This window comes from Drosophila virilis, chromosome 2 (genome assembly GCF_030788295.1).
Source record: "Drosophila virilis strain 15010-1051.87 chromosome 2, Dvir_AGI_RSII-ME, whole genome shotgun sequence".
In the NCBI taxonomy this organism is placed as follows: Eukaryota; Metazoa; Arthropoda; class Insecta; order Diptera; family Drosophilidae; genus Drosophila; species Drosophila virilis.
In genome coordinates, this window is record NC_091544.1 from 9,478,395 (window position 1) to 9,725,931 (window position 247,537).

The 247,537-nt window shown below is 43.1% G+C and overlaps 22 protein-coding genes, 4 long non-coding RNA genes and 1 pseudogene across 69 annotated transcripts; 18 read left to right on the forward strand and 9 right to left on the reverse strand.

The window, feature by feature from the left end:
* The first annotated feature begins 4,890 nt into the window (after positions 1–4,890).
* On the forward strand, positions 4,891–13,429 carry Scp2 (Sarcoplasmic calcium-binding protein 2). The gene is made up of 5 exons (XM_002054311.4): positions 4,891–5,007; positions 9,481–9,632; positions 10,507–10,559; positions 11,173–11,292; positions 13,015–13,429. The coding sequence occupies exons 2-5, from the start codon at positions 9,575–9,577 to the stop codon at positions 13,336–13,338; spliced, it is 555 nt and encodes a 184-aa protein (XP_002054347.1). The 5' UTR covers positions 4,891–5,007; positions 9,481–9,574; the 3' UTR covers positions 13,339–13,429.
* Positions 13,430–14,919: 1,490 nt separating this feature from the next.
* On the reverse strand, positions 14,920–89,259 carry LOC6629987 (collagen alpha chain CG42342). Of its 26 annotated transcripts, XM_015172172.3 has the most exons (19): positions 89,141–89,259; positions 88,717–89,011; positions 77,225–78,710; positions 37,640–37,719; positions 37,454–37,561; positions 37,241–37,309; positions 36,017–36,070; positions 35,695–35,865; positions 35,099–35,204; positions 30,648–30,745; positions 21,086–21,448; positions 20,960–21,028; positions 20,801–20,896; positions 20,694–20,738; positions 20,567–20,629; positions 17,152–17,178; positions 17,021–17,074; positions 16,493–16,690; positions 15,515–16,230 (listed from the first exon to the last, which is right to left on the reverse strand). In XM_015172172.3, exons 3-19 carry the CDS (start codon positions 78,003–78,005, stop codon positions 16,063–16,065), a joined length of 2,550 nt encoding a protein of 849 aa, XP_015027658.1. In that variant the 5' UTR covers positions 78,006–78,710; positions 88,717–89,011; positions 89,141–89,259; the 3' UTR covers positions 15,515–16,062. The 26 variants fall into 26 exon arrangements, with proteins under 26 accessions (XP_032294907.1, XP_015027660.1, XP_032294910.1 ...); XM_032439016.2 differs by lacking the exon at positions 15,515–16,230 and adding an exon at positions 14,920–15,506 and having other exon boundaries at positions 88,717–89,259; XM_070206772.1 differs by lacking the exons at positions 88,717–89,011; positions 89,141–89,259 and adding an exon at positions 78,799–78,817.
* Positions 25,074–27,515, forward strand: LOC26531408 (uncharacterized). Its single transcript, XR_011416041.1, has 3 exons — positions 25,074–26,821; positions 26,881–26,922; positions 26,978–27,515. It is a non-coding gene; the product is annotated as an uncharacterized lncRNA (long non-coding RNA).
* LOC116651851 (uncharacterized) lies at positions 85,189–85,927 on the forward strand. Its single transcript, XR_004304858.2, has 2 exons — positions 85,189–85,490; positions 85,558–85,927. It is a non-coding gene; the product is annotated as an uncharacterized lncRNA (long non-coding RNA).
* A 1,522-nt stretch (positions 89,260–90,781) lies between the features above and the next one.
* Positions 90,782–92,073, forward strand: Decay (Death executioner caspase related to Apopain/Yama). The gene is made up of 4 exons (XM_002054306.4): positions 90,782–91,147; positions 91,235–91,317; positions 91,377–91,629; positions 91,701–92,073. Exons 1-4 carry the CDS (start codon positions 90,814–90,816, stop codon positions 91,961–91,963), a joined length of 933 nt encoding a protein of 310 aa, XP_002054342.1. The 5' UTR covers positions 90,782–90,813; the 3' UTR covers positions 91,964–92,073.
* A 219-nt stretch (positions 92,074–92,292) lies between these two features.
* Gr89a (Gustatory receptor 89a) lies at positions 92,293–93,769 on the forward strand. Its single transcript, XM_002054305.4, has 2 exons — positions 92,293–93,243; positions 93,303–93,769. Exons 1-2 carry the CDS (start codon positions 92,308–92,310, stop codon positions 93,465–93,467), a joined length of 1,101 nt encoding a protein of 366 aa, XP_002054341.1. The 5' UTR covers positions 92,293–92,307; the 3' UTR covers positions 93,468–93,769.
* Positions 93,770–98,678: 4,909 nt separating this feature from the next.
* Cad89D (cadherin 89D) lies at positions 98,679–107,355 on the forward strand. Its single transcript, XM_032439101.2, has 12 exons — positions 98,679–98,684; positions 99,104–99,466; positions 99,538–100,247; positions 100,311–101,271; positions 101,337–101,503; positions 101,563–104,691; positions 105,161–105,229; positions 105,293–105,538; positions 106,036–106,350; positions 106,408–106,572; positions 106,624–106,830; positions 106,899–107,355. The coding sequence occupies exons 1-12, from the start codon at positions 98,679–98,681 to the stop codon at positions 107,227–107,229; spliced, it is 6,669 nt and encodes a 2,222-aa protein (XP_032294992.1). The 3' UTR covers positions 107,230–107,355.
* On the reverse strand, positions 107,294–108,236 carry LOC6629981 (glutathione S-transferase 1-1-like; annotated as a pseudogene).
* Positions 108,237–108,371: 135 nt separating this feature from the next.
* LOC6629980 (glutathione S-transferase 1-1) lies at positions 108,372–109,622 on the reverse strand. Of its 4 annotated transcripts, none has more exons than XM_002054302.4 (3): positions 109,496–109,600; positions 109,227–109,291; positions 108,372–109,127 (listed from the first exon to the last, which is right to left on the reverse strand). In XM_002054302.4, the coding sequence occupies exon 3, from the start codon at positions 109,114–109,116 to the stop codon at positions 108,472–108,474; it is 645 nt and encodes a 214-aa protein (XP_002054338.1). In that variant the 5' UTR covers positions 109,117–109,127; positions 109,227–109,291; positions 109,496–109,600; the 3' UTR covers positions 108,372–108,471. The 4 variants fall into 4 exon arrangements, with proteins under 4 accessions (XP_002054338.1, XP_032294917.1, XP_032294919.1 ...); XM_032439026.2 differs by having other exon boundaries at positions 109,492–109,508; XM_032439028.2 differs by lacking the exon at positions 109,227–109,291 and having other exon boundaries at positions 109,496–109,622.
* Positions 109,623–109,897: 275 nt separating this feature from the next.
* Positions 109,898–111,182, reverse strand: LOC6629979 (glutathione S-transferase 1-1). Its single transcript, XM_002054301.4, has 2 exons — positions 111,029–111,182; positions 109,898–110,718 (listed from the first exon to the last, which is right to left on the reverse strand). Exon 2 carries the CDS (start codon positions 110,707–110,709, stop codon positions 110,080–110,082), a length of 630 nt encoding a protein of 209 aa, XP_002054337.1. The 5' UTR covers positions 110,710–110,718; positions 111,029–111,182; the 3' UTR covers positions 109,898–110,079.
* A 1,017-nt stretch (positions 111,183–112,199) lies between these two features.
* On the forward strand, positions 112,200–114,927 carry LOC6629978 (glutathione S-transferase 1-1). 2 transcript variants are annotated; one of them, XM_032439070.2, is made up of 2 exons: positions 112,200–112,250; positions 114,167–114,927. In XM_032439070.2, the coding sequence occupies exons 1-2, from the start codon at positions 112,215–112,217 to the stop codon at positions 114,839–114,841; spliced, it is 711 nt and encodes a 236-aa protein (XP_032294961.1). In that variant the 5' UTR covers positions 112,200–112,214; the 3' UTR covers positions 114,842–114,927. The 2 variants fall into 2 exon arrangements, with proteins under 2 accessions (XP_032294961.1, XP_002054336.1); XM_002054300.4 differs by lacking the exon at positions 112,200–112,250 and adding an exon at positions 113,843–113,930.
* A 151-nt stretch (positions 114,928–115,078) lies between these two features.
* LOC6629977 (glutathione S-transferase 1-1) lies at positions 115,079–115,997 on the forward strand. The gene has a single exon (XM_002054299.4). The coding sequence runs from the start codon at positions 115,216–115,218 to the stop codon at positions 115,855–115,857; it is 642 nt and encodes a 213-aa protein (XP_002054335.1). The 5' UTR covers positions 115,079–115,215; the 3' UTR covers positions 115,858–115,997.
* A 1,273-nt stretch (positions 115,998–117,270) lies between these two features.
* LOC6629933 (glutathione S-transferase 1-1) lies at positions 117,271–118,085 on the forward strand. Its single transcript, XM_002054298.4, has one exon. The coding sequence runs from the start codon at positions 117,318–117,320 to the stop codon at positions 117,966–117,968; it is 651 nt and encodes a 216-aa protein (XP_002054334.2). The 5' UTR covers positions 117,271–117,317; the 3' UTR covers positions 117,969–118,085.
* A 511-nt stretch (positions 118,086–118,596) lies between these two features.
* Positions 118,597–119,449, forward strand: LOC6629932 (glutathione S-transferase 1-1). Its single transcript, XM_002054297.4, has one exon. It carries the CDS (start codon positions 118,662–118,664, stop codon positions 119,295–119,297), a length of 636 nt encoding a protein of 211 aa, XP_002054333.2. The 5' UTR covers positions 118,597–118,661; the 3' UTR covers positions 119,298–119,449.
* A 150-nt stretch (positions 119,450–119,599) lies between these two features.
* On the reverse strand, positions 119,600–120,683 carry LOC6629931 (uncharacterized). The gene is made up of 2 exons (XM_032439067.2): positions 120,391–120,683; positions 119,600–120,335 (listed from the first exon to the last, which is right to left on the reverse strand). Exons 1-2 carry the CDS (start codon positions 120,637–120,639, stop codon positions 119,715–119,717), a joined length of 870 nt encoding a protein of 289 aa, XP_032294958.1. The 5' UTR covers positions 120,640–120,683; the 3' UTR covers positions 119,600–119,714.
* Positions 120,684–121,044: 361 nt separating this feature from the next.
* GstD11 (Glutathione S transferase D11) lies at positions 121,045–123,131 on the forward strand. 3 transcript variants are annotated; one of them, XM_032439069.2, is made up of 4 exons: positions 121,045–121,685; positions 122,245–122,457; positions 122,517–122,658; positions 122,713–123,131. In XM_032439069.2, exons 2-4 carry the CDS (start codon positions 122,255–122,257, stop codon positions 123,037–123,039), a joined length of 672 nt encoding a protein of 223 aa, XP_032294960.1. In that variant the 5' UTR covers positions 121,045–121,685; positions 122,245–122,254; the 3' UTR covers positions 123,040–123,131. The 3 variants fall into 3 exon arrangements, with proteins under 3 accessions (XP_032294960.1, XP_070063223.1, XP_032294959.1); XM_070207122.1 differs by having other exon boundaries at positions 121,048–121,670; XM_032439068.2 differs by lacking the exon at positions 121,045–121,685 and having other exon boundaries at positions 122,160–122,457.
* A 686-nt stretch (positions 123,132–123,817) lies between these two features.
* Positions 123,818–136,108, forward strand: Sol1. Its single transcript, XM_002054289.4, has 7 exons — positions 123,818–123,917; positions 123,980–124,148; positions 126,230–126,456; positions 126,525–127,070; positions 134,995–135,417; positions 135,478–135,679; positions 135,737–136,108. The coding sequence occupies exons 1-7, from the start codon at positions 123,827–123,829 to the stop codon at positions 136,074–136,076; spliced, it is 1,998 nt and encodes a 665-aa protein (XP_002054325.3). The 5' UTR covers positions 123,818–123,826; the 3' UTR covers positions 136,077–136,108.
* On the forward strand, positions 124,570–125,817 carry LOC6629928 (calmodulin). The gene is made up of 4 exons (XM_002054293.4): positions 124,570–124,787; positions 124,858–125,082; positions 125,139–125,395; positions 125,462–125,817. Exons 1-4 carry the CDS (start codon positions 124,746–124,748, stop codon positions 125,628–125,630), a joined length of 693 nt encoding a protein of 230 aa, XP_002054329.1. The 5' UTR covers positions 124,570–124,745; the 3' UTR covers positions 125,631–125,817.
* Positions 127,467–130,051, reverse strand: LOC6629926 (fatty acyl-CoA reductase wat). The gene is made up of 5 exons (XM_002054291.4): positions 129,860–130,051; positions 129,050–129,162; positions 128,478–128,988; positions 127,682–128,426; positions 127,467–127,611 (listed from the first exon to the last, which is right to left on the reverse strand). Exons 1-5 carry the CDS (start codon positions 129,951–129,953, stop codon positions 127,518–127,520), a joined length of 1,557 nt encoding a protein of 518 aa, XP_002054327.2. The 5' UTR covers positions 129,954–130,051; the 3' UTR covers positions 127,467–127,517.
* On the reverse strand, positions 132,072–134,995 carry DNAlig3 (DNA ligase 3). Its single transcript, XM_002054290.4, has 4 exons — positions 134,606–134,995; positions 133,744–134,548; positions 132,502–133,689; positions 132,072–132,441 (listed from the first exon to the last, which is right to left on the reverse strand). The coding sequence occupies exons 1-4, from the start codon at positions 134,955–134,957 to the stop codon at positions 132,330–132,332; spliced, it is 2,457 nt and encodes an 818-aa protein (XP_002054326.1). The 5' UTR covers positions 134,958–134,995; the 3' UTR covers positions 132,072–132,329.
* Positions 136,109–136,273: 165 nt separating the features above from the next.
* On the forward strand, positions 136,274–142,756 carry Men-b (Malic enzyme b). 2 transcript variants are annotated; one of them, XM_015171458.3, is made up of 7 exons: positions 136,274–136,543; positions 139,336–139,528; positions 139,598–140,647; positions 140,713–140,865; positions 140,927–141,221; positions 141,280–141,444; positions 142,306–142,756. In XM_015171458.3, the coding sequence occupies exons 1-7, from the start codon at positions 136,527–136,529 to the stop codon at positions 142,323–142,325; spliced, it is 1,893 nt and encodes a 630-aa protein (XP_015026944.1). In that variant the 5' UTR covers positions 136,274–136,526; the 3' UTR covers positions 142,326–142,756. The 2 variants fall into 2 exon arrangements, with proteins under 2 accessions (XP_015026944.1, XP_002054324.1); XM_002054288.4 differs by having other exon boundaries at positions 141,280–141,408; positions 141,483–142,756.
* Positions 142,757–144,052: 1,296 nt separating this feature from the next.
* grass (Gram-positive Specific Serine protease) lies at positions 144,053–145,667 on the forward strand. The gene is made up of 6 exons (XM_002054287.4): positions 144,053–144,207; positions 144,286–144,458; positions 144,521–144,734; positions 144,791–144,839; positions 144,905–145,098; positions 145,164–145,667. The coding sequence occupies exons 1-6, from the start codon at positions 144,141–144,143 to the stop codon at positions 145,586–145,588; spliced, it is 1,122 nt and encodes a 373-aa protein (XP_002054323.2). The 5' UTR covers positions 144,053–144,140; the 3' UTR covers positions 145,589–145,667.
* Positions 145,668–152,674: 7,007 nt separating this feature from the next.
* Positions 152,675–154,989, forward strand: LOC26531242 (uncharacterized). Of its 4 annotated transcripts, none has more exons than XR_004304930.2 (4): positions 152,675–152,694; positions 154,217–154,542; positions 154,607–154,712; positions 154,775–154,989. It is a non-coding gene; the product is annotated as an uncharacterized lncRNA (long non-coding RNA). The 4 variants fall into 4 exon arrangements; XR_001450081.3 differs by lacking the exon at positions 152,675–152,694 and adding an exon at positions 153,122–153,320 and having other exon boundaries at positions 154,775–154,987; XR_004304929.2 differs by lacking the exon at positions 152,675–152,694 and adding an exon at positions 153,958–153,982.
* Positions 154,990–166,815: 11,826 nt separating this feature from the next.
* On the reverse strand, positions 166,816–169,227 carry LOC6630874 (alpha-N-acetylgalactosaminidase). Of its 2 annotated transcripts, XM_015172162.3 has the most exons (8): positions 168,432–168,770; positions 168,193–168,370; positions 167,877–168,137; positions 167,662–167,823; positions 167,461–167,600; positions 167,325–167,397; positions 167,104–167,268; positions 166,816–167,028 (listed from the first exon to the last, which is right to left on the reverse strand). In XM_015172162.3, exons 1-8 carry the CDS (start codon positions 168,605–168,607, stop codon positions 166,912–166,914), a joined length of 1,272 nt encoding a protein of 423 aa, XP_015027648.1. In that variant the 5' UTR covers positions 168,608–168,770; the 3' UTR covers positions 166,816–166,911. The 2 variants fall into 2 exon arrangements, 1 of the variants encoding a protein (XP_015027648.1); XR_001450080.3 differs by lacking the exons at positions 166,816–167,028; positions 167,104–167,268 and having other exon boundaries at positions 167,461–167,596; positions 168,432–169,227.
* An 18,213-nt stretch (positions 169,228–187,440) lies between these two features.
* On the forward strand, positions 187,441–188,327 carry LOC6630873 (uncharacterized). Of its 2 annotated transcripts, XM_032439472.2 has the most exons (3): positions 187,441–187,584; positions 187,659–187,870; positions 187,935–188,074. In XM_032439472.2, the coding sequence occupies exons 1-3, from the start codon at positions 187,485–187,487 to the stop codon at positions 188,001–188,003; spliced, it is 381 nt and encodes a 126-aa protein (XP_032295363.1). In that variant the 5' UTR covers positions 187,441–187,484; the 3' UTR covers positions 188,004–188,074. The 2 variants fall into 2 exon arrangements, with proteins under 2 accessions (XP_032295363.1, XP_002054321.1); XM_002054285.3 differs by having other exon boundaries at positions 187,659–188,327.
* A 30,498-nt stretch (positions 188,328–218,825) lies between these two features.
* Gfat1 (Glutamine:fructose-6-phosphate aminotransferase 1) lies at positions 218,826–226,460 on the reverse strand. 7 transcript variants are annotated; one of them, XM_032439118.2, is made up of 10 exons: positions 226,314–226,460; positions 223,422–223,478; positions 222,650–222,847; positions 222,266–222,579; positions 222,043–222,184; positions 221,738–221,764; positions 221,527–221,550; positions 220,395–220,552; positions 219,486–220,325; positions 218,826–219,418 (listed from the first exon to the last, which is right to left on the reverse strand). In XM_032439118.2, the coding sequence occupies exons 2-10, from the start codon at positions 223,426–223,428 to the stop codon at positions 219,044–219,046; spliced, it is 2,085 nt and encodes a 694-aa protein (XP_032295009.1). In that variant the 5' UTR covers positions 223,429–223,478; positions 226,314–226,460; the 3' UTR covers positions 218,826–219,043. The 7 variants fall into 7 exon arrangements, with proteins under 7 accessions (XP_032295009.1, XP_015027646.1, XP_032295008.1 ...); XM_015172160.3 differs by having other exon boundaries at positions 220,395–220,516; positions 223,422–223,482; XM_032439117.2 differs by having other exon boundaries at positions 223,422–223,482.
* Positions 226,461–227,283: 823 nt separating this feature from the next.
* Positions 227,284–228,388, forward strand: LOC116651874 (uncharacterized). Its single transcript, XR_004304878.2, has 3 exons — positions 227,284–227,410; positions 227,670–228,126; positions 228,177–228,388. It is a non-coding gene; the product is annotated as an uncharacterized lncRNA (long non-coding RNA).
* Positions 228,389–247,537: the final 19,149 nt, after the last annotated feature.

Sequence of the window (247,537 nt, forward strand, 5' to 3'; positions counted from 1 at the left end):
ATAAATTGACTTGTGTTTAGTTTTGGTGTTCCTAGTAATTTAGAGTATTACCAGCTTCGATCTTGAATTGATTTGCTTAGATGGGATTAGCGTTTCGCTTGCATTTTTAGATGCCAACGTTATGTTTCGCCAATGAAGGTCAGCTCCGCAATGTGGGTGAGAGGGTGGAGCTTTGGGTGGTTGGGCATTGCGGCTGCAATGGCTGCAAATTAAAATTCATTTATTGTGCCAAAAGTTATGCAAGATTTGTACATATCCGATCTGTTTGTGTGGGCTGGAATTTTATAATACCGAGTGGCACTCGCCAACACGTGGCCAAATAATTACACAAGCGCATGGGGCAAATGAAAAAATTAATTTAAGTGCAATGTCGGTGACTAGCACAAATCCCGGCTCATCAATTTGGCCTGCTAAAACGACACAAGCCAAATTTATTTTGGCCAAACATAAATCTGCCAGCGCACAACTCGGTTAAACAAAACCAAAAGTCACAGTTACACAGACACACACATGCACAGACACACACACACACACCCACAGTGGCAGTGAGAAGCTTACATTGCAGGACATGTCTAATTTCTCACGTGATTTAACGATGAAAGGAATGTAGTTTCTTGGCTGACTACGAGATACCCTATAGTAGAAAACGTAGTACACAAAAAATCATAAAACTGTGTGTATTTCTCTCGGACAGATATTTACCTAAGCTAGTTCCTCTTTAAAGCCAATTACGCTCTGTAACAGAAATGTAAGAAAAAGAATATGAAAGTTAAACTCTTTGTAGAATATGGTTTCTGAGGAACTTAACTAATGTTACGGGTGGAATACAAATACTAATCACAACTTTTGTTTGAGCTCTTAAGTATAAAACCCTGCGAGTTTTTCTTGAAGAGATACATTTACACACACTTTTTGCCAAGTGTAGTTTTTAAAGAGATGTAAAGAATGCCTCTTTGTAGAACGTGACTGCTCATGAGCTGCTGAATAACTTTAGTAATAGCTTTAGTTTTTAGGTAAACATCTTAAATTTATAATTTTAAGGAAATAACAATCTTTCACTTTCTGTTTTGCTTTTACACTTGCAGTGCAAACAAATAAAATACCTCTGGATGGGTTTGTTTCCAAAAAACAAAACCAAACGAACAAACAAAAAATTTTCAAATGAAACAAACAATACAATTGTTTGCTCTGCTATCTGGCTGCTCCCATTGTGTTTTTGCCATTGCTAGCGTGAGCGCATAAAGGAAAAGTGCTTAAAAAATAACAGTAAATTACACAAGCACAAGCACAAGCGCCACGCCAAGCGGCACGCCACGCCCCCATTTCACCGCCTCAGCGATGCATGACGAGCTTGCATACTTTTAGGGACAGCTGATTTAATTCCGCGCCAGAGGATGCCATGCGGGCCACAGCCACACAGAACTGCCGCTTGCTCCTGCCAATCGGTGGAAGCCCTGCGCCGGGGGGTGCTCGGCTGCGCAGCGCAATTTGCAACGTTCCAACCGCCGCTGCACCTGACGCTGTGACTCAAGCTAAACACGCATACCCCGGCGTGGCACACAAATTGCGGGTGGAGGAGCTGTCGAGGGTGCAGATGGATTCTGGTTGGGGCTGGCAGGCTCTTTTGTGTAGCGCACATCATGCATTTATATGAGCGGAATTTGTAATACAAGTGTGTGTTTAAATGGTTTTCGGGCAGAGAGTGTTTCCTAATCTGATTTGTGCCAAATTGCAGACAAATGCATTTGGATACTACCGTAATGAATTTTTGCGAAAATTCTTTTTGTTTTCCAACTACAGTGTTAAAGCTAAATGTATGTAAAACCATATAGTGATATGTACATGAAATTTGCCACTGTAGGGCATTTTGTTGTCTCTTTGACTAAAATAAATAATAATTGAATTGATTATTATACCCTGAACCCATTAAAAATGGGTATAAGGGTATATTGTATTTGTGCAAAATCCAAATGTATGTAACAGGCAGAAGAAAGCATCTCCGACCCCATAAAGTGTATATATTCTTGATCAGCATCAATAGCCGAGTCGATCCGTCCGTCCGTATGTATGAACGCAAGGATCTCAGAACATATAAGAGCTATAGACTGGAAAGTTTGTTTCCGATAATCGATAACTTACTCCGTTTCCAAGCAATCGATAAAAATCGATATCGATATCCTGTTTTTTGGGCAATTTTTGTAAATAATAAGAGCTAGAGTCACCACACTTGACATATAGCTTCTAAAATAGAATATATATATGCAATTGATGTTGGAAGAAGAGGGTTCAGGGTATCCCCTAGTCGAGAGCTCTCGACTAGAGCCTCTTACTTGTTTTTTGATTACATTGCTTTAATATATCCATGAAGTAGCCTGATTCTCGCCTTACACTTGTCAGCTTGCATTTAATTCAAGGAAGTACTCTGCTTGAAATGCTTTCAAGGATATTACGACTTTTTCGTTTCTGCCAATATCTGATCTTTTTTTGCAGCTTGATAGCAAAGTCAGCTCTTGCCTGGTTTCTCAAACGTCATCCTAATGGCGGCCACTACTCGAGACTTTCATTATATTCGGTCTTTCTTTGGTCTATTCTTTTGTGCAGCTCTTTTGGCCAGCGCTTGTTATTGTTTTGTTTCCTCGGCTATTGTTGTTGCGCTGCTGAAGCAACACTAAACAATACGGCGAAATTACTTAATTTCATGTTGGTCTAATCAAGTTGCCATTGCCGAGCGCCAACAGCGACTGTGCGGCTGGCACGGAAGGCCGCACAAAAGCGTGCAACGCGAAGAGCATGAGAAAAGTGTGTGCAGGTGCGGATTGCCAGCAAATAACGTGCCGTTGCCGTGCCAAGCACACATGTGTGTTGCCTGTGAGCATACACTTACATATATGCTATGGAGACCCCGAAGCTAACTGACTGCTGCCATCTTTTTTTGTTTTGCTTCTGTTTTATTTTTTTTGGGCCACCGTTTAGTGGCCGCTCATTTATGCCCCAAGCAGCAGCGAGAGGCAACAACAACACGAAATAGGTGGACAGCTAAACGCTGACAACAACAACCAAAACGAAAGCACAAACTGTGCAAGGCTTGCTGCCATTTAACATCTGGCCTGGGACTCGGCCTGGGCCTGGGCCTGTGCCTGGGCCATGTTAATCTGAAAGTGTGTCAATGTCGACATCCGTTTCCTTTTGCCAAGGTAGCAGCCGGCTGCAGAAGCTGAAGGGAGAAGCTGTTATAGCTGCACTCATATGGCCACTTGAGATGCAAACAGGTAAAAGGACCACAAATTTAAGCATTTGTCTACTCCAACACGCACCGTCGCTCACCCACACACACACACACACACACACACACACACACACACACAAGAGCTTGGCATGAGAACGAAATGAAACTAGGCGAAACATTGGTAAAATGGTCATCCGCAATGGGCAGCAACAGCCGCAGCGAACGTTTTGGCAATGGAACACGAAATTGGCGCAGCCTGTGCAATCTTCTTGTTGTCTTTTTTTTTTGGCCACTGCGCAGCGGGCGCGCTTTTCTGTTGGCCACTTTTTCATGCTGATAAATTGGCAGCGACATTTCAGCAAGAGTTGACAATTACCAGCGCATACATGAGCTCATCTACTGTGTGTTTGTGTGGGTGTGTGTGCCTGTGTGTGTGTGTGTGTGCCTTGTATAATTAAAAGCAAGAATACCAGGCATGAAATTGTTTTGCTTAAATGCCTTTGACTGCCACTGCAGCCGGTTGGTGGTCTACATTTGGATATGATCGAGTGTGAATGCGCCACAACTTTAATTATGCTGCCAAGTGGCACGTCTGTGTGTATGTGTGTTTGTGTGTGTGTATGTGTGTGTCAAGGCTTTGCTTAAATTTGTCCAAAACATTTGTACATTTTGATTTGTTGCATTTCTGGCCATGCACTGTGCCAAATGCAGCCATAAGATATGCTATGAAAAACGATTGAGTTGCATTCAAAACTGGCTGTTTTTAGAAAATATCCGAATTCTACAATTGAAGAATGTTTTTCTATAATAAAATCAGACAAGGCTAAAACACGTTGCTGACTGACATAATTGCTGACTTTATCAAAATATTACTATTTATTCTTTTTAGCACATTTCCATTTCCTTGAAATTCGTTTTCCTCTTATTATATAATATAGCCGTACAAATAAATTAATTCCAAAAGCATCATCGTTTCAGACACTTCTTCTCAAACATGTCAGTCAATCAAAACCGAGTATCTTATCTACTTGGCCACCCGTGCGATAAGATTAATCTGTCCGTGAATAAGCACACACAAGAATACATACATGATGCATGAATAACAACTACAAATTAGACAATTTGAACGCAATTTGAAACTCTTTAATAAACGCCTAGGTCTAAGTATACTAGGTTCTATATCAGCTCGATTGCTTTGAAATAAATGAAAAAAAGAATTTAATTAAATTAACAATTTTTTGCAAGTGTTTAATCTCCAAATATCTAGCAGACCCCAAAAATGCCGCATGCTGTCCTGTACGGCTGCACGTGGTAGAAAAATAGACTGCACACACATACAGAAACACACACACACACACACACACACACACACATACAGCGTTGCAGTCAGGAGCGACAAGTGCAGCGCAGCGTCGACAGCGACGCAGACGCAAACGCAGCGATAAGATAAAACGTGCGATGACAAAAAGCACCCAAAGCGACCCACGACGACGATGACGACGACGAGGGAAGCCGAAGTTCTGCAACGAGGCAACTGCGACTGCGACGCCGACGCTGACGCCGATGCCGATGCCGATGCCGATACCGATGCCATGGAGTGGCTGGCTGTTGGCTACTGTTGCTGGCGCTGGTCGCTTATAAAAGCGGCTGGCTCGGCACGAGCGAGCATCACAAAACATTGAAGCGCGTTGCCGAGCAGACAAGCACAAAGTGGAGGCCACATAGACATCTACATTAGCAGCCGCAGCCACAGTCAGAGTCAGAATCAGAGTAAACCAACGGTAAAGTGAAACAATAACACTAGCTGTCGCCGCAGCTTGTGTGCGTGTGTGCGTGTGTGTGTGTGTGTGTGTGTGTGTGTGTGTGTGTATGTGCGAGTGCGAGTGCATTTGTATTTGTGTTAAGAGTTTCCGTTACAAAAATAATGCCACAATTTCGAAAATACATTTCAAAAACCGACAAAAGAACAAGAACAAACCACAAGTAACGAGCACAAGTTGTTCAAAGAAGAAGCATAACAAGGATGCCTTACATGGCCATCCCAGCAGGAACCCACCAGCATAGTCAAGTAGCCTGGCTGTCAGTTTTCTAAGGAGCTTGCGGCCCACCTGGCAGCCCTTGTGCAGTCCGCCTCATCATTGTGAAGAGCGAAAACTTAACAAGTGCAAGAAACGATGCTTTTGTAATGAATTCATTCAAAGTGTTGACGGCCAAAGTTTTCTCAAAAAGTTTTCAAAACAAAAAATACAGAGTAAGAACACAGAACTATATGCAAGCAGTTCTGCTCAAGGATCCTCGTCCTGTCCCGGTTTGCTTGGTCGACTAACCACTGTCGCCAGCTCCGTGTGCGCCGCAGGCCTAAACCAGCGCCACGGGCTCCCGTTTTCATTCCCTTTTTCGCTCCCGTTTTCACTGGCTCCATCTCTCTCTCTCTCTCTCTCTCTCTCTCTCTTGCATTCCCTGGTGTCTGTTGTTGCCCACTAAATTAAATGTAAATTAATGCAAATTACACAAAATTACTGCGGGCCGCACAATGCAACAACTGCAGCAGTTGCTGAATGCAGTTGCTGTCTGCCCCCAACCTATGGTCTGCATCAAAAGATAAAATACAGTCGCATTGTCTATTATTTTAAATTGGCTGCGCAAATTTGCGGCATCGCAAAAGTAATTAGCGACCATTGTAACTGTGCCACAGATAAGTAGGTGGACACAGAATCCGAAATAAAGAGCAGCCCGTGCAGCAAAAGAGACCGTACAGCTTGTCACTCATACTTAAGTAGAACGAATTTATAAGATATGTTCTTAAAGGTTGATACAACAAAATTACGAATGCCCCGCGCGTCAGCTCTCTATTCTCTCTTTCTAATATTATAGTATTATCCGTGTGGGACATACGACAGACAATTTGAGAATATTATTAGAGTTGTAAAAAATTATATATATATATATATTATATATTTATCGTGTCTATCTAAAGGAAGAGAGCTTACAATAGTTCAACAATACTGATAATAGAAATAATGAGATAATCATAATTAAGGTCTAGCAATGTAATCAAAGACAAAACATTTCTCAGAAAATTTTCTGAATTAGTTTAGCTTTATAAAGAAATTGTAAATACTGGGAATTGTAGGCATTCTGAATAGGCAATTATGCTGTGTTTGTTGATTGATCAGTGGATCAATTAAAGTGAATCGAAAGCAAATTGCAATAGTTGAAACTCGATAGCCAGAAAATTCTGTACTATATTCGAATCTCAAGTTTCTTTTCATTAAATGCGACGAATTTTCGAGTTGCTTTGAAGCCGTTCGAATCTGTGATAAACGACCTATACTATATACAATTGTCAATGAAACTGCTGAACTTTGTTTTCTTGACTTAAGCTAAAAGTTACGAAAGTTCAATTCTGACATAATTAAAATAAGTGCAATTGTGCAACTCCTGCCAAGGCACACCCAGTTTAACGCAAACACTTAAATTGATGTCCAATCTCATTTTTTAATGGTCCTGACAAATACGTCGTTTATTTAGTTGAGGCTCTAGCAAAATGTCAATTAAAAGTTTTATGGCTTATATTGGCCAAATAATAATAGCATCGATGATAAATGTTAATGGGCAGCGTGCCATAAAAATGAACACAAAAATTGGCACCAGTATTTCCGTTATTAGGAGCTGAATCTGGCTCTAATTAATGAGACGGGCTGCCATCGACTGGGCCAAAGCCACAACCGCTGGGAAAACCGTTTTGTGGCTTGGTTCGCCTGGTTTTTATGCACTGGCGCATGAGTATTGATATTGTCAATTAATGCGCCTTGACACAAGCCTCCAAACATAATAAGCGAATAATGAATGGGGCTGCAGTTAAGGGTCAGGGGGAAGTGTAAGGGCAAGGGCAAAAGCGAGGGGAAGTGGAAGTGAGCACCGGAAATGCGTTAATTTTAATGAAAACATTTTGAATTGGCAGCAGCAGCAGCAACAAAACAAATTAGAGCGCAATGTTGAATTTCGTTCACATGTCGTATTGTCGACCGCACCACGTGGCGTATGCGTAACGTGCAAATTTTTCGCAGAAAAGCGCGAATTCAATTTGCGCACATATTTAATAATTAATTTCAGTTGAACATAAAATACGCAACGGTCTATTAAAAGGCTTAAAATTTCATTTTCAATTTCCAACTCGAATAACGCACTCGAATGCAAATGAAAGCCAATTCCATTGGTGACACATTTGCCTTAATTCCATCTGTTCGGGCGGCTTACAGGATGCACACGACGTGGCAAATGAATGAGCGAAAAAAAAAATGTGAAAACCTATTCGCTGCCTGCTGCAATTAAAATAAAAAGCGCGTTAAACTCAATTTCATTTATTTATTTTTTCCAATGCTTTGAGTTAACTGAATCCAATTTTCCTTTTTGTACTCTCAATTTACCCAACCCATTTGATAGTTGACACATGCGTGGGCAATTAATAAGCTCCGACTGACAGGTGTTTCCATATGTGTATGTGCGTATGTGTGTATGGTAAATATACTTATTTAACCACATTCTAAATGACAGTGCGACCATAATTTATTTAAATGTTCGTTAAAAAAAATGCCATTGAAAATGATTTGAGTCTAGGAAATACACCAGAATTTACAATTATATGCATACAAAATTATATAATTGTCATCTATTAGAAGCAGAGAGACAGTTATATAAAAAATATGTGCACATCATTGCAGCACAAAAGAAGCGGAGAGTCGCTTAAAGTTAGAGCAGGAGAGGTAAGGAGTAATAAAAAGCAGTGATAAGGTCAATTAATCAAATAATCATGAGAATCACATAGAAGGGTAATGTTTGAAAATAGGTTATTCTTTAATTTACATAAAAGTATAGTTAGCTTATCTCTCCCACCGAATAGCTGCTTATTTTAAAATATGACCTATATTGCTGAAGACACTTTATATATTCCCTCAATATCTTAAAACTCCTCACATTTCTTAAGGTTTTATGGTCGAGGTAATAAGTTCTTTAACCAGGTTTCATCAATATTTATGGAACAATAAAAATAAGAGGACTTGAGCGAGTTTTATGCTTTTCATACCAATTCAAATAATAATATTAGCTTAGCACTAAACAAACCGTCTTGACGGCTCGCCAATTGCAAATGGTTCTGAAGGCATAGCAAAAATGTTTATTGTTCTTCGTCAAGCATCTGGCGCAGAGACAGGAGCCATTTAATTTAATTCCAAGGTGCATTATTATAAAGGAAAATAGTTTTGCACAGTCTTTCTATTTTACGGTCATTCCAGTTTGGCTGGCAGCCCATCAGCCAGCAGCTCGAAGCCATCGGCTTCTCGGCTTCAGCCTCACCGACTTAATCCGCATTCTCATCCACATCCGTATCCGCATCTGCGGCGCTGTCGCTGTCGTTGTCGTTGTCATCATGTTCATTGCATTGCGCGCCTTCCACTTGACATCCTGGCTGCAATTTCCTTGTTGTGAAATTATGCTTTTGCTTTGACTTTGCCGCCGTGCGATGGGATGATAAATAAAACAGCAGACGGCTGCAAGGTGATTCGGTAGCTTGGCCAACGTAAACTAAAGTAAACAGTTGCTGAATGCAGTCCATGGCCACGCCCAGCCGCCCAGCTGCAGCCCACCCACGGCCACAGCGATTAACGGCGTGGGAACAAATGCGAAATGAGCTGTTTCAGGCTGCCAATGACCATGCCCATGTGCGATGAAGCTGTTGAGCCGTGGTTTTTATGCCACATGCCACATGCCAACCTGCTGACATGAATTGCACTGATTCAGCCTCTGGCCTCGTTGGCTGTTTGCTTTTGATTGAAGGTTAAATGAGCCATGCCACGCAAGGCTGACATATTTACTGCACACCGACCCAGATCCCCTAAACGCAGCATTTGCATTGCGCGCATCCTTTGTGCATCCTTAGACAGTCTTATTTTATTTCCTTTAGCTGAATTAGCTGGCATCAACCAAACCAAAGGGGTGCCTCAAAAGGCGGGCAGCCTGTCAGTGAGGCAGCCCGATGTGTGCTCTGGCGTATTTCTTTTTTTTTTTTACGAGTCAACAGCGGGCCAAGATTTAGCTGTCTGACACGCCCGTTTAAATGATGCCGCCCCTAATTGAGTGCACTTTAAATTTGAAGACATTTTCCACTTGCAGTGCGCTTTATTTGCCAATTTTTTTTTATTGCTCTTCTCTTTAACTATTTCGTTATCCAATTTTCCATTTACGTTTGCTTGCAGCTGTCCCCGGGCGAAGACATCACAACAGAGCCCCAAACTCAAACTCAAATTCAAACTCTCAACTAAAGACAACAGAGGAAAAGAAAATACAAACATGTCTATCTCCGATTTTCGCAAGAAGAAGCTGCTTTTCCTGTTCAACGTGTTCTTTGGTAAGTTCAAGATTTATAGGTGAAGGTGAGCGTAAAATAGACTTATGTGAAATTTATGTTTTATCAGCTGGCTAAACAATTCTTAATTGATGTTCCACTTGTCATACCTGCATACCAGTAATTCCGTTGAGAGCATCTTTTGAGTTGAACTTCAACATGTTCAATTCAATTTATGCAATTTAATTTGCCAAAATGTTTGCAGCACGCTGCGTATACTTAATGCTTGCTGAAATATACATGTATTTGCATAAGCTTACGTGCATAGCGTTCTCTGTGCCAACTGTTATCCCCCTTAAAACAATTGCGTAAACTTTGGCTTGTAAGCTTGAAATTCTTGGGCTGGCGCTAAAAAGTAGGCAACACATTTTGTTGTATGCAAAGCGAGTGTGCAACAAAGTCTGAGTGCTTTTCGATTATGACTAATTGTCAGGTAGTAAACAGTTGACTGTCGCTTTAGCGGCTTTTTGGCTTTTTGCCATGGCTGGCAGCAGCTGCTGCTGTTGGCGCCATAAAACGCAAGCGCCAAATACTCGACACTGCAACTTGAAGTGGCCATTTGCACACCGTTGCAACTGCAACTGCTGGCCAATGCAAATGACACGCCCTGGTTGCAATGGCCAGCAGCCAAAGAATGGGCGTGAACAAATAGGCATGGAGATCTGACAGGATGGAAGGCAGGAAGTGCAACTAGGTGCCAGCTGCGCGACCATGAAAACCGTTTAACTTGCATTAATGTTTATTTCCGTCCTTCGCTCTCTGTTTTTTTCATGCTGACAAATAACCAACTGACCAACAAACGTACAAAACATGCAAACAATGCAATTCATGCGGAATGCGCAACTGTGAATTCGCCAAAATAACGCGGGACCAACAGATGTGAACCAAAGCGGCGAAATTGACGTTAAGGATTTCGAGCTGGCCATCGAGGTAAGTGGAGAACGTCAAAATATGCCAATACAAATGTTGAATAACTGCAATTGCCACTGTCGATAAATATGCAAACCTAAGAATGTTTATAGACCAACAGCTGAATCAATACATGCAATAGAACCTGCAATAGAACGTTACGCCGAAGATTAAATACCCTTGCAAGCATATAACATAATATAATGTGATATAGTAGTATGATATTATTATGACTTGTCCAGACCAAATTAGGTAAAGAATTTTTGAGGAAGAAAGAGTATTTGCCTGGAAACAGTCAGTCATGGCCAATTCTATTGTTAAATATTATACATGTCTGCTTCTGTGCATTACGTATTTCATGACAAAGTTAGAATACCCTCTGTCAGCGTAGAAAAACAATAGAAATCAAGTACAACAATGTGCATGCTGAAAAGTTGGTTGGGCACATTTTGGAGCTCTGTTGATTTTGCATGGTATTTTTACGGGTGGTGTTTTTTTTTTGTTGGTTTTTTTGGTTTTGGTTTTTGGCAATTCACATTATTTTTGGTGCTTTTTGTTTAGTCAACTCGTAACTGATAACTCAATTTATGCTGACATTTTTTGTTGCTGCCATTGTTTTTTGTTTATATTGCAGCGTGTGTGCAAGCTGCGCGGCTGGGCAAAGGACACGCCAAAGAACAAGGAGACATACGATGTCATGATGGAAATTTGGACTGGTCTGCGATCGAAGGCTGACAAGGATAACGATGGCCAGGTGAGCTGACAGTCAGATTGAGTGCCGCTGTGGGTGTGCATGTCTGTGTGTGTGTGTGTGTGTGTGTGTGCGTGTGGCGACTATAAAAAAGGGCAACTGCATGTCAAGTGATTCGTTTTGGGATTCGAGCTCGCCATTTGAATGGCTTTATTGTCATTGGCAAAAGTGTTGAAATCCATGGACTGCACTCGATGCCATTGTGACAGCAGCTGACAAGTGGGCACCAACCACACAGACACACAACCACACACACACACACTTACACTTGCACACACACATAGTCGCACAGATTATATATGTATTTATGTATGTAGCAGCAAACATTACAAAGTCGTTCGCATGTTGCACGAAAAAAGTGTTCATAAATTTTCCTTTTATTAGTGTGGAGTGTGCAGCTGTGTGATGCTGGGGACCCAGGGGGTGGCTGGGGGGGTTCCGACTGGGTGTGCCAGTAAGCAAATTCCACGTCTACAACAATGGGCGGAAATTGAATTGTGAATTATTTGAGCAATGCAGTTGCAGTTCCGGGCCACGACTTCAGTTAGTTTTCTAGGCCGCTGCTCATTACAATGACAAACTTTATAACCGCTTTGTGCAGCCACAGGAAAGTATCCATGCTCATGGCATAATCTGACTGAGTCTGCACAAATTAAATCATGGGTATAAGCCAGTCGAGCTTGTATAAAAAGATGATGCCAGCACAAGCAGCAACTTACAGGACAAGTACAGGTGCTTGAGGCCCACACCATGCCCACATCACGGCTCTGGCTCTGCCGCACTTCGATTGTGACACAGATAGCCGCAAAGTTTTGGCCTTTAGCCAGGAACATGACGAAGTTCGCTGCAAATAAGCTGAAGTCAACTGTTTGCGGCCTTTGTGCAGTTTTGGCTTTGTGCTGGCTAGACTTGGATTTATTGTTGTTGCCCTAACTCATTTTACAGCTACACACACAGGCACGCACACACAAGCCAACAACATGTGCGAGCCAACAATACAAACGAAAACAAGAACAACAACAACAACTGTGACAACTTAAGCTGGCAAGAGACACGGTCAAGGATGTGCGGCCTTTTTGGCATTTCAATTTGGCAACGCGCACCACTTAGATGCAATAAACATAAAAAATATGCAGCTAGTCCGACTCGAGGGTGGTTGTGGTCTAGGGTCAAGGGATTGCGACTGGAGGAAGCAGCGGGGACTTGGACCTGTCAATTGGTGCTGCAATTGATGGCGCTGACCGCACATTGTATAGAGTTTTGCTTATTTATGGCCACATTAAAACATGGCCAACCGCCCGCCGCAAGACCTGTTATGGTCGGAATCTCTTTGACCAAAATTAACGTTTGCTCCACTAAAACCAACCGTAGTCAAAGTTCGTGCGCCGGGCGGGTCAAGGAGCCTCAGATTGTTCAATTTGGTCAAGGCGTCGATTGCTGATGTTGCGGTAATTGCCGTTGTTTGGTTTGGCAAGGCAAGCCAAAAAATGCTCATAAACGGTAGGGCATAATGTGCAGGTCGCATAAATTACAGCCCGCATAAGCGCCCCACCCCAGCTTGGCCAGCACCCCCCAGCCGGCCATTATGATGTTTTATGAGCAGCTACCCCGCCCACCTGCCGCTAGACGCCCTATGTGCTCTTCAACGCGTTTGGGGCGTTACGCATAAATCTGAAGCTTTTAACCCACTTTGACCCACTCTCCTGGCCATTCCTCCGTTCGCAGGTCAGCGTAGAAGAGTGGTGCAACATGTGGGACGCATACGCCAAGGATCCCAGCAGCGTAATGGACTGGCAGAATACGTACATGAACTTTATGTTCGATTTGGAGGATGCTTCGCATGATGGCGGCATCGATGTGACGGAGTTCACTCTGGTCTGCTCCAGCTACGGTCTGGACAAGAAGGAGTGCGAGGAGGCGTTCAGCAAGATGGCCCAGGGTCAAAGCGATGTGACTCGCGAGCAGTTCGCCGCCTTGTGGAAGGAGTATTTTGCTGCCGAGGATGCGAACGCGCCCGGCAACTTTATTTTTGGCAAGACCTCCTTCTAACTGCTGTACGAAAATTCCTGATCGATTTTGTCTTTGCCATTGATATATTCAACAAGAAAATATTGAAATTACATTCTAAATTAAAGCTAAATCAACAGATGGCTTCAAATTCTATTTCAATATTGACAATTTGTAGCCCAGTTAACAGTTGGCAGTCCTTAAAACTCTGACGTTGTTAATTAAATGTTGTTGTCAACTGTAACTCAACTTTTGCTCAATTCAATGTTCTAATTTACTAGCCTAATAAGTTAAATGGAAAACATCTAGCTATTATTTATATTTTGTATTCTACTTATATAGTATACGAGTATATAACTAATTGTTGTGTGTGCAAACTCAATATGAAAATGATATCTAAAAGCTCAATTAGAACAGGATTCGTGTAATCTGGTGAATACTGTTGATGCGTAAATTAAACCAATTAAACTGTCAAATTGTTTTGTGTGTGTAGTCGTAGTTTATCGTCCCAATATCTGGCGTTTAAATTTAAATGTAAATGTAAAGTGTTTCAACTAATACAAACAATAAATGCTAAACATCTAAGCAGTTGCACGCTCAATTTATGGGGCAAAAACCATTACTTGTTGCTGTTCCAGTGGGCGACGCCTTCCTTTTAAGTCCTTACGGCTACCGCAGGTTATGGACCCCGATAAGATCAGCAATTGGCTGGCAATTTATGAAAATTATAATTTTGTTCGCTGCCACAAATAACCTTCGGTTGAGCTGTATTGCCGAGCTTGGGTGCACTTCGCAGCGATTTACTGTTCCAATGGGGCGGCTACGTAATTTATGCAATTGCGTGCGTATAGAACTTGCTGTGGTTTTCTGTTTCTAGTGCAGCGCACTCGGCGTCGAAAGCTTTTTGGTTGGACGCTTGCAGCTTCAATTTAAGGTTGCTTGCGTTTTTAAAGATAGCGCCAAAAGCTCGCAAGCAAAAGCTCTGGAAGCAGTGTTTTATAGCACTGAGCTTTCGGTTCTGCTTTTATCCAGCCTTGCCACATGGCAAGTATAAGCTTTTGCCCTAGGTGGCAGCCCTGTGGATGGTAGTGAAGGTTACGCTGCAAATTGCCTATCTCTCTCCGCGCATCGGCATATCCTCGCGCGCTTCGCCAATGATTCAAAATAATTTTATCTCTTGAACAATCTTTTCCTTATCAGCCAAATTGAGAAACTTTCAACTAGCTTTCGGCAGACCTTGCATTTCTTTTGTGCTCATTTCTATTATATTCGGACCTTCGGTGAAGTAGGTCCTTATAGTGCGAAGAAAATCGGTTCCTTGTAAATCTGAACTAGCTGCTAACTTATAAAAATGTATTTACTTGTTGCTTTTCAGCTGAAACGCGCAAGGGTATGCAACAGTTTCGTTGAATGCAGTTAAATTTAGCTTTTCATTTTCCTGCCTGGAAGTATGCAGTGAAATTTGACATTTGGGAATATTTTATTTAAGCATGTATAAAAATGTTTTTAATATGAATTTCTTAACATTTATCGCTTCAGTTTCGTTCAACTGACTATTTTCTTATGACAGCCGTATCTGATTGATTATGAAGTAAGAAAACTTTTATATTTTTTATTAACTTTGTATGTATATTTAAATATATTAATTTTTTTCCATTACTATTTATTTAATGTTTCGCTGCTTAGAATAATAGAAAAAGTAGTAGAAATAGCATTAATATAGTGTAGTAGAAGTAGTAGTAGTAGTAGTAGTAGATACGTTACATTTAAATATTTATGTGTATTTATGTATATACGTATGCATGTAGGTATGCAGGTAAGTTAAGACTATAAATAAATGTAATATTTGTGAAATGCTGGAGTAGCTAGACTCAGTGCATGAGCAACTGTTGCTGTTCACAAGGATTTTGGCACATATGTGTTTACATTTGTATCTATGTGTGTGTGTGTTTAGAGTGATGGTATGTGTGTTCTATGGTAGGTATTGCATAGATTTGTTCGATTTCTATATTAACAATAACAAATTACTAAAATTAAGACCAAAGCGCTAAGATTCGTCTGGATATTGCAGAGCCAACACATCCACGACCGTTGCTGCTGGAGCTGGGGCTGCGGCTGGGCGAACGCGTTCGCAGCTGAGGATATTAGTTTTTTGTTTTCGTATGCTGCAGCGCGTTCAGCTCGTCCTTGAGCCACGTCTGCCAGTTCTCCTGCGAGGGGCGAAACAGAGTTTGTATACCAAAAAATGGCCAATGTTGTTACCAAAAACAAAGCGATTTGTATTTTCAGCTCTAAATTCCAACACCAAGCGAAGCCAAGCCAGAGCGTGTAATACGTACGATATGTAGCTACGAGTGTACAAATGTAGGTGTGCTTGTGGGAAAGGGGATGTGAGGTGGGGGGTTTTGTGTACGTATGCTAACAGAATCTACTATAGTTAGCCGTTGGGTGTGGCAGCCACTTTGCATCGGTTAGCGCTAATTGCATGTGTCAACAGAGAGCGAAACGGAGCCAAGTTTGCTACGGAAATCGGAAATGCTTAACTAGTAGCTTGTGCGTGTCTTTGTGTGTGTGTCTGTCTGTGTGTGTGTGTGTGTGTCGGTGCTTATGAACGCGTGGTGTATTTATGCACGCGCGCGCGTTAAAGTATGTGTGTGTGTCTCTGTGTATGTGTGTGTGTGTGTTGGGAACCTATTTGCTTTGGTTGCGCTTCAGTGTCTGAGCTTGTGTTTGCCCTTTGACGTTTTGGGCTTGGCTGTATCCGTTTTAGTCATTGTTATGCAAATGTTCATGATATTCATCATATTCGTTTTCATTATCCTCCTGCTGCTCGTCCTCCTCGTCATCCTCCTGCTCATAATCGCTAGCATTGCTCTCCGGCTGTGTTACATCCGGCAAATAATCCTTGTGCATGGGCGTTGAAATGATGGGCTCCTGTGTAGTTGTGTTTGCATATGTTCGTCCGTCGGTGCGGCCACGTGTGTGTGTGTGTGGTTGTATGCGTGTGTGTGTGTTTGGATATTAGTGTGCAAAAGCAAAAGTTAGTTAACCAAGTTAGTCAACAGCAACAACAACAACAACAACAAGAAGAGGAGATACATAGTAATAGTTGATAGCGGCGCATGCAAAGTTCCACGTTTTAGTTTAGCCAATTAGAAAGTGAAATATATTTTAGCTTGTTGAAACGCATGCTAACCTTTGGAGGCCGCCAGCCGCAGCCCGGCAGCGGCAGCCCGTCAACGCCCAGCGGACAGGGCGCGTCCAGTCCGGGCACGCCCTGTTCGCCCTTGTCGCCGCGATCTCCTTTGCGTCCCCGTTTACCTGGCGGACCAGCATCGCCGCGTGAGCCCTGCTCGCCGCGCGGACCCTCCTGGCCGGGAATGCCGTCGGTGCCCTTAAAAGGCGCACGGCGTCGTGTGTGTCATTGTACGTGTGTGCGTGTAAGTATGTGAGTGTGTGGGTCAAAAAGGTTGATACGTGTGTAGGAGGTTTTGCATAGATTGAAAACAGTGTACGACGCCAACAAAGAAAGAGAATTGCATGCAGACAAGAAAAAAAAACAATAAAAAAAGAAGAAACACAAATTATTCAAATTAGCAACCAGATAAGGTAGATAAACACATATGTGTGTGTGTGTGTCCGTGTGTGAGTGTGTGCGTGTATAATTACATATATACTACATACAATCAGATAGATCTGCGTGTGAGTGTGTATCTGTGCTTACCGGCAGACCCGGATCGCCGCGCTCGCCCTTGTGTCCCGTTTCGCCCTGTGCACCCTGTGTGGAAACAAAGATTTCAGTTAGACAAAGGCGAAAAATCGAAGCGGACATTTTTCTGAAGCTGGTTAATGTACCTTCATGCCATCCAAACCAGGCGGACCCTGTAGCAATTGAGAATGAGAGAGGAAAAGCGTCAGCAAATGCTTGAGGAAAAAAGAAAACTGTCGCCCGAGCGGCTCAAACGAACGGCCTCCACCCACTTTTATTGGGATAAGCTTTTGTTTTCTTTTTTGTGGTTAATTAAAGTTGAATATACAAATTAGTAAGCTCTCCTTCGGTTTGTGTTTTTTTTTTTTTTTTTTTTTTTTAGTAAAAAACCATCACTTTATTGAAAATGCATAATTAATATTTAAATGATATATTGTTTCATTAGCCGCTTTACAATTTGTTGCTGCCTGTCAAGAAATGCCTTTCGGAATAGCGTAATTTTCATAATTTTTATATTGTGGCAATTGGCAGAATTCATACGCACATTTGGCATGCATGCATACATGCATGCATACATGCATACATACATGTATGGATGTATAGACATAAATACACACAAATACATATAGATACATATTTGTTATTTAATTGGAAACACTTGGTTTAGTACGCAATTAACAAATGTACACTTACAACTACCATTAGCAGCTTATGAAGTTAATGACCAAATTGAATTGAAATTTATGTATAAATATATAATTTAAATTTAATGCTAATATTTAGTTAAATGTAATGCACATTGCCGATAGAACATATCTCCAGCGACCGCACAATTCATTATTCTAATCTATGGATCTCGGTTACAGCTTGAGTTAGTTAGTTAGACAAAAGTTCAAGGGTTTAAGTTAAGTAGAGTAAAATGTGAAAATTGAAGACAGGCGCAGTTAGCACTGTGGATAAGTTAGCTGTTCAATAGATGACTCAATATATATATATGTAAAATATCGTATCTTATTGTTAGTTGACATTTTATGTACACCATGAGGTTGGCTAATCTAGTGGTTAAAATAAAAATTGACATGCGAAATTGTTTGGATTTTTTTTGTTTTTGTTTTTCGGGAAACTTTTTCAGCTTTGGGAGCGACACATTTAATTGAAAACAAATTGACATACATATGCATTGTAATTTGCCAACACGTATTTGCATTAAGTCCTTTGAGGCTTTAGTTTTATTTGAAATTTTATGCAAATGCAGAGCAAGTGTTATCGTAGTTGAACATATAATAGATTTCGTTTGCATTTAGCATTTGTTATTTATATTTTTTTATTTTTCCACTTGACTGTGTTTTTATTTTTCATTTCGTTTTAATTCGATATAGCATGCTCGTATTAGTAGTCATAAATTGTAAATTGATTTTTTTTTGTATGTGCATTCTGTGCACTCGCTCAGATCGAAAGGTAGATTTGCATTTATTTATTTGAGATGTTCGATGAAACCAATAGGATACATAATAGAATTATGTATTTATTGTTAATAATATCCTCAATTAAGAAGAGAGCTTATTTGAATGCATTGTTGGTAAACATGTTTAATTGGGGTGTACGTGTTTGTGGGCTAATTATGGGAGATTGGGGTTCATTCTGAGGGCGCTTTGTAGTTCACCGGCCAGCCGATGCTATTGCAAACGTTTTGTTGTGTTCTCATATTCTCATATTTAATGGGTTCCCACACTTCAAATATGTTGTGTATACTAGTAGGTATATTTAAACTTTAGCCTAACTAATTTATGCTTTCAACGCGTTTCGTATTGAAGTTACATATAACACTGAAAAATATGCACAATTGGAAGATAGCTCTTTGTTGTTATCGCATGATATTACAATTACAATTTACGATTATTTTCAAACTTGTTATCATTGTGTATTTCTATGCATTTAATATGTATATTAAACAGTTTCTTTGTTGTAGACATATAACACATTCAAACACGATAATATATACGCAAACATTGAGACAAATTTCAAAGACATATATATATATATATATTTTTTTTTTCTTTACATTTTTCACTTAGGTTATTTAAAATTGAGAATGTTTTGATACTATGTATTTGCTGTTTACCATTTGTCAAGCACTGAAGCTTTGGCATTCCTATAAATTGAATATACGACAAAGCCTCTGGACGGCACCTAAGATAATGCAACAATGCGGCAACAGCAGTGGCAGCAGCAGTGGCAGCAACAGCTACAGGCAGCACTTAAAAGATTTTGACTTTGCGGCTGGCAATGAAATTTATGGGTCAATCAAGAAAGTAGCTAGCAAATTGAGTTACGCTGTTGCATCTGCAAGAAAGCCTTAGCCAAAATGCAGGCACAATATTATTTAGCTGCAACTTTCAAGTGCCACGGTGCGTATGATTTATGCAACAGCTGCTGCTGCATTGGCTTTTGCTTGAATGTACTCTCGGATAGGTGTACAGCGCAGTTTCAAATGAAATGCAATTACACTATTTGCATTGCATGTTCGTTGGCATGTTTGAGAACTTGTTTGTTTGCTTATTTGTATATTTGCCCCCTTCTCATGTATGTATATATATATATATATGTATATACATATACTTATATACTCAATTTATTTGGTTGATTCAATAGATAGTTGTAAATATGTTCGATCGCGTGTTTCTATAGAAATAATTATGTTTGTTTTTTTTGTTTGCATTTGCTTGCCTGTGTACATAAATACTCATTTGGCTCTGCTAAACACATTATGCCCGCAGCTCTGTTATGTTTCATTTGATATGAATGCATTTTCATACACATATTTGTATTATTTTGTATATTGTTTTTCGTATTTTGTATTCTGTGCCTTGCGTCCTGCAACTTGCATGCAATTTCGATATTCTCAATTATATATTAATATAGGGTATTTTTTAAGTGGCATGCGGCTGATATCGTATCGTATTGGGTTTCGCATGTATTTATGTACATGGGCGCTTGTATGTACAATTTGATATACATACATTTACACAGATATATATAAATATATATAAATATATATATATATATTTATATATGACTATATAGATAGACAATAAAACTGAACGAGAGCCAGCGTGGTAACATTTCCTATGCATATTTAGTTTGCTTAAATCATTTTTTCCACAAAGCTCAGCGTATATTTTTTAGTTTTGCCTCCTGTGCGTACGTGTGTGTGTGTTTGTGTGTTTGTATGTGAGTATGTGTGTGTGTGTTTGATAAGTTTGTGTCGCATTTAATTCGCTTTTCGGCGCAATGTGTTTGTTATTTATAATTAGACTGCACTTTTCAGTAAGTTGTATTAGTAGTCGCCCCACACCTGTTCCAGGTAAAAAGAGAGAGAAAGAGAGACGCGAGAACATATATGAGGTTAGAATTTGTTTAGTCACATTGACGCTTATAACGATTTACCAAAGCAAGATGATCAACAACAATTTTGTAGCAACATAAAAGCCAAACATTTAAATTTTAGTAAGCCAATAAAAATATGATTAAAAGCAAAAGGTTTGTTCAATTGTGACTTACCGGAATGCCAGCTTTGCCAGCCGGACCAGAGGGTCCCGACTCGCCACGCATGCCCATTGGACCCTAAAATGATATCATGAAATCATGAAACTGTTGCGCAATCTAATATGGAATCTGAAATACTTACCGGCAAGCCCATGGGTCCCTGATCGCCCTTGTGTCCCTTTTCGCCCTACGGAGAAGATAACATTATATAACAGAGCACGCCCGGCATCAAGGATTTTATTGACTTACAGGATCACCCTTACGTCCATCCAAGCCACGATCGCCTTGTGCACCAGTGTGTCCAGGTGGGCCCATTGGACCAGGTGGTCCGGGTGGTCCGTAAAGCTATTGTAAAAGAAAACAGCATATTGATTATGGGCTTTTGAATTGGAGGAGGCAGTTACTCACATATTCAATGGCAGGCATGTGTGGTGCATCAGCCATGCCGTCGTCCTGCCGGCGTCGCATCTTACGGTACTGTAATTAGATCGATTAATGTTTATCGATTAGAGTTTTCTATAAACGTGAACTCACCGAATCGCCGCGGTCGCCCTTGTCACCCTTGACTCCGGGATAGCCTGGTGGTCCTGGCAGACCCGGAGGTCCCATTAGACCAGGTGGGCCAATATCGCCGCGATCGCCCTTTTCACCGGGCGGCCCTTGATAGCCTGGCAGACCAGGCGGCCCTTCAATGCCCGGCTCACCAGGCAGGCCATCCAGGCCACGTGGACCCAGTGAGCCCGGCTCTCCGGGCTCGCCCGGCTCACCCTTGCTGCCATCGCGTCCGTCTCGACCGTCTTTGCCAGAAAGGCCTGGTGGTCCGGGTGGGCCACGCAACAGTGTGACTGGCGGGTCGTCATAATCCTCCTCCAGCTTGGTGCCGCCAGGTCCAAATAGCTGCTCAAAGCAAAGGCGAATGCGTTTTGTAAATGGGGGATGGAAGAGAGATATGTTGTCAAATTTAGTGGGAAGATTAATTTATGCCACGTGGCGCCGCCTGAGGCGTTGCACGCGCTCGTTCCACACACACACGTACACACGCTTTGATGGCGCAACAAATGCGGCGCGTTATTCGCTGCCATGAAGAAAAAACTTGGACTCCCCCTACCCCTCACTCTGGATGGACGGAGTGGGAGGCGAGAGGTGATGGGGGTGGTGGTGCTGCTGGTTTTGGGGGCGAGCTTTTGGTGGCTGCTGCGCCGCAGTGAAAGTCTTTTGTGTGCGCGTCGAAATTGTGTTAAGTGCAAGTCGGAGCCGAACCGAAACTCGCTCCGCAGCCACAAACTTAGACAATGCTGGCATAGAAAAACCTTTAAAATCTACTGGGCTGGGCATGGATCGGAGGTGTGGGTGTGCGAGTCGAAAATAAAGTCAAGCAGCGACGTGCCTCAAGTGCGGTGCGCGAGTTTGTGCCTTGTGTGTCTTGTGCATTGCTCTTTGGCTTTTGCTTGCTCGAGAGCTACAGTGAATGTGTGTGTGTGTGTGTGTGTGTGTGTGTGTATGTGTGTGCTTGTGGGTGTATGTGTGCGTGTGTGTGCATGGTGAGTTCCAAAGTGAAAGATAATGAATTGGTTTTGTGCGCTTCACAAGCATTTCGAGGCATATTTTCAGGGAGCCAACTGCATAACCAACAAACACCGCATGCACATCGATATAGCCACAACACACACACACACATTCACACCCACTCACACACATATATAGCCAGTTGCATTTAGGTCGCATTCGGTATCGTGAATTTACCAAAAGTACTCGGGCGTTAAGGTTGCCTCTGGCATATTCAGGCTGCAAGACGCCCAGTGGTAGCAACAAAGTCTATTACGAAAATGTTAAGGCCCATAAAAGCAACAATACAAACAGCTAAAGAAAATAGAAAACGTTTACATACGTGGCTCAAACGCAAAGGGAGACGCTTAGAAAAAGTATTCAATGCCGTTTGAGAGCCGCAAGGAAAAGTGGCGCAGCAAGGCGCAAATCGAGCAACAATGGAGCTAAAAGTAAAGTTTTCAATATGTATCCAATTTTGTGTACACACACATACGTATATGCTGTGCAACAAAGAGCTTTAACATCGTATCTGAGATAACCTTTTCGTTTTCTATTTATTTTTTGCTGGCGCATGTAAAACAATTAAGTTTTATTGTATTTCTTGTTGCACATGCTTGACGCTTTGTTGTCTAAGGAAGTGGCGTACTTACAGATATTAAAGTACAACAAAAACAATAATAACACTGAGATAGCATAACAATGCAATACGCTTAACACACACACACACACGCACACATATGACTGTGCCCGGGCATATGCTTAAGTGATGCTACGAAATGGCGGCCGTTTGCTTGCTTAAATGCACAAAAACAAAAGATATGCCAGAGACAAAAAACAGAGAAAAAACAATAGCAACAACAAGAACAGCATGGACAACTTAAACGTAAGTTGTAACCATGCTGGGCGTAAGGAGGAGTGACAGGAGCAACGACCATGACGCCGTCGTGGCTTACCGCAAATGCAGTTGCCAGCGCACGAGTAACTTTTGCCCCTTTATGCATACTCATATTATGCGCAGCTCATCTGCATCCAATGTGTGTTTGTATGTACGTGTACGTGTGTGTGTGTGTGTGTGTGTGTGTGTGTATGTCTCGTGCTCAGCTGGCACTTTGTTGCAAGTTTTACAGTTTTACACAATGTTGCCAAGGGCTCGGGCGTGGGTCGGTTTTCTGCCTTGGGCTCTACTGAATTTCCGTTTCCGCTTTCCGTGCGCGCCATTGTTGGGCTTTGGTGATTAGTCGTGCATTTGTTGAGCAATTAAAGCGCTTGAAATTTAAGCGCACGCTTAACATTTGCTCTGCGTGCGGCATTGGCGATAATTAAGGCACATTCAGCGGGCTTAAAGTGCCCACCTCTCGCATCAGTTAGTCAGTTAGTCAGTAAGTCCGTTCGTCAGTCGGTCGAACAACAAATGCCAGCGACAAATCAACGACGGCAAACAAAAAGGTACGGGCCAAGGGTTTAAAGGCTTTAAGGATCCGACGCCAACGGCATTTGCGATAAATAACATAAATAAAAGATACGGAGCCAAGTGAATTTGGGCAAATGTTTGTTAGCCATTCGCAAGGACGATTCTGTTGGCGCAGCTGCCTAACTACGATAAAAACTTATTGTCTGCCTTTTCGGCAGCCTCTTTCGCTCTGTGTGGGCGTGACTCGATCTCTGTGTGTATTTGCGAGCGTGTGTGTGAGTATGTGTGTGTGAAATCCATTAGAATGTATCAATATTTGTGCGCCTCGAGTTGATTTTAATTTCCAACGTATTCAAGCAAACACACTCGCATACACGCATACACGCACTCACACACACACACACACACACACACACACACCTACACATGTGAGATGCTTGTATGCTGTGAGGCATTTTCTTAAATTATGCGCAAATTTGTTTTATTTGCACAAACGCTTTTCAATTTAAACTTTGACTCGCTGGCAACTTACAGCATACTTTCAGGCGCCCTCCATAAGGAAAGCACGAAAATGTTTGTAATTGCAAAGTAATTGCCCGGCTATCAAGGGGCGTGCCCAACGCCATTCGCTTGGACTTCGGTCAAGTGGCGCGCACGGATATTGGAGTATTTTCAACGTGCGCTTAAATTCCATTGAAATTGCGTAGACCAAATCAGACAAATGGCCGCACGTAAATGCGTTAAATTGAAAATCATTTTGATCTCGGCGCGACCTTTTTTCCAGCGACACTGCTTGCCGCAGTGAGGCGTGGCCAACGCCCACGTTCGTGCTTAAGTGCAGCCATATGCCGCAATACCGCGTTGTCCATGGCATCTGTCTGTTTGTGTGCGTGTGCGCATATTTTTTCCATTTTTTTTTTTGTTTTTGTTGTTTTTATAGCAGTTTCCTTTTGAAATTTCATATTTTTCATAGCCACAGCAACCGCAGTTGAAGCAGCAACAGCAACAAGCACAGCGGAACAGCTGAACACGGCCCGAGGTGAAAGTTTTGTAGCCCGTTTCCGGCTCACACTCACTCACACACACACACACACACACACACACACACACACACACACACACACACTCAATTCCTGCTTCGCCCTTCGTTCGTAGTTGGCGCAGCCATGTAATACGTTCCCCAGTTTTCGCTTGCCACAAAAGTTTACAAGAATCACACAATGCCAGGGAAGTTCTTGGCAAGTACGCGGCCACATTAAATGCGTAATATGTTTTGCTACGTATCGACGTCGTTGACAATGGATCGAAATGAAAATAATTTAGTCAAATAATCCATTTAGCTGGAAGGACCTTAATTTATTCCCTGAGAAGGAATCCGAAATGCAGTCCCTAATTCAATTACAGACATTTGTTTTTAATACGTACTAAATAAAATATGAAAGCCCAAAAATACCTGATAAAATCTATATATGAACACTTAAATGAAAACTCTTCTAATATTGTCAAAATTGCTTAATATTCAAGAACTTACAACATAAATTTAAGGATCATGTCTTAAAATGTCAAATAGACAATTTGTTAAAAATTTTGAAAGAATACAACAATCAATTTAAAATTTCGACATCAACACTTTTTGATTATGTTACAATCAATTTTGCCCATGGTAATATATATGCAGCAGCAAGGAAAAAGTCAAGACGCGTTGTAAAAATTTCGCGTGATTTCATTTTGACGCTAACATTGTTGCTGATGTTGTTGTCGTCCTGATATTGTATTATCCCGGAAATTTGGCAGTATTTAGGGAAATCGTTGCTAAAGATTTCGCCATTCGCTGCCGCAGACACAGTTACAGCCACAGCAGTGCCAGCTGCGGTTGTGGGTGGGGTGGGTTGGGGTGGGGTGCGGTGGATTGGCAGCAGCAGCGTAACCCAACTTGCAAACGTAACATTATGCCTGTTTGGGAGCTGCAGCCCCAATGGAAACCAATGGAACCAAATGGTACCCAGTCCCACATCAATGGCAAACGCGTGCCTATAAATTTCCAGGGGTTTGTGTGTGTGCGTGTGGGCACACCCTTGTGGGCGGGGCCATTCATTTGGTGTCGCTAACTTGAGATTTTTATTTGCCAGCATACGCAAACGTTGCGTGCGCTGGTGGCACCGCCTGGATTTCTTTATTCAATCGTTTTTGTTGCTCCCACAGCGCCCTCATCATCAGTTGCCATAAAATAAAAGTTACGCACACCCCAGGGACAACATAACAGGCCACACACACAGACTCGCACACACACGCACACACACATGCATGTCCTGCGGCATGGTGGCAACCATGGCATGCTTGACCGATTTTGTAAGGTTTCATTTTCAATACGGAGAGACATATGAGCAGTGACCACAAATAATTTCCATAGCGGCAAAATGGAAAATTGCGAACAAAAAATAGAAGAGTAGGGAAATTTGCATGCTGCGCAGTTTTCAATGAACAATGACGTCACACACACATACACGCACACACGCTCGATAAGGAACACAGCAGTTGACACAGCATTGCAGAGGCTTATCAAATCGAGCTATAAACCGAACCCAACCCAACCCAACTCAAGCCAACTCAACTCAAGTCAAGTCAAGTCGAGCAGAAGCAATGAAAATTCAGCCTGAGATTTTCCTGGGCTGGAGGAAAGTGCTAAGCTTATTGCGTCGTTTAGGCAACACCCGAAACGAATTGCCGGCGAAAAGACGCCAACGAATGTGAACCCTTTGAGTGACAGACATGAAGATATAAGCACACATCCAAACAAAGGCGCACACTCACACGCACACACACACACATACGCACACACTAAACGGAGCAGTCGTTTAGACTTTTCACGTAAGCAACTTTAAGGCTTTCATTTGCAAGGAAAGCTGTGACTGGCTTCAAAGTGGCGCAAAGTGTCGCCTTCGCGTCGTCAGTGGTGCGCCACATGCGAGTGAGTTTCTGGCCAGCAGCTTTCCGGTCGGGACATGGCTCATGTTACCAGGCAACTGGGCGGACTGTTGGGCGGTGTTGTATAACGTGTAACGGATCTGCAAGTTTTTTTTCTCTCTGTTTGTTTTTGTTTTTGCGGCAACGGCAACGGCAATTTTTATGACTCTATTTACCCAAGGCACACACGAGGCGCACAAGAAACTTGGCCATTGCTGCTGATAAGAAATGTGAGCTTGAAGCTACAAGCTCGGAACTGGGAGCTGGGAACGCAGTCTGGGAAATTTATGCAGATTTTGAGGCCCAAAAGACAACACACACGCTGATGTGACATGGGCATGGGTTGAGTAAAGTGACTATTGTAAAATATATTAACATAAATTTGACATAAATGCTTCAAGAACAGTTTTTACCGCAACGCTTCAGGCGGAGCTTGTCTAAAAAATATGTGAGTATGTGTGTGTGTGTGAAATATTGTTTCAACTTTATTAAAATAAAAAAAGAAATGGCAAAGCAAATCTAAAACAGCTAAAGCCAACGCGACGTCAACGCGCATAATAAATGGCAAATAACTCTGCAAATGCCGCCCGTTGCTCCGGTTGGACAGTCATTGGATATTCATCATACGCCCCGTTGCCCCGCTCTTCCATTGCTCGCAGCAGCGAAACTCGTCAAAAAGTTTGAAATTAATTTAAATTTTTAATATGTTGCCTGATCGTAAATTGTATATTAGATGCGGCAACGCTCGGAAAATGCGTCGGCGCTAAAATATGCAAACGAAATATTGCGTGCGACAAATGAAAGGACAATTTACTTTGGAGTGTCTCTCTTCAATTGGCTGCGCGTATATATTACATATATATATATATTTATAAAGGACATTTATCAGTGAACTTTGAGTGCAATGGAGAATCGGCGTCAAAATGAAAAATACAATCAATTAACATTTAATGCTGTACACTCAAACGAAAACATTTCCCACCTACTTTACATAAAGCTTGTCTAAATATATCTCTGCGATTCCGAAATTTTCTTGAATATTAGTCAAGTGACATTATTGCCGCATTTGATTTAAATTTACACATCAATAATTCATATACAGATCTTAACTTAATATTAATACCCATACATACATATGTATGTCGCCTGACACATGTGCCACACAGCTCAGTTTTGCGTAGAGCATTCATTATTCCATCACATCGCAACTCATTTGGGTCCACGTCGCCTCCTCCACTACACCCCGTCCAAATTCGTCCCCCTCAAATGACGCAATATTCCCATAGAACATATTATTCTGACGATGCGACGAGAATAACATGTCAAATTTATAATGCCTACAATTGCGTTTTTTATGGCCGTAGCCGACGCGACGACAGCGGCAAGAAACAACAACAGTGAGCCGAAGTTTTAATACCCTTTCTGATATACTTAAATAATTTTTTCTTTTGCAGCGTTCGTAATCTTAATCTTACTCATTTTAAGGAATCAACTAGGATTTCCAGAACTTAGTTGGCTGCCAATGCTTTCAGTTCGAGCAGTTGCATTTATCATGACGATATTTATATATAATCTGCAAGAGCATCGATGCGAGCGAATCGAAATTGCTGCTGCTTCGGCTATAATCATTTTGCCAGATGCAAAACCAACGCCCAAGGCGTCTTAGCAGGGGGCGTGGCCTTATGGCGCTAGACGGATAAATGTTTTCCAAAACGGAACACGAGCAATTTGAATTTTTTTACGACTTGCTGAACTAATTACACGAGTTTTTCATAGAAGCAACGCGCTAAATTTTGAGCAACTTTTATAGAATTTTCATATTTGCTGCTAAGCGAATGTGTTGCAAGTTTGAATGTGCCGCACGAGCCACCATAAGCATAATTTTTCAGCATTTCACATTATCATCAGATACATTCACATTTTCATTCACATTTCCATTCATCCGAATGCCTTGGCTTTGGTTTGAAGGCTTTCCTCGGAAAACCAAAGCCGCTGATAGTCGAATTGAAAAATCGACGCCCCGCTGCCATTGTTGCCGGGAGCCGTCACGTTTCGGCAGCTTCGGGAGCAGCCCGGCCTTCATCGAAGATGATGGCAATTGTTGCAAATAATTTTTTATGCTTAACATTGCCTCGGTGCGCCATGGCCTGGGCCTAAATCTGTGCGGGCAGAGAAAGGCGGAGATGGGGCGCGCGCGAACTTTTGTTTGTTGCCAAAAGTTTTGTTTGTTTGCCAAAGGCAGCCAGGGAGCTGCGACTGCCTGCCGTTTCTTATGACTTTCATTTGTTTTGACATCACGTCGCTGCAGCGCCTTAGCAATACAGAGAGAGAGAGAGAGAGGTTGATCAAGAGTGGCAGGGCCAGGGGCAGAACGATGTAATCGGCACATTCGAGCACCATGGCACGAGTGCGCATAGCATTGCAAATACTGTGGCAGGAGGCGCGGCATGCATTACCCGCAGCTGAAGCAAGTCGAGAGGTTAGCCAGTAAAGTTTGGCAGCTCATCTAACAAGTCTACAGATACTGTGGCATGTCTTGTATATATTTGCATTAGTCTGAGTATCTGAGCTATCTGAGCTATATGTACTAAATAAGTATCTTCTAAGTAGTAAGTTACATCAATAACATTTATATATATATATTCTTCATAGATGAATTGTCAGCTCTTGCTTAGCTTTGCAAAGCATTGAGACAACTCTCGGATAACTCGAAGAAAATCGACGCAGAAGTCATAAAAGCGAAGCTGCACGTTGCCAGTTGCCACTGCCGCTTAATGTTGTTCTTGGTGTTTGCTTCTGGCCGTACTGGAACTTGGTTTGGGTTTGAGCTTGCCGCTGTTTTGTTATTACGCGTTATTACAACAACAACAATATCAGCAACAGTAACAAAAATAACAGTAAACGCCAGAGCAAAGCCCATGCCATTGACGGGGCCAACAGCAGTTGGCCAAAGGCGTGTTATATGAATTTGCCACTCTTTGGCTTACTCTCTATGCGTGTGCTGTACAATAATCAGACTATTTTTACGAAAATTGGCAAAACGCGCAAATATTTGTGGAGTGGCCAAAGTAAAAGAAACAACTCCTATCGAAGCCCCAGCACATCTCCGTTTGCCACCGGCGCTTATGCATTTTTCATAACCTACACAAACACGTTCTAGATACATATTCATACGGCCCCCCTCACGGTACCCCACCTTCAATCCGCCATGCGTGCGGTTATATACACAGGAATCTTTTGCAAAATATGAGAATCCGTAGCTGCTTTCAGCGTGGTGTGCATCCATCAGCACGTCACGGGGCGGCAACAGCTGCCGACTGACTCACCAAGTGCCAATAAAAATGTTAAGTATCTTTGCACTGTTGACATTCCAGAGGAGACGCACATAACGTACGGCACAAATGCCTAGATAAATGTTGCTGATACTCCCTCTAAGCCAAAGGCATGCTGCACATAAATTAAACAGCAGATTTAAGCGCCAAAACATTTTTGACAATTTCGATGAGGCGCCAACGTGTGTCGACATAGTTTTGCGCGCCGCGGGCCGCCCTCACGCATATGCCAGCTGTTTAAAGGGTGTATCTATTACGCGCGAGCTCCAATTTAGTGTGCGTATCTGGCAGATACTTTAAGACTTAATCAAGGGCATTACATCAAGGTCTTTCCATCGCTCTGGATGTGCCTCAGGTCTGTAGCTGTAATGAGTTTAGTTTGAGAGTTGAGCGCATCTCCTTGGGGGCTACATGCTCATTACACAGTCAAAGGCACATACACATTTTGCTTCTAAATAGATTGATGTATAAACATACGTATGTACATAGTAAGCATGCAAGGTGGCGGACGCCAGGTGACAGTGCCTGCGTGCCTGGCCATGCGAAAGGATGCGGATGCGCCCTAAATATATACAGGTTACGTAGCTCTCAGCTTGCACAAATATTTACAGATTAATTTAACGAGTATGTAAATTATTGTGTTACGCTTCTACGCATTTTTACAAAGATTTACACTTCAATTTACATATTAATACATTTTCTTCATTATTATTGTGCTGTTTTTTCATCATCTTTTAATTTTTCGAGCTCGCACTTAATTTGCAGCCGCCGCTGTTTTCTAATTAAAATTGACTGCAAAGCGAGTTTTCGCATTGGTTATTCGGTTTGCCGTAACACTTACCCGCTTGCCCCGCTTGCCGCGTGGTCCTTTTTCGCCAGGCGGTCCGGCCGGTCCAATGGGTCCCACCTCGCCGCGTTCACCGCGGTCTCCGGGCGGACCTGTAAATTTAAATATTTGGTATTTAAAGTGAATGATTCCAATACAACAAAGTATACAAATATATGCAAGAGGCAGCTACACAAATATACAGTTACAGTTGGAAAAAAAGTCAAGTTACTTCTGCAAAATATGAATTCCAGAATTTAAATTTCTAGAATACTTTATATTTCAATGTAGTAATAAAATAAAAAAAAAACAAAACCAAAAAACAAAATTATAAAAAAGCTAATGATTATATAATATTTTTTGATATATTTCCTTTTGACTTCATATAATTTGTGAAAGGATGTTTGTTTCAATATCTATGTATGTTTCTGTTTAACAGATGGACTTCTATTTAACACTAATGCTTAACATAAACGTTTACAGACGGACTTGCGGTTAACACTAATGCTTAACACAATATTTAACAGACTGACAGCCTGTTAACACTAACGCCTAGCCTACTGCTGATTTGGATTTATATCTTTTAAATTTCATCCATCCCAAAGGTTTTTATTGCGCACAACTTTTTTTTAGAGTGCACCGCTTATATTGACGCTGACACGCGATGCGTCAAGTGTGGTGCAAACAAGAGGCGGGGCTCAGTCGTAGCTTTGTAATTACACCCGTTATTATCGCCGCTCGATGGACTGTCACCGTTCATCTGTCAGTCAACAAGCGTTTGTCGGGTTTTCGGTCAGCAATTTGTTCAACTGGCGTTGATGCTGGCAGCGATAAGCGGCAGTTGCTGCTCTTGATGGCTTTCGGGTTTAGTTTGAAATGCAAATTGTTTATTTGCCAAAATAAAATGCCTAAGGCCAACCGTGACCCAAAACCGCTCGTTGTATGCTAATGAAGCGTGCGGCTTTCAAGTAACTTGACCTATTTACCTCAGTTGCATTTTGCTGCTGCATTCATTAATCATTCAACGTTTATCACTTAAAATTCTAGACATATTTGTACAGAGTTATTCGATTTATAGTTAGTATTATCTTGCATTCAAAATATGTTTACGCCGTCAAATTACATTTTCATATGCTTTCGGCTGCTTCGAAGTCTGTCAACATAAAACTAGCTTTGCTCCACTGTGGCACTGAAAAGCGTCGACTACGAGAGAACAACAACAACAGAAACAACGACGATGTGACGACCTGTTTAGTTAATATAATGAGAAATTGTTTTTCTGGCTGAGGCCATTAAATGCGACCATTTATACAAGGCACACAGACGCACACACACACACACACACACAGCCACAGACTGGGGGATAAATAGACGTAACACACACAGACGCATACAGAATTCATATCATAGATAAATCCAATTGTGCGGCTTGTCAAAATATGCCTGTGTACGTGTATGTGCATTGTCCCAATGTGTGTGTATGTGTGTGTGTGTGTGTGTGAAAAGATATAGAAAATTTATTAAGTTCGTAAAATTGCGTTTGGGGCGGACCCGGCTCGTTGAGTTGCCAGGACACACACTCTCGTCTCGTCTCTTGGTCAGGGCGCATAAATTTGCCTGCCTACAGTCTGGCTGGCATTTGGTTTATGGGTCCTATGCCTCGCTCGTTCGTTGTTTATTTATAAAGTATTTTGCTGTTCCGCTTTGTTTTGGACTCCGACTCAGACTCGAACTCGGGCTCGGTAAGTATTTATGGCGGCATAATTTACCGTTAAGCATTTTAGGCGACAATTTCAGCCACAATCAAAACTATTGCTAGGAGCCGACAACAAGTTGACCAGCGCCGCGGGGCCTGAAGTGGTCAGGATATTGGATTGTTGGTCCGTTTGCGTTTCCCTTGGCATCTATCATTTCTCTCTCTGTGCTTTGTTTGCTGCTTTTCTGTTTGTGGCTTTTCCAAAAAGGCAATGCAGATGAAGTGCAAATGATAAGTTTTAATTTCGTACACAAAGCAAGGGACAAATGCAAAGCAGAGCCAAGCAGAGCCAAGCAGAGTGTAGCTACCCGGATGAAATGCAATCAAAATATATACTCAAATGAAATTCAAATAAATCAGCAAATAAATTGAAATTTTTGGTATTACAGTTGGGACTGGACCAGCTGCTGTCGCTGCCATTGCGCCAGCATTTCCTGCTCTCTCCTGGATACGCAAAATACAAATGACACATTAAATTGCCGAAACATCTCTCAGGTCCAGCTCTGGGCCTGCCCACACATAAAGCACAAGTCAGCTTAACTAATTACGACAACGATAAGATAAGCAGTTGACAGAGAGAAAGAGAGGAGAGAATGAGCCACAGACGTGGCGACCAGACGAAAGAATTCGAAATACAAATGACATTCAATTTATTCAAATCAAGCCCAAATGACTGAAGCCAGAACCAGAACCAGACCCTGACGCAGACGCATGTCCCATGAGCTGGCGACTCGATTCTGGCGCTGATTTCAGAAAATAAATTGCAATTTCATGTCCATCAACGCACAGCCCAGCACAGTCATAGAACTGTCCCAGGCCTGGGAGTAGGAACCATGGACAAGGGTCGGGCTCTGCGTTGGGCGCTTGGTTACTGTCGACAACTGTGGCTATCGTAGCAGCAGATCTTGTTTTAAACTAGCAAGAAATCTAAAAGCAATGCTCACAACATTAACGCAACTGCAACTTACAACTGCGACAACATCCAAACCAACAACAACAAGAAGAATTACAAATATAGCGCTTTGATGCTCTGATAAGGTAAGTGGGAGGCTGCTCGATGCGGGTCGTGTAGAGCGCTTAATTGATAGCGATTCTTGTTGTTCACATGCATTAGGGGTATTCTATAGATAGGAAATTTCGACTAAAATATTTCGGCTGTGCTGTCAATTCAAGTTTAGTATTAAAATCAAGGGGCATTAGAATTCAGGGTTGATCTTTTGTGGCTGCAATCAAAAGCTAACAACATCTAACAACAATGAGTCGAAAGGAGTTTGAATAATAATTACCTATATTAAATCTAGTTTTATTTTTAATAACAATGTGTTTCTAGGAATACATCCTCTCTAAAGCAATCCATTAACATGTAAAAGTATGTTTAAAAAATCATACAGAATCGTTTAAGGAAATATTTACAAAGAAACAATGGATTTGGTTTTCATTATGCTGCAGCATTATTGGCCCTTAAAAGGATAACATAGGCGATAGTTTTTATTTGCTTAAATAACAAAGAATATATATTCTTTATAGCTTCTTACTATGCTGACATTTACGACTCATCTCTATGCGTCTGAAGAATGTTTATGCCATACACCCTAAGGCTTGAGTATTGTTTATTTATTGCGCACACTTAAGACCCCTCATAAAACAATTGGTCAGAGAGGGTCCGAGTCGGGGCAAAGGTAATTACATAGTCTTACATATAGTTTTACCACATGCTGCATGCTGCATGCATGATTCTAGACATGCGCTGCGTCTGGAACGTGGAACGAGTAGCTATACTAATGAGCCGCTAAAAGCAACATAAATGACATAAAGTTGCGTTTTTATGACTGCGGTAAGTGTTTCAAGCTGTCCGGGTATACAAATTTTTATGACAAACGCCGGATTCAAATTCGGATTTGGATTCCAGAGCGTTTCAACTATTTGAACGGCACGCTTGGGTTATTTTCGTTTATTAAAATCGCATTAAGTGCAGAAATATGTTAGGCCAGATCGTAAAAGCAGCCAGCAAATGGAAATTGTACGAGCTGTTGTGGGCGAATGGGCGTGTGCAGGGGCCGGACATCGGGGCGGAACGAGTGGGCGGCTGCTGCCAACAAATTGTGGGGCATTTAATTGACGTCGACGTCAAACTTTGCGGCATGCGGCAGCACACAAAACACAAAGGTCGTAAATGTTATCGCAAAATGCGGCAGGCATACCAATTTCCAAATGTGGAAACAAAAAAAAAAAAAAAAAAACAAAACTAAAACTAAAAAGAAAACTATATTTAAACGAGAATATTTCAAAAATTTGTGCGGCCATAAAAACAGCAACGGAAATGCACGGAACGCATTTGAAGCTACGCATTTGGTATTTGATTTACATTTTAACGAGCTGATTTTCACACCAAAGGCCCAAATCAAAATCCAAAATGGGCTCTAATGGGACAGCGCTAGTCAATGACTCAATTAGGTAGGGGCCAGGGGCGAACACTATTCCCAGAGTCATCTGGCAATAAATTAAACAACCCGCAGTTGAGCAGCCAAACAGCCAAACGTTCGCGTGGCAACACTTGAAAAACCCATCGAACCGATCGATTCTCAAACATCAATAAGCTGCGGTTAACGTAGTTTACGACTAGTCCGGGTGTATCTGTATCTTTAGCTGTGAGTTAAGTGGCCCTCAAACAAAAACAAACTGAGAGGCAGCTGGCTCTAGAGACACTTACCAGGTGGTCCAGGCGGTCCCGGCGGACCCTCGATGATGCCCGTTGGGAACTCGTCACCCTTGATGGTTGTGGTGAGTCCACGATCACCACGATCGCCCTTGTCACCCTGTGAACGAAAAGCAAACGATTGAATGAGTCACAGGGCTGCATCTGTATTGATATCTGACTGTTGGAAAATTAAGTGGAAATGCCAAGGCAAAAAGGTGACACACAGACATAAGAGACATGCGAGGGGAAAAAGAGAGGGGCGCTTAATACATAAATAAACGATAAATAATGTGGAAAACCGACAAAAAGACAATGGGAAAATCGGAAAAACAAAAGCAGACAGCACACGGACAATGCATATCCCAATCACACAACACACACACGCACACACACGCACACATACACAAACACTCACGTACAGACGGACGATGGCTTATTCGTAGTCACTTAAAACGTCACAGTGTTTATCCAACAGATACAAATAGTGCATTAATCCTTGAGACATCTTTGTTTTACTTATGAATCGTTTTCAATCCCTATTGTAGCCGCCCTCTCTGTCTGTGTGTCCCTTTTGGTAATTCGGTTTTTGTTTTCTGTGAATCACTCACCTTTGTGCCAGGTGCACCCGGCACGCCGGGCGGTCCAATCGGTCCTGCCTGGCCGGCCTCGCCCTGTACTCCCTGCGGTCCAGTTTCGCCAGGTGGTCCACGCTCGCCGGGTACGCCTGGATTTCCAGGTTCGCCTGGGGGTCCAGGCGGGCCGGGCTCGCCAGGTTCACCCTAGATTATTGAAAAACATGTTTATTAGCATCAAGATCCCACACATATTCCGCTTAAATGGAGAGGCACGTGCAGCAGACAAAGATGAAACCACATAGTAGGAGGCATGCAATACATAGAAAGGAAGAAACACCAGGACCCAAAAACTTACCTTTAGCTGTATGACCGTTGAAGCGGATACGTTAACGCCCGCTTCTTGCAAGTCCTTACAACACACACACATAAAGGATTTAACGAAAAATGTTCAAAAGTAAAACAAAATTTAAATTGGTTAATAAAAATATAAAAAAAAATTAAATTTAATACAAATGTAAACATTAGCTGCTGCAAAGCAAATTTAGTTTCAAAAAGCTAATGGAAAAGTTTTAATAAGTAGATTTTTACAATTACACAAAAATAAAAGCTTACATAGAAAAAACGAACCACAAAATAAACAAGGAAATTAAATCGTAAAGCTAATCAATTAAGCAAAACCCGTGTTAATAAGGAAAAAGGCAAATAATTTTCATAAAGAATTAACGCCCTGTTTGTGTTTTTATTTGACTCAACTCAACAAAAACAAGTAAATATTGAAAATACATTTGCAAATATACGGACACTTTTTATAATAATTCAATATGTTTGTACAATGTTTTCATATTTATACTACGTTATGGAATACTGTCAAAAGAAGTCCATGAATATTTATGGCTTTTACTATAAATTGATTTTGTTTAAACAGCCAAATGCAGGAAAAAAGATTTTAACGAAACGGAATATTTCCGAATGAGCACGCAAATCAGAAGCCGAACGAGTAGCTAAACGTGGCCAAGATAAATGTCTGTAAATTATTCAGGCTTCTATAAAATAAACAAGAAACTATATCAACTAACATGAAAGCAATGATAAAAATTCCATGTGAAATATTCGAAAGACATTTAAAATTGCACAAGTACACGCATTACGGAATGGGCGTCTGGTATGCTACCCAATGCAACAAAATGACTAAACAGAAGTAGCAACAAATTTATGGTGCTGTTTAAACCAAAGAGCTGAGCCAAGTTAAAAGCATTACGAACAACAATGAGCAGGATAGTAAACAAGTACAAATATAAAGTACAACAACAACGACAACTACAATAAAAACAACTACAAGTGCGTCTAGAACGAAGGACAGGACAAGTCCAGAGGACAACAAGTTGCAAATATTTGCAGCTCTCTTGTCCAACTGCATTTTGCCTTGAGATATGGCCATGGTCATGTGCCACAGTAGCTACTGTGCGGGGCGGGGTTGGGAATTTGGTTTAGGTTTGGAGTTAGCGTTAGGGTTAGGGTTAGGAGAGGGCTGTCATGTCTAGAGTACGGCAGTTGAAACGTATTTATGGCTGAAAAATACCTTAACAGCTACAATTTCCGCATAGCCCAGTGTGCCGCCATGCAGCGTTGTCACCGATCTCTTGAGGCCCTGGGAGAATGCAGACAAAGCAGAGCAGAGCGTTTGGTTAGAGATTTGCAAAAATTTTAGGATAACATTTTTGGATTTCGATTTTCCGATTTCGTATGCAGATTTGCAGCAGCCGATTTGAGCAGAACCGCGATTTACACTCACCTTGACTGTCTGGAAGACATCCACGCCCGGATGGCCGGTATCGCCCTTTTGGCCCTTGTCGCCGGGGTTACCAGCAGCACCCTTCTCGCCGCTAATGCCGTTGAGACCCTGAAAAAAAAATAAAAACAAAAAAGTTAAGCACTTTCACATAAAAGAACTTCATCATCTTCTCCCCTGAATACTTACCGGTTCACCCTTGTCGCCGGGGTCGCCCTTCTTGCCGCGCTTCCCTCGCTTGCCGGGCGGACCGGGCGGACCTGGTGGACCTGCAATTGAAATGCAATTTCGCTGTCAGTGGAGAATTGGTAAAGTTTTTTTTTCTTATTTTATTTTTAAGTTAACTGCAAAGGGCAAAGTCTGACTTGTGTCTTAAGGTCAACCGATTCCGCCTCATTAGATGCGCTCTGAACTTTGCAGCTGACCGCAGCCTGCGTCCAGTGACACAGCGAATTCTGAGCCAGGCGCTACTTTTTCCAAGTTTGCTTCGTTTTTTTTAAACCGTTTTTTTGCGCATTTTGCCCGCAACTTTTGCAAATTCATTTAGCTGAAAAATGACTTTCGCTGCAGCAGGAAGGAAACAAAAGGGGCCAGTGTGGGGCAGAACAGAAACTGTGCACAAAATATTTATAACCACTTTGGCTGCTATTATTTCAGCGCTGTGGAAAACTTTATCTGCTGCCGCTGGTGCTGATGCAGCAAGGAGCAGCAAGAGCGCTGCGTCACAAGCAGGACAAAAACTCGACTCGATGCTTTTCAATTATTTCGCATGCAATTTTACGGCGCATAAAATTTCAGGCATCGTGCCTTGTAGCTAGTCCTGGCAATTATTCTTATTAGAAGCGACCTTTAAAACACTATCTGCTGCTGCTGTTGCTGCTGTTGCTGTTGTTTTAGCTGAGTGTCCTTTGTTGTTGCCTGGAGACAGGAAATTAACACCTACATAAAGGCCAAGACAAGATGCTGGCAGCGAAATGAATGTCTGGTCGCGTCCCTGGGTTGCTCAAATAAAGTAGGTGTGAAAATATTTAATTAAAATAACAGCCAGCTACAAACATGATAACAAAAGCAAAAAATATATAACAAAAAAAAAATGAGAAAAACAAAAGCAACAGGAAACACGCTCCGTTTTTACTTTATACTTTTCTTTTATTGTTGTTTTTTTTTTGGAGCTGGAGCTGGCGGAGAAAAAGCAGACCTTTCGGCTGCTATTTAATAATTGTTGTAATTAAGTAATTCCGTTTCTAGCTGTTCTCGTAAAAAGGTGCAAGTGAATCTGAAGAAAAGTCCGGAGTCAGAGCTGCCGAGGAAGCTGCCTTTAATGCAGGAAACGCCAGCAAACAATTTAAATTCATTTCGCGCCAAAATGACGCCACAAACTACCAAAGTGAAAAAGGCCCGAACCGAACCGACCCGACCCAGCGCGGCACGCGTCGCTGTCTGAATGTGGGCGTCTGTATGCACGGGTGTGGGTGTGGCAGATTGTGTAGGTGCGATGTGAGCAGCCACAGGCAGACGTACGCCAGCCAGCATGACTCCACCGGAGCAACGCCCCTCAAAGGCAGGCAGCTCATTTAATTAAAAAAAGATTTCATTTACCCCGTCACATTGGGCTAAGAGCCGGGCAAACATAAGAAAGACCGTGCTTTAAATTACATACAATGATCGGATACGCAAGAAAGAAGAAGGTGTCATTAAAAGAAATTACCAAAAGGTAAAGAATGATGTTGGCATTGCACTTGGTTTCCTCTAGTATCTGCCAGAGAAATTTCAAAGTGATCCACTTGTGAAACAGACAAAATTGTTTCCTGACTTAGTTTTCTCTCAAGCTCTCCTATCACGAATTATGCAATCTAGTTATAATGCAGAACTCTTTTAAATATTTCGTATTAGTTAAGACAACTATGCACAGAAGATTCGGGCTGGAACTTTCGGCATAAATATAAGTTCTCGGCCATATTCGCCGTTGATATTTATAGGCTTGGTAAATAGTTTGAGAGTACAAGCCATATGTAATGCTAAAAGTTTTATTCTGTAGACCAAGTACATCACGAGTATCTACTCGCGGCCCACTGTGCAGTGCGGTGGCAAAGTAAAAATTATGCGCTTACTGTGCAGCACTTGCCAAGTAATAAAAGCTAACCAATTAAGCGTGGATAAGACGCAGGCACAGCTTGAAACAATGGACGGCCATTGCCTGGTTGCTTAGCTTAGCGCTCGGGGGTACTTGAGGCAACTTTCGTAACTTGGCCAACTGGGGCATCAAGTGTCGTAAGCCAAAGCCAAACGGAAGTGCCGCAGTGCCAAAGGAGTCGACTTAACAATGCCATCGGAAGTGAGCGAAACAAAAGCAAATGGGGCAGCATTAGAAAAAGAAGAGGGGAAAAAAAAAAAAAAACAAAAATAGCGCCTAATCTAATAACAACATAATAATCATAATCATAATATCATTTTCCCTCACATGCGTTGCCATCTTTCCCTGTTGGATTGCCATTAACGCCGCATTTTTTGTATTTTCGTATTATTTTTCCGTTGATGGCGGCGACGGTTGCCGCCATTTTGGCTAACAGTTTGTTGCCTGTTAATGGCGTTTGTTGTTGTTCTAGTTGTTCTTGTTGTTGTTGTTGTTGTCTAATGCGCTAAGAAATCCCATTGACATGGCCAGAGACTGGGTGGAGATAGATGGTTCTCAGGCAGGGCAAAATAAGTGCGGATAAAGTTGTTAAGTCAAAACTTTTCTTGTTGTTTTTTTCCACTCGCTGACAGAACCATCGCACTTGATTATGATCTTGATAATGATGATAATATATGAATGTAACACTCTTGTTGCTGATAATGATGATGGCAATTGAACGCTCTCAATGAGCGCATGATGCAAGTCGCACACACTCACAACGCCCATAAATCCATATCGAGATGCTGTCCTCGCACTTAAGCCCCACCCTCAACCCAGTCGAGTAAACTAAATTGGCATTTACTCCAAAGCCGTTGCCACTGCGGCAGCGTCAACCGTCCGTTCAACTGCTGCAGTAGCAGCAGCTCATCCCCTCGTTTAGCTGTAGGATGAGTGGTGTCTCCGGTTGGGGCTGCTTCTGGCAGAGCGGAAAAAAGGAATTATGTCAAGTTGTGCGCGTAATAAATACTCGGAATCGTTTACGTGCGTACAACACCACAATGACACGTACAACAAACAAGAGCTAAACAAGCCGACAAACATTCAGACAGCCGGATAGACAAACAGCCAGACACTCAGACAGTTGGACAGAGACAGTGAGACAGTTGAATGGAGGCAATTGACTCGCAACACGGCAACTGAGGTAGCTGCACAGCAAATGATCCACAGGAAACAGAAGGAATGGCTAATTTACAGCTAGATATAACATTAACCAACTTTGCCGCCACACTTGGGATTCAAGGACTCTGATGTAATTTAAAAACTTGCTTAAAATAGTTCCACTAGCTTATTAAGTAGTTTCCCAAATATGCATCCCCCGAGATGCAAAGTGCATTAACTTTACTCAGATGGTGCAATATGTGTATATTTTCTAGCTAAAAATCCTATAGATATATGTAGCTATATTCTTGTATTCGTGTGCATGTGTGTGTGTGTGTGTCAACAATTGAGTTTCATTCGTGCAATGCAGTCAAGCGTTAAATCAGAGGCAACGTCTAGAGTTGATGATTGGTTTTTGGCTGGGTATCGGTTGCCTTTGCGGATTGGCAGTCATGTTGTTTGTACTTTGCCAGCTTGATTGCTGTAGTTCAATAAGTGTGTGTGTTCATGTGTGTGTGTGCGTGTGCGTAAATAACGCTGATCTTTGACTTGTGCGCCAAAAGTTTTCAGTCAGTGAAGCAAAACTTTGTTTTAGCAGGCGTCTGTCTAATGAGCTTAGACCCTTGGCTGTTCAGAATTTTCATTAGCCGCGCCCAGAAGTGGATTCCGTGTACACACATATTTATGTGTATGGCTGGAGATGTGCGTGTGTGTTTGTTTGTGTGTGAGTGCATCTATTTACTTAAGCTACTGCAGCAGCAGGCTGTGCATTTGCCTGTCATACGACATCCTGTCAAGGACGTCTGCGAGCAAAATGAACTCGCATAGCAAACACTGATGGTAAACTTTTAACTTGTGCCGTGTCGTGAACGACATTTGCTGCCAGCGCATCCGTTTGAATCCTGCAACGTTCCAATTGCAGCAGCAATGAGAAAAAGCTACAAAACGACAAGCATATTCATATGCGCTGTTGAATTGTTCTACGCGCTGTCGATACAACTGAGAAAACTTTCTCGTTATGGCATGCCTGGAGCTTCCATTCCCTAACATTTGCTCCTGTGTAGCCAGCAAGGACTCTTGATTTAATCTGGTAGTTGTAAGCTGTTGCTATTTTGTCTGCCAGTTGCCGCTGTGCGTCTTCAATAAGTGCATTTGCGTATGACAAAGATATGCGAGACGCAACGAGGGCAACAAAAATGTGTATAATAAAGCATAGCATCTGCTGCAGCGCTGAGTTGTTGTGTGTACGTGTACGTGAGTGTATGTGTTTTTTTCCTGCAACAGCAAAACTCCTTTAGTTCGCATTCATGTCCTTGTCCTTGTTCCTTGCCCTTGTCGCAAGCATCTCCCGCGCTGTCCCTTCCTCTTGTACTTGCTTGATAGACGATACTTTTGGCGCAAGAAATAATTCTCCTCGTTTTCTTGACTAAAGTCTGTCTCCTTTATCGCTAACGGTATTTTGTTTCGTCCTGTGTCTCAAGTTGTTGTCGCGTTTGCTACAGTTTTACTGCCCGAACGATACCCACGCACACGCACACAAACACACAGATCAGCTACATATACGTATACGTAGCCAGCTCTTATGCTACCAGAAAATCTATGTTTATGCATATGTTAGCTGCTACAGTGAAAACTGCAACAGCTGGCTGAACAGGTTAAGGTTCGCTCCACGCAGATTTATGAGAGCTCATTAAAAAAACCCGTTTTCGGCTCCAGTTAATACACAAGCGAAGCGGCGATAATACATTGGCCATAAATCAGCTGGCTGGTATATGTGTCATGTCTATTGGATAATTAAAAGGACATCTCAACAGCTTTTAATTAATTTAATAGCCAAATTTCAGCTTACGATTGTTAAGTCTGCTGTGCAATAATAAATCTTACATATATGTTACATGCATCCTTGTGGCCAGTAGTAGTTCATTATAATAGCCTCCCTTTGCCAAGGATACACAGCTGCACGCTAGTCTTATATGGACGAGTTATTCCACATGAATAGAGACAATGCTGACTTAATTGAGTTACGGTCACCAAGGCAACCACTTGAAGGGCCAAGTAATTACGAACTGGTCAATCTGTCCTTGCATCAATATCAACCACCTTTGGGCCGAGTCGGATGGCTTTAGGCCCCATTGTGTTTAGCCTCTTGACTGCGTGAGATGTGCGTAAACAGAATTTTGGTATCAATTTAATAAGTTTGCATTGTCAATGAAATAACACACAGATACACGCTCACGCATACGCATACGCAAACGCTCTGCTTGCCGCATCTGTTTAGCTAAGCTATCGTAGCGATAACTTCGTGTGCATGCGTGTGTGTGTGTGAGTGGGTGAATAGGTGTGTGTGTCTGCCGCCCATGCAGTGTGGCATCGCTTGGCAACAAATAACTGACAAATCTGTTGCATTAGTGAATCCGTTTGTTGCATGCACCACATCGATTAAACGGCTCGTAAGCGTTGTTGCCCCAGCCGCTTTCCCACCAGCTTTGGCTGCTGCCCAATTAAATGATGGCCATAAATTCAGTAAGCTAATCAGCTGCCGCAGATCGTTGCTTCTGCTGTCTGCTATGTTGTCGCCTTTGTGCCATTTATTTGCATTGCGTGTGTGTGCGTGGCTTTATTGCCGTCTAATTTGTTTCGACCATACGAAGTGTGTGTGTGTGTGTATGTGCGTGTGAGTGCGCCTGTGTTGACAACCTGAGCTCATGGATTATCAAATGTTGGGACATTGATGCATTGGGCAAATTCATATGCGCATTTGTTGGGGGCTTTCAGCATCAACAGGTTGTCCCGACAGGGAATTGTTGCATTTGCGGCTTGTTGTAACATTCCAATTAATTAAAGCCACGCCTCCACGTTGATGCCACCCTGCCATGTTTGATAAATGTTTGCGGTTCGCCCATATATATTAAAGGTAATTGCCCAGTATTTAAAGAATACAACGGCTAATTGCAAATTGCGCTGCATTCACTGAACTCGATTCATTTCAAGTTGATTGACGGCGCTGCTGATGTCAGTCGAGTGCTGACCGCTGTCAGTCGGTTTGACAAACGGCAAACTGACAAATTAGCTTCACATTTATTTGACATTTAATTCCCTTTTTTTTTTTTGTTATATTTTGTTTCATTCTGCATTTGTTATTTTATATCTAGTACGTGGAAAATATTTTCATGTGCTGTCAAATTTGCATTTTATTTGTTATTTAATTTATGATTTTAAATGCAAATTACACACATTATTGCAGTTTACTATTTGATTTATGCAATTTTCAACAGATTGCATAATTATTGTTTATATTTTTGTATTTATATTTCATATGTATTATTTAAACAGTATTTTATGGCGCGTTATGTAATTATAATAGGTCGTCCCAGAAAAGTTCTGGCTGCTTGAGCTAATAATAAAATTGACAGATATTTTTAGTTCGATTTGTGCTAGCCTCAAATGTCGTACTATAAGCCCAGTCTACGGCTGTCATTCATTCTGGCCACGGACAACTAAATTATACTTAGCCAATTTGTTTTAATTCCCTTGACTGACAGCTTGCCAGAGAAAAATGTTGAAAGATTGGCATTGGGGAAAACAAAGCTTATTTATTTGAGCTGCATCCTATTTCCATATAGAATAAAAAATCGATTTCACTTCGATAAGTTTTAAGGGGACACGACGCGCAAAAAAAACGGCTATAGGATATCAGTCAGAGCTTAGTAGCTGACAACCTGTAAAGCTGCTTACACTTTTTACAGCTAACTTAAATAGCTTCCCTGGGCGGGTTTCCAAGTGAATTACCAACTCCTCAGTTTGTTTGCTTAAAGTACTTCCAGCCACTTTTAAAATGTACACAATTTTGCTAACTCGAGCATTGGGAAACTTAAGTTAATGTTTATGTCAACACCAAATGAAAAAAAAAAAAAAATAAATAAAAATCCCAAGCGATCAACTTAAGAACACATCCCTTAGCAGGGACTATGAGAAAAAGGAAAACTTGCAGCCGGAAAAACACTTGTAAATCCCCCAGCGTTGCTTATGTTTAAGTAATTGGCAAAAGGCTTAAGCTGCTGCTTACGCCGACACCCGGAAACCCGGACACTCCGACACTCCGGTACCACAAAATGCACAAGGCTTTTCGACAGTCAGCCCAAGGTTGTTGAAAAGTTTCCGTTTTCATTTTAGTGTCTCTATAATACCATGGCTTACATTAGTCCAACAAATATGAGTGCAAAACTGAGATACACATTAAGTGCTATTGTCTTAATTGTGTCCTTTTAGTTTTGCCCTTAAAAAGTGGCAACGGCAAGAAATTGTTTAAGGACTTTAACATTCAACAAACTGTATAAAATCAACTGCGTTCGTGCACAATTACCGTTTATTTAGCGACTTCGTGTATCTATTCGAATAAATTGCAAATCCGTGAAGAATAAAAATAAAATCCAATTGATAATCTTATGGAAATTAAAGAAAAACAAATTGAAGTAAAATAAATACGTGGAATTGACAAGCAGCGGAATAAAAATAAAGAGAAAAAACGGTCCAGCAAAGGAATAATCCCAAGAAATTTTATCAACAATCTATAATAGTGAGTAGAAAATAATATTCCCATGAAAACAAAAAGAGATAAAGTAGAAATAAATAGGCAGCTAGGTAGACGAGGAGCGGGTCGAAGGCTCTCAACAATAGAAAGTATTTGACGCTTAAAAGTGAACAAGAATTTAATACGCTCTTTTTTCTGACGTGTCGTTGATGGATAGCTCCTGCTCCCCAACCGCCAGGCATTAGCATATTTTCCACTAGATCCAAATGCGGGCAGCAGGCGGTAGGCGACTCACTTACTTTCAATACGTTTCCACGCAATTGCATTTATTTATTTATTTATTTATTTATTTATTAATGGTCGACAAAACGAGTGTCTTCCTCATTATTCAAAATTGTATAATATAATTATATGCTAAAAGCCTAGTTAAAGGATACAATTTTCTAAATAGCATCACCGACCGATGGAGGTGTTTTATTTGCCAGTCCGGCCAGCTGTGCCCCTTTTCACAGCTAATTTTGTCAGTGACGCTATTAGAGCCTACATCTAAGCAGAAGGTTGTAAGTAGGAAAAAAGTGATCTCAAGTGAAATTAAAAATAATCTTAATTTGCTATATTAATAAAGAAAATACAATAAATAGGAAAAAAGAAAGTAAGAAAATTGTTAATAAAGTAAAGCAATGTAAGTTAGATAAAGAGTGTTAAGTGGATAGGACAAAGAGAAAAGTAATGGGAAATCGCCGACACGGTGGGGGAAAATTTTTCAGCCTGTCCGGCTAGCTATGCCCCTGCTCATAGCTGGGAATGGTCAGCGACTTCCCGAAGGTATCCTGAAAGCAACGATTTTATTAGGGGTAGAGACAGTTCGGTAGAGAAAACGTGATGTAAACTATTATAATTTTTACATAGCACGCGAAAAGAATTGTGCATAGCGTAATCAGTTGTGCACGTAGATAGTAATAAGGGGCGATAATTTCTGGTTGGTCTAGCCGGAACAGAGAATTGAAGACGCCCTAGCAGAAAAGGAGAATCAATGTCGCCAATAATCAACTTATGTAGAAGGACAACACCGAGAATTGTCCTACGGTTGATTAACGACGGAAGGTTGAGAAGAAGCAGTCTGCTGGAGTAGGACGGCAACCGAAGATTAGGGTCCCAATTTAAACCTCGTAAGGCAAAAAGCAGAAATTGCTTCTGAACAGATTCAATACGATCCTGGCTGTTGATATACTGTGGAGACCAGATGCAAGAGCAGTATTCAAGGATAGGGCGAACAAGAGAGATGTACAGAAGTTTTGTTATAAAAGGATCGTTAAACTCTTTAGACCATCGTTTAATGAATCCAAGTACACCTTTTGCCTCATTAACAATGGTATCTATATGAAGATTGAAACAGAGTTTAGAATCAAAAATAACGCCTAGATCCTTAACTGTTAGTATACGTTGCAAAGGGATATTGTCGATTGTATAACTGACAAGATAAGGTGTAGTACGATTAAAAGTCATAAACATACACTTTGAACAATTTAGATGCAATTGATTGGCCGAACACCAAAGTTGCATAGCGTTCAAATCGTCTTGTAGACGAGAATGATGTAGGGGGTTGGTGTATGATAGAAAAAGTTTGACATCGTCCGCATACATGAGTACACGAGCATGTGATATAACAGAGGGAAGATCATTTATAAAAAGTGTAAAGAGTAAAGGTCCAAGATGACTACCTTGAGGAACACCAGAAGTAACGTGAACCCTTTTAGAGGTAGTCAACCTCAGTATTACTCTTTGGGTCCTACCTTTTAAATAAGAATTAATCCAAAGTAAAAGGGACAGAGGGAAACCTATTCGGTCAAGTTTAAAAAGTAAAATGTCATGGTGCACAGAGTCAAACGCCTTACTGAAGTCAGTGTAAATGACATCAGTTTGCATTTTCGAAAGGAAAGCATCATTTACCAAGGAAGTAAACTCAAGCAGATTGGTCGTAGTTGACCGATTCTTTACGAATCCATGTTGAACAGGGGAAACAACTGATTTGCAGAAATGCTGCAAATTCGAAGTGATTATTTTTTCAAATAATTTAGGAATAGCAGACAGTTTTGCAATGCCCCTGTAATTTTGTATATCAGACTTCCCACCTTTCTTGTGAAGAGGAATGATATAAGATTCTTTCCAAAGAGATGGAAAGACAGAAGTTTCAAGGGATAGATTAAAAAGCTTTAGCAATGGATAGAAAAGGGAAGAACTACACTCCTTGAGTAGACAACTAGGAATATTGTCCGGCCCAGGAGAGTAAGAAGATTTTAGAGAGTTTATAGCTAATAGGAGAGAGGAGTGTGAAATAATGGGGGGAGGTATAGAACTAGCGGAGGAAATAGTATAAGGGTAAGAATTAGTATTAGGACAGACTGAAGAGTAAGTTGATTGGAAAAAATTAGCAAAGAGGTTAGCAGAATCAGTGTCATTGCTAGCTTTATCCATCCCAAGAAAAAAAGAAGATGGCAAACTTGAAGACTTACGCTTCAAGTTTACAAAATTATAAAACTGTCTCGGATTTCGGGCGAATTGCCTTTTACAACGAATTAGATAATTCTCATAGCATTGAGAATTAAGAAGAAAGAAGTTCGACTTGGCTATGGAATATTTAGCCAAGTCTGTACACGAACCAGACTTTTTAAACTTTTTAAAATATGTGGATTTTACATTTTTTAGGTGTGATAATCTGGGAGTAAACCAGGGTGGTTTTGAAAAAGTAGTCGAAGGAATTGACTTAGGAATACACACATCTAAGAGGGAGTTTAGGGTGATATAAAAAGAATTAATAGCTGTATTCATATCAACTGAGTCATATAAGAAAGACCAATCGGTTGAATAAATAAGCTGATTCAGCAAGGAATAATTTCCTTTGCGAAAGCAATAGCGGGGCTTATTGGCTGATGAGCACGAAATGGAAGGATTACAATTTAGCATTGCAATCTCTAAAGTTGGATGATAGACATCCTCAGGAAGAGATAAAGGAGGTGACCTAGACACATTAGAAATAAGGTAGTCGTTAACAAATACAAGGTCAAGTGTTCTATTCATATGATTAGAAATTGAATTGATTTGAAACAACGAAAGATCAAGCATGCAGTCTAAAAAATCGTGCTGTGCTGAGGGCACTAGATAATTTTCAGCAGTGAATAATGACCAAGAGATGTTCGGCAAATTAAAATCACCCAACACCAATAATAGGTCATTATCCCGCACGTGTGAAGAAACTTCTTTAATACAAGTAATATGATTCATATAAACTTGGATATCAGAAGAAGGTGGGACATAAGAGCATGTTACATAGATATTCCGTGTAGGAAAAGACACCTTAACTGAGACAATCTCAGCGTCAGTAGGCGTACTAAAACAGAAAAGTTCAGACTGGAGAGTGGCTTTAACGGCAATTAACACCCCACCACCTCGAGTCGGCCGATCATTTCTAAACAAAATAAAGTTATTCGGTAATATCTCAAAATCAGATATGGTTGAGTTTAACCATGTTTCTGAAAATCGCATCGCAGCTGGGGGAAAAAAAATAAAGCTAAAAACCGCAGTTAAGTCGAACCGTAACAGTGCCCGAGGGGGCGTAGAAGAGGAGCCGCCGTTGTCAGTGACAACAGCAACGGCAACGGGAACGGCAAAGAACAAAGCATCCTCGGCACCTACTGTATCAGCTTATGCGAGTATTTGTATATTGCATATAGAGTTATAGCAGGGGTAAATCAAGAAATTAATCCGTTCAACAGCTGGGACGGCAGCAAACAAATAATGAAAAATATTTGTGCGCCTTATGAACACAACAATGAATGAAAATCGAGCTGATGAAGAATGATATAATAATAATAATAATAACAACAACAGCAGCAGCAGCGGCAGCCGCCACAGTTGCGAGGGAATCTGGTTGCGGATGAGCCATAAAAAATCACAGCAACAGCAACAGCAACAACAACAGCAACAACAACAAGCGCAACAGCAAAGGGCAATGATAATAAAAAAAGTGACAAGTGATACAAAGTAAATTCATGCGAATATGAAACAAGATGAGGGTGAGCAGTGCAGCAATAAATGGAAATATGTATCTGTAGCCGTAAATGTATCTGTATCTGTATATTGGGCTCGTTGCCTGGGCACTGACTGAGTGACGTAGCAGTGGCTATGGCAATGCAGAATGTATAGCCACCCGCCATTCACCCCTTGCACATGCTGTCTTTTTCTGCTGACAAGCCGCCGCCTGTTAACTCTCGTGTGTGGCATTTTTGCGTGTGCTTCATAAGCCTCCTTTATTTATTTTTTTTTTTTGTATACATATATCCGGATGAGTGGGTAGCGTAATGGTTTGTAACCGAGCAGAAATTGCACAATATAGCATATACTGTATAAGCGTCGATTTATGGCTTAATTGTGGCGTTAGTAAAGTTATGCGACTTCACATGAAGAACTGAGTGGTACATGCCCTTAAGCCCATATGGTTAAACCAAAGGCTTACACCTTTTGACACATGACTGCCAGGAGAGCTCACAAGCAATTGTGAAAGACCTTAAATAAATATAACTCAATCTCAAGTTGCACACAAACTATATTTTCTGCCGGCTAGTAGACGCATGCTATTTTCATTTCCAGCTCAGAACTTGCTCACATTGCTGTTCGAATGCACTCATAGTATTCATTGTATTCAGAAGCTCATGCATTCCATAGCAGAGCCAATACGTACGATAACCGAGCACTCGTGCGCTTGTCAACCACCAGAGATCACACACATTGCCACCACTTCACACTTTATGGGCCTTGGACTGGCAATAACTCGTGCGACAGCGTGCTATACGCGGCGTATGTGCAATATTTCTGAGTTAAGAGTGTCGGGGAAGCCAGTTGGGCAACGTTCGCTAACGTGACATGGATGAGATGAAGTGACACTTACACAATGACAATGATGTCGATATGCGCGATATTCTGTGCCATCATTCATCTCCCCAATGCCTGCCCGGACGCCTGACATTCCCGCTGGCTTCGCTGATGATATGAATGAATTATGTGGGTAGCTGGGCAGCTGGATAAGTGAGAGGAGGTGCTGTGATGGAAGGCGCTGGGATTGGGTTGGCAGTCTGTGTCGACATGCGTTAAACTTGCGGCAATTTTGTAACATGGCAGATGGCAACAAATACAACCAAAATGAGCGACAACGTTGCGAACAAGCAGCCAGACAGCAACCTGCAGCTGTTGCTGTTGCCACTGATGTTGCTGCCGTTGCTGTCGTTGCTGCTGCGTGTTGCTTGTGGCATATGTGCGGCCAGCGCTTTTGTGGCATTGTTCATGTGGTATAATTTAAATAATTGAAAGTTTTACGCTTGCGCGCTTAATGCGATGGCAGCAACAATAGCAACAGCTGATGGCCGGATGCGTAGAGTCTGTGCCCAGTGGCATGCAGCTTGAAGCCTAGTGTCCTGCCACATCCGCCGCCAGCTGTCGCTGAAATATAATGAGCATATTTCAGGTGGCCCTAGCATGGCCCAACACTGTCTGCCTGTTACGCAAACAACATGGCAATTAAATTAACCAATTTTTTTGTGCCAGACAGCCTTTGCTCCTCCTCTTAGGCGACCCAGCGGAAATTCAAATGAGCAGCAACTAAAACATAAAAGGGGTTTTGTTCTTCTGTCTACTGTTGGTGTTGCTGCTGCTGCTGCTGATGTTACCTCAGGCAAATGCAGAGGCAAATTACAATAAAATGATCAGAGATAGGTTTGAGTAGACAAATTCGCCGTTGCCGTCGCCTTTCCCATAGGGCAGACGAAGAGCAACTCCTTGCCCCGACTCCAGTTGCAGCTCTGGGTCTGCAGCGCCAACTCTTTGTCTGGCCCGACTACGTGAGTGCAAACTGCTTACGTTCATATCACACAAATCATGTAACAGCCATAAATTTCGAATAGCCAGCCATTTTATACACACACTGGGGAAGACAGAAAGAGAAATGGGTCGAAGGAAGCGGCGCAGCGAGGGGTGATTGGAACAGGAGTGAGACAGATATAGATGTAGACAGCGGGACAGTTGCTGATGCTGCTGCAAGTGTCGGAGATGGCGTTGGCGATGGCGATGGCGACTGGCCAGCGGGCGCAGGTTGACTGATAAAAACGATGATGCTGCTGCTTGGTGTTGCTCGAGCTGCAACTAGAGTTTGTTTAATCGGACGGCCACAACAGCAACATCTACAGCGACAGCATCAACGGATGCCGCCCGAAGGCGAGGGTTCTCTAAATTGTGGGCGAGCTGTAATGAAACTTGACATGTTATTTGTTCATTGAGCTTCAGATTTAGTGTGTGTTTGTGTGTGTGTGTGCTTGAGCGTGTGTATATTAAAGTTTGTGTCCAGTTGCAGTTGCTGTCTGCCAGTCTGTAAGCATAAATATTGCAGCTGCCTGCAGCAAGTGCAGCAAACACGCCAACGTCGACATCGCTGCTGACATGGCTTGAAAAACTTTGGCATAAAATAAGCAAAAAGCAGCGAAGCCCAAGTGCAAATGAGAACATATCAGACTGCGTAGAAAAATGGACTGCAATAGTTACCCTATAAATCAAATATACAAAAAATTATAAACCAAATCAGCTCTTGTTAACTAGCATTTGTATATCAATGGAAATCTTATGGGAATGGAATTATTAAACATTAAAATTTATTCATAGGGCTTTTTTGATCCAGCTAGGGTATCTACAATTCGTATCCTAAATAGTTGAATTATTCAACTCGGGTTTGTTGCACTGCATCGTTGGGATGTTGGGACAACTGTGGAGCAGTGACTGAAAGTTTCGCTTTGTAAATAAATTGAGCGCCAGTACCATGATAAATACATAAAAACACATGCACACACACACACACACACACGCCAACTCACACACTCTCAAACACGCTCGCACACACACTCTAGTGGCGCGTATGCAAAGTCTATTTATTTAAGGGCCAAAATATGCAGCAGCTTTCTATTATTTTAGCAGCATTTTTTTTTTTTTTTTTGTTTTTTTGTCAAGTCGCTTTGCTCTTTTTTATGGCACACTCATCTTGGCCATTGTTATTGTTGCTCTGCATCTTCATTATTTTTATTGGATTTTTGCGCAACAGACAGCGAATGTAACAGCTGAGGTTCCGCGGGTTGCCATGTCTGCGCTTTCTAAGATATGATAATGCGTTTGCTGTGGGTTCAATAGAACCGTTTGCAGCCAAGGATTTGCAGTCGCCGAGTCACTTGCGTCGTTCGTTCTCCTAGAATATTATGTTCATTGCTGCGCCCACACTCGAACTGCAGTTGATTCGAAGTGCCCCTTCCTGTTCGGTGCTTAGATGCAGTCCCAGACAAGCCGCAGTCAGTCATGTTGAGTGCCCTCTTGACGGGAATGCTTATAATGGCATATTACACATACGCCCCGTAGCGCTCTGTCTAATAAATACAAATTTGGACAGCAGGAATTGCCAGTTTGCCAGTTAAACATAGCCCGGGGCCGTTGAAAAGGTTTAACCCTGCCGCACACTGCCAACTGATTCGTATGCATTGGAACACGACGAACATGATATCTATTATTTATTGGCACCCACTGCGTGGGCCGGGACACGGAATCGCTGACCGCGTGACGTGTCTAACAGGCTCATTAAGCACAAGTGGCAATGCGCTAATTATAAGCAGATACCGCAGAAGGGTCAACCGGGCAGCAGCTGCATAAATCTGCCGCCGCATTGCCAATTATGCACTCTGTGCCAGGAAAAGCCATGAACAGCTCACATAAATCTAAGCTCCAACCCCTTGGGTCCGCGCTCGTATTATGACCCCAAGTGCAAGTCGCATTATGACAATGCTTGCAGAGCTGCATAGATGTTATAAAAATGACAAAGAACGAGTATAAATAGTCGCGGATGATAAGCTGAGATACCCTGTATTCAAGACTTAATCGATAAAGTTGATAATGAACAAGTAAATAATATAAGCGAGTGCCTAAATAAATTCTGGAAACTAATTAAAGTAATGCAAATAAAAATGTGAAGGACATCCTGCTCATAGTATATTCACTTAATGTCGATTCAAATGGCATTTTAATAAATTTTTTATTGATTTGAAAATGTCTAAAGTCTTCATAACGTGTTATGCCATACTGCCTGCTAAAAAAAATGTTATGCCCTTAGTTACCCAATTTATATTTACAGGGTATAAGTATAATATATAAAAACTGAAAAGTTTTAGCGCTGGTCACAGCTGTGACCTGCTTGTGCACTTTGAAAACAGATTTAGTTGGTAGAATATATCACAGATTAAATCGTTAGGACTGCTAAATGAGCCCGCTTCAGAGATGGGCATATGGAAAAACGTTTTAAATGGGCCAACTTTGTAAGCTAATATTTATTTCATACACTTGTTAAAGCTAGCATTACTAATTTATAATATTCGGTAGCATTTTTTTTAATGCATAGCCGAAAGTTATTTCGTTAGCGTAATTATTTTTTGGCCTAATGGGAAATTTAAAATTCGTTGAGAATTCAATGTGCCGCATCAACACGTTGTAAAAATGTTCTGGCCAACGTTGAGTGGCCAAATTTCAAATTAAAATTAACATTATGCTAATTTTGTCTATTGCCAGCACTGCCACCGATGCTGCTGCTGTTGCTGCCGCTTCTGTTTCGGCATCGTTGCGGGTCGCTGGCTTCCAAACAATCAGCCCACCCACGAACCTGGCCTTAACTTTTTCGCCAGCGCTGCCTCTGTTGGCCCCGGGGCGCCGCCAACTTGGGGCTGTCACCTACTTACCCCGATTGCCGTAGCTAGGGGTAGTCGTGAGATGGCAAACTTTTTATGCAAATTAAATGTCTGCGCTTGACGCGCGTGCGTTTTGTTTGCTTTAAGGCAGTCAGTCATTGCCATTCTCTGCAGTTAGCCTCTGCCACATGCTGCCTGCTGCCTATCTGCCTGCCGCCTGCCACAATGCAGCAACAAAGACACGTCAAAGTCGTAGGCGACGCGTTTTGTGCGCGGTTTTAGCCGTTAGGTTTACGTGAAGTATTAAAATGCTAAAGTCGTGCCCCGACTGCAAGCTACCCGCACCTAGTCTTAAAGAAATCCTTACCGGAGACTTGTCTATGTTTGATATAATTGATTGCACTGCTGGATGTTCAAACTATCGTAGACAGAGAGAGAAAGTTGGATTCATTTCATATGAAAAAAAGACAAAATGGTATCCATTAAATAAGCTAATTACAGCTTAACAATAGTTTAATAAACACAATTACTTATAAGTACTATAAGCACGTATTTATAGCTAACCATTAACCCACTGTGATTACGTTTTGCATACCACGCGTGAACAATGTTATTCAGCTACTTGAAAAAGTTTGGTTTAACTAGTTTTTTAGCCACAATGTTGGGCGCTTTGTGTGTTTGATTAATTAAAGCGTGTTAGTGTGCGTGTGTGTGAGTGTGCTGATATTGCTGCAGACTGCTGCTGTTTATTTACCTTTCAGCGCGCTGCGCTTCATCATCATTAAAAAAATAGCAGCAGGCAGACAGCCAAAAAACAACAACAGCAACAAATTATACAAAAAATGGTAAGAAATCAAAACAAATACGCAAACTAACAACAAAATGCATGACAACACAGCGCCACGGCGGGGGCAGCAGGGTTGGGGGGAAGCCTGCTGACGACTTTGCGCCTTGTTACATGTGGCAGCCAGCTCTTTGAGTTTGCCAGGAGTAGAACGTGCAGCCACTTTTGGCGTTGCAGCAGCAGCCGCATCAGCTTCAGCAGCAGCAGCAGCAGCAGCAGCAAATTATAATTTTCAACCCACTTTTTGCTCTATTATAAGTTATTCTACTTTGTTTGTTGTTGCTGTTGTTGTTGGTGTTGCCTGATAAAATTTATGCGCCCTGCTTTCGAGTCTTTTTGTTATTATATTCCTGCTTCCGCCGTGCCTACTACACAACAACAACAACAATAACAAAAGCAAAAGCAACAGAGTTGCGCCACGCTGTGGCAAAGACAAGCAACAGGCTGTGCCACAGGCAAGTTCAATGTGGGCGTGTTGTTGTTGCTGTGAGTTACTCGGCCCGGCTAGCGTCAGTTATGCTGAACAGTGTAGTCCGCCAATTTTCAAAGTTCTGTAATTGTTGTTGCTGTTGTTGATGTTGCTGCACTCAAGTGCACTAGCAGTTGTTGCCACTCTCTTTGCCGCTGCTGCTGCTGCTGCTGCTGCTGCTGCTGCTGCTGGTAGAAGTTGAAGCGGCTGCCACTTGAGCAGTTTCCTCGTCGCTGCCTTCACTTTTGTTTGTGCTGCATATAATTTGATTGCTTTTGATTTATTTTTCATATATACCATAGGCCCTATGTGCATATATATAGATAGCTGAAGAGTGGCGCCTCTTGCCTTAAATTAATTCCACTTGATACACAATTTTTATCTGACTGCAAGATTTGGTTGCAATTGCAACAGTTGCTGCTGCCGCTGCCGCTGCCGCTGCATGTGTTTTGTGTTTTGAGTTTGGCCCCCAACTTGATTAAGCGCCAATTTATTAGTCATTCATAAACTGGCCGCTGCTTTCAACGCTCCCCAGAAATATTTTTCATTTCTTCTGCTTCTACTGCTTCTTCTGCTGCTGTGGCTGCTGTAGTTGCATTTGTAGTTTTGTGTGTATTTTTGTTTCGGATTGTGTGCCTTGCCACAAATAACAAAATAACCAAACTTAACAGTGGCACTCGTGAATCGCTTCGTGAGTTGTGAGCAAATTTACGAGCCATATTTTTCGGGCTTCTGAAAGCCATTTGCAATGGCTCGCAAAGTTATTAGCCAGTTTGCAATGGCTCATAGAAATTCTAGTTGTGTTTCAATTGATTTACAACATGGCTAAATGGGCGCCTGCACACTTATTATTTTGTTTATACAAATGCCAGAAACTATTTTATGAGCTCTCTGAATTATGGACTCAACCAGGCAAAGCTATGGAAAAATAAATTAGAAATTTGCTACCAGCAAAGACTTAGTTTCCCAACAACTTTAATTAAACGATGCAGTATTATATCATCATGGAAATAAAACAAAAAGTTTTTAGAAATGCTTAAAAAACAAATAAATTAAAAGCAAGCAAGCTAAGGTATTTAATTTAGTTTTCTATATACCAATTTATACACAGATATGCTAAAAGTGTACGTATTAGAAATTCATTTAGGTCGCTCTCCCTAAGCTAAAATATGTATAAGGCTGAAATATGTATTAAGTTTGGGTCTGGCTTTTCATGAATAACTAACCCAACTTTTCCAGGACTCTTTTCAGCTGTATATGATCTGAATAAATTTAACAAATATTGACATATTTGTATTTATCAAGTAATGTGTCAAAAGAAAGATAAAGGCTTTTCATAAAGAACTAACCTATGAGTTTCTACATAGAATATAGAGTGGAAACCGACATATGCTTTAATCGTTGCATGTTTAAATTTGTAATACATTAATTAATAGGTCTTCGAGATACTTAATCCCCTTTTAATTTAATATCAAAAGCGAAGTCAGCAATATCCATTTGAATTTCCGTCTGCCGTTGTGAATTACAAGAAAATCCAGTTAAAACCGGAAAATTATGAAAATTTAATTCACATTTTCATTTGGGAAAAGCTGCTGCTGTTAGTTAGTCTTTTGCCCACTGCAGCAAATCAGAACAGAGAAGTTAAGTGGTGGCCAAGGGCAGCACCAAAGCTGTGCATAATACAGTTGGCAGCAGTTAATCACACGACAAACACAGCAAGAGAAATAAACAAAAGATGCTTAAAGGAAAATGGCTTGGGAATAAATGGAGCTGGTCAGTGGCAAGCCCCGAGAGGCTGCAGGACTTATTTCCGTCCGACCAGGCTTGATGCTTTGCACACTTTGAAAATGCAGCAGCGTCACGCACATCGGACAGCAGACTAATTGCAGCTGTCGCGGCAAGAGTCGATCGGGTGGGTATGGGCATGGTCATGCTGTTGGGGAATTGGGGAGGGGTTTGGGCCGGCAGCGACCGGCGTCAAAATCAATTAAACGGGCAACAGGCGAACGGTAATTGCAGCTAAAAATCGACACAGACCCCGCACTCATAAAGAGTGCCACGAAACACTTTGCGCTAATTGCACGCAGTTTCGATGGGGAACGAGGCAGACGGGTGTCGGGAGATGGGGGAGGCGGGCATGTTGGGGCACGTTGAGTGGCAAGCCAAGGCGAATGGCAAATAAAAACAGAAATTAAACAAAGTAAATAGAAATTCATCAACGTCATTGGCGGCAGCCACAGCCTCAATCAAATCCACAAACAATCGTCGTCGTCGTCGTCGTCGTCGCTGGGTTTGTTGTTCTTGTGCTGCGGAGTACCGCTTGCATCTCCGCCATGCGTCTTAGCCGGGCTTTGCCTTAGCCGCTGGCCCGTAGACACTGCTGTTGTTGTTTTTGCGGTGCAGACATTAAAGCAAACAAAACAATTGCAACCACGGACGGGCGGGCAGGTCAGCCGTATAGCTGGACACACGGACCGAGCGCTCACAGGCCACCGCCGCCGTCGACGCCGTTGTGGCTCATTTTTAGTGAGCAATAAAAAGCGATCGACCGACCATCTGTGTGCGGCTTATTCAATTGATTGGAAATTATACTCGCAATCTCTTTTGGGGTCAGCACCTACTCCGTGCACGCAGCGCATTCGTTCCGGCATTTTCCGCCACATGGCGCACACCAGGCTGCACCTCGAGACCCCCAAAATGCCAAACGGCTTTGATGTGCACTTTGACAGACTACCCCAGCTCCCTTTACCGCCCCACAATGCGCCGTTTGGCTCTTTTGATTTCGTTCTGGTTCGCTATTCCCCAATCATTTGCATCCATTAATCAATTTATAGTTGCGTCTGCATTGTTTCGACTCTCTCTCTCTCTCTTTCTTTCTTTTTTCCTCCCTGTGCTCTTCTCGCACCTTTCACTGCTAGAGGCTTTGTGTATCTTAAGTGCGCACCAAGTAGGTTTGGTTACAATCTATCGCCATTGGCCAAATACTCAATGCAGCACGCTTATCTCGTGCCACTCAGCCGCCACTATGCCACACGGCTTCCCCCACCTGTGGTCGGTCGGTCGGTCGGTTGGACGGTCGCCCTCTTGACCATTAGCTGCTCAGTAACGTCATTTCCCATATTTTTTGCTCCCCTGAGGGCCCAACGGACCCTTTTGTCTGGTGCCCCTCGCACCCCTTGTGTATACAGCGCAAAATTTGTCGGTAGGTCGCCACTCGTTTAGTCAGTTTACTGCGGCTACAAGTTTAACATAGTTCATTGTCTTGTTGTTCATCAACTTTTTCTATAGCAGCCGCTGGGGACGCAGCCCGCCCATTTCCCTCTCCTCACACTGGCCCTCGCTGCAACAATGGTAGCTGTCCAAGCGAGGGCATTCAGTATTTGTTGTTTCCTTTTTGGGATGTTGCAAAATAATTTGAACGTGTTTTCTGTTGTGTTGTGGTTGCCCTACAAAAAATAGTTGGATGAGCGCGGGCATTTCGGAATGTTAGCTCGATATGTGACACGGATTATTCATGTGTCTTGTAAATATAAAATCAGATAACTTATATTTTGTATGTATAAATAAAATATTCCGATTGCAAATTTCTGAGAAAGAAGGATCTGAATGCAGGGAAATATATTCAATGCGTGCCCTGTAGCGCATTCAAGACTCGCATAGATCGAAGACACATAAAACTTTTGCTTATTTTCTTTTGTGAATTCCACGGCCGTAATTTGCTGCGCAGTAGCTATTTTTATGTACACAAACACACACAAACACACACTGATTACTGTGAGTGGTAATTAAACTTTCGAACTCTCCACGGGGCTGGCATTGACGTGTCATCCGCGACAGCCTGAGGATCAGGCTCCGGTCCAGGCTGAGCAAGGCCGCCCAGGGGTGCCGGCCGCATAATCAGATAAGCAGCAAGGAGCGCACAATAAATGGAAACGCCTACAAACGCCTCGCAATGAGATTCATGACAGGCATAGACAAAGTTGAGCAACATTTCGACAGTGGCCAAAGGGCAGCAACTTGGCCGGGGCCACTTAATTGTATAAGAAATGAGCCAGAACAACAGAAAAAGAGGTGGAAGGAGAACCACGGCCGTGGCCCACAAACACTGCGTCTATGACTTGGGCGTTAATTACATTTTTATTATTTTCATTTGGTTGGGCCAAATGAAACGTACAGCGCTCAGCGGCAGGCAAACCACAAGACCGAAGCCAAAGTTGCTTTCAATTCGAATTCCCGATTTTGGGTTGGGATAAATTAATGATGCCATTGACGGCAGCCCAAAAGTCAATTGGGTGAGTCCGTGATTGGGCCAAGAGGGCGGAACCGGCGCTCCGGTCGCCGCATTTGACTAGGCGCGTCGCCTGCTGCATTTTTCATGCCACTCGATGTTGTTGCTTGGGTTGCAGCTCACGTGATGATGCTGCTAATTGCATGTCCATGGCCGCAACTTGGCGCTGTCTTTGCATTCGCAGTCCAGCCAGCCAGCTCTCGGCCATGTTGTCTAAGGCCAAGTCACTTAACTACCTTTGCTAATTGAAAAATGTTTGTTGTCAGTCTGTGTTGTTGCCTGGTCCAAGTGGCGGCGCATTTGCAACTAATTGAGTTTCTTTAGCCGGCCAGGTAGAGCGCAGCCACGAATTGGTCCCGCAGTTTGAAATTGAATACACAATTGAAATTGAAAATTTTCACACGCTGGCGCCGCTTATATTCATCTTCAACTTTATCTTCATCTGCATTTTCAGCTTCAACGGGCATGGGCATGGGCATGAGCAACGAGCATCTGTGCGCTCCATCTTCATCAGCATTCATTGGACGCCCATCAGTCAGAGTAGGCTATCATGCATCTTGGCGGGTTCCTTTGTTAGCTGCCTGCCTGACACTTGAAACTCCGCACTGGCCCAATGTAAACTGGCCCGCCTCATGATTATTATTATTATTATTTATATTGTTGTTGTAGTTGTTGCTGCTCAAACCCTCGAAAAAATAAAAAAAAGCCATTAGCAATTCATCTTCGAGACAGTTCTTGTTGCCTGTGCCTGCAATTAGAGCTACACACACAACTACACAAACGCATACCCAACGACACACACGCTCGACCTGAGCGTATTTCATTGCTCCGAGCATATTGGACGGCTGCTGTAAAGGAGCCCGTTGAGGGCAAGCCAAGTCAACTTCCTTAACACTTTGACAGCAATTTGCGAAATATGTTGCCGGCAATCAGCAAGGAAGTGAGAAAACAACAACAACTGCGACTACAACAACAATGCCCAAGGACCAACTTACAAATCGCATAAACAGCAGCGCGCACAAAAGTATGCTGCAAACTGCCAGCCCAAACAAACACACACACACACACACACACACATAGTCGCTTTCTCCCTGTGTGTGCATGTGTGCGTTTGTTTTCAGGCTTTTGTGCAGAATCTTACTGACTTCCTTCCGGTCTGACGGCGTCCCTACCCTGCCGTAGGCCGGCCACAAGTGTTTGGTCTGGGCCGCTTTTTTGCCAGCCTCGCTTTTTGGCAATTAATTAAAAAAAGTCATACAGCTGCCCCCGCCCGGCACCCCAAGCTGCAGCCGCCCGTAGAGTTGGCCTGATGTGTTTCCAACAATTTGTGTTACATTGTTGTTGCTGTCGTTAGTGTTGCTGTTGCTACTGCCCTTGTTGCTGTTGTTGTCGTTTACTTAATGTTTGTCTAGCTGCGATAGCTGTCCAATTTCTCTGTCTGCTGCCGGGCTGCAAAAAGTTTTTGGTTAGAGCCCAAATAAAACCTGCAGGCACAGCGGTTCGCTGTCGCCTCGTCCAACAACGTCGACAAGTAGCCCCAATAAAAAGGCGGCCCAGTTGCCATTTTTGTTGCTTCCGGACTTTGGTTTTGACTGCCTCGCATACAAAAAGGTTCAAAGGGTAAGTATTTGAAATTTGGATCATGGAATGTATCAGTTTTTGCTACCAAACATGAAAAACTCATTTTATAATTGCAAACCATTTCAACAGAGGCTGAAGGAACGCTGATGTACAAAGGAAAAATGGGGTATTGTTAATTAACTCTAACAGAAGAGTAAAAATGTATATAGGCATACGAATTTACTGGCATTATTTTTATTCGGATTTCGAAATATAGGTATGTCCATATGTTAGGGTAACTTCAAGTCGACTACTGCATTTGTAGTTTTTTCCGAAAATTCATTTCTTTGTTGCTGTTGTTGTGAGCAACATTTCGTGTTATTTATGGTTAGGTTGTGTTTCTTTTGTTGTTGCTGCGCCATTGCTGGGCTACATTTGTGCGACAACAACAATGGCAAAAACAACAACAATAACAACAACAACAACAACAGCAACCCCTGACAACCTACTGCAAGCAAATTGAACAGCAAATCAATAAAAAAGAAAGAAAAGTTGTTTTTCCTTTTTTCTGTTATTTTTTCTTTTTTTTTTCAAGAGCTAGAGTTCTACTTTCTACGTTGACTCCTTGACAGTTACCGTGCATATTTAACTAGTTTTCAATTTTAGCAGCCACGTGGTCGCTGGTTGTTTTTCTTGTTTTCGTTGTTATTGCTGTTGTTGGGCTGTTCGGCAAATATTTTTGTTAGTTGCACTTTTTTTTTTGCCCCCAAAAGTTTAAGCTTCGCGCTATTTTTCGGAAGCATTCAGCAAAAATTGTTGTTTGTCTTTATTTTTTGGTTTAAAAACTTTTTTTTGAGTATTTATTGGCTTTTAGCCTTTGGCTTTTACGGTTTTAACGGCAATGCAATTACGACCCGCTGTGTAAAAGATTATATTTAAATTTTGCTTCCTAGATAAGAATATAAATATTAAAAGCGACAGCACAGAGATCGTTATTGAATATCAATATTATTGTATATCAGCTTAATAAATTATTTTTATTGAATTTTTCTTTGAATAATTTTTGATTTTTTACGTCCCATCAATCAAATATTAAACACATAAAAGAATTAAAGCAAAAAAACATGCCCTAATCTATCATGTGAGCGTCAATCTGAGGATTTACTCGTTAGGCTTAACACATTTTTCAGATTGAGTACTAATTGAACTCAAATCGATATCTCAGCTGAATAGCTAAGCTCTCGTCCCTGGATATAACGATGGATTTCTCGCAGTGCATGAAAAATGTGCCAAAAATGCTGTTCATTGCACAGTTTTTAATTGGTGGCAAAAAAAGTTTTTTATTTTTTTTTTTGCTGTGGCAAAAGTAGCAAAACGCAACGGAGAAACATACAACACACATGTTGCCTGCTCGGGGGCGTATGCCAGGTGGGCGGCAAAAATTTGTTTGTTTGCAGCGTGTTACCTTTAATTAGAGAGTTGGTCATTGTTGCCCGCAGCAGTCCCTAATCAACAAACAATGTTCAACTTTTAGCAGTTAGAAAAACTTGCTAATTAACCAGACTAAACAAGTCGGCAAGCGGCCAACTCCAGCCAATTTGAACAGATGCAATAGAAAGCTGCTGCTGTCTGTTGCTGCATCAATGATGGACGTGTGTGCTGATTGATATACATAGCATATACATCAATATATATCTATCTATGTACATCTGTGTGTTACAGTTGAGCGCATGACTCATCTAAGGAGTGCCCGAAGGGCTACACGCCTAATTACACCCAATGAGTTTTTATGTGATATGAGCGCAATTGAGCCGAGTGCTGACTGAATAGAAATGCACAAGTGCCTGCCGCTTGTCTGGCAGACAGGAAAGGGGCGTTGAAAAACTGACACCTCTGCTTCCAACACACAAATGCACACACACACACACACAAATACAGGCACACATTGTGACGGAAACGCAGCGTCCCAAAAACCCTTGAGCGGCACTCGATGTTCGACTGAACGCGCTAATGGACAATCAACAACGGGCAAATGCAAATGGCAAATTACCAGCTAAATGCAACGGCCGCTGCATGCAACCAGCGTTAGCCAAATGGACAGAGCGATGCTGAGGCAAATGCTAATGCTGCTTGTGACTGCATAGCCATATTTTAGGAGCTGACATAGTCAAATGTGAACAAAACATTTTTCTTAAATTTGTACACTTTTAAAGGTGCAATAAGTTGAACTAAAAACCAAAAAACATTTTTAACCAAGCCAAAAAATGTAAAAACTTTAAAGTTTTTAATAGAATTTGATAAAATATGTCGATAAATGGTTTTGTATATCTTATGGCTCATGTTCACGGTGCAAACCTCACCTTAAGGTTCGGTATATTAGCCTGTTAGCCTATTAGGTCCGGCTGGTTAACAGTTTAAACCAACAACTCATCTAAGGTTCGGTTCGTAAGCCTGGCTTTACAGATATGTGCAATCAATTGAAGTCCGGTTCAGGTTTGGTTCGTGAAGCTGCCTCAACACATCTATTCACTGAAGAAGGTTCGGCTAAGGAGTAGGCCCGATTGTTTTTAACCAAATCTCTTTTAAGTTCGTTTTATGGTGAACAAAAAATAGAAATGCAGGGTTTACACCATTTTAATTTAAGACCGGTTAGTAGACCTTAGCATCCTTATTTGTATGTGTACATAATCTATGGTATATTATAAAAATATATGATCTATTATATAATAGTTTCATGCACATATGCACAATAAAGAATAATATGCATATTAATTTGAAACTAAATGAGGCACAAAGTACATTTCCAACAGAAAAGGCCTGGCAAGCTACACAGCAAAGCCGCTTTGCCCGATTGCTGGTAGTGAAAGAAAGTGGTGCATGTGGCAAACGCTTGTAAATGCGAGACGGCCGGCTTAAGGCGCACAACAATGCAGCTTAAAAATACAATAAATGCAATCAAAATAACAATAAAACATGCTACATTTGCCATAAATGGCAGCCAGCGACGCCGTGGCAATAACAACTAGGCGACGCCGATGCCGACATCGCTGTCGACGTCGGCTGAGCTGAACTGAGCTGAACTGAACTGAGCAGTTTAAACAAAACCGGCAAAGAGACAGCGCAGTGTTTGTGTGTGTGTATGAATGCGTGTGTGCCAGTGTGTGCAAGTGCAGAAATTATGACAATATGCAAACGAGTTTTGCAAGCAGCAGAACAAGCAAAAGCGATGAAGATACTGAAATCGCACACAAAGGCAAACAACGAGGCGGTAGATGGGCAGGCAGTCAGGCAGGGAGGCATAGAGGCAGGCAGAGACACTCGTGGTAGGCGGGGCGGGGCAGGACGGTACTGCACAGGAAGTCATGGTCTAGGCAGATGCGGAGGTTGCCGCTGCGGCTGCAGAGGCGTCTCCCAGCTTAGGCCCGCTGACATGCAAAGAGCATCAACAAAGGCCTAAAAGGAAACGAGAAAAATGGCAAAGGTAAGCCCAAAACCCAAAGCCGATGAGGCTGTTGCTGAGACTGAGGCTGTTGCTGGTGCTGATGTCTCGATGCTGATGCTGAGGTTGATGATGATGAAGCGTGTGTGGCGGGTTAACAGGAATGTAAACAAAGTTATTGCCGCACATAACCCACTGAGATCGAACGAGTCGGTAATAACTGCCAAAGGAGGGGCGGGCACGACCGGCTAAAGACCAAGCTGTGTGCATGCAACAAACGACAATTAACAGAGCTCGATGCAATACCAAAACGCACGACACAGGATTATTGATGAGCATTTGATGCAAGGGTTGAGCGTTCAGGGTTGAAGGCCATACCATATTTGGCAATTGCTGTGCTGTCAATTGGTTCATTAACTCCTTTTCAATCGAAGCAAATATTCGAATACGTATGACGTAACTTATAAATCTGTTCCATACATATAAAAATAACCTTCATTATAAATAACAATTTATTTCGTCTCAAAGTGATTTGCGAGTTAAGTATTTATACAAAAACAGCAAGTATGATATATTTTGATATAGAATGTATTTTAAAATGATATAATATATTTATATATTTATATTATTGAAATCGTTTGTTGGTAAAAACATGTTTTATTTATGTAGAAGAGTGTCTAAATTATGGAAATACGCAAAATTAAGTCCGAATAAAAAGGTATTTTAATTATTCACATATTTTTAGTGTTCTCTAACAGATTTGCTATGTTCATGTAGACAGACTGAATTCAGTTTATCTCAGTAAAGAACCACATAACCAGAAATTTCGTAATGTCTAAGCACTTTTTCTGTAGCTACTAATCACAATCAACCCACGCATGAAGAGACTCTAAATCAATGCTTGGCTGCATTAACTCTGTTTGTGCAACTTGTTGCTGCTGGCTACACTAGACACACAAATTATCTGAATTTTGAGTGGGTTTGACGACTGCAAGCCGGCTTACGAGCAGATGCAGCTGCATCAATGCTGCAGCAGCCAAATGCTATGCGGCTCATCCAAAAAAGGTGTGAGTTTTATGTGGAAACCGTTTTGTTAACAGCTGCCTGCCACAAAATAAAAAGAAACACAACGCTTGAATAGCAACAACAAAATTACAATAAATTATATAAAGTGTTAAATGTGCTCGAAAGGCAGTGCTCGCAGTCTCTCAGATACAATAGCTCAGATATAGATACAAAAGCGCTGCCGTTGAACTCGCTGAAGACGCTTCATTTAAGAACATGCACAGAAATATCTCGCACGCATTTTGTTTAACAAAATGTTGAGAAAAAAAGAGAAGACATTTCGTTTGTTCTGAACAGCTGGTGCGACCCTTTTCTAGTCTAGTTACAAATGTATCTCAAGCTTTGGCTGCGACCCTGAAGATTTATGGCGCTTAATCAAGCAGCGAACCCAAAACCTATTCCTAGCATAACCAATTTGTAGTGACAACTATAAGCTGCATCCCAAGCGCCATAAAAACAAGAAAGCACTTTACATACTTACATAAGATATACATATGTGTAGGGATATGTATATTGATATACACATGTATATTTATGCCTCTCTATAGCTATATCTGTGTCTGTATCTGTATCTTAAAGTCGGCTTATTTGCTGCGAGTTGAAGGTGTCAGAACGTTGACGCCATTTGGGTTTGTTAAACATAATAAATGTGGATTCTCAGCAGTCTGTTTTCAGGTTCTTGCGATGCGATGCGATGCGGGTTATTCTTGTTGTTAAATAAGGCAGCGACCCTGGTTGCCATAGAGTTATATCCATTATTGTTGTTAGTGTTGTTGTTGCTGTTGTTCCAGTGTTGACTTTAATTGACAACTATTTGGCGATGGTCCAAGCATAACCTCTCGAGCTTACACAGGCGGCTGCTACCCAACGTCGAAAGGCAGGCCCGCACAGTGGGCCGCAGTCGTTGTTGTAGAATTGGACGCTGCTTCTTGTTCATCTTTGTAGCTGGCTGTTTACTTTCCTGTTGTTTGTTGTTGTTTTTGGTATTGTTTACTTAAGCATTTCACTTGCGTTAAAGTGCACATACACAAAATGCATTTGTGATGCTTAATATGTTTAACTATGTAAATGTTGCCCTGTTTATGCGATGCGTTCAGATACGGTGTGTGCGTGTAAGACACTTGAGAGATGCTAAAACGTTTTCAACCAAAAGGGCCAAAAATAAATAAATATGAACAGCAACAAAAGCAGCGCATAAGCGCCACACATGAGCAGTTCCAAGAGGTGTTAAGTGAGAGAACAGCGCGGGCAGCAAATGCAAATGTTTAATTTCCAGCACGCAGCACTTTGCATAATATAATTTTCAACAACCCCGGCATCACTGTGCAGCTGCTCCAGAATGCAGCGATGCCTTGCATACGAAATGTAAACTAACTGGAATCAAAAGCGCTGCATAGTTATGAATGGAACGTTCGGGCGGGGCAACATACGACAAAGTATTCAGCAAGTGGAGCATAGAAAAGCCAAAAGACGAGCGGCGGGGGGAGCTGACAACGTACCCAAAGATGTCGCTTTAAGCTGATTAAATTTGTAAGCTACGCTTGCGACAACTTGACAAACTGGTCAGACTTCGTTGCCTGGCTGCCATAGGGTTGCCGACAGAGGGGCATGGGTGCAACAGGAGCGTCAGGGGCTGACACAAAGCGCTGACAATGCTGCGCTGCGCATGCGTTCCGTCTGCTGCTGCCAGCCAAAATGCAATTCCAAGGAAACTGACGTGACAACCACGACGAAGATGAGTGTGACAAAAGCCACAGACCAGGGCCAGTCTGGCGCGAGCAAACCGCAAAACCCCAACACTAGCCAAATCGAGTTCAGAGACAGAGACTAGAGCCAGACGGAAACGTAGACGCAGCTATGAGCGATGGCTCTGAAAAATGAGAAAACAAAAACTATGCGTGTCATACCAATAATTTTATGCACTCATATATGCATACATTTGTTAAATAAAATCATATTGGCTTTAGTTTAGACTTATTTAATCCCACTTTAGACACTGAAATGTTTTTAATAAAATGTCGACAAATGGAAACTTGAATTGAATTTAAATAATACATTTTTTTTTTGTCAAAGCTCATTCCAAAAGTTTAAAATAAGTTTTATGTTGGTTTTTTTTTTTTGCATTTATGAACTTTTCATGCTGTATTTAAACTATGGAATATATGACTGCTAAGCATAAGCAATTCTATAAATATAACTTTAATATATATAACAAATGTATGAGATGAAGTGTCTTAAATGTAGGTATTAACAATGTATACAATACGTGTGTTACAAATAGTCTAAGGAATCAATGATACCCTCGATTGCTAGAGCATAATGAACGACAAACCAAGCCGGCAACAGGGGCAACGAACATGTCAAAAGGTGTTGCATGCCATGCACTTGAAAAACTTGTCGCATGTTGTTGCCGTTGTTGTCGCTGTTGCTGTTGCAGCAGTTGTTGTTGTTGTTGGTAATTTGAATGGCGAAATGGTGGCCGATCGGCCTACAGTGTGTGAACGCAACGACTAGAGCTGCTCCACACGCTTTGTTGAGCGGCGGCCGAGTGCGAAAGAAAGGCGGCAGCAACAGCAACAACAGCAACAACAGCAACAACAGCAACAACCACAACAACGACAACATCAGCAGCAGTTGCTGTTGAAGAGGCGACAACTACAACGACTACTACAACAAGTTGAACAGCAAACGCGACATCAACGGCGACACATTCGCATTTTGATTAGATTTAACCAACGCTTTGGCGCTCCAATTGTGTGCAGAGGCCGCAGCAGACAAAGACGCGAGAAGGGACACGGACGCGCACGCGGTGGCCGCCACATCGTCAAGTCGCGGTCGCCGCCGTCATCGATGTTGTCTAACGACGTCGCATGTCTGACAATGCGTTTCGGCAAATGCAAATGCAAATGAAATGGCGACAAGGCGCGCCCACAGAAAGGAAAAACCCACAAAGCACAAAACCCAACTTAATTGCACGCTCGGGGTGTGTGCCATAGGCAGGGTATAGTACGTGTAAGAGGATGGGCATGAAGCGGAGTCCAACACATTGACAGTCGACTGATAGTCGTGGCGGCCATTGACAAACAGGCGACAATTTTGATTGAGTTTTAGCACGCAGCGACGTTAGACAGAGGATGGCCAGGAGTAGGTGCTCAAACTGATGAATCAGACAGCCACAACAAAGGAAGGTAATTTCAGGCACCACTATACGGTTTTTTTTTTTTTTTTTATTTGCCTGTGGCTAACAAGCTATAAAAGGGTGTCATATGAGCCGCCAGAAGTGGATGGGAAAAGTCTATTTAATGTCGCCAGCGCATGCATGAGATTGGGTGTGACTAAACGTTCACAGGTTTTTGAGCAATTTATAGAAGCACATAGCATACACATCCACGAAGAGGCGTTTATTGTTTCAATTTCTCGATCTGATAAGCAATCATAACTAGTTCATCTTGGCTCACATTTCGGTAGTTTGTTTTACATTTTGTCAACTCATATAGACAGCTAACCGTACAGTTCTCAAACAGATGATTGTAATCCTATAGCTTATACAAATTGTTGGCAGTCAGAAACTCGAAGAGACAATGGAAATAATTTATATGAACATGCCAACATGCCATTCATACATATATATGTATATCTTACCATAATTGTAAATTCCCTGACGTACGACTCTCATATTACACATCAGGCATAATTTATCAGCATTAAGGCTAAAAACCAGTTCGACTCTACTGTCACCCTGTCCTCGCTACTTCTTCTTATTCTTCTTCTTCCATCTTCAATTCGAAACTCGTTAACAGCCTCAATTATTGGTGCATTGCACCACGGAACATGCACCACGCACCACGCACCACGCACAGTGGCAACTGAAATGGGAAACGCGCGCTAACTGCCCCGTTTTGAGGGTCGCTACGCTGCTCAACTTTATGATTGAATTTTCTGGGAAAAAGATGTATAAGCCAAATTTAATTGATACCAAGCGCTAACATATTTCTGAAAACGATTTTCTTTTTTCTTTGTTAACGCATATTATGTATTTTTTGTTTGACAATGATCGATTGTGATTTGTACGAATGCCTCTCCAATAATGTCTTGACCTGGGAACGAGTTTAAGAATGAAATGCACGAATCACATGAAACTGATACGGAGTTAAAGATTGATTTTAATGTTAATGTTAACTTTTGCTGTGTGCAAAAGAGCGGCGAGGGCCGCTCAATACCACAGACGGATTATATTACAGACTTGAGAAAAATGCTTGGAAGTGGCCAGGAGAAGGCCAATGTGCAGACAACTTGACCCCGTGACATTGATGGGGGTTTTGATTTTGATTTTCATTTTTAATTGATTGAAACATAATAAAAAAAAACCAAGCACGCACAGACACCCAGCCAGACAATGAGATAGACGAACAGAGAGACAGTGTTGTATGTCTGGCTGTGACGCAGTAGAAATCTTTGATTTTTTCTGTGCTCTAATGAGCCGTGCTGGGGCGCTCGCAGCGGGGCGTATGAGTGATATTTTTGCGCTTTTATGGATTGCGCACATAAAATTGATGACATTTTCTACTTTTATGCATATTTAAGGTTAATTTGCATAAATAGTCGAAAATTGAAAATGAATCTCTGAGGACCGAGCTGTCGCTTTTGCCATGTGACCGTGTCTGGAAAAATTATGCAGCATAAAAGGCTAAAAACATTATTCGGCCATAAAAGCGACAGCTTCAAGCGGGGAGTGGCCACAAAAGCTCTGTCTATTATAAGTATTTTGGGTGGCATATTCAAATTTCAAATGATGCAATAAAATTCACGTTAGCCAGTAAAAACATACTCCGACTCGCCCTACTGCTCCGCCTCGCACCCTCTAACAGCAATTGAAAGGCCGCTTAACGTTTTTGCAGCGGATTTTCTGGCGATTTAATGCACAGATTGGCGAAACCAAAGCCAAACGGATGATAAATTGCAAGAATTTCTATTTAAAACGTAATTGCTAATCCTACCTGAAAGCATAATCCACCCACTTGGCAACGCGCGAACTGACGCGCCAGCAATACATCATCTTTATCTTTCGACCGGAGAGCCACCCGAGAGACAATGCCAGTGACAGAGCGCCGCTAGGCGGAAGCGGACTCCTCCCAGCACTGGAGCAATGGCATAAACAAAGCCGGGGGGATATGGACACGGGAAGGCGCTGTGGACTGCGGGCAAAGCAAATGAAAACAAAACCAGACTATTTGTCAACGCGAATGAAGCCATTTATTATCCATCATAAAACTTGTATTTATCGCTAAATGTGTGCAAGGCCAAAGGGGGGATGGATCGGTGGCTGCCACGCGTTGCACTAACGCTAGTAAATCCCATGAGTAGCATCAGCAGCAACAGCAAAAGCAACAGCAGCAGCTGAATGACGACAAATCCTGGCAGACGACGAGTAGTTTTGTGTGTGTCAGTCAAACAAACAATGCGATGGCAAAAATAAACGTCGGACAGCCGAGTGCAATAGGGATGGGGCCGAAGGGGAGGTAGTCGTCGCTATAGCCCTGGCTATGGCTATGGCTATGGCTGTGGCTGTGGCTGAGGCTGTATCTCTGCCAGCGGGCTGGAGCCGGCTGCTGCAGGGGTTGTGCACAGAGCACGCAGTGTCAAGGCAATAAATCATAAAGCAGCCGCTGCCGCTGCCGCCAAACCTAGAGTTGCCATTGGACGCTGTGTACGTGAGCATGGCATGAAATTGGAGCATGTGCGTCGTTTGAACGGCAATGTCGCTGTACTCGCTGAATTGTCGCTGAAAATCACGTAAATGTATAAAAATGAAATCTGTTTACAGGCAATGCACGCCCAGTGCTCACAGTCGTACCCCCTCCCCACCACACCACTCTCATCATTCCCTGTTCCTGTTTCTGGCTGAGGCAATTGGAACTGTATCGCTGGCTGACGCTTGTCAAATGTCGCAGTGGCGGCCCAAAACGAGCCGCCGAGTCGAATAAATTTCAGTTTGGCGCTGAAATATTTACGCAGCAGCCAACGCGCTCAATTTCCAGGAACAGGCAATGAGACGAAACCACACGAAAAGCCAAAGCCCAAGCAAGAGCCAGAGCCACAGCCAGAGCCGGAGCCAAGCCCAGGCCAGAGCAAACCAAGCCAAAGCATATCCAAGGCTCATGTGCGGACTGGAAACCAAAAACCGAAAAAGAAATCCGCGCATATGTGGCTAATAAACTAACCAAACATCCCAGACAGTTGCAGATCCGGTCACAGCTGCACACATACACACACACACACACACATATATATATGTATGTGTATATATACCGCAGCTACAAGATACAAGACACAAATTCTATATCTAAACATTCAGCGCTTAGCTCAAGCGATGAACTGTCTGCTGCTGCTGGTGGTGCGCTTTGACTTGACTGATGGACAGCACGCGCAGCTAGAGAATCGTGCTAATTACCAAGTTCTTGTGATAAACTTCAAATTGGTTCAGACATACAAGCATAGCAATTATAACAGCTCAATAGCCCAATTTGCATGCCCCGTGCACACACAATGCTTAAAAAGGGGCATAATCAACTTGGAAATGTATAGGTAACAGGCAGACCCTAAATGTATATATGCCTAATCAATATGAAACCAAATTAATCAAGTTATGCTAATCGAGGAGGAGGAGGAGTAAATGAGGGGTAACCATATTTTTTTTACCCATATAAATTTTGTTATAGGTTCTTAACAATTATATTGTGTGTAAAATTTAAGACACCTTTTTTTCGATAGCACTCATAATTTCGTGTTTACAACCGTAACATGATTAATATAATTTATCTTTGCTATTTTGGAGAAAAAATGAGAGAAACTATTCTCAACGCAGGATTCCTAATTGGTTGTTATTTACATATTGAACGTACACTTCAAAGCAATACATTTTCATAACGATAGAATAAAAGTTATTTAAGAAACCGAAATTATTTTTATGTTATTGTGATTGTGATGAAGCGTTTTTAACTGGAACCTATTCTTGTATATTTTGCACTGAGGCCCTTTGGTAGAACTTGTTATTGAAATTTTAATTGACTTCTCACCTGACTGACGCTGATACTCATCAAAATTTGGCTCTTGTGGAAAAATGTGCCAGAAATAAATTGAGAAATGGACAGAAACACGCAACGAATTTCGGTAACGGCAGCGGAATCAGAATTAAATAAAATTTATGCAATTTTTTTCTGGTAATTCATTTATTTTATTGCTGCCAATAAATTAATTTTATTTTCTCATAGAGTTTTCCGCTGCCTTTGCTCACGTTTTTTCCCAATTCCATTTTCCAGGCGGCCTGTTTGTCTATCTGACTGACTCGTGGATTGTGTTATTTTTAATAGCAATTTTTTCCGAACGAGGAATTCCGGTGCACAGCAGCGGCCACAAGCGTTGAGAAGTTGAAACCGCAAATAAAACAAAAAACTTTGGACCAGCATATACGCAAGGGCTAAGGATAGACAGCGGCCGAGGCAGGGGCGGGAGGACCAAAGCGAGGGGAGCAAGGCGAATAAATAAATTTATCAACAAATGTGGCATTCGATGGCGCGTCGTGTGTGGGTGAGCGGATGGGATGACACAAATAATGGTGACAGTTGCGCATTAATTTTGTTTCACTAATTAATAATTCGCTGCTGCCACAATTGTTGCTGCTGCTGCTGTTGTTGTTGTTATTGTTGTTGTTGTTGTTGCTGCGGCCGTCTGTTGTCTGCTGTGAATCGAAATGGTTTATTGGCCTATTAGCGCAGCATTTAAATGGTAATCAAGGCGTGCTCAGTTGTCCAGGTAAGCCCCAAGTCACGCAAAGTCACAAATGAAAGCCCAAACAACGAACGGCACAAGACCAACACAAAAACCAACAGAGCAGAGCAAACAACTCTCCCAAGTCACATAAACAAAATGCTCAGCATGAAGCAGAAAACAGGCAACAGCAGAGGAAGGAGCAGGATTGAGAGCAAGAGCGGGTGCGGCAGCGGGCGGGTTGAGACCAAATTGAAAACGAAGAGGAAATCAATTGATATGTAGCGACAATCGATATGCCGAGGTGTGGTCTGTTCTGCACCGGTATGGCATTGTCTGTTATCATTCGAATTGGTATTGGTATTGCCTGTACTGTCTGTGCCGCAGCCAATGGCCGAAATATACTGGCATCTGTGACCGCAAACGGGGCAGGGGGGAGTAGCAGCGACCGTGGTAGGTGAGAGTTTGTCCTTCTGCTTTGGCACGCCCTTAAACCACACAGCAGAAGCAACAAGGACCATGGCTGGCGGGGTGGCGAGATGGCGGTTATGTTGGCCCCTGGCCCAGCCTGGCTGGTACCTGATGGCAGCAGCAGCAGCATCACAGTGGTAACATATGCAGAGAGACGCACTGTAGCAGCCGGGAGACATATGAGTATATCCACTTGGTGTTATCCTGACAACGTGATTGAAATTTATGACTGGGAAAAATATACGCAGCCAAACCAACAGCAACAGCAACAGCAGCAGCTGCGAAATATAAAAAACACTGTGGCGCTGGGGGTGTGCGGGAAGCTGGGGAAGCTACTTTGCTCAGCACGTGAGCTGAATTTGGCCAATGGCGGGGGCGAAGTGAGAAAAGGCGGGCATCTCTGACTGCTTTGGGCTATGCTCTGTGAGAAATTGCACTGAATAAAAAGCACTTGTACGCATTAAAACCTAATTGGGAATTTCCATAGTTCATATGCCATTTTCTCTAACAGTCTCTCTGTGACTGAGTCTGACTGTCCGCGTGTGTGTGTGTGTGTGTGTGCCTGATGCTCTCTGTGGCATGTTCTACATATTTTGGCTTGCAAAATGTCACACGCAGCCAACGATGTCCGTTGGGCGTCGAGCGCTGTCTGGTGATTGCTGTTGTTGTTGCTAAAGTGGATTTTGCGCTTGGCTATGATAAAGTGAGCGACTGGCAGGGGGCAGCAGCAGCAGCAGCAGCACCAGCTTATGGTCAGCGTTAGAGGGAGAGAAGGGGGAGGAACAGGCATATATAGCACTCGGTTCAGGTTCAGGTTTAGAGCTGCAGCAGATGGCAGTTGAGTGTCCTACAGGTCATGAGGGGATGAGAGAAGCTTAGGACTGAATGAGAAGTGGCCAAATGTCATTTGCAGTTTGACAGGAATAAAAACAGGGTGCAACTGCGGGAACGAATTTTAATTTTAACAAATATTGATATCCATGAATGACATGCAAGTTTTTATTGACCCTGCGCCGAGCCTTAAAACCGGGAGGAAACCTCTATGAAATCCCATTTTATTACTTGTAATATGGAATATTAAGTTAATTCAGAGTAAGCAAATTTTTAGTTAACAAATTTAATGATTAATAAATTAATTTAACCTATTGAAACCTATTGTTGTTGCGCTTGTAGCTTTTTTAATAAAAAAAAATTATTTGTATTTGTTGCATTTAGCCAGAGTACACTGTACTGTCTTTTTGCCATAACATTGCTATTCGACTAATTTTTTAATTTAAGCATCTTCGAAGTAAAGGATGCTCTGATTTGCTGCAATATCCTTGGCACGAACTTCAGGACAATTGGGCTGCATATGCAGACAAGTCAAGTGCTGACTATGAAGACTTTTGCCGCAGTCTCTCGCTGAGATAAGCACAACGACCCTCTTCTCCCTAACCGCCCCGTGTGGCTTTGATTTATTGTGTGCGGCTCAGAGTTGTGAAAAGGCTGTCCTGCCAGCAGCCGGAGGCGGCACCGTTCGCCTGGCACACGCTTATCAAAGCCTTCGGGAATGCCGGAGTCCAAAATATATTTATTTGCAGTGACTTTGAAAAGAAAGTTCGACCGTTGCGCTGGCGAGCTGAAACTTTCGACCTGCGTGCGCATCGATTAGAAAACTTTTTGTCGTATCTTGTCTCCAAAAGCAAAGCGGGGGCGAACCCAATTGGCCAAGTTGTTAAATAATTGTGCTGAGCATTTAGTTGCCGGCGAACTGTTTGTCCTGCTGGCCCTGCTGGTACACTCTGCGTATGCGTCATATGCTGGGCAACAACTGCAGCTGGCGTGGGTATGGGTGCGGGTGTGGCTGGAGTGGTCCATACGTGGCTCGGATTAGCTGGAAAGTTTGCCAGCAGCTTAGCGGCACTCGAGTGGATGAGTTAATTGTGCGAATGTCAAGACAAATTGCGTTAATGCGACAAGCGCACAAAGGACACCAGCGACTATGACAGGCACATGGACACGGACGTGGACGCGGACGCGGACGGTGACGAGGACGAGGAGAAAGATGAGAACGAGCACAAGGACGCGGAAAGCACAAAGTTCTTCATGTCCGGGCTAAATCCCATAAGCAAAGGTCAGGGGTGGGACTGATTGTGTTGGCGATAGCGATGTGTGTGAGTGTCGCAAAAGTTTTTAAAAAGTATTTTAAGCAAAATTTATGCAAACCACAAGGCAAGCTGGCAGCTAGGCAGTCAGCCAGCAGCCGAGGAGGCACTCAAAGGACAAGGCTAATCCCCGAGTAATCAAAGTTTGGCAATGCCAAACGGAACGAGCAGCAAAAGAAGCTGCAAGCTGAAAGCCAAACACAGCACAAAAGGCGGCAGCCAACAGCTCAGACAAATTACACACACAAACACGCACACGCACACGCACACGCACACACACAGGAATTTCCCCAACATGTGTGGGCAGACATGGTTGGGGCCTGTGCAGTCTATGCCCTCTGATGGAAGCGAGAGAAAAAAGAAACACTTTTCCAATTAATGAAATCTCTAAACTGCCATAAATTTGCCCAGACGCAAATAATTAAATTGCGTTGGCTTCACGCCTGCCGCACACATACTCACACACACATCCAAGACTTGTTGACTTATGTGCGTGTGTATTTTGGTCGTTGTGTATGTGTTTGTGTGTATGACTGACATGTCTGACCAATTGTGCATTAACCAGCCCAAAGCCGCAGACCACAAATAAAGGCATTTACTGGTCAACGCGTAAGCCATCAAATCGATAAGTGTCGCCCATAAAATCCACATGGGGCAACAATTCGGGAATGTGCGAGTATCAAAATGATTTCGAGTCGAGCTCGAATTGGGTAAAAGAAAAGGTTGTATCTATTCGGTAAGATATAAAATAACAACAGAAGATAAACATAATAATTTTGCGATATTCCTCAAATTTAATCGCACTTAGGGCTTTTTTGCCTAGAGCCTTATTTAGTAAAACTTCAAAACTTTTGCATATCTGAGAGCTTCACTCGTTAATGCTAAGTTTATTGATTAAGAACCTAGTATGATAAAGTGGTCCGATCCGGCCGGTTCCCCACATATGTACTGCCGGCAACAGAAAGAGGGAAAGCGGGAGTTTCAAGACAGCTTTAAGCCTGATTATCTAATTTGCATATCAACTCGACTGTTGATGCTTATCTAGAATATATATACTCTATGTGGTCTGAGATGCCTACTTTTATGTATTTTAGAATCCAAAGGTATAATCAGCATAAACGAATATCAATATTGTATAAAATTTGTTACACGCTTCAACTCACCTGGTTGGCACTGGCACTCGCCATTGGCTGCTGGACTGCCTCCAAATCCGGCTGCTGCAGCAGCTGCAGCCGCTTCGGCCGCTTGCCGGCGCTGCTGACGTCGCGTCAGTTGCAGGTGGGAAACATCGCGACGCAGGCGATGTAACTCGCGACGCACATGTAGCGCCAGGTGTGAGGATGTGCCGTTCTCGCTGTTGCTGTTACTGTTGCTGTTGCTGCTGCTGACGATGGGGCTGGCCAGGATCTTGGCCTGCTCGGCGGGCCAGTGCAACAGCTGTTGCTGCTCCAGACGCAGCTCCAGCTCAACGATGCGCGCGTCCAGCTGCTGCAGGCGCTGCAGTCGCTGCTCGAGTCGGGTCTGTCGCACATTCGCGTAGAGTGCGAAACTGAAGGCGCACAGGCACAGCACGTAGCAGGCGATGTGCAACAAGGATATAAGCTTAACTGTATATCGCGGCCGTTCCTTGCTGCTCGCTGCTTTGGCTGTTGCTGCTGCTGCCGCTGCAGATCGTTGCTGGCAGGTGGCCGATGGCGCTGCAAGGCGACTAGTTGGGCTTGTTGCAGCAACTGTTGTTGCTGTTTCTGCTGCTGGCGTGGCACTGTCAACTGCCGCATGGCCGAGTAACATGCGCTGCTGCTCCATTTCCACAGCTGCTGTTGTTGTTTCTTGTGCTGGTGTCGTGCCCGCTGCGTTTGTCTCGCTGTGCACTGTTGGCATTGTCCTTGCCACGAAACTGGAACTGATTGGGTGGCCGCCGGGCGGCGTTTTGTGTTTGCGCATGCTGCGATTGAAGACTGTTGACTGTTTTAAACTAATGCCAGAGATGTTGTTGATGCGGATGCTGCTGCTCGGGCTGCGTTTAAGTGTGTTGGCGGCACTTGAAGTGTCCTTGTCGCATCACAAAAACACATGTGCTGCACTGCCAGCTGCTCCTTTTTGGCCAATGCTCGAGTGTTTGGCTATGTCCTTGCCGATGCTCTATTTCGTTTGCTGCTGACGTTCCGATGCGGTATTTGGCCAGCACATAGCGCCTGTAATGCTGCTATTGTTGTTGCACTTGCGATTTACGCTGTTGCTGCCACGGCATGCGAGCCGCATACAAAAGCTACGCGGCCATGGACTGCGGCGACGGCTGCGTGGCTGGGTGTGGGTGGACGTTTTGGGCTTGGGGCAGCAAGCATACACAAAAAGTCTGAGTTGAGTTGAAAAACTAGCTGCGTGCTTTTGGGCGCTGCTGCCACTTGTGCCACTTGTCAAACTCTTGCCGTCGTGGCTTTTGTTTTTGTCTTGTCAATCGTCACAGCAGCTGCTTCTGGTCTCTGGGTTCGGTGCTTCCTGGGCTCCTCGACAAGTTTTCTGACAGCGTTGAGCGAGTTTTCCTCTTCACGTTCTTACTTTACTTGGGCTACCGCGCAGTTTTCAGTTTTCACTTGTCCCACAAGCGCTCTTCACATTGCAACTTATTTAGTTCTTCAGCTCTTTTCACTGCAACAAAGTGGAGAAAAAAGTGAAAAAGTCACTAAAAAAAATTGTTGGAAAAAATATGAGGAAAAGTGCTGGGAACTAAGTTTACAAAAGTTGCTAGCAAATCGGCGCAGGCGTTTGCCGCATTGGCCATGCTTGAATTATGGCAACTGGACCCAGTCGGCACATTTTCAATAATCAACCGGGCAACGTTGCCAGGACGACATCCTTGCAATGGCGTGTCCTGGCGTTAACTTCGTTTTAAGTTCAACCAGCCGTGTGTAGCGGCTCCCAACGATGACTTGGGCCGGCTCAAGTTGTTCACAAACTTTTTCGCAGCTCAACAACAACTGTAAAAAAAAACAACAAAATAAAAGCAAAAACAAAAATAACCACATCACAAACAACAACAACAGTAACCTCGCCATTGAGGGGCATTATAAGTATTTGACCCACAGACTTGGCGTGTCAAAAACATTTGTAGCCCACTGTTGACTTGGGGTAGAAATGGTTGAGGCTTTTAAGCGGGGCGCCACTTGAGGTCTAACAACACAGCAGACAATATAAAAACCATAAAACAGAATTATTGTCATGTTGGGAAATTTAAGAGCAGCAAAACTTGAATATGCCTTATGAAAACTTTTTAAGAATGAAAGTACATGTGTAAAAGAGATGTTGGGTGCCTTATTTTGGGTAAAAATAAGTACACTTTTGTGAGCCTAATTTGTACGCAGCTTAGCTAATGAAATTTAAAAGAAAAAAGCAGCAGAAGTCCAAAAGTCGTGAACCATTAGGTATTATGATATATGATATATCATACCCTGTATAAAAGTACTGCCACAAGCAGAATATTCGATTAATGAATTAAGAAAAAAATCAAATAAGATATATTAATTTACGGATCATTGAATTTGATACTTCTATTGTTTCTCAAGTACAGCAAAAATGATACAAGAAAATGTTATTCACGTATTATGTGCGCATCATAACGGATTATATAATACGAGAGGATGTGTGTGTGTGTGTTGTGTTGTGTGCGTGTATATTGCGCAATCATGCGGCAACCACAACACACAACAGTAAGACAGAGGCTGAATCGCTCATAAAACTCAAAAACAATCCTATGAAATGCGCACCACAGACCGTGCCGCAGCAACCACAATACAAAAATTGAGCATAAAAGTCAAAAGGCCAATTTCGATGAGCAGGCAACAACAAAATCAACAACAACAACAACAAGAACAACAATGAGCAGCTTATGAAGCAAGCAGCGGGTGCAAGTCAATGGAATGTTTGGTACACCCTAATAAAACTAATTGAAAGTCTTGTGCGCTGTGGGGCCAATAATAATGCCAATAACGACGGACAGCAACAACAACTGCAATGCAATGAAGCTTTTAATTTAACAAATAAGAGCGAGCGAAGCCAACAGACAGACAATCAGACAGACGGACAGATGAACGGACAGACAGCCAGTCAGTTGGCCAGTAAAAAGTCAGAGAGTTGACCTGAATGAGCATTGCTTTTGCGCTGACTCTGCAGTCGGACATAAGTACATATATATCAGTATGTATGACTGTAGCCAGCTAAAGGTTAATGCTTTCTGATGCTAACTCAATATAAATAAATTGATTTCAAATTTCAACAGCTTGGCGCGCAGCTTTTGTCAATTACATGGATCTGGAACACCCAAGCGGAGGGCGGCCCCAAAAAGCATGCTATGAATTTTTGTGCGCACAAATTCAATTATGTGTGTCGGTCATGAGTGAACGAGTATGTGTGCGTGGGTGTATGTGTGGATGTTAGCAGACGCTACTTAGTCGAGACACACATAATATATATATATACATATATATATATATATATATATATATATATTCCAGGGTTTACAATGTGTGTCCAGCTGGCAATTGAAAAATTTGATTTCGAATTGAAATGCAAATCAAGCAAAATAGAAAGGCATTAGACGGTCAAGGGCGACTGGACAAACCAATTCTGGCCAAGAGCCAGGCTCAGCTAACTGGGCACACAATGTTGGGGTAAGTGTGTGTGTGTGTGTGTGTGTGTGTGTGTGCGTGTGTGTGTGTGTGTGTATGTGTGTAGCTGCAAGCAGAAACCAAAGCGAGGCAAAGGGAAGCCAATGGCTGTAAAAAGCTCAATTGCAATGCATTCAAAAGGATTATTGTCCTTATTTATTTTGCTAAATTTATTCGTTACGCACAAATGCGCAAACCAATACACACACAACATCCACACACCCACACACACACATATACACATTGGCTAGGCAATTGGTAGAAGGAAAATGAAAACATGAAAGAGAACAGCACACATAACAGGAGGGCAAAATCAAAGCAAATAAACAATAAAAATAATCGGGCCGTTAGTAACACATGCGCATTCTTCATCATCATCAACAACTGGAGGCTAAAGGAACAGCAGCAGCAGCAGCAGTTGACGCCTCAACAACCACCGGTCACATCACATCTATCGCCAGCTTTATTGTTGCCACAACACACGTACAACAACAACAACAACAACAAATACGACAAAAGAGCAACAACATCTTCGGGCTACGACGTAGTCTCAGGCTTGGGGCCTTAGGTGCTGGTTGGGGTAATAAATAGTTGTCGTGTCATATGAAAAATGCAAGCAGTGTTTAAGTTTTTCTTGGCAGCTAGTTCCGGAAGCATCACGCCCCTCCCTACCCCCGTCGATGCTGCCGATAAGCACACAGCTCCAGAGGGAGGGCTGCCAGGGCGTGGATGTGCCATTTCCCAGCACGAGCTACCATTTTTTTGCTGCTTCATCGCCGAAATTGAAAAAGCGTTGGGCAAAGTCAAAGAAGAATGGAATGTTAATGTTTGGCAGGCCAAGCGAACCAAAACTAAATCTCTTATACAACATCATTCACAGTTGGTAAGGTAGGTAAGGGGATATTAGATAACTATTAAGTCTTAAAATATATGAATTTCTAAAGTGTCCTTGTACCTTGAGTGCCTGCCTAAATTTGCAAATTTATTGTAGAACAACAGCAAGGCGAAACAATAAATAAAAATTCAAACAGAATTCTGTAACCACAAGAATTTCTGCTGAACTTGATCAAATTGGAAACCTGTCTGACAGATAAATATTAGTATATGCAAGCTACCTGATAACTGGTGACATGAAAGGCATTAGGTGTAGAAAACGAACCAAAACAATAAAAGAATAATAATATCTTCGATTTCCTTGGCCAAGAAGCAGTAAAACAAATTTTGCGACCGCATCGGTTTACGGGTAAATGACGTGCTTCAGTTAAGCCCGCCGAAAGTCGGTCTTGCCATTTCCTTATAATTTTTACAGCTTGTTTTGCTGCGGCTGCCGAAGATGCTGAGGATGCTGAGGATGCTGTGGATGCTGTGGATACTGTGGATGCGGCCGCCCTCCAGCGAGGCTTTGCATTTTTATGTGTCGGCCACATATAGCACAAACTATTAGTGCTATTCATTGTTGTAGTCGTCTTTTGGGTCTCTGCGGTTTTATGTCCGTTGTTTTACAACACTGTCATACGCCCAGTTTTAGAACGGCAGCCTGCACAACTTGCCCCTGGGAGAAATTACTTAATTTTGGAATTTCAATTTAGCACTTAAGACTCGAAACATGGCAGCGCCATTCGGGTTGACGAGGGGGCGGGCCGTCCAGTCACTAACGCACCTACATGCAGCAACAATGGAGTGTGCGTGTGTGTGTGTAAAAATCCAGCTTACACATGTTCTGACTTTTACAAATTTCCGGAATTTTTGGCACGCAATGTTCGCTTTTGTTTACTGGCTACCAACTCGATGCTTGTCGTGCATCCAGCCGCCAACTCAGATGCCGCCTGTCCCATCCGCTCTCCATTGCATAGTTTGTTCATTTCACAGCCAACTGAACGGGAAGCAAGAGCTTGGGGGCAGAAACAACATAGTGTGCAATGTGTGTGCACATGAGTGTTTTGGGTTGTGTGTTTTCGTTTTGTTGCTGCTGCAAAGAATTGTAACTGGAGCCACAGCAACTCCTTAGAAGTTTTAGTACCAGTTTTTGATACTCTGCTCCCTGGGGGCCGAAAAGTATATTGGCTTTACGCAATTACCAACTTGCATCCAAGCGGCATTTTAGTATATATACTTGTTTTAGATAATGCACGCGCAGCAACAGCAACAGCCATAAGATTACTAAAGACTTTCCTTTAAATCCTGCTTTTCCGGTCACGCCCACTCTTAGTCGACTACAGCATTTTACATAACGAATAGATTATTGCGAAGTCGGTTGCTGTATTGACTACAATAGAGTAAAACTCACAGTTTGAGTCGCAATTTAAGAGTATTACGCAGTCGGACTAGTTTTCTTCGCTGTGCAGAGAAAACATATGCAACTATGTAGCCACAATATGCAGCATTTACAACTACAGACATATTGAAGTGTCGCTAAGCAGCATAGACCCCAAAGCCCTTTCCATTGAGTATGATAAAAATCCTACATTATAAATCTTAGTTTCTATTTCACAAGAAAAACAAGCCTAGGTAACTTCTTTATCTGCAATAAGTATCCAAAAGATAGTTAATTTTCGAAAACAGGATATTCAAAAAGTTTTTAAATTATTGGAGACATTTTTGGACTTTGTAATATCAACGAGATGTTACGAAACGAAGAGACAATTAACTGCACATAAAACAGCAGCTATGTGCGACACACACCCACACACACAGACACACACACACACACACACACACACACACACAGACGAGCTTACACCCACACATGTGTAACTTCTCAAAGTTTACGGAAGGCAGTTAAACTGTAATAAAAGCAGACAAGAGCATGAGTGTAAGTGTGAGTGTGAGTGTGAAAGCGAGACGGAGTGAGAGTTGTGTGTGCGAGTATATATTTTCACGATTATCCTTACTGTTTGCTTGGCTGCTCTATTTGCACCTGGCACACAGGACACACAGGACACACAGGACACACGACACACGCCGTGCAGGCTGCAACACTTAGTCAAAGGTGGCCACACCCACCCGCCATGCGGTAAGCGAGTTTGTTAAACAGTGTAAAGTTACACGCAACTAAGCACTTAACAGCACAAAAGCTCCACCAATAGCGCGGGCGGCAGGGGCCAGCTGCAGCCAAAAGCAGCAGAGAGGGCAAGACGTGGCACAAACTGCACACAACTTGCAACCGCAGGCGTCGCCGCCAGCTTCGACGTCGACGGCGAGACATGCAACCTTGCACTTGGAGTGGTCGCCCGGCACAGTCAACCGTTTAACAGGGCAACCGGACAGCCGGACAACCCGACTGCCGGGCAACAACTAAAGTCTAGTTGCGTGTGTTTTTATGAATGAGTCCGGCAGGCGCAACAAATGTTAATCCGCGACCCCGCCGAAAGGTCGTCCACTGGCTGGCTGGCTGCCTTACCAAAGCCGCACAACCAACCACCACCGAGTGAGCTGCAATTCCCAGCACTGGGTGGCCTGGGCAGTAACTCGGTCTGTGATTAGGCGAAAATTGAAGCGCAGGCACAGGGCTGACAGTGTCCAATCCTCTGTCCGCTGTAGCTTGAAGTCTGCTTTGTGTGCGCGTGTGTGCGTTGCTGCCACTGAATGGGGCACGCTGCAAAAGGGCAAGCAGTGTAAACAGACACAGCTGGACATTGACAAGAGGGCAGGGCCTGGACTGTGCTTGCACTAAACTGAACTGGCCTGGACAGGACAGTGTGCGGTTCTGTGCTGTGGCTTGTTTTGGTTGAGGCCAGAAAGAACTAGCCCATCAATTTGTGCAGGCTCTGAAAGCACAAATAGCGTTTAAGCTGTACCTTGCAAGCGACGTGGCTGCTAGTTAAGTTGAAGCGAAAATAAAAGAGCTCAGAAAATGATAAATATGTCTATTCATTAATATAACACAAAGAGCGGGCAAGTAAGACATTAATCTTTGGAGCATGGGAAGCATTTATCGCTAAACTAAATACAGTACGCCCTCGCTCAATGCAACTCATTAAATTCGCGACAATTGCGCAAATCTTATTTGATTCAATATACTTTAGAAATATGAAATCAATAAATTTCATGAAGATAAATAACAGGCGCATGCTTTATGCGTGGAAATCACAAATCCATATTTTTCGATAGTTGTTGCTGAGTTTTTACTGTTGTTGTTGAGTTTTTACTAAACTTTTGAGGTTGCAAGATGCGTGGAACGAGGGTTACGTTGAGCGAGGGCGTACTGTACAGCATCAAAAACGTACGGAAAAATAAACATAAATAAATTGCGAACACAGAATTATCGATCACTTGGTAATTGTTAATTTGATTAAAATAGACTTAAATTTGTATACTTGATGTTCTGTAGAGAATTCTCTAACCAAAGAATTGACATAGACCATTAACTCTTTCGTAAATAAACCGATTTAAAAGCCGAATACCAAATCATGCAGTTTGATTGATTCGGCACTTCAACTTGAAAAACAAATTCTAATCTAACTAATTCTTGGGAGGAATTTGAAAGCCCCTTCCCAAAAAATATTTCAAATATTGATTTGAATTATTTGCAGATGTCAACATAAATAAAACATTTAGTGTGCGGTTCTAGACACGCCAGCATTTAATCAAAAATGGACTTAATACAAATTCTGAACTTTCAACTCCGATAAATTCCTGATATCAAAATTAGCATAAAACTATAATCGAATTACTTCAACCCTCCCATAATTTAGTCGAAGCTAAACCGATTTTCATGCCGATAACTTTCTTGGTCCGATGCATTAACTTTGCGCCTGCTCATTGAGTAATAACAAATGTCAAGTACATTTTTAAAGTCAGTATTAATAAACTGAAAATCGCAATTCCCATAGCCAAGTGATGCAATTTAAAGAGCCCTTTGAATAATCCTGGCATATCGGACATTGTGTGCAGGCCAGTTTAAGCTGAAAGCGCACCTAAGTCCCTGCGTTAATCTGACTACAAAAGCCATGCAGTTAATCGGAATCGGGCTTGCCACAGGGCACACTAATCAAGGACACGCATCAATGCACCCCACCACGAGCAATGCAGAGCCCCCAATAGAGAGAGACAGGGAGAGAGAGAGAGAGAGAGCCGCAATGCGTGCTGCATGACCAGCGAATGCGGCAAGAGCAACAATCAGCTGGCCAGGTGAGCGGGCACGAAGGCTGGAGCTTGTGAGGTGCAGCTAGAGCCGTCTGGCATTAAATGGCAAAATTTAAATTCGTTTTAAAAGGATTTTGGTTTGGCCTCTGGGAAATTTACTGCCTGCAACCTGTCGCTACTGCGAGCTACGCCATGCAACAACTTACGGCGTGCAATTTATCAGCGGCTGACAAGATGTCGCCTCTGCCTGTGCTGTCTGTGCTGCCTGCTTGTCTGTGGTGCTGCATAATTGCTTTGTGGCTTGAGGATTACACATACTCTCCTACTGCTTCTTTTTTTCCTGCTGCCCAGACTCTACCTGCCTGCTGACTCACTTAAGACAGCGTCGCTCACTAAGCCGTCGGCTTGGGCTGATTTGCGGCAACCGCCAGTGGCGGCTTTTAAGCCTTAAATGCATTCAGCTCATTTAATTTGCAATGTGCGGCAAAAAACCAACCAAACCACCAGCAGCTTTTATATCTCTCTTGCTGCCGCTCTCCCGGCACTCACCCGCTCTCACTCTGTCTCGTTTATTATATAATTAAGTTAAAGTGAGCGGCGGCTGGCAATTTGCGTGAGGCTCCCAGCTCTACCCCCATTTGGATTTGACAGCTCTGCACGCTAATTTCTTAATTTTCACCTTCCGCTTTTGCGGTGCCAAGTTACTTGCAGCAGACTCTGCATAAACAGAACCAGAACCCATTGCCATAGCCGTAGCCGTAGTCGTAGCCGTAGCCACAGTCAGAGCTCAGACCCGTAGCCGTAGCCGTGTGAAGCACAACCCCTTTTTGTTGGCTACCCAAAAATCATTTCCGTATTTCTATGTCTATTATTATTATTATGACTTTTATTGTTATGCTCAACCGCCGGCTGCTGCCGTAGCTGTTATCAACACCCGCAACAATGGCGCGACGACCCCAGCGCAACTTCGGGCTTAGGAACCAACTGCCCAGCGCCAACCCCCTTTGGCTGATTGCCGTTGCCGTTGCTGTTGCTGTTGCTGTTGCTGTCGCTGGTTCATTCGCGCGTTAAATGTGCTTGGCGGTATGGTGGGGGTTCGGGGATGGGGAGATGGGGGTAGTAAATGAAACCCCTCTCGATTCGATTGAAACTAGGAATGGTTCATGCTTTCGCTCTGCTCTTTGGCTCGATGGCCGTTTCGTGTTCAATTTAGCGTCATAATTTCGTTTATGGCATGGACTCTGCTCACTTTTTACCCACACCCGTACAGCCCCTAGCCCCCCCTGCCCCCTGCCCCCTGCCCCCTGTTCAACCATCCTGCTGCCACTTTGCCCTGTCACAGTTGCTGTCAAGTGTTTTGTTAAGTTCATCAAAATTGTCGCCGGCTGCTTCTGCTGCTCCCGCTGCTGCAGCCTCCACTTAACGCAATTTTCAGTTGCGGCAGTCGCGTCTACTTGACTGTCATTCATGCACTCATTTCATTCATTCATTCATTCATTCACTCAGCCATTCAAGCAGTTCACGCCATTTACAGTTACAATTAATGTTTGTTTGCCTGTCGCCCGCATCGCCCCACACACACAACATCAAAGCAGTCCCAAGGCATCCTGGCAGCCTCGCCCCCCCTTTCGCACCAACCCTGACCCTTCACACTCTTATCAAAGCAGCTAAAAGCTTGCATATTTCATAAGAGCCAAGTTCATAAAAAAAAAAAAAATGTAAAGAAAAAAAATACGTCGAAAATGCGAATCCGACAAGCCCGGCCAATTGCCCCCAGGGAGCATGAAAGGGTCGTCGTGTGGCAAAAAGCGCAACCTTTGTACCAAGCAACAAGCAACGTTCAACATAAATAAATATTTTTGCTACACTTTACACCTAACCTGTTCCGCCTTTGGGACAACGCTCTGCCCCCGCCTCTGGCCCTGTCCCTGCCCCAGCCCATCTGGCTGCTTGGGATGCTTCTGGTCAGCTGGGGCTTGTCATAAAGTATGTTAAATATTTGCTGAACAAGGTGTGTTCACTAATTCAAGAGTCCTGTACCGGAGTTCATTAGATTTGTGCCTCTCAACTCAATTTTCCAGCAGACAAGAAGAAGAGAATAGATGGTAAGTGGGAAAAAAAAAGTGCTGCAGCGACTGCAAATGGCAGCTGGTCACACTGATCAAAATCAAAACAGCAACTGGTTTTTTGTTGTGTGCCCAGATTAAAGAATTATTTTTACCCTATTATAATTGTAAGTAGAGTTTTTGTATGAGAAATCTCGTAAATTACATTCAAAATAGTGTTCAAATATTAATTACTGTAAAAAATATATAAATATGCAAAACTGAGAATCGAAGAGAAAATTAAGGTAAGTCCTGCCTGCATGTTAACTCCTTTTTTTCCTAAAATAACTTAACCAAACACGTTTATATACACTTTTCAGCAACAGAATTATCTGCCCAAATAAGTAAATATATAAATATGCCACATTTGCCAAATGTCTGCAAGGGTATTTACTACGAAGCTAACTGTTCCTACACGTATTTATTTGTTCTCTTTTCTTTTTACAGCAATTTTTTTGCACTTTGGCGGGCATTCGCCTAAAAGCGTGCAGGAATTTTTTTTGTTGTTTTTGCTTTTGCTGTTTTTTCTCGAGAGCTGCTTTTGATTTGATTTCGTTTATGTTTTCAGCTTGTGCCTTTTGTCATTTGCTCAACTACCCCCCTAATTTGTTGTTGTCGTACACATTTTGCATATAAAGCAAAAATACACAAAAAAAAAACACACACATACACACACATGTATTTAACATGTATGCAGGGGTAAACCAGCTCATTATGTACAAACATGCATGCACACACACACACACATGCAAGAATGTTTGAGTGTGTGTGTGCGGTGTTGGCTGCAACTCTTTTACATACTTTGTGATTGCACCTTAGCGTTTCACTTCTGCTGCGGCTCCTGTTGTTGTGTCTGATGCTGATGCTTCGGCTGCGTCGAACGATTTATGCACTTAACATAATTTAATTTCCCAAAAAGTGCCGCAACCAACAACAATTCAAAGCTAGCGCACTTGGCACACAGACACTTCTTGGCTGTTGTTGTTGTTGTTGTTGTTTTTGTTGTGGTTGTTGTTACAGCTTTGTTTTGTTTGGTTTTGCTTTCCTTTTTCTTTTCTTTTCTTTTATTTTTTTTCTGTTGTTGTTGTTGGGAGGCCTTTAATCAAAAAGCAACAACATCACTAAAATGAAAACAAGCACCGCGCGCGGAGTAAAAGGCAGGCACCAGCTTCCAAAGACTTGGACGAAACGGGTGCTGCAGGCGAATTATTCGCGAAACACTCACAGTTGCACTCACACAAACACACTCTCAAATAACTCGACGTTTGCTGTTTTCTGTTTTATTTGACAATCGTTTTGCTTCCGCACCGTTTTAACACGTCCGCTCGCAATGCAAGTCGTCGCGCAACTGAAAACTGGAAATGAAACCAAGTGTGTTGCTGTTGCTGTTGCTGTTGCTCTTGCTGCTACGGCCGCTGCTAGCGTCGCACAGTGGCTCTCTGAGCATGTAACGGGTGTGAAAACGAACTAGCCAATAGGAATGCCAAACTGAGCGAGAGAATTGTTGCAATTGCAATTTTAGGACTCCGATCAATTTTGGTATATTCATATTTTATAAGAAATATTATTTTTAAACGTCTACAAATTTAAATTAGAGCTTTAACTGGCTTCGACTTAGACAATAGCACATCTTTGTATAAGCAAAGTATTCTTTATGTCCAGTTGCTTGAGTGCGTAGCACAGAATATTGTTTCACTGTGCGACGCTCGATGATGTTGCTGTTGCTATCGTGTTTATGTTCTCTTCAAGCCATTGCTGATGCTGCTGATTTGGACTGTTCTCTGCAATGCAATCGCATCACCAATCGCCATCGACGGTCGGTTTGATTTTTGTCTGCGGTCGCATTAAAGTAAAGGGCAGTGAAATGAAGCGTATAATGTAAGAGCGATAATTAAATTCAATTGAACATAGAATTAAAGCAGACGTGCGCGGGCAATTGAAAGATAATTGAATATTCGAACTGATGGAATTTAACATAGCTTTATCAGCTGCAATCATTATTTTGGTTAAACTCCATAAAATACCGTATAAATGTAAATTCCTTGAGAGCATCTTACTAGTACTAAAGTGAGGCACTTAAAGCATTTCGTAAAACATCCAGCCTAATTAATTAGCCGGATAGTTTTTATTCCGGCCAAGTCTGCAACAATGTTTCATTTGCCACGCGTTCCGCAAAGCGCACGCTCTTTACCGGCGCCGGCTCTCTTAAGCGCCCACGCAACGCGCTCTCTTACCACGTAGCACTCTAACGGTAAACTTGGGTGCCGGCACACTGACAATTGGGCACTGCGTCCGGGCACACTGGCACGAGCGTACTGACAGTAGAACCCTGTGTGAGGCGAAACACTTTGGTGCTTTTTTGGGTGCCATACTCATTTCCGGTTTCCGTTGCTTTGTGTGCGTGTTAAATTTGAATTGCGTAGCGAAGTTTGGCGCGCTGCGACTCTGTTTTATGCGCTTCTATTTTTTGCGTATTGCAAATTATGGAAAACACATTAATAGTCAAGAAGAAGGACCCCAGAGCTGGCGGATGTTTGTAATTTCCATGAGCGATGACGACAGCACCCATTGACGCTGTGACAACAGCCCTTACCTGCCGGTGTACCTTTATTGTGGGCGTGTCTCGTTGGCCAAATCGAATTGTCTGCGTGCAGCTGAAAACTCATTTTATTAGCTGCCAATTGCCGGCAATGAAGAGAACTTCCCTTGAAGCAGGCTAATCAACGACTAGGCAGCATAGCCAGCAAAGAGTTGGGGAGCTTTGGGGGTTCAGTGTATGTTGATAACGCGCTGCATTGATAAGATAAGACCAGCTGGTAGCGCTGGTATTGGAGCAAAAGCTTCTGCCTTTCGAAATAAACCCAATTAGTCACTAGTTGGTTTGAACGAAAGACGGACATGGACGATACGGACTTCTCGCTCAAGTTTGGCAACAAGAACAAGCACAAAAAAGACAAAGCGGATGCTACGCAAATCGCCAAGACGCCTACATCGGAGGCGGATCTCAAGCGGATTATTATTTCCATACCAACCACCGATGATACCTACGAGAATTGTACACGCGCCGGCGTAGCCCTGGTCCTTAATCACAAGGATGTCAAGGGTCAGAAACAGCGCGTCGGCACCGAACGGGATCGCGATGATATAGAACGTTCCCTGCTTGGATTTGGGTTCGATGTACGGCCCTACAACGATCTGACCTTTGCCGAAATCACCGATATGCTCAAGGAGGGTGAGTAATGCCTGTTTATAAGGAACATTGTCACAGATATCGGATGCATGTGTTGCGATGCTTATGAGAAATCCTATTTGGTTGCAGTGGCTCGCGAGGATCACAGCGAAAACGATTGCTTTGTGCTGGTTGTCATGTCGCATGGCTCAGAGGGCAAGGTCTATGCCAAAGTAAGCAGGAATTAAAAATATTTATACAAGCCTTTAGTAACTTTAAAGGTTTTCCTAAGGACATGTCTTATCCCGTTGAGCGCCTGTGGAATCCCTTCCTGGGCGACAGCTGCAAGACGCTCGTGAACAAACCGAAACTCTTCTTTATACAAGCCTGTCGTGGCGAGAACTTGGAAAAGGCTGTAGAGTTCACATCCTTCTCGGTCATGACAAGGGAGCTTGCAGCGCCAGCAGCGACTCCAGCAGTACAGCCGGTGACCTATGCCATACCCAGCACAGCTGATATGCTCGTCTTCTACTCAACCTTCGAGAGTAAGTGAGAGCTGGTGCTTAGTTTGATTAGTTTGTTCTAATGGAATTTGCATACCCATTCACATTTCTAGAGTACTTCTCGTTTCGCAATGTGGACGACGGCTCCTGGTTCATACAGAGCCTCTGTCGGGTGCTCGATAGCGCGGCTGCCAATGAGGCCAGTCAGCCGGAGGGCGCAGATCTGTTGCGTCTGCTGACCGCTGTCAATCGCAAGGTGGCCTACGAGTATCAGTCGAATACGAAGAACGAGGCGCTCAACCAGATGAAGGAAATGCCCAACTTTATGTCCACATTGACCAAAAGCTTTCAGTTGCGCGTTAAGCCAAGGTTCTAGGGGCAAACAGCTGAGTCAGCCGAGCAGACAATACATAAACGAGTTGTGTGTTAGTGTATCAAGTATTTTGTATCTGTAACTGTATCTGTAAATGTATCCGTATCTGTGTATCTATCGATCGTGTTTCTTGTCGCACTTATCTGGAATTGCGCTAATGCCTCTGGGGCGCGATAACGAGCGCTGCCAACCACACTCAAACCTAAATTTATAGCTGTAGTTAGATTGTTAACAACGAGCCCCAGACCCGTCTGTGTGTGCGTGTGTGTGTGTGTGTGTGTGTGTGTGTGCGTTAGGGGAGCTAGCAAACCCTGTTGCAGCTGGCCCGAGCCTTAGTCGCATTGGACATGCCAAGCTTGCCACACTTTGGTGCACTGTGCCTGCTGCTGCTGCTGCGTCTGTGGCAAACGCTGGGCCTGGCTCCGCTCAGCTTTAGCTGTGGGCGTGGCGCTCGCTGCCGCCGCCCAATAACGGCCAGCGCCGCGCTGCAGTGGCTCGGCCTGTTGGCGCTGTCACCGCTGTTGCTGCGCGAGAGTGTGGCCCTGTACGCGACAACCAACGTGAAGCACTCGACGCTCTTCAGGCGCATTGCACTGGCCACCATGGCCGGCGATGTGGGCATATCGCTGGCGCTGCTGGGCGCGCACATCTGGCAGCGCCAGCGCCTGGCCCAGCTGCTAAATGGTCTGGTGCGTCTACACCGCAGGACCAGGCTGAGCTGGACCGCCACGTTTCTGCTGTGTTGCAAGCTTTTGCTCTCGCTCTACGAGCTGCTCTGCAATGTGCCCTTTCTGCAGCAGAACGCGGCTCGTCTGCCCTGGCTGCAACTGCTGGCCTATGGCGTGCAGCTCTATGTGCAGCATATGAGCAGCGTTTTTGGCAACGGCGTTTTTGGTGCACTGCTCCTGGTGCTGGCCTGCATACAGCAGCTGGAGCTGCAGTGGCAGCAACTGGCCGAGGAGCCAGGCCAACAAGAGCGTCTATTGCGGCGGGAGCGACGTTTGCTGCTGGTGTGCGAGAACTTTATACGGGTCTTTCAGCTGGGCATCTTTCTGCTGGTCATTGGCAACTTTATCAACATTCTGGCCAATATGTATGCCTATATGTCCTACTTTGTGGAGCAGCACGGCGTACCGCTGACCATTTCCAACTATTGCCTGATTGTTGCCGTTCAGCTCTATGCGATGATACTGGCCACGCATCTCTGCCAGCTGCGGCACACACGACTGCGTAGACGCTGCCTGGAGCTGTGCTATGTGCCGCAGGAGCTGACCCAGGAGCAGGTGGGTGAAGCTTGAGCATTTGAGCACTTTAGCTAGCCTTTAGCTCACTCTGTTTGCAGGCCATGCGCCCCACGCCGTTGCTGATGTGGCCCGTGGATGGCCTGAAGTTCTCCATTTTGGGCCTCTTCAACTTGGACAACGCCTTTTGGCTATTTCTCGTCTCGTATGCCGTCAATTTCATTGTCATCATTTTGCAGTTCACTGTGGAGCACTCGAAGCGCTGAGAGCTTTTATTCCGGTCTGTACTTAGCGGAGACAGCCACCATGCCGTGCTAGCGCCATCTATCTGTCATTGCGTTGTGTATTTCGGATTACCTCTTTCTTGGAACTTGTCTTTAATCTTATGTTTTTGTTTGTTTCTTTTTATGATGTTTGAGCTAACGCATAAACTGGATAAGAAAGTAGCCAAAAAATCAAGAGTCGCCAACATAAGCAAAACAAGTTGCAACAAAGACGACAACTGCTTTTTTTTTGGCTACTTGCTTGTAATACTCCCAACTTTTATACTATTTACTAGTGAGTAGTTAAAAAATAACTGTTTTAATAAATGGAATAAAGCATTGAACTACATTTTGATATTTGCTAAATTATATAATAACCATAAAATAAAACCACAAAAAAAGCATTCTGAGCTGGAAATTCAGGGGAGATACTTACGAGTACCTTGACTTAAACTAGCCGAAGGTCGTCGTAATCCGAGCTATTAAAAATATTGAGTTGCCTTATCATATAAGTACAAATCAGCTTTGAATAAAATATGTTCAATGAATATAAAATAAAGTAGTCGAATTCGGACGTATCCGAGCATCAGACAAAAATATCTGAAAAGAAGACGAATCTATCTGACGTTTTAGATAGAAAGCAGCAGAGCTTAGTTTGCATAGAGAAAGACTAATGAATGATGGACAAATAGACAAATAGCTAAATCTACTCAGATTTAAATCCAGATGCAGATATACAGTAAAAACTCTAGAAACCACTTTATGAATTCCGAGATGTCTTCAACTTATTCCTCTAGTTTTGATCGTCTGCCTACAAAACTCGCCCAAGAGAGTGTTCACATTATAATCGAAGATGTTGCCTCCCTTTCCAACTGATTTCTTTAGTTTTTATTGCTTACCTATAAATTGAAACATCTTAGTTCTATCGAGCACCCATGCGATCCATTTTGACCAGATCGTGTGGGTAAATGTGATGGCCACACAAAATTCGATTTAAGCCAACAAAGCATATTAAAATGGAATCGTGTTGCATCATTTACGATTAATACAAAGCAGAAAGCAATTGATTGTTGTTGGTTTTGGAGGACTTGAGCAACGCATAATTTAATAGGGCAAACCTCGTAATCCGATTTTATGATGCGCATAGTCAAATTAACTTTTGTCTGTTGTTGTTTGGACTGGGGCTGCTTCCTCCTTTCACTGCTGCGCTTGATTTCAACAGCTGCCAACTGCTTGGACTGCCCTCGCAAATTAGCATACTGACGTATATTGAGTATTTGCTGCCAACCGCAAGTGCAGGAGCCTTCGCACGCGCCAATTTTCCAAGCCGCTGGGCGGACAACGATTGTCCACCCCCCTTCCCCGTTACCCAGGCAACTGGCTGCAGCTGCAACATCGGCTCCACTCAGGTGTTATGTAAAGGCTATTAGCCACAAATGCTGTTGTTGTAGTCTGCTCTTGAGATCATTTGTTGTTGGTCTTGTTACTCGGTTGCTCGCTTTGTTCGGCCCGTTCGCTGCTGCATTCTTTGAGCCCATCTCCAGCTATGACCAGCACCGTTAAGACGCCTTTGCACTGGGCTCTGGCTGCGTCTCTGGGCCTGGCTTTGACTCTATGCTAAGCAAGTGCATTCATCTGGCCCCTGCTCGATGCCAGCTTATTGCATTGTTGTTTTCCACTGTCTCAGATTATTTTATTTTGATTTTTGAGCTGCAGCTGCGCTTGGTTGGATCTGGTTGGGATCTGCCCTCTCGGCTACTGAGAATGGGGCGTGTTAATGGCCGAGCGGGCTAACGTGAACGCTGAGCGCTAAAGCTCAGCAAGCGCACCTTGCGCTCTATATGGCCCATACCCATTGAAAATGTGTATTAGAGCGGGTATACACGCTTTCTGTGAATATATGTAACAGGGCAGCAAGAGACATTATTCTTGCTCAGTTGAGTTGAACTAGCAATGTCTTTTTTTCTGTGCTACTTTCTTTATGTGTTTCACAGGGTATCTCCCAGTTGCAGCACTTGAGATATAGATTTAAGGGAATGTCAAAAAGTAAGCCCACTGCAGCTCCACTTCTTTGACGGGGTATCTTCTAGTCGGACACGCACGCCTACAGCACCTGTGCTTCTTCCTCGTCTTCTGCTTCTTCTTATGCTTCTGCTGCGTGTTTATGTTAATAAGTTTGGCTGTTTATTGTTTTTATTATTACAAAGTCTATTGCCATTTGCTGCTGCTGCTGTTGTTGTTGTTGTTGCTGTTGTTGTAGTTGCCTCTGGGCTGGTCTTCCTTCTTTCTTTTATTTTTTCCATTTCTTTTCCATTTCATTTTGTTTCTTTTGTTTGCTTTTCAAGCCAAAACCCATTTGGGCTGTTGTCTTCGGCACAAAGCTGCAACGGTGCTTGGCAGACGTCCCCGCATGTCAGCTGCTCTTGGCCAACAGCCAAGTCCAGGATAAGCCCGGCTGCTGCTCATTCTTTTGACCCAGACTGTGTGGATGCGCCCACTGCAAGATTTTCATTTTCCTGCCACTTGTTGCACTTGTTGTCGTTGTTGTTGCTGTTGTTGTTGCAGCAAAACTAGTCGCCTCACATGTTCACATAGAGACCCAGCTTGGCTTGGCTCGGCTGAGCTTGCGGCCCGTGCACATCATTCAGTTGGTCGTGAGGTGTTTGCGTTGTCGGTTGTTAGCGCTGGTTGTTCGCGATGTGAGTGTGTGTGTGCGTGTGTGCAGGGTGTGTGGGAAATTGTATTTAAACGCTTTGCAAAAACGCATTCGAAAACTTCACGTGCGCGCGCGCGCCAAACTTAAAATTCCCGAATATATCCGTGCGATTTGAAAATGTGTCAAAATACGGCCGCGGGCCTTGTTTATGCTGCCTGCTTCAGCTCTTTGATGTTCCTGTGGGTAGCTGCGGCTCAAACGGCACCAGTGCAAGGCAAGTTGCGGGCCAAAAAGTCGTTTAAGCCTTGTTAGTGAGTGCACTTGTGTCTGTGTGTCTGTGTGTTTGTGTGTGTTAGAGAGTTGTGCGTGCTGTCCACCGAGTGGATTTGTCAATGCAGCTTGACAACATCCAAAGTCTTGATGTCTTTCATCTCACGGTTTTTTGTTGCATTGGCCAACTTGTTTGTCCCGTTAAATAACCCAAATTTCAATTTGAACGCCGTAAATTTACATTTGTCGGCTGCGATAAGCGACTAGGAAGTGGATGGCCCAGCAATGCAGTCTGTGCCAATTGGTCAATTTGTTGTCTGTTGTTGCAACATGTGGCACATATATTCCACTGAATTGATCGCATAGCGACGCCTTCTGCGACAGTGCCAAAACTTGTTGGCCCATTTCCTAACCAGCTCCTGCGGCAGCACCTTGTGACACCTTTCGAGAACGCCCCAAAACGTTGGGAAAACTCGTCGCGGTGCACAAAGTTGAAATGGTTAACTGGAACCACTTAAAGAATGCCGCAATGTTCTAATTAAATCTTAATCTGTGTGTGTATGTTTAATTGTCTCGGTCTAGCTTGCCACTAAATAAAGCACTGGCCGCTTGAACTTAATGCTTAACTAGTACTCCTCAGCGTCTCTTGTGGACTGTGCTTAGCATAAATGTGAAATGCACTCAAATTATATACCATTATGATGATATGAGAGCATTGACAGTGAATGTGCCACAAATTGTGCATAGTTAAAAGGTGCAAAGCGAACTAGATCTATGTGAGAATTATGACACATGTGTATAAAGTGTTACAATACGATTTAGCTGCTGGACTGATTTTTTATTTGCACCAGATATAAATCGGTTAAGTGATTGTGAGAGTTATGTGAAGCAAAAGTTGGACGTTGACAATGCAACGGATAAGCCACAGTTACATAAATAACTTGTTTTGCTGCTTTTTTTTGCTATCAAATTTAAAAACGATGTTCAATTGAAGTTTATGTACCATAAATTGAATATCCTATGTGAGACCAGCGTGGAGTCCCTGATCTTGCCCGTGCACAGTATTGTGCTTACAATTTCGGATATTACTTTTCCGATCCGATGCGGGTGGAAACTTATAACTTCGCCCAAAACTCTTTGAATATATATTCTCCACAGAGGCAGCTTGGATTCTGCGAAAAGTGTGAAACATGTCTCAAATGAATTTTCATCTTTGGCAATGAATTTGAACGCCAAAGTTTACCTACAAAATCTTTCATCTCCATTTGTTGCAAGAAACTTTGATTTTTCCAGACTTGTGGGTATAATTTCCCAAAACCCTGTCATAACGTTCACCTCCTCAGATGAAAACTTCAGCTTATAGCAAATAAATATTTACATATATATAGATATATATATATATATATAGATAATTCTTAAGAGATATATAACTTTCATTGCTTAAGCCTGGGACATAATCTGACCTGGCCCAATTCTCACTCCTAATTCAATTTAACTTTGAGGTGAGAAAACATATGTTCAAATGGTCTTCAACCAGCTCCAGTTCAAATGTTTGTGCATTTTACACTATAAATAATTTTAAACTCCCAAAAATGCAGCATTTTTTTTTAAGATATTATACTCATTGTACTTAGCTGCCTTAAGCGCTGACTTCTACTCAGTCTTCGCTGTGTTCAGATGAAACTGTAGCAACTCCACCTGGCTTGTTCCACCTGCATTTCCGGCCCAATCAAGATTTGTGGCACAATTGCAATGCTACATTTCCATATTATATGCATTTTAAGTATATATATACATATCTAGTGTGTGTGTGCTTGGCAATAATCCGAGTTCACACCAAAACGAGCTAGAAACTGCAAGTAAATAGAAACTGCGGCTCAAATTGCAATAGCTGGCAGCAGCAACAACAATAAAACTTAAAAAAAAAAAAATGAAATAAGACTAACAATAAACAAGTAAAGCCTACGAAAGACTGCGAAGATTTCACTCCAGCAATAATAAGGCAACAACAACCGCGACAACAACAATAAACAGCAAAGACAAAAAGACATCTGAAATGATAGTTTCTCGCCGCCGTGTACTAGATGTTCCGAAAAAATGTCAGAAAGTCAGCCACTGAGGCAGTACGTCAGCCAAGAGACAAGCGGCCCATACCCAGACTGCAATCCAACGGGCGCCGCATCTTTTGTGCGGTTGCCTGTCACTTGGGGCACATTCGCTTGCCCCGGCTGCAGTGCAGCAGTTGTTGGGGCTAGCAAAAATAAAACAAAACATTGTCTAATTATGTCATGAGGGTGGGAACCGACCTGCAAGCCTTAACGTTAAAATAATTCGTTGATTGCAGTGCAGCTGCAAGATGAGAGATGGCAACAGCAGCAGCAGCAGCAACTGCAACTGCGACAGCTGAATGCATGTGGAAAAGTGTTGCAATTGCTCATGAAAATCACAGTTGGCTTGTGGGCGTGGCAGGGCCCAGCCACGCGACAAACGTAGAAAGTTTCGGCTAGTTGTTTGCCAGTTCCTCAAACAATTGGCCCAACGATTCGCTTCGCACGTTGCCTTATGGAGATTTTCAATTGTTATATTATTTTTTTCCGTTTTCGGTTCTCAGCTCGCAATTAGCATGCCAAATAAAAGAGAAACAACAAATTTGTGTAGATAATTTGTCAACGTTGATTTTTTGTTTTTTGTTTTGAACGTATCTTAATCGCAGCTCTTGTCTATATTGTATTTAATCTGTAACTGTTCCACTTTAGTGGGCTCCGGCAGCTGCGTCTTCCACTCGCTAGATGGCGCTGCAACGGAAAGCGAAGGTGTGCGCTTCATACGGCTACGTGAGGACGCACAGGTGGGCAAGGAAATCTTACGCGTGCAGGCCTATCCACGCTCCAGCGTGGCCCTTAAAGGCGCCGATGCCAGCGCCGATCACAAGTATTTTAATCTAACAGAATACAATTCCACGACTCTGGTGGTTAGCCTGGCGCGTTCCCTGGAGCGTCTCGTGGATCGCGATGTGCCCCGAAATTTGCTCAAGTTTCGCATACTCTGCTCGGGCAGGAACGAAAAGCTTGAGGAGGTTCGTTAACCGAAGATTCCCCTTTCAAGTTGAACTACACATATATTCCCATTAAATAATTCCAACCACAGGGTAGCTACCTCTCCATTACGGTCTACATTGAGGATGTCAACGACAATGCGCCAGAGTTTCTCAATGTGCCTTATGTGGTTGATGTGGATGAAAATACATCTGTTGAGAGCATCATCTTTCAGGGCGTGCAGGCCTTCGATCGGGATAAGCCCAATACACCCAACTCGGAGGTGCACTTCAGCATGTCAACGGTTCCAGAACAGCTCTCCGCCGATGGCAGACCGTATTTTGCCCTGAAAAGTCCCCACCGACCGTTGTTAATACTCAAACGTGAGCTGGACTTTGATAACGGCATACGGCAGTTTAAGCTGCCAATCTTTGTCTGGGATCGTGGCACGCCCGCCAATCAGGCCAACACCACGATCACAATCAATGTGCGCGACGTGGATGATCTGCCACCCAAGTTCACCGAGGGCGTCTATCGCACCAAGATCAATGAGTTCTATCCAATGACCGGCATGCCCATACGCATTCCGCTGTACTTTGCGCCACCGATCATGGCCTTTGATCAGGACTCATTGAATGCCACACTCGTCTATGACATCATCTCTGGCAATGAGCGTCAGCTGTTTCGTGTGAATCCACATAACGGAGTTATGTATCTGCAGAAGGAAATTGATCTCGAGGAGGAAAGCTTACCGGGCAATACGTTTGTGGTGCAGCTGGAGGCAAGACAGAAGGATAATCCACTAAAGAAAGCTCTGGCACGGTGAGTATTCAATATTTCAAATAAATATCTATTTGCCGTTCCTTATACAAATTTCTGTCTTAGCATCGAGGTGGAGGTGCTTGATCTGAACGACAATGTGCCTGAGTTTGAGGCCGATTTCTACAACATATCTATTGTGGAGAATCTGCCCACGGGCTTCAGCGTCTTGCAGGTGAATGCCATTGATCGGGACCAAGGCGAGAACGCCGAGTTTCTCTACAATCTTGTCGAGAATAAAACAGCTGCTGGCGCCTTTCGCATTGACTCTCGCACCGGCTGGATCACTGTGCGCGATGATCGCTTGCTCGATCGAGAGCAACGCAGATCCATACAGCTGAAGGTGGAGGCGCTGGAACGCAATCCCTCCTACCTGGATGACAAGCATCTGAAGAAACCGGGTCCCAGCATGGTGCGCGTGGACATCACATTGCTGGACAGCAACGACAACAATCCAAAGTTCGATCATGGTAATCTGTACGAGTTTAAGGTGCCCATAACGGCAGCTGTGGGCTCTAAGATCGGTCGGGTGGCCGCTCACGATCCCGACGATGGCCCCAACGGTCAGTTACTCTACGAGCTACAGCGGCCCAAAGGCAGCGGCTACATACCTTTTCGTCTGGACAGCAAAAACGGCACCATCTATGTGGCTGGTCCGCTGCGACGTGGTCGCATCGCGGTGTTTGTAGAGGCCAGCGATCAGCCGACCAATCCCTCAGAGCGTCGCTTCTCCTTGGCCGTCATCACCATCGAAGTCTATGCAACGATCGATGATCAGGCAATTGATTTTGTGGGCGCGCCCTATGAATTTTGGGTGGGCGCGAGTACGCCGCTGGGCACGTCGGTGGGTCAGGTGCGCACCACATTGATATACGATGGCGAGGACGAGATAATGTACGATCTGTTGCACACATATTCCGAGGGCGTGCCGTTTGCAATCGAGGAGCGATCGGGCATTATCACAGTCATACGTGAGCTATCGGAATTCAAGAGGCGCATCTATAACTTTGAAGCGGTGGCCAACTATGTGAGTAGATATAGTAATACCTGGAGATGCACATGTGTATAAGATGGATTTTAAATACCTTTCAGCTATTTGCCAATTCATCGCAGCCGCTGATCGCATCGCGCAGCTCACTGCCGCTGACTACGGCAGCCTCACCCGAGCTCAGCGATGAGGGTGTGCTCATAACGAATCTAACGATCCACATTGTAAACAAGCCCGAGCCGGAGAAGGTGCCGCTGCGACCTGTCATAGAGTGAGTATAGAACTTGGGACTCGGTTGCAACGCGTAATGTGCTCCATTTTCGTTTGTAGGGAAATCAATATGAATATAATCAACTTCCATGTGGAGGAGAATCTGGTGGGCGGCATTATTGGCCAGCTGCTCTACAAGAATGCGCTGAATGTGGCCAACAACGAACTGGGCAGCTTTCGTGAGCTAAGCACAGCTGTGGGCAGCGGCAACCTCACCATGGGCAGCCGTTTCCGCAGTCGCAATCGCAGTCGGAGTCGCAACTCCAAGTCGAAGCGACGGCTACCGCGACGTCTGGCGGGGGAGACAAATCTGAAGCTGCGCTATATTATAGCCAATCAGCAGGAGGTTATCAACAAGATAACCATTACGGAAGATGGCACTCTGCTAACGCTGATTGGACTGGATCGGGAGCAGCAGGCCAGCTATGAGCTGACAGTGATAGTGGAGTACAGCACGGGGCTGGTGAGCGGAGCGGGCATCTATCAGGTGAACATCAAGGTGGACGATGTCAACGATAATGCGCCCAAGTTCAATGCGCTCACCTACGTTGGCCTGATCAATGAAAACTGCGCCGTGGGCACAGAGCTCTCCATGAACCAGGCCATACAGATAACCGATGCCGATGAGGGCATGAATGCCGAGTTCCGTGTGCAACTCCAGGGTGACTCCAGCGATCAGTTCACCATTGAGTATGTCAATGCCAGCACTGGCGAGAATGCCAGCCAACATAAGCTGCCGCAAAGCACGGGTGCTTTCAATATATTCAATCTGACCGATCAGTGGAACGAGGAGTTCAAGTACCAGGAGCTGCACAACTCCTTCATGCAGTCAAACTTCAAGCTCAGCACCGGTCCCTACTTTCGGATTAGCTATACGGGCAAGCGCGGCCTGGACAGGGAGAAACAGCAGCTCTACAATCTTAAAATTGTGGCCGCGGACACCGGTGGCCTCTCGGGCTATGCGCATCTCACGATTCTCGTAGCAGATGTCAATGATAATGGACCAATGTTTGAGCGCATTTCCGTGTTCAAGGATTCGCGTCTGGAAATTCGCGAATATAATACGGATATGGAAATCTATTTTGTGGAGAGCTCACATGGCATGATCCTGCCTCCTGCTGGCGCCAATGCCATGATGATGGCGCCACCCGCCTATCACATACCTGGCTCCCCCAGACTGCATATGGAGAGGGAGAAGGGCAGCGCGGTTGGAGCCGTCGCTGGCGCTGGTGTTGTGGGTCGAGCCAAATCTCGACGCCGTATGGCACGAGCCATTCCAGTTAAATGCCCCCTGTTTGCCATTTATGAGGACACGCCTGTGGGCGCCAAGCTGCTGCAATTGAGCGCCAGCGATGAAGACTTTGGCAAGAATGCCCAGCTGCACTATGAGCTATACGGCGAGCAGGTGGAACGTTCGCCGGGCATGCCCATGATCAAGTTGCATACCGTACGCCACTTTGCCATAGACAAGCTGAGCGGCGAGCTGACGGTCAACTATCCGCTGGCGGCCAACATTGAGATCTGGCTGAATCTGAGCGTAACCGATATAGACGGCCTCAAGGACACCACCTGCCTGCGCTTCACGGTCATCGATGTGAACAATCATGTGCCGGCCTTCAAAAAGTCCTGGTACAGTTTTGACACACCCGAGGGCGACTACAAGGACAGTGTGCTGGGCCAGGTGCTGGCCATTGACATGGACTATGGCGAGAATGCGAACATAACGTATTCTCTAAGTGACCAGCAGCTGCCGTTCACAGTGAAGCCCGCCTCGGGCGTACTTAAGATCAATGGCCAGCTGGATCGGGAGCTGCGTGCCAAGTACAATTTCCAGGTGATAGCCAGTGACAATGCGGAGCCGATGCTGCGTCTGTCGAGTAGCGTCGATATCGAGGTGAACGTGATGGATATCAATGACAATCGTCCGGAGTTCATTGGCTACGATGATCAGACCAAGGCGATCAAGTATATAGCTGATCTGGCAGATCGCACCATGATGTTGCCTGTCTATAAGGCGTATCTGGATCGGAGCACGCTGCCGGGCATGTTTGTCAAGCAGGTGACTGCCATCGACAAGGATTATGTGGGCAACGGCAATGGACTGGTGCTCTACTCCATATTGCATCAGGAGCTGCATGCACCGGTCTTTCAGATAGATTCCCGTGACGGCACCATTACCACGGTGTCCAATATACGGGGCTACAATGATTATGAGCATCTCAATGTATCTGTGATTGCCTCAGATCTGGGCAGTCCAGCGCTGTCGGCCACCGCCGTGGTGCTCATCAATTTGCAGGGCCAGGCGGTCACTGAGCCAACGCCGCCACCCAAGCCAGAGATTCCGATCAATGTGACCATATTCCAGCATCCGTACTATGACGTCCAGCTGACGGAGAACAATGAGGCGCCCATTGAGGTAATGCGTCTGAACCTGACGGCTGGCTTGAATGCCGAAAACTATCGCTGGTCACTGTGGCTGGAGGAGGGTCTGGACGAGTCCGATGCGCATCCACCGTTCGAATACGATGCCAAGAATATGCTGCTCTACGCCCTCAAGCCATTCGATCGGGAGCACATCGCACGCTATCAGCTCCGGGTACGCGCCGATCGCCTGAGTCGAGGAGCACGCAACTACGCCAAGGTATCCTATCCGGTGGTCGATGAGCGCGTCGAGGGTCTCTCGGCCAGTGAGTGCCGCATTGTTGTGCGCATCGCAGACGAAAACGATAATTCACCCAAGTTCCGCGGCAACGGGCAGCCAATTGTGGCCGTGCTGCCCCGCAGCGCCAGTTTCGGCTACCACGTGACCCGCGTCACAGCCACGGACGCCGACGAGGGCCTCAATGCCGAGATTCGCTATCGTCTGCTAAATGAGCCCACCCGACTCTTTGGCATCGATGACCTAACGGGCAACATACGCCTGTTGGGCGATCTGCCGCTGGACGAGCGCATCTATGGCTTCGATGTGAAGGCCACCGATCGCATGGGTGCCGATGACGGACGCAGCGGCATTGTTAATGTCTTTGTGTACATCATAGACGAGGCCAAGCAGGTGCGTCTCGTGGTGGCCGGCATGCCGGTGGATGTCGAGCGTCGCATTGACAGCCTAATGGATGCGCTCAGCTCTGCCATTGGCAAGGATGTGCGCGTGCGGCTGCTGGAACCCAATTCTGGAGGAACTGAAGTGGCGTAAGTTGAGCCAACAAGCCATGTTTAGATTCTTTCAATTAAGGTGAAATCCTTGAGTCCAAGTCTTAGGAACTATGGGTCATAACAAAGTTTTTGCTCAAACAAACTTCTTGCGGGTTTCAAGATGCCTGCACAAAATATGGCACCCATCAATCTCTCATATATACGGCTCTTCCAAGAAACCCTTTTCTTAAGAACCCCTAACTTAAGAATTGCGAGCGTTACATTTTAATGAAATCGCACAATTATATCACATACATAGCTCCGATTGGTTTCAAAGTCTTTCCCACTTTTCTCAAATAGTTATGAGGTCTCAACGGATGATATCTAGTCTTCTTTATACCAGGAAATGTATTATTGAACTTCGAAATTGCTCAGGATCTTAGGAAATATGAAATAAAAAACCCAACTCTTTTCTATAAGCATAAGATTAACATCAGTCTTTATCTTTATATATCCCTATGCACAGCACCAATGCCTACATCTATGCCGTCGATCCACACACCAATTCCATTGTGGAAATGGAGCAGCTGCAAGAGTAAGCTATAAGTCCACTCAACCGGCTGGAATCCAAAAATGATTAATTTCTATGATTTTACAGGTCTCTGGCCGGACTGCAACTGGATGCACTGCAGCTGCAGCAGCTTCAGCACCAGCCAGTGGACAGCAGCAAGACAATGCCGCGCATCATCGAATTGGCCGAGTTTGGGCAGACGCCGCGTCCCACGCACGCCTCCGCCTCCGGCTTTATGGGCGGCCTGGAATTGGTGACTTTGGTGCTGCTGGCGCTGGCTAGCCTGGGCGCGCTTGTAGCTGCCTGTTGTTACCTGTGCATGCGCCAAAAACGGTAAAACAAAAAACATACATATAAAACTTGCAACAGAAAGACTGCCAAACGGGCGCTTTAATGTAGCTCATAGATGCATTTGTGCTATCCATAGATATTAACATACAAACACATACACATACATATATACATGCTTAGTCTAAGGCCGTCTAATAAATCTCTTTAAGTGCAGATCAAATGACTTAGTTGTTGTTGTTGTTGTTGTTGTTGTTGTTGTTTTTGGTTGTTGGTTGTGCTCTGGAAAACCGGCTGCAGCTGCCGATCACCTGGCCGTTGGAATTCTAACTGTAAAAAAAAAAATTACAACGCACAACAAAAACAACATCAACAACTGCAACTGCAGCCCAAACAGCTGGCAATTAAGCTAAGCTTCTCCAGAACTGTTGACAACTGCCACTCAAATGTGAATGTGAATGTGAATGTGAATGTCAAAGCCATTTTGTAAATCTGATCATATCCTCTCTCTCTCTCCCTCTCTCTCTTCCATCTGCTTGCAGTCAGCTCTGGTCACAGCGCGACTTTGCCGCCTCGGAAGCCGGTCTTGCCTATACCATAGCCGGCGTCAACCAGTCCCGGTCGCAGCAGCGACGCCAGCGCCAGCGCCAGCAGCGGCACACGCAGCGCTGCAGCAAGGGCAGCAGCAACATTGGACAGCAGCGTCCGACAAGCGGCTTCTTGAACGAGTCGGTGTGCTCCTCGGCGCAAACCCAGTCAACGGCAGCGGCGACAGAGAAACTGGAACAGCAGTTGCATCACCATCACCAGCAGCAGGCGCTGGTCACACAGCAGCAGCATCATCAGTACCTGAACGAGTGAGTAGCGGGCGCCAGAAACTGGTTCCAAATCAAGCCAAATGCCTCCAATTCCAGACAGCAGCAGCAGCAGCAGCAGCAGTGCCCGCGAGAATATATAGACGTGCCGCTGCCCAAGTCCATTGCCAAGGCAGCGGCCGCGGCCGCGGCGGCAGCTACGGCAACCGATGCGAATGCTCCATTTGTGCTCAAATACAACTCCTGTCAGCCCGTCAATAATCTGTAAGTTCAGCTTGGTTAAAGCCAGCCGTGGTTGAAACGAATTCTTTTTAGCAACAACTATGAAACGTCGCTGTTCTCGCTGCACTCCACTGGCCAGGATTCGGGCGTGGAGTTCCTCAGCAGTCGCGAGCTGTATGAAACCTCGCCGGACTCCTTTCAGCACAGCGGCTCCAAGCGGATCAGCAATGCGGAGCTGCTTTGTCCCAGACACGCCAAGGCGCACTTGGAGCTGCGCCAGCAGCCCCACACGGACAGCAGGTGGGTTGGCCTTCATCCAGACCATCAGCTCAACTCAATTGGCTACACATGTTCGCTTTCCATTGCAGTGATACCTACGAGGATTCACTGAAAACGGATGAGCCGCTGGTGGCGCACAATTGCCGCAACGGCAGCTGCGAGCATCGTGCGCATCAGCATCAGCATCAGCACCAGCATCCGCATTACCAGAACACCAAGTTCGAGAAGCGCTCGTCCTGCGTGCGGCACTCCTTCTCGGGCGTCAAGGACGACCTCATGCAGCACTCGCCGCAAATCTCGCTACGTCCACGTGGACACGCGCTGCGCAACTCGATGAACGATCTGGAGCAGCGGCTGCACAATTTGGAGCAGTCCTTTCGCCGACCCCTCGAGTTCAGCAAGTCGAACTCCCTGTTTTAGCTGTTAAGTGAGCCAAGTGCAATGTTTAGTGTGTAGCTCCTCCTCACTGATAAGAACCAAGTGCAATAAATGAAGCTTTCTTTCCTATGTGAAACAAATAAGAACAGCTCAGTATCCGAGATTCTAGCTGTCGAAGTATTTGCGAAACTCCAGACAACCCGCCCAGTTGACATCCCAGCCGGGTGTTTCCACCTTGGCCTGTTCGTACCCTCTGGCCACATTGCCATAACGCCCAAAGTCGAAGCCAGCCACATCGAAGGAGGAGACGCTGGCCAAGATTGATATATCCGCCAGAGTTAGGCACTCTCTGTCCCTCCAGCAAGGTATTCAACAGCTCAAAACGAAGATTGATAAGCGCTTGCGTTTGTATATCCTTCGGATACAGGGTGCTATCCTTGCCATACTGCTCCACCAAGTATACCATTATGGCACGCGATTCCCACAGCGCGAAGCCCTCGTCCACCAGGGTGGGTATCGTGTGCTGTGGATTCATTTTCAGGTACTCCGGCTTGAATTGGTCACCGGCGCGTGTGTTGATTAGAATCAAGTTATTAAACTCAATGCCAATTGCCTTGGCCGTCATAATGACCGCACGGCAGGGCGCAGATCCGGGTCGATAGTAGAAGTCCATAATGCTATTGAGGCGTATTCAAAAAACAAACATTCATACTCATCAAAAGCTGTCACAAAGCGAAAACAAAAGAAAACCAGCTGAGCGTCGCAAACATTTCGAGAGCTTCACTTTCTTTGGATGACATAACACAAATGTCTAAAAAAAAAATGTCAACAAATGTCTATAATATTCACCTGTTTTCGGGTTTTCTCGCTGAGCAACTGAGCCAAGATCTGTGCTTTAAGACAATTTTATAGACAGGCCTCAGGCCAGGTGATAATTAACAAAATTATTGTATTTTGATTCGCCAAAGAGAGCTGTATTAAATAAATCATTCGCTTCTCTTTGAGTTACGCTCAATGCGCCCCCTTAACATACCCTGTAATTAGCTGTTTCAGCCCTCAAACACATTCGTGCAAACTCAGCTGCTGTTTGCAAGCTGTACATAAGTATTCGATATCTTATCGCACCTGTATTCTAAGATACTCAGCGTTATCAGTACCCCCCAGTTAACAAGTGATAAAGCGACTTTTAGCTAACTGATAAGACGAAGTAGTCAGAGTCGTTGACTCTTTTCTATTTCAGATAGAGCGTGCATGGCAACAATAGGGTATATCTAAGGATAATCGCTATAGCTGCGACAAATACAATTTCTTGTAGTACAAGCAGCCCTCCCAGTTTTCCTCCCAGCCGGGCAACTCTTTCTTGGCGTTCTCATACCAATTGGACACATTGGTGTACTGGCTGAAGTCGTAGCCAGTCACATCGAAAGTGGAGACGGTGGCCAAGAGCGCAAAATCAGCCACAGTTAGGCTATCTGCAGCCGCATACTTCTGGCCCTGTAGCAGGGAGTTGAAGGCAGCGAAAGCAGCATCGATCCTCTGGAAGTTCTCGGGATCGGCCGGCTTCTTGACATCCTCAAACAGTTGCGGATAATAATAATAGACATAGCTCTGATACAATGTGCCCAGATCGAAGAACAAGCGATGATTGATCAAGGCTCTCTGCTTGGCATCCTTGGGATAGAGTGCATCATCCTTGCCGTACTTTTCCACCAGATACAGCAAGATGGCACGTGATTCCCACAAGGCAAAGTCACCATCAACCAGCGTGGGAATCGTGTGCTGTGGATTAATCTTAACAAACTCTGGCTTCAGATGATCACCCGCATCCAGGTCCACCTGCTTCCTGTTCAGCTCCACACCCAAGGCCTGCGCCAGCATCAGAATCGAGCGGCAGGGCGCCGAGTATAGCATATAGTAAAAGTCCAGCATATTAACTAGAACTAAGAAGTATCAGATTATTATAAATTCAATTATATTTAATAAACCACAAACGATGTGATTCGAATTTCTGATTTGAATTTTACTTTTGATAAACTTGCCTATGCCGTGTTGTTGTGCTCTTGTCCTTATATAGTTGGCTATAACGGATTAAATAGCTGGAATTCTTTTCGTAATTCACAATTTGTATTTTATAAGAAACTTTTGAGTATTTGTAAGCCATAAATATTAATGCATTTGTTGATTTACAATGCAACAACAATGGGATTTTAGAATATTAAATGTGCGGCACACATCAAATAACTGTTCTTTATTGCTCTGTGGCCCACATTAAAACAAAAAAAAAAACCAATTTAATAGTTTTACCTACTCTTTGAATGCAATTGCGTCCTTCCTGTTTATGGCGTGCACTTTTGGCAACTGATGTGAGATATTGTGATAGGGCACGGCATGCATCGAGAGAGTAACAGAATGAGAGCAACCGTTATAGTACACTTTGCTAAGACAAATGCGGACTTAAAGAGAGAGAGAGCAAACACATACACACACTCTGTGTAAGAGCTCGTTATACAATTGCCAGCTCTCTGGGCAATTTATTCATCCAACCATGTACTATTATAAATTATGGGTAAGCCCACCCCGCATAAGTACAGTTAACCTGCTCGTAGGCGGGCAGCCACAGAGTCGGGCAATTCTTGTCCGCCCAAGAGTGACTTATAAATAGTTTAAGAGAAAAGCCAATAAGTTTGAACAGTATATATACTAAAAGTAGTTTATCTCTTAAATTGTACTCAGTAAAAATGAATACTCTTTTATTTTAAGCAAAAAAATTCATTTGCACCAAACTCTCGCTTGATACAAATTTGCACACAACATTTGACGATTTCAAATCGTTTTGTGAGTAATTATGAATAAATTATTATATAAAATATAATACTCGCAAATGCTTTAAGCTTATTCGAAGTATTTCTTGAATTCCTGGCAGCCAGCCCAGTTCTCATCCCAGCCGGGACACACCTTCTTCAGGTTCTCGTACCACTTGTTCACGTTGGCGTACTTGCTGATGTCAAAGCCAGCCACCTCGAAGGTGGACACGCTGGCCACCAGGGCAATGTCGGCCACGGTGAGTGAGTCACCAGCGGCATAGGTCTGACCCTCGAGGAAGGTGTTCAGGAAATCGAAGGCAGCCTCGATCTTCTTGAAGGCCTCGGGATCGGCAGGCGCCTTGGCAAACACCTGCGGATAGTAATAGTTGGCAAAGCTCTGGTACAGCGTGCCCATGTCGAAGTACAGCCTCTGGTTAATGACGGCGCGCTTCTTGGGGCACTTGGGGTACAGGGAGTCGGTCTTGCCGTACTTCTCCACCAGGTAGACCAGAATGGCGCGCGACTCCCACAGTGCGAAGCCATTGTCCACCAGAGTGGGAATAGTGTGCTGAGGATTGATCTTCAAGAACTCGGGCTTCAGATGCTCGCCGGCCTGCAGATTCAGCAGCTTCTTGTTCAACTCAACGCCAACAGCCTTGGCCACCATGATGACGGAGCGGCAGGGCGCGGAGCCGGGCAAGTAGTAGAAGTCAGCCATTTTGTTTTACTATAATTAGAAGAGCACACAAGACAAACGATCATAAGAGATGCGATCCATAATTGAGCAAAGACACACAACAAGAATTTGGGTCCATAATTATATTGAATATCGCGAGATTCGTAGTCCTCCGATGTCATAGACATTATATACATATATTTGCGGCCTTTGCTTTAACAATTGAGTTTTAGTTATTTTTCATTGGTTTTTTCCACACATCAAGTACGTTTTTTTTTTTTGGCTCAACAAGTTCTTAGACGATACACAGACACAAAAACACAGTTTTATACATACATATATTTAACACGCAGACACTTACGTTTAGGATTGTAGAAAACACGCGGCGCACTGTACCAAGTATCAAGCAACACTGTTGGCACTCTAAAGAGACGTTCCGCTTTTATAGACGCCCGCTGTATCAGAAACTGCGAGCGAGCGGCAGGCGGCCGGCCGCTATAAAACCGGCAAACAAATATGAACATAGGTATCTGCTGTTCGCGGGGAGCGCAGTACATAAATGCACACACGCTTATGTATATGGTATAGGGTATATACAAAGTAAGCTGCCATAAAGAGCGCGAGTTGTTTTCGCGTGTTTGCCGTTGCTTTCGCGTATTTGTTATATTTGTATGTATGAGTGTGTATGCTTGTACGTGTCAAAGCTATAAAACAAATTTATAAAGAGTTGAATATGCAGCAGATATACAAACATACATACATATGTATGTATCAAAATTGTAAATTCATAATAAATACATATGTGCAGCAGATACCCTTCACTTGTGTGTGGTGCCACAGAAAGCGGCAACTTTCTAATGAACTTGTTGCACCACATTGCGGATCGGCTCAATTTTTGGAGGAATCATTTGGCTGCTCTCTTTGCTGCCTTGGTGCTCTCAGCACAGCATTCTTTTTGCCGCCTTTTTGCTTGCAAATTTATTCGCATATTTGTTTGTCTCTCTTTGCTAAAATTCTCTACTATTCAATTATACATACATGTTTCTGTGCCTGTGTGTGTGTGTGTGCTATACAAATGGGTGTGCATATAATATAAACAATATTATATTCAATTACGTACACTATAAACCTTTTTTGTTTATCGCTTTTGTGTGAATTCTTTGCCAGTTGTGCCAGCTGTCGAATCGAACTTAATGCACTTGAGATTATATTTGAAAATAATCACAGCAGCTTGTTTGTCGAAACCAGCACAAATATTTACAAACACATTGATACAGATGTGTATATCCAGCATAAATGTATATACATGCACACATACATACGCATGTAGTGCATGCCTACATACATGCTTTGGCAGTAATGCATTTATCGCCCAGAACTACAACTGTGCAGTCATACAATAACTGTGAACTATAATACTGGTACATTTACCAGTAGCCTTGAACGTATCAAATTGAGCTTACATATATACATGTGCATGTATATGTATGTATATGTATGCTTAATAGTATAACACTCTGTGACGGCCAGTTGCCCACGCCTCTGACATGCAAACGATTAAGAGTAAAAGCTTTCCAAAAAAGGTAACTAAAGTATGTATGTATGTGTGTAGGTACCTAAAATATATTGACTTTTCATTAATGGTGACCAAAGCTTACTTTGCTAATGGTGATTACTGGGGCTAATTGCAATACTAGCTATGTAAATGTACATTAACTAGTGAATACAAAAGATACTCTCACACTCTCACAGTAAATATTGCAGGTAAAGTCACGCAAAGTTCTAACAAGACATACATACATACATAATTATAGATCAGTATTCAATGATCCTATCATTATCTTAAGAAGCATTGAGGTCACTTTAGAAGAATATCGCTAAGTCTTGTGGTCAAATATGTATGTACGTAATATCAATAGGTACGAAAAATATTTATGGATGAGCATATATGATGAAATTCGGAAGTTCCTGCATTCTTTTATAAATCATATGTGACTTGGCAAATCATTTGCACATACGACTCGAATGTTCCATGGGCATCGCGGCCTGTTCCAAACATTGTGTAGTTTTTATCAGTTTCACAATTTGTAAAGTTTATTATAAGCATGACATTGCAAAAAATTAATTATAAACAACGCGAGCATTTGCCGGCTCTGTGGAGTACACGTCAGGAATACCGCAAACGGAAACCAACAACAAGTACAAATACACTAGTTGAGACTGCCCGACTAGAAAATACCCTTTGTCTGGCGTATAGCTCTGGTATTTATCTCTTGAGAATATATATAGTAAATGAGAATATATATAGTAAATGAAATAAAAAATATTGCCTCTGTCATGAACATAAAACCGACATACCTTTTTTTTTCTTTATTTTGAATAAGCATAGGGTATACAAATTGGCGATGCGTCAGCATAAAAGAGCGAATGAGTGAGAATTAGCAGTTGAGAGCGTAAGTTTAGTCACATCTCCAAGCCCCAGAGTAGTCGAAGCATTCAGAAAACCCCACAGCTAACAAATGTAGCAGAAGAAGAAGACACCGGCAGCTTACTCATGTAGACATAATTTAAAGATTCAATGGAAAACATAAACAAAAGAAGCCACCAAACAAGTGGTTTGGGTTTTACGGGCGCTAAGAGATGACGAACAGCCGAAAATGTAGAGAAAGGTCGCGGCATCTATGCTATGAACACAATTCGGCTGTCCAGAGAACCAGTTTTGCCTACATTGACGACGCGTGCGTCATACGCTCCACCCGAAAACAGATCCCTATGTGAACAAAGAGCATTGACAAGCGAAGAGAAGCTGGCAATAAGAGATTTTTAAAGAGAGTGAACGTTAAACAGTTTGAACTTGTACTCACACCCTGTAGATATAAAACTGGCTGAGGAGGCGAACAAATAGTGATTGAAATTTAAGCACTGACAATTATTTAACGATCTAACAATAAATTAAAAGTTAGAGAAATACATATAGTGTATGTTTACGTATAGGGTATATGCAATTAAGGCCTATTCTGACAATTACAATGTGTCTGAATGTACATAAAGAGCAGATACTTACAGGGTGTGGTTTAGCTGATCAAGCATTCTTGCTTGCCTCATTTGAATACTTAGATGTATTTATATATATACAGTTTGATATGAATGTATATTATATACTTGAATTGTTGTAGATGTAGGAACGCAGTCTTATAACAGTTCGGTAGCTGGAACGTGAGAACGGTTATTCTGTAAAGTCTTTAGAATTCGTATATCTACAGGTAATTTGTAAGTTGTATTCTCATATATATATATTACATTTTGCTGTGTGAGTTACACCTACATATATTTGTATAATGATAAGTGGCGATAACTAAGAAATAATATTATCAAATACACATAGATACATACAGATGCACATACACGTGTGTGTGTGTAGCACACACACTCTTACACCTGTTCGTTGATCTATGTTTAAACAAAAATAGCTCAGTGCCGGTTCGTTTCACCTAAGCAGAAAACAGACGACGGAATACCCACTGGCAAGATGGACTTTTATTATTTGCCTGCCTCAGCGCCATGTCGTGCCGTGCTTATGGTGGCAAGAGCGTTGGGAATTGAACTTAATAAGAAGCTTCTAAACACCTTGGCAGGTGAGCAACTGACACCGGAGTTTGTGAAGATCAATCCGCAGCACACGATACCAACGCTCGTGGACAATGGCTTCTCGGTGTGGGAATCGCGCGCCATTCTTGTTTACCTTGTGGAGCAGTACGGTAAGGATGACGCGCTGTATCCCAAGGATCCGCAGGAGCAGGCGCTGGTTAATCAGCGCTTATATTTCGACATGGGCAGCCTGAGCCAGAGCTTCGCCGACTATTATTACGCACAGTTTCTGCAGCACAAGCCAGCAGACCCAGCACAGTTTGAGAAGGTGAAAACATCATTTAGTTATCTCAATGTCTTTCTGGAAGGTCATCAATTTGTTGCGGGCCCTAAATTAACTGTCGCCGATTTTTCCATTCTGGCCACCGTGTCCACGTTTGTTGTGGCCGACTTTGATATCAGCAAATATGCCAATGTGGCCAGATGGTACCAGGCAGTTAAGAAGGTAATACCCGGCTGGGATGAGGGCTTAAACGTAATGAAAGAGTGGATTGACGCTAAGCGAAAGGAAAATGCCAGCAATTGAAAAACTATTTTTATGTAAACATATGTGCATTGTATTATCAAGAACTTAACAAATTAAAAATCATCAATGCGAAAAGTTTCTACAAATTTCCAAACTAGATATGAGCTACATAAAATAATAATCTATAATTTCTGTGTCCACAATCGATCAAATGGTTTCTAATACCCAACGAATGTTTGAATTGTTTAAACCCAATGACGAGCAATTTTCGAAAAGCCAACAAATAACGACCAAATGGAACGCGATAATGAGACACTCACGTCACGCCTTATCTGTGCATTAGCTTCTACTATATTAGCCCCAGGCCCGACCAACTGAATTTAGTAGTCGCTCACACTCTGACAGCGCCAGACACGACCCACCAAATCGTAAAAATGGACTTTTATTACTCACCTGGCTCGGCGCCCTGCCGTTCCGTTCTAATGACTGCTGCCGCGGTGGGTGTCAAACTGAACAAGAAGTTGCTGAACACCAGCGAACAGGAGCAACTGAAGCCGGAGTTCCTAAAGCTTAATCCGCAACATACGATTCCAACGCTGGTGGACAATGGCTTCTCCATCTGGGAGTCGCGTGCCATTATCGCGTATCTGGCTGAGAAATACGGCAAGGACGACTCGCTCTATCCCAAGGATCCCCAGCAGCGTGCTCTAGTGAATCAGCGGCTATACTTTGACATGGGCGTGCTGTACCAGGCCTTCGCCGATTATTACTATCCCCAATTTCGCTATAACAAGCCAGCTGATCCTGAGATGTATAAGAAGGTGGAGTCTGCCTTTGCGTTCCTCAACACCTTCCTGGAGGGTCAGCAATATGTGGCCGGCAGTAAGCTGACAATTGCCGACATTTCCATTTTGGCCTCGGTTTCGACTGTTGTTACAGTGGGCTTCCCCCTTAAAGACTATCCAAATGTCGCCAAGTGGTACGAACATGTCCAGAAAGTTACTCCTGGCTGGGATGAGAATCTAATCGGCTTGGAGAAACTCAAAGAGCGCATGGCAGCCATGGGCAAGAAATAAATTCTGGCCATCTTTAATATACCCATATTTATGTCTACTATAATATACGTACACCTACTTTAGTTTAATCCGTGACACATCACATCATATAATTAAAAGCGTGTTCTTAAATAAAAAATAACTCAACCAGTTGAACTAAATATCTACTATTTATGATTGCCAAACTGTTATTAAAATTTATACGGTAGAGCGATTTTAAATGGGGTCTATCAAAACGATAAGCTCTGAAGTCAGCTTTTACAATGGTGCATATTTATTTTCTCTGGAGAGCTTAAATGCCTGTTTTGAGTATAATTCCCCATTGAGTTCGCCTTATACTCGTATTCTACTTTAGTTAAGATGTATATGAGCTTTACTGTACTTCCAAGTTTTCTAAAATAAAATCTTCTACTTATATATATGTCAATAAATACTCCGCAACATCTAAACTTCTTTTCAAGTACAGACTTAAAAATGTGTGAGTAAGCACGAGTATTTACATATTTCACAATTTTTGAAGCTGTTAGATATGACTACTCTGTATTTCACAAGCCACAGTTTGAGAGTCACTGCAACAGTTTTTTTTATATGATACATAATTATATATCATGATCAATGAATGCATGTGTGTCTGAATGTTAACTTAATTATAATAATAGTACTTAGTATTAGTATGAAGTATATATTTATGGGAGTATGAGCTATTAACTAGATATTTATGAATGAATATTTTTAGCCAATTCAGATTTGCTAGTATACTTTATATTAAATTCAACACTTGTCAACTTAATAAACTTTGAGTACAGAAGCAAAAATCTTGATAAATAATTGTTAGATTTTAATACTCTAATTTTGTCGTAAAGCGTGTAACGCATAGAAGGAGACATTTCCAAACCGATAAAGTATATAGATTCTTGATCAGTATCAACAGCCGAGTCGATATAGCCACATCCGTCTGTCCGTCTGTCTATTTTTATGCGTACTAGTCCCTCAGTTTTAGAGCGTTTTTTATGAAACCTTGCAGAAGTCCCTCTTTCTGTTGCACGCAGTACATATGACAGCTGGATCGGACCACTATATCATATAGCTGCTTTTTTGTTTCCGCAGCGCTTCTTAGATACGAGCAAAGCATTATGAACAGGTTGGATATTCGATCTTCGGCGTGCCAAAGATAGCCCTTCTTTCTCGTTAAATCCAAGAGAACCATGTTAATACAATTCTTTGATGCATATTAAATAAATGCCGTAGCTTAGAGCTGGGCTATTGCATTATCAATTCTAAGTACAGAGATAGTACCGATGACTCAAACTTGATTTTACGCATATACGCTGGGAAGTGAAAGTAACAGTGACAAACATTATTTGATAAAAATCACGAAATTATAGATAATAGTCTGTGGCTCCTGTTATAAAAAGAGAACCGTGTACACCTTCAAAGTCAGTCAACACTTATTATTCAAGAGCAAAGCAAGCAATTTCAGTATGGACTTCTTTTATATGCCCGGTTCTGCTCCCTGTCGCTCAGTTATAATGACGGCAAAGGCTTTGGGAGTGGAGCTCAACAAGAAATTGCTGAACGTCATGGAGGGTGAACAGCTGAAACCAGAGTTTCTAAAGATCAACCCACAGCACACGATTCCAACGATAGTGGACGACGGCTTCGCGTTGTGGGAGTCACGTGCCATTCTTATCTACCTGGTTGAGAAGTACGGCAAGGACGACTCGCTCTATCCCAAGAATCCAAAAGAACAGGCTTTAGTTAATCAGCGGCTATACTTTGATATGGGAGTGCTGTTCAAGTCATTCTACGATTATTACTCGCCACTCTTTCGACTAAACAAGCCCGGAGATCCTGAGGACTACAAAAAGGTTGAGTCTGCCTTCAGTTTGCTTGACACCTTCCTGGAAGGTCAGCAATATGTGGCTGGCAGCAATCTGACAATCGCTGACATCGCTATCCTGGCATCCGTTTCGACATTTGTTGCAATGAACTTTGAACTTAAGAACTATCCCAATGTTGCCAAGTGGTACGAAAATGCCCAGAAGGTAACACCCGGATGGAACGAAAATTGGGAGGGCTTGCTGCAAATGAAGGAATGGTTCGAGGCTAAAATGAAGCATCTAAAAGCCTAATTTCTCATAAATATACAAATTATACATTAATAATATTTATATTTATTTAAAACTTTTGTATTGATATACGTTCAAGAAAGTAAAAATACATATTTATGGGCACACATCAAGAAGTATTATGTATTCTCTTTTTTCTCTCTCTTTCTCTTTGCGTATTTCTGCCACTCTTTCCGACTAGGTTTTCGTGATTTGCTTCGGAGTTTATGGTCCGATCTTTATGGTATTTTAAGCATGGTATTCAAATGTGTGCAAATACCAAATGCGAAATACCAATGCGAAAAATGTAATTATGGGAGAAACTTGGGTATCTAAAATTGAAATATTCACCTTGTGTATATAAGTATTATTCGAGAGTATACCCACCAAATTTGGTGCCTTTAGCGCTTAAAAGCAACGAGATATTGTTTAAAAAAACATGATTGGGACATGATTAAAATCTTAAGTAAAAAGTCCTAATATTGATGCTGATCATAAATATGTCAGAGATGCTTCCATGTGTCTGTTGCATACATGGGCATAAAACTGATATGCCCATTCAGTAGTTCAGGGTATAAAGAGCACGAAATAATAGATAATTATTTGTGTGCTATTGCTATAAAGAGAGTGGCAGCCACACGCTCAAATTCAGTTAGCGCTAATTTCTCAAGGGCTGAACACGCAATTTCAACATGGACTTAGTAGTAGACTTACTATATGCCCGCTTCAGCCCCCTGCCGTTCAGTTATAATGACGGCAAAGGCTTTGGGAGTGGAGCTTAACAAGAAATTTCTTAACATCTTGGAGGGTGAGCAGCTGAAACCTGAGTTTGTTAAACTTAATCCACAGCGCACAATTCCAACGCTCGTGGACAATGGCTTCGCATTGTGGGAGTCACGCGCCATTCTAATATATCTGGCTGAGATGTATGGAAAGGACGATTCGCTATATCCCAAGGATCCAAAGCAACAGGCCTTAGTTAATCAGCGACTTTACTTTGATATGGGAGTGCTGTTCAAGTCGTTCTACGATTATTACTCGCCAATATTTCGTCTAAGGAAGCTAGGAGATCCTGAAGACTTTAAAAAGATAGAGACTGCCTTTGGTTTCCTAAACACCTTCTTGGAAGGTCAGTTGTATGTAGCTGGGCACAATTTGACAATCGCGGATATTGCCATCCTGGCCAACGTTTCGTCATTTGTGACAATGAACTTTGAACTTAAGAACTATCCCAACGTTGCCAAGTGGTACGAAAATGCCCAGAAGGTAACACCCGGATGGAACGAAAACTGGGAGGGCTTGCTGCAAATGAGGGACTTTTTTGAAGCTAAGACAAAGGAAATAAAGGCATAAATGATGTTTTCTTGGTATATTAAGAAAAATGAAATAAAATAATTATGAGCATATATCTAGAAGTGAAAACATTCACATGTATATAAACCATGGGACTTACTCCGCTGCGTTTCTTACATTTTTCATACAAACTTTAACCACATTTTCGCTCCCGTTTTAGGCCACTCACATGGAAGCCTTAGGTCAAATTTCAGCTTCGTAGTTGAGTTGTCCTTTATGTCACTAAGTAAGGACCAACTTTTTTATGAATCCAAAGCCAAATAACTGCCTGCTTAAATATAAAATATTGTAACAATTTCGAGTAAAATTAAAAATATATATTTATGTATTTCAATTCTCCTTGGTATGCAAGCAGATACTACAATTTACATCAAATTTCATCACGTTCTTCAGTTAGCGACAATAAAGCTTCTACTTTTACTCCGAGTCCGGTTCGACTAGCTTCTGCAGCTGGCGATATTTGTGGATGGCGTTGCGCACAAATTCCGTGGTTCGTCGCACGCGTTCGGGCGTAATCTCCTCGACCAGCATGCGACCCACATCCTGTGCTCCACCGGAGCGTAGATAGTTCACAGCCTTGTTGGGAATCTCACAGATGGGCGTCAGCCGGCAGAGGGCATTGGTAATGGCACCTCCAAAGAGAATCACACCCACGGCGGAGAACACCACGGCCGCAATGCGAAACAGCGTAGACATCAGTATGGTGGGCAATAATCTGGACGCAAAGGCCATCAACGGGTTCAAGACGGGGGGAGGCCCAGCTGAAACCGTTGTGGTCACATCTGAGGCACTATCGGAGCCAACTTGATTTGTGGGCACCAAGAAGCCCTCGTAGCCGGTCTGCACCATAATGGGACCCGGATAGGGGTAGATACCAGGCGCGCCTGTCATCGGCGATGGGTAGGCCGCGAGCGGTGCCAAGCCCGCTGCACCACCATACTGGTTCAGATACTGATGAAACGCCTCGGGCGTGATGAGTCCGCTGGCGTAGATGGATACCGGCTCATTGCTGCTGGCGCTGGCCACATTGTCGCCCGACTGTAATAGAATAATGTGAGCTCCTTTTCTATAAGGTGTGCTTAGTTTGACTCACCACTGTTGGATCCTGCGCCTCAGTGGTGCTCGTAGCCTCTATGCTCGTGCCATTGGCATTGACCAAACCGGCATCACTTAATGCATTCGTTTCTATGTTCGCATCCGGCTGCTTATCAGACTCCTCTATGGTATTGGCGGCTGTTGCAGTGGGCGCAGTGTCCAGCGCCGGCAGCGTGCGCGCCTCGAAGAACATCATGAGGAGCAGCATCAGGCGCAGCGACATGTTGAATTGATTTCTATAGCTCATCTTGAGGCACTTGCTTCACTTCACTTGCACGGACAACTGTTCAAGATACTTGCGCGGCAATGCTCTTTATAGGCATGATCTAGCTAGGAATACCTTGGCCATTTTAATGGCCTGCTAACCTTGTTCACCGGGTTGTCCCTTTTGCAAATAATGTGGAATTTTCCAGGAATTTGATGGTTAATGCATTTGGATTTTTCGATAATTTCTAAAATAGGGATTGTCCAGAGGCTTACCTGCACCATGAACTGCACAGGTAGCTAAGCAGGAGTCCTGGGTAATTTTTGCTTTACAGTCGCAGTCGAAATAAAGTGCCTGGTGCCTGTTTGGCTGATTGCCTTCAGTTGCTTTTTCATTTCGCTTTGCCTAATAAAAGGAGACAGCTCGAGTTAGTTTCTAAGTGGCCACGAAAGTGCTAAAACTTTGCCCACTTTCAGTTTCGGGCCATTGTTTCGCCTGCCCACCCCGGCCAAGTTTTTGAGCGGCACTCAGTTGGAAAGACTTACAGCAATCAATACCAAATAGAACCCGTAGCTACAACAAATTATGTAGTAGCTTAATTTAGAACGCAAAAAAAAAAAAACTCACACAAACACGATATCCTGACCGAGTTTCGGCGGACGCCCCCAATCAAGCTACTATCCTACAGCCCGGCGCCCACTCAACCGCCCCAAGCGCCCACTCAGGTGAGCACACATTAGCCGAGGCGACGCTGTTGTCGTCCAGGTAACGCTCGCTATGAAAACTAAACGAATATAGCAAAACAAAACAAACATGAAACAAAGCACCGAAGCAGCCACCGATGACATGAAAATTCTGAAAAATTCAAACAGGCAGGCGGCGACGAATAGTCACGTCGACAACTAAGCACACAGCGAGATTATATCACCATCATCATCACAGCCAAGATTGTGGACCTGGACCGGCGCTCCGTCGAGGCGACAGTAGAGCTCGACACTCGTAAGCACACTGGGGAATTGCATAGACATCGACTCCGTGGCCGTAGTGCAGCACAAGCTGGTGCATAAGATTGTGTGAGTATGCAGCAGGTGGGTCATAAGCTTTCCCATATCAATAATGGATTATTAATTGAGGCGAAACGGCTGCAATTAATATGTCCGTGATAAACTATGTTTGGCTAACTGCAAATGGCCAGACGGTCACATACCTTGTGGATATGTTTCTCTCTGTCTCTCGCACTGTCAAAAATAAAACCAAAAGTTTCTTAGTTACTTGATTAAATATGAAAATAAAGATAGCTAGAACCAGATCTACAACATTACGCCTGGCTTGGGCTTGGAAAACTTTTGTTAATGACTAATTAATAAACTTTCGACTAGTTACACAATAAACTTAGTATTCCATAAGTTAAGCAAACGCCTTTAGCTCAACATTGACCTTTGCAAGTCCTCTTGTCTTAGGCTATTATAAAATTTCAAGCAATTTACATTCATAAAACATTCGAAATCGATGCATTGATTTTCTGCTGTACGCACGGCTATGGGCCATCATCGTATTGCTGGACAATTTTCGAATAGCTTTTTAGTTGTAACTGATGAACCGAACGGAACAAATTGTAACCGAATTTGTCTACTGCCTACTTATTAGAGGTGGAAAAATGTCCACGCCAGTGCTGTACTATCTGCCTCCGAGTCCGCCATGTCGCAGTATTCTGCTGCTGGCCAAAATGCTCGGTCTGGACTTTGAGCTGAAGATCGTCAACATAATGGAGGGGGAGCAGCTGAAGCCCAACTTTGTGGCCATGAATCCGCAGCACTGCGTGCCCACAATGAACGATCAGGGACTGGTGCTGTGGGAAAGGTGAGTGCTGCTTTGACACAATTGATGCAATTCAATCATCGTTACATGTATCCTTGCAGTCGCGCCATACTCTCATATCTGGTGGCCGCCTATGCCAAATCTGATGAGCTTTATCCCACGGATATACGCGTACGAGCGCTGGTGGATCAGCGTCTACACTTTGATCTCGGCACGCTCTATCAACGTCTCACCGACTTTTATGTGAGTATCTAACGGTGGACTAAGTAATATTCTCATATCTGCCTGCTACTGTAGTTTCCCACAATGTTCATTGGCGCCCCACTGGACGAGGTCAAACGCGCCAGACTAACTGAAGCCGTCGGCTGGCTAAATGCAATACTGGAGGGCCGCGAATATGCAGCCGCAGATCATTTTACAATTGCAGATCTGACACTTCTCGTCACTGTCTCCCAGCTGGAGGCCTTTGATTTTGAGCTAAGACCCTTCAAACATGTCAAGCAATGGCTAGATCGCTGCAAGGAGCATATGGCGCCCTATGACTACGATGAACTGAATGCCAGCAAGGCGTCTATGTTGGCCGACATGTTCAGGGCGAAAATGAATCAAACAGGTGGATCCTAATTAGCTACAAATATACATAATATATCAAATACCATAATATACTCATGTGAATGTTAATGTTGTACTAAATAAATACAATTTGTTTTGCTTAAGATCCTGATTAAAACTTTTGTGTCCTGGATATCTTCAGAATATGTATCTTCAGGTATATATAGTGAGTCAGTCAGGACAAGCTCTTTTAGATATACATATATATAGATACATGATAAATGAAGTAGAAGATACAGATATTTGTAGAAGTGGAACTAGAAACAGAACTAATATTATCAATTTATTTTCTATGTATTTTCGCTTTAATTTCATTGTTTTAATATTTGCCAATCCTAAATTAAACTAAGCTAAATTGGGTTAAGAGTTGAGGTACTCAAGGGCAATAGAATGCCTTAGACTTTTTTCAAGATCGAGAAAAAAGTGAATCGTTATCAATTTTTTGCCTCCAGCGCACTGATAACTGCCAATCATAAAAATATGAAATCCACTTATAAATAGCTTACCAAAGTCACAGTTGTGGCTGCTGCTGCCATCCACAAGCATGGAAGGTGGCAGAAACTAACGGCTGGGCGTTGGCGCCACCTGCAGCAGGGGAGGCAGCCGCCTCATGAAAACCTCAACTGAAATTTCATGATTCGAGAGAAAAAGGTGAGGTGGCACCGGACTGTGCCGGACTGTTAGGGTGTCGCCCGGTTATTTTTAAAGCACACAAGCATCCGCAGAACTGTGGCCATCTGGCAGGATAACATCGCGACGCTTGGCACCTCGCTTCGCAGTTTCACTTTGGCCGCTGGAGATGGCGGCCGTTTGTTTAACTTTGGTGCTCGCTCTGATTTTGGCCAGTGGTCAACGCGCTGCTGGCAACAAACAGTCGCAGCTATGGCTAGGTAAGTTGCGGCTGGAAGGTGGTCGTTGCGAATGCATAATTAATGGTTGGCCACGCTCTCAGACTGCTCCTGTCTGCACGCCAACGAGCGCAATGCCACACAATGGGGCAGCCTTAGCATAAATGCTAGCCAAGCGCTGGGCGCCAAAAACAACTGTCTGATGATCTTCATTGGCGGCATGGCCGACGAGCTGGTGGCCTTTCAGCTACAGCAGCTGCAGCTGCGCCCCGGGTGAGTAGCACTGCTTCCGGTCATAGTAAGTCAGCCGTATAGTCGCAGGCGACCGCCACCCGCTGCCAGGCGTGCCGCATAACGAATCCAAATCGATCGGAGATCTGGATATGTCGGCCAGTGGCAGCTGCGCGACAGCCATCAAAACGCAGTGTCCATCGAGGAAATTGCGAATGCAATGTAATTAAAATACCTTGTGAAGGCCACTATGGCCGCTCATATGGGGGGTCCGTGGAGCCGTGCCCGGCACGCCTGGTTATTTATATAAATGGTATACGCGCCCGCAAATTTGTGTCAATTTATTTGAAATTTGCAGCTATTTTAGCAGCATTAAAATACGCAAAAAGAAAATAAATTCAAAAAATTTCAAAATCGATTTGTCAATAAAATTGCTGAGCACCGGCGCCACAAATTTCAGTGGAGCTTGGGCAGAGCGTTGAGCACAACGTTGGCCGCAGTCGTCGCGACAAGTTTATTGGTGGAAAAGTGAAATATCGCTAGTAAATCGCGTGTGAGTCGCGTGTGAAACGCGTGTGAAACGCTTGTGAGTAGCTTGTAAAACGCGTGTAGAATCACTGCTGAATCGCGCTGTTCAAAATGTCGATGGATCCTTCGGTTTCACTGGAAGATCTGGAACGTGTGAGTTCACATAAAATAACCGTAAAAGGGCAGGACGAGATTAATAGCAACCTCAACCATGTCTGTTCAGCGGCGTCGTCGAGCCAGCTCAGTGCGGAAGGCTTCGCAGACGCCGCAGCCACCACCGCAGCTGGGAACAGACTCGGAGGCGATGGCCGTAATCAACGAGATATTCAATCCCAGGCTTAAGCTGCCGGAGAGCACAGGCCATTACCGTCTGCCCGAGAAGCTAAGCGCCGATGATCACGTATCGCCGAAGGATCTGGATATTGCCAAGCTGGCGGAGCTGAAGGAAGTAAGTGTTGGTTAGAAGACAAGCCTAAATGCTGTTGATCGCGGTTTTTGCAAAAGGTGTTCACGCTCTTCGACACGGATTGTGACGGTCTGATATCCAAAGAGGATCTGCGGTTCACCTACACGGCGCTCGGTAATGAACCCAACGAGCAGCTGCTGGAGCAAATGATGCAGGAGGCGCACGAGCCTTTGGACTATGAGGCATTTGTACAGCTGATGTGTCGTCGCACCATAGAGCTGGATCCGGAGGAAGTGCTGCTAGAGGCCTGGAGCAAGTGGGATGATTACGGCACGGGCAAGATCGATGAGAGAAAGTGGGTGCACTGCGCCTTGTTGCCTTGTTAAATGCCTCTAATAGCAAACACTTTCTAACACACTAGAATCTATGAGGAGTTGACCAATTACGGCGACAAAATGACCCTCAGTGAGGCAAAGGAGGCGCTCAGCCATGCGCCCATGGCCAAGCCCAAGACACTGGAAGAGCCGCCCATGATTGATTATCCTGCATTCTGTCGCATGCTCGGTGGGATGCGTAAACGCAAGAACTAGTAGCTGGAGGCGTTGAGATGCAAGCAGAGTTACAAACTGAAATGTTGCAAGAATTTAACTCAATTTCATCAAGTTTCTATAGTATTGCTTATAGAATATACCATTATGTTATTGTATTTTGAAATTTTTTCTTTTGCTTTTTCCCATCATAAATTATCTCTTTATTAAAGTGAGAAGGACAATTAATAAATTGAAAATTTACGTTTTTAATTGCCTTGAATTTAATCAATCCTATTGGCAATGCCTCACATTTCTAGCCTCTCAGAAGAACTAGCACACATTTTGTTTTTGCAGCAATTTGTGGCCATTTTGATTTGGTTTCTCTGTGTTAACCTTAACGCCAACTTTTGTTAGACTTTTTATCAAAATAAATGGTGCGCAACCAAAGAGAAATGCAACATTTTATTTAATGGCAGCTCGCTGGCCGCTTGCCTATTTTTAGGCTGACCAACGAGCCGGCCAAGCGGCCAGCCCCACGGCTATCGGCCAATAAATTTTCAACATCATTAGATTCCGGCCATTTCGGCCATTTTGCAATATGATTAGCAATGCGCTGTAATTTTTTTTTTTTTCTTTTTCAAAATGCAATTCTGTGACAGCTGCTTGGACACCGTGGAGGTCTTTCCGTATCTGCGCGAGCCCGTCATTGAGAACTCGACGCTGTCGGCGTATACCTGGTGCCAGCACAGCACGATGTCACGCAATGCCACGCCTATTTATAGCGCCGGCAGGCTGCTGGGACTGCGACTAAGCTTTCGGCAGCCGCCCACAAAGTTGGCCGACTGGCCGTTGAATCTGACGGCGACCTATCGATTCCTAAAGCAAGGTGAGCAAATGTGCACCCAATTAACAAATTAGTTCACATTGTGTTCATGGGCCGTATTCTTTTTGCAGAGCTCTTCAAGACAAACGGACGGCTGGTGCCGCACAGCTTTTGCGATTTTTATTTCTTTGCCAGCACCGGAACTGAAGGCAATCTGGGCCAGGGCTACTTTCACTCACCGCGCTTTCCGGCCCATTATCCGGCGCACATCAAGTGCGCCTACAAGTTCATTGGGCGTCCCGACAGTCGCGTGGAGCTGCTGTTCGAGGAGCTGCAGCTGCCGCCGGTGGTCAGTGGCGGCTGCCAACTGGACGCACTCACCATCTTTGATGCAGAATCGGCGCATATGAACGCCGTTATTGATGTGCTATGCACTCCATGTCCCACGCGCCGCATACTAAGCAGCGGCCCAGATCTGCTGCTCGAGTTCAATGCCAGCTCAAATCGCACTGCCAAAGGATTTCGGGGCAAATACAAGTTTGTGCCCAACGAGCAGCAGGCGCTGCCTATGGCGCCTATACTCGAGGCAGCTAGCATAGCATTCAAGCAGCCGCCCGCCATGGCAAACAGTGTGCAGGAGGAGGAGAAGAAGGATGCTAGCCCCGGACGCACAAATCGTAAGTTTGGCGCCCCATAAATTAGCCATAGATTCTGACTCGAACCTAAGGACTCAATCGAATTATGCTAATCGCCACCAAATGGCGGCAAACTTCTTCGCTGGCGGCGCAATTGCCGCAAATGCTGGCAGCTTCCGCCTGTCAGTCTGTGTGCCAGCCGGAAGGCAGCGCCCTCGGCAGCGGATGTGGCCAATTTACTGGGGAGCCAGGGGGTGGGACAACTGCCAGATGCCTCGAAGTCTTTGACTGTCAATGCTTAGTCTGTTTGAAGCTGTCGTCTAGTCCAAATGGTGCGCGCGGCGCTGTTGACTGCGCTCTGTTTAATAGCCGCCATTTGGCTGGCGTGTCCAACATTATTCTGCGCAGGACTTGCCACGGGCAGTGAGTGTGTCTAACTATATTTAGCCAACTATTTATTTAACTAGTTTTATAAAGCATTACTAGAGCCTAGAACCTAACTAGGAGTTTAAGCAGCGACCACAAAATGGCAGCCGCTCCACTGCAAAGCACAAACTGCAGAAGCCGGTGGAGTATGTAAAATCTGTGTAAAAGAAAAGTAATTTTGTTTCAATTGATAGAATTTTAAAGAATTAGAAAGCACGTTAGCATACCGTATCAGTTTCCTTTTGCCCCGCTGCAGCGACTCATCGCCGGGCTCCTCCTTAGCCAGATAGATGCGCATGCCGCCCAAAGCGCGATAGAAGTAATCATCCCAGTCCAGACTGCTCATATCGAACTCAAAGAGCTGTTGATCCTGTGCCGACAAACGCTGCCGCAACTGTTGAGTATTGCGCGTCTCGAAATACCAGTTGGAGTCCACAAATGGCGACAGGACCTCAACATTCTTGTGTATTTTCTCGTACAGCTTAAGCATGCGTGGTCTTCGGCCTCTCAGGCGCAATACCACATCGATGCAGTAGCCGGGCAGAATGTGATAGAAGAAAGCGGCCAGCTTAAACAGCCAGGGTGTGGTTGTGGTATGCAGAAACGGCAGCCATATCATTTTGGTCAACGGGTACATATGGCCCAGGCTTTCCGCTTTTCGCTTAAAGTCCCCCCAGGTTAACATGTTGAGATCGCTGGGCACATAATTGTAGATGGGCGGAGCCAATAGCTGAGCTGCCGGCGCAGCTGTGCCAATGGATTTCCTTTTACCTGCCGCATCCGCCTTAGCCGTTTGCCAAGCGCTAGCCAGGGTCAAGTTGGCGCAGTAGTCAACGGGCACCATGTTGGCCTGCGCATGCACGTTAACGCGAAAAATTCTTAAAATTCCGCATGCAGTGCCCAGTAGTATTGCGATGGGGCCGTAGATGTTGTCAATCCAGCCTGAGACGGGCTCCTTGTAGCTGCCAATAACTGAAAATATGATAAGGCCATGCTCAGATACCCGCAGAACTGATCACTCACTAATGCCGGGCCGAAAGATGCATAAGGGCAAATCTCCCGCTTCAGTCTGGACCAGCTGCTCCGCCAGCGCCTTTGTGTAGGTGTACGTATTGGGAAACCTGCCAAGCAGTGCTGGCGTCATATTGTCTATCAGTTCATCGCTCAGCTTCTCTCTCAGAGCCAAAGCGGCGTCAGCACTGCAGGTCAAGTGCTCCGGATAGAAGCACTCGTTAATGCGCTGAATGACGCAATTCGAGAAAGCCGTAGACACATGCACATAGGCTTCCAGCCGACGCATCTGCTTGGCCAGCTGCAGCATGAGTCGAGTGGCACGCGTATTGATATCCAGTGCCAGGTGCAGTGGCTCCACGAAGCGCACAGTTGCCGCACCGTGCACCACCAACTGCACCTGCTCCAGCAATAGCTGACGGTCTGACTCGTTAATGCCCAAATCCGGCTCCTGACAGTCTCCGGCAATGGGCGTTATGCGTTCCCAGCAATTGGCATCTGATTTAAGCAGCAACTCAAATACCTAATAGGGAATGTATCAACATGAACCCGTCAGCTCTAGTTTGGAATTGTGGGCTACTTACGCCATCTTCCTTCCAACTGGCTAGCCGCTCCAGCATATCCTGGCCACGCTTGGCTCTGATTAGAACATAGATGCGTTTCACATCTGTTGTACGCAGCAGCTTCTCAATGATCACTAAAATGCGCACCAAGAATTACAATATCACATAATTAGATTGTTTATAATTCAATCTTAACTTGAACTTTACTTCTTATTCAATTAGATTCCATTTATTTATGAGCAATTCAACGTTTTATTAGGATACAATCAGATTGAATCCAAGAACGAGACGCTTTTATGTATAAGCAAAAAAATAATGATTTATAATTTCACGAGGGCCGCTCAATATATGAGTGAATAAATATATAAATTATTGTCCCAATAATATATTCAATATATTCCACTTTAGAAGCAAGTCTTAACAAGAGCTTTCGCTATTTACACATTATCTTGAAATATTTATACATATGTATATATGTCACATATAATACATATATATCATTTTAAGTTATTTTGCACTTTCATGGATTTTTTACCGTCGAGTCGTTTGGCACAGAGTTCAAAGCTTAAATACCTTCAATGTGAATGCAAACATTCAACTGCTTAACAGTCTATTAATAATTATTGCTGTTTGCGTACTTTTTTATTGTCGTAATGAGTTAAATAACGAACTCATTGTCAATATCCAATGTGGAACTGACCATACTCTCGGTTAAATGTGCATGCACAATTCTAAATATATCATTATAATTATATCATTTATAAAAGAGTTGCTTGGTATTGTTTCAATGCACTTCACAAATATATTTGATTCACTTTAATGTGTGTATACCTTTTCCTAAAAAGCCACTGCCACCAGTTATAAAAATTGTCTTGTCTTTATAGAAATGTTGCATTTCGGATGTCTCTTCGTTGTCAACATCCATTTCTAACTGCCCACAATAAGTACCGACAGCAAATAGTTAGAGTATATTCAAGTATAGTCCGGTTGGCATTAAGCGCAGTCGCAGCTTCCGTTCGAATGAGAAGCGCTTAGAACTTGTTGAAGGTATTTATACCCAGATTTACCAGATGCAATTGCACAGTGGCTAGCAGATAGCTAAGCACTCGATTTGAGAATATGTGATATAACAGAAAGAACCGCAAATTATGTATAATAAGCTTCGCACAAAGATCGTAAATAGCGTCATTTACACTTACTCGTTTCCTAGTAGAAGACTTCGCACTTTGAAGTAAAAAGAAAACAAAAAAAAAAAAAAAAACAAGAATATTAAATACACTTGTGAGAATTGTGGAGCTCGTAATTGCTGAGTGTGTCTCTGGATATGTTGAAAACAGAAACATTATCTATACAAAAATGAGCAATATATCATGTATAAGAATCTTGGTTCAAATATTAATAAGATCTCTGTTCTTATGATAGAAGTATATCTGCACAACAAACTTTATACAAGAACAAGAAGTTTCTGATGGATAAAATAGTGTACCAATCCGGGAGGTTCCGTCATACTTTGTATTGCCTACAATAATGCCTACCTCTAATGTCAAAATATTTCACACTGATACTGAACTGACCATAGAAATGGAAAGATGGAAATAGAATGATAGTCTTCTGGTGGTGATCGTCGCAGTTGGCGGTGATGGTCACCCGATTGATATTGATCAGGAATATATACATATATCTCATCTTGCTGGCCTTGTCTGCTTCTGAGTTGAATTTTTCATACCCCCTATAAGGGTATTGGAATCATTAAAATCGAACCCACAACAAAATTTGCGAATATTTACGATTTTTAATCTGACGCTCGGATCCAAGCAACGCGTTGAGGTGCACAATTCTCTGAAGCTTTAGAGCAATCCTCATCAGAGTTGGCTTTATTGACTGTTTGGCTAATTGAAAAACGTTGTAGCTTTGGGTCATTGAGCAGTTCAAAGTGTGTTCGATGAGAGAAAATTAATATTACAGCCAGACAATTCTGCTATTAACTTCCTTAATATACTGTACAAATACCTTAGAGTAAACATTTAAATGGCATCGCAGTTACGCCCTTAAACAAAACAATTCTTGACGTATTATAAATTCCTAGTTAAATCAATAGCTATGCGATAATTAATAGCACACTCTATATATGAAAGTCGCGTTTTAGATAAGTACTATTAAGTACTTTACTCAAAAAGGGCTGGCGCAAAAGTGTTTCCTCCCTTTAAAATGCAAAGCAGCGGATGCAGATGAAATATTAAAAACCTATTGTTGCCTTTTCCGTATTTACTCAAAAATGCGCCAAAGCACCTAAGATAGCTTAATGATTTCAAGCACGAGCTTGACCAGACCGGACCAGAAAAAGTAAACAGCCACGTAGCTGGAATCGGTTTCATAGGATTTCATATATGTATTGGAACGCAGAAGGCATGCTGACCTTCGTCGGAAACTTGTCAGAAAAGCTAAAGGTCCGCACGGCACTTTTTCTTTGAATAATTCAACACAATTAAGAACTATTTAGATTGGTAATTTAACAATTCATTAATATAAAATATATATTTATCATGCAGTGCTAACAGCTTTCAGGCTACCTTAAATTATATTACCTTTAAAGTAAAAGCAGAAGTTGTTTGTTTTTAAAGAAGAAATTCTTTAAGCTTATGTGTAACAAAATCAAATTTCATTTCAAATCGCAAAGATCTACGTGCCACACTTTAATTGACGAGTGCAACAAGGGGCTTTCACTCTCTGTCTCCAAGGGGCCAGAAAGGACATTTTAACCAAGTTTTTGCACCATTTCCATTTACACATACACTCGTAGAGCGGGTCTTCAAACTGGGCAGAGTTGCGCCTAACAAACCCAAATATCGCATAGGCCCAGACTCTAAACTTTAAGGCTTCAGATGTAGGAATGAGCTCTTGATCATTAATAAAGTATGCTGAAAGAAGGGCATATAAACGTTAGCTTAATGTGTATGTTCAATGGTAACTGGTTATGTCTACTACAGCATTCGGACATGCTATATGTCAATCTGGAAAACCAGTACATCAAGCTGAGACAAAATACATTTACATATTTTAATGTTATCGACATACTTATAAGAGATAATATGACGAACGGAAGCACTTAAATCAATTAAAAACTGGAACAAGACAGCTTCCATTAGGTAGCCCTTCAAGATACGACATAAGAGCTTATGATATAGTAAATATTGCGTTTTACTTTAAGAGCCTTAATTAAATTTACATATAACAAGATGTATAAATTTAAATATCATAATTAAGGTGCTTAAAGAACAGTAAATTGAGACCCAAAGCTTGGCTAAGACTGTAAAAGCAACGCATAGAGCGGATAAGGCTGTAATGTCTTCATCTTTAGCGTTTCCTCTAGCCATTTGATGTTGAGATGACGACAGCTGCGACGGTAAAGAGGTCTGCAAAACAAAGCTTAAATTCATTGCAAACATTTTTTGGGTATCTAGTATTATAAGCACCTGAGCTGCGACAAATCCTTGTTCTTATTACAGTCATGAAATACCAGGCTAGCCCTTTGCGTGCATTTGGCCAAGATGCCACCATGACGCACAAATTCATCCATGAGCTTAGGCTGGGCTGCATCCGCTACAAAATGCGCTTCCAGGCCGATAAATAATTTTCTATCCTCGCCTTTGCCGTAGTTGGACGATGTGCTGGCCAGTGGCGGGTTTTCAATCTTTACATCCGCTATGACTATTTTGGGCTTAAAAAAATCTTTAAGATTACCTTGAGACGTAACCGTGGGTGCCTCCAGCTTATGCATTTTTCGTGAGCTGCGGCCTTTTGATGGTGTTACCTCCTCATCGTCAGAGGCGCTCTTGGATCTCTTAGGCTTTTTGCTGCTGCTCGCTGTGGCCTCTTTGGGTGCTTTGCTTTTTTGGGGCGTCTTCTCCAGTTTAAGCTTGTTTTTAAGGGCATCATCCCTGTCTGCCTCACAGTTGGCCAGCAGCAGATCTACATTGACATTTTGTTTGGAGGCTGCATAGAGCTGCTCCAAATGTTCCAGATCATTTGCCTGCATTGCGGATTTATCGCTGCGTAAGCGCGTGATGCGCGGAAAACGTATGGAGATGCCCGCAGCAGTGTGCGCTTCAGACTGTGTAAACTCTGCGCCCGTGATTTCCCACACAGGCATTTGCTCTGGAATCTTGGCCAGCACATCGGGTATCAGCGCTTTTTTACAGAGCAGCCAGTTAGGAATTTTGCTGGCATCGGCGCGTTCTGTTAGTTTCATCAGTGACTCGTGTACCTCATCGTTTGAGGCATCATCCAGGCCAGAGTGCACTTTAGTGACCGTCTTCCAGAGACGATCGCGTGCATCGTAACAACCCATGAGAAAAATGCTGAGCACGCCGCCTTTCTTGCCAGAGCCATACCAAGCGCCCAGCACGACCAGATCTGCCGTATCAGCCATTTTGCCACCAAAGAGATAATCCTTTTTCACTTTAAGCCAGTTACGTTTACCCGGCTGATACGTTCCTTCGGGACTCTTTAGCACAACACCCTCCAAATTAGCCTGAAGCACCTTGGCAGTCATCATTGCCAACTCATTTTTGGTTTTCAAAAACTGCGACTCGGACAACTGTACGTGATGTTTGATGGGCTTAATGTTTTGCTCCAGAATCTCTCGGCGTTTGCAAAATGAGCTGGGATAAATATCAGCATTAGGTTGTGTAGTTTAAATAGAGCTCCATACTCACAGCTGAGTTAGATCATCGCCATCATAAAGCAAGCAATCAAAGACAAAAAGGCAGACTGACGCATTGGCATAGGTATGTTTCTTGTGGGCGCCCAGTGTGCCGAAGGGAAGCAACTCGCCGGTTTTAGTGTTCACCAGTATGATTTCCGAATCAAGTATCATGTCGTTGGCGCCGGGAAAGGCGCGCGGTATATAATCTTTTAGCTCCTTGATTTTGTGGTCTACCACCGGCTTTAGATTCCTGCTGAAAAACTTAAACTCAGAGCCGTGCTTGTGTATTTGCACTCTTTCCCCATCATATTTTACTTCGCTGTACAGGCCGCCAGGATTCTTTTTAAATGCCTCCTCCACAGACTTGCAGGCATTTGCCAGCATGGGCGAAATAGGCGTCATTACTTGAATTGCGCCGATTGCCTTCTTCGAGCTTTTTGTGGCCGCCTTTGGGAGACCTTTGAGTGATTTTGGCTTGCCCTGGGTTCCTGCGAAATTTTCTACAATCAATTTCAGATCGCGAGTGCTCTGATACGCTGGATAGGCCTCTGGTCCAAAGGCATCCAGTATATGCCTAGCACGTGCATTAATGCGCAGGTCCTGTTTAATTAGCCTGATAAACGTGCGCAAATCCAAGTCTGTGGCCTGTTTGCACACCTCTTGCAGTACCTCCGTTTGCTCATCCTCTTTTGTGCGCTGTTCCAGCTGACAAAGCATATTTTCTACTTCGTGTAGGTAAAGTTTGCTCTGTGCCTGCGGCTTGAGTTTACTGGAGCTGGCAAAGTGTTTGCGCAGGGTTTCCGAAATGTCACCATCTTCAAAAGAAAGGTTATTTTAGAGAAGTCTCAGCGCCTGTACTCAATGCTGCTCACCCTGCTCCAAGTCCAGATGCATTTGCTGCTGGTCGACATGGAAGATGCGTGCAAACAACTTGAGCAATGCCTTGTTCTGCAAATTGTAGACACGTTGCGTGGCGCCGGGTATGAGGAACTGCACCCACTGCAACAGGTCACCCTTGAAACCTGAGCCGCTGCTGCCCTTCTTAAGGAAATGTTCCAGTTTCTCAACCTTTCGCAAGTAGCTCGCCTCGCCGGCTATTTCATCACAAATACGTCGAAATGTGTCCAGCTTGTTGTCCTCATTCCGCGCCTGCTTGCTGCTCATACCTCTGCTCCTAATGCGAGTAAAATGCGAAACACGACAATTCCTTAACAATTTTATCATTTGTTTCTTAAAACATTTATTATTAACTCTCTTTCAGAGCATTGCAGACAGATATACGATTCGCGCGTCAACAAGTCTGGCATCTTCGAATCGAATCAGCTGTTGGGCTCGCTTATCGGTATATCGATAGGTAAAAATATCGATGCTGCTAAGGTTGTGCAATGCCGTTACGAATTTGAAGGGCAAAAACCAGAACAAATACAAATTAAGTTCCATGACTTCAACATACCGACTGAACATGAGAATTCCAGCCACTGTCGAGATGAGGATGCATTGCATGTGCTGGCAGAGGTGCGAGGTAAATACGAGACGCAAGAATTACTATGCGGAGCATTTTTGCCCAAGCCCCTGATGTCTAGCGGCCAGAAACTTCAGCTGCAATTTGTGGGTAAATATCCGCCGAAAATGACCAACAAAGTGCAGTACTATGGATTTCGCGCAGAGTATCGGTTTCTCACAAGTACGCTATAGAAAAATAATATAACTTAAGACAATTTTAATTAAAAATTCCTTTATTTAGACTTCGGTATTATGTCTGGGGTGCAGCAGGGCAATGAGTGCACCTTTGTTTACAACAGTAGCGAGCGGATTAGTGGACTATTTCACTCCCCGAACTTTCCAGGATACTATATGGAGAATGTTGTATGCAATTACTACTTTTATGGAGCTGATGAACGCATTGTTCTGCGGTTTACGTACTTTGATGTCGAAGGCATTAGCACGTATGTTTACATTTAAAATAGCTGTAACAAATCAGTTCATGTTGTTATATTTTCAAGATGTGACCATCAATCGGCCAGTGATTATGTGGAATTTTCAAATTTTATGAGCACAGATCGCAAGTACAGCAAATATTGCGGAAAATTACCAGACTTCGAAGTGCGTTCTGATGGGCGTTTCTTTCGAGTAACCTTTTACTCCAACGACCGTTTTGTGGCCAATGGTTTTCGCGCTCTTTACACGTTTGAGTCCATAAATACCAAAAGTTCTTTAACCAATCCGGATATGGGGGACAGCACTGTGCCCATGCAAAGCTATGTGTCTAGTGGATCGCAGCATATACCTAGAATTATAATCATAACTATAACTGCTCTAATATTTCCTATACTTAAAAACTAATGAATAAAGAAACCTTTAGCAATCGTTTAAAGATTGAGGTAGTTTAGAATGTTTGAACTTGCACTGCAAATATCGATATACATCGATAAGGCATATTTCCAGTGTGACAGTATTTTCATCCACACGCCTTAACCAACTCTCATTTCAATCAGTGCCGCGCAAGTTTCTTCCATAAGTTTGTTCGTTTTCTCGAATTCGGCATTCGTTCATCATTCGCCGACAGCTTCGCGAGGTAGTTTTTGCCCGCGCCGCGTTGAATACTCAGTTTTGTTTGTTGGGCCTAATAGGGGTGGCTGGCTGGTTATTGTCGTGTGTTTCATATGTAAAAAAAAAAGCTTAGCGCAACAAAAAGTATTATTACCTAGTGATAAGTGTCAAAACAAAAGCAAGCTACAAGCAAAACACCTAAAGTTAACACATCATAAGCAATTCTAGAAACACAGGCGCAAAATGTTCTCACGACCCAGGTAAGCTAATAAACCGAAACCAACAGAAGTCGAATCCCCCTGGCATCAAGTTGCCAAAGGAATTCGCAATGCTTGCAACTATTTTTGGTACAAACGCGAATTGACGAACTGTTATGCAATTTCAATTGTCAGGCCACGGTTCCGCGTCCCAGCTGTTTTTGTCAGTGACCTAGTCTTTTTCGTGGCAGACGAGTGTGCGCCAAGGCAGGCGGTTCCCTGCACCCTCCGTCATCATCATCAACATCAAACTCAGTGCTTGCAGTGCGCAGCTTTCGTTTTCATTGGCGCTAACAATACACACACACACACACACGCACACAGTCACAGGCACTGGCCTGTTGGTGTTGGCTAATGCAGGCAGAGATTCGCACATGTTTTGGCATTGACCTAACTTTTTCTGGTTTTCGCTGGCTGCAACAGCTGCTTGTTGGCTGCGACCTTTTAATTTTCTTTTCCTCATTGCGTAAGAGCTGATAGCTCAGGTGCGCTTTTCTTGGCTATGTGCAAAAAAGAAAAGCCAAAACAAAAAAGTAAAATTAAAACGAAAAAATAATAGCGGCAATTACACACACGCACACACACACATATATGTGTATAACAAAACAGCTGAAAAATCAATACACAAACAATCTCTATGTGCATGTGTGTGTGTGTGTGTGTGTCTGTTCCAACACCAACGCATTTGCCACCTTCACGTTCATGGACATGGACACATTTTATATTATTTGCAGATACATACATACATATGTATATATGTGTAGATACATACATGTACACATATACAACTGATCGTTTCTGGTGCCAAATTCTAAAATTATATATGTACACACATTTTGGCAATTACATATTAACGATTAGTATACACAAAAGATGGTGCTATTATTTTGTTTGTTGCTTATGCCCTGTCTTTCTGCTTTATTTTTTTTTTCGTTGCCAAGTTCAAAAGTTTATTCTTTCGCTGCGCAGCTTCATCTTCCATCTCTGCTTTTGCTGTTTTCGTTTCACTGTTCTTGCTCTTTGCTATTCCAAGCTTCTTCTGGGCAAAACACATTCGCGTACATTGACTTCTCTTTGGCTTTTACCAACACGCATAACTTTATGGCTTTCAGCTGATATGCTGATATGAACTGGGCTACATATTGATATCCAAATGTATACAATTTCTTGGCCTGGTCAGCGATCAATGTCTGCCGTTAATTGGCCAACACACACACACACACACACACTTTTGGCCAGTGCACACACATCATATTTTGCCATATTATATATGTATGATTATGCCATCGTTGCGCGTAAATATATACTACGTTTATACGAAAGTCTGGCAATATAATTAATGTGCAAAAAAGCTGCTTTTGTTTCTCTAAAAAACTATTCAGTTCATTATAACTTAAGCTTATTTATTTATTTTTACTATTAGCTAGTAGAACAATTTTATAATTGCATGTACTGATAATGTCTTAAGAATTTTTCAATACAAGATATTGCGAATGTATGACTGCTGTAATAATATGTAATTAGATCTATAAAAAATAGTTCTAAAACAAATATTTATATTTTTATATAGAGAGCAGATTGAGATTGCGTGAATAAAAAGTTGAATGACAACACTTTTTATATGATATCAAAACAGAACACAGAAGCAGAAGCAGCTGTTTCTATTTATATGGAAATATCGTGATATCAAAACGTTTTTACGTAATTTGCGTGTCGTATAAACATATCAGCATTTGCGGAAATGTTTACGGCATGCACTTACATTTGTATTAGTGATTAGATATAAAATATGTTATGCGTATATAAATATATATATATATATATATATAGGTATATAGTATACGTGTGAATATGTATGTATGTGGGGCATATGCGAATTTATTAAGCACTTGGCGCTCATGTGAGCGCTTCTGGGCGTTAGGCAGTGCAAATAGTAACAAAATGACGAATGATGATAATGATAGCATGCCCATTCCCATGTCCATGCCCAGGCCGGCCTGCCCCTTACACTCTGCCGCTAATTAGCAGCCAAGAGTGTTTGCGCACATCGGGCCAAGCTGCGCAGTGAACACGTCACGAGGCGCGTCATTAACGGGTTTACTAGCTGTGGCAGCCGTAATCCCAGAGAGATGGACACGGCCATGTCATAGCCGCCAATGAACCATATTCAATTAGTCACAAGGGGGCCGCAATTAGCAGCAATTATGCAAAATCGCCCCGAAAGCATTTGCAATTCGTTTGTCGTCATTTTGTTATCGTAGCACTTGAAATCTTATCGCGCCCCCATCGTAAACACTGCGACTGCGGCTTAGTTTAGTGGCATTTTGGCAAACAGTCCGATTGATAGCGGCAGTTCAAGAGTGCTTAACTTGAGGATACCCTATACACAGGCAGAGAAAATAAAAAATAGTCACAGTTTTTACTGCACTTATTATCGGATTGTTATGAAATTATTATGGTAGTGAAAGTACTTATCAGCATTGACGCATGCAGATAAATTTGGTAATTTCTTCTAGAATTTCTGCTTAGTTTGAATCATAAGAAACGTGCGAAGATAACTTCTTGCTGTCTCTCGCTTTGATCAAGCCGAAATTTCCAACTAGAAATTTGGGTAATATGTTAGATTCTTATTGGACACATCCGAACAAAAAGACTATCTAGATGTATATCTTTTATATACCATTCCTCAAGCTTATTTTGAAGAGTATTCATGGCCTTGGCCTTGGCTTTTCAATGTCACTGAATCAATTGCAACAATAATAAACATTTGCTCCACGATTTTCGTTTGCTTGCAGCTTGTGTGGAAATCTCGGTAAACTGTGCCGCAGCGGCACTGCAGCCGTGACGAGTACCCCAACAACAACACCGCCAGCATTATCGGCGCTGGCGCTGTGCGATGCCCGTGGCTATCATGAGGTTGTCGGCGACATTATCTGCCCCTCACAGGTGCGCGGCATAGATCATATACGCGATCCGCGCTTGAATAAGGTAAGTGCCTGGAATTATGCCCAGCTGTGAGTCGTTATATATCCGTTATATGGTTTAACCCAACAACAGGGCTTGGCCTTTACTCTGGAGGAGCGTCAGGTGCTGGGTATTCATGGCCTGCAGCCAGCACGTTTCAAGACCCAGGAGGAGCAGCTACAGCTGTGCAAGATTGCCGTTAACCGCTATACAGAACCACTGAATAAGTATCTGTACTTGAGCGATCTGCACGATCGCAATGAGCGCCTGTTCTTCCGCTTTTTATCGGAGAACATTGAGGATCTAATGCCCATTGTATACACACCCACGGTGGGCCTGGCATGCCAGCGCTTTGGCCTGATCTACAGACGTCCGCATGGCCTCTTTGTCACATTCAATGATCGCGGTCACATCTTTGATGTGATGAAAAACTGGCCAGAGCCGAATGTGCGTGCCATTTGTGTAACTGACGGCGAGCGCATCCTGGGCCTGGGTGATCTGGGCGCTTGCGGAATGGGCATACCAGTTGGCAAACTGGCGCTGTACACCGCACTGGCGGGCATTAAGCCGCATCAATGCCTGCCCATTGTGGTGGATGTGGGTACCAATAATATCGATCTGCTGGAGGATCCACTGTACGTGGGTCTGCGTCAAAAGCGTGTCGTGGGACGCGAATATGATGATTTTATCGACGAGTTCATGGAGGCTGTTGTCAAGCGCTATGGCCAGAATACACTTATCCAGTTTGAGGACTTTGGCAATCACAATGCATTTAGATTCTTAGACAAGTATCGCAATACATACTGCACCTTTAACGATGATATTCAGGGAACAGCCGCTGTGGCTGTGGCCGGCTTGTACGCCTCGAAGCGTATCACGGGCAAGTCCTTCAAGGAATACACTTTCCTATTCGCGGGGGCCGGCGAGGCAGCCATTGGCATTGCCGATCTCGTGGTCAAGGGCATGGTTGCCGAAGGCGTGCCCATCGAGGAGGCATATAGTAGGATATTTATGGTCGATATTGACGGGTTGTTGACCACATCGCGCAATGTGGGCAACCTGGATGGCCACAAAGTCAATTATGCCAAGGACATTGAACCAATGCAGGATCTCGAGCAAATTGTATCGACTGTTAAGCCAAGTGTATGTCGTATATTTCTATTATATATAAAACGCAATCTTTCATTTAATCCCATTTTATCACACAGGTGCTAATTGGCGCTTCAGCTTGCGCCGGTCTCTTCACGCCCAAAATTCTGCGCACCATGGCGGACAATAACGAAAGGCCCATCATATTTGCTCTCTCAAATCCAACCAGCAAGGCGGAATGCACAGCCGAGGAGGCTTATCACAACACAGATGTGAGTTGCTTAAGTATTATGTCTCTTGGTGGATATAAAGTCCCCCCTGGCATATTTCTAGGCTCGCGTCATCTTTTCATCGGGCTCGCCCTTCCCACCGGTTGTTGTGGGCAACAAAACCTACTACCCTGGCCAGGGTAACAATGCCTACATTTTCCCTGGTGTTGGGCTGGGTGTCATATGCACGGGTACACATCACATACCCGATGATATGTTCCTGATTGCTGCCCAGGAGCTGGCCAACTTTGTGGAGCCCGCTGACATTGAGCGTGGCTCATTGTACCCGCCGCTGTCGAGCATTCGTGATGTCTCCATGAATATTGCCATTGGCGTAACTAAATGTGCTTATGATAAGGGTATGTTTCCTTTCGGCTATGAGAACTTCTATGCTTAATACGCTTACCATTTGTCTAGGCTTGGCATCCACATACCCAGAGCCGCAGGACACGCGCAAGTGGCTGGAGGATCAACTGTACAACTTTAACTATGAGTGCTCGATGCCAGTCACCTGGACCTGGCCACGCATGCCATACATCAAGACCCGTGAATTAGTGCCCACGAAACTCTACGGGAAAAAAAGTGATTAACATTTCTTTTTCTTTCTATTTCTCTTTTAGGCGAAGAGAGTCCGCTTATTGCCGCTATTAAATAAGAAAATCGTTCAGTTCTCTTGGTTGATCGTTTGATGGCACCTCTGTATTGCATTCTAACCCACTCTTCGTATAACTACTACTACTACTACCACTACCACTACTTTAAAGCGACCACGAACAGCACCAAACACTAACCAAGCCTAGGCCTAGATAATTTCTGCAACGGCTCACACTATCTACATGTTATATGATCGATTCACTTGCCACGTCAGTTGCCAGGTTCAAGATCAGCCGGCATAAGGCTATGGGGCTACCCAGCTCTTCATTGGTGACTAATTAAACAAGCAAACTTCCACATTGTTATTAAATTTACCCATAAAAATTGTTAGTCATAGATACCAGCTGTAGTAGTTAGCCAGCGACAAGTGCGACAGAGACTTCTATGTATTTTCAATATGTTCATATAGTATTATATATGTCTGTACAGAATGTTTTTATTTGTATTAATTATTATGTTAATTTGTATCTGATCGAAATTGATAATGTTACGATGAATGCGAACCTAATTATCTCACAATTGTTTACTTACTAACTGCTTTGTTTTTGACTTGCCTATCTTTCACCTGAAATTAAGTTTAATTGGCTTGCTGGTTTTAATTTCCTTCCGGCTCTCTCTCTCCCTCTATCTCTCTCTCTTTAACTCTTGCTTTTCCCATTGACTGCTTACTAATTTCAAAAGCGGCACTCAATGAAAACCTATGCTTCTTTTCTCAACTTTAAAGCAAATGAAAAATTCAAACATTGATTGATATTGATCTATTGCTATTTCCCTTTCGTTGACATATAGAAAGCGAAGATATCTTATAAATAATCCAACCTCCACACCGACCGCATAGAACCATTGGCATATATAGACAGCAGAACGGTGAGATTCTGCCCAACCCTAAACGAAAAAAGAGCAGCCGTTGACCTTAACCATTAACTCTTAAACTAAAAGTAAACAAAATAAGTTAAAAGTTTTAATTTAATACAAATAGCGTATATATGTATATGTGTATATATATATATATATATATGACTATAGAAATAATTATTTTTGTCGTTGATCCATGTCTGATATTTATTAAATAGCCTTGTTATAATTTATTGTTACACACAGTCAATTTTAGTTTATCATATTACTTAAACCCTAAAAAAAACATGAGAAGAAAATGGAGTGATCCTCAAGCAATTGTACTATTGACCAGCTGATGTGCGATAAACAATAAAATATACAGAAAATGGTTATTTCAAATGTTTTTATGCGTGTGTTTCTTTTTTTTTTTAATTTTTAAAGTGGGCTCAATTAATTGCATTCTGATAAGAAATTCTGAGCAGTTGCTAAACATGTGTTACTTACTTTGGTACTTCCCTGGAAATATTTGATTGATCGTTTTAAGTATCGGCGACAAGTTAAAAGTCTTAGTTGCTTTCCTGTTAGTAGAATTTCCCATAGCTCTGGCATAGATCAGTCTGATATAATTCTTGGGAAATGCCGAGGCTACTGCAATTGAGGCGAATTGGAACAGGTTGCTCTAATAATAAAATTGATCATGCAATTTCGGGGCATTAAAAGATTTTGTATATGAAACACGTAGGAACATCAACTCGAAGATCGAAGATCGTATACCCTGCTAGATATATGACATGAGACGGACTTTTCCTTTAAATTACCCAATATAGTAAGTCATATCAGATATTTGGGATTTTCGAACGATCGCTTCCAGATCGATAAAGTTTCGTCAAGATAGTCTTAAGCCTAAAAGTCAAGTTTGCATAGAACAAAAAATCAGCTTAGCTGACGAACATGGTTGTTGATACTGATAAAGAATATATATATATATAGAGTGAAAGCTCCCATAATTATGTTCGTAGCCGGACACCAACCGATGCGGAGTCTTTGTCGGCTATGGTATACCATTTTACCTGGACTTTTTGGGGCTGGACGCGTCTCCTTCCACGCGTGTCAAAATTAGTAAACTCTTGCATTAGTACGAGCTCAAAATGTCGTATGAGTAACAAATTTTCGAGATTAAAAACATATTTTTAATTTAGGCATTTTCTCTTTTAAGTAAATCTCTACTGTTTATTTTATTATTATTATTTGTAGCTAGGGTGTTCAGAGTTCGGCTTGAACGTCTTATGTAAGCCGCAGCAAAACATGCTTGAATCAACCTTCTAGCTGTTGGTTCTCTCGAGATCTCTGAGCCCAGCTGAGCGAAAGCTCGAGAGTCTGCTCAGAAAATGCGAAGCAACAAATCGAGATTTTTTTTTATATTTTAATAGCCGAGTGCGGTCATGTAAACAAACCCGGACGGCTTGAGTAATCAGCAAATGATATTTTTTGTACATAAATACAATCTATAATTAATATTAATATGTTTTTATTATATTTTGTACATATGATGCTGGGCTAAGAAAGCCAAACACTTGTGGCCGGGCTACCAAAAGGGGGAAAACCAACCAAACCAGGGCAAGTGCTCAGTTCTCGACTCAGAGAGATGAGCTGAGATTTCAAGCTGGCCGAGCTCATCTCGTATAAAGTGCGCGCTTGGAGCGCGCTGCGCTTAGTAGCACTTGGAGCACACGTTCGGCTAGTTATCTGGCCAGGCATCGACTATCGACTGTCGCACTTTTACATATATGATGTTGCGTTGCAGCTTCCTCGTCGCCGTCGTCTGCCTGATTGGCGCTCGATCCGCATGGGCAGGTGAGCTAGAAAAACTTCTCATGACCCGTTTTAACTGCTTAACATATTAATTGCTTGTGTACACGGACGTTCATATAGCCTATGCGGATGACTGTGAGACGCCGAACGGCGTGCGCGGCCAGTGCATGCCATATTCCTCCTGCGCGGACATTGAGCAGCGTCTCCTGGCCGCCCAACAGAGCGGCGAGCGCGTGCCGCCGGAGTATGCCAGCTATTTGCAGAGGGCAGCCTGCGGCGAATTCGACGGAGTGGTAAATAGTGGCTATATGCAGTCAATTGGCGAGCTCAACTCAATCTTTTGTTGCGTCTGTAGCGACACTTTTGCTGCCCCGGGCCACAGATACAGCACAACTCCAAGGTCATGGAACTGTTTAAGAGCTCCAACTTCAGCTGCGGCTCCATTCTCAATCAGCGCGTGGCCAATGGCTACGAGGTGCAGTTGTCCTCCCGGCCCTGGATGGCCTTGCTGCGATATCAAAGCCAGGGTCAATCTCGTTTCCTGTGCAGCGGCACACTCATCTCAAACCGTAAGGCAACTCTATAGCATATTTATGATGGAGATTGAGCTGATTCTTATTCGTAGGCTATATATTGAGCGCCGCCCATTGCGTGTATGGACTGGAGGAGCAGCTGTGAGTATTGAAGTTCTAGCTGACATGGCTCAAAACAAAACCCAATGCGCTTAACACTCTTCCAGCTATGAGATTCGTTTGGGCGAGCATCGCATCTCCACGGAGCGGGATTGCCGCCGGCAGGGACGCAAGGAGAAGTGCGCGCCACCCGTCAAGGATCTGGGCATTGAGAAGTTCATCCTGCACGAAAAATACGATGCCAAGCAGGTTACGAATGACATTGCCTTGCTGCGCCTGAATGAGACCGTGACCTTTGAGAGTAAGTTGCGGGCACAGCTTTAACCATTGCCCCAGTCTAAGCCAACGCTGCGTCACTTCTTGCAGAGCACATTAGGCCCATCTGCCTGCCCATAAGCGATGAGCTGAAGCAGCAGGCTGAGTCGCTGCCCAACTACTTTGTCACCGGCTGGGGCACCACCGAAAATGGTTCCGCCTCGGATGTATTGCTCCAGGCCAAAGTGCCGATTCAGAGCCGTTCGGCTTGCTCCCAGACCTATCGTCGCGAGGTGCCCGCCAGTCAGCTCTGTGTGGGCGGCGGCGATTTGCAAGACTCCTGCAAGGGCGACTCGGGTGGCCCGTTGCAGGCGCCCGCCCTCTACCTGGACGAGTACAAGCTGCGCATGGTGGAGTTCGGCATTGTTAGCTTAGGCGTGACTTCCTGCGGCCAGATCAGCCTGCCGGGTCTCTACACTAATGTGGCACACTATGTGCAGTGGATAACAGACAACATGGCCAGAAATGGCCTATAAATCTGGCCGAGAGTTGATCCGGCTGCACACTTACACGTACATATGAGTTTTATAAATAAAATGTAGATTTCTTACCACAGCTTTATACAGTCAGAATATAATATAAAAATATATTTATATTTAAATAAACGTTTTATTTTTGTAGTTGAAAAATTTTCGAAATTACGCAGTAATTCCATATAGCGGCCTCTATTGATATTTATTGGCACCATCTGTTGACGCTGAGTTGAGCAACTGTTGAGCAAAATAGTGGGCACGGCAAGACATGTGCTGCTGCGAGCGTTCAGGCGTCAACTGTTGAGTTTTGTCGCAATAGAACAAAATGAGCCACTATGGTTCTCCCAATACTCGAACCGTTTTCGTGGGGAATGTTTAGAAAAGGGGAGTTTTGGGTAATTAGGTAAGTTTTGATTTCCTGGCAAGCCTATAAAGTAATTTAAATAATTTAAATTTAAATAAAGCACACCCTTGTTTATCGAGCAAATTATTATTCACTCAACATATTTAAATGCACAGTTTGTTTTTCAGAGGAGGCATATTGCTGTACAAATATAACAGCTAACACTTTCATATAATAATACACGAAATACACAAGGCGCGAGTGCCTGACTGTGAAATACCCTCTGTTCAGATATATCACCATATAAAGTAATACATTTTGTTTTCAAGGTACAAATAGTGTATGAAAGTGAGTAAGTAGGTGTATAATTAATAATTTGTGTGTTTATAGTAACGCTTATATACACAAACTTTTTTGTTAGCAAAGCATTTAACGAATATCCGTTTTAATCATCATTTATGGCTACAGGGTATAATAAGTGGATTTTTTTAAACAAACATTTCGTGCATTTAAACGAATTAAATGTAAACACTTGGCGTGGCATCTTCACATTCCCAAGACATTAGTGGCCACTTACACACACACACACACGCACTTACACACAAACACACACGCATGTATGCGGCTTGAGTTAAGCACAAATATGCCCGACTAATCGCAACAAAATTTATCTGCTCTGCGGCCTTGTCATAACTAACATGAGGATAACAGAGGCGTGTCTTTTAACCTGAAGTTGTACTTTGGAAATTGTGTGTGTGTTTTTTTTTGTTAAACTGAAACAAACTTTTCTATGTACAAAACATTTTCCATTTAAATGCAAAGGCAAGCCGACTTTTAATGTTTCTTCAAAGTTTTTTATTTTATTTTTTAGTAAGTTTTCTTGTTGTGTTGCAGGAGATTGTGTAAGTACATAAATTTACATGGAAAATTTATGGCAAACATTTAAAGCTGTCTTTTCGCACTTAGCTGTAGCTGATCTAAGAGGTAAAGCTTGAAAATCATTTACAAATCATGGGCTTTTACTCTTGTACCCATTGATTTTGGCTAAAAAGGTGTATAATGGTTTTTTGCAAACGTATGTTACAGATACTTAAGTCAATGGAAAGACACGACAGTTCGGTTGTGTCTTCCGTCTTGGTATGCCGGGAGTCCCATCTAAGACATCTTCTGATCTATGCTAAGGGGAACACGGTACTCCACGTCGAGCATTTGCTCTACCCGCATTTCTGCTTAAGCCACAAACATCACGAAACTCCTGGAATTGCCACAACTCCTCTCTCTCTCTTTCTTAGCTATTATTTGGAATATTTTGAATATTTGATGCATGGCTACATTCTTCGAGTCCATGTTCAACTAATTATGCAGTAGATAGATATTTTCCAGTCTAATATAATTAATTCCAAATTAATGTACTGCATTTCTCTAGATAAACGAACTTGATTGGATTGTCAGGATTGTCGGATACAGCTGGGTTTCTGTTTGCCACAGATTGCACAAAGTGCTCGAAGAAAGTCCTGTATTGTTCCTGCTTTGTGAGATGCAACTTTTCGGGAGTTATCTGCTAATTGCACAAGGATGCGAGAAGGCGTAAAGGATTGCCTTGGACGTGCCAGCAACTGGATGGCTGTCTGTCTGTTTGTCTGTCTGTCTGGCTGGCTGGTTGGCTGGCCGACTGCGCTGCACTCATCGACGGCGTTAATTAAAATCGTCTCAAGCAAGTCCGAGAAACTAATAACAGCCAAACAATTTTGGAATCAAGCCTTTCAGCTACGCTCCGGCGTTTTCCTTTTGCCATTCCATATGGCGCAGCCACTGTCAATTTTTCCGCTCAAAGCATAAAATAAAAACCCCAAATTGGGGAGTGCGGTCGCGGTTTTGGGCCAGAGGCGACTTTGTTCTAGTTGGTTGTTGTTCTTCCGCCAGCTTGAAGTGGTTGCGAACTAGTGCAAAATGGTCGTCGCGTCGTCTATTTTTGTCTGTCAAAGCTTTTGTTTTAGTTTAACAGCCGAAATGTTAAGACCTGCAAGCGCAGCTGCCAGCGGAACTATTGTTTTTGCCTGCACTGTTGCTGTTGCTGTTGACGTTGTTGTTGCTGCTATCCCTTGCCATACACCACTTCGTGTTTGTTTTCCATTACAACATGTTGTTGGGCCGCTGTGGTGCAACAGCCGGCGCCAAAATATTGACACTGCCGAATTGTTTTTGGTTCCCCCCGCGCGTAAAACCAAATTAATGAAACTTAAAATTGACAACAAGCACAGCAAGTGGCCAGCACAAACAACAGACAACAAACATGCAACAACTGGCAACTGGCAACTGGCAAATGGCAAATGGCGGTTGGCAACTGGGTTGTTGTTGTTGTTGTTGTTGTCAGTCAGTCACTAAATAAATGCCATGGTTCATCTTCTGTAACACTCTTAAGCGGCTTATGACCAGGCCATTCGGCGTATCAGCCCGGTCATAACTCATTTGCGCCAGCAAATTAAAAGCGATTAATACTGGACATCAAATACAACATTGACTTTGTGACCAACTCGCATAAATTGTATGGCATAGGTTTTCACTTTGTCGATAAATGTTGAATTTATTGTACAAATATTGATTTCAGACTTTTGGATATTGATGTGCATGTATTCTTTAGTGTCCCTCGGGTATTAAAGTTATGTCACAAATGGGTCGCATCATTAATCATAATGCCACTCAATGCAGGATAGGTTGAAGATATTATTGCCAAGTAAAGACCATCACGAAGATTTGCTGAAAACTACAGAAAGAGCATTGTTTAATTATGCTAAATGTGCGTTTACTTTATTGCTTAAAAGTTTCTGCAACAGATCTGCCTTACCTGAACCGCGACCACGCCTTTGCGCTCCCAATTCTTATTATGTTTCTGACATGGCCTCTAGTTACTTTTTCTAATCCTTGGTACATCTTAGATACTTGACAATAGATTTTTCAATAAACTGCCAAACACATTTAATTAATTTCCGGTAAGGCATTAGCTGTCAGCCTGTGGTTTTCAATTTAAGCAATTCGCTTTTTCATTTGCCTGTCTCGAGCTGTAACAGCAATGCAATAAAGTAACCACTGCATGTACTTAATATAAAATTATAATAAATAATGTTTTAAATGAATTATTCACAGACTTCGGCTCTTCCGGTCGAAATTGCCACATGCCATGGGCTTCTCCTTGGACTGGCTCGTCGCCCGTTCAGCAGCTCGAGCGGCTCCTTGCTGAAATAAGTTATTCAAATTTTTTGGTTTTATTATAAATTTGGCATTTCCGAATGCAATGGCGGCGCAGGATAACACATTTGCCATCATTGCGTTTGTGTGCGTGTGTGTGTGTGTGTGGCATCGCACATTTGCATACAGAATTTAAATTATATTGTCCGTTTCATGCTCTGACACTTATGAGACAAAATGAAATAAAAGATGACTCCAGCGACAACAAAAGGACTGAAATAACAGAAAGGTAGCAAGGCAAGGATGTGCCACACGCGCCCACAAGTGCGCAGCAAGGACGACAAGCAAACAAATAAACATCGCCTCGCCCCCAACTTACGTGCGCCCCAAACATGTTGAGGCTGGGTAAGCGGCAGTAGTGCTGCCAGCTACAACATATGCCCATATTCCGCCCACTCAGCCACCCCAAACACACACACACACACGCACACACATTGAATGTGCTTTAATATTTCAAGAGCTTTAATGAAATCGCTTTGCTTTGCTCAACTGTCGTTTGCCTTTTCAAATTGCTGCTCGAGATACGGCGGCTTTTCAGGGCTTCTGTCTTTATGTACACACACATGCATATATGTATATATACCTGTGTGCGCATTTGCCTCGCTGCGCTGGCGTTTCAGGTAAACTTTATGAAATGAATAAAAATTCGTCGCATTCTGTAAACTGTCAAATTGAGTGCATTTTGTGTGCCACGCCCAACCAAAAATTAGTTTCAAGGGTCCAATGGAACGTTTGGCATTGCCCCAGCATAAAAATGTAAAACTTAAGCACACTCACCCCGCCGCGTGAGTCCTTCAATAGCATCTGGGGAAATTTCCGAAAATATACAAATCTGTAATTGCAAAAAAAGTAAAAATAAAATGCCTGCATAAGTATTGCCACCTGAAATTACACCTGATACAAGTTCAAAGTTAGGTTCATGTTTTTTCAGCAGCCAAGCGACCGAAATAAGTTTAAAGCATTTTTTTTACACTCGAATGCATTTCAAACCCCAAAGACCAAAAATAAATATGATTACCGCACCGGAACCACCGCAACCACCGCAACCACCAGCATCAGCAAACACACACACAACGCACACACAACACACACACCGCCTGCTCTGGTCGGTTCATCAAGTTTCCTTTAGAGCCTGTTTGTCTATCTATTTGGGCCATTGTTGCGTTGACATGCCGTAGGCTTCTGGTCATTTTGTTCTCGATTTACGTTTTCAAAAACAATTTTCTCTTATAATGATGAGACGGTCGCTTCCGATTCGCTTACCCGCTCGTTTTTGTCGGATTTTCGCATTGCCTATGCCACTTTTATACGAGTGATAGTAGCAAAAGGCAATTCCATCCTTAGCCCAGCTTGTTCTTAGCATTTGAATACCCTTTAAATAAACAAAAAAGGATATGATAAAAGTGTATACCAGCTTGTAACAGAGAAAAGATGCCAACTCAAACCTTATTTAAAATGTATGATCTAAAGGGTATCCTCTAGTCTTGTCTAGTCTGGTCTTCTAGTTCGTTGGCATTTTCTTTTAGTTGTATGCTACAGCGGCTAGACATTTTGTTGTCTTACGAATTACTATATTGTCTAAGGCCATGTGTGGCCCGCCTTGCGCGTTGCCATTCCAAAAACAGGCCATTATTGTTCAGCCAAACATAACTGATTTAATATTGGATATGACAGCGGAATGGCCCAGGCAAATGGCAACTTGATTTCTATAACAAATTAGTTCATTTCGTTACTGCGCCGAGACGCAACATTATTTCAGTGCTCAATCTGCCAAATTTATGCGGCATGCGTCCCATTTTGGCCCGGCCCCACTTGGGGTAGGCGGGGCGCAGCAGCTCACAAAATGAGTTTGTCGGGCTTCGACATCAAAGTCTATTAATTTTGTGGTGGCGCCAGACAATCTCACTCTCTATGGCAACAGAGCAGTTTCCAGGCACAGTCCGAACTCTAGCCCCTGCCTCGTCCTCATTGACGCATAAAACTATTCATTCTAGTCGAAGTGTGAATATATTGTGTATACACAATATTGTCTACTATGAATATGATTGCATACGTCCACTGAGAAAAAAGTCTCAGTCAAGGAATTCTATTCAACACTATTTCGCTTTAAGCAGGTTGATGTGGTATTTTGAATATGAAATAATTTTTCTTTAAATAATGTTCTTTTGGGCTAAGATGGAAAAAATGCATCAATATAATAAAAGAGAAATATAGTTTTAAGATATACTTCTTTAGGTTCCTAACACAAGTTGACTTTGCACTTTAAATAAGCTGGTTAAAGTTTTTGAATGCGTTTCCCACATAGCTCAAGAGACTGTTGATCCGCATATATCCTGGTTTCCTGCAAAGATTTATTGAGCATGATCTTAGACTTTTCGTATTCAAGCAAGTTTTTCTGATGCAAAGATTCAATTACTTTTTCTCAGTGTATGTTTGTGCAGTTCAAACTGTGCAGCTGTAAGCATGACGCCCATTATGCGTAATATGCAAATGAATATGTTGTGACTGATTAATTAGGGCACTTGGCAATATCTTGCCGATTGGCAATTGGTGATGACCTAATGCCATTGATTTCAAAGCAATGCTTTAAAGCAATTCATTGGCTCAAGGTTGATTTAATTAGGTGAAGGACCAAATGCCTGCAGTTGTTTCTTCATCCAACGGTTGGGTTCAATTTGCGTTTCAAAAAAAACCTGATATCTCCAAATATTTGCTGAATCAACGAACGATTGTATGGGAAATTGCATACCGTCAATTAGTATGTCTGCCGGTGGGCATTTGAGCTTGGTGCATCAACTTCGCATTCCATGTTTTCAGGCTTTCATCTGCAGCTAGGGTCGATTGGGTTGCCATTGTGGCTGTGGCACGCACAAAATCCGTAGGTCCTGCTCATCATTGGCTGCCGTTGCAGCTTTTGCATACCAAAAGCAGAAAGGATACTAAGACCGATGTCTATTTGCATATGACACAAACAGGTTGCAAAGCGCGCCCCGACTTCAGTTGCATTTACTCGGGTGCATTCCAGTGCCGTAGACGGAGGCAGACGGTGTGTGTATCCTAAGCGACTTTGTGTCATTAAAATGATGCAAGCTTCCTTGCTACTCAAAGAACTGTAATTAAAATTCAGACCGCAGCAACAATGGCATCGGTTGTGGTTATCAAACAGCGCTAAATAAAGATGCACCCTGAGCAGACGCACCTAGTCAAAGCGCTCAAAAGGACCCAGCCAGCCCTGCCTCGAGACCCTAATGGCATACTGAAAGTACTGTAAACAATAATTTATTCAATATATGCATATAGTACCCTCCAGTACACTATAAGCATGAATAAAGCTTTATGGAAATATAGTCGACATTATTTTAAATTCCCTTCACAATGGAAACTCTGTAAAAAAAAAAAAAATAAATAAATATTATGTCAGCCTAGGCTAAGGACATGTGGGCTGCATTGAAGGTTGCAAATACCAGGTTGCCTGCAACTGCTATGAATTTTCAAAGGCATTATATACCTAGCTTCAACTGTAAGTGAGATGAATGAATAATTGTACTCATATAAAATTCAATACCAATTAGTTGACCCAGGGTGTCCTCTTTATTGATTCCTATTAGCTAGAGTCTGACAAGTCTTGAAGACTAGTTAATCCATGTGCTTCTTGAGTCTTTCAATCTTTACCAAGACATCAAATCGTAAATACTTAAGAGTTACCTGTGCTTTGGTTTGCATTATCTTAACTTTGATTTTACATTTGAATTCCATTAAATAGTCGACCATTCACACCATTTTCAGCAGTATCGCCCATATGCTTTTACGCTTTAAAGACATTTTGGCACCTTTTCACGTGACTCTGAAAATCGAAAATCTACTATTACCTGAATGCCAGTAAATAGTCTACACGCACACACGCACACGCAATATTTATGTTTTGTATTCCAGTCACGTACGATGACAGCTAAAATTTAATTTTCTGTTTATATGTATTTTTCAATATACCTCAATGAAATGCAAAACTCTCTGATCTCCTGGCCAATTGTCGACCCTTACGGCAGAGCAGCAAACACAGTAAACACACCGCATGCTGGAGTGCCAGCCTGTACACGCATCGAAAATGCATTTGGAATTTATAACAATTACTATTTCCATACTCAGGTAAAGGCATAAATAAATGCATTGAATGCATTCATTTGTTTTTGTTCTTTGCATTTTGCCAGCGTTGTGTTGTCAGGCACCGATTTACGTTTATCTCGCAACAACATGCAAAGAATCGTTGCCTGCCCACTCTTACCCTTGCCCCCATTTTCCGGACTGCTCCGGACTGCTTGCAATTTCTCTGTCATTTTGTTGTGTTTGCGTTTGCTGAAGCGTTTGGGCTGGTTCCGTGTCCACAATCAAGTTTCAATTGCAGCCTCAAGCTAGGTAGCTGGAACGCCCTAAACGATAATCGAAAATCGATTGTCCTTATATGTTGAAATGCCGGAGCTTTTTGCCACCTGCGCCGTTGTCTGTACGCTCAATTTAGATGCAAACATACTTTGCATACATGTCCGGTACACCCGGTGCAAGTTTCCGCACTTTGGGGGCGCAAAGTTCTGAACTTTGATTTGCATTTATGCAATGCTTTGGCCAAAGAGAGTTGAGCATTTGCCGGACCGGTCCAGGGTACAACGTATATTCTCTATTTGTAAATTTATAATACAATTTTTTGATTTGCCAAATGCGCATATTTCGCTGAGGCTTTGCAACAGTTTTCAACAAAAGTTATTGATTAATCTGTCAGATTCTGATCCAGAACAAGTTTAACAAATTGAAATGTAATTTTCCAGAGCTCTGTGCAATTACAAATCTGTGTAATTCGCGCAGTCAGTTTCAACTCTTAATTTTATGCGAATTGTTTTTTTAATTTTCATAATGATGCAATGAGCTATGCCACTTCGGAACTGAACGAGAATGTGTAATTATAAAACAGAGAAGCGCAGAGAGAGATAGAGAGGGGAATTAATTTGACAAGGAGATTCATTTGCATTTAATAATTTACTTATTTTCAGTTTTTGTGGGCTACGCAGGGGCCGTAGCCACAGTAATTGCCATGGCCTGGAACGCAGACAGGAGCTGGGAGCTTCGAGCAGGATACGGAAAATGCAAGACTTTGCTAACTCTTAGAATCAGACACAGACCCAGCGTCACGCAGACAATTATGTTCTCGCAAATATGTAAATGTGCATATAAATGTGGGTATGAGTGTGTACAGGTCCTTAAATGTATGCGCGGTTTTACCTTTTATGTGAAAAGTTTGACACTTTATGAGAAAGAGAAGTTCACTTAAACAGTTCAAGCGGATAAGGGAGAAAATTAACATTTATATATTTTTACGGTAAGTATTTCTGCAATTAGATAATATTGTAACTATTTCATAAAACTTCTTATTACATTTTTAGCTAAATAGGATCTACTATGATGTGTAGAATGTTTTCGAGGTCTAGAGTGTACAGTGCTTGGACGAGAAACCATCCACATTGATTTTTCATTCCAAGCCCATTAAAAGTATATAATTCTTAAAATTCTTTTGTATTCTCAGTGGGGTTAATTGGCATGTTGGCTTTCAGCTTGGCATTGGAATTCCAAGGCCCAATTGGAGCAATGGAATTTGGAGGACCTAACCATATACCTCAAATCCTTAATCGCCTCACTCAACCATAAGCACTTTAACCCATTTTGAATGACTGTGTGTGTGGTTTTATAATGTCTGTGTGTTTCTGCGTATGTAAAAATTCATATGCTCCTGTGTGTGTGTGTGTGTGCGTTTGTATGTGTTTTGGTTAATTAAAAATGTGCTGCGCATTAACATAATTGCCTTGGGAATACAATTGAATGATTAATAATAGCGCAGTGATTAAACGAAATGGCTCGGGTATATAAAGGACCTTCGTCATTGTGTTTGTCGTAGGCCAAAACGGGGGCGGATTCCGCTCTCTGCGGTTATACTTTAGAGGGCTGGTCATAACAGGTGGCAAAATGCCTACACAAGCATATCTGTAAATTATGTTGTCCATCTAAGGTATAAAAGAATAAAGATAAGCTCTGAATTGTGGTGTTGATACGTGCTTAGGGACATCTTAGCTGAAGTCCATGTTAGCCTGGGCTACATAGAAGTCAATTAGTCGAGGCACAGTCGAGGACAACAAGCAATTCAGACTCGAACTTCTTAAAAACTAATAATGATCATGAATATATTCCTTCTATATATGCAACAAAAAGAAAACAATTTAATGTCCCATTAAGCTTCGCTTATGGCTACTTGGTGTAAATATAATAATTATTATTAAGTTGGCTCATATACACAATTACATTCGAGTATATTAATTATCCGTAATACGATCCGAAACTGTGCCATTTTGTTAAATAGAGAAATTGGTCTGATATCAGGATTTAATGTGTGTGTATAAAACGCCTCTGGCATATGACCACTCAGTGGTTTCTGACATCGATTTTCGGCTTCGTAGTAGCAAAGGATTAAATTGTCACGTATCAAAAGTAATTAAGTGTTGGTGGAACTGTGGCCGAAATTCCCATTGGCTGGCGGGTGGTGTTAAGTGGGCGTAGTGTAACCCAATTCGGTTGGGTTGGCAACTCGGTGCGGTGTGGCTTTGGCTTAATTTAATTACGCCGCACTCTACCGCAACGTGAAATGTATATGAGCATGGCGAGAACTTTGATTGCAGCAGCTTCAGAGCATCATCCTTCAGGATGGAAGTCATAATGGCCATGTGCATTTTTTTTTTGCCTTTAGTGCTATAATTGTGGACTTTGAGCCTGAAATCCCGACACTCGCGATTCAGCTCTCAGATCTGCGTTAGATTGAGATTGGCTTAAATTTTGGGCTTCACACAGGGTCAGCTGTGTCTGGCACTCGAGTTTTTTTTTTTGTTTTTTTACATTCTGCCTTTCGCTTTCAATTGCTAAACGACACTTTTGTTTCGATTTATGGTGCCGTAAAAGCCAAAAGTGGCGCAGTTGTAATTTTACGGCCTTGCGCAATACTGTGCTGGCATTGCGATTGGGCCCAGGAATAGAGATGGCGATGGGAATGGGGATGGGGATGGGGATCAGGCATAGGCATACGCAGGCAAAGTGAGCACCAGCTGAAAGCGAATGTGCAAGTGAGCTGCCCATTTCGATTTTATTTTAACTTCTTTCAGGCCGCCTAAGCTTTTTATCCCTGTGTCATTATAACAGATTTATATGCGACTAGTTAATGCACATACAATATTGCCAGTTTAATTTGTTCGCTTTAAAAAACACATGACCATGCCCATCCAATTGTCATGTCTCTGTGCCATGGCGACTGCCAAAAAGTTGTTTAAACAATTTTTACAGCGTTTTAGCTCAATGGTTTTCCATATGACTGCGCAGCCCGTTCGCTAAAGTTATTGGATCGTTTTGATTTATTGTGCATGCAAATGTTTGCTGTCTGCTCCAACCAGCTTCCTTAATCCTGTTGCGCTCCCATCGAATTTCAATGAGGCCATCATTACCGAATTGCCAATCACTTCTGTGTTGTCTGTCGGGACAAACATACATTGTATATGTGTCTGTCCAGGGTTATGCGCATATATGTTTTATGGCTATATTGTATACGAGAAAGTGAAATCAAAATTTAGCTCTATATTAAAATGGGCACTGTGGGAATCAATGTGTGCCGTACTTCTGGCCTTAAATATATTTAATTGGTGCATGCTTAAGTTTTATAGCGTTCAAATATCTAAGCTCGCAAAAAATAGGTCATCAAATGCGGCTTAGTAGGTCATGTTGTAAATTTATTTTATTTGTTTAAAAATTGTTTAAGCCGGTGTAGGCAAATGAGCTTAACAGGAGATTATTTGAGGCTCGTGGTTTAATCTTGTGTATTTAAAGGTGACTTAAATCGTCTTAAATATATTTTTAATTTTGAAAATCGTCTAGCAAGTTTTTATTGTTATATATGCTGCGGATTTGAGATTAATATGTAATCCTTTTGCAGTTAATCAATTGTCAAGTGCAAAGGTTGATTAAATCAATGAGCTCTACATAGACCTTATATCAACATGATTAGAAATAATGTCATTCGATTGAGTGACAGTCGAATTAGTCAGAAAATAATTTCACGAAATGTGCGCATCAGCTGCGAGTAAATTGATTTGCCAATTGTTTTCTCGTATTTCGTAAGAGAACACAAAAACCCACTCGGTTGAGAAAATAAGCCCTAACGAATAGCCCCAGCCACATGCCGAATATGGATTTATTGTGTTGTGAACTGCTGAGTTTTAAAAGAAATTTCCTTTTATATAATTTTGTTGGGGGTAGCAAACACACATTTCCGGCGGATGTCTGTTAAAAATATGCGAGCTTTAAACCCTTTTGCAATGCGCCCTTAGCCAGTTACAGCCAGCTGAACAGCAACAACAATGCGGCGGACGAGTCGAAGTTAATCGGATTCGGGACATTGTGAATGCTGTGAACAATGCCAAGTAAGAAGCAGCCAGCCAGCAACCAATTCAATTGTGAATATTGAATTTCGTTCAATTAATCATCCATACGAAAAATGATGATGACGTTGATCAAAAAACCACAAACGAATCGAAACGCGGCCCACACGACAAGTCAAATGGAAAGCGGTTGTTGGTATACCATGTTGGACCTGAGCCTGGGTCTAGGCTCTGTGCCGGAATGCCTCCCTGGTTGTCTGTTTCGCGTGTTTTGCTCTTTTTACTTTTGGCTGAAAACTCATGGGTGCATTTACGTTATTAATGAATAAAGAATTTATGCCTATGCTTTGATTTACAAAATTGATTCAAAAACCGCCTTTGGTACCAACGACCGGAACACTTGTTCCGAATATGTGAAAGACGTCATGAAATATGAGCAGCACCCCACTTGGAGCAACATTATGCAGAATCAACTGCAAAGTCAAATAATAAAGTAGAACTCCAGCTCTGTTGCACAATTGTAAATCATTCATGACCAAATAGAAACTCTTAAGAAACGTCGGAAGCCAAACAAATCACAGGAAAGATTAAAGTGAATCCGAATTCAACGTCAATTATGTATGCGCACATGGTCTTGATGTCCCCGGGTGTTTGATTTCACATAAGGGGTTCCTTCCAATCATTATTCCCTGTCGCCACCTCACCGCACCGCACCTCACCGCACCACAGTTGAGCTCAGCTCAGCTCAGCTCAGATCCCAGTCTATTATTGACATCATCATGCTGTTTTGTATCCTTAGTAATCTGTGCTGTTTGCTTTTACACAAATTAATAGCGAAAATTGTGCCGTCGCGCTGTCTCACAAAGCTGCCAAAGCCCCTTTTGAACTGCGTAAGTCTCAAAGAACATATGGGGTCGGTCCATCATCAAGCTCTTAAGAAAACGCCTGCAAGCAATCGGGCCACGTGAGCTCATTCATCGTTAATTTCTTACATTGGCCGCTGGCAAAGCGCAAGGATGTTTGCCTAGGCTCAGAAGGATTGCAGTCATTAATACGCGTGTGTGAATACATATTTGCAGCCGTTTTAAGTTCGTTTGAGGCATACTTATTTGCAGGCTGTGTGTATAAATGTATGTTTTATTCATTACACTTTTAATGCCTATTTCAATAGTTTTTGTTTTCAGTTGATAAATATTTAGATTTAGATTAAGCTATCCATTAAACTCTTATTTCATTTCGTAAAATGTTTATCATTGCATTAAGTTGAAATTGTGAAGAAAGTAAGATTTGCCCTTTTTACCAAATGATTAGTTGAGTCACTTGCATTACACATTGAAAGCTTTCCAACCTTACTTACTTAATTAAGCGATAATAGAATCAAATAGAATTATACTTTTTGAGAGCAGGAGGTAAATAACGTTTAGATTTCCGATACCAGGCGACTGCAATGGGGAGCAGCACGCTTCGGCTGCCTGAGGGAGGTTGACTGTCATTCGAAATTGAATGAACTTGGTGTGGAATCGCATTGCGCAGCGAGTTCGCGTGAAAGTGTCAAATGAGCTTACAGACGGATTATTTTCGCCACGTAAAAATAATCGCATTAATTTGTCGGACAAGCAATTACAACGATTGGTTGAACTGCAAAGTCAGCGCTGTTGATGAGGGGAGACACTTAAAGGACTTAAAGGAAGGCACAACACACCTTAAAAGGTAATGTATACAAATAATTGCGTACTTATATATATATATATATATATGTATATATATGTGTATAAATGTTTGTAAGTATTTTATTGTGCCTTGTAACCTCCTCGCTGCCAACTTCGCTCTCGTTTTACGGTGCTGCACAGCAATTACCCGCGAAAAAACTTCGAAATTGAAGCTGAATAATAGAAATGGCGCAAGGGAGATGGCAACCTTGCAATAGACAAAAATACAATGCACAAAAATACAATGGAGTCGGACTGTGAATGAACGAACAGTGAATAAGCAATGAGAGCCTGCCTCGTAGTACTCAAGACGGTGTGGTTAACGAAGCTTGCAAGGCGGAAATCAAAAGCCACTTTCCTGTAATTGCGCCTGCAATTGTAGCCCACTGGGGAGCAGCCGGGCGAGTCTTCTGCTGCGAAGCGTTAATTAAATGCAAACCAAAATCAGCTCAAGCACACACATACACACACACACACACACGCATCACCAATATGTAGGCTGTCAGACTAAAGATATGGGGAAATTGAAAATGAGCTTTGCTTTGTGTCTGTCAGTGGTTTGTGGTCCAGCAGAGGTAATCACAAAAATTATTTAGATAATCATCATTGGGGACTGCGGTTTTTACCACTCAACGTCTGCCCTGGGCATTCGATAAGCCTTTTATTCCACTTATGGCTTAATTCCTCACACCTCACAGCACAGCACAGCATGGCACACAACTAAGTACCACGCGGCGTATGTGTATTTATTGTCATCGTCCTGCCGCACTTTTACGATTTGTAGCTGATTAAGACAAAGCCTGCTCACTTAAACGAAACCGCACAGCAGAGAGTCCCACAAAGTCAAGTGAACGTGACGAGTGGGCCTCCTGCGGCGCTGCGTGGAGAAGGATGTAAGGGATGCAAGGGCAAGCGCTTCGCTCGGACGGGATAAACATTTGCACAAATTTACAGGAAAGGCTGATTTAACTTGTGCTTTGCTTAATTTACTACAAAATTAAATTGTACAAAATGCGGAATGCCTTCCGCTTTAGACATTTAAGTGCGAATTGCTTGTTGTTGCTACCATCTGGGTGGTCAGTGAGCATCGTCATCGCATTTCACGTACATTTCTGGTCCCCTCCTTCAATGCCGTTTGGCCCCGGCGCCGAGTCAGCTGCTTCGACGTCCTGAATTGAATTGCTAGCTCTTGTTCATTTTCCGCCTCGTAAGTCTCACTGAACTCAAACACTTGCGGCATCTAAATGAGAACTATTGTTAACAGCCACGGGGCGAACAAGCACTTTTATTCAACAGTCTAATTTTTAATTCCCTGAGACTGCATCGTACTAAGTGTTGCTTTCGAACATGATCTCAAATTTAGTTTAGCTCTTAGGCAACTTCTCACACACTCAAACAAAGATATATACTCCCAAAGATATTCTGATGCATGAAAAGGAGCTAATCTCCTTTGAGCTCTGACATAGTCATGTTCGAGCTGCCTATTCTTACTAGGTTTTTGTTCCTTGTACTTATATTTTGGTCAGACGAGTTGACGGCAATTGCTGTTGATTGGATGCAGCACCCATAACTCGGAGCCTAAAAGATATTCTCTTTTTGCCCATGCCTTCGGTGCTGTGCAAGTCGTTCAGCTTATCTGCAGCAGATGAAGCACTGCGTAGCTGCCTTTTAACAAAAACTGTTGTGTGAGTCTCGCTTGTGCAGGATTGAAAAATGTCTTGTTCCCGCTTGACTGCTGTGACCCAGACTGCCAGCTATGTGTATCTGACAAAACGTTTCAGGCCAACGATGATTGCCTGTGGTCACAGTGAGTGGCTAATAACATTTCAGTCCACTTACCAATTGGCCGACTTTCAAATTTCGTAAACTTTTCCTTTACCCCAATTCGAGGTGCTTACACACTTTGCCTTTTGCGTACCGTTTGCTTATTTCAGAATAAATCAGTTAATGTGTTTGACAAAACGCTAAACTTTGTGCACTATTATCGGCTTTTATATTTTTCGAAACTATTTAATGGTATCTCTAGTTAGACAAACTTTTGCAGAGGTTGTCGCTTTCGGCAACGTGGAAGCTGGTTTGCTAGCAAAATATTTTTATTAGTTATCATATTGAAAGTTTTTGCCCAGCAAAACACATAACAAATTTCTAATCGTTTTTGTCTGTTGATAGACTTTTGAGTGGACTCATAATTAACCCCCATTCTTTATTATCTGTCTATCGGCATTTGGTAGAAAGATCAATACCTCAATTTACCCATTTATTATTCACTTTTGCGCATTTAGACACCATACTTGCCCATATGGCAGGACCAAATTAGCTTTGAAATGGGCATTTGAAAATTTATAGAATGCTGGAATCCAAACAGAATGAAAACCTTTTTGGCGAGCAAAAGCAAAGGCAAAGGCAAACGAAGCGTTAACAGCTGCCAGGGCTTTAAGCCTAATTTGGCCGTGGAAATACAGTGCTGCGCATAAATAAATCACCCACAAGTTGACCCTTTGATCTAAAAGCAGATGTCTGCCTTGAAAATGGTTGAAAAATTCCACAGACAGAGGCTGTTGCCTGATGAGCCGCACCACATTGGGAGCGAACACTTTAGTTGCCCGCTGACCCCGCATGTACGCATGTCTGCATGTCCCGTGGGGTAAGCACAAAATGTTTACGGATTTAAGCTTTAAACACTCATGCGAAATAAATGTTGCCATGACCCTTAGTCTAGACTCGCACGGCGAGAGCAAATGCTGCATCACAGCATATTGCCTTTGCTCGTCAAATAAACGAATTTCACAGGTATTTCTTTACTATATGCCCGGATAGTATATGGTGCAAAAGTAACATAAATGTGATGTACTCTTAAGCTCTGCATTTTGATCGTCGTCTTTGTTAGAGCCTTGCACACGTTGTTTGGACGCTGTTACCTAATTATATCAGCCATGGGATTGTTTTACTCTAAGTAGCCTTGCAGTCCAATTCAGAGAATAATACAATTAACTAAAACGCACTGTTTTGCCTGAAATCCATTTAGTTTTAGCATTCAAAGTGCCAAAGAATAGCTTATCCATATACAAAAGGTTGTAGGTTGGCTGAGTCATGTGCCAATTAGCCAAAAACTAAGAAATTCTTTCCTTCAAAGGTTGTCATAATTGCACTACTTCAATTAATTGTCTTGCACAAAGTCAATTGGACTACCAACTGAATGACCTCTGCTCCGGACTGTTTATCGAAATAGGGCGCACACTAAGAATTCACGTTCAAAATGCCAAGCTGTACCTAAAAAACATTGAACAACAAGCCAACATTTTCGGTTAACAAAGTTTCCGGGCACGCAATGAGCTCTTGGTCAGCATCTGTTGACGTTCCCAACAATTTTCCCCACACTTTATGCCTGCAATGCTCCACAGCATAGAAACAGTCAAAAAGCCGAAAACAGAACGTCTGCTCGATTGACTTCTGCAAAAGATGACTTAAGGACTTTTAAGGGGCGTTTCTCATTCGACATGTTTCGGGCATGGAGTCTGCTCATTGTCCTCAAGGTACTGAGTAGAAGCGTATTCCTCAATTGTATTTTATTAAAGCACATTGTTGCCAAGCCACAGACAATGAGAAAATGGCAATTGAAATGAAAGAATAGCATACACTCATTAGCAAAATATGAATTGAAGTAAGAATACTCTAGTCAAGACAGCTTTCGAGTACATTAGTAGGGTGGATGGACAGAAATCAAAATGGAAAAATAACATGCTTAGGTACGTGTATGCAGCTATTCAAAGACCCAAACCCATTATAAATAAGCATATAGGTATAATATTTGAGTGTAATTGTAAGTGTAAGTGTAACAGGCAGAAGGATGCATCTCCGACTCCATAAATAATATATATTCCTAATCAGGACGACGAGCGTGCGTCTGTTAAGCAATCGATAATCATAACTACTCAATAAAACCAGATTTTGAGATTTGACCACACGCTACATTTAGTTTTCGGGAAAAATCAGTTATGCGATTTCTAAAATAAACGCATTACCAAATCTGAAAAGCACAAATATTCATTTTAAAATGCCTAATAATAATTAATAATTATGGATGTAAAATATAAACGAAAAGGGAGTGTGAATCAATGTACTTATAGTTTGCAATCATGTAATCCTAATTATAAAATATAAATTAAAATAGTTTAGGTTACACTTGGCACATTTATCCGGAAGTATTATTTACACCCATCGACGCTTAAATAAGTATGGTACGGGTTTTGATATCTAATATTTGTAGAATATATAGACAAACGTTTCGTTTTATTATCAATCCTATAAATGCGTAATTGTTTGGTAAATGAAATTATTCACTTTAATTTACATTTGTTTCACTTTCAGTGTATTACAAACATTTAATATTAATGTGCAGCTATATTGACATGTTTTGGCAATAAGAGCAGATAATAAATACTTTCAACTTTTGCAATGATGACAATAGGGCCTAAATGTACACACGCACACACACACACACACACATACTTTGTGTATTTAGTAGGAAATCAATGTGAATAAAACCGTGCCTGTAGTCGTGTGGTGTTCCCTGTTTGTTAACGTAAGTCACAAAAGCATTCGAGCAAATTTTCGACACAATTTCCAATGTTGATGGTTTGCGTCTGGTTTTTTTTCTTTTCTTTTCTGGATGTCATCTGCCTCGCTTTATTATATTTAATTGCTCATACGCACTGTCGTGCGTTTTGCTTTTCCTTTTGCTGTGTTGGCCCTCTGTAGCTCGATGGTATATGCCCAAAACTGCTGACAATGGAGCCGTACCTCGTTTCGCTTCGCTTCGTTGTTAAGTTTAGCTCCCGAGCCAGAGACAGATGCGATGGACGCTCTCTCATGCATTGCTCCATGTTGGTTTTTGCTCTCTACCATCTGGCAACTAGCCAATGAACATGAGTGCGTAATATGTGTATGTGCTTGCATGTGTGTGTGTGTGGGTGTGTGTGTATGTGAACGTATGAGTTTAAGTATTTCCCCCTGTTGTTTGCTTTAATTACGACTGCTTCTTCACTCGGCTACGGTTCATGGTCTGAATTATATGTTTGATAAATTGCTGCTGCCGCAAATCATCGTCAACGCTATGGCATGGAATCGTTATATCCGTATCAACGCTCCATATTTCTATTTTCCAGTTCCTTTGTGTATTTGGTTTTTGTTGCTTTTTTCTGTAGCGCATTTTATGGAATTATCAGTTTGAGCTTGGTAGCTGCAATCCCTTTAAGTTGAATAGAAAGTACGAATAATTAAGTTCAGAGTGATTGATTAGCTAATGCCCCGTTATCTGGATATACTTTCTGAATCCTCACAAACGCAAAGAGAGGGACATAAGTGTGCCAGACAACAATGGGATTCTATGCAATCATCAAAATCATACTATTAATAATTGAACACTTAAAATTAATACTCATATTGCATTAGTTTTAATAAGCAAAATCAGTGGTCATTATAATGTATGCATTTGCCTTCATGTGTTTCATTATGTTAGGGTATATGAACCGTACAAAGCTGAATTCCAGACGAACTCTGAATATTGTTGAATTTATAATCAAGCGTAAATAGAGCGAGCGCTTGCTCTGAGTGCTGTGCCAAGGTTGAGTCATTGGTGAATTTATTAAATATTCTCATTGTTTCAACGGTGTCTTCAAGTGAATTAATATTGCTTTAATGGAGAACACGCGTAAATATCTAAACGTTGCTAGCCAGACGTCGTCCTGGCAATGGCGCATCCAGCACAGGTCCTTTAATTGCCACAGCGCATAGTCATTTTCATCCACTTACCCACAAGACTGGCTCAGCAATAAAGAAAATTCTCTTCCTACAAATTATGTAAGGTGATGAAAGTAGCGCAACTGGCGACCAGGAACACGCGTTCATGGAATAGTTACTTCTATTGGCATGTCAGCAGCTCAGCACCAGTGGCTATATGTACTCCTAAGGTGTGTGTGTGTGTAGGAGTGAGTGTAGTTGGCTACGAACTGGCCACGAATAGAGCGCCACTTCTGGGTGCTTGGCAATGAATTAATTATGTTGAGCTTGGCCACGCTTGTTTAAAGTTAATTGCTGTTTTAAAATGGATGGAACACTTTTCCAGTTCGCAATGGAGTGAAAATATTATTTTGGGTGAGTGGATGTATTTTATGTAGGTGCTGGCAGGTCTAACCACGCTGCAACACTGAGAGTATGCAGAAGATAATTTAAGAAAATTCTTTATAAAATATTTGATACGTGCTGCGTAATTTGGGTCAATTGATACTGTATGACATTTGCTGATGCGACTATAAATGCTGCTGCCTTTAACAATATAATATCCCGACTTAACAAATAGCTTGGCTTTTTGACAATATGCCATCATGTTGATACTTCTTAGAACTAAGTATCTATGTGTTGGCAATTTATTAGCCTTCTGTCAAGCTCAACATTTCTGAAAATGTATTGACCAAATTTGATCAAGGGATGAACCTTACTGGTAAAGTGATGATATTCAATTTGGGCATCCCACCAAATTCGTTCCCCTGTCGCCAGGCAAACATCAAAAAGGAGGCGGCCAGGGAGTGTAGCTCACCTGCGCCTTACTAAGGCTGCTGGGAGCTGAGCCATTATCCTCTAATAAATATTGATTTCGAGGTAATAAAAGAACATGACAGAAGCTAACAGCATCCTCGATGGCATTAACGGCCCTGTCGTTCATCGGTCACAGCAAGCTCCCTGGCGCTACTCCACGCTCCCGAGCTGCAAATACAATATCTACTAAAATTTATGGATTAAACAGACGTTCGCTTGTAAGCTCAACTCACACTTAAGAGGGAGAGAAATAGAGAGAGAAAAAACATATATATATTTATATATATATGTATTTTTTTATATATACATAGATTTATAAAATAAATCGATGTAAGTTATTTGCAACAAAGCTTGAAATTATTCAAAATTAAATATAACTCCCATGTTCAAATTATGTAAATTTTTTCTCATTTTCAGCTCACAGTTCACCTTTTAGCTGTTGTCCTTCGTGTTGCTACTCACTTTTTTTACAAGGATACAGGAGTGAAACCGGTGAGGATTTCGTGCAGATGTGTTAGAATGTTGCGACGCTGAGTAACGCCGTCTCATGGAGATAAATATGGAAATGTCATGTTTACAAGTTCTGGCAATAAAAGCCACCCATGGAGCTTATAAAATGCAAATGATTCCCTCTAAATTTCCCTCATTCTTAATGCCACTCACAGATTCTAGCTAAGAGCACAAATTTACCAAAAGAGAAAATTTCCTTGCCGGAACTTTAGCCGGCAATTTCGTGTGTACGTTCAGCTAGTCATACTTACATATAGGACAAACTTAAATCAGCAGAATACTATGCCCGAATATGTAAGTTTACAGAAAACATCAAATAAATAAATTGTTTAAAACTAAAGCTCGTTTTTAGGTTAGTTATATGTATGTATATATGCATATATATAATTTTATACTTTATATTATTTATAATATTGAAAACATATATTATAATTTATTGATTTATGTAGAGTGTATGCTAGGAGTTTAGTACATATCTACAGACGTGAACTTGAAGAACGTTACTCCTGATGGATTGACTCGGGTTATAAATTTATCTTTTGGCTTGAACAATCCAAGATCTTCCATAGAGCCAAACAAATCCTCAAATATTTGGGTAAACAATATTTGTATATAAAAATGTAATGTATATTTCAAGATAGCTAATGATATACTTACAATGACCTTATAACCCAAATCATTTTCAAATCCCAAGCGTTTCAAAACAACTTCATATGTTTGGGGACACAGTGGGCAGGGTTCGTAATTTCCAATGTTAACGAAAGCCACAGCATATGAGTGTGCGCCAATATTATTAAACGGCATAACAGGGCGCACCCATATCTAATTCGCCGCCCTAATTATAGCTAGGAACTTAAATGAAAACTTTGTACACTTACCTGAAAGCTACCTGCTATATATACGCAACGACCAGGTATGCCGAGTGGATCCTGATCGACCTCAATAATAGCCCTGCAAAATATGTACGCACCTCTTGTCAAAAAGATTGCGAAGCTAATCTTAAGAAATACGTACCGATTTTGTAATAATGTTTTGATTGCAGGTCGTACTGTCTGTAAGTCATTCGTCATAATAAGCGGAGCCGCGATTATAGCCCATATGGCCAGTTGCAGACGACTTGCGTCGTAGCTAAGTCTATAGTTTCCGAGCACTAGCTGATTCATCATCCAATAGATATTATACTGTACTAGCTTACTGAAATATTGCAATACGCACCATATCTGGGTCATTCCAATGTCCGGGACCAGCATGTTTTGTCAGATTTTTCTGCTGCTTGTAGTAATTGTACATGGTCTTGCCCACAGAATCGAATGCATCTCTAATATCATCAGCGAACCTCCATAGATTACAGTGTTTTTTGATCAATTCGTAGTTAGGCTGAAATATATGGTCTTGCATAACGAAATTTCATAAAGAAAAACAAAACTAACGTGTTTTTGATAGTATGGCCAACTGCAAGAGTAGACCATTGGCCGGCCCGTCTTATTCAATTCCCGGCCAAATGCTGGGTAGGCAATGTCCAGGTTAATGTTCTTTATAAAGCAACCATCCAATTTGACATAGTCCACGTTCCAGTTCGCGAAGGTTTTAGCATCCAATGCGTAGTATCCATTCGCACCGGGCCCAAAATGCATGCAAGTTCTCTCCCCGATATCGTGATATAGGCCAAACTTTAGACCTTTATTATGTATCTGTTAGGTAGATAACAGTATTATATAAAAACCCTGTCTATCATTTTTGGCTCACGTAATCTGACAGAAAGTTAAGACCCCTGGGAAAACGTTCTCGATCGGGCATCAACTCCTTTGTGATTTCGTGGCGCTGTCTTTCCATCCAGCAATCGTCGATTATTAAATATTCATAGCCAACCGCCGAGTATCCTTCCGACACCAAGAGGTCAGCAGTACGCATAAAGAGCGACTCACTGTACACGGAGAATATGACCAAAAAGTTGACAGCCTTATCCGTAAGCTTTGCAATTTCACCTGATGCAATCCCTCGGGAACTTTACGCAATCAGTCACACAGCGGAAACGCTCGAACGGCATCCAGCCCAATGGTGGCGTTCTGGCCAAGCCATTCTCAAGTCCAGCAACGCTGCACAACCAAAGAAAACGCGCAACTAGCGCCAGCAGCATCGAGCAGCAATCTTCTCTTGGCATTTTAAGTAGGTTTGCAATATGGCTTGACTGTGAGCGATTGCAGAACTTCAGTTACGCCCCCACAACTAATTTGAATTTCTTGCATGTATTCATTAAATATTCCGTAACAAATTTTATGGAGTAAATGTTTGTTATTGGTATTGTTTTTGTTTTATTATGATTTTTATGTCCAATAGCTTGCTTTGGTTTATTTAACACATGCTGGCAATATTAAAGAAATGAACAAGAGTTACCACACACCTCATTTTTTTTTTTTATTTATGTAATTAGAGCATTTAACTGTTGTAGATGTCTTATAGAAAGCCCTGCCACAGAATTTTTCCTGCAAACTTGATTATTGTGAATAAAAAATTGTAATTGCTTAATTCGTAGCACAACGAACACCTCCTAAGAATGCGAGTTGACACTATGCTCGAGCTCTGGCCAGGGTAAGTCAGTCTATAGTTTACTTTGGAGCGCGCCCGTGGGCTTCAAAGTTTTGAGTGCAGTGCTTGGAATAATTTAACAGGCAAGAGCCATTTTAAGGTGCTACGCGCGACGTGTCCTCTTAAGATCTCCTCGCTCTCTAGCGACGTTTTAGTGTATGCTCATAATTTAGAAGTGTTGAACACAGTTTTACGTAGAACTCAAAGAGCACTTGACTGATGAGTTTTATAAATTAGTAACTTCAAACGAAGCAGGAAACGCGTCTGAGCCAGCAGAGGTGAGTGTAAGGGCTTAAAGGTAATATTAATGAAAACAAGTAAGAGGCTCTAGTTGGGACTTCCCGACTAGGGGAGACCCTCAACCCTGTTCAACACCAACACCAAATGTAGCTCGCGCTACGAGCAGTAGCAGTAACACAAAATTTGCAATAGCTATAAAAGGATCTGAATATACTTTTCAAGAAGCTACTAGCTCTTAAAAATTAATAGACTTGCGCTTAAAACAGGATTTCGATATCCACTTTTATAGATTGCTTAGAAACGGGGTAAGTTATCTAGGCGGACCTACGTTCAAAATTATAAGCTTCTAGATCTTGCAGGTTCTAAAAGTCGTGCATTCATACATACGTCCGTCCATCAGGGACATGGCTAGATCGACTCGGCTTGTAATGCTGATCAAGAATGTGAGATGCTTTTTGCCTGTTACACACATTTGCACAAATACATAATAGCCGTTTTACCTATTTAATAATAATATAATAATAATAATAATATAATTATTACAATTGGATTTTGGCAATGAATTATTGTACTTTGTATATAATACAATACACCTATAATAAAATAAAGATTGAGAGTTATCTGCACTTAAAGTTCTGCAGCCATGATGAGTGCATTAACTGCATGTTATAGATACATGTGTATCTTATGAATATGCATTCACTATCTACTGCGTGGTTGGCGGTGCGAGGGTCGGTAGCGGGCAGATACATGCTGTGCTCAGGAGAAGTAAATAAACAAACAGCCAGCACGTTATACCAATTAAGAGGATCCCCTAGCGGACTTGAATGTTAATGCAAAATTTATGCAAATTAAATGATTTGTAATATGCTGGACTACTCCTCGGAAATGCAGATGTTGCCTGCCTGATGTTGACATCCTATCCCTCGGGCAGCCACACCCCTTGCCACAAAGTTGGTTTTGCCGGCTTATTAGTTAGAAGGAAGTTCGCTTGTTGGTTTGACTTAACTTGACTTCACTTCGACTAGGCGCTTTTGTTACCCCATTTGAGCAATTTCAAATTGGCAGAGTGCGCAAACTTAACGCGGTGAGTGGAATATACATCTATATGTAGCATTTGCCTTGGCAGCCGTCTCATTTCATGTTGCGTTGTTGCTCTTTGAATCTTGGCCAACTAATTAATTTGTACTTTTGCTTTTTACCTCAACTCTGCACCGGTAAAAGCTGCACAGAGCGACCCCGCGATTCCCCCACATGTGCACGTATGCGGTGTACGCTGATTGTGTAGTTTTCTCAGTTAAATCCTCAAATATGTTAACAAGATACTTTACAATATGCCATAAAAAAGGCGAACCGACATGCGAGGCAAGAAGGGCCCCAAATACAAACTCGGAACAGTCAGCGGATTTCTGAGTTTTGTTTACATAGGTTTCCTCAGCTTTGGGCTAACCTACCTATGTCCTTGTTTCTTTTCGGCACCGAAATGGCTGACAATACATATGTTGCACCCACCCACGCACTTACACATACACACACATGGAGGAATCCTGATGAGTGAGTGCGTGCGTACTCAGATGTGTTGTAAAATTATGCATTAGTTTTATGCCGTTTTGTGGCATATTAAAATCTCCTTAATTACGAAATGTAATCAACAAAGGTTCGCTGCACACTTTTCCTTCTTGGCTTTTGGCTCAAAGCGCTTTTCGTGATCCGCAATTATGTGTGTGTTGTTTACATTTTTTGTTGGCCATGTTGTTGTTTTTGGTTCGAGCCATGTACGTGACAACCAGCAGAAGCAAGAAAAGTCTTACTAAACGAAATCCTAGTCCGACATTTTTCACTTTGCTCAATGTTTGCCTTTGGCCCAAATATGTGCCATGTACCTACGAGTACAAAAAATACTCATCCATTAAATGAATGTGCACACGAGCCTTGTGTATGTATGTACCTAGGTATATGTATATCCCTAAATTATTTTAAACGAACAATTTTGCTTTATGTTTTTTACTTTATTTAAAAATTATTAAAAATCACGACTTGCTAGTTTCCAAATTGAGCAAAAAAATGATTGAATGTAGATAATATAATGCATATTTCAATTAAAACGCAGTTTAATAATGAAAAATGTACAGAGAAAAATTTGTTTGAACCATTTAGATGGGATGTTTCATTGTTTGCACTGCAGCAGACTCATGCCGTATCATATCGTGTTAAACATGCACACATACATGCACAACAACATTAAACACATGTCTAAAAATTGGGAGCAAACACGGCAGTCGACGTTTTTATTTACAGTGCCTCAACAACCATAAAATGTGAGAATCAAATATTTTAGATTATAAAAATATACTTAATGCTTTCAAAAGCCAAGCGAAATCAGGATTTATTTTGTTTCGAGTTCTGGTTCAAATTTTTGGTGGTTTAGATATGGCATTTTCGCTTTATAGTAAATTGAACTTTAATCAAATCTGTTTTTTGTTTCATTGGACTGACTACAGGGCATTCTCGAGTGAAGCACTCTCGAGTTTCACATTTTTTTTATTTTTATTTTTGTGGCTGAATGCGTAGCATATACTTTTTTAAATAAACGTTCATCACATTTCGAGTATCATTCTGCAAGTTGAATATTTGTGAATTTAAAAACTGTGTGCCTAAAAGTTTTACGGTTTGTTTTAATTTATATATATATATGATAAGACGAACGAATACATTTTTAATTGAGTACTTAGTTGAATGGCAATATTCATAACTAGTTACAGTAGCATTCGCAATTCGATTTTCATGATATTTAATTTGCAATAAAGTAAAAAGAAATGCAAACGTTCAATAATTGATTGGTAATTACTTGTTATTGACCAGGTCTACACTCTCTCACTCTCACAATCTCTCCCTCTCTTTTTTTTTTGTCGTGTGCATAGTTTTAATACGAGTTGAGCTTCATATGCAATGAGCCAGCCCGAAAGATTCTGTCTTTACCGAAGAGAATACATGCATAAATTAGCCCATTCATGACCCAACGGCAATGTCGCGCAATCGGCTTCGTTTATGGAGCTTTAATTGCGTCGAATTGTCTGGGCTAAGTACGTTTTGGTGTTATCAGCGCCATTAATAATGAACACAATACGGCGGCTTCGACTCGCCGTGCATTCATAAAAAATATAAAAATATATATATATATATATATATACATGTATAAATTGAGCTGAATGAAGTTAACGCTAAAAAGTGCATTATTTATACAATTATGTGTGAAGATAATACCTCTTTTATGATGCCAAGTTCTCGTGGGCCGAGTACGAGCAGGGTTGCCGTCACGTGAATGGATACGCCCCGGTTGAGGAAGGTGCCCAGGTAGAGGGGGTGGCATAGAGGCATTACGTTTGCCTGTTGGCTGTTGGCAGTTGGTAGTTGGCTGCAACAAAAGCCTATTATTCTGCACGTAATAAACATAAAGTTGGCGCAATTTGTAACATAAATTTAAAGGGCTAACGTAAATCTTAGCGGCAATTATGTGTTTGGCGAACGCGGCGTATACGCAACGCAACGCAACGCAGCGCTGCCCGGGTTCATAACTCATGCGCTTCATTTCCAGGCTGGCAGGCCAGGCCCTACTTTCACAAACACAAATGCCAAAAGCAACACCAGCAATAATATAGAAGGCGAAGCCTGTGAAAGGAATTCAAATAGCCATAATTTATCACGTTGAGATTGCAGCTTCGCTACGCACGCAGACGAGCAGCAGATGACTCGTCGCGTTTGTATTATGTCTGTAGGTCGCCCCTGGGTTCAGGTTCGGGTTCGTGTTCGGATTCAGATGTGGGTGGGCATCCAACCCTTTAGAATGCGAAGGGATTAGTCCATCCCCTAAACTATAGAGCGTAAAGAGCCTGTGCCAAGGGAGGGACGCAAAACGCAATTAGGCATGCGACAAGACCGCGGCCGTGGGCGTGGGTCTGGTCTTGGGCTTGGGCCTCAGTTTTATTGGGATTTATGATTTTCTTTTTAATCAGATTTATCTTAATGTCTGCGATAAAGGTAAAATAAATCGCAAAGATTTATTAGCGCTAATTTCCCTTAATGCGCAGGTGAATATGAATGGCAATCGAAGAAGGGGACATTTAAGAATGACACAAACAAAATTATCTATTTAGCTGCTCAAGCAGTTGACCTAAAATGGTTGATACTAAGAAAAATTCACTGTATCATATAAAGTAAAAATTAAGCTCGGAAAAGTGAGGAGAATTCAATAAAAATAGTTTAATACAATAGTTTTGTTTCAGTTACTTGTTTTTCAAAGACCTTTGTTTACATTTAAAAATAACGAAGGGGTCTTATTACACGTCGGCACGTATAGCACCTGCTCCTCAAAACGTGTTTTAGCCGAGAGCATCAAGGTATAAATTGTACTAAATTTAACAAAAATACCGCATCAAGAATAACATCAAATGTATTGGACCAATTCATATGGGTAGGTCATACATTTGTAATCAGACAAGGTTGAATTAGCGAGTATCACATAGTATAGCAATATTTACAAATACGATATTTGTATATTTTAAGATCAGCTCAACAGAAACATATATTTAAATTCAAATATACATGCCTGTATTCTACTACATACTAACAGACATGCATATAATTACTACTCCGCACTAGAGAAAAAAGCTATTGCCCGAAAGTTTCTATTTTCCATAAATCAAAATGAGTTTGTAGCTCATCGAATAGTTAGCAAAAAACTTGGATACAAACCTTTATCGCTATATCCACTTGTGGGTGCACCCCCATTACATAAGGCCAACATAGTAAACATTTTAGATGCCTATCTCTTATGATTTGTGCTGTGCGTTGCGTGTCTTTTAAAATGCAGGTGGATGCAAATATGCCATCGAAGAGAAAAACTTGTCCTCAAGAAACTTAAATGCCCATCATTTAAAAGCACAGGGTGTTAAAAGAAACAAATCCGCCCACGGCAGGAAGAGTTCCCGTTGCTCGACATAAAGCGTTGACAGCAGCAGCGACACACAAAGCGCTCGCAGCATCAGCATCAACATCAGCGTCGGCATCAGCATCAGCATCAGGAGAAACAACAGCAACAGGACAGCAAACTTAAGAACTTGAGAGCAATTTCGAACAAATAACATTCGCAAAAATATGAAGCGACCACGCAGCAGGGGCCAAGCGAGCAGTCCGTGCCACTGCCGCACTCTAATCTCCGAGCGGGGCAATAAAAGGCATCTCGAAAACTTTGGCTTTGGCCTTAGTTCATATTTTATTTAGCCGCTGTATCCGGCCAAAAGTTTGCTTGTGCCCTTGCCTGGACTCCAGCTGGAAATTCTTGGAATTTGTCTTGGCGTGCTTATTTTAATTTTTTTCTGTGGCAGGCGGCAACTTTGCATAGCTCTTGTGTTCTGCCTGCAACTCCTCTTATTTAAGTGTAGCGGGCGAAGCGCGTGTTTTCCCTTTGCTGCGTTTCTAGTGTCATAAAAACGAATAAACTGAGGCAGAAACTGAAATAGCAGAAAATGCAAATCATTGTCCTGCGACTCTTTTCGCCTGCCCAGTCCCGGGACAACGGGCAAAAACCACCAAAGCCGCAAGACGAAGTAGCTCCTGCGCTGCCTTTACTGTTACCATCCTTAAGAACAATTGTGTTGCGGTTTCAGCGCTGTCCAAATCCCTTGTCCCGTGTCCTTGTCTGTGTCCATGTCCACGGCAACCTGTGATAATCGTCTTGTGGCCAGTTGCGCTTGTTTTGCCTTCTTCTTGGCTTTTTTTCTTGCGTTTTTATTGTCATTTTCCCAACAACTCTAGTGCTCAAGTGTCTGGGCTTGCACAGGACTTGGACCGGGACGATGCTGGTCGCCTTTTTGCTAAACATTTATCATTTGATTACAATTTGACGGTCAATGTGACTTGCCATCGAGGCAGCACCAGCAGCAGCCAGGAGTCTGGATGTGACTGTGTCGGTGGGGCAATGTTGGAAAATTAAATGTGTTGTTTTGCTCTTGATTGTAAAAATCATTTTGTTGTTTCAGCTGTTTTGTTTGCTTACGGAAAACGCTGTTCATCTTGAACAGCCGTACTGAGTAAAATTTACTTTTTAACAATTGTTTACACTTTACTTGGCGGCATCTAAATATTAAATGTTATTATGAGAGAGTTGTCGCTCGGCCTTCATATTTCATAAGCCGGAAAATTAAATTACGACCACTTGTTTACAGACCACAGAACATAACTGAGGTTCAGCATAAATAAATTTTGCCTGAAATGTTGACAGTTGTTTATTACTTGCCAAGCACCAGATTCTCTAAGACTGCAATGTGCTTCTGAAATCTATTTTGTAATTCATTTTTAAACAAGTATTCCTTTTTTTAAAAGCGATATATATATTTTAAGATAACTTCTTAACTTGTGTAATATTTGTTGTTTTAGTTTTTAATCATTTTCGCTGCTGGCAAACCAATTTGAGGACTTCCGTAAGTCGTTTATTGCCACCGTAAACTCAAAGTAGATGTTAGACCTATTTTACGAGAGCCGTTTACTTCTATTCGCTCAAATGGCTGTAATTTTACTTGCGGGAGGAACTAGTGGCCAAATTTAAGTATTTTTGGCAGGCCAAGTCAGATATTTGTGCCTAAAGTACAGAAGTAAATGTGTAGAAAATGTTTGCCCAGAGGCTCTTTTATATTATTTTCGTTACCGTCTCGTCTGTGTTACCAAATCGTAAAATTTGTACTTTCTGCCAAAGCGCGAAAGTGCATAAAAAGCCTACAGAGCTGCCCACTACTTAGTCGGCTCCAATAAGAGCCATAAAACACTTTATCTTCAAGACTTAGCTGCAATTTGTGCCGAAGCAAAGTCAAATTTTGAACAAAATTCATATACACTCGTAAGGCTGTGTTAGAGAGTACTGTTTGCCCACATTTTCAGCACTGTTGCCAACAATAAGCACAACAACAGTAAAGACAGTAACAAATAAATCAGAATAATTTAGCCCATATGGTACATAATCATATGTCATCATAACTATATATATATATATAGCATAAACATATTTGGTCAACTAGAAGTTGGTAAAGCTCGCCGCTTTGTGGGCATTGCATGCCAAAATTTGAGAGTTTGAGAGCCGAAGCTCATTTCGGAGAAGATGCGCATAGACAGGCCCGCAATTCATGCACGAATAAAATTGATGAAGGTCAAACTCTGGTTGACTTTGCGGTGATAAATGAGCGGTCAACCTTAAGGAAAACACCAACACATTCGACCGAAAGCCACACAGACACACACACATTCACATCGTTCCAAGCGGCCAAGTGGAAAGTTAGCCTTCGAGCAATCCTCCACCGTAGCATGCAGGACTCTCGCCGTATGTCCGCATATCTGGTGCACAGGGTGTGCGGTAGGCGCGTATTGCCGAACAGGCAAACTTATGCACTTGTTTTTGTTGTCGGTGTGTCTGCTATAAGCACGCATACTTGAGGATATAAGCGTGTACGGAATACGTAAAGCATTTACGGGATACGCTTGACTGGCTCGTCGGTTCAATATTAGGCTTGGCGAGTTCGCCATAAATAGTCCTACTCTGTATACTTGATATGGTCGGCATGGAAACAAAATATTAGCAAATCTTGTTTAGAGTGTTTGGGAAATTTATTGCTTTCGTGTCTGTGTTAATACGCGCGAACATATTGCCGACCAGCAGAATTTGAGTTATCCACGTGTGAGTATGTTCATGAGTGTGTGCATATATGTGAGCTGTTTGAATAAAAACACAGACACACAATAAACGTGATCATGTCCGATTCGTTGGAACCAAATAATTTGGGAAGTTATGCAACTCTTTAATTTATGGACTTAATGTCTAATTATGGGTCCATAGAACTAAAGCTTTAGTGGACATGAATCATGCTGAGATGCCCATTCATATAAATCATTCATTTTAGTTATATTTTTTCTTTCATATTTGGAAAAGTATTATCAAATTTGATTATTTTATTTCACAAAGGAGAAACACATATTTTAAAAATTAGAAATGCTAATGGGGATAAATTGGCTGGTTTAAGGCCATTGTTTAGTGCAGGCACGCAAATTGTGTGCTGCCTGTTTGTGACTTAATTCAGACTCGTTGATTTATGAAAATTCGATTTGAAAAATATCCCACAACGAGACAGCGTTCAGCTGTGGCACAGCAATACATTTATTATAAAATGTGTTTATGTATAATATATATTATTCTGTTGCACTACAGCTCCAACCCAGCAGATGTACATGATTGAGTTTTTCTCTTGATATCATAGTTTTTAAAGCATTACACAAAGTTTGTGCAAACAGGGGCAGCGGCAGCTAGGAGTGAGTGCAGTTCAGCTGTGCCACAAGCGTCAGTCCGTGCCACTGACGTACTATCACGTGCTGCAGATGAACTTAACTTATCCAATGAGCCGACGCGTCGTGCTAAGTTGATGTGAATTGATGCGTCGGACCGGCGACTCGTCCAATCTCAACTACAGACTCACGTATTTCACTGTGGCATCAAAGGGACGTGTTCGCGCTGTCAGCTGCCAAGTTTTGTTCCGTGCTCTGCATTGCCACGCCCACGGCCTTACGCATCAATCCCCGCTGCGGACTATACTTCGTCCACATCCTGCTCAATGTTCATTCTAACGTTATCGACTTATTTTGTGTTTAAGTTTGCTTAAGTTTATATTTTTCATTATGTTTATGTTTTCGCATCGTTTACACGTCGGCCTTAGTGGCTGCTTATACCCTCTCCCGTTTTCTCTGCCCATTTTGTTTGCTTGAATGTATTTTATACTTTTTGTTCTTACTAAGAGTTTTAATTTAAAATTGAAAGCAACAAACCCAAAAGTAAAAGAGATGAAAAAAACCATATTCTCATCGCTGGAGGGAGGATCCCTTTAAACTTTTCGTGTTTCATTTTTGTTTTCGTTTACTTTCGTGCGGTGGGGGATTCCGTGTTTCGAGTGGTGCGGGCAGATTTGCGGGGGCTTCACCAAAATTCAATAAAAGTCAATGCAAAGTTTAGCTTGTCGGTTTTTGTTTCACATGAAAACCTATGAACAGTATCCATAAAATTAGCATTTCGCTGAAAACAGTTTATTCAACATTTGAGATTAGATAAAATTGAGGCTTTACAGATATTCTGTCTTTCTCAATGGTACGAGTATATTTTCAGTTTTGTAACCGAAAAATATATGTTCTTAACGTAAATATGTAAACAACTTAATTTAATTTATGTATCCGTTTTGCACACTATTAGATTTGAGCCCGTTCTTTAGGATTATTTGCATTGTTAGGCATACGAAATTTGAATAAAAAACCAAACTTTTGAAGTTTTATTATGAGTTTCTGGGGACAACAGAAAAGTGAATAGCCAATAGCAAATACAAAAAGGTCCTTTATATACATACAAGGGGCTTAAGTAGTTTAGATTTAACACATATAGATAAGAATTTGGCATATATTATGTAGATTTGCAAACTATTTGACATGTTATGTGTCACCTTCTCATATTTGTCATGCATATCTACTCTAGATATAGGTTCCTCGATTATAATAGCTAAATACCTACATTGCCGCAACTGCATATCAGCATTTGAGCTCAATGAACTCAATGAAAGCAATTTATAGTCTAAGTAGAGCGCATCTCATCTGTAATCAGGGACCAGGTGGATGTGGCATTACTATTAATGAACGCACAATTTCCTTCTATGCAGTGCCGGACTGTCAAAGACTCAGCTGGCCTTCGATTATGACTCATAAATTGATTTTTATTAAAAGCATTTTAATATTGCATCTCCCTTGCCAACGCGGCTTTAGACGCGCATCTTGGGCGTGTTTCATTCAAGCGCAAATAAATTGCAGAAATATGCAATGCACCAATTCACTGCCCAAAGAGCACCCAGCATCAGCTATAGAATAACCGAGCGGATATTGTTTTTCGAAATCATTTCTTTACGAGCGTCCTGCTTCGCGCTCATGGACTTGCTTTCCCTTAAGCACATCCTTTACTCTGCTCTGCCCTCTGCGTGCTGTTGCAGCGTCCTTTTGCTTAATTTTTCGCCCATTGCGCACACAAAGTGAAATTACCCATGAGAGCTTTAGGGCTGGCAGCATTGTTGACTGAGACGGAATCACGATGGCCCACAACAGTACTAAAAAATGCATCAAACTGTTTGTTGAATATTCAAAAAAGTGGAAATTGTGGCATACGCACACATATTTTCAGCCCCCCATCTCGCCAGTCCAGAGCTGCCCAGCCTTCCGAAATCGCAAGCTTTGGAATTTTAATTAGTTTGCAATTTGCAAATCACGACGCTGACGGGCTTACCAATTATGAAGAAATTCCAACAGATCAAAATGCAAAACGCGTCGGTTCTGGTTCTGGAAATGGCAAAATAGGGACCAGCATTAAATACATTCCATTTTTTTTAATCATCATCATTTGCTAATCAGCGTAATGCACACATCTCGGATTGGGGATTTGGACAGCGGGCGTTGGGTATGCCCTGGCCCACCTACCTTTGCCTCGCCCTGACATCGCTCAGGACTTGCTCAGGTGCTGCCCAAATGAAATGCAAATGAGGGAACAGCCAATGAACTGAAACTCGTCAAGTCTTTGAAGTTATTAGAGGCAAGTGAGTCGACGCTTTTAGGTAAAATGATTTGGCTTTGCGGCCATTAAATTATACACGTATACAACCATGATACACATACACACACGCAAAAAAAAACATATGTATATGGGCATAGTATGTAAATGCAGTCAAATTTTTATCCATATAATTTGATGTTTACGCCCATATATTGTGTCAATATTCTCGGCCAGACTCATTTTCAGATGAGAATATGTAATTTTTTGCATTGCAATGTCAATCCATTTGTTTGTCTGCCACGCCCACGTGTGTCATGTCAGCACACGCAAACACACACACACACACACACACACACACATACACACTCTTAGAGACAAACAGAGTTGTGCAGGATTCCGCTTATATGTCTGTTTTTATGGCAGCATCCAATGCAAAGGATTTCTAAAAGGCAAATACATAAATCTTTATCGATGTGCGCCCAAATCCATATACCGAAATTTCATTTCCGATTCGCTTCTGTTTTGCTCTGTACTTTTTGTCTACGCCATTTTTCTGCTCGTTTTTAATGCTGAAACAAAGCGTACTCCCAGGCTGGCGAATTGTTTTTGAATTCTTGGCTCGGACACGGCATCAACAATGCCGAGAAATATCCTCGCCAAGCTCCTGCACAGCCTGTGTGCCAGAAATGTATTTTGGCAAGGCGTATAAATTAAATTCAATTTTTGTCGACGTGTGAAATTGCGAAAGACAGTTCTTCTGCAGAGCTGTGAGCACGTTCGTTTATCACACGCATTCGCATATGTATTCTATACACCTTATGCGAACAAGTATCCTTGATTTAAAATACAAACTTTTGTGATATCCATGCATTGTAATTTATGTTTGCTTAAAAATATTCTTTCATTTTATGTAGTAACTTAATGAATGCGAATTTTTAAAGCATACCCAAGATGACTTCATTTGTATTGTTTATTTTATTGTTTTACTTTTAACAAAAACTGTAAGCCTGCATTGTGTTTACGTGACGTTTTGACTATAGGGGCTATCAGTAAGGCACAATGGCATTCAAGGATTGTAATATTTATTCAAATCAAGGTAAATGCAGTTAAAAAGATGTAAATCAATAGTAGCCTCCTGTGAAACCTATTGTTAGGTGAAACGTGGTCATATTTTGGCTCTATTAGGTCTATTCATTCGATAGCTTCCTTTTAATATTCATTAAATAGCTGCCAAGCAACATGCTGATTTCGTTAAAATACTGAAGCTGATTTCTATTTATGTCCCAATTTAAAGTTCTTAATATTGCCTAAATAAAAGCCAATTGTCATAAAGCATATCCCAGTATCTAATTCAACTTTGTCAAAGCTCTTTGGATACTATTTTTGGTATGACAAAACTTTGAGGAGCTTTGTCTGAAAAACTTCTAACAGACACCACGAAAGGGTGCCTTGCACTGATAAAACTTTATCTCGAATAGTTACTATAATTGAACTGATTTTCATGCGGAATACTTTGGTATCTAGTACTTGGAAATTCGCACAAAGAGAAGAGCATATTAGATCGTATTAATTTAATTAATCATCAAAGAGATGCAGCAATAAAATATTAACATACTTTTCAATAATCCTGTCTGCAATGCAATATAATTGTTGCTAAATAAATTTCATGATTAGTGTGCATTTATTTTCATATTTGCACTACAAGGGGCCTACTCCTTTTGCTGCTGAATGCAGTTCTGGCTTGTCCTGCACATCATAATGCAATTAGTGTTAATTACAGCTAATTCGCATTTGAAACTGGAAACGCAGTGCTGCAAATAAAGTGTTTTATGGCCGTAACTAAAGAATATACTGGTCACGTTGGAACAATGTCTGAAAAGCACAGCAGTAATGTGTTTTGCAGTTCTGGGATTATCACCAACGGCAAACGGGACTGCTTAACAAAATCAACGAATTAATTATATTTTCTCTGCCGTGTCTGATGTAGAGTTGGCGCACCAGGTTTCCGGAATTGAATCAATTTGGCCAATAAATGCGACCTCATTGGATTTAATACGTGCTCAGCGCATCCCTTTGCACCACTCTGTGGGCGCCACTTAGCACCTGGGCGCCAGTTCGCGTAGCAACAACATTGCCAGCAAAGCGCTTAGTTCTCCATCTGATTATTATGCAGCAGCAAGCCCAAACTCGCATCAAGTGATGATAAAAGCCCCCTTGCAGCGTCAGCTTCAAAGTGGGATAGTATAGTGGGACTTCCCGCCGGTGGTGCCATAATTCGAGGAACCTAATTAGTTTGTTATGTTTGTTACTGGTAGCAGTCACTGCTTAGTCAAAGTCCTTGTAACTCTCCCACTCCAATTACCCCTTAGCACACTCAAATTGCTTAACAGCCCATATTACTAAAAGGACTTGTCGGAATGTGCATCTGTTGGTCATCGGTGTGCAGAATTGGTACCAACATTAGCAACGGTTAAACAAATATGCGCATATTCATGCTAATATATGTGTTTACTTCTCTGGATATGTGCGCATGGGGGTAAGTGAGCCTGTGCTTCCCAAGAGTATTAATCAATGGGAGGGCTGTCAAAAGAAATTATGGCTACGGCAATCATTAACTATGCAAAAAGCTAATCGTATTACATAATCATTGATATACAACTTAATAACCTAACCAAGCCGATTAAATTAACTTAACCAATATTAAAATTCATACTTATGTTAATTCATAATTGTTTGTCTTGACCGATTGATCCGCTGACTGACAGTGAGTTAGTAAGAGTTGGAGTGTTTTTAAATTCTATCACAAATTGTCTGCATAAATCTTCGATGTTATATTCAAGCTAATATTAGTATTTTAAGCAAATCCTTAAAAACGTGTTTAACACCATTTAAAAAACACACCTAAATCTGATTTCAGCAATGGGCTCCTTTTTAGCAAAAATTGAGACCCTTACAATTTTTGTTGAATTTTGAATGCTATTATGAAATTTTCTATTATTCGAACACCTCAAGTCCAAAGACCAAAAAAGAATAATATTTAGAAATCTGATTAGAATAGTATACTGAATATGATGATAAGTACATTTATACGATATATACGATACGATATATATATATATATTTGCAATACATTCTAATTTAAAATTACAATAACTTGTAAGAGAGAAGGGATTGATTGAGAATTTAAATTAAGATCGTCTAGTTCGTACAAATAAATAAAATATAAAAATTAAAAAAAAATTCTGAAGGAAATTGCGTCCTATATGTTATTTGAACAATAAACCAGGTGGGAGTCACCAACAATTGCGCCAATCGAAGACGATGAAGAAAAAGTTTATTTCTGAAAACTGTTACCAATCCTCCTCCTCCTAAACTGTAGTCGCGTTTTGAGGCCGGTTAACGGGCAACTGCCAACTGAAATTGGTTGACGGTTATTCGTCGAGTCGAAACTCATCGCGTTTTTGGTTTGGGTTATGGTTATGTCAATCATTATGTTGATGGTAACGGTTATGAGGCACTCGATTACCGTCAAGATGAGTTGCCATATTATGGCCATTCGCAGTAATGGAAATTCAAACGGCTTGCGGCCACGCCAACTATTGGTAGTCCTTAACCTCAAAAGACCGAAAATAGATGTAAATGCGTCTTATGGATTTTGCGCTGGTCACACGGCCATCTAATGGGTTTTATACGTGATAAAATCTTTTACACATTTCTGGTGGGATCTCCAGAGGCTGCTGTGTGCTCTGGGTTCGAGTTACGGCGACAGCTTTTGACATTGGTACTGTACCCTTTTTGGGCACAAGAAATGAGATGGAAGCCTGACACCGCGCAACATGGCTGTATGGCTGCATTAACATCAGGATATGGGAATTGCGAAAAATTGACAGGTTTTAAATTAATCGCACCCTTCAAGTTGTCGAATGGCTCACGATTAAATAAACGAGACGAAATGTCGGAAGCAGCAACGAATAAATACCTGTCTCTCTGTCTGTCTGTCCGTCTGTCTGTCTGTCTATTTGTGTCTGTCGTGCTGACACTGACGCTGACTCGTTGACTGACAGAAAACGCAAGCAACTGCCAGGCTTTGCAAATTCATTCCAGATGTAAACATTCCCATAGGAAGCCATTTCACACAAGTTTCATGTCTGTTTGTTCAAAATTGCAGCAACTGGTACTGACGTCCACATGTTTGTGTAGCCGAAGGTGTGTGTGTGTGTGTGTGTGTGTGCGTAAAGGTGTGGTATAGGTGGAGTTTGCTGTTCGCGTGCTACAGTTGCCCTCTACTGCCGTCAATGGCAGCAGCAAGAGCAGCCCAACTTTTGACTTTCTTGCTCAAACGAGCAAATATGCAAAATCACCAGGGGCACTTTGGCTAGCAGCACCGAGAGCTGTATACCTTTTCAAAAGTTGAAGATGGAAATTTGGAAACTTGAAAACCATACTTCGATTGCCAATATACGAGTGGCATATTTTTGTAGGAAACTAAAGCCCTTCATGCTGTTCACATAGGTATTCAATATAGTTTCTAGCTTGTGCTGTTATGCAGAAATCAAACGAATTTAAGTGATTGCAGATATTTATTTAATTTATATGTCACCTTTGCCAGTTGGGACAAAATTACACAGGGCAAAAATAAACGGGTCAAAAATATGTTTGAACTCTGTCTGGTACGCGCCCTCCGTACTCGAACCGTCACCTTAACTGATGGCCGTCCACGTTATTTTCATTGATTATGTCAGGAAAATAAGTTTACTTTGGAACATTATTGGTCCCATTCACAGCAACAAAAAGTCAACTTGTCAAAATGTTCGAAAGCACTTAAAACTTTTACGCACTTTAGTGTTGTTGTAGTTTGCTTGTTTGTTGTTGTTACATTATGACGTTTTTCCACTAAATCTACATCCACATCGACAATGGCGCAGAGGGAGCGACTCTACCCGCCACCACGCCGTAACAATACCCAGTCTCGTGAGGAGATCAGTCCTTGTGCCGCCGCTTGGTGTGCCAATTTCGCACTTTCCTTTTCGCAGAAGCCAGTCCAGCAAAAAATGGCATGGAATATTTTGTGTAAAAAATACTTCAAGCACTTCTCACATTGAAGCAAAGGGGGGCAGTTAGAAGCTCAAGCACTTCTGTCACAGCCAGTCGCAGGCTTGGCAACTCTACTGGCAGCTGGCCATGTCTATGGCCTGGCCTGGACTAGGACTCTAACAAGGCAATTGAATAGCACTTTCCAATAAGTACGTAGCCACAGCCAGTCCTCAAAACGAATAGGAAAACTTGCCACGGCCAAGCTGGCCACTCTTACATTACGATATTGGCTAAATTGTAACAACATTTGATTTTCGGTCTGTCAACTTTCGGCAAGCGCCCCAAAGTTGTGCACTGATAATCTTTGTTTACAATTTATCACAGACGTGGTCAGGACCTGAACCTTGGTCCTTGTCAATTAGAGAAAATGCAAATTTCAATAGATTTGTTTTGAATAAAACGGACAGTCAATTTGGCACATTACATACATATAAGGTTATTCAATAAGTATCCAAATTTGCTGGGTAATTAAATTAAGCAAATAGGAGGTCAGCTTGCTTTTGATGAAAACAATTTTCAATGATGTATGTAACTGGTTTGTCTATCCGCTGATATATGCATTAAGTTAATCATAGATTTATATTGCGTTGAAAACTGGCTTTATGGGCGACCCTTTTGTATTTTCCATAATTAAACAACATAGAACAAACCTGTCTGGAAACAAACAATGATTTATCATTTATCATAGCCTCCGTTCATGGTGTTGGGTATACGTATACGTATAAGTGAACCTCTGGCGGAGATTGGCTTTTAAATTGAATGAAATCAGAGTCAAGCGACTGCCAATGATGTGTGAGTGCACAAACCTATATATGCTCGTATTTTGCAATGATTTTAACGAATGGATCCTCGCTTACCCACAAATTCTTAGCTTTATGCCTAATGTTGGCATCGTCCCGGCCCAGTTCCTACCATGAAAGTCTGATAATTTATGCCAAACATTTTTTGATGCCGCGTCGCTCAAGCTCAAGCGAGCGTAACCCTTGTTTGAGGCTGAGTAATAAAATGAAATATTTATGGGTTAACATTAAGGGATTTGGTTTTTGCTGTAGCACAAATGCCTACGCTCGTGCATACCATATATTTGTATATACGTATGTATACAAGCATGTGGGGATATATCATGCGGCACGTAACACTTTGACCTGACTTGATCCCGGCCTTGTTGCGGGCGTACAGCGGTTAACATTGACCACACAGGCTAATTTATTGCATTCAAGGCGTTAACACGAAAGCATTTTGCGGAAATGGAAACTAAATAGTCGTGGTTAAATTATTAAATGCCCCATCTTGCTGCCTCAGCGGCAAATGCTGTGGCAATCGCTTTTCTTTACGATCCAAAGTGTTGCCTATAAAAATTTACTGCTATACACTCTGTATGTCCATGTTTGTTTGCATAAATGAATGCAAACATATAATTCCTGTGTAGCTCAGCAAGTGCTGCCCAATAAATATATACATAGTGCTCATATCATATATGCATGCATATAGACAGACCCCAACACGTTCGTGAATGGTAGTTGGTAAAACTGTTTGGCAATACTTTAAATATTTTACGAGTGCTACCACAGCCAAATTGAGAGAGAAGCATAGCGGTAGCGAGCCAGTGAGAATGGGCAAGAGATTATGATGTAACGATTTATGGATAGCTCATCGGGATGAGCACAAACGCAAACATTCGGCTGGCATAAAGTAGAAAACTACAATTTATGTACGAATTCCCAGCGTCAAAACTCATAAGTAAGTTTACGAATATGTATAGTGTGGGGTGGGGCTTTGTGTGCTGATCCAAATTGTATCAATCCTTTAGCCCAAAAGATAAGCCAAAAATATGTCTTAAGAAAATATATGGGTGACTTTAAGGCTCGAAAAATGTGAATTCTCTAATAGTATTCCAGTTATTTTTTGCCTTACGGAAATTTCATTGCACTATAATTCAATGACAGATAATTTTTGTAGCTTTAATAAATCAACTTACTACAGCTTTAATTTCAAGCTATTTTAAAAGGCTAGCAATATATATGTAACATATTTCCTTTGAAATATTTAGATTTCTTTTTGTGCTGAGTCAGCACAACTAACCCAATTATAAGAACGCTTGCTTGTCACTAGTGGATGCAAACAGGAAGGCCAAATATGATATAAAAATCAAGAAATCGAATGTGCAAAGATTCTATTAAGCGACATTTGCATGCTCTTAGTTATCGTTATAATATAAGTATGAAATCGTTTCAGATTGTCCGAGAGATGACTACTTGATGCTACCCACTGAACAGAGCCGCCATTCAGGGACAGATCAGAATTCGCATCATATTTGTCAGCCACTTGAGCGCGCCAGACACAAAGTGTCTAAAGCAAATCACACATTGATCATAAACTAACAAAAAACTAAACAAAATAATAACTAAACAAAAAAAAAACAGTCCGACTGCCCCTGGGTATAAAAGTGAGCGGCTACACGCGGCGGTCGGTTAGTAATAACGTGGACGCTGTCATCATCAACATGCTGAGAACAATTCCGATTTGGGCGCTGCTTATTTGTAGTGCGGTCACCGTGGCGGAAGCAAAGCCGTTCTTCGTAAAGGTTTTTGCGCCAATTAATGGTAAATTTATGCAGACCAGGAACAGCAGAGTGCAGGAGCAGCTAATAGAAATATATTTAACCATTCCATCATAGGTTACTCCAGTGGCACTGTCACATCCACTGCAACGGTGGCACCCGTCAACACTCAGTTGATCTCTAATCTTATATCGACGAAGATTCAACTACTTAATAGTTTTCTGCAAGCCAAATCATCCTTTGGCGGATTTGGCATCCAGAAGCAGATCACATTTACATCGGGCTCCACATCAACAACGGAGAAGGCAGTGACCCAGCAAACCACAGAGGTAAACACAGATTTTATTCCGGAAGTTAGCTCCAGCACTCAATCTGTGTACACAACAACAACAGACGGCGACATTGCGACGCCGAAGCCTACAGTACATCCCGTCAAGCCAATTACAACGTCAACGTCACTGATACCCACGCAGAGCACCACCGAGGGCACAGTGGAGTCTACAACGGGAAGTACCCCCGGATACACCTATCAGACACCCTCATCCACCACCCATGGATACGAGTACCAGACCCCCACACCCAGTACCAGCTCTAGCACCGTGAGCGCCTATTACTTGCCCGTCTCTCGATACTAAATATCTTAGTATATACTCGAGTGTACTCACTCGCAGCTGTGTAGGTATTTGTAGTATATAAGTTAAGCGCAGCTATCGAATGTTTATCTATTAACTGATACTCAACTCTAATCGTTTCATTGGCGATAATTAGAATACATCTTAAAATCTTTGAGAACAGTCTGATTTTTGCTTGGTGCGGAAGTGATTGGATACTAGTCCGCGCATTGCTCCTATTGACAATGGGTGGTTCTGTGCTACCAATTAGCATAAAAACCAGTTTTAGTGAGAAGACGAAACAGACATAAAAAAAATGAAGAAGCAGACGTTGAATCTTCGCTTTGAAAACTCACTCACACTTGCTGATTGATTTTTTGTTCAAAGTCATGAAATTGAAATTAAAGAACGATCAAAAGTATGAAATGTGAATAAATCTTAAGAGCCAGACGGGATGATTGAGGAAATATGTAGTTGATACATATATTTCCATGAAAGTGAATATTCTAGAGCATCCACGCGTTACTGGATTATATAAAATATGTTTTTGGCTTCAAGGTTAGAAACCGGCTTAACCACTCGAACTCAATTCCACAATCACTAAGCATATTTTTATCTGGGGGTTTTAACTGAACTTTGTGTTAATTTAATGCCGAGCATGGAAATGTTAATTCTTATTTAAGAAGTTATTTAAAACATTATTCAGAAGAAGCGTCTTAGTTAATGCTATTTTGAGAAAAACTGGTTTCAAGATATCTTCTTTTGTAAATTACACGCAGCAAATTGATTAAAATTTTATATGTAAGTCATTGAAACATTAACAATTCGGTAGCATATTATGAGTATGCCTAGGCTGGGTTAAAGGGTTAATAATAAATTCATATATACTTCTGGTATACGCATCTATAATTGTCTCGCCGTCCGTCCTCATTCTGGCCATGGACATAGCTCCGCGCGGTATGATGGATAATAGCTCCGTGGGGAGATATGACATTCCAAAACGACATAACTCCGCGCGGTATGATGGATAATAGCTCCGCGGGGAGATATGACGTTCCAAAACGACATAACTCCACGCGGTATGATGGATAATAGCTCCGCGGGGAGATATGACGTTCCAAAACGACATAACTCCACGCGGTATGATGGATAAAAGCTCCGCAGGAAGATATGACGTTCCAAAACGACATAACTCCGCGCGGTATGATGGGTAATAGCTTCGCGGGGAGATATGACGTTCCAAAACGACATAACTCCCTCCGCTCGGATGGAAATAGCTCCGCGGGGAGATATGACGTTCCAAAACGACAAACTCCCTCCGCTCGGATGGAAATAGCTCCACGGGGAGATATGACGTTCCAAAACGACATAACTCCGCGCAATATGACGGATAATAGCTCCGCGGGGAGATATGACGTTCCAAAACGACATAACTCCGCGCGGTATGATGGGTACTAGCTCCGCGGGGAGATATGACGTTCCAAAACGACGTAACTCCTCGCGGTATGATGGATAACAGCTCCGCGGGAAGATATGACGTTCCAAAACGACATAGCTCCGCGCGGTATGATGGGTAATAGCTCCGCGGGGAGATATGACGTTCCAAAACGACATAACTCCGCGCGGTATGATGGATAATAGCTCCGCGGGGAGATATGACGTTCCAAAACGACATAACTCCACGCGGTATGATGGGTACTAGCTCCGCGGGGAGATATGACGTTCCAAAACGACATAACTCCGCGCGGTATGATGGATAATAGCTCCGCGGGGAGATATGACGTTCCAAAACGGCATAGCTCCGCGCGGTATGATGGATAATAGCTCCGCGGGGAGATATGACGTTCCAAAACGACATAGCTCCGCGCGGTATGATGGGTAATAGTTCCGCGGGGAGATATGACGTTCCAAAACGACATAACTCCCTCCGCTCAAATGGAAATAGCTCCGCGGGGAGATAAGACGTTCCAAAACGACATAACTCCGCGCGGTATGATGGATAATAGCTTCGCGGGGAGATATGACGTTCCAAAACGACATAACTCCCTCCGCTCGGATGGAAATAGCTCCGCGGGGAGATATGACGTTCCAAAACGACATAGCTCCGCGCGGTATGATGGGTAATAGCTCCGCGGGGAGATATGACGTTCCAAAACGACATAACTCCGCGCGGTATGATGGATAATAGCTCCGCGGGGAGATATGACGTTCCAAAACGACATAACTCCGCGCGGTATGATGGATAATAGCTCCGCGGGGAGATATGACGTTCCAAAACGACATAACTCCGCGCGGTATGATGGATAATAGCTCCGCGGGGAGATATGACGTTCCAAAACGACATAACTCCACGCGGTATGATGGGTACTAGCTCCGCGGGGAGATATGACGTTCCAAAACGACATAGCTCCGCGCGGTATGATGGATAATAGCTCCTCGGGGAGATATGACGTTCCAAAACGACATAACTCTACGCGGTATGATGGGTAATAGCTCCGCGGGGAGATATGACGTTCCAAAACGACATAACTCCGCGCGGTATGATGGATAATAGCTCCGCGGGGAGATATGACGTTCCAAAACGACATAACTCCACGCGGTATAATGGATAATAGCTCCGCGGGAAGATATGACGTTCGAAAACGACATAGCTCCGCGCGGTATGATGGGTAATAGCTCCGCGGGGAGATATGACGTTCCAAAACGACATAACTCCGCGCGGTATGATGGATAATAGCTCCGCGGGGAGATATGACGTTCCAAAACGACATAACTCCGCGCGGTATGATGGATAATAGCTCCGCGGGGAGATATGACGTTCCAAAACGACATAACTCCACGCGGTATGATGGGTACTAGCTCCGCGGGGAGATATGACGTTCCAAAACGACATAGCTCCGCGCGGTATGATGGATAATAGCTCCTCGGGGAGATATGACGTTCCAAAACGACATAACTCCCTCCGGTCGGATGGAAATAGCTCCGCGGGGAGATATGACGTTCCAAAACGACATAGCTCCGCGCGGTATGATGGATAATAGCTCCGCGGGAAGATATGACGTTCCAAAACGACATAGCTCCGCGCGGTATGATGGGTAATAGCTCCGCGGGTAGATATGACGTTCCAAAACGACTTAACTCCGCGCGGTATGATGGATAATAGCTCCGCGGGGAGATATGACGTTCCAAAACGACATAACTCCACGCGGTATGATGGGTACTAGCTCCGCGGGGAGATATGACGTTCCAAAACGACAAAACTCCCTCCGGTCGGATGGAAATAGCTCCGCGGGGAGATATGACGTTCCAAAACGACATAGCTCCGCGCGGTATGATGGGTAATAGCTCCGCGGGGAGATATGACGTTCCAAAACGACATAACTCCGCGCGGTATGATGGATAATAGCACCGCGGGGAGATATGACGTTCCAAAACGACATAACTCCACGCGGTATGATGGGTACTAGCTCCGCGGGGAGATATGACGTTCCAAAACGACATAACTCCGCGCGGTATGATGAATAATAGCTCCGCGGGGAGATATGACGTTCCAAAACGACATAACTCCACGCGGTATGATGGATAATAGCTCCGCGGGAAGATATGACGTTCCAAAACGACATAGCTCCGCGCGGTATGATGGGTAATAGCTCCGCGGGGAGATATGACGTTCCAAAACGACATACCTCCGCGCGGTATGATGGATAATAGCTCCGCGGGGAGCTATGACGTTCCAAAACGACATAACTCCACGCTGTATGATGGGTACTAGCTCCGCGGGGAGATATGACGTTCCAAAACGACATAACTCCGCGCGGTATGATGGATAATAGCTCCGCGGGGAGATATGACGTTCGAAAACGGCATAGCTCCGCGCGGTATGATGGATAATAGCTGCGCGGGGAGAAATGACGTTCCAAAACGACATAGCTCCGCGCGGTATGATGGGTAATAGCTCCGCGGGGAGATATGACGTTCCAAAACGACATAACTCCCTCCGCTCGGATGGAAATAGCTCCGCGGGGAGATATGACGTTCCAAAACGACATAACTCTACGCGGTATGATGGGTAATAGCTCCGCGGGGAGATATGACGTTCCAAAACAAAATAACTCCCTCCGCTCGGATGGAAATAGCTCCGCGGGGAGATATGACGTTCCAAAACGACAAAACTACGCGCGGTATGATGGGTAATAGCTCCGCGGGGAGATATGACGTTCCAAAACGACAAACTCCCTCCGCTCGGATGGAAATAGCTCCACGGGGAGATATGACGTTCCAAAACGACATAACTCCGCGCGGTATGATGGGTAATAGCTCCGCGGGGAGATATGACGTTCCAAAACGACATAACTCCCTCCGCTCGGATGGATAATAGCTCCGCGGGAAGATATGACGTTCCAAAACGACATAGCTCCGCGCGGTATGATGGATAATAGCTCCGCGGGGAGATATGACGTTCCAAAACGACATAACTCCCTCCGTTTGGATGGAAATAGCTCCGCGGGGAGATATGACGTTCCAAAACGACATAACTCCGCGCGGTATGATGGGTAATAGCTCCGCGGGGAGATATGACGTTCCAAAACGACATAACTCCCTCCGCTCGGATGGATAATAGCTCCGCGGGAAGATATGACGTTCCAAAACGACATAGCTCCGCGCGGTATGATGGATAATAGCTCCGCGGGGAGGGAGATATGAAGTTCCAAAACGACATAACTCCGCGCAGTATGATGAATAATAGCTCCGCGGGGAGATATGACGTTCCAAAACGACATAACTCCACGCGGTATGATGGATAATAGCTCCGCGGGAAGATATGACGTTCCAAAACGACATAGCTCCGCGTAGTATGATGGGTAATAGCTCCGCGGGGAGATATGACGTTCCAAAACGACATAACTCCACGCGGTATGATGGATAATAGTTCCGCGGGGAGATATGACGTTCCAAAACGACATAACTCCACGCGGTATGATGGGTACTAGCTCCGCGGGGAGATATGACGTTCCAAAACGACATAACTCCGCGCGGTATGATGGATAATAGCTCCGCGGGGAGATATGACGTTCCAAAACGGCATAGCTCCGCGCGGTATGATGGATAATAGCTCCGCGGGGAGATATGACGTTCCAAAACGACATAGCTCCGCGCGGTATGATGGGTAATAGCTCCGCGGGGAGATATGACGTTCCAAAACGACATAACTCCCTCCGCTCGGATGGAAATAGCTCCGCGGGGAGATATGACGCTCCAAAACGACATAGCTCCGCGCGGTATGATGGATAATAGCTCCGCGGGGAGATATGACGTTCCAAAACGACATAACTCTACGCGGTATGATGGGTAATAGCTCCGCGGGGAGATATGACGTTCCAAAACAAAATAGCTCCCTCCCCTCGGATGGAAATAGCTCCGCGGGGAGATATGACGTTCCAAAACGACATAACTCCCTCCGGTCGGATGGAAATAGCACCGCGGGGAGATATGACGTTCCAAAACGACAAACTCCCTCCGCTCGGATGGAAATAGCTCCACGGGGAGATATGACGTTCCAAAACGACATAGCTCCGCACAATATGACGGATAATAGCTCCGCGGGGAGATATGACGTTCCAAAACGACATAACTCCGCGCGGTATGATGGGTAATAGCTCCGCGGGGAGATATGACGTTCAAAAACGACATAACTCCCTCCGCTCGGATGGATAATAGCTCCGCGGGAAGATATGACGTTCCAAAACGACATAGCTCCGCGCGGTATGATGGATAATAGCTCCGCGGGGAGGGAGATATGACGTTCCAAAACGACATAACTCCGCGCGGTATGATGAATAATAGCCCCGCGGGGAGATATGACGTTCCAAAACGACATAACTCCACGCGGTATGATGGATAATAGCTCCGCGGGAAGATATGACGTTCCAAAACGACATAGCTCCGCGTAGTATGATGGGTAATAGCTCCGCGGGGAGATATGACGTTCCAAAACGACATAACTCCACGCGGTATGATGGATAATAGTTCCGCGGGGAGATATGAGGTTCCAAAACGACATAGCTCCACGCGGTATGATGGGTACTAGCTCCGCGGGGAGATATGACGTTCCAAAACGACATAACTCCGCGCGGTATGATGGATAATAGCTCCGCGGGGAGATATGACGTTCCAAAACGGCATAGCTCCGCGCGGTAGGATGGATAATAGCTCCGCGGGGAGATATGACGTTCCAAAACGACATAGCTCCGCGCGGTATGATGGTTAATAGGTCCGCGGGGAGATATGACGTTCCAAAACGACATAACTCCCTCCGGTCGGATTGAAATAGCTCCGCGGGGAGATATGACGTTCCAAAACGACAAACTCCCTCCGCTCGGATGGAAATAGCTCCGCGGGGAGATGTGACGTTCCAAAACTACAAACTCCCTCCGCTCGGATGGAAATAGCTCCACGGGGAGATATGACGTTCCAAAACGACATAACTCTACGAGGTATGGTGGGTAATAGCTCCGCGGGGAGATATGACGTTCCAAAACGACATAACTCTACGCGGCATGGTGGGTAATAGCTCCGCGGGGAGATATGACGTTCCAAAACGACATAACTCCCTCCGCTTGGATGGAAATAGCTCCGCGGGAAGATATGACGTTCCAAAACGACATAACTCCGCGCGGTATGATGGGTAATAGCTTCGCGGGGAGATATGACGTTCCAAAACGACATAACTCCCTCCGCTCGGATGGAAATAGCTCCGCGGGGAGATATGACGTTCCAAAACGACATAGCTCCGCGCGGTATGATGGGTAATAGCACCGCGGGGAGATATGACGTTCCAAAACGACATAACTCCGCGCGGTATGATGGTTAATAGGTCCGCGGGGAGATATGACGTTCCAAAACGACATAACTCCCTCCGGTCGGATTGAAATAGCTCCGCGGGGAGATATGACGTTCCAAAACGACAAACTCCCTCTGCTCGGATGGAAATAGCTCCGCGGGGAGATATGACGTTCCAAAACGACATAGCTCCGCGCGGTATGATGGGTAATAGCACCGCGGGGAGATATGACGTTCCAAAACGACATAACTCCGCGCGGTATGATGGTTAATAGCTCCGCGGGGAGATATGACGTTCCAAAACGACATAACTCCCTCCGCTCGGATGGAAATAGCTCCGCGGGAAGATATGACGTTCCAAAACGACATAACTCCGCGCGGTATGATGGGTAATAGCTTCGCGGGGAGATATGACGTTCCAAAACGACATAACTCCCTCCGCTCGGATGGAAATAGCTCCGCGGGGAGATATGACGTTCCAAAACGACATAGCTCCGCGCGGTATGATGGGTAATAGCACCGCGGGGAGATATGACTTTCCAAAACGACATAACTCCCTCCGCTCGGATGGATAATAGCTCCGCGGGGAGATATGACGTTCCAAAACGACATAGCTCCGCGCGGTATGATGGATAATAGCTCCGCGGGGAGGGAGATATGACGTTCCAAAACGACATAACTCCCTCCGCTCGGATGGAAATAGCTCCGCGGGAAGATATGACGTTCCAAAACGACATAACTCCGCTCGGTATGATGGGTAATAGCTTCGCGGGGAGATATGACGTTCCAAAACGACATAACTCCCTCCGCTCGGATGGAAATATCTCCGCGGGGAGATATGACGTTCCAAAACGACATAGCTCCGCGCGGTATGATGGGTAATAGCACCGCGGGGAGATATGACGTTCCAAAACGACATAACTCCGCGCGGTATGATGGTTAATAGCTCCGCGGGGAGATATGACGTTCCAAAACGACATAACTCCCTCCGCTCGGATGGAAATAGCTCCGCGGGAAGAAATGACGTTCCAAAACGACATAACTCCGCGCAGTATGATGGGTAATAGCTTCGCGGGGAGATATGACGTTCCAAAACGACATAACTCCCTCCGCTCGGATGGAAATAGCTCCGCGGGGAGATATGACGTTCCAAAACGACATAGCTCCGCGCGGTATGATGGGTAATAGCACCGCGGGGAGATATGACTTTCCAAAACGACATAACTCCCTCCGCTCGGATGGATAATAGCTCCGCGGGGAGATATGACGTTCCAAAACGACATAGCTCCGAGCGGTATGATGGATAATAGCTCGGCGGGGAGGGAGATATGACGTTCCAAAACGACATAACTCTACGCGGTATGATGGGTAATAGCTCCGCGGGGAGATATGACGTTCCAAAACGACATAACTCCCTCCGCTCGGATGGAAATAGCTCCGCGGGAAGATATGACGTTCCAAAAAGACATAACTCCGCGCGGTATGATGGGTAATAGCTACGCGGGGAGATATGACGTTCCAAAACGACATAACTCCCTCCGCTCGGATGGAAATAGCTCCGCGGGGAGATATGACGTTCCAAAACGACATAGCTCCGCGCGGCATGATGGGTAATAGCACCGCGGGGAGATATGACGTTCCAAAACGTCATAGCTCCGCGCGGTATGATGGATAATAGCTCCGCGGGGAGATATGACGTTCCAAAACGACATAGCTCCGCGCGGTATGATGGGTAATAGCTCCGCGCGGAGATATGACGTTCCAAAACGACATAACTCCGCGCGGTATGATGGATAATAGCTCCGCGGGGAGATATGACGTTCCAAAAGGACATAACTCCCTCCGCTCGGATGGAAATAGCTCCGCGGGGAGATATGACGTTCCAAAACGACATAACTCCGCGCGGTATGATGGGTAATAGCTCCGCGGGGAGATATGACGTTCCAAAACGACATAACTCCACGCGGTATGATGGATAATAGCTCCGCGGGGAGATATGACGTTCCAAAACGACATAGCTCCGCGCGGTATGATGGGTAATAGCTCCGCGGGGAGATATGACGTTCCAAAACGACATAACTCCCTCCGCTCGGATAAAAATAGCTCCGCGGGGAGATATGACGTTCCAAAACGACATAACTCCGCGAGATATAATGGATAATAGCTCCGCGGGGAGATATCACGTTCCAAACCGATATAACTCCCTCCGCTCGGATGGAAATAGCTCCGCGGGGAGATATGACGTTCCGAAACGACATAACTCCGCGCAATATGATGGGTAATAGCTCCGCGGGGAGATATCACGTTCCAACCGATATAACCCCCTCCGCTCGGATGGAAATAGCTCCGCGGGGAGATATGATGTTCCAAAACGACAAACTCCCTCCGCTCGGATGGAAATAGCTCCGCGGGGAGATATGACGTTCCAAAACGACATAACTCCCTCCGCTCGGATGGAAATAGCTCCGCGGGGAGATATGACGTTCCAAAACGACATAACTTCCTCCGCTCGGATGGAAATAGCTCCGCGGGGAGATATGACGTTCCAAAACGACATAACTCCGCGCGGTATGATGGGTAATAGCTTCGCGGGGAGATATAACGTTTCAAAACGACATTACTCCCTCCGGTCGGATGGAAATAGCTCCGCGGGGAGATATGACGTTCCAAAACGACAAACTCCCTCCGCTCGGATGGAAATAGCTCCACGGGGAGATATGACTTTCCAAAACGACATAACTCCGCGCGGTATGATGGGTAATAGCTCCGCGGGGAGATATGACGTTCCAAAACGACATAACCCCGCGCGGTATGATGGGTAACAGCTCCGCGGGGAGATATGACGTTCCAAAACGACATAACTCCGCGCGGTATGATGGATAATAGCTCCGCGGGGAGATATGACGTTCCAAAACGGCATAGCTCCGCGCGGTATGATGGATAATAGCTCCGCGGGGAGATATGTCGTTCCAAAACGACATAGCTCCGCGCGGTATGATGGGTAATAGCTCCGCGGGGAGATATGACGTCCCAAAAAGACATAACTCCCTCCGCTCGGATGGAAATAGCTCCGCGGGGAGATATGACGCTCCAAAACGACATAGCTCCGCGCGGTATAATGGATAATAGCTCCGCGGGGAGATATGACGTTCCAAAACGACATAACTTTACGCGGTATGATGGGTAATAGCTCCGCAGGGAGATATGACGTTCCAAAACGACATAACTCCCTCCGCTCGGATGGATAATAGCTCCGCGGGGAGATATGACGTTCCAAAACGACATAACTCCGCGCGGTATGATGGATAATAGCTCCGCGGGGAGATATGACGTTCCAAAACGACATAGCTCCGCGCGGTATGAGGGATAATAGCTCCGCGGGGAGATATGACGTTCCAAAACGACATAGCTCCGCGCGGTATGATGGGTAATAGCTCCGCGGGGAGATATGACGTTCCAAAACGACATAACTCTCTCCGCTCGGATGGAAATAGCTCCGCGGTGAGATATGACGTTCCAAAACGACATAACTCCGCGCGATATAATGGATAATAGCTCCACGGGGAGATATCACGTTCCAAACCGATATAACTCTCTCCGCTCGGATGGAAATAGCTCCGCGGGGAGATATGACGTTCCAAAACGACATAACTCCGCGCGGTATGATCGGTAATAACTCCGCGGGGAGATATGACGTTCCAAAACGACATAACTCCACGCGGTATGATGGGTACTAGCTCCGCGGGGAGATATGACGTTCCAAAACGACATAACTCCGCGCGGTATGATGGATAATAGCTCCGCGGGGAGATATGACGTTCCAAAACGACATAACTCCCTCCGCTCGGATGGAAATAGCTCCGCGGGGAGATATCACGTTCCAAACCGATATAACTCCCTCCACTCGGATGGAAATAGCTCCGCGGGGAGATATGACGTTCCGAAACGACATAGCTCCGCGCGGTATGATGGATAATAGCTCCGCGGGGAGATATGACGTTCCAAAACGACATAACTCCGCGCGGTATGATGAGTAATAGCTCCGCGGGGAGATATGACGCTCCAAAACGACATAGCTCCGCGCGGTATGATGGATAATAGCTCCGCGGGGAGACATGACATTCCAAAACGACATAACTATACGCGGTATGATGGGTAATAGCTCCGCGGTGAGATATGACGTTCCAAAACGACATAACTCCCTCCGCTCGGATGGAAGAGCTCCGCGGGGAGATATGACGTTCCAAAACGACATAACCCCGCGCGGTATGACGGGTAATAGCTTCGCGGGGAGATATAACGTTCCAAAACGACATAACTCACTCCGGTCGGATGGAAATAGCTCCGCGGGGAGATATGACGTTCCAAAACGACATAACTCCGCGCGGTATGATGGATAATAGCTCCGCGGGGAGATATGACGTTCCAAAACGACATAACTCCCTCCGTTTGGATGGAAATAGCTCCGCGGGGAGATATGACGTTCCAAAACGACATAACTCCGCGCGATATAATGGATAATAGCTCCACGGGGAGATATCACGTTCCAAACCGATATAACTCCCTCCGCTCGGATGGAAATAGCTCCGCGGGGAGATATGACGTTCCGAAACGACATAACTCCGCGCGGTATGTTGGGTAATAGCTTCGCGGGGAGATATAACGTTCCAAAACGACATAACTCCCTCTGGTCGGATGGAAATAGCTCCGCGGGGAGATATGACGTTCCAAAACGAAAAACTCCCTCCGCTCGGATGGAAGTAGCTCCACGGGGAGATATGACGTTCCAAAACGACAGAATTCCGCGCAATATGACGGATAATAGCTCCGCGGGGAGATATGACGTTCCAAAACGACATAACCCCGCGCGGTATGATGGGTAACAGCTCCGCGGGGAGATATGACGTTCCAAAACGACATAACTCCCTCCGCTCGGATGGAAATAGCTCCACGGGGAGATATGACGTTCCAAAACGACATAACTCCCTCCGCTCGGATGGAAATAGCTCCGCGGGGAGATATGACGTTCTAAAACGACATAACCCCGTGCGGTATGACGGGTAACAGCTCCGCGGAGAGATATGACGTTCCAAAACGACATAACTCCCTCCGGTCGGATGGAAATAGCTCCGCGGGGAGATATGACGTTCCAAAACGACAAACTCCCTCCGCTTAAATGGAAATAGCTCCGCGGGGAGATATGACGTTCCAAAACGACATAACTCCGCGCAATATGATGGGTAATAGCTCCGCGGGGAGATATGACGTTCCAAAACGACATAACTTCCTCCGCTCGGATGGAAATAGCTCCGCGGGGAGATATGACGTTCCAAAACGACATAACTCCGCGCGGTATGATGGGTAATAGCTTCGCGGGGAAATATAACGTTCCAAAACGACAAACTCCCTCCGCTTAAATGGAAATAGCTCCGCGGGGAGATATGACGTTCCAAAACGACATAACTCCGCGCAATATGACGGATAATAGCTCCGCGGGGAGATATGACGTTCCAAAACGACATAACTCCCTCCGCTCGGATGGAAATAGCTCCGCGGGGAGATATGACGTTCTAAAACGACATAACCCCGTGCGGTATGACGGGTAACAGCTCCGCGGAGAGATATGACGTTCCAAAACGACATAACTCCCTCCGGTCGGATGGAAATAGCTCCGCGGGGAGATATGACGTTCCAAAACGACAAACTCCCTCCGCTTAAATGGAAATAGCTCCGCGGGGAGATATGACGTTCCAAAACGACATAACTCCGCGCAATATGATGGGTAATAGCTCCGCGGGGAGATATGACGTTCCAAAACGACATAACTTCCTCCGCTCGGATGGAAATAGCTCCGCGGGGAGATATGACGTTCCAAAACGACATAACTCCGCGCGGTATGATGGGTAATAGCTTCGCGGGGAAATATAACGTTCCAAAACGACAAACTCCCTCCGCTTAAATGGAAATAGCTCCGCGGGGAGATATGACGTTCCAAAACGACATAACTCCGCGCAATATGACGGATAATAGCTCCGCGGGGAGATATGACGTTCCAAAACGACATAACCCCGCGCGGTGTGATGGGTAATAGCTCCGCGGGGAGATATGACGTTCCAAAACGACATAACTCCCTCCGCTCGGATGGAAATAGCTCCACGGGGAGATATGACGTTCCAAAACGACATAACTCCGCGCAATATGACGGATAATAGCTCCGCGGGGAGATATGACGTTCCAAAACGATATAACTCCCTCCGCTCGGATGGATAATAGCTCCGCGGGGAGATATGACGTTCCAAAACGACATAACTCCGCGCGGTATGATGGATAATAGCTCCGCGGTGAGATATGACGTTCCAAAACGACATAACCCCGCGCGGTATGATGGGTAACAGCTCCGCGGGTAGATATGACGTTCCAAAACGACATAGCTCCGCGCGGTATGATGGATAATAGCTCCGCGGGGAGATATGACGTTCCAAAACGACATAGCTCCGCGCGGTATGATAGGTAATAGCTCCGCGGGGAGATATGACGTTCCAAAACGACATAACTCCGCGCGGTATGATGGATAATAGCTCCGCGGGGAGATATGACGTTCCAAAACGACATAACTCCACGCGGTATGATGGGTACTAGCTCCGAGGGGAGATATGACGTTCCAAAACGTCATAACTCCGCGCGGTATGATGAATAATAGCTCCGCGGGGAGATATGACGTTCCAAAACGACATAACTCCCTCCGCTCGGATGGAAAGAGCTTCGCGGGGAGATATGACGTTCCAAAACGACATAGCTCCGCGCAGTATGATGGATAATAGCTCCGCGGGGAGATATGACGTTCCAAAACGACATAGCTCTGCGCGGTATGATAGGTAATAGCTCCGCGGGGAGATATGACGTTCCAAAACGACATAACTCCGCGCAATATGACGGATAATAGCTCCGCGGGGAGATATGACGTTCCAAAACGACATAACCCCGCGCGGTATGATGGGTAATAGCTCCGCGGGGAGATATGACGTTCCAAAACGACATAACCGCGGGGAGATATGACGTTCCAAAACGACATAACTCCCTCCGCTCGGATGGAAAGAGCTTCGCGGGGAGATATGACGTTCCAAAACGACATAACTCCGCGCGATATATTGGATAATAGCTCCGCGGGGAGATATCACGTTCCAAACCGACATAACTCCCTCCGCTCGGATGGAAATAGCTCCGCAGGGAGATATGACGTTCCGAAACGACATTACTCCGCGCGGTATGATGGGTAATAGCTTCGCGGGGAGATATGACGTTCCTAAACGACATAGCTCCGCGCGGTATGATGGATAATAGCTCCGCGGGAAGATAAGACGTTCCAAAACGACATAACTCCGCGCGGTATGATGGGTAATAGCTCCGCGGGGAGATATGACGTTCCAAAACGACATAACTCCCTCCGCTCGGATGGAAATAGCTCCGCGGGGAGATATGACGCTCCAAAACGACATAGCTCCGCGCGGTATGATGGATAATAGCTCCGCGGGGAGACATGACATTCCAAAACGACATAACTCTACGCGGTATGATGGGTAATAGCTCCGCGGTGAGATATGACGTTCCAAAACGACATAACTCTCTCCGCTCGGATGGAAATAGCTCCGCGGGGAGATATGACGTTCCAAAACGACATAACTCCGCGCGGTATGATGGGTAATAGCTTCGCGGGGAGATATAACGTTCCAAAACGACATAACTCCCTCCGGTCGGATGGAAATAGCTCCGCGTGGAGATATGACGTTCCAAAACGACAAACTCCCTCCGCTCGGATGGAAATAGCTCTACGGAGAGATATGACGTTCCAAAACGACATAACTCCGCGCAATATGACGGATAATAGCTCCGCGGGGAGATATGACGTTCCAAAACGACATAACTCCGCGCGGTATGATGGGTAATGGCTCCGCGGGGAGATATGACGTTCCAAAACGACATAACTCCACGCGGTATGATGGGTACTAGCTCCGCGGGGAGATATGACGTTCCAAAACGACATAACCGCGGGGAGATATGACGTTCCAAAACGACATAACTCCGCGCGGTATGATGGGTAATAGCTTCGCGGGGAGATATAACGTTCCTAAACGACATAGCTCCGCGCGGTATGATGGATAATAGCTCCGCGGGGAGATATGACGTTCCAAAACGACATAACTCCCTCCGTTTGGATGGAAATAGCTCCGCGGGGAGATATGACGTTCCAAAACGACATAACCCCGCGCGGTATGATGGGTAATAGCTCCGCGGGGAGATATGACGTTCCTAAACGACATAGCTCCGCGCGGTATGATGGATAATAGCTCCGCGGGGAGATATGACGTTCCAAAACGACAAACTCCCTCCGCTCGGATGGAAATAGCTCCGCGGGGAGATATGACGTTCCAAAACGACATAACTCCGCGCGGTATGATGGGTAATAGCTTCGCGGGGAGATATAACGTTCCTAAACGACATAGCTCCGCGCGGTATGATGGATAATAGCTCCGCGGGGAGATATGACGTTCCAAAACGACATAACTCCCTCCGTTTGGATGGAAATAGCTCCGCGGGGAGATATGACGTTCCAAAACGACATAACCCCGCGCGGTATGATGGGTAATAGCTCCGCGGGGAGATATGACGTTCCAAAACGACATAACTCCACGCGGTATGATGGGTACTAGCTCCGCGGGGAGATATGACGTTCAAAAACGACATAACCGCGGGGAGATATGACGTTCCAAAACGACATAACTCCCTCCGCTCGGATGGAAAGAGCTTCGCGGGGAGATATGACGTTCCAAAACGACATAACTCCGCGCGATATATTGGATAATAGCTCCGCGGGGAGATATCACGTTCCAAACCGACATAACTCCCTCCGCTCGGATGGAAATAGCTCCGCAGGGAGATATGACGTTCCGAAACGACATAACCCCGCGCGGTATGATGGGAAATAGCTTCGCGGGGAGATATGACGTTCCTAAACGACATAGCTCCGCGCGGTATGATGGATAATAGCTCCGCGGGGAGATATGACGTTCCAAAACGACATAACTCCGCGCGGTATGATGGGTAATAGCTCCGCGGGGAGATATGACGTTCCAAAACGACATAACTCCCTCCGCTCGGATGGAAATAGCTCCGCGGGGAGATATGACGCTCCAAAACGACATAGCTCCGCGCGGTATGATGGATAATAGCTCCGCGGGGAGACATGACATTCCAAAACGACATAACCCCGCGCGGTACGATGGGTAACTGCTCCGCGGAGAGTAATGACTTTCCAAAATGACATCACTCCCTCCGGTCGGATGGAAATAGCTCCGCGGGGAGATATGACGTTCCAAAACGACAAACTCCCTCCGCTCGGATGGAAATAGCTCTACGGAGAGATATGACGTTCCAAAACGACATAACTCCGCGCAATATGACGGCTAATAGCTCCGCGGGGAGATATGACGTTCCAAAACGACATAACCCCGCGCGGTACGATGGGTAACTGTTCTGCGGAGAGTAATGACTTTCCAAAATGACATCACTCCCTCCGGTCGGATGGAAATAGCTCCGCGGGGAGATATGACGTTATAAAACGACAAACTTCCTCCGCTCGGATGGAAATAGCTCCGCGGGGAGATATGACGTTCCAAAACGACAGAACTCCGCGCGGTATGATGGGTAATGGCTCCGCGGGGAGATATGACGTTCCAAAACGACATAACTCCGCGCGGTATGATGAATAATAGCTCCGCGGGGAGATATGACGTTCCAAAACGACAAACTCCCTCCGCTCGGATGGAAATAGCTCCGCGGGGAGATATGACGTTCCAAAACGACATAACTCCGCGCGGTATGATGGGGAATAGCTTCGCGGGGAGATATAACGTTCCAAAACGACATAACTCCCTCCGGTCGGATGGAAATAGCTCCGCGTGGAGATATGACGTTCCAAAACGACATAACTCCCTCCGGTCGGATGGAAATAGCTCCGCGTGGAGATATGACGTTCCAAAACGACAAACTCCCTCCGCTCGGATGGAAATAGCTCTACGGAGAGATATGACGTTCCAAAACGACATAACTCCGCGCAATATGACGGCTAATAGCTCCGCGGGGAGATATGACGTTCCAAAACGACATAACCCCGCGCGGTACGATGGGTAACTGCTCCGCGGAGAGTAATGACTTTCCAAAATGACATCACTCCCTCCGGTCGGATGGAAATAGCTCCGCGGGGACATATGACGTGTCAAAACGACAAACTTCCTCCGCTCGGATGGAAATAGCTCCGCGGGGAGATATGACGTTCCAAAACGACATAACTCCGCGCGGTATGATGGGTAATGGCTCCGCGGGGAGATATGACGTTCCAAAACGACATAACTCCCTCCGCTCGGATGGATAATAGCTCCGCGGGGAGATATGACGTTCCAAAACGACATAACTCCGGGCGATATGATGAATAATAGCCCCGCGGGGAGATATGACGTTCCAAAACGACATAACTCCACGCGGTATGATGGATAATAGCTCCGCGGGGAGATATGACGTTCCAAAACGACATAGCTCCGCGCGGTATGATGGGTAATAGCTCCGCGGGGAGATATGACGTTCCAAAACGACATAACTCCGCGCGGTATGATGGATAATAGCTTCGCGGGGAGATATGACGTTCCAAAACGACATAACTCCCTCCGCTCGGATGGAAATAGCTCCGCGGGGAGATATGACGTTCCAAAACGACATAACTCCGCGCGATATATTGGATAATAGCTCCGCGGGGAGATATCACGTTCCAAACCGACATAACTCCCTCCCCTCGGATGGAAATAGCTCCGCGGGGAGATATGACGTTCCGAAACGACATAACTCCGCGCGGTATGATGGGTAATACCTTCGCGGGGAGATATGACGTTCCAAAACGACATAACTCCGCGCGGTATGATGGGTAATAGCTCCGCGGGGAGATATGACGTTCCAAAACGACATAACTCCCTCCGCTCGGATGGAAATAGCTCCGCGGGGAGATATGACGCTCCAAAACGACATAGCTCCACGCAGTATGATGGATAATAGCTCCGCGGGGAGACATGACATTCCAAAACGACATAACTCTACGCGGTATGATGGGTAATAGCTCCGCGGTGAGATATGACGTTCCAAAACGACATAACTCCCTCCGTTCGGATGGAAATAGCTCCGCGGGGAGATATGACGTTCCAAAACGACATAACCCCGCGCGGTATGATGGGTAACAGCTCCGCGGGGAGATATGACGTTCCAAAACGACATAACTCCCTCCGCTCGGATGGAAATAGCTCCGCGGGGAGATATGACGCTCCAAAACGACATAGCTCCGCGCGGTATGATGGATAATAGCTCCGCGGGGAGACATGACATTCCAAAACGACATAACTCTACGCGGTATGATGGGTAATAGCTCCGCGGTGAGATATGACGTTCCAAAACGACATAACTCCCTCCGGTCGGATGGAAATAGCGCCGCGGGGAGATATGACGTTCCAAAACGACAAACTCCCTCCGCTCGGATGGAAATAGCTCCGCGGGGAGATATGACGTTCCAAACCGACATAACTCCGCGCGGTATGATGGGTAATAGCTTCGCGGGGAGATATATCGTTCCAAAACGACATAACTCCCTCCGGTCGGATGGAAATAGCTCCGCGTGGAGATATGACGTTCCAAAACGACAAACTCCCTCCGCTCGGATGGAAATAGCTCCACGGGGAGATATGACGTTCCAAAACAACATAACTCCGCGCAATATGACGGATAATAGCTCCGCGGGGAGATATGACATTCCAAAACGACATAACTCCGCGCGGTATGATGGGTAATAGCTCCGCGGGGAGATATGACGTTCCAAAACGACATAACTCCCTCCGCTCGGATGGATAATAACTCCGCGGGGAGATATGACGTTCCAAAACGACATAACTCTGCGCAATATGATGGGTAATAGCTCCGCGGGGAGATATGACGTTCCAAAACGACATAACTTCCTCCGCTCGGATGGAAATAGCTCCGCGGGGAGATATGACGTTCCAAAACGACATAACTCCGCGCGGTATGATGGGTACTAGCTCCGAGGGGAGATATGACGTTCCAAAACGACATAACTTCCTCCGCTCGGATGGAAATAGCTCCGCGGGGAGATATGACGTTCCAAAACGACATAACTCCGCGCGGTATGATGGATAATAGCTTCGCAGGGAGATATAACGTTCCAAAACGACATAACTCCACGCGGTATGATGGGTACTAGCTCCGCGGGGAGATATGACGTTCCAAAACGACATAACTCCGCGCGGTATGATGGATAATAGCTCCGCGGGGAGATATGACGTTCCAAAACGACATAACTCCCTCCGCTCGGATGGAAATAGCTCCGCGGGGAGATATGACGTTCCGAAACGACATAACTCCGCGCGGTATGATGGGTACTAGCTCCGCGGGGAGATATGACGTTCCAAAACGACATAACTCCGCGCGGTATGATGGATAATAGCTCCGCGCGGAGATATGACGTTCCAAAACGACATAACTCCCTCCGCTCGGATGGATAATAACTCCGCGGGGAGATATGACGTTCCAAAACGACATAACTTCCTCCGCTCGGATGGAAATAGCTCCGCGGGGAGATATGACGTTCCAAAACGACATAACTCCGCGCGGTATGATGGGTAATAGCTTCGCGGGGAGATATAACGTTCCAAAACGACATAACTCCACGCGGTATGATGGGTACTAGCTCCGCGGGGAGATATGACGTTCCAAAACGACATAACTCCCTCCGCTCGGATGGATAATAGCTCCGCGGGGAGATATGACGTTCCAAAACGACATAACTCCGCGCGGTATGATGGGTAATAGCTTCGCGGGGAGATATAACGTTCCAAAACGACATAACTCCGCGCGGTATGATGGGTACTAGCTCCGCGGGGAGATATGACGTTCCAAAACGACATAACTCCGCGCGGTATGATGGATAATAGCTCCGCGCGGAGATATGACGTTCCAAAACGACATAACTCCCTCCGCTCGGATGGATAATAACTCCGCGGGGAGATATGACGTTCCAAAACGACATAACTCTGCGCAATATGATGGGTAATAGCTCCGCGGGGAGATATGACGTTCCAAAACGACATAACTTCCTCCGCTCGGATGGAAATAGCTCCGCGGGGAGATATGACGTTCCAAAACGACATAACTCCGCGCGGTATGATGGGTAATAGCTTCGCGGGGAGATATAACGTTCCAAAACGACATAACTCCACGCGGTATGATGGGTACTAGCTCCTCGGGGAGATATGACGTTCCAAAACGACATAACTCCGCGCGGTATGATGGATAATAGCTCCGCGGGGAGATATGACGTTCCAAAACGACATAACTCCCTCCGCTCGAATGGAAATAGCTCCGCGGGGAGATATGACGTTCCAAAACGACATAACTCCGCGCGGTATGATGGGTACTAGCTCCGCGGGGAGATATGACGTTCCAAAACGACATAACTCCGCGCGGTATGATGGATAATAGCTCCGCGGGGAGATATGACGTTCCAACACGACATAACTCCGCGCGGTATGATGGGTAATAGCTCCGCGGGGAGATATGACGTTCCAAAACGACATAACTCCCTCCGCTCGGATGGATAATAGCTCCGCGGGGAGATATGACGTTCCAAAACGACATAACTCCGCGCAATATGATGGGTAATAGCTCCGCGGGGAGATATGACGTTCCAAAACGACATAACTTCCTCCGCTCGGATGGAAATAGCTCCGCGGGGAGATATGACGTTCCAAAACGACATAACTCCGCGCGGTATGATGGATAATAGCTTCGCGGGGAGATATAACGTTCCAAAACGACATAACTCCACGCGGTATGATGGGTACTAGCTCCGCGAGGAGATATGACGTTCCAAAACGACATAACTCCGCGCGGTATGATGGATAATAGCTCCGCGGGGAGATATGACGTTCCAAAACAACATAACTCCCTCCGCTCGGATGGAAATAGCTCCGCGGGGAGATATGACGTTCCGAAACGACATAACTCCGGGCGGTATGATGGGTACTAGCTCCGCGGGGAGATATGACGTTCCAAAACGACATAACTCCGCGCTGTATGATGGATAATAGCTCCGCGCGGAGATATGACGTTCCAAAACGACATAACTCCCTCCGCTCGGATGGATAATAACTCCGCGGAGAGATATGACGTTCCAAAACGACATAACTCTGCGCAATATGATGGGTAATAGCTCCGCGGGGAGATATGACGTTCCAAAACGACATAACTTCCTCCGCTCGGATGGAAATAGCTCCGCGGGGAGATATGACGTTCCAAAACGACATAACTCCGCGCGGTATGATGGGTAATAGCTTCGCGGGGAGATATAACGTTCCAAAACGACATAACTCCACGCGGTATGATGGGTACTAGCTCCGCGGGGAGATATGACGTTCCAAAACGACATAACTCCGCGCGGTATGATGGATAATAGCTCCGCGGGGAGATATGACGTTCCAAAACGACATAACTCCCTCCGCTCGAATGGAAATAGCTCCGCGGGGAGATATGACGTTCCAAAACGACATAGCTCCGCGCGGTATGATGGGTACTAGCTCCGCGGGGAGATATGACGTTCCAAAACGACATAACTCCGCGCGGTATGATGGATAATAGCTCCGCGGGGAGATATGACGTTCCAAAACGACATAACTTCGCTCGGTATGATGGGTAATAGCTCCGCGGGGAGATATGACGTTCCAAAACGACATAACTCCCTCCGCTCGGATGGATAATAGCTCCGCGGGGGGATATGACGTTCCAAAACGACATAACTCCGCGCAATATGATGGGTAATAGCTCCGCGGGGAGATATGACGTTCCAAAACGACATAACTTCCTCCGCTTGGATGGAAATAGCTCCGCGGGGAGATATGACGTTCCAAAACGACATAACTCCGCGCGGTATGATGGGTGATAGCTCCGCGGGGAGATATGACGTTCCAAAACGACATAACTCCCTCCGCTCGGATGGATAATAGCTCCGCGGGGAGATATGAGGTTCCAAAACGACATAACTCCGCGCGGTATGATGAATAATAGCTCCGCGGGGAGATATGACGTTCCAAAACGACATAACTCCACGCGGTATGATGGATAATAGCTCCGCGGGGAGATATGACAAAACGACATAGCTCCGCGCGGTATGATGGGTAATAGCTCCGCGGGGAGATATGACGTTCCAAAACGACATAACTCCACGCGGTATGATTGGTATTAGCTCCGCGGGGAGATATGACGTTCCAAAACGACATAACTCCGCGCGGTATGATGAATAATAGCTCCGCGGGGAGATATGACGTTCCAAAACGACATAACTCCCTCCGCTCGGATGGATAATAGCTCCGCGGGGAGATATGACGTTCCAAAACGACATAACTCCGCGCGGTATGATGAATAATAGCTCCGCGGGAAGATATGACGTTCCAAAACGACATAACTCCCTCCGCTCGGATGGATAATTACTCCGCGGGGAGATATTACGTTCCAAAACGACATAGCTCCGCGCGGTATGATGAATAATAGCTCCGCGGGGAGATATGACGTTCCAAAACGACATAACTCCACGCGGTATGATGGATAATAGCTCCGCGGGGAGATATGACGTTCCAAAACGACATAGCTCCGCGCGGTATGATGGGTAATAGCTCCGCGGGGAGATATGACGTTCCAAAACGACATAACTCCACGCGGTATGATGGGTACTAGCTCCGCGGGGAGATATGACGTTCCAAAACGACATAACTCCGCGCGGTATGATGGATAATAGCTCCGCGGGGAGATATGACGTTCCAAAACGACATAACTCCCTCCGCTCGGATGGAAATAGCTCCGCGGGGAGATATGACGTTCCAAAACGACATAACTCCGCGCGATATAATGGATAATAGCTCCGCGGGGAGATATCAAGTTCCAAACCGATATAACTCCCTCCGCTCGGATGGAAATAGCTCCGCGGGGATATATGACGTTCCGAAATGACATAACTCCGCGCGGTATGATGGGTAATAGCTTCGCGGGGAGATATGACGTTCCTAAACGACATAGCTCCGCGCAGTATGATGGATAATAGCTCCGCGGGGAGATATGACGTTCCAAAACGACATAACTCCGCGCGGTATGATGGGTAATAGCTCCGCGGGGAGATATGACGTTCCAAAACGACATAACTCCCTCCGCTCGGATAGAAATAGCTCCACGGGGAGATATGACGTTCCAAAACGACATAACTCCGCGCAATATGACGGATAATAGCTCCGCGGGGAGATATGACGTTCCAAAACGGCATAACCCCGCGCGGTATGATGGGTAACAGCTCCGCGGGGAGATATGACGTTCCAAAACGACATAAATCCACGCGGTATGATGGGTACTAGCTCCGCGGGGAGATATGACGTTCCAAAACGACATAACTCCGCGCGGTATGATGAATAATAGCTCCGCGGGGAGATATCACGTTCCAAAACGACAAACTCCCTCCGCTCGGATGGACATAGCTCCGCGGGGAGATATGACGTTCCAAAACGACATAACTCCGCGCGGTATGATGGATAATAGCTCCGCGGGGAGATATGACGTTCCAAAACGACATAACTTCCTCCGCTCGGATGGAAATAGCTCCGCGGGGAGATATGACGTTCCAAAACGACAAACTCCCTCCGCTCAGATGGACATAGCTCCGCGGGGAGATATGACGTTCCAAAACGACATAACTCCGCGCGGTATGATGGATAATAGCTCCGCGGGGAGATATGACGTTCCAAAACGACATAACTTCCTCCGCTCGGATGGAAATAGCTCCGCGGGGAGATATGACGTTCCAAAACGACATAACTCCGCGCGGTATGATGGGTAATAGCTTCGCGGGGAGATATAACGTTCCAAAACGACATAACTCCCTCTGGTCGGATGGAAATAGCTCCACGGGGAGATATGACGTTCCAAAACGACATAACTCCGCGCAATATGACGGATAATAGCTCGGCGGGAAGATATGACGTTCCAAAACGACATAACCCCGCGCGGTATGATGGGTAACAGCTCCGCGGGGAGATATGACGTTCCAAAACGACATAACTCACTCCGGTCGGATGGAAATAGCTCCGCGGGGAGATATGACGTTCCAAAACGACATAACTCCGCGCGGTATGATGGGTAATAGCTCTGCGGGGAGATATGACGTTCCAAAACGATATAACTCTCTATTTTGGATTTCTTTTTAAATCAGATATAATCGTTCATTGTTATTGCTTTACGTACATAAAAGTTAATATGTTATCAGAGTTTTGTACCGCTCGCATTTAGCTTTTGGTTGTCTGCTCAGACACCTCGGGTTAGTGTAACCATATATTTTTATGGCGGTACAATCAACTTAACAGAAATATGAAAACCATTAGATCGGACACACTGTTGTCTAACATTGTTTGTCTGACAGGACACGTGCCGGGTAATTGATATGGCAGTCAAGTTCAGCGCCACACGGGCAAAGATGTCCTTGAAAGTGGTATGTCCTTGAACAGAATTAACTGCAAGGCCTTACAGAAGGAGTTGGACTCAACAGCAGTCGCTTGCCTGTCCATTAGGGCTGTTGTACAGATTTCGATTAAATGTGTTTCGGTGTAAGTATTTTATGCCCACTCAATTTATGGACGCTCGTAAACGAAGTAGAATTACAGAAGCGCCCGGAGGGGAGCATAAATATTTTATGATTTAAAAGTGGCCCATCTTGGCTGGAGGCGACCAACTATTGAGAGTAATTCCCTTTTTTCAAGCTAAATGTAAGCAATGTAAGCAAGCAATTTAGTTGCGAGGGGTGTTGAGATCATCTATTTTACTTTCAGGAAGGTAAGTGTATTCGTGTTCCTTAAGAGCTATCTGATTTATGTTAAAATCCACTTTGAGCTTATAAATCTTTTTAATGTTGCGCCGCTTCCAAAGAATCTCAGATCTAAGGCATATGCTTAGGCATTTATTTAGCATACATGTTACTTTATTTATGTTTCAAAATATTTTACTTAATATAACCTTCGGTGGTTTCCCCGACAACCTCACGCCTTTTGAACATGTCAGTAATTCTTAATTATAAAATTGTTTTAAAACAATACTGGCTAGATCTCAGTATCTCTCGTCGAATATTTCTCAATTTTTATCCTTATTGCATTTCAGCATATAATACAATGGAAATCTTGGTGGATATTGTGGCATCATGTGTCAAAAGTTATTTGTCATACACCCTGCGTCCTGCCACTTTTCTGGCTTCTTGTGTGCGTGTTGTAGGTGCTGGGTGTATGCAGATGAGCATCAAATAGGAACGGAGCTGGAGAGCTTGCAAATAAAGCAAGGGAAATATTTTCACTGGTTGCCAGTTGTCCCGGTGAAATGTAAAATTTGGAAAAGATATGCAGCAGCACGTAGCCACATAAATATGTTTGCAAACGAAGCTGCCGTGGGACACTGCTTGTGCACTTACCGACAGATACACGCATACACACACCCACTCACGCACACACACACACACACACACACACACACACACACACACACACACACACACACACACACACACACACACACACACATGCATTCAGTAGTAAGATTGTATGTGCTTGTGTCATTGGGAAAAGCAAAAATAGTAGCAAAAGCAGGGCAAAAAGCAATGACAAAAGCAAACGTAAACGTAGACGTAAACAAAAGCAGGCACAAGAGCGCAACCACAGACGCACTGTGAACCACGCAACCACGCACGCAGCCAATCACTCTCCCCGCAACCAAGAGTGGCAACGCACACGACGCGGTGTGGTTCATTAGTTCCTCGAATTATTATAGCCAACATGGCGTATGCGCGTTATTCTTTTATGCAAAATGGCATCAGCTTCGTAAACGTCGTCGTGACATTCGGTGCAGTGGTTATCGTATTGCCTATTGAAAACCCATCGACACACGCAAAGCAAAAAGGAGAGGTCTGAAGCGGTCGCAGCTGTGTTGTGGAGCGTAAATTTGCACCGGGGCTGTGAATTGCCGAACGAAGCTGGCTGTCTCCTTACCATGAAGCTACTACAGGCACGTTAGAGTGCTGCCAGCGAGAATGCTCGACTAAAACATATTATCCATGGGATGTGTGGTATTTAACGTTAATCAAATCTAGCTAAATTTTTTAATGATTATATATCTACGTTTAAACACACTGAATACCTTAAGTTGACCTGAAGTGTTAAAATTATCAACCTTTGGGTACAGGGTATACAAACTCTTGACGTTTGTTTGCCATGGAAATCTTTTTTGGTATTTTCTTTGTATTCGTTATTTTTTCTTCTATTTTTTCTTTTGGTGCCATTGTTTATTTGGCACGCATCTTCATTCTGAGCCCGTTGTGGCTTGGAAATCTGCGTTGGAAGTCCAAAAAAACTCAATGTGTGTAGGGGTTCTTATTGAAGCTGACACCGGTTGGTGGTCCAACCCTGCCTACCGCAATCTTTAATATTGAATATCAGTATGTTTTTGGTAGTATCTTTTTTATGTTGCAAGATATGCACTGGAGCTCATTTTTGGTAAAATGAAGAGATCTAAAAACCATTTTTTTCATAAGGCATATGATGTGCAGGCATGTGGCATGTACTCCACTTGGTTGTGCTCATTATGGCAGCTGAGTATCAAGTTGGCCTACCTGGAGGTAGCTTATTTTCTGGATCTGGTCATCTGCTAACTTTGTACCTGCTTGCATCGCTTTGTTCGGTTGGAATTTTTGTTCTGAATATTTTGTTTTCATGACAAAAGACATAACAATTATCATTTGAATTATATTGGATTGCCTTTGTTGCGAAACTTTTTAACTGACTGATACACTGGCACTTGGTAACCCAAGCCCCAAACCAGCTTTATATTTTGTTAAACAATAACGACGACGTCTACAGAGTCCCCGGTGGACATGGACAGCCCAAACCCCCTAACAGCTATCAACAAAGTCCGCACGCGGCATTGCAAAAGTTATTTTCTGAACTAACTTTGCCAACTTTTTGTTGCATATTTAAAACGGGTTTACGCGCAGCTCTTAGAACTGTGGCGAATAAAATGAGATAACTTTGCAAATATGTATATTCAATTACCTAGCCCTGACGGCTATCCCACTCTTCAAGGATTTTCAACGAACTTTGAGTCTGGCTCCATTGTATGCCTCTGAAAAACATTTATCATCCCGAGGGTAAAGTCACCTGTTTAACATAGATACTGAAACCCGTTGAAAGTTGCGCATCTCAAATACGAGCAGAAAACAAAATGCGTTCCTTTTGCTGACATGTGGGATTTCTCAGGGCCCTGTCCTGGGCCTGACAATTACAATTTGCACAAATGGAATCTCTGTTGTCGTCTTCATTGTCGAAGGGCCTAAATAGGAGCTTAGGACGACGCCTAACGTTGAAAATAAATTGACACCACAGTGTCTGGTGTTAACGGGGCTAACGGCGCACAACACACTACCACAAATCCCCAAGAGTCCAAGTTGGCGATGGTCTGCTCCATTTGATATCAATCAATGGCGTCAATCCGCACGAATCGCCACCACACACCAGCAAGTGCCCAATCAATTGCCTCAATCAATTGAGTGCTAGAGCAGAAAGTCAACAAGCGCCCGTTGACTTGTGGCTTATGTTGCCAGAGATTTGAGATCTGAGTTATAATTGGAAACCAAACTGTTATCTAGCTAATGACAACAGCAAAACCACACAAAACAGAATACTTGGCAATTCATACAATCATCTTAAGTAGCTCGCTGGGGCTCGACTTAAAGTCTGTACATATTCTGGATTGTCACCCCAATAATGCAGAGATAATATATATATATATATATATATATTATACCCGATTGCCAAGCTTATCTTTAATTGCTATTATACTAGTTCCCCCACTCGAAGTGGATTTCACTTTCGAAACAAAAAGTCACGATTTCCTCAATTGAATTGGGGAAACGTAGGGGCCAGGCGAATGGATACACTGTTAAAAATGTGCGGCTATGTGTCAATTGGCCATAAGCCGGATATGCATTACAGTTTCTAATGAGGCAATTGTAGAAATAAGCTGAACGTGCCGCCATCGAGGTCGACAGGACTCTTCAGGTGTAGTAGTAACAGCAATAGCAACCGTAAACGGAAACGGAAATGGTACGAGTATAGGTAAAAGCAAATGCAAAGGTAAAGGCGACTGCTCCCGACTGTGGCGAGATAAAAGTTTCTTATGTTATTACCTGGACGTGTTTTTATAACCTTTTCACAAGTTTTTGCCTTGTCGGAAAATGCATAAACATACTTTCATTTCATTTCATTTTTGCAGCCAACACCACATTAAGGCGAGCCAGTTTAGAGTTCAGGAATTGGGACTATTTAGCATCATCCGCAAAAGAAATACTCTAGGGTAGTGTTTGCGGCTTTAGAACTTTGACTACGCTGACACTTTATAAAACCCACTGAACTTAATACACTTAAAAACCAATTGCCAGTTGGTTCTCCCCCACAGTTTCCACTTGGCAGGCGGTGCAATAAATATATTTGCGAAGCATTTCAATTTCGCCCACACATATACCACATAATCCTTGAGAGCTTAACTCTTCTTTGGTAAATCGCACCCGTATTGGCGGTCCATGAGTTAATTAACCATCAAGATATTTGCCGTTAAAAACAATGGCCAAAAACATGAGGAAATGGAATTTTAATTTAAAACTATGAGCCCAGTCTCGCGAATTTATTCATCAAACTTTTTATATTTTTCAATAAAATAATCTAAAACTATGAATAAATATTATATGTTAATATATATTTATTTAAAATGTAGGAACATTTTTTCTCTCTGGTTTAAAAATGGCTTACAGCCCTGTGTAAAATATTAAACAATTTTTGTCTCATTGAGTTGAGGACTCAATTGGTTTGATGTCTGTAGCCCATAGTATTATTACATTTTTGTTAAAATTTGTTCCGCTGCCGCAGTTTCGAAGAAAAACAATACACTTAGCTGGCGGAATTGGCCATTAGCTGCTGTTGCCAATGAAAACATCAACCCAAATATGTCTAACGCCTTTTGGCTCAGGGCAACGCCTGGCCGGAGTCCAAGTGTGTCTGTGTCTACGTTCTGTAGTCCTTAATCTAGATTATGTGCCCTCCGAAAATTCAATGGAAATTGAAAATAATAAGAGCGTTGCCGAGTATGTTCAATTCGGTGAAAGTTCTGTATGTGAGAGTGAGCGTATGCGTGTGTATGTTTGTGTTCGAGTACCTGCCGATTGCAATGGCTGCCGCAAAAGGGCACGGGAAGTAGGATTTGGCTTAGCGGTAGCCATTTTGATATTTTCCATTTATTCGTTGGTATTTTGCTTGGATTTGGTAGTTGGTTTCAGGTTTGGCTTGAAGACATAACCGTTTACTGCTGATAGCACCGCAGCTTTAAATAAAAACGAACTTGAAGTTAGCCGCACGAGTGCTGTTTCACAACAGGGTGGTCGGCGCTAAAGTCCTCATTTCTGTTTTTATGTACATATTTAGAGCATTACATTTTTATTCCGTCCAATTCAAACCTGAATTTAATTAAATGTTGAATTGAACACATTACAAAGTTTGCAGAGTAAGGATTCAATTTAAATTTAATACAAATTTAAATTTAATGTCGCACGACATTTCTCATATATGAAAATACTTTCCGGATATATCCCGTCCTTGCCCGATATAACGGTAAACCAAAAATATTTATACAACTGCTTACATCCAATTTACCACTGTTGCTGGTGAAATTTCTCATATCGCTGAAACACGGAGGAAGCTTTGATTTTGAGAAAAATGTGTAACACGTCTAAATTGATTTTTTATATATTTCACACACGAAATCTTTGACCCCCAAGAAGGGATGTCAGTCAGTCAGTCAGTCTTTCAGAAATTCAGGACAAACAGTTTTATACATAGACATTATATACCGCACCAGATCTTTAAATTCCATTTTTAGACAAAACTTGTCACCCATTTCTTGCAATCTATTTTTTACAAGAGCTTGATTTGTACCCAATTAATGGACAACTTGCAACCGGTTTCCTGCAATCGAAAACATTTTTGTACTCAACTAAGAGACATAACTAGCAACCTATTTCCCGCAATCAGGAACAATTATACTCATCCGTCTTTCCAAGTACTTCTATTTGTACCCAATTATCAGATATAGATGGCAACCCATTTTTCGCAATCGAGAACATTTTTAGTCATCCGTAATTCCTAGTACATCTATTTTAACCCAATTTCTGTATAAAGTTCTAACTTATTTTACGCACTTATTTCCTAGAACTTACAGTTTTACCCCATTTTCCTCATAACTTGCCACCTACTTCCCGCAATTGAGAAAATTCATTTATCCGTATTTCCCAGAACTTCAATTTCTTACAAACGACATTGATTTCATCAAATACCACTTCAGACCAATATTTGAAAAAATCTTAGTGTTTGGAGTGCAAAACTACAAACGTAAAACTATGCACTCACAAGTTCTTTGGCGCTTCGGATAATCATTTAGGTTTTCAGGTTCTTGAAAAACCTAAAGTAAGCTGATAATGAAGCTCACAGTTTTTAATATGAAACTGGGGTTGGCCCCAGCACTTAAAGTGTAATTTTAGTGTAGAGCCATGGTAACCTGTAAAGCTTTTCGAAAAGCCAACGTTTCGTTCCATATTCGAGCTAAAAATGCATTTAACAAAACAACTTCAATTTAATTTTAGTAAGTAGCTTGCATCTTGATGTGTGAAAAATATTCGTAAAATCAAAATGTGTGTGAATCGATTTCGGTACATACATGTGTGTGAGAATATGGGTACATGCATACAGAGATATTCAAAGAAATAGTGCGCACGAATGCGCTATAGGTAAGGTAACTACTCGGAAAATTCCGACTCAGAACTGGGTCTGATTACTCCACTGTCACGGATTTGGCCAAGTTGCGCGGACAGTCGACGTCACAGCCACGCAGCACGGCAATATGGTAGGAGAGCAGCTGCATGGGTATGACTGTAAGGATGCCTTGAAGACAGTCGACTGTGCGGGGAATTTCAAGATGGCGCGTCGAAAAGGCCTTTGTCTCCTCGTCGCCTTCTTCGCAGATGATCACTGGGCAACCCTTGCGCGAGGTGACTTGCTGCAAGGCATTCATGCACTTGACGTAGACTGGATCACGCAGCACGATCATCAGCACAGGCATCGAACCGTCTACGAGGGCCAGTGGACCATGCTTCAGTTCTCCGGCCATTATGCCCTCGCTGTGCATGTAGGTCAGTTCCTTCACTTTCTGTAAAAGTGTAAAAGGAAAATGTTGCTTCCTCTAGGTTTTGTGTAAGTGAAAGATTTGGGCTTACTAGAGCACCCTCCAGGCAAGTGGCGAAGTTGTAGCCGCGACCCATGATCAGCAGCGACTTGTGCTGGTAGAGATCCTTGGCCAGCTCCTGCACCTTGGAGTCAAGTTTAAGAACCTCGCGAATTTGATCAGCAAGTTTGGACAGTGCCTGCAGAATTTCTAGGCGACGCTGCTGCAGGGACAGACGATCCTCGGACATGACCAGCGCGAACATAACCAGCGAGATAAACTGCGATGTATAAGCCTTGGTGGAGGCAACACCGATCTCGGGACCGGCATTGATGTGGACGCCGCAGTGCGACTCGCGGCAGATGCTGCTACCCACTGTGTTGGTGATGCCAACGATCAGAGCTCCGCGCTGCTTGCAGTAGCGCAATGCCATCAAAGTATCTGCCGTTTCGCCGGACTGCGAGATGAAGAAACAGACGTCGTCACGGAATATAGGTGTGTTGCGGTCGAGGAAGTCTGAGGCCAGCTCAACCATAACTGGCAGCTCGGTTAGCTCCTCCAGTAGCTGACGCGTGGCCACGGCACTGTGGTAAGAGGTGCCGCAGCCGATCAGCATCAGACGGCGGCAGCGTTTTATCTCTGGTATAAAGTCTTTAATGCCACCCAGCACAATGGCGTTGCCATCAAAGCGGACGCGTCCGCGCATTGTGTTGACCACCGACTCGGGCTGCTCAAAGATCTCCTTCTGCATGAAATAGTCGTAGTTGCCCTTCATGATCTGTTGTATCTCCATTTTCAGTGTGGTTATCTCACGAGCATGCGGATCATCCAGGCTCTTCTTCAGACGATGGATGCTCAGCGTACCATCCCTCACTGCAGCTACATCATCATCCTAAAAGGATCAATTGAAATAGTTATATAATATTATATTAGTTATTAGGTGGATATTTAAGTATCTTACCTCTAAATAGATGACACGATTCGTATGCTCGATAACAGCTGAGGCATCAGAGGCAAAGAAGTACTCAACCTCCTTCTCTTCTAGGGGCATAAATTCCGATGTGCTCTCCGAGCGTGGCAACACTGGCAATTCACGAGTTTGTCCATGTGGACGCAACTCTGTTCGGTTAATTTGGCATTTAAATGGTGTTGACGGTGCCAATTTGCATTTGCATTTGCAGTTGCAGTTGCAAGAAGTGTTGCGATTGCGTTTGCGGTTGCGATGTCGATGGCGATGTCGATAGAGTAGCATTTCGACCGAATTGAGTACGAGGGAGGCGGCACGCATATGTCGGCGGTGCAAGCAATGGCATGTATGCGTGTGTTGATATATGTGTGTCGTTGTGTGTGTATATGTGTATGTGCACGTATGTAGGCCCAGTTTATAGAGAGTTTAATGCAGAAATCAGAAACGAAAATAAATAGAATTATCAACAACAGCAGCAAATTATGTATGGCCACAAAAAAACAATCCACCACGAAAGGGAATTTCGGTTAAAACAATTTTAAAATGTATGAAAGTCAATTGGCAATAAAACATTACAAATTGAATTAAGCATATTTATTTGCCAATTAATTATGCACGAATCTATGTACGGACATGCTTAAATTTTTTTAAATAATTACGAAAGTTCGATTGCCAATTAAAAACTACCCAGGTGATTTTCATTTAGTTAATCGAAAATACAAAAACAAAATTGTTATCTATAACACAAGGAACAAAATTAATAGATGCTCAAACTATAAGTTAAATTGGGACTCAAACAATTTCTTAATCTTCTGCACTGTTTTGATAAGATGTCCAGTAGGACGCACAATAAATGACTCCAAAGGTGTTTTGGGCGTTTTGTTAAATTTGGATTGTGTATACAAGTGAAAAACTTATACAAAAGAAAATATTTGCGCCTTAAAGGAAAATTCAATTTAAATTACAAGTCTTTGAAATTCACAATTAAAATACTTGTTTAGTGAAAGAAATTGCGAGAGAAAGAAATGAAAGTGTAGATGGTATATTTTAAGCCGACAAAAAGCTAATAAGCATGCATATTTTATATTCTAGTCCTCATAACAATAATATTTAAAATTGTAATTACCTTGGGGCTTGCCGGAGTCGGCATCTAGACAGACGCAAGAGAAAAAACAAACAATTTTTAAGTAATATGTTCGGTTCTATAAATTAATCATAACCAGCACCAGGAAATTGAGCAGATAAATTGATTTTGGGATGAAGCGAGAAGTGATTAGCACCGATACCCAGGAACTGCCGTAAAGCAGATTTTGATAGGATTTAGATTAGTTGACTACCTTGATCGGAGCTCAGCTTCTTGTCATCTAAACGTTGGAAATGAACACAGAGGGTCAGCAGAGATACGGCAAACGAGGAGGAAGGGTCGCCAAAGGATGCAGTGGGGCGAAAGTGTTGAAAAGTTTCAGAGTGCCGGCAGGGGCGACAGTTGGTTATTTGGAAATAAAAAACGAACACGTATAACACAGACAGATGCAAGTATGTACACATATCGAAAAAAAAAGACAAAAGATATCGTTATATAAAAAGACTAGAAGAGAGTCTACGAGAAGATAACTCTTTTTGCTATGTCTGTATTACTTACCTTTGCCGTATAGAATGGGAATGTGATCCGTGGCCAAGCGGGTCTTTGTCTTGATACCGACGAGCAGAGGGGAGCTGCGGCGCGAGGCAACACACTCGCCTGGGAAATGCTTCGATTTTACAGCAATTGCAAATGCACCCTCCTTTAAACAGGAAACACGAATATAGCCACATAATCAAGTGCTCATAATGAACCTTGGTTTTCACATCAATGGGTTACTTACCACTTGCTGTATGGCCTGCTCCACCAGCTCACGGAACGAGTAGTTGGGATGTTTCTTCCACAGGTGATGCACCAGCTTGGCAAACACCTCCGTATCCGTGTCCGACTCGAATTCATAGCCCTTCTTGGCTAGGAAGGTCTTGACGTCGTTATAGTTGGTGATGATGCCATTGTGAACCACAACAAAGCTGTTGCCCTCATCAGAACGTTGTGGATGGGAGTTACGCTCGCACGGCACACCATGGGTGGCCCAACGGGTGTGTGCAATTCCAACGTGCGTGTTCACCGGCTCGCTATACTCCCCGCCGCTAAAGTCTATACAAATGTGATGCGATTCAATTTACAACAGTGCTAGTGGATTATTTTAAAACCAACTGCAGCTTACGTTCTTGAATGGCATCCTCCAGCACCTTGACCTTGCCAGTGCGCTTGACCATAACGATATCCTTGTTGTCTGGTGAATCGATTGCTACGCCGGTGGAGTCATAGCCTCGGTATTCTAGTCGCTTCAAGCCTGTCACCAGCAGGTCCAGCACCTCTTGACGAGACTTGGGTGTTAAATAGTTCAAGTAGGCGAAAATTCCTTTAGGTAAAGTGTAAACAGTTGATCAATGATTGTATGTGTTTAGATTTAAAAACTTTATGACTAAAAAATCAGGAAATTCAATTTCAAATACCAGAATGCTTGCTTATGTATGTTAACCTTTTTAAAAATATATATAAGTTTATGTTAAAAACATTTTGCAAGAGCTTAAGTTATTGAGTTCCAGTCCAAGACCCGACCAGTTATGAGGAAATCTGCATCTAAAGTAAAACCAGTTTGGGCTTGGGCTTTGTATGTTGGTGCACTACTTGGATAAGTGGCTCAGCGGCTTTGTGGGCGTCCAATAGAAGTTATTTTTGGAGTCGAGTGAGGCGAAAGGCCGTCGACGCCATCGAATGTAATCGAATATAAATGCCAGCTTTATTGTGTCAGGGGCCCTGAATTCTGTGTAACAGTTATACCAAAACTTAGCCACAATATTGCGTATACTTAATGTTAGTCTTACTCTTCGTATATCAAGTCAGGGCATGGACTTATAAACAATGATTATATATTTGTTTCAGTTGTAAAGTTATAATTAAATTATATATAAGAATTTATTATAATAACTCACCACACATTTTATGACTTGTTCAATTACACAATATTGCCCAAGATTCCTTTTTGATTTCTTCCTTAAATTAAGAAAACACATATTATAAATTCGTATTCACAGTTTAAATAAAAACAATATTAGCTTCCAATTCTATTTGAAGTATGTATAGCTTGATAACTATTTCAATAATAAATATGAGGAAGTATGTCATTTATTCTCTATAAACAGTAGAGTATGCAGTAAGAGTATGCATGAGTCACTAAGATGTTTCGAGTGGAGTCTCAAGCGTACTAATAAAACCTGGTTTCGTAATTGAAAGCGAAGTAAAGAGAGTCTTAGTTTTAAAGAGGGTAATTGTTGAACTACCCTGACTCTTAGTAATGTGTGTGTGCGTGTGTTACTGTGTGGCTTGCATGTGTGAGTGTGTGTTAACAAGCGCACGAGTGTTCTTATCAACTCGTCAACTCTTCAGAATATTTCTTTCCGCTGCGGCTACCGGTCTACTTAGTTCTGTGTAGTTCTAGTTCGAGGTCCCGTCCTCGTTCCCGCTTGTGCTTGTTTGGTAAACATGATTTCTTAGTTTTAAATCAAATGGCAATTTCTTGTAGTCAAGATTCTTGCTTTGGTTTTGCGTTTTTTATACCCTGTACCTATTCCAATAGGGAGCAGAGTCAGTTGTAGACATTTTAAGATAGATGAATATCTCTGCGACATTATCAAGATAACCCAAATATATCTTGACCTTACAGATCAAAAAAAATCATCAAACTATATTAAAGCGCAAATTCGAAGATTGCTTTGAGTGCTCAAAAAATATATATGCAGGGTATATTCTAGTCTATTCTAGTCTTCTGTTATTCTTTTACATCTGGTGCTCAGTTGTTCTTTTTATCTAGTTAAATGCGTCGCAAGAAATAAATATGTTTGTATAAATGTATGTTTGTGTGTCGCACACATAACTGTGGGCGACCCCAGGTCCGGGTGTGGGTTTTGGCTAAGAGGGACGACTATGTAAGCATGTATGGATAAAATTTATGCATGTAGACTTGAATCGGAGGCACAAGTTAGAGTATAATTTCTTTTGAATGGGCTTCACAAATTGGAATTTTTATCATTTAGCACAAAACGTGTTTGCGGCGCTTCGCTCTGAATCTTTGCCTTGCTCTAGAGCTTCATGGTGAATGGTCATAGTGGGAGCGTCTACTCTTCGGCCAATTCAGGTGCAACACGTACTCAACCGTCTTTGTCTTTGACTTTGCCGTCTTCGCCCCTCCATCGGGCGACTGTTTATGGTGAGTGTGACAGAATTCTGGAAAGCTCTCACATGCACCCTCGCCACGTCTTCTTCGGTCTCCCCAACGGCAATTGTCAATAGTTAACACACTCTTCCTCCCCGCCTCTGCATCTCCTTGGTCACGACCGATGGCTGTGATTGGCATTTTTAATTTGCTTGCCGGGCCGGCCAGGTGCCAGAGCTCACAGTTTCGAGTGGCTAGCAGAAAAGAAGCCAAGCATAGTACGGTAATTAAAACGATTCACCCGTACAGAATACATCTGCAATCATGTTGTTCTGGCTTGGCACCGATGAGACTCTCGCCTTTCGCAAAGCTCACTATGAATGTAAACACAGTCGGGAAAGCTTTCCACTAATGAATCAATTGTGGCTACAAAGGCCCCAAAATGACTTATCACACGTAGATAAGAGTGGGAGGTAAGCATTCCAGTAGACAGAAAAGTTGATGCCCGCCCAGGCGTCCCCCTGCTGCACTTTTAATTGGTCGGGCAGATCGTAAAAATAGAAGAGCATTAAGTAAGCAGCGACAATAAAAGAAATAGTGCGACAAGCTAATCAAGCGCAGTCGATTGACGATTGCCTGGACTTCCTCCCAGGTGTAAGTTATTATAATTTATGAAATACTTTATGATCTATATAAATGCTTACAGAATTAAAATTGCATAGCCATTGAAAATTAAGGTCGTGACGCTAGCATATTCCACGGAATAGTATCTCAAGAATGGGAAATTGACTGGCAGTTATCAGCTCATTACTTTTTGAGCAACTATTAATAATTGAGCAATAAAATTGATAAACAAAAACAAAAATGGTATTGCAATTATTTTATATTGACACCTTTTATACATCAGTTTTGGACCACGTCTGAGCTTTTTTTTCTACCAGTTGAGTAAACTCTAACGGAGCACAACAGAGCCAGTCCACGCCTTGGCATTGCGTCGTGGCTTGTTTGTTGGCGCAAGTCGGCAACAATTTGTTGTTTATTCAGTTTGTATATATATTGTAGGGTATTTATGAACGGTTTGCCACATATTTTTAGATTTGGGGTCGCCCGCATCTACTCGTGGTACTTGCAACGTTTTATCAATTTTGTTTTGGTTTTTTTATGCATTGCGCTGCCTGTTAACGCCAGTGTGGTTGTGTTGTTTTGTATCTGTGTGTTTGTGTGCGTGTGTGCGTGTATTCGCGGTCTGAAACACCAATCAGCAGTGCTGCAAACAGCGAACAGGTATTTTATATAAGACGATACAACGAATTTTGACCGCAATTTCGGGTTTAAAGCGGGTTTTGTTGCCCCATAACATTTTCGTGTTATTTTTTTTTTTTTGCTTTTGCATTGTGTTATTAAATAATTCAATTAGTGTTTGTTGCGCTGGCAACACAGCAATACCGCACCACCCAACCGCACCACTCACTCAATATCCAGCAAATTGATTTTAATACCGAATTTTAATCTGTGCGAGGTGCCCAGTCAAGTATTTTGGGCAGTTGACTGTCCTTTGTCTTTTGTGGTGGGTTTTTGGTTTACTTTTAATTGCAGCGCGTTAATTACAAAATCTAGATTTGAAATCCACACAAAAAACAATTTATAAACTAAACACACACTCTACACTCACACGGTATGCACAGCTTGCGGTTGGCTTGTTTAATAGCGTGTGTGGTGTTCGACTTTGACGTGGTAACAAGTTGGTTCAGGTCTGGAAACGCACTTGCTGCTGGCCAACTCCACTGTGAAATTAACACTGAGCTCACTCTGAAAAGAAACTCACACTAAATGCGCTGCTTTTATAGGCTACCGACCGTTTCGACGCCAGCGTCATCGCCGGCTCCACATTAGCGCTGCGATCGTTTTTGCCAAACACTGAGAGTCAGAGCCAGAGGTATAGCCAGAGGCCGAGCACCCGATACAACCACTCACACTCACACTTACACACTCAATACTTATATGAGTATACTCATACTCACAGCCAACAACAGCAACAGTTGGGAGAGCAAAAATAAATGTCGCGCTCCAAAAGACAGTTACGCTTATCGCGAGCATTAAAGAGCACGATCCCGACTAGTGCTTTCGGGTTGGGCGCCCACTTTTAACTCCAACCGTATGATTATATTGGGAATATTAATATATAGTTGAGTCTTTTTGATTGTGAACATTGTAAATATTCAAATTCACATGTTGAAAATATATAACTTATATTTTATGCTTAAGACGAAAAATAACATTTAACCGGCCCAACATATAAACTAGTTAGTTGTTAGCACTAATCGCCATGCAGTTATCATAGCCATTCATCTTGGGTGCCGGCAGGGCATGCCACTGACTTATGTCCTGATGGTGCTTGGTCCGCCCAATCGATGTCGGAAGTCTGTCATCAGCTGGAAATATTATTTTGTCTCCGATCGAAAAATATATATTTATATGGTATATCAACCTACGAAGATACTTTCCTTCTTCCTTCCTTGAAACATAAATACAAACAAATAATGTATTCATACAGTTGCGACCAAAAAAAGACGCTCTAACTGAACGCACTTCTCGGGTTCGTGCTCTTTAATGCTCGCGATAACACACAACTGTTGCTGATGTTGGATGTGTGTGAGTATGAGCACCCAAGCGGTATGAGCGTAAGTGTGAGTTTGAGTGCGAGCGTAAATGGTTGTTTGAAGCACTCGGACTGAGCCTCTGGCTGTAACTCTCAGCATTATGCTATTGGTATGAATGTCAACATCTTGAATTTAAATCAAAATGGATTGACCATAAAATTACCATTTAAAATCTTTTAAAAATAAAAAAAAACAGTATATTTTGAATTTTGCGTTTCTGCAAATTTGTCAAAAAATAACCTATAATTTATCAAACTCTTTGATAAACAATCATGTTATATCGATTGAAGCAAAGTATTGTTTTTGAAAATCTCGCACTTAGTTTTGAAGCTGTATTGATAAAACTTAACCGTGCTTTGTGGTTGCAGGCAGCTCAAATGTCAAAGTCGGTCGCACCGGATTTCTATGGTTCATAAATCCTAAAGGAAAGATCGGTCTTAAGCAAATAAATGAACTGCATGCCCTGGCCGCACCCAATTTGAATATTTTGATTTTAGCAATTGCCCGACTCTTGGGCAAGGCAAATTAAACTACTCTAAACTTGTTTTTCAGTTTCCGATATCCTCACACAAACCCAAATTTAATTGAACTCTGGCATTTAGCCTGCAAGTGTCGCGGTGCATTTATTACGGGTATTCAGCTGAGACAGATTGATTAACACAGTACAATTTGAAATTTGCGCTTCAGCTGTCGCATCAACTAAAAGGCATTAAATCAATATGCATATTGCATATATATTATGCGTGGTTTTTCATATTAAATTTCAATTAATTAATTTGTGAACTGACAAAGGAAGTCAATGACATGTGCAAAATGCTTAAATCAGTTAAGTAATGTTTTATAAATTGTTTCATTTTATTTATTTTTCAACACAGTTTTATTTTGTTATTTTTTCATTTCCCTGGCTTTGTTTTGCCCAGTCTATGAGGAGAAGTCTATGCGCAGGAATCATGGCGCCAATTGATGGGTCAATATTTTACATTTCAATATAGCCGCATCCCATGGGCGGCATGCGGCACATTGTTTTTTCGCCTCCGTGTAAAATTCAATATGCATAAATTCATAAAATACCAACTGCAGCTTTGATAAAAAAAAAATAAATTAACAGAAAATACAAAATGTGAATATTTAATTTAGCAGACAGTGTAACCAAATAGTATGAGATGTTGGACACATGTAGAAAATACTAAATGTCAACAAATGAAAACCAATTTAAAGCTCGAGGCTGGCTGGAGCAGAGTATTGCCAAATCCCCAAACCGGTTAAATATACAAATTATGCGTTAATAAAAATTATTTCTGCTCGTTTGTGCCGTACCACCGTACCACCACCTTAAACAGCACCGGTTTTTATACGTCAGTAACCTGAACGATATAATATAAATATTTATGGTTTCTTTTTCTAACTCTGCCGCCAGCAGCAGTTGTCTGCAGTCCTACCAGAGTTTTTGTATCTGTTTTGGCTTCTGTTATCGTAGTCAATTTGTTTTGTTCATAATAACTGACCTTGACTTCCATTCGAAAGGAAAAGTGATGCTCCAACTGGCGACTCGGATTAAAAACCTGTCTTTAAAAGACGCAGCTTCCCAAAAACCTTCAGCAAGATCAACATAATGTAATGGGGTAAAAAGAAGCTCTGTTGAAGATATATCGAGAAATTAATAGCTCCAATGTACTTATTAAAACTGTTTGCAAAGTCATATTATATGTGGTAGATATATTTTCAAATTGGTTTTCTTCTCATACTCTCCCAACTCGCATTTCTCTCTCGCTCTCCCACAGCGGAATTTATTACCTGTAAATGGTAAGCGCCAATCGTCAATGGTAAAAACGAGTTTCGAGTTGATTTTTTAATATTGCCTGGCCCAACTGGCCACCAGAAGTATCGAGTGCAAGTCGCAGTCAGGCCGGCCCAGCTGACCTTGCTTTTAAACATCTTGTGCTACCGGTAGACCCCTTACTTCCATGATATTGGTCACAGAGGGGCATTGCTGGGTGTAATGCAGCTGTTGGCCCTCAACTAGACAGACTCTACAGAACAATTACCACAGTTCTTTGTCATTTTAATATGGCAAATACATATACATATAATACCCTCGAATTTGTGCAAAAATTAATTAGACTGCGCCACGTCAGTTTCAGTGAGACCCAATGCGGAAAACACAAATCATACATACTTTCCCAACTAGTTTTACAATGCCTCGACAAAGAGCTAGGTGTGTCCATTGTGCATCAAATCAGGAAAGTGTTGTGCTTATCAATGTGTTGATAAGTAAAAACAAAAGCAACTATCTATTCGCTGACAATATAATAAAAAAGCCAACTTACAAAAAAGGCTGATGCAAAAAGTTTTCGAATTTTTGGTTTTCTTTAATTGAAAAACTCATTAAATAAAATAATGTAAGCCGATATACTTTTTGCAAATTGCTAGCGTAAATTGATGTACATGGACAATTAATTGTTGTTATAAATTTTACTCTCTGACTTACATTACAAAAAATGTTGTAGATGAAATGTTTCAAAGTCACTTTCAAAGTTTTATCTCTAGCAGCAAATTAAAATTAAATACATGAGGATGAGTGTACACTTGTATCCTTGGCAGTATGTCAAGAGAGCTCAAGATGTTGGTCTACTTGAAAAGCGCATGTCGCTAAAGAACGTATTTATATGACACAAATTGGTGCAACTACCAGCCAGCCCCTTTGACATCAAGGACAATTTTCAGTTTCAAAGCAAAGGGCACTTAACTATTGTTGTGCCCTCGGAATCCCCTCAGTTATCACCTAGTACCCAGTCTAGACGCGTGTGTGAAATAGTCTTCAAATGCGTTGAACATGAAGAGTTCCAAATTCAAATCCTAATCTAGCTGTGAATACTTTTACTTATGATACCATCCGTGGGCTCAAATGGGTCTTAAGCTTGGTGCTAGGATCAAAGTCAGCAGCAAGTTTAGCAAAGTGTACCTCTGGGCTTCCAACTCCTTGTGCTCTGAACTATCTTGTCATCATAAAAAGTTGAATGTGAGTGTATAGTTTTATGGACTTGCTTTATATTTCGAACTTATGCTAAGGACCATTGTATCGTGTTCTAATTTGTTGGCTGACTTGTGGCTTTATATTCAAAGAGAAGTTAATGCTGTGTAGCTAATTATAGCACATATTATATTAAACAAAATATTATACCCAAAGGTGAAAATTCCTATTTTCTTTACTGCGACAGTCCTCCCATTTTATTCAAGCCCCGGATGGTGGATTAAAGTTCCTTATTTCCTATATCAATGCGGAATTTCTTCTGTTCGTTCAAGGAAATTTATGAGATAGGGTGCGAGTTCTAATGCCAGCCGGCACTTTGTTTATTTAAATAAAAATTTCACAATAATATGAAACAACTGAACTAAAGGCAAATTCACAGCGGCCATTAATTAAATTTATGCACAGGCATTGCTGTCTGGCAAGGACGAGGCCCGAGGCAGCAAAAACATCAGGCGGAAGAACCAACAACACGGCAGTTGGCGGTTGCGGTGTGAGCTATGGCTACGGAGATTGTGACAATGGTGGTTCGTCGATGTTGCTCGGTGGTTGCAAGGAACTGTGTCCTGCTCGGCCACACTAAGAGGCAAACCCGAAAAGTATGAAAAACCCGACCGGCAAGCGAAATACTCGTATATAAAACGAGAAAATATTTCAAATAATTCGCTTGCCTGCGCCCGGGTCGGTGGTGTGGGAGGCCTGCTTGTTGTGAGTGGTGGTGTGACCAAGACGCAACCGGGCTGCTTGTGGCGGCACCAATTATGGAAGTAAAATTTATTATTTTTTATTGTTGCTGTAAAGTAAATCGAGTGTTTGTAGTTATATCGTATGTGTGCCTGTGTGCATGGGTGTGTGTATGATTGTTGTGTTTTCATATTTTTCCATGGCTATGCGGCCATTGTGTACAATTTTCACATGACTGCGATGCTGTTGCTGTCGTCGGGTCTCTGCTTTATTTTTAGTGTTTTTAGTGCTTGGGTCAGTTGTTTTCGGTGTCACTTAGTTTATAAACTATTTATGCCTTCCACTGCAGTAAATTCTTATTTTGGCATTTGCGCTTTTGTTGCTTTGTGTGATGGCACATGTGTGGGCACAAATAGAGTGAAATCGTTGAACGATAAACATATACTCACAGGCATACATGCAAACAAATTTGAAAACAACAAAAAATGAAACCAGATGTAGGTAGAGGCAAAAATAATTGAAAGTTTTGGCTTGTGGCAAATACGAGTACAGGCCATAGACAGGACAGCTTAACCGGCTGTCCCCCAACATAGGCGCTTGGCCCGAACTTCTTGTACTTGTTTTAGCTGCCTCACCAGAAAAAGTGGCACAACTTTTGATTTATTTTACTTTAGTTTGCCCAACAATCTGCACTCGACGGTTGGCACAGACTGCGGCAATACTCAATGTAAAATTAAATAAAAAAGGAAATTATATTTCGCACAATCCAATACGATTGTTAACGCCGAGCGGTGTAATATGCTAATTCCAATTAGAGATTATAATTTAATTAGACACGTAATCAAGAAAGCCCTATTAGAAGCTATACTCAAATTTGCTTATGACCGTAAAGATGTAAGATAAAACATATTCCTAACCACTCGTGGCAAGAAGGCGATGCCATATTTGCATACTTTTAGGATGAATATTAGAGTCTGTTCGAGCTTTTATTCAATATGCAAAGTAATTTCAAATATAAGGTATACTTTTAAGAATGTTACAGCAGACTTTTGTAATTATCTCAATGCTTTTAGAAAGCGATCGGATAAGTATTACCACACTTAGCCTAAGGCTGTGTTTAGCCCATAACAACTTCCTTCACGTTAATGGCCATGAAAGGTGTAAAATGCGGCATAGAACAAAGACACTATTCGCAGCTAATTTAACATTAAAAGGCTATGAATGCCAGCGTGGAGATAAGACTTAAAACGATAACACAATCGCTTGCAATGAGGAGCACTCGTAAGACAATTGCGAAGACGATGATGGCAAAAGTAACGTCGCATTCATTTGGTTGCTTTAATAAAAGTTAATGTGAATTTTAAATGAAACTCGTAAATCGGCGTCGTCAAAGCGGGCCATATGACGCCTGAGTGTTGTAGTTGGTTAGGGGTCACGCCCCCCATCGGAGGGGGTTAAGGGAAATCCGTGTCACCCGCCATCGTCATAAAAGTTAAGCGAATAACAAATGTGACGACGATGGACGCGTCCCCGACGCGTCACATCGTGCAGGGGGAGTGATGCTCGTAAATAATTTAAATGTAATCGTCAACATCCACAATGACATTTAAGCACGTGCCTACAATCGACCCCTGCCCCAGGTCAGATCCGCCCAGTGAGCGCTACGTCCAATGCTCGCCCGTCAGCCGGTAAAATCTCTCGTAAATTATAAATTAAATATTTACACCAGATTGTGAACACTTTGCGTTTATTAATATCCAGTGGCTTAGGTGCGGCAATTTTCCAGACAACAAACCACGCGTCGCCTAGGCGAGCTGCATTTATCCTGCCAGGACCGCCAGCACATCCGCTGCCATTGCCACTCCACTTCCCACTGCCACTGCTCGAGCCGGTGCCGGTGCCGGTGCGTGCGTTTGCGTAGAGTAATTAAATCTCGGAAATAATTTGACATGCGGAGTCAACGTTCTTCATCAACGGCTGGCGCTTTAATTCCATTTTAATATTGGAGATTTTAATTAAATTCCTAATTTCAAGCTGGCACATGCACATCCTGTCTAAATTATTTAAAGTAAATTATGACAACTACACCACTAATAGGACTCTTAACTTGTGGACTTGTGGCTTGGGCATTTCCGGCAGCGGTTACAAAATTTACAACTGAAATATTTCAAATTCCAAAGCGGTTCCTGTTCCTTCAAACACAAAAACAATAAAACCCAACCCATTTTCCGGCTGAATTGCTCTCAGGTTTCGGGTTTCATTGTAGATTGATTTTCTATTAAATCTGAAGTACCTATTGACAAAAGCAACGTTTCAGTATCAATTATGCCCTTTAATTATTTTTGGCAGAAATGTGTGTTTATTTTTACAAATTTAAGCTACTATTCATATTGAAATTAATTAAATATAGTGAAACTTTAACTTAAAGCTAAGCAGTGACACATTTGGAAAAGCTTTAAACGGTGAACAAATAAATGCAAAGTAGGTTACACATTTGAATTACAATTTAAAGGCAAACAAACCGCATAACCAAGCCCGATGTAATTATTGACAAATTACAAAATCAACAAACCACCGAACCATAAACCGGCATCAACAAATTAAAATGTCGGCCGGGATAAAATAACATTTATTATTCACAATAAGACTCAACAATGATGAATGGATAACTAAGCCACGCCTGCTGCTACCACATGCCGTAGGCGAAGGAGTAAGCCAGGAAATTACTTGCGACCGACTGAATACACAGATTATATACAGATTACCACAACGCCGGTTGCTCCTATAAGCTGCCGCGATTGTCTTATAATCTAAAGTGTCATCCAATTTAGTTTATTCTACATCAAAATACTTGGTTTGTGGTCAAGGTAAAAACTGACTTTAAGTCATATTGCTATATTCCTACGGGTTACTTAGGCCACTTAGTACTCATGAAATTATTTTAACAGATACATATATGAATTGCAATTCAAAATAATTGTAATGTTTGTGGTCCCCAGTTGAATATATCAGCCGACCGCATTTAAAATATTGTTTATTCTTTTTTATAAATAAAGTTGAATGCATAAAATTATCAAAATATCTGCAAAATATAATTCGTGCAAATGTATCGCAGATTCATACTGTTTGCATAGAACATAAAAATGATTGACTCAGCTTTTTTATCGGTTTGCATTTGGCGATATTTGAAAATGTTACTTTAATTTATGTTATTGACTTTGTGTCCTAATGGAAACAAGAGTGAAACGTGCTATTGCATTTAGAGTTTTGTTCCAGCAACAACATTCACTTTGAAATTTTCACGTGGCCTTCCCGCCGGAATCTAAGTAGTTCGACTATCCTTGGCTTAACTAAACTTTCAAGGCTAATTGGATTCATTCCTCAGAGCACTTTGTGCCTTAAATATGAAAAAATATTTTTCTTTTTCTTATTTCCAACTCCATTAATGATTAAAAGCATAAAAACTTGCGCAAATGGAACACTAGGAGTTCTCAAAAAAGTTTAATTTAATTAGTATTTAAGCCCGTTTTATTTTCCCAGCTCCACTGGATACGATTTTAATGAGTGGTGGGCGGGTCTAAACCAGCAACAGCGAGCTGGTTATGGCTGACAGCTGCTCCCATATGTCTGGGTGGGAGTATAATAAATTTTCAAGAGTTTTTACTAGAAACAATAGATGGTATTTACTTTGTGATTTATTTGGTGAGTTGTGGTTAACAGAACAGCTCTCTATTCTTGTTGTTCTGTTTCTGCATATTTACTTTCGCTTCAAAGCTAACCGTCTTCGTATTTAAAAGGAAGACCAACTGTGGCCGCCATTATTATTCCTGCAGCACAAGTCGGTGAGTCCTTGGAGTGAGCGAAGGGGATAACATGTCAACATTTACCACAGCCGGCATAAGCCTCGAACTCTCTTATCCGGCAATGTACTCTTATTTCTGTATGTATCTGTATGTGTACATATCACATCAATTTGCACACATGCGTGCGTGTGCGCGTGTGTGTGTTGCAAGGTCGAAGTTTTTTGTGCGGAAAAATTAAGTTTATTTCAAACTTGTAAGTATCTTTCATAGCTGGTTCTACTTTCTTGTGCGTATTACACAAGGTCACACATATAAATATATATATACACATTCATCAAAGTACATATTATGATATGCATGTGTATATATTTACTTTCAAATGCTTGCTTGTGTAGAAGATTTCACGCTGCGTTCCTCCCGCGTATATAAGTATATAAATTTTGCATTTATCGAAGTCAAAAAAAAGCACAATTATACTTATATAGAAAATATTACCCAACGTTAACAGTTAAAATTTGAAAGTACAAGTGGTGCTGGAACTGTTTGTGCACTTTACGCCAATTTCAAAGATAACCAAAGCAAAGGTGATTTGGGAAATTCCACCCGCAACAATGGTTAATTAGCGAAAAACGGTTGTATGATAGTATTTTTTTTACCGTAGCTCCGCGGGGAGATATGACGTTCCAAAACGACATAGCTCCGCGCGGTATGATGGATAATAGCTCCGCGGGGAGATATGACGTTCCAAAACGACATAACTCTACGCGGTATGATGGGTAATAGCTCCGCGGGGCGATATGACGTTCCAAAACGACATAACTCCCTCCGCTCGGATGGAAATAGCTCCGCAGGGAGATATGACGTTCCAAAACGAATAACCCCGCGCGGTATGATTGGTAACAGCTCCGCGGAGAGATATGACGTTCCAAAATGACATAACTCCCTCCGGTCGGATGCAAATAGCTCCGCGGGGAGATATGACGTTCCAAAACGACATAACTCCGCGCGGTATGATGGATAATAGCTCCGCGGGGAGATATGACGTTCCAAAACGACATAGCTCCGCGCGGTATGATGGGTAATAGCTCCGCGGGGAGATATGACGTTCCAAAACGACATAACTCCCTCCGGTCGGATGGAAATAGCTCCGCGGGGAGATATGACGTTCCAAAACGACAAACTCCCTCCGCTCGGATGGAAATAGCTCCACGGGCAGATATGACGTTCCAAAACGACATAACTCCGCGCGGTATGATGGGTAATAGGTTCGCGGGGAGATATGACGTTCCAAAACGACATAACTCCCTCCGCTCGGATGGAAGTAGCTCCGCGGGGAGATATGACGTTCCAAAACGACATAACTCCCTCCGCTCGGATGGAAATAGCTCCGCGGGGAGATATGACGTTCCAAAACGACATAACTCCCTCCGCTCGGATGGAAATAGCTCCGCGGGGAGATATGACGTTCCAAAACGACATAGCTCCGCGCGGTATGATGGATAATAGCTCCGCGGGGAGGGAGATATGACGTTCCAAAACGACATAACTCCGCGCGGTATGATGGGTAATAGCTCCGCGGGGAGATATGACGTTCCAAAACGACATAACTCCCTCCGGTCGGATGGAAATAGCCCCGCGGGGAGATATGACGTTCCAAAACGACAAACTCCCTCCGCTCGGATGGAAATAGCTCCACGGGCAGATATGACGTTCCAAAACGACATAACTCCGCGCGGTATGATGGATAATAGCTCCGCGGGGAGATATGACGTTCCAAAACGACATAACTCCACGCGGTATGATGGGTACTAGCTCCGCGGGGAGATATGACGTTCCAAAACGACATAGCTCCGCGCGGTATGATGGGTAACAGCTCCGCGGGGAGATATGACGTTCCAAAACGACATAACTCCCTCCGCTCGGATGGAAATAACACCGCGGGGAGATATGACGCTCCAAAACGACATAGCTCCGCGCGGTATGATGGATAATAGCTCCGCGGGGAGATATGACGTTCCAAAACGACATAGCTCCGCGCGGTATGATGGGTAATAGCTCCGCGGGGAGATATGACGTTCCAAAACGACATAGCTCCGCGCGGTATGATGGGTAATAGCTCCGCGGGGAGATATGACGTTCCAAAACGACATAGCTCCGCGCGGTATGATGGGTAATAGCTCCGCGGGGAGATATGACGTTCCAAAACGACATAACTCCCTCCGCTCGGATGGAAATAGCTCCGCGGGGAGATATGACGCTCCAAAACGACATAGCTCCGCGCGGTATGATGGATAATAGCTTCCGCGGATGGATCCCGATCTGCGACAAGTCTTTATGAGCTTGCTTGTCTGCTGCAAGACTCGACATTTGCTTGCTTAGGGTCGGGTCCATTTTGCTGCCAGGGCAACCCGCCCCATGTTTACCTGGACGCAAATGAGATAATCAGCGAGAACTGGGCCGACCTCCGCCTGCAAAAAGTAATTTTGCGCTGCACAGCAACGTTTTTTTAATAATTTAATTCTTGCTGTTCACACGGAATATAAAAGGCGCCATAATGCTAGAATTTGGGGTTAAAATTTGGACTGCTATGAAGATATGTTTGTTCGGGTCAAATATAATTAATTACAGTTAAAATATGCTTTCTTTAAGGATTAAACTGGAATCGTTTTATTTTTATTCAGCAAACTGAAACCTGGTCTGTCTAGACGAAACAATTTATCGGTCCCTCAGACAGACAGTTTGACACTATATTCTGCTCTTGTATTACTTAATTATGATAACTATTAATCAGTTGCCTGTATAAAGGGTGAACGAAGAAAATTAGTATCATATGGTTCTAAGCAACAATGGCTGTTAGAACAACATTAATGCAAAGTTCAACCACGAAAATATAATACAATTTTGCAGCAAGCTACCTTGTGGGCAACAATAAATAATTCCCAGCCCAGTTGCACCCTTGAAGTTTGCCGAAAGTTCTGCAGTCGGAAAACTAATCCGCTAACATTTTTGATAGTTGATGGTGGAGCACGATGTGCTAATGCGTCGATGAGAACTATTCCGCACACGAATTTTGGAAAACTCATTAAGTCACCGCTGAGCTCGGCGCGATCCTAATAAATTTGCAAACTTTGTCGGCTACACAAAACAAAGTTCAAAACTCTAGTAAAATATACAATTTTATGCAGCAAGTGAGAACTGGCCTATTCTCATTATGTTACATTTGTATGGTTGGTTCAGTTTCTAAACTGTGTTTGTGTATTAATTAGGATGAAAAAATCAATGGGATAATGTCCTTGAAATGCAAATGCTTATTTTTAGTAAAGAATAAGAATATATGAATTTATTAGCATTCAACATTTTAAGCAGATTCAACACATTTAATTTGAAGTGTTTATTAAAAATAATAGGGAGATGAGGGCTGGATGCTTGTTTTTAAGAGTGTTCCAAGGCAAGTGTTTGCACAACGTCGAATTGCAAAGTTTTCTTACCAACTTTAGCACTTATATAAATGCCACATGCACACGCACGCACACTTACACACAGCTTACACAGATATGCATGCAGGCAGAGGGAATTAATACACACTATCGTGCACTCACTCTGAATCGCACACAGGCACACCCACAGCCATGTCTGGGGGCCATTGGCATATAAGTAGAAGCCGTTCGTGTCCATATGCGTGTCTGGCGGCCTCTTATAGTCTACATCGCAGTTATTGGCATCGTTTAACGAGCATTAAACGGTTGGCAAATATTTACGACTGTTACAATGCAAAGCTCTTTGAAGAGTCGGCGACCGCAGGAGCGGACGCTGTCGGTGGTAAGCGAAAGGGTAGCAGCTCCGTGCTAGAGTGCATATCTTCTGGTTATTTGAGCAAATAATGTAAAGTGCTGGTTTCCATTTTAATTGCACCATTTACACAGTCACACACACACAAATACATATACGTCCTAGGTGAAAGTTGAAAGTGCATTAAGTATTTGCTATAAAGGAGAGTGAATACTGAACTAGAATCCAATAAGCTGCTGTGCCATAAGCTGAGCTTAAGTCGCGGCTACGGTTTCAGCAAGTTACAGTTGTGGATTGAAAGGGGGAGCCTTTTCAGAGGCTCCCAAGTCTCCTTTGTGGGCGTATAAGTTACCTAATTGAATTCACGCGCGATAGATGCTGCATCACAATGGGAGAACACTCAGGGCGTTGGCGGCAGTAAAGTGCAAAATTCAATTTAACTGCATTTCACTTTGCGTACCTCGTATCTCACGGGCCGTACGTCCAAGTGATGAATGCACGGCATTAATCTGGCAGATACGGAATGACTTCTAGCTGTCAGACGTGCCTGCAGGAGCAAGGCGGGCGGGTGAGGGACAACAGTGTCAGTCACAGCGACAAAATGAATAGCGACATGTGCCTCAGTTGGCTTCATAACGCACAAAAACGCATATTCAATTTTAGCCGAAGTTATGCCAAGGCCGGACATTAAATAGGTGAATCCTTCTCTGACTGACTCCCAGCGACTTGTTATGTTAATCCCACGCATATCTGTTGCATTTGAAAGGGATATTAAATCAGGCTTAAATATTCTGGCTGTGCTTTTGGTTGATTTGCGCTGTTTTTTTTTTCTTTTTTCTTTTCCTTATATTTTTCTCTTGGCTGGCCGCCCTCAATATGCTGTAGGGGCGGGGCTATGTCAATGGCACCATCAACTTCTAATGCAAATCCCAATTGCCAGCTAGGGCAGTCAAGCGATTGGTGTCAGCTCCGTCCTGTCTACGCTTCGCCTTCTGTGTAAACAAAAACAAACCGCAAAGATTCGCATACAAATAGATTTGGCTGGCCGTTTTTTCTTTGGCTGTTTGCCGAATTGAGGGCCCTGTGTGGTAGGCGTTGGAACAATAACAGGCGCTAGTGTATAATTAGATCGACTTTGTAATGGCGGCCAACATGGCGCTAAAAATGTCTGCCACAGCACTTTATCGCATCAGCCTGCCTTCCTCTGCAACCGCCCAGCCCCCGTCCCCTCCCGCAGGATACAAGACGCCCTCATTTAACTTACTTGTTTGTTGTTCTTGTTGCCATCGTTTGGAGCGCTTTCGGTACTCGTGCGAATATAAATGCCAAAAGCAAGCTCAAGAAATTAATGTGCGCTCCGGCACGTTGTTGTTTTTGCTTGAGCTGCGTACTGAAGCCGAACCGAAAAATCGACCCGAGGAGAACCATCGCCTTAAAGCAACCCATGTGATTGCGGCTGCTTCGCTTGCCCCGAGCCAGATGCTGATGTATGGTGCACAGACAGCCGGCAGCAGGCTTCAGGCAGCCGGCAGAAGGCGGCAGGCAGTTTGTTTAATCAAAGCACAGCAGCAACAACTTGATCAAATTTTCACATTTAAATGCGCACATTTTAATGCATTTAGCGATGGGAATGGCACGCAGGCACGCTGAATCCGGCGGCACCAGCACCTTCGCCATCGCCATCGCAAACACCAATCCCAACACCATTGTCGGAACTGCATGCAGCTCATTTCCCGAGCGCACACGCTGTGCAAATATTGTGCCATCTGTTGTACTGCTTCACTCCTTCCATCGTTGCGTCACTGTGGCAGCACCCAGCAGCGAGCACCCTGGCCACGCTGGCGATTGGCGTGCATTAGGAGAGAGAGAGAAAGAGAGAAAGAGAGAGAGAGAGAGAGAGAGAGAGAAAGAGAAAGAATGTGCGGAAACGGATGCGAGTCCCACTCACGATAAGTGCCTATTGTACATAAGTGCAGCCCACTGCAGCCCGTAGCTATGGAGTCGCTGACGGAGCCAGAGGAATGAGAGACTGCACGGGCATCAGGAGTCAAATGTGAAATTAATTTCCAGCAATTGTTCGACACAGCGAACAGAAATCACAAAGAGCTGGGCAGGCTCTGCAGGAGCTGGGGCAGAATGGAAACATTTGGCGGCCCAGCATGGCAAACAGCTTGCTGTGCAAAATTGTTCCTAGTAATTTGTCTCCGCCATCGTTGGCGCTACTGTACTGCGGGAGATGTGGGCGAAGGGGCGGTGGGGCGTCTTCTGGAATGAAGTTTATTTCTACAGAAATAATGAACTGAAGGCTAAATAATTTATGAAGGCAATTGCCAAATGAAATTCGGTTCGATTCTTGTAGATTTAAGCCCTGAACTTGCGAGCGTCGAACTTTTTTTGCCTATATTTGTCCCTATTCACCAGAATTGTCCATAAATTTTTAAATTAGATGCTCGTTTTATTTTAATGTGTCCTTGCAAGTTTGGGTGCTTGTTTTGTAAGTACAACATGAAAAGCAACAGAATGTAAAGTTCCCCTTGGATGCGATTCACACCGCTACGTTATCATGCAAGGACAAAGGATTCAACGATGTCGCACAGTCACTGCGACATGCCACACAGTTGCATAGCATTTAAGGAGTCTGCAAAAAGCGGCCACCACTGAAGTGAAGTGAATTGCCACTTTTTGCTGCACTGGCCCGGACGGCGGTGGTAATGCCACCCAATCCGTAAGCACCAGTCCGGCTACGAGGACTACAAACGACTGCAAATGAGGAGTAGGTGGCGCGATAATACGCCGCAGTTGCGTAACAGTTGCCGGGAGCATTCACAGAACTGTAGCTGGATAAGAATGAGTCGTGGCGAAGTGAACGGAGGGCATAGGAAGGCTTTGTATCTGGTTTTTGTTGCCGTGCTGCATGTGCGGTTCGTGACTGTTGCATTTCTCACGCTGAGCCCTCGTATATCTGTGTGGGGTTTTTATGCCCATTAACGCTTCGCAAAGACAGCTGAAAAGGAAGCGCTAAAAGAGTTTTATGTGTTTAAGGAAATGCAGCGCCACATGCTTGGCGATGACAACTACGCGACAAGGACGACGACGGCCCACGCCCTCAGCCCTGGCATCAGTGGAGCGGTAATCAGACGACTGGCGAACTTGGCCAAGTGTGGCGACAACTGCGACCGTCTGTTTTGTGCTTTTTATGACGCCCTCTAACGCCACACCCCGCAGCCATACAGACTGACAAGCTGCACTGAATGCACATTTTGCGCCTTGAATGCCTTCAAGAAATATGGTAGCCCGCATTGTGAATGCGTCTCCTTCGCCGCAACAATTTGTGCCGACTTTGAATACTGCATGCGCCTCATACCCCCCCTGCACCAAAGCTGCAAACACTTGACATCATGACAAGAACTTCAAGCTTGTCACACCCACCCTCCGATCCCTCGATTTTTAATATTATTGTGTTCAGTCTGAGACTCGGAAATGTAGCTGTCGTTACATGTCTATATGTAACCATGCCAAAAGCTAACAGCTTGCTCCAGGTTGATATGATACTTATGCATAAATATTTTCTTCAGAATAAAAATGACAAACATTTTTTAAAATATTAAAATAAAAGTGTTTAAATTATTTCTCAGTAGAGATCGGTACGGATCTAGTGCACATAAAAATATTAATTATAATAAAAGTTCTATTGAAATATTAAATTTGTTTGTTTCATTCAGTAGATCCACCAGTAGTTGCACAGATAACAAGAAATTGGTGATGTATCATTAATTATCTATGGTCTCTGGGTATCGATGCACTTTAATATAGCTGGCAGCAGCAATGTTTCACCAGCACATTGCGTGATTGACAGCTGCAACGTCAAAGACAACACTCTGCATTTCAAAAACATTGTTTACAATCTTACATCTTGTGGTTGCGCCTTTATGAAACCACCACGGTGGCAACTGCAGCAAATGGGCTGCGGCGCAACCAGACCACAGCGGAGTGTTGGAACGGAGCGGAAGTCGCAACACTGGCAGCAATCATGCCAGACACTTGGCACGATGGCATCAACCATCATCATTTGCAGAGCATCTGCTGCCTTTTTGATGAGCTCCAGCTGCAGCTTCCATTATCGAAGTGGCAGTGCTGGGCCACAGGATTCTTTGAATTCATCATAGTGGAGCTCACATTCGTATTCAGACTTGTAATATTGTGAAACTCAATTTCAGTATAGCTAGAAAGTACCTGTAAAGAAGCCAATGCTACTTTCCGAATGCATCTATTGGCTTTTAAAGAACGCTTTAAGAGCCCAGGCATGCGTTCACTTAATTGTGACAGTGTCATCTGGGCTCTTCCAGTGCGCACGCTGCTAATTTCCGACTCTCTGATATGCACCGAGTGTCAGCCGTCAGCCTCAGCGGAACTCAGCCATGTGAGCGCAGCCCCTAACCTTCAGATGTCAGCGCTGACACCTCGCTTGGGTCGCTTAGTCGGAACAGGTATTTTAGAAACGTTTTCTGCATATGCGAGCAAATATTTTTAGCTGTTTTAAGCGGTTGCAACGGTGCGAATTTGGCCCCTTCACTCCTTTCCATTCCATGTTTGTGTTTTGTGCTCATCGGTGTGAAAACTTCAGTATGTAAATTACTATTTTCTCTCAGGCGAGTGGGTTGCCCAAATGGGTGGACCTAAATGCACTGAAAGCGAAAAAGGAACCACGCATTCCTCAACACCATGAAATGCAAATTTTTTAAAAAACATTTTTTAATTTTTATTAGACTTAAGGCGACCAGCTGACTTGGCTGCACATTTATATGCTGAAGAGGTGGGTCGCCTTTTAGCTCGAAATGCTTGATAAGGAACCTTTAATGGAAAGCAATGGACGAGCGAAGGGCTAGCACATGAAACCCAAGTGATAATTTCATCAAAAAGGTGTTTTTAGAGCAACTCAACTAGCGTCCACTTGGATAATTTTTTGTCTGCCACCAATGTGCAAAGTATCCGAAAATGTATATACAATAAGAGCTATTCGAATATTAATAAAAATAAAATGAATAAAAAAAATCCACATTTCCAAAAACTATATATTCGAATTTATGTTGTTCAAAATCGATTTCTGTTACACTTTTAGAGCTGCATTTAAATTATATTTAAATACTTTACGACTGTACAGAGGTAAAGGCACGACCAAACCAAAATTAATTATGTTCCAACTCTAATTGAATTATTGCGTATACGACAGGTTGGTTTTAATGCCGAGCCACGCGCACCATAAAAGCCATCGTGAAGTGCTTGGACATGACGGCAAGGACTCGGAGGAATGGTTATTGATTTGATTTGTTGCTGCCTCCCGGAGAGGCACGCACACCTTGATGAAATTTTTGTGAAACGTCTCCTCATACTTTTTTTATGACAATTTTATATTCCCTTTTATTGGCATTGACATATTTCTTATCGTAAAGCAAGTAAAACCAAAAACGATTTCCGTCGCAACATTTTTTATGCTCCAACGAAATGACCCATGGCTGTGGCCAGAAACCTATTGAAATTTCTCGTTTGTTTGGGTATGGACAGAACTTTGGCTTGCTCTCAACCTGGAACTCTACTCTGTTCAAATCATCATTTGCATTTGCGTGCATTCATATGCATTTTGTAAAAAAACAAACCTCTTTCTGCATACTATTAAAATAAATATATAACACGTGATCAATGCTTTGGGGTCTGTGATAAAAAATATGAAGCAAAAATGAATTTTATTAAAATAACTCAACATGGTGGAAATTCAGCGGATGGAAGAACGCGAGAATTGCATTGCCAATATAATTTATTCGTATAGAGCAGCTCCTGCTGGTCCTGCATCCTAGGCAAGTGTTAAATGAACGGGGTAATAAATGAATACGTGACATTTAAAATATGCAAATAGAGAACACCGACTGCCGGTCTCATGTCTGCCACTTGTGCGCATTTATTGAATGCTCAAAAGTACAGTCAAGTCGATGTTTTTTACCAGACAGATTACCTTTAAGGATTGTCAATTTATGTATTTTTTATATTTAACCAAGTGGAAATTAACAATACAACAATATTTGAGTAATATTTTTGGCTCATGCATGGTCGTCCACATAAACAGTTTTCACTGTACACGTATTAATATGTATGCCAGTGAGCATATGAATATATTTCAGTGCCTGCAAGCCGCTATTGTTATGCTAAACGACTGTTGCATATCTTTGAGTTTTTATTAGTAGCCAGTGGCCTCAACGCACTCCCAGCACCAAATTGGGACCGGCCACTGTCCTCGACAGACTCGTAATGCTACTTGCAAATCTAGCCAAGATTTGGCAAATATTAGGTCAGCCACAGAATATTCCTAAAATACGACTGAGGCTTAAAGCTATTGCTATAAATTAGAGTAACTTTTCACATGAGTCTGTGAGAGTATAACCAGAACTTTTATTTTTTTTGTTTGCTATTGTAGAGCAGCCGTGTGTTCTATTTAATCTGGCAACTTGGACAATAGAAGGCTTAAAACGTGCACTTAGATGTACTTAGTACATTCACTATTTTATATGTTTGTATTCTTAAGTTGCTTTATTTTAATTACCCAGTAATGAATAATGCTAACGTAACTATTCAAGCCGAGTTAAATATGGTGTTAAATGGCCTATTTAACCTCTTAAATTACACTTTCATACACTTTTGTTCTTTAAAATATTAAAGTTTGTCCTGGTGTATGTACAAAAACAAACACACATATATATATATATATGTATATATATATATATAAAGTCTTAGCAACCACTGTGCATCATCGCCACAGACCATCCATCAAATTGGTCCTTGCCCAAAAATCTTTCAAAAGTTTTCCGTAGGGGGGTAAGCTGCTTGTCCCTGGGCGATAGATGAGTTCTAATCAGCCAGGCCTTGGCCCGTCCATCAACTTGGCAGCATGAGTAGCTCAGGCGCGCCTCTCTATAAAGTTGGGCAACTGTTCCATGTTAATTTAATTTCATATTCTTGTAGATTTACCACAAATTTGTCACTTTATTGGGCTTTCAATGTACAGCGAACTCGTTTGAAAACTTGGGCCGCAGGAAAACTTTTTCCGGTCACACATTATGGTGACATTCATTCGTAAAAGCAACGATTCGATAAAAGGCGTGTGGGCGGTTAGTAAGTGCTTTCTGGAAGCTTCAGTGATGATTCAATAGCAAAAATGCCACAAATGTCAATTTAATTACATCTAAAAATGTACGTATTTTGTTGTCATGGTAAAACAGTTCTAACGAACTCATTTTAAATAAGCGATGTGCTGTGAGTAGCTCAAGAAACGAAATAATAATAAGTGGTTAGCAATTAAAATCCAGTTTTAATTAGATGTTTAAATGTGTACATCAATTGTATTATGCCAAGATACAGTCAAATGAGAAACTTCGTGAAACATATTCGTATTACAGTTAAATTATGTTGTACATTGCTAATTTGGTTTCTAGAATTTAGAAAGTGGCAAAGGTAATAAAAAGTTTTGTCCGCATGGTTATTATTATATACTCTGTTGGCATAGTAGATACTGTAAAATCAGGTTAATTATTACAAAATATATAGAAAATGTTTTTTTCCTAATATTCTGATTCTATACCAAACTTTAAGTCCGAGAGACTACTTGAATCGTAGTTAAGCAGACAGGAGATGTCTCGTCTAATGAGTTGCTGTTGGCAAGGGCACACTAAACCACTAGACAACATCTACGTGAGTAAGCTGCATGCAAACTCACACTTACATACTCAAACTTGTTCTGACAGCCAACACAAAATAACCTCAATGTGCATGGCCGTATAACAGGACAGCTAAGCTACAAATCAAAGTTTCATTTGCTGCATCAGCAAGTTTCAGTGCAAATTTCGGGATGCAAATTACATGTGGCATTCTGGCTAAAACAGATACACACTCACACACGTGCAGCAGCATCTGCATGAAAATCTTAATTGCTTTGGCTCTACCAAAAGACGACAATGAGTTGAACTCTCGGTTGGGGTTGTTGCGGCGCACACAGCATGACAGTGGGTCCTTAAGGATCCCTATCTGCCTGCATTGCACTTGCAGTGCACGACACGGATTCTGAATTTTCATGAATGAGCATGCTCGAATTCGTTATCGTATACAAACTCATATGTATAATTCTTAACTACGTTTGCCGGTTGCACTTGTTCGCATTTGGCATCCGCTGCATGTCCCCCAGGCGACGAAATACTCGATTTTCTGCAGGAATTTCGACTACAAATGCGGCGCCATAAGGTGCCTTAACATAATTTTGACCGTTTTGACCTTCACGACAGCCTACCGGGCGCCTGGCTTAATGTGCGCACTCTGCATTGCAGACATAAATGTGAGGAAAAGAAGAAAATCCAATAAAATGTAAACAAAAACACTAATAAAAGCAAAATGATATGACCTCTTTCCAGGGTCAGAGCCTCATATTTTTATTGAAGAATTTCAAAAGAGATTTTTACAGTTGCTGCCTCAAAATGCCGACGTCCTGCCCTCGATACTGCTGCAACATGTCGTATACGCAATTTTGTGTTTATTGCCTTGTAGCGCTTTTATGTGTGCATGTGTGTGCGCGCGAGTGTACGTGCGTGTGTGTGTGTGTGTGTGTGTGTGTGTGTGTGTGTGAACGCACAAACTTGCCGCCGTACACCCTGCCGGGCTTCGATCGTTAGTCATAACTCGATGAGCATTTGTTGCTTCTCGCAACGTGAGACTTACGACGTGCAACGGGCGATACATGAAATCAATGGACATACTGGTGAGAGTGGCGCGACTCAAGTAAATTTCATTTGGCTGCCAGCATCAGAAATTTGATTGATGACTTTGACTGATTGCCATCATGGCTGAGACTTAACTGCTGTCTGCTTTTGCGGTCAACCGATGATTAACTCAATCT

Excerpts from the sequence above, each read along its gene's own strand:
- LOC6629931 (XM_032439067.2), bottom strand. The coding sequence starts at position 120,639 with ATGAGCTATAGAAATCAATTCAACATGTCGCTGCGCCTGATGCTGCTC. Across the intron at positions 120,336-120,390 it reads AGGCGCAGGATCCAACAGTG|TCGGGCGACAATGTGGCCAG; the intron begins GTGAGTCAAACT and ends ATTCTATTACAG.
- LOC6629987 (XM_015172172.3), bottom strand. The coding sequence starts at position 78,005 with ATGCGCAAACACAAAACGCCGCCCGGCGGCCACCCAATCAGTTCCAGT. Across the intron at positions 35,866-36,016 it reads CAACGGTCATACAGCTAAAG|GGTGAACCTGGCGAGCCCGG; the intron begins GTAAGTTTTTGG and ends TCAATAATCTAG. Across the intron at positions 21,029-21,085 it reads AGGGCGACCGCGGCGATTCG|TACCGTAAGATGCGACGCCG; the intron begins GTGAGTTCACGT and ends ATCTAATTACAG.
- Decay (XM_002054306.4), top strand. The coding sequence starts at position 90,814 with ATGGACGATACGGACTTCTCGCTCAAGTTTGGCAACAAGAACAAGCAC. Across the intron at positions 91,148-91,234 it reads CACCGATATGCTCAAGGAGG|TGGCTCGCGAGGATCACAGC; the intron begins GTGAGTAATGCC and ends ATTTGGTTGCAG. Across the intron at positions 91,630-91,700 it reads CTTCTACTCAACCTTCGAGA|AGTACTTCTCGTTTCGCAAT; the intron begins GTAAGTGAGAGC and ends TCACATTTCTAG.
- LOC6629932 (XM_002054297.4), top strand. The coding sequence starts at position 118,662 with ATGCCCGCTTCAGCCCCCTGCCGTTCAGTTATAATGACGGCAAAGGCT.
- LOC6630874 (XM_015172162.3), bottom strand. The coding sequence starts at position 168,607 with ATGCCAAGAGAAGATTGCTGCTCGATGCTGCTGGCGCTAGTTGCGCGT. Across the intron at positions 168,138-168,192 it reads TTAACTTTCTGTCAGATTAC|ATACATAATAAAGGTCTAAA; the intron begins GTGAGCCAAAAA and ends TCTACCTAACAG. Across the intron at positions 167,398-167,460 it reads AAAACATTATTACAAAATCG|GGCTATTATTGAGGTCGATC; the intron begins GTACGTATTTCT and ends CATATTTTGCAG.
- Scp2 (XM_002054311.4), top strand. The coding sequence starts at position 9,575 with ATGTCTATCTCCGATTTTCGCAAGAAGAAGCTGCTTTTCCTGTTCAAC. Across the intron at positions 9,633-10,506 it reads CCTGTTCAACGTGTTCTTTG|ATGTGAACCAAAGCGGCGAA; the intron begins GTAAGTTCAAGA and ends CGGGACCAACAG. Across the intron at positions 10,560-11,172 it reads ATTTCGAGCTGGCCATCGAG|CGTGTGTGCAAGCTGCGCGG; the intron begins GTAAGTGGAGAA and ends TTTATATTGCAG.
- Gfat1 (XM_032439118.2), bottom strand. Across the intron at positions 222,580-222,649 it reads GGAGGATGCCATTCAAGAAC|ACTTTAGCGGCGGGGAGTAT; the intron begins GTAAGCTGCAGT and ends ACATTTGTATAG. Across the intron at positions 219,419-219,485 it reads CTTGCCTGGAGGGTGCTCTA|AAAGTGAAGGAACTGACCTA; the intron begins GTAAGCCCAAAT and ends ACACTTTTACAG.
- Sol1 (XM_002054289.4), top strand. The coding sequence starts at position 123,827 with ATGGCGGCCGTTTGTTTAACTTTGGTGCTCGCTCTGATTTTGGCCAGT. Across the intron at positions 124,149-126,229 it reads CAGCTGCAGCTGCGCCCCGG|CTGCTTGGACACCGTGGAGG; the intron begins GTGAGTAGCACT and ends ATTCTGTGACAG. Across the intron at positions 127,071-134,994 it reads TAGCCCCGGACGCACAAATC|AGCATTGCAGACAGATATAC; the intron begins GTAAGTTTGGCG and ends ACTCTCTTTCAG.
- LOC6629979 (XM_002054301.4), bottom strand. The coding sequence starts at position 110,709 with ATGGCTGACTTCTACTACTTGCCCGGCTCCGCGCCCTGCCGCTCCGTC.
- LOC6629928 (XM_002054293.4), top strand. The coding sequence starts at position 124,746 with ATGTCGATGGATCCTTCGGTTTCACTGGAAGATCTGGAACGT. Across the intron at positions 125,083-125,138 it reads AGCTGGCGGAGCTGAAGGAA|GTGTTCACGCTCTTCGACAC; the intron begins GTAAGTGTTGGT and ends TTTTTGCAAAAG. Across the intron at positions 125,396-125,461 it reads GGCAAGATCGATGAGAGAAA|AATCTATGAGGAGTTGACCA; the intron begins GTGGGTGCACTG and ends CTAACACACTAG.
- LOC6629980 (XM_032439028.2), bottom strand. The coding sequence starts at position 109,116 with ATGCTGGACTTTTACTATATGCTATACTCGGCGCCCTGCCGCTCGATT.
- LOC6629933 (XM_002054298.4), top strand. The coding sequence starts at position 117,318 with ATGGACTTCTTTTATATGCCCGGTTCTGCTCCCTGTCGCTCAGTTATA.
- grass (XM_002054287.4), top strand. The coding sequence starts at position 144,141 with ATGATGTTGCGTTGCAGCTTCCTCGTCGCCGTCGTCTGCCTGATTGGC. Across the intron at positions 144,459-144,520 it reads GCGGCGAATTCGACGGAGTG|CGACACTTTTGCTGCCCCGG; the intron begins GTAAATAGTGGC and ends TTGCGTCTGTAG. Across the intron at positions 144,840-144,904 it reads TATGGACTGGAGGAGCAGCT|CTATGAGATTCGTTTGGGCG; the intron begins GTGAGTATTGAA and ends ACACTCTTCCAG.
- Gr89a (XM_002054305.4), top strand. The coding sequence starts at position 92,308 with ATGCCAAGCTTGCCACACTTTGGTGCACTGTGCCTGCTGCTGCTGCTG. Across the intron at positions 93,244-93,302 it reads AGGAGCTGACCCAGGAGCAG|GCCATGCGCCCCACGCCGTT; the intron begins GTGGGTGAAGCT and ends CTCTGTTTGCAG.
- LOC6629978 (XM_032439070.2), top strand. The coding sequence starts at position 112,215 with ATGCAAACGATTAAGAGTAAAAGCTTTCCAAAAAAG. Across the intron at positions 112,251-114,166 it reads GTAAAAGCTTTCCAAAAAAG|AAAACAGACGACGGAATACC; the intron begins GTAACTAAAGTA and ends TCACCTAAGCAG.
- DNAlig3 (XM_002054290.4), bottom strand. The coding sequence starts at position 134,957 with ATGATAAAATTGTTAAGGAATTGTCGTGTTTCGCATTTTACTCGCATT. Across the intron at positions 134,549-134,605 it reads GCATCTGGACTTGGAGCAGG|ATGGTGACATTTCGGAAACC; the intron begins GTGAGCAGCATT and ends TTTCTTTTGAAG. Across the intron at positions 133,690-133,743 it reads GGCGATGATCTAACTCAGCT|CTCATTTTGCAAACGCCGAG; the intron begins GTGAGTATGGAG and ends TATTTATCCCAG.
- LOC6629926 (XM_002054291.4), bottom strand. The coding sequence starts at position 129,953 with ATGGATGTTGACAACGAAGAGACATCCGAAATGCAACATTTCTATAAA. Across the intron at positions 128,989-129,049 it reads CCAGTTGGAAGGAAGATGGC|GTATTTGAGTTGCTGCTTAA; the intron begins GTAAGTAGCCCA and ends ATTCCCTATTAG. Across the intron at positions 127,612-127,681 it reads GGCAAAAGGAAACTGATACG|ATTTTACATACTCCACCGGC; the intron begins GTATGCTAACGT and ends TCTTTTACACAG.
- GstD11 (XM_032439068.2), top strand. The coding sequence starts at position 122,192 with ATGAACCGAACGGAACAAATTGTAACCGAATTTGTCTACTGCCTACTT. Across the intron at positions 122,458-122,516 it reads GGACTGGTGCTGTGGGAAAG|TCGCGCCATACTCTCATATC; the intron begins GTGAGTGCTGCT and ends GTATCCTTGCAG. Across the intron at positions 122,659-122,712 it reads AACGTCTCACCGACTTTTAT|TTTCCCACAATGTTCATTGG; the intron begins GTGAGTATCTAA and ends CTGCTACTGTAG.
- LOC6630873 (XM_002054285.3), top strand. The coding sequence starts at position 187,485 with ATGCTGAGAACAATTCCGATTTGGGCGCTGCTTATTTGTAGTGCGGTC. Across the intron at positions 187,585-187,658 it reads GGTTTTTGCGCCAATTAATG|GTTACTCCAGTGGCACTGTC; the intron begins GTAAATTTATGC and ends ATTCCATCATAG.
- Men-b (XM_015171458.3), top strand. Across the intron at positions 140,648-140,712 it reads TATCGACTGTTAAGCCAAGT|GTGCTAATTGGCGCTTCAGC; the intron begins GTATGTCGTATA and ends TTTATCACACAG. Across the intron at positions 141,222-141,279 it reads TAAATGTGCTTATGATAAGG|GCTTGGCATCCACATACCCA; the intron begins GTATGTTTCCTT and ends CCATTTGTCTAG.
- Cad89D (XM_032439101.2), top strand. Across the intron at positions 105,539-106,035 it reads CTGTGCATGCGCCAAAAACG|TCAGCTCTGGTCACAGCGCG; the intron begins GTAAAACAAAAA and ends ATCTGCTTGCAG. Across the intron at positions 106,351-106,407 it reads CATCATCAGTACCTGAACGA|ACAGCAGCAGCAGCAGCAGC; the intron begins GTGAGTAGCGGG and ends CTCCAATTCCAG.
- LOC6629977 (XM_002054299.4), top strand. The coding sequence starts at position 115,216 with ATGGACTTTTATTACTCACCTGGCTCGGCGCCCTGCCGTTCCGTTCTA.